Source organism: Dysidea avara, chromosome 11, assembly GCF_963678975.1.
Source record: "Dysidea avara chromosome 11, odDysAvar1.4, whole genome shotgun sequence".
NCBI lineage: Eukaryota > Metazoa > Porifera > Demospongiae > Dictyoceratida > Dysideidae > Dysidea > Dysidea avara.
In genome coordinates, this window is record NC_089282.1 from 17,373,310 (window position 1) to 17,661,667 (window position 288,358).

Sequence of the window (288,358 nt, forward strand, 5' to 3'; positions counted from 1 at the left end):
TTTGGGGGGAAGGGGCACATGCTTCCTGTGCCCCGCTTGGATCTGCCACTGTATAATTTTTAATACATAGCATTTGTTACATACTGTAAAGCTTGATTTATGTACAAAATGCAAGTTTTTTTGGAAAACAGTCTTCAGCAGAATTATCTGTGATGGAAAAATCTACAATTTTATGGCATTGACATTTTTCTGTACCACTATGTGATGCCTAAGATGCTAGTCATGCTACATGTGTATAATAGCTAAATTGAAATGCTTGACCAGTTACTGAAAACATTAGAACCTTCAACACTTCAGATGATATCTGTTAGAAATGTAACAATTCCCTTAGCAAAATTGTGAAAGACAGATATCAAATTCACCAAAATTAGATCTCAAACCTAAGTCCCTCTTTATCCAAGGCACATTTGGGTCCCAGGAAACCCTTTTCAAATTTTACATAATTATGTGGCTATAAAGTATTATAGTAGATCAAAAATATTTTAAATAATAGGGAATGCTCTATTAGAGTATAATTACACACTTGAACAATGTCATCAATATGTGGTTTAAGCCCTAATAACTAGTGACACCAGGCAAAAGTTGTCAAAGTTATGTTTTCACTGACTAAATATAGTGTGGATGACCTAGCAGCAATGGAATAGAATTATCATCGCATTTTTTAGCCAATCAGATTGCACCATTATTCTGTATTTTTGTTAAGAAATAATAAGTGTCTATGATCTAAGTCCACATCCACTTGGTAACCTTTTGTATCACATGCATGCAGAAATTCCTGTGAGCTAGTGAAACAAGGTAAACATCATAAATGAAAACAGTCTGAAACAGATGCAGTTTAGAAGTTACAGTATGTAACATTATTTTCTGCTTTACAACTTGCAAAGTCATAGCTATGTGGAGTTATGAAGGACCTTGCAACAATACAGGATAAAATTACTTTTATCACTTGCCATTGCTGTACAGTTTCAATTTGTACAGATAGGACAATTACCAAATATCAACTTACATAGCTAACAATCATAAAACATTTTTTTAATAAACACAATTTTATATGATCAAGAGATGGTGAATTTACAACGTGGTCTGGTAAATTGTTCCATTTTTGGTATGGTGTGAGAGAAGGAGTATATAAAATTTTCAGGAGGGCTTGTGTCCTATTTGTAAATCCTTCCCTGAGAAGTTTTGTTACTATAAAATGTTGTGCTGTACTGGATGTTGTTACTCACTCACTTTTGTACTGCCAAACTTTTAACTTCTTGATTATACAACAGTTCTGTTTCCTTGCAACTGCTGTTGCTGCATGAAGTTAGCAACTCACCTATCAAATGTTATGTATTACACCATATAGCTATTGGAAACTGAGAAACTATTATCAAAATTAATATACATACGCATGCACACTTGAAATTCTCAATCAATCAGTTGTTTAGAAGGACTATGATTTTATTGTACAAATGAAGTGTGGTGTGTTCTCTACACCCTTAGGGTTTATGACATCCCTTCCTTTGGGTACTATAATAATAAGAAAGTCTTGATTGTATATAGGTATGCATTGCTTTTATTAATAGCAATTAAGAAAGTTGATGTGAGACTTTAATAGCCTCGCATGTCTCAGAGTGGGCTCAAACATGTCAGTCATATATATGCAGCTAACCATCATGCCAAGTGTAATAGCTATCTAGGTAAGCAACACATCGCTCAAGCCTTTATAAGAAGGAAGGTCACGAGTCAACTACTCCCCAAACCAACTGGTACAAAACTTTTCCAATACACCTCGGCCCACAGATGCCCCCAGTATCTGTTTCCTCATCAAATAAAACTAATCCTGAAAATTCAAGATTTTGCAATTCTAGTGCAAAATACTTAGGAATAACTTTTGATGAACATCTCACCTACATTCATAATATCTGTGCTAAGGCCAATGCTACTCAAGCTTTTATAAGAAGAAACCTAAACTACTGTCCAAGACATATCGAGTCCAACTGCTATAAAACTTTTGTTAGACCCATCCTTGAATATGCATCCCCAATATGGGCACCTCACCTACAAGCAGATGCCTGACTTATTTAACAGAGCCGTAGCCAGACTTTTGTCTGGGTAGGTTCTTTTAGAAAAGTGGACATTTTTATATGACATGATTCAGATTATATTATGGGATGTGAAACTAGGGGGGTCTGGGGGTATCCCCCCCCAGGAAATGTTTTGAAAATAGATACTAAAAGGCTGAATTTAGTGGCATTTCAGTCAATAAAAATAACATTTTTTTAGGTAAGCTGAAGGCCAGCTGTATAGATAATATCTGGAAAAATATCTCTACTGCTACTGTAATAATTATACATCTGCACATGCATGTATCTAAATATAATATATTGGAATGTCACAGTGAATAAGAATGGGAAAGATTGAGCACTCTGCCATGATCAACAGGGGCAGTGGAACAAAACAAAGGATGTCTTAAACAATAAAATTTAGACATTGCATGGAGTTGAAGCGTGGATACTATTTGTGGACTCTGCATGGAGGGGCTTGTCCACCAAAATTTTATATTTTAATGAAAGCTCAGTTTAGACAGTCTACATGTAAATTGAGTAGCTTTTAAAAGAAAATGCAATTGTGACTGTTCTATTAGAGTGATTGTTCTATTAGAGTGGATGACTGCTCTATTAAAGTATCTCGATCTTGCATTGCATTTAATACAAACACTGAATGAGTTACTCGGAGCACTTAATTTAGCTTCTTATTAGTGCATGGTATCTAGTAAAAGCTAATAGACTTTTGCTCCTGAAAATTTGTACTTGTATACTAAAATTGTGGACCTTTTAACTGAAATTGTGGACCTTTTTTCCAAGAGGGCGGTTCTCCAGAACCCCCCTGGCTACGGGCCTGTTTAATTGGCCTTCCCTTGCGCCTACATACTCCAAACTAGTTATGCTTTACAAAAATAATAATGTCATTGTTGGTCCATAGATAATATATATATTATCTATGCTCAAACATACTTTTTATCGACTTTACCTCGGACTTTACAAACCTTCAGTTATTCGCGCTTCATGGCTTGCGCGACCTCACATCTTTTGCTCGCTGAAATACCCTAGGTGTTTACAATGGGAACTCTCTATACTAACTCACTGCTTCTACGCCATTGTCTAAAACACTTAGACACTCACAATAGGCGTCTTCGAGGATTTAAAAACCATCGGTGACGTCAGCAGCCGAGGTAATTATTGACGTCACCGATGGTTTTTAAATCCTCGAAGACACCTATTGCAAGTGTCTAACTATTACTAAGTAAGTAACATCGTGCTCTCTTCTTGTATAAAAGATATGTCTACAAGTATAACAATGCATTATAAACAATTTTATACCACAGGCTGGATGTTGTGCAGCATCCAAGTAGCTATATAAATCATTACAAGAAATGGAGGTCACTATTGAATGCTCTATTAGTGGGTTTTAAAATTATTTCAGCCTGCATCAAAGCATAGCTAAGTGTCTTTGATCTCTGCTATTACAGTCCTCTTATATTGTAATGTAAGCTGACATATAGGTAAAATTATTCATTGCAATAATGAATCACATTAACAAAATGCCTTGTGAAGAAATTCAATGTGCCTTCGCAAGGTCTCTTATGAATATATTTGGCACTTATATGGCTTTCATTAGTTAGATAAGCTGCTAGCTGACCACCTGTAAGGGAATTACAAGTATATGGTTTCCTGCTGAATTACTCTAAAGACAACAGGAGAAATATTTTTAAATATCATCAAAACTCTCCAATAAAGCAGTCTCAAATTTCTTGTAATGTATTATAGCTGTTAGTATATGAGCTTGTTGTATTGTAAATTCAAACAAATAACTACATACCCCAACTTCTGGAGATTTATCTGAATTAGTTGACCTTGCTGGTCGTTTAGGAGTAGGTGGCATATAGTAAGGAATTTCGTTTGGTTCAGGTGACTCTGAGCCACTTAAAGAAGGCTCACAAGACGTTGGCAGGAAGAAGTTGGTCTATTGCTTCTGACACGTTTGCCTTATTACAGAATCTTGTAACTTTTTGTATCTCACTAGTACATCATAACATCTCCGACACAATCTTCCTAAGGTTTGTGCATCAGAGGGTCTTGCTGTATTCAGCAGTTCTACAGCCTGGGGTCGAAGACCTCTTCGAATCAATTCATCATCAAATAGCTCACGCCATACAACCGAAATATTTTGGCAGGCATCAGTATACAGCAGCCTCCTTCCTGGCGAGTTTCTTATGTCTTTTCAGCAACCTGCACAAATGTAAGGGTGCGTAGAGGACGAGGAACTACTGATAGAAGCCATTACTAGCGCATTACAGGAAGTTGTACACGTGTTTCGCGCGCATTTTCAAATTATAATTGCATTCCATCTGCACAGGTTGTGAATGCGGCTGTCACCAGACTAGTAGCTACCGGAAATCCCCAGTACGCCACAAGAATTCGGTCAGGCCATTGTGTTATGTGCATGCAGAAGCAATTCTTTTATCACCGAGTTTATCACCGTTTGTAAACGAGGATCGTAGCACAACCCACCAACGGGTGAGTGCTACACATTGTACTTGTAGCTACATTGTGACAAAGCGGCTACTTGAAACAGCTCGTGAAAGGTGCATCTGACAAGGCGCTGCCTCGGGCGCTGCTGACTGTTGTTATTTGACGATTGATCACAGATATAGCAACCCATTTTGGTAAGCTAGTTTTATGACTACATAGTGATTACTAGTCGGTTCACGTTCGGTCTTGATCATTAGCTCTCCTGACAAAACCCGCCAGTAGCTGAAAGGTGAAGATTCAGGGTGAATAGAGGTTCGCACATTTTTTGTTTGTTAGTTAACTGTTGTAGCTATGTCTCATTTTATAAATGTTTTTCCTTGTAATGTCTATGCTAGTCTTGCGTGGCCAGACCGCTCTTTTTTCTTTTTCATTTGGTCGGGAAAACCTATGCTACTGCATTGTAGTAATTGTTATTGTAGTTTTGTTTTTGTATCATGCCAGTGGGTAGTCTGGCGGCGCCCGTCCCTTCGCATAGAGCAAGGGTCTGGTACGCTTAGTATCACTGAGTTGTTCTGGAGGGATTTAATTTGAATGTAATAACGTAATGAAAAGGTCTTAACGGAAGTGCCTCACCCAAAGCTGTGGCAGAGGTTTTTGAACTTTCTTCGTCTTTACACAGGCGAAAGTGGACTGGTCCACTGTTACGGAATACACAGTACCTAGGAAATCAGAGCATAACCCGGGTTTTTGCACATCAAAGAAGGCGAAAAGCCCTTCCCAAAATAAAACTTTGCTCTTTGTTAGCTAAGTCCTTTTGTTTCTTTCAGTACTGTTAGGGCATTTGATTCATTCTTTTGACGTAACATAAACAAAAATGCGCTGATTAAATGTGGAGCATTCTGATTGGTTGCACCAGTTTTTGGTAATCCAATACAACTCCACTATACTAAACGTACCAGACCCTTACTCTATGTGAAGGAGCGGGTGCCGCCAGACTTGCCAGTGGTGTCCACCTTGTACTGGCACTTAGCCTTTGTGTACCCTGTCATTAGATAATAATAATAGGTGTTTACTCTTAATGATTTTGCACTGTGTTTGCGAGCCAGTACTAAAAGAATCTTGTTCTTGCCCGCAGTATCAGAACCACACTTTTTCGGGGCTTCAAGAAACTGAAAATTGAACAAGGGCTTGGGTGAATGTGACAACTATACAAGTCAATCATTTTTATAGTAGTAGGTATCATTGGTTGAGGTAACAGAGAGTAGTTAACTGGCCTCTTCATTTATTTTTCAAGTGTTGCACTCCTCAAACCAAATGGATGCCGGTCAAACCATAACGTTGAAGTGTTTTAAAGCTCCTGATAGAGGTAATCTATGCACTCTTGAGGTTTGGTATTATATATTTTGTTGACAGTGACTGCTGTTCCAAAGCAAAGGGAACTCCAGCGACATGTCACGCCACAGTATGCTACAGAATGGAAGCAGATAGGAGTAGAATTGGGTCTGACTGATGCTAAACTGAGGGCCATAAGACAAGACAACCCACACAGAATCACAGACTGTTGCAATGAGATGTTCTCAGAGTGGTTAAGGATGGACCCCACTGCTACATGGGAAAAATTATTCGTTGCCATTGAGTCACCTGCAGTATCTGGTGATCTATTTGTACATGTGTCGTTCATTTTTGTTGTAACAAACAAATTGATGTTGTGTTGCCCTAATTCATATAAACCAGACACTTAGTTACTACAGAGAATTAATACAGCACTAAAATAATGCACACCATGTAATTGAAATGCTGTGCAAGTAATAATGTAAAGCCTTACCAGGTTAATGGAACAGAATGCTTGTGGTCAAACCCGGAAAGCTGTAGACCATTTCAAACTGTAGACCACCTTCAATTCTGATCAGTGATTTCTAATCATATGTTGTTTATATTTACCCATCAATGACCATGTACTGCCACCATATGGTGGCATGGCATCAAATTTTTTGTGTGTTTGTTATGTAATAGCGCAAAGCGTAACCTTTGGCCAGTTAAATTGTTCTTCAGGTTGAAAAGTATTATTTGATAATAAAGAAAGTGTTATACATCAATGGAGAGGGGTAAAGTTGACAGTCGGCTGCTTTATCCCTGGCATGGCATGGTATACACGGGTACATATACAAATGTGTAACAGCAAAGAGGAGGCAAATCACAAAGAAACGGAATGGTTTGCACTGTAAGTAAACTATATAGAATATTTCTTTGGAGTACAAGACACCCTTGTAAATTTAAGTTAGTTGGGATTCCATTGTTTGATCAGACTGGCTTTTACCAAAGTTTAGACTTTGCTGTTTGATAACTTCGTTTCAGTTACTGTTCATGTAAACAAAAGAAACATAGTCAATTCTTAGCTCTTTTTTTTCTTTTTTTAACATCCTTAGTTTATAGCAACTGTTATGTATGATTGCTAAGTACGTAGTTCTGTGAATTGGGTGGTTCGTATCCCCCAATTCAGCAATTCAACTAGTAGAAAATGTGGTCATGCATCAATGGGTTATTTAAATATAATTTTCTTGATAGCAAATGTTTTGCTTTCTGTTGCTGTAAATTTGCATCTTGTTAATTTTGCTCTGCTTTGGATTAACGTCTTCTGCCAAATAGCAAGAAGATAAATTAAAAGTCAAATTACAACTGATTCCAAGAATAAGCACATCTAGAAATGGCTTCTGTTTGTCAAAACTTTTAATTAAATTACTGGCGAATAGAGCATGCTGATGTCTCCTGATTAGTATGCATTGTTGTCTCGTGATTAGTGCTATACAGAGCATGCCCTTGCCAGCCAATTAGTCTCACTATCTTCAAAATTATGTGCTTGGTACAGGCATTGGGAAATGCTTCTCTAAACACCTACAGGAAGATATTCTGTCCAAGGTATTTACCTAATGCTGAAGCCACGAATATGTATTTTCTCAAACTGTAACAATTCTATGTATAAAATGGAATCTGCAGTGCTAGAAATAACGGTCGGCCATCGGCCATTTTCCGAGCAAATTATGATTTTGACCGTCCTTTTGCTGTTATGCTCGGCCATATGGCCAGCCAAACTGTAACAGTATTATTAATCATTCTAGTCTGATGAAACCTGAATTAATAACTCACGCGAAAGTAATAAACAAGATAATTAAATAATTATAGGTTGTCTACAGGCAACAACTCCTTTATAGCAGCTGGTCTCGTCCTGTTTGTGAACTTTGTCGCTCGCCTACCCTACATGATCACGTTCTGGGAGGTGGCGCTTATCGATTAGAGACATTAAGCGCCTATTAGACCGTGACCATGTGGTTTTCACATGATTCGCCATGCGATGGCTGATTCCGACGATTCTACCAATTCAGTGAGTATTGTGTCGACTTCTTCCACTACGAGGAAACGACCTCGTAGTTGTTCGGACTCTGTGACAACAACTGAGCCAAAGAAACGTAGCGTCAGTTATTCGACATATGTCAAATGGCGAAGTGAGCTAGACAAAGAGTGCCAAACCCTCTCTTGGCTGGATTGCAATTTGATAGGAAAGGAAGGAAAGAGGACAGTCAATAGATTGAAGTGCAAGGTGTGCTTAAAATACAAGTCTAGAATCGAATCCATGCGAAACTACAGTGAGAAATGGATAGTTGGTGCGGACTCTGTTAGGACCAGCAACGTCAGAGATCACGCGCGTAGCGATCAACATCAGTATGCTATGTCACTTCATTGCAAAGAATCCGGATCAACTGCTAAAGCCGGTGAGCCTTCAAGCAGAAATGTTTGTACAATGTTGCAAAAGTTATCAGAAGGTAATAGGGACCACCTGAGAAAGAAGTTTGATATAGCATATTTTGTTGCCAACCACAAGCTTGCTTTTAACAAATACACAGCCATTTGTAACTTAGAATCTCGCCATGGAGTCAACATCGGTACTTCATATGTAAACGAAAATGCAGGAAAGACCTTCTGTAAGTTTATTGCTGAAACAAGAATGGCCGAATTGTGCAAGACTGTGACAAACGCCAAGTTCTTCTCGATTCTAATGGATGGAACAACGGATGTAGGCAAAATTGATGATGAACTGTTTCTTGTTCAGTGGTGTGATGTTGATGGAACAGATGAGAAGATATACTCTAGAATGGAGTATTTTACAGTTTCCAGACCAAAGAGTGGCAATGCTAAAGGCCTATTCGAATGTTTGCAAAGTGTGCTACAGGAATTTGGTGTTGCTGCCTTGAATGTAGAGAACTGCAAAATGTTAGTTGGGATTGGGACAGATGGCGCGTCTGTAAATATTGCTGTAGCTGGACTGAAAGGATTGGTTGAAGGAGAGCTACAGTGGGTGTTCTGGATGTGGTGCCTAGCGCATAGACAAGAATTGGCACTGAAGGATGCTTTGAAGGGGACTGTATTTGATCTCATCGATGAAATGCTTGTTCGCCTATACTACGTTTACGAGAAGTCTCCAAAAAAATGCCGTGAGTTGGAGGAAGTTGTTGCTGATTTGTGGCAGTGTGTTGAATTTGATGATGCTGGTGTGAGACCTTTACGCGCAAGTGGCTCAAGGTGGGTGTCCCATAAAGTAAATGCGATGAAACGTATTCTATCAAAGTTTGGAGCTTACACTAACCACCTTACTGCATTTTCAATGGACAGTTCTGTCCAAGCTGTGGATCGTGCTAAACTTCAGGGATACCTGAGGAAATGGGTTGATGCAAAATATTTGCTAGGGTGTGCCTTTTTTGTTGATTTACTGTCTCCCTGTGCAATATTTTCTAAAGTAATGCAAGAAGATGACCTAGATGTTCTGGGTGCATTTAGTAGTTTGATTCGTACTGCCAAGGAAGTGAACAAGCTCAGCTCCAAGCCACTGGAACAATGGAAAACATATTGTACAACCTTAACAAAGTTGAGTGATGATGGCAGCTACCAGTGTCAAGAGTTGAGAAATCTTTTGCAAGCAAAATCATTTTACGAATCCAAACATGAAGAATTTTGCACAGCTGTGACCGCCTGTATGAAGGGAAGGTTAACGTGGTCTGATCTCAGGGTCATAAGGGATGTTATCTCCGTACTAGCTACCCATGGTTGGCAGAGGTCATTAGATGAGGAGGATGGTGAAAGTGATGAGAATACAGAGAGGATGGTCCCTTTGGCACCAATAGAGAGACTAGGGCAAAGGTTCAAAGTTCCCTTGGAATCAGCTGGAGTAGATATCAGTAAGCTACGGGATGAATTTTATGACATGTTGCTGTATGCCACGCAATTCATATCATTGGCTACCCTAGATTATCGGGCTGTGTGGTGGAAATTGTTCCACTCACCAAATTCTTCAAGTTGGCCCAATGTGTTAGCCCTTGGCCGATTGTTGTTCTCGTTGCCTGTCTCCAATGGGAAACTTGAAAGAATCTTTTCTGTGCTTAAGCTGCTAAAAGTTGATAGACGATCATCAATTGGAAACGAGACCTTGAAAGATCTGCTAATGATTAATACAGATGGCGCATCCATGGATAACTTTAATCCAGACCCATCTATTGATTTGTGGTGGAGAGCCAAAACAAGACGGCCAGACCAAACGAAAAGAAAAAAATACAAGACACAGGCTGCTGCAGGTCAAAGTGAATTAGACAGTGATAGTAGCAACTCAGAAGACAATATTTTGTTGGACGACTGGGACAACTGGTTAGGTTCCAGCTAAGTTGTACTTGACTTTATGTTTTACTTTGACTTTTCGGTTGTACTTTAACTTTATCTGTTGTACTTGAATTTATGTTGTACTTTGACTTTTCGGTTGTACTTGACTTTATGTTGTACTTTAACTTTATCTGTTGTACTTGACTTTATGTTGTACTTTGACTTTTCGGTTGTACTTGACTTTATGTTGTACTTTGACTTTATCTGTTGTACTAGTCATCTGACATAAATGCTCAATCTTTATATTATTTATACATTTTCATATATTTACAGAAATCACCATAAACATTGTTATAATTTATTTACATGCATATATTCATTGAATGTATACAAACTTAAAGAGTATTCATTAGTTATTTCAGTACTGTGCTCCTTCCCCCTACACTGTAGCTTCTCCATGTTGATCATCTGATCTGTATGTGAATAAATTTTATATAGGAATTTCAATTATAGGGATAGATATAGACCGATATGCATGCTCAACTAGTATGTACTTCAGTAACCTTATGTAAATTAGTAACCTTACTACACAGCTATAAAAAATCTTATATTGTACACTAATACTACAGTGGTAGTATAAATGAGTCAAAAGAATTCAACCTCAGAGCACCTAAATTTCAAAAATTTCCTGGGGGAGCAGCCTTTCATACCCCTCTAGAAAGCAAAGCTTCACACACTGCCGTGAATCTTACCAACCAATCATATACAAGTATTTACATTACAGCAACTAAAATGACCTAGCATAATTGTCAATGACCGACCAAAATCCATTTTGCTAGGACATATGACCAGCCAAATCCAAATTCTTATTTCTAGCACTGCTCTGGCACGTTGTTCTACAAAGTAAGAAATGTTTTTAACCCAAACAGTTAGGAGTTACTCCATTGTAGAGAAATAGGACAGAGTTGTATCCTTGTGAAAAAAATCAGGGTAGTTTTGTCTGTAGGCGGTTGTATGGATACAAAATTTCCTCTACAAGAACAGAAATTATTAGTATAATTGCAGTGGTGTGCAACTCTGGAACATGTATGGATGGCGGATTGCGGCCGAAAATAATTTCAAATGGAGACATGCCTGTAGAATGGTGTTTAGAGGTTCAGTATACAAACATTAGAAGTTGTAGCTAGGTGGCTGCTCTTCTTGGCAAATGCACGCAAGAGATTTAGAAGTGAGCGATTAATTTTTTCCATCAGCCATCCCCATAGGGTGGTAAGGTTGTGTATGACTTAGTCACTTTGACAATACATCACTTCCAAAATTCTGGCCTTGGTCTGAGTGTAATTTGTAGGGAGTCCCCACAACTGTGAATACTTGGTCCTTAAGGATGCAAACAATTCATTCTGCTGAGATTGCTTGAAAAAATGGCCACTTAGAAAAGTAATCCCGGCCAGCTATAGTGTACTGATTGCCATGAGCTGACATGAAGGATATCGATCGCAACCAATTTGGAGGCAATAACATGCTGCAACGGAGCAGGGTGATTTGGTAGGTGCGCTGGCAAGTGGTACAACAATTACAATAGCGTGCTATATCACTGCTCATACCTACCCAGTAAGCCATCTCGGAGAGTGATGACAATGTATGGGTTGTGCCTTGATGGCCTGAATGGTCATGTGCAATGGCCAGAAAGGCTTTCTTTAAGGTCTGAGGTACAATTATCAAATACTTTTCCTCAGCCATTGTTGGTGACTTCATTCTACAGCACAATACTGAGTTCTGTATACAGAGATGAGACCACAATTGATAGTAGCAGCATAAGGGGAACAAACGCCAGTTGTTGGAAGTTGCACGGGCAGCAGATGACTAGGTGTGTGAGCACTATAAAGAGTACTAATTGGAGATTCCAGCAGAGCTTATGGGGAGCTCTGGAGCTACCAAAGACACAGTGTGTCTTGACAAAGAATCAGCATCCACATTCTATTCCAGGACGATGCTTAACTGAATTCATAAGGCACACAATTCTAGTGCCCATTGCAGACTCTATAATATTATCACATTAGTGGTTTGTGGTCAATCTGGAGGGTGAATGGGACACCCAACAGATAGTGTCAGAATCTACGGGTTTCCTAAACAATTGCCAAGCATTCTTTCTCAATGGTTGTATAATTCCTTTCAGCAGATGTCAGTGACCTATAGCTACTTGCATATTCTACCACAGTGCCTCGTGATATTAACAGAACTGCACCCAGGCCTTCATAAGAGGCATCTTTGGTTAGCACAAAGTTGTCAGTCTGCTTGGGGTAATCTAGAATGGGTGGAGAGACATGAACACGTTTAAGGTTGTCAAAAGCCTTCCGATGTCCAATCGAAGTAACTTTGTTCTGGTTAAAGGAGCTGAAATGTCTGCAAAAGAAGGGACAAACCATCTATAAAAATTAGCAAGGCCTAGAAAGGACTGCAATTCTTTACCAAAAGTAAGAACTGGCCAGTCAGCTACTGGTGTGGCTCTCTGCTGTGGGTGAAACGCCTTGCTTCAAGTCTGGGTGTACATCATCAGGCAGGTCAATTTCTGAAGCATTGTGGTGTGTGATGGTTGAGGGAATGGTTTGCGGTAGTTCATCATCAACAGGTAGCATATTACAAGGCTTGAACATCATTCTTGTCAGCTGTAAGTTTTAACTGGAGTCCTTGAGGGTCAAATGTACTCACAGTGCCTTCTTAAAGTCAATTACGAAGCCATATTTTGTGAGGAAGTCACATCCCAGGATAACAAGTGTTGGTTATCTACAACAAAATTTAATGTGAGCGTAGTTTTGAAGTCTCCAAGTGTAACATCAGTCTGGACTACATCAGTGGGGGTAATACCCGGCTATCTGTGTTAAGTAGTCTAATTTTGTGTGCTCGTTGAATGTTAATTGGGATGTCCGCAAGAAGCACCTGAATCTAGCAATGTCACTGTTATCTGTGTTATGTGGCTTGTGTGACATAAAGAGATTGGTTGAGTGTGGGTATGAATTCTGTTGTATGGGCACTCAATATGGACAGCGGGTGCTTCCTACTCAATAGGTTGGAGCACCCCTATTGGCATTTCCCTGAGTCCAGCACTCTCTTGCCAAGTGGCCTCTTCATCCACATTCAACTTGGGAAGGATAGGATCTACAATTCCTTGCCGAATGACCAGGCTTTCTACAGTGGAAGGATTGGCGCACAAGATCGTGCTGCTGGGTAGTTAGTGAGCAAATTGTTGAGACATTGCTTGCAGAGTTTCCTCCATTTTGGTTATTTGGCTGTCTTCTGTCGGCTTTATTTGGTTTACTGTCTCTGATCACTCAGCTCTCCCATAAATCAAACAAAGCTCTCTGGCTTTAGCCATTGCTTCTGCAAAGGATACCTTCTGTTGGAAGGATATCCTTTCAGGAAGCGAGTTCATAAAATGAAACCGAAGTTTAGAATCCCTAACTGCAGCAGGCTGTCCTGACTAAGCTCGGCCAAACAATTTCTCAATATCGCAAGCCAACTCGTCTATGCTTTCGTTATCTCGTAGTTGTCTTCTCAATAACTTCTCATGTGATACCAACCTGTCCTCATCAGTTTCTGGGTACAATCATGCTAGGATTTCCACCTTAAAATGTTTGTACATATCTGTCTGGTCATCTCCCGATACATCATAGATGGCCCAGCCTTTAGAAGTATTGGCAACTTTTTCTGGTAATTCCACCTGTTGGCTGCCACACAAACTTTGTAGCATTTGAACCAGGATCTTGCATCTTCGTCATGAAGAGGTTCTGGTAAAGCGAGACCAACACCCGTCACCATCCTGTCCCTGGTTTCAGCACTAATGTAATTTAAGCAACTGATCACAACAATTAATTAGAATACACGTGTACAGTTCAATCATGAGATATCATAGGGGGCAACAATTGGATATAAAAATCATTGTGATCAAGACACACGGTAGTGTGTCGTGCGGCCCAAGAAGCCGGCGCGCAACCCCGTGAGTATATTGACAGGAAGAAAGAAAACGCAATTTTCGCACCTCCGTAGCTCTGTGCTGCCTTGATGAAACAAGACAAATTTTGCTGTGTAGATTCCCTCCACCTTCAGCACTCCACATTCCAAATTTGAGCAAAATCGCTTCAGGCATTCCTGAGATATGCGACTTCAAATATTGGCTTAGTTTCTTCGTTTTCTTTTTCTTCTTATTTTTCTTCCTCTTTTCGCACACTTACAAAAACTGCTATAAAACGCGAACGCGTTATCCGATTTCCTTGAAATTTGGCACACAGAAGGGGGGTATAAAGGCGCATCTCGGTACCAACTTTGGCTGGAATACCATACACAGGCAAAGAGTTATGAGCGATTATGCACGAAAAATAACACCAATATGTTGTCACGCCTACAGGGTAAACCGCGTATGGGAAGAAGCTGAAAATCGGTGGGTGAATAGGTTAACTATTGAACCTCAAACCTTTTGTGGTTTGAAAGAAATCGAGCTAAAAACCAGGAAGATACAGCGAAAAAATCAACAGTGTGTAACAAATACGCAATCGAGATTAGCTAGTTTTTATTATTATTATTATTATTATTATTATTATGCTTGCCACGCCTACCAGATAAACCACTTGGGGTAATGCTTTGAAAATCGCTGTACAGATGGAGTTATCATCTTAGAAAGGCTCTTCAATGGTGTAGAAGAATCAGACTTAAAGTCACGGAGTTATAACACGAAATCCAACTTGGTGTAGCAAGTGCGAGATCGAGATACTCTAATAGAGCAGTCATCCTAATAGAGCAGTCACCCTGAACAGAATTCAAGAGATCAGTTAGAAATAAGTAACCTGTATAGAGATCAGCTACAAACAAATCACCCTGTAGAGAGTTCAGCTACAAACAATTCACCCTGTTCAGACATCAGTTAGAAGAAGTTTTCTTGTAGAGAGTTCAGTTACAAACAAATCACCCTGTTGAAAGATCAGCTAGAAGATGTCACCTTGTAGATAGTTCAGTTACAAAGAAACCACCATGTAGAGAATTCAGCTACAAACTAGTGACCCTGTAGATACATCAGCTAGAAGAAGTTACCTTGTAGAGAGTTCAGCTACAAAGAAACCACTCTGTAAAGAGTTTAGCTGCAAACAAATCACCTATACAGAATTTAGCTACAAACAAATCACCCTGTAGAGAGATCAGGTAGAAGAAGTTACCTTGTAGACAGTTCAGCTACAAACAAATCATCCTGTAGAGAGATCAGCTAGAAGAAGTTACCTTGTAGATAGTTCAGCTACAAACAATTCACCCTGTACAGAGCTCAGTTAAAAGAGGTTTCCTTGTAGAAAGTTCAGCTACAAACAAATCACCCTGTAGAGAGATAAGTAAGAAGAAGTTACCTTGTAGATCGTTCAGCTACAAACAATTCACCCTATAAAGAGATCAGCTAGAAGAAGTTACCTTGTAGAGAGTTCAGCTACAAAGAAACCATCATGTAGAGAATTCAGCTGCAAACAAATCATGTATAGAGAGTTCAGCTACAAACAAATCTCCCTGTAGAGAGATCAGCTAGAAGACGTTTCCTTGTAGAGAGTTCTGCTACAAACAAATCACCCTGTAGAAAGATCAGCTAGAAGAAATCACCTTGTAGAGAGTTCAGCTTCAAAGAAACAATCATGTGAGAGTTCAGGTACAAACAAATTGTCCTGTAGAGAGATCAGCTAGAAGAAGTTACCTTGTAGAGAGTTCAGCTACAAAGAAACCATCATGTAGATAGTTCAGGTACAAACAAATCACCCTGTAAAAAGATCAGCTATAGAAGAAATCACCTTGTAGAGAATTCAGCTACAAAGAATCTATCATGTAGAGAGTTCAACTACAAACAAATCACCCTGTAGAAAGATCAACTATAGAAGAAATCACCTTGTAAAGAGTTCAGCTACAAAGAAACCATCATGTAGAGAGTTCAGCTACAAACAAATCGGCCTGTAGAGAGATCAGCTAGAAGAAATTACCTTGTAGAGAGTTCAGCTACAAAGAAACCATCATGTAGAGAGTTCAGCTGCAAACAAATCACCTGTAGAGAGTTAAGCTACAAACAAATCTCCCTGTAGAGAGATCAGCTAGAAGAAGTCACCTTGCAGGGAGTTCAGTTACAAAGAAATAAACCATGTAGAGAGTTCAGCTGCAAACAAATCACCTGTAGAGAGTTCAGCTAGAAACAAGTCACCCTGTAGTGAGATCAGCTAGAAACAAGTCACCTTGTAGAGAGTTCAGCTAGAAGAAGTCACATTGTAGAGCTACAAAGAAACTACCATGTAGAGTTCAGCTGCAAACAAATCACCCTGTAGAGAACTCAGCTATAAACAAATCGCCCTGTAGAAAGATTAGCTAGAAGAAGTTACCTTATAGGGAGTTCAGCTATGAACAGATCACCCTGTAGAGAGTTCAGCTACAAACAAATCACCCTGTAGAGAGTTAAGTTACAAAGAAACCACCATGTATAGAGAGTTCAGCTGCAAAAAAAATCAATCACTCTGTTGAGAGTTCAGCTAGAAGAAGTCACCTTGTAGAGAGTTAAGCTGCAAATAAATCACCCTGTAGAGAATTCAGCTACAAACAAATCACCCTGTAGAAAGATCAGCTAGAAGAAGTTACCTTGTAGAGAGTTCAGCTACAAAGAAACCACCATGTAGAGAGTTCAGCTGCAAACAAATCACCTATAGAGAGTTCAGCTAGAAACAAGTCACCCTGTAGAGAGATCAGCTAAAAACAAGTCACCCTGTAGAGAGTTCAGCTAGAAGAAGTCACATTGTATAGAGTTCAGCTACAAAGAAACTACCACGTAGAGAGTTCAGCTGCAAACAAATCATCCTGTAGAGAGTTCAGCTAGAAGAAGTCACCTTTTAGAGAGTTCAGCTACAAAGCAACCACCATGTAAAGAGTTCAGCTGCAAAAAACTCAATCACCTTGTAGAAAGATCGGCTAGAAGAAGTTACCTTGTAGAGAGTTCAGCTACAAAGAAACCACCATGTAGAGAGTTCAGCTGCAAACAAATCACCTGTAGAGAGTTCAGCTAGAAACAAGTCACCCTGTAGAGAGTTCAGCTAGAAGAAGTCACATTGTAGAGAGTTCAGCTACAATGAAACTCCCATGTAGAGAGTTCAGCTGCAAACAAATCACCCTGTAGAGAACTCAGCTACAAACAAATATGCAGTGTAAAAAGATCAGCTAGAAGAAGTTACCTTGTAGAGAGTTCAGCTACAACGAAACCACCATGTAGAGAGTTCAGCTACAAACAAATCACCTGTAGAGAGTTCAGTTAGAAACAAGTCACCCTGTAGAGAGATCAGCTAGAAACAAGTCACCTTGTAGAGAGTTCAGCTAGAAGAAGTCACATTGTAGAGTGTTCAGCTACAAAGAAACCACCATTTAGAGAGTTCAGCTGCAAACAAATCACCCGGTAGAAAGTTCAGCTATGAACAGATCACCCTGTTGAGAGTTCAGTTAGAAACAAGGAATCCTGTAGAGAGATCACCTAGAAGTATCGCCTTGTAGAGAGTTCAGCTACAAACAAATCACCTGTAGAGAGTTCAGCTACAAACAAATCACCCTGTAGAGAGATCAGCTAGAAGAAGTTACCTTGTAGGGATTTCAGCTACAAACAAATCACCCTGTAGAGAGTTCAGCTACAAAGAAACCATTCTGTAAAGAGCTCAGCTGCAAACAAATCACTTGTACAGAATTCAGCTACAAACAAATCACCCTGTAGAGAGATCAGCAAGAAGAAATTACCTTGTAGATAGTTCAGTTACAAACAAATCACCCTGTAGAAAGATCAGTTAGAAGAAGTTACCTTGGAGAAAGTTCAGCTACAAAGAAACCATTTTGTAAAGAGCTCAGCTGCAAACAAATCACCTGTACAGAATTCAACTACGAACAAATCTCCCTGTAGAGAGATCAGCTAGAAGAAATTACCTTGTAGAGAGTTCAGCTACAAAGAAACCACCATGTAGAGAGTTCAGCTGCAAAGAAATCACCCTGTAGAAAATTCTGCCAGAAACAAATTGCCCTGTAGATTGAAAGATCAGTTAGAAGAAGTTACCTTTTAGAGAGTTCAGCTACAAAGAAACCATTCTGTAAAGAGCTCAGCTGCAAACAAATCACCTATACAAAATTCAGCTACAAACACATCACCCTGTAGAGAGATCAGCTAGAAGAAGTTACCTTGTAGATCGTTCAGCTACAAACAATTCACCCTGTAGAGAGAGCAATTAGAAGAAGTCACCTTGTAGAGTGTTCAGTTACAAAGAAACCACCATGGAGATTTCTGTAATCAATATATGTGACCGGATTTGCGAAAAGGGGTCTTCCACACACATCCAATTCCGTAAACGTTGGAGACCATAACTCAGTGTTCAAGTAACATATTAACCTGAAACTTTCACCATGTATTCAGCTATAGTGGTGCTCACCACTGCCCAAATATCAAGGCAATAGCTCTTTCCAATCTGAAGTTATCAATTGTCAAAGTTGGCAAATTGGATGTGTGTGGAAGACCCCTTTTCGCAAATGCGGTCAAATATGTATTATACAGTATATATAATTTGTACATTTACTGATAAAATATTTAAAGTACATCTACTTCATCTTTTCTTCTTCCTGTAGTAAAGAAAAAAAACGTAGGTTAAAAAAGTCCCAAAGCTGGTATACAAATACAAAAAGAAATGAAATCTAATCCAAAACAGCCAAGCTGTAAAAAAAGTGTGCGGCCCTCAGAAAGGCTATGGTGAAAAAAGATGTGAAATCCAAGGTGGCGGCCAAGAAATGGCTGTGATGGTAGGTTAATGGTAAAAATTTTAATAATGACAATTCAGGTAAATTTTGTGAAGCGGCACAAAAATTCACCTGAATTGTCTTTATCAAAATTTTTACCATTAACCTACCATCACAGCCATTTCTTGGCCGCCACCTTGGATTTCACATCTTTTTTCACCATAGCCTTTCTGAGGGCCGCACACTTTTTTTACAGCTTGGCTGTTTTGGATTAGATAATCATTACATTAGCAATCAAAAAAATTCAAGTGCACTACTTAAAATTTTCAAAGAAATATGTGAGGGAGGACAGGCATTGATGTAAGGGATTGTATGGCTTCACACAATTACTTTGATGCCACTTAACTGTCTGGATGTTGTGTTTGCCATGCAGACATGTGCCCCACAGCAATTTGCATGGCACATTCTCGTGGCAATATTTTATTTTTTATAATAAGGCTTTACAGCACAAGTGCTGTGGGTCTGTATAGAACACCTGGTCCTACAGCCTGTTTAAAGATGTATGTTTGAAAAGGTGCAAAAAGGGTACTGCCACACTTATTACCATATTTAACATATACTTGAGTGTTCAGTTCAGCCTATTTCATTTCACAGTGAAAAGCTATGAGTCAAGATTAAAGTCCTACTACTGCGAAAGCTGTAGTTATCACCCTTGATGGCATGATCAATCATGTGCCCCCATCTCTGACCCCTGGCTCTTCCGTTCCTGCTAGTTGCTGCCACAGTCTTATAAATCATGCCATGACATGTGCAAGGGAGTAGGAATGATTTTCAGAGTGGGGGGCCAAAGGTATCCATAACTAGTTAACCACAAACTGATCAACACTTATGCAGCCACAGGGTCCTATTGTTAGGGTTCCTGTAGCTCAGTTAATATATGTGCGTTTATATAAAGATGTTCTGAAGTACTAACAACCTATATTATATGCATAGCTATCTGCTCACTCCCTATTCTGCTAATGGCTGCTATACCTACTGCATGTGTTCAATGCATGTAAATATCACATGAGAAATCATGGTCACGTGAAGGTCTTCCCTTTATGTTTACTGTGCCTTCCACTACAAGGAATATAACAGTAACAGTTGTTATCTGCAAAGTGATACATCATACCTTGAAGGAACTGGGTTGTCCCCTGTAGCAGGTGCTCTCAAACCAAGTGTGAGGATCGCATGAATGCCACACTAGTGCTGTGTTCACGGTTGGCTACTTTCATTTTAAATATCCTTGTGTGCCTCTCTTTTAGTCTATGTGATAAATCAACTCTTCACCAAAGTCTTCATATTAACTCCATTTGCAGGGCATAGCTGAAGAACAGCTTTGGCTGATGCTGCCTCCCTGTTAGAATATCAATTGGAAAAAATAAAATAGTTGGTAGTCAGCAACTCCTGTATACACGCGCACTACAATGAGAATGCCCTCTTAGATCTGTTATCATCCTCAATACGACCTTAACCTCTCCCATCATGTGGCACTCTGTCCGCTATTTAAACTTCTCGCTGCGCAGGCTTCAGGAAAATATTTGAACAGTAGATGTCACGTGCAAGGACTAATCATAAATAAAATTATAGGCGCTTTTGGGTGTAACATAGTGAATGGCTTGACAGTTGTGCAAGACCGGTAATGCCACAAGAGGCAGTGCTGTTGTGTGGTGTTGTATGGCTTCTCGTATGGAGGTATGCATTTCTGTGTATATAGTTTTGGCTGGTTGTTTCAATCTGAGCTAATTGGTCCCAAAAGTGTGTGTGTGTGGGGGGGGGCAAAACATGCTTTTGAAAATAGTGTGGGGGCCATCCCCCCCCTGATTCCGATGCCTCCACATAGGCCAGATTGTGGCTTTTTGTGCACCTGCGTGATTTTAAGTGTATCCATGTGTGGCTTAGCTTTTATCCATGTGTGGAATGGCACACAACAATGTGTGGCACTACACAAAAATTCCACGCATGAGTTAAATTAGAAGTGGATTGTACTGTTATTACAGTACTGTACATTATACCTGGTAGCCTACAAGGCTTGCTACTATGGGAAGGTTCATTCACAAAGTCTGTACAGAGTTGCTCACTATACCCATAACAGCTAAAAGAAACCACCCAAAGCCAAATCTTTCTTCAGTACAGGCTCTTCATTTCTGACATGCTACTTTTACATTGAATGGTTTTGCTCACGTGGGTGCATACTGGCAAACATAATAGATAGGAACACACACACACAAACACAAATGCACACTTTGCACCTACTAATCATGTACCCGGTGTTCTAGCCTGAGTTTCTGGGAATTTTTACCTGCAACTCAAACAACGCATTCAAAGAAAGACAGATGGATCACTGTAACAAAGACTAAATGCTTGGCTAGTGCCTGTCAAGATATCTTTTACTAAAAAATATAAAGAATACTTGTTTGGTTTAGTTTTGGTACCAACTACTGTACATAATACAGTACACCACTCCAACACACATACCATTAGGAATTGTATATTTTTGAAAGTGGTATGCTAGCTTTGTTAAGGGGTGCACACAACGTTGATTTCTTAATCTTAAATAAAGAGGTAGAAAGTCATACAGGTGGCTGATATTTAGAAGTATTCAACTTACCTGATATTACTGTGCAAAGCACTCTAGCATTGAAGCATGCCAATATTAGAGGGTTTTGAGGACTTTCACAGGCAACACTGCAGCATTGTTTGAAGGTCCTGAAGAAGCGAGAATTTTCCACCTTAAAAATTTGGATGGTGGTGATCTGCAAATTAATTCCCCCTCAAAAAACCCTGCTGCAACTTTATTGTTTTTATACTCTGTAAGAGTAGTTAGTAGGTGACTGTGCTCTATTGTAGTATCTTGATCTTGCACATTCCCATAGTATTCCACCCTTATGGTCACGCCTGAAACAATTAGAATTTTTGAAACTAGCATGGAGCTGTTAATAGCAGAAAACAGTTTTTAAATATTTCTAAAAATTTTCTTGTAATTCAAGGTACATATGGTTTATTGTACCCTAGGAATTTAACTTATAATGCAGTGTTTCAGATCTAAATATTTAATGTGTCAAGATGCACCCATAAGGGTGATTTTCCAAAATTCGGTCACAGGAACGTTAAGGATCAAGAAAAAGTAGTGAAACAAGAGAATAGCTAAAAAGTGGTGAAGATTGCCTATACCTGCAGATATACTAGTGAACATTAAATCCCTAAACTTCAGTCTATAACCATGACTTCATTAGGGATTAAATGTCCACTAGTGTATCAGCTGCAGGTATAGGCAACCTTCCTTGTTTAACCACTTTTTAGCTATTTCCTTGTTTCACAACTTTTTTTCTGCGATCCCTCATCCAACTTAAATTCCTATAATAAATAATTCTGACAAATGAACCAGAGCATACTGCATTAAAAGAACGAATGGCACCAGGAATGCCATAAAAGTAATATTGTGTCAGAAGGTGCATCCAAACAATCAAATTTGTGACAGAAAAGGAGGTGGCCATTATGCTTTGTTTCAGCTATGCTTTGCCCGTTACACAGCAATAAAAACAAAGAACAGTATACAAAAAGCATTTCTGCAATCAATCCAGTTGCTATAGAAAATAATCCTAATAGCCAACACAGTCACAGGGAAGCCACAACTTGTTATCGTGAATTGACACCTTGCGTTGTCAACAAACAGAACACAAAGAAGGACAAAGACAAGTCCATGATGTGTGTATTGTACGTACTACAGTTGGCAAAAGGACACATCTCAGGAAAAAGACATCAAACAGTGAAGAAATCAATTATCCATTGTCAAGTTATACTTGGCTGGAGGTATCAGTCAGTCAACCAGTCAGTCAGGCACCACAAAATTCTGTTATTAAATAGAAAGTTTTTAAAATTTCACAGAAGCTTTTTCGAAGGATTTGGTGTTTGGTCTGAAGACATTTTTGAACTAACCAATATGCTGCCAATCTGTCATGAATGGAAACTGAAGCTGGTTTTAGGGTGATATTTTTGGCTAGAAAATCCCAGTTCTTCATGATTCCTATTATACAGTACTATATCATACTGTATGATTATTGCATACTGTAGATTCCCTAAACATTCGGCAGAAATAAATTAAATCCGTTCATGTCTGGCCGAACAATTAGGAAAAAAATGTACCAACCCAGTCTTAATGTCGAATTTGTAGGGATCTATCCCTAATACAGTCTGCACGCTTCATGGCTATGTTATTTGCAATCTGCTTACTGATTACTTTCTGGATTTCTTTCTACAGGGACCAACAGGAATGCCTTGTGGCAGAACTGACGATACTGGCCGCAACACTCACTTCGCTGCAGCACTAACTTATATACCGTGATTGCGTACATTATCCAGGAGAGATGATCAATGTCATTACTACATCGCTTTTGTATACAGTCACTCAACACTAATAATAATACAAACCACAATCAATACTATTAAACTAGCTATCTCGTGAAATCTCGCTAGCTCCCAGTTGCTGCATGAAGTGTTCCATGACTTAACAGAGCGTTATATCTGAGGATGTATCATGTTTGTGGGCTCCAGGAGAGATGTTATTCTGGGAACAGAAATGAAGATCGTTTTGTGGTAGCCGTGATGTCACACGATGATATCGTTGGGCATGTTCGTTCCGTGAACAATTTCACACTTGGTGCTTCATCCAGCATCGAGGTAGCATATTATGTGAGGTCACTGGGAATCCTCAGTACTAAAGAAACCTTCATCATCTAGTACTCCAAGTACCAAAAAATTAGCACACTTATAATAGAGACTTTCTTTCCGCTTGTCGAAATTTAGAGCACATTGCGTTCAAAGCACGGGGAGTGCCAAATATTTAGAGATGCCAAAATTTTAGGGAATCTACGGTAATATATTTGGCAGATTGTTGCGTTTTGCCACTTGTCACTACACATTGCATGTAACTAATTATGGCTGAAACTATACTTTTGCAGAAAAACTTTGGCAACTTAAAGGACAATTCACCAAATTTAGTTTGCCAATGTTTTATACTGCCAAAGTTTTCTACTACTTTTTTGGTTTTTATGACCGATGAACCTGACAGTATATGTTTAAATTGCAATGTCAAAGCTTCCAAATTAAGGTGGCGGTCAAGCCGGTAATAGGTATCCGTGCTATTAGAAAGTAGAAACCTTATAACCTATGAAGCTAACTGATGACTGGATTTTGGAAAAATGATCCAAATCGCACATTAGAAGTTTCGAGATAAACGTTTTAAAGAATTCAAGCCAGCATGACTCTCCAAGGATAGCAAGCACGCGTATGAAACTTACACTAAAGATGCATCAATCTGTTACCTTTCAGACCACTTCCAGTACTTGTAGCTGCTTGTAGAGTTTCCTGCCAAATAAGATAGAAAATCTGAGCTGTTGGATGAGCGAAGTAGTATCACAAGTGCTCACAAAGGGGTGGGGGGTGGTGGGGTGGGCAAGGGTTAGACTTCAAAATGGAGGCAGACCGCGATTGGAGTCCAGAGACGAGGTTACAGGGCTGTGCTGGCACCTTAGTGGTTGATATGTAGCAAAATCCAGAGAAAAACGCCTGGCCTACATTATCAAGCTGTCCACTAGTAAACCACTGATTCTTGCCAAGCCAGGTCCTTCACAAGGCCTAAAACCACCATTCGAGCTCTACACACCCCCCAGAAAAGACGTCTGTTGAAGCCAGCCTCGAGTAGTTTGAGTGGTACTGAGTGTCAAAACTGCTAGTACGATAGTGTAGCTATCCACTGGTGGTGTTAGTGTGATTTTACCTGATGTGCGATTTGGATCGGTTTTGTAAAATCTGGTCACATATAGTGAATATGCATGATTACAACTGTAGATTAGTTATGCTTTAATTCAGTAGAGTCATGGTGGTGCTGTTAACCCTTATAGAGGTGTTTCACAGAATACATTGTAACAACCCTTCAGTACAAATGCTTGTAAGATAGAATCTCCCGCAGTAACACACTATTATACAATCTGCATTAATGATTTAACTCATGCAATTTACCATGTATGTTCAACGACTACACCTATTGAGAAGTCTTTCCACGATGGTTAATTGTAGCAGGCCAAAATTTTGAATGTATTCCTTAACAAATGTTGCCTTGTATCATCATGCTGTGGGTAGGTGTTTTAGCAGTAGAGCTGCTTTTTCAAAGCTTACCACAAGTTCTATGCATATTGTTGTACCATTTATGGCAATAGTACAGGTGTGATTGTAGCTTCACATTTGTTTAAAATTTGAATTCAAATTCTTATAGTACACTGTTAAAATTTTCTTCATGCAACAGGAGCATCAGTCAATGCTTCCTTATCCATAGCTTTGATAGTTTTTCTCTGAACTCTGTGTGGAGAGATAGATACAGTATTTACAAAATTATTACATTTGTAAATGACTACTTGACTGTCACGTTAGGTAGTTGTAACAAATATTTGTTATTTTAATGTATAATAGCCAATAAGCAATTTGGTATGGCTTATTGTAGGTCAAGGTGAACCTAGGATTAAGATGGAAAAGTTGACTGTCACTGATCTAGTTGAAGGTGAAATGTACTGTAGTGTATGCTCTACATTAGCTGCCGTTTATCCTGTAGGAGCTGAGCCAGTCTCCATTTTGTCTGATAGGGTGGCCAAGTTTAATGCACATCTGCAAAACATCGTTGATGAGGACAGATGGCCACCAGAACAACCGGAGGAATATACACCACTAGTTCTCATCCAGCATCAGGAGCATCGTACTAAAGAGCAAGTTAAAGAAGTGGCCAAGCTTGCACAAACAGGTGACATTGACTTGGTAACTACTGGTGCTAGTGGTCAGTTGGCTCTCAAACATCATTGTAAGCTAGACACTGCAGGTAGCCACAAGATATTGCGACATGTCATTAATACCAGCACTGTAACTACAAATGTTGTAGAAATCCTAACAACATTGGAGGAGACTGATGGGAAAAGATTTGTACTAATCGAAGGTGCACCTGGCATAGGCAAATCTTTTCTGTTGAAACACATTGCATGTCAATGGGGAAAGAAATTGTTGTTAACGATGTTTAAAATAGTGTTTCTGGTTTGTCTGCGTGACCCCAATATTCAGCAAGTTCAATCAATCAATGAACTTCTTTCTTACCTCTGTGGAGGACACAGTAATGACAAAATAATTGCAGCAGCTTGCAGCAATCTTCGTGCAAATCATGGTGAAGATATCATTTTTCTTTTTGACGGTTATGATGAATTTCCAAATCACCTACGAAGTAGTAGTTTAATTGCAAAGATTTTAAGTCGAAATGAGCTATGTTGTTGTGGTATAGTAGTGTCATCTCGTCCGCATGCCACTGTGACTTTACGTGCACGAGCTAGCCTCAAGGTAGACATCATGGGCTTTACTGAAAAAGAGAGACAGCGGTTTATAAAACAAGCACTTAAGGATCAGCCAGACAGAGTTGATGAGCTTGTTAAATACCTTCAACATCATGTGACCGTTAATAGTCTGTGTTTTGTTCCATTTAACATGGTTATCCTTTTGTTCTTATACAAAAATGAAATAGTTTCCCTTCCAAACAATTCCACAGATTTATACGAAGATTTTATTTTCCTGACCATCTGTCGACACCTTTCCAAGGCTGGTCTTCCCATACCCACTGATAGCAGGACCTTTCCAGAACCCTACAATACGGTAGTCAAGCAACTAGCCAGACTCTCATTTCATGCCCTTAACAGTAACAAACTGGTATTTACGTCTGAAGAGATTCAGGAAGCGTGTCCAGGCATTGTAACTCAACCTGATGGTACTAATGGCTTTGGACTATTACAGGCTGTGCAACACTATACTACTCGAACAGGAACAACAACAACAACTTTTAACTTTGTGCACCTAACCATTCAGGAATATTTAGCGGCTCATTATATTTTCACTGACCTTTCACAAGATAAAAAGCTTCATCTCTTTCGTGAGAAATTTTGGTGCGATCTTCATGCAAACATGTTCTTCATGTACGTCACTATTAGTAAGGGTCAACAATATTCTTTTAAGGAATTTCTGTCTGGTGGTATTGCTAATACTTCCATTTCTGATGAATTCCTTCGTGATGAGTTGAAATCTCTCTATCTCTATAAGTGCTTCAAAGAGGCAGAAGATGATAGCATGTGTAATGCCATTGAAGATGCAGCAATTTTCAAAAAGAAAGAAATCAATCTTAGCCACACTAATCTATTAACCACTGATCTTGAGTGTGTGTCATTCTTCCTTGTTTCCTCTTCCGTCCAACAATGGGTAAAGCTTGACTTTTGGGAATGCAATATCCAAGACTTTGACATCCACATTATTCACAAATACCTTAATCATACTGATATTACTATTAACAGATTGAAGTTGAGAGATAATAGCCTCACCAAATCATCCTCCTCCTCCATCAGTGATATCGTCCTTAGCTGTAAAGTAGAAGTTTTGCATATCAATGGTAACCGCACAATTGGGGAGAACGGAGATCTCTATGCCATGTTGACAGATACTTCCTCTATGCTAACAGAGCTACACATGGACCATACGTCATTATCCCCTGATGCAGCTAAAACACTATTCTCTGCAGTTAAGGATACTAAAAAGTTGAAGAAGCTTGTTGTACACAGCAACAACATAACTGGTGATGTGGTGAATGACTTATGTACTGCTCTGACTAATAACAAATCACTGGTGAAGCTGGTGATGTATAACAACCCCATTGATGAGGCAGCCATAGTAACTGTTCTGCAAGCTATGAGGGATAATAAAACGTTAAAAGAACTATGTGTTCCCAATTATTCTCCAGAAATTATGAACAGAATAGTAGAAGAAATCAACACTAAGCGAAAAATTCAAGGAATACAAGATATGCTAAAAGTTTGGTAACATTAAGTGGTCTGTAGTACAGTGTACACCATTCTATTGTTTTATTTTTGCAATTATTATATACCCATGCTGTTGTTTATTGCATCTAAAATAATAAAATTGTTGTTATTATAATAATAGTAGGGGCCCACAAGAAGGCTAAGGTATGTAAATATGTTGTAAGCCCAAAAAATGGAGTGGTGGAATATTAAGGTATCTATATAAAGTGAATGCCATGTCTTACTATCTGGTTCGAAACAATAAAGCAATGAAGGGTAAACTAGTAGTGAAGAATTAGTACACTGAAATTTACTGTTACAGTATAGAATTATAATATAGCAGGGGCAGATCCAGGGTTTGTAAAGGAGGGTACACCAGGGTAGTAGCTATAGGTATATGGGGCTGTGCTAAAGCTATGTCGTATGTTTCAGGACTGAAAATTAAATGTATAGAGTAGTTTATGCGCACACATATCTTAAATAATACTGCTTCCTAAGTGGATGAAGAGTTGTGGATAAGTGACAGTCATGAGTAGTTCAGTTACCTAACTGTATAATAGTCTAAACATAGAGCGTGTAAAGGATCTATGGTCTAAAGAATGGCATACACAAGACCATGTGCATTTTATTTACAAAATAATATTCTTAGCAGGCTAAATGTTCCCATGCATGGGATAGTGTTGTAGATGCTAGTTTTCATACTCAGCAACTCAATAGTGTTTTTGTGTGATGACTGTTCTATTAGAGTATTTGACTGACTGCTCTATTAGAGCACTATCTTGCTTTAGATTTTTTGGGGGGAAGGGGCACATGCTTCCTGTGCCCCGCTTGGATCTGCCACTGTATAATTTTTAATACATAGCATTTGTTACATACTGTAAAGCTTGATTTATGTACAAAATGCAAGTTTTTTTGGAAAACTGTCTTCAGCAGAATTATCTGTGATGGAAAAATCTACAATTTTATGGCATTGACATTTTTCTGTACCACTATGTGATGCCTAAGATGCTAGTCATGCTACATGTGTATAATAGCTAAATTGAAATGCTTGACCAGTTACTGAAAACATTAGAACCTTCAACACTTCAGATGATATCTGTTAGAAATGTAACAATTCCCTTAGCAAAATTGTGAAAGACAGATATCAAATTCACCAAAATTGAATCTCAAACCTAAGTCCCTCTTTATCCAAGGCACATTTGGGTTTCAGGAAACCCTTTTCAAATTTTACATAATTATGTGGCTATAAAGTATAGTAGATCATAAATATTTTAAATAATAGGGAATGCTCTATTAGAGTATAATTACACACTTGAACAATGTCATCAATATGTGGTTTAAGCCCTAATAACTAGTGACACCAGGCAAAAGTTGTCAAAGTTATGTTTTCACTGACTAAATATAGTGTGGATGACCTAGCAGCAATGGAATAGAATTATCATCGCATTTTTTTAGCCAATCAGATTGCACCATTATTCTGTATTTTTGTTAAGAAATAATAAGTGTCCATAATCTAAGTCCACATCCACTTGGTAACTTTTTGTATCACATGCATGCAGAAATTCCTGTGAGCTAGTGAAACAAGGTAAACATCATAAATGAAAACAGTCTGAAATAGATGCAGTTTAGAAGTTACAGTATGTAACATTATTTTCTGCTTTATAACTTGCAAAGTCATAGCTATGTGGAGTTATGAAGGACCTTGCAACAATACAGGATAAAATTACTTTTATCACTTGCCATTGTTGTACAGTTTCAATTTGTACAGATAGGACAATTACAAAAAATCAACGTATATATCTAACAATCATGAAACATTTTTTTTAATAAACACAATTTTATATGATCAAGAGATGGTGAATTTACAACGTGGTCTGGTAAATTGTTCCATTTTTGGTATGGTGTGAGAGAAGGAGTATATAAAATTTTCAGGAGGGCTTGTGTCTTATTTGTAAATCCTTCCCTGAGAAGTTTTGTTGCTATAAAATGTTGTGCTGTACTGGATGTTGTTACTCACTCACTTTTGTACTGCCAAACTTTTAACTTCTTGATTATACAACAGTTCTGTTTCCTAGCAACTGCTGTTGCTGCATGAAGTTAGCAACTCACCTATCAAATGTTATGTATTACACCATATAGCTGTTGGAAACTGAGAAACTTATCAAAATTAATATACATATGCATGCACACTTGAAATTCTCAATCAATCAGTTGTTTAGAAGGACTATGATTTTATTGTACAAATGAAGTGTGGTGTGTTCTCTACACCCTTAGGGTTTATGACATCCCTTCCTTTGGGTACTATAATAATAAGAAAGTCTTGATTGTATATAGGCATGCATTGCTTTTATGAATAGCAATTAAGAAAGTTGATGTGAGACTTTAATTGTTATCAAGTAATAGTCTCGCATGTCTCAGAGTGGGCTCAAACATGTCAGTCATATATATGCAGCTAACCATCATGCCAAGTGTAATAGCTATCTAGGTAAGCAACACATCGCTCAAGCCTTTATAAGAAGGAAGGTCACGAGTCAACTACTCCCCAAACCAACTGGTACAAAACTTTTCCAATACACCTTGGCCCACAGATGCCCCCAGTATCTGTTTCCTCATCAAATAAAACTAAGCCTGAAAATTCAAGATTTTGTGACAACCTTTTTCAATGAGGAAAAAGAAAAGGAGAGAAGGCATCTGAATGAACATTATTATTCACAATGCACCTCTACATCTGAGGATGGACAAACCAGAAAACATCATGACATAGATTTTGTGGATAAAATGTGTCAGACCAAATTCAACACAAAAGTATCTGTATTGAAGGCATTCCGTCTCAAAAAGAAAGGCACCAAACCTAGGCTATTGAAGATCTCCCCATCAACCAATTCTGAGAAAGCAAATATTTTTAAAAGCTTAGAAATAAGACCACACATCTTTATTACACCAGACTTGACCCCCAAGGAGCAGCAAAGAAATAAACAACTGCGATCCAAACTAACTAAAAGAGCGTAACAAAGAAGGTAATCTTTACCAGATAAAAAAATGGAGCAATAGTGTGGAGAAGGTAGTAGTAGTCTCTTTCCACACTGATAATCACATTCCCACAAACCCAAACTAATTGTTTAATTCTCATCAAAAACATGATCATTTTGATATTTATGTAATTAATTTTCAAAGTATTATTGCTAAACAAGCTGACTTTTCCCTCTTCATAAATGAAAACCATCCTGACATAATTTTTGGCGCAGAAACTTGGCTGTTTCCATCAATTAAATCCAGTGAATTCATCCCACAGTTTTATATGACTATAAGACACGACAGAAATGATGGTTATGGTGGTGTTCTCATTGGAATACACAATGATCTAAATGTTATTGAATGTTTAGTAAACCAAGTTTGTGACCTTGTCATTTGTAAAATTTTGCTTACAGATGCAGATCCAATTTTTCTATGTGTACCTTACAGAGCTCCAAACTCAGGCCTGACTTATTTTGAAGCTGTGATTTCCACACTTACTGACATTTCCCACAACAACTTAAATTCACCAGTATGGATTGCAGATGACTTTGACCTTCCAATTATTGATTGGAAGGATGGCTCAATATCTGGTCATAATACCCCCATAGCTTTGCTGAACTACTTCTAGACTTTGCTAGTACTTTTGGCTTCACACAAATGGTAGATTCCCCTACTAGAAGAAATAATATCCTAGACCTTTTCTTCACAAATCGACCATCTCTGGTGATCTCATGTAATGTTATACCTACATGTACATATCAGCACCTAACAAATCTAACACCAGATCTATTCCTCTATGGCATCAGGCTGATTTTAACCTTATAAGAGATACCATTTCAAACTATAGTAATTATTTCTTCAACAAACATACTCTTGCTACCCCGGTCAATGTTCTATGGGAGAACTATAAGTCTCTTCGTGATAATTGCTTAAGTCTTGTTCCCCACTCGCAAACAACTGATAAGTACGTATCGTTCTCCTTGGATTACAAAACAAATCAAAAGATTGTCGAGACAAAAAAAAATGTAAATGTAACACTGCTCCCTCTACAAACCTTACTAAGGATTGGCAAAGTTATTATAACTTGAAGAGAGAATTACAACAGATGTGTAGAAACTCACACAATAATTACCTTTCCTCTCTATTGGATTCTCAGAACAACCCTACCAAAAAGTTTTGGTCATTTATCAAAAGCAAATGTAAAGATAAGTTCGCATTAACACTTTATGTTCTCATGGTCAGACTTACACAGATAGCAAAACTAAAGCAGATGTTCTGAATAGCTATTTTTCATCAGTATTTATTAGGGAGGACCTATCCTCGTTTTCTACTATAAATGGAGATCCAATACCAGACATCCCTTTACTGAATGTAGACCCTATTGGAGTACAAAATCTACTAGAAGATCTGTATATCCACAAAGCACCAGGACCCAATAATATACCATCTAGACTGCTAAAAGATACAGCCAGTTTCATGGTTCCCTTACTTGCATTTATCTTTCAAGCCTCTATTCAGCAAGGAGTAGTTCCTGATGAGTGGAAGAAAGCTAATGTTGTGCCAATTTAAAGGACCCAGAAATTACCCAGGAAATTACCGACCTGTTTCTTTAACTAGCATCTGTTGTAAAACACTTGAACATATATTAACACCTAGACAGATACAATGTTTTGTGCAACAACCAACATGGCTTCCATTCTAAGAGGTCATGTGAAACACAGTTATTGGATGTAGTTAATGATTTTGCCGAAGTACTGAATTCCGGGAATCAGATTGATGCATTGCTTTTAGACTTCTCTAAAGCTTTTGATAAAGTCCCTCATGAAAGACTGTGCCTAAAATTATCACACTATGGAATTAATGGATGTTTACTGGAATGGATTAAAAATTTTTAAGGGGCAATCCCAAACAGTAGTTATTGATGGTGATAGCAGTAAACCCTCTACCATACTCTCTGGAGTACCTCAAGTGACAGTGCTAGCCCCGATATTATTCCTTATCTTTATCAATGACATTGTACAAGACCTACATTGCACTGTCAGACTCTATGCAGATGATATTTTAATTTATCATACCATCCATACCTTAGAAGATTGCATCCTTCTTCAACAGTACTTATCTTCCTTGCAAGTATGGGCTACAAAATGGCAAATGGAATTTAATTCATCCAAATGTGTGCATCTTACAATCTCTAACAAACACCACCCCATCAAGTACAATTATTACATATCTAATCACTTACTACAGAAGGTTTCTGGTGCAAAATACTTAGGAGTAACTTTGACGAACATCTCACCTGGAAAAACCACATTCATAATATCTGTGCTAAGGCCAATGCTACTCAAGCTTTTATAAGAAGAAACATAAACTACTGTCCAAGACATATCGAGTCCAACTGCTATAAAACTTTTGGTAGACCCATCCTTGAATATGCATCCCCAATATGGGCACCTCACCTACAAGCAGATATCTCCACTATAGATAAAGTACAACGTACTGCAGCACACTATGTAATGAATGACTATTCATGTCACCACTATGCTTATGGCCTTCTCTTAAAGTGCATCGTTCCTACTCCACATTAGCTATGTTATTTAAGACAATCAATAACATCATTGTCATGCCATCTTTGCCTCTGATTCCATTGTTAACATGTACAAGGGGTCACTCTCAATGGTTCAGAATACCACATTCCAAAATTAACACTTACCAATACTCATTCTTGCCTTCTACAATCAAATTATGGAACAATCTCCCACAAAACATTGTCAATTCGGGGGCAGCCATCCCTTAATAGTTTTAAAAACTTATTGTATGATTTTTGTAGATTATAATTATTTTTTCCCAGCAATGTATATCTGTGTATTCAATATACTCTGTATTGAGTGCTTCACAGTAATAAATAAATAAATAAATAAATTTGTTAGACCTATCCTCGAATATGGATAATTATATGGTAACCTCGCTTATATTAGTATATATCTCTGCTACGGAGATACAACACACTACACCACAATATGCTATGAACGACTACTCTTAGAGAAGCAGTTACCACTATTCCTGACTTATTTAATTGGCCTTCCCTTGCACCCACATACTCCAAACTAGTTATGCTTTACAAAAATAATAATGTCATTGTTGGTCCATCCTTATTATGAACTCCAACCCACTCCAAGCATTTTAGAGCACCGTTTGCCAAAATTAACACAATTATCTTTGCTCTTCTTAGATCATGAAACAATCTTCCAAAAACATTATCAACCAGCCATCTTTGAATGGTTTTAAAGTATTATAAAGATGACAAATTAATTTTTTAATTAGTGATTAGTGTATATCATTGTGTCATACAGATTTATACACAGTTACAAAAAAACAAATTGTGCTGTTGTGCTGGGATGCATATAGCTATATGTATAGATATGGCTTTGAACAGGCTGTACATGAATAAATTACATTACAACTGACTTGATATGGCTCCATCAAGAGGCAAAACCATCAATCAATCAAAATGATTTTAGCAACTTGGGTTATATTAATTTCTAACCCACTAGAGACTTGTGAGATGGCTAACTACTTATTGTGAATATACAGAAAGTTAAATTATCATGTTAAAACCCTATAGTGAATGCAGAGTTATTATTGTCAATCATTATACAATTGAATAAGTATACTGGTAATCATCATTATTTGCTTAAAAAACAACATTGCTGTCCCCCTATACACAGGCATTATGCATTGTATATAGCTGCATGATTTATTGCAATGGCTGAATATGTTCAATGTGATTCAAGTGTCACACATGATCATGTGATTATTAATTGTGGTGGCAGGGAATGCTGGTCAATCGATTGTCATCTAATTGTTTTTCAACAATAAGACCATGCATGCATTGAATGCATGGATTAGACAATATCACATCATTAATAGTCCTAGACAACTAGTTCTCTCACTGAAATCAGTGTACTATGTATAGTGCTATAGGCCTATCATGTTGGATATCACAGCTTATCAGTACATCATATATACATGGCTATGTGTCAACAAATCAATCAAACCATTATTACTATTGATCCATTGCTGAGGATTGTAATTATGGAAAGTTTGGGAGTGGAACAATTAATGGGCATGGCAGGAAGTGGTGATTACAGGGCACGTAGTTATATGGAGGTGCAGGGCCGCCCAGAGAAATTAAGGGGCCCAGGGCAAAGAGTTAAAGTGGGGCCCTTGACCCAAGTTGTAAGGTGAAAACAAAAAAAAAAAAAAAAAAAAGGTCGCAACCTGCTGGCAATGACAATAACTACCCATCGCCAACCATATCTCCTTATCTATAAGCTTGCTACACTGCTCCTCTGAAGAATACTGTGACTGCTCTATTAGAGTATTTAGATCTGACTGTTCTATTAGAGTATATCGATCTTTTAAACAGGTATTCAGGGGGCCCTTCATGGGGCCTCCTGGGGACCCTTTCAGGCTGGGGCCTGGGGCAAAATGCCCCAGTTGCCCCCCCCCCTCCCCCCCCCCTGTGGGCGGCCCTGTGGAGGTGTGAGCACTGGTAACTATACTGATAGTGTTGTCAATGATGAAGCAAATAGAAATGTAATGCCCATGGCTGAAGTTTAGAACAGGGAAAGAGGATGTTGAAGGTGTGGAAATAGTGGTGTACAGTTGAATCTCTCTAATTCAACACCTGTGTAATGCAGAATCCTCTCTATGAACACCTGTGTAATCCAAAATCCTCTCTAATCCAACCAAAATGTCATTTACCAACACTTTTGTATAGAAAACAACCTCTGTAACCTGACACCTCAGTTCTCCATAATCCAACACAAAATTTGATTCCCTAGACTTGGAAATACATTGTTTTCGACCTTTGTAATCTGACAGAGAATAATAGCAGCATTAAAAACAATCACAGAAAATAATTTTTAAGCAATCAAAATATTTATAATTGATTGACAGTAATAGAAAAAAAGCTGTAATACTTGCAAAGTTCATTAAAATATTGTATGACCCGTTTTACCTGTAATTTACTGCATAATCTGACATAATTCTAGATATTGTACAATGTCAGATTACAGAGGTGACTTCAACAACCTCCTTAATCCAACAAAATTAATGGAACATCAGATTAAAGAGGTTTGACTGCATAAACTTGATTGACAAGAGGTATCTGATGACGAGCAGAATGAACTCAATGAAGTATAGTTTTCAGTGGGGATTTGTATGGTGATCAAAAAAATGATGAAACAATTGTAAAGGATTCTCCTTTATGTTTATGATATTTTGGGGTGCTCCTTGACTGAGTGGAGCACTACAGCTCGTTGTGCAACAGACTGGCAAAGACGCACTAGCTGTCTCCAATGTAGTTAAACTCTCTGTGTAAAGTTGAAACTTCAAGAGGTGCTGTAGTGACCACTCTTGACTTGTCATTTGCTCAGCTGCCATGGAAGTGACCTTGTCAATAGGCAGCTGGTCTTTGTTTGTCCAAAGCTAACTGCAAGTAGTAGGGAAGCACCCTGTACAGGCTTATGCCTTTTGTGTGACCTCTGTCATTGACAAAAATTTATAATAAATAAATAAATAAAAAGTAAATTTATCTTCGAGACAATCTTGGAGACCCACATAACCTTCCTTTATCTAGCTACAACAAGAGCTAGAGGAAAACCTATTGCAGACAAGTAGCTAGGTAGCAACCACCTTTGTACAATAGACACATCATCAACAGTGTAGCTACATAGTCACTAACAGTAGATCTTGCTGTAAACTTGTATGCACTGAAATATTGAAAATGTTTTTCAACTCCCTGCTTGCCATTGCTATGATAGCACTGGGATTTTTAATGTTATACTGTTACTAAGCAGTGTTGGGCAAGTTACTTTGTAAAATTAACTAGTTACTTATTACATATTACTTGCAACAGAACTATTTAGTTACAGTTACATATTACCCATAAAATAAAGTAACTGTAATAATATTACATATTATATTACTTTGTGTCCACAGCCTTAAGCTGTCACGTGTGAAACTACCACCTTATCACGTGACATGATTGTGTTGTTGGACAATGTGCAAATCTTGGTTATAAGTAAGAAGCTAGTGAATAAGCTTCATTCAGTAGGCCTCGTTACTTCGTTGTGGTTAGACATTACTCAGAGGATTACTAACGAGATTAGTAACTTCGTTACTTTTAGTTACTTTTAGTAATAATATTTCGTAATATTAGACTCGTTACAGTAATTATATTACTTAGGTAACGCGTTACGTTTGTAAGTAAAGTATCTTGCGTTATATCACCTGTTTTCATAGCGTATTTCGTTATATTACTTTGTTACCACAAAAGTAATAATATTACGTAACGTGTTACATAAGTAACGCGTTACTCCCAACACTGTTACTAAGTAAGAGTATAATAATGGGGGATATATACTCTTGCTAGTACACTAGTGGGTCCGCCTCCAGTACAGTAGCAAGTGTGGTGTGCCCATTGGGTGTGCCTATCAATGATAATCATACAGGGCCGCCCAGAGAAATTAAGGGGCCCAAAGCAAAGAGTTAAAGTGGGGCCCCAGAGGCAAGGAGGTTTTCATTTGAATCACAACTTCACCCAAGTTGTAAGTTGAAGACCAAAAAAAAAAGGGGGGGGTCATTACCTGCTAACAATGACAATAACTACCCCTCACCAACCATATCTCCTTGATTATTATGATTATTATTATTACTGAGCAGTCAGCCCTGCTGGTGTGCTCAGATTTGCCCGAATACATGTAACACAATTACAATAATGATTGTAGTCCAGTTCTAAAAATGTCAGCATCTGCAACTTCAACAAGATCTACTGGTAAGGAGTTCCAATCATTAATTGTTCTTGAAAAATAACTATTTTGGTGTGCTGTGGTAGATACATGTGTTAAGATGTAGTGCAGTGGATGGTACTGTCTCGTGGATCGTGATGTTGGTAGGTAGTATGGAGGAATTGTAAGTGATATTTGTTAGTAAAAAATTTTGTGTAAAGTTTGTAGTCGAGATAATTTGCGCGAGTCTGGAGAGTTGGCCATGAAAGCTGATTTAACATTGAGGTGACAGAACTAAGTCTACCATAATCATTCATTACCCAGCATGCTGCTCTTTGTTGTATTTTTTCTAGCTCTACAATATCTCCAGTTTGGTGAGGGTCCCAGACGTCAGATGCATATTCTAGTTGTGGCCTGACCATTGTTAGATAAGCAGATTCTTTAACTTGTTCTGAACATTTGTTTAAGTTACGTTTCAGGAAATTAAGTGTTTTAGATGCTTTAGTTTATAACAATACTAGAAATGTGTGGTGACCAAGATAGTGATGTATTAAGGATTACTCCCAAGTAAGTATGTTGATCAGATAGATTTAAGATGTGATTATTGAGGGTGTAGACGTGATTGAATGGTGTCAAGGATCTTGTACAACGTATGACAGTACATTTACTAACATTGAATCTAAGTTGCCAGGTGTTTGCCCATTCTGATAACCTATTCAGGTCTTCTTGAAGCATGTTGGCGTCTTCTGCACTGTTAATAACTCTGTAAAGTAGACAATCATCAGCAAACTAGCGGAGTGGTGAGTTGATATCTTTAGTAATGTCATTAATGTATAACAGAAACATTAATGGTCCGAGCACTGTGCCTTGTGGTTATTTATAAGCTTACACTGTTCCTCTGAAGAATACTGTGACTGCTCTATTAGAGTCTTTAGCTCTGACTGCTCTATTAGAGTATATCGATCTTTTAAACAGGTATTCAAGGGGCCCTTCATGGGGCCTCCTGGGGCCCCTTTCAGGCTGGGGCCCGGGGCAAAATGCCCCAGTTGCCCCCCCCCCCTGTGGGCGGCCCAGTAATCATATCATAGATCACAAGTATTTCTTGACGCCCGCCGCTAAATCTAGGTCACAATACTTGCATACTTTCCGGAGTTTCAAATTTAAAAGACTACTACCTGTTTGTGATCTGTCACTTCTCAAGGCTACGTATAACATGGTAAGGCCTGATATGTATTGCGTAAGATCTAATCCATATGGCGCCGTGCTTTTTTTTGTATTTGCCGCCTGCAGGAGTCTACTAAGGAAAGAAAAATCATCAACGCCGCTTTATCGAACACATACTTAGAAAAAATAGCAGAAGAAACTGTTAAAATGGAAGTACTTCTCCATCGTAAAACCTCTGCAGGTATGTCCCAAGCTATGTTAGTGAAGTGAACTATCAGTTTACACGCCACCCTACTATAATTCGAAGCCTCAGTGCCGCTTGAGCTGGCTAATGGCCTTTAAATATAGTAGCGCTCAAGTTGTCATTGATTTATGTTCTGGACCTACACTCGGTTGGGGTATTTCCTTGTCGGATGAAAACAAATTGTAAACTGTGGCGTTATAAACGACCTCTCTAATGCCAGTGGCTTGGGTTGTGGTCAAGTGGTGAATTCCTGTGCTGAATTGATTTCCTATTTCCCGCCCTAAAAGCAGTACAGAAAATTCCATTATGCCCATTGTGACTTCACCTTTGGTACAACTAGCTAGCTAGAGCTAGCTACATAAGTAAAATTTACCTGGCATTTACTTGCTTAACATAGTAAAACTTGTGTAGGGTATTCCGGATTTCCAAGTAGGTTACGCCTGTTTTGTATAAAATAACACTGTCTTCTAAACAAGGTGCCATAACTTCCGCGTACTCTGGTTGACAGACACGAAGTTTGGTTTATCAGATTCCTCTATGAATGGCAATTCGATTCATGTGTAAGTTCTTTGTGTAGTAACGAAGGGGAAGCTGAAGAGGAGCCTTGTACCACAAAATTTACATTGTTCAGAATGCCTGTAAAACACATGTTTTTCAACATATCTCTGTAAACTAACTTGTTTAACAATTTGTACGGTCAGAGTCTTGTTAAGCATCCTTTGCTGCATAGAATGATACCAAATTTAACGACTTTGGTTGAGGATATCAACTTGTACATTGGGATTTTCCTGCTGAGATAATTTAATTTTCCAATAGGCTAATGTATGGAGTGCGTATTATGTCATCATCAGCAGTAAATAACTGTCGCTATGGTGACATTTTCCCATTTGTACAGTCGGAATTGGATAGAGAAATTCAAGGGCTTTCTTTTGTTGTATGGTGTGTTGTAGAGATTTTGTGAGTTAAAGGTTGTAAATTAGTGTTTTTGTATGTAGTGTAAAATTCATGTATTTTGCATTAGACAACAAATGACAAGGGATGATGAGATTTTATGATCAGCCTGTTTTACCAAGCTGAGGTTTCAAAAAAGATATTAAACAGATATTATAATATAATTCTTAAATTTTAAGGGTTTAACCCAGTGTTTTGAAAACTTTTAATTTGACCACCTGAAAATGCTTGATTTGACAAATCCCATACATATGTTTTGATATGAACATTCTTCGTACAGTTCTAGCTCAAACACCTACATTATAATCAGGTGGCATCATGTAACAAGAATATATATGGCCTCTAGGGTTGAAACCAGGTCAGTACTCCTGACCCAGATGACCCACTGACCTGGAGAACAATTCAGGTAGACCTAGGATTAAAACTGAAGCATGTGCCAAGAGCTACACTTTGGCTAGAATGTCAAGTCAAGTAAACAGGTAACAGGTACATTTTATATTGAACAATCAGTCAGCGGAAGTGGCTTCACTATAAAGTGGGTGTGACTCATGCATACCTACAAACCTCACTGATAAAATTAATTAGCATAGTCTCCGCATATTTCTACAGACAGTATCACACATTTCCAATAAGTGGGTGTGGCTCATAAAAGAAACTGGCCTGCTGCACAATTCACACAATTAGTGTGCATGGCTCTACATGTGCCTGCAGACAGCAACAAACAGATTCATCCGTTCTTACAGACTGTAATATACCTACTGATAAATGGGCGTGGCTCCACATATGCCTACAAGCAAAAACACAATACCTACAAGTGGGCATGACTTACGGAACAAGTTGGGCTAGACAATGAGAACCATCATATTTTAGGTGGTCCCCAAAGTTGTTCAGTTGGACCAAATACTACACCTCAAGTAGTCTCAAAATTGCTGCAGTCAGTCCCTCCCTGGTCTCTACTCCTAACCTTCTGGAGCATCCACCATATAAATAGCAACGCTACGTTTTTTGCCAATTAGATTGTTTTTAGGTTGGATGTAATATAAGTTGGAACTCCAACTAGAGGGGTGCAGCTAGCAAAGAGTCAGTTTCAAAAAGGAAGAGGACTGTGGATAAGAACAAAATAATTAGGGGCTATGAAGAGCTCTAAACAAGCTTACAGCACAGATCAAACCAGCTTCATGCACAAAACTATACATCCATCTATGGTAATTTCTAGGTCAGGAGTTCAAACAGGCCTCGGATTGATCATATGGCTTATCAATGGCCAAACTAAAGTACCTAGAAAATGCAGTGCAGTGATTTTAATACCATGTGTATTCTAATTGAGTGTTAGAATTGTAATGTGTGGGTACATAACTATAATTTGTCCGAGTTGATAACCCTGCTTCAGTATCTCTTTACTGTCTGGATTGTACTCACTGACCTGAACAGTTTGTACAATACTATGCTGTGGCACGTAAGCTATTCATCTTGCTGTCTATACTGCAATATCACTATCCCACTAGGGGCCTGCAAAGATAGTGACTGAATAAATCTGCCGGTTACACTAAGAGAGCTACACAGTGTATCTCCCTACATATGTACGCACTCACATGCATCATCCAGCACAGGCCAACGTTGAAACCGGGTCACTACTGCTGACCCGGATGACCCACTGACCCGGATGTGACCCGGATGTGACCAGGATTAATTAAAGCCGAGACGTGTTTCAGCTAGTCTCGAGCGAGCGAACGAGTCTACATTTTGAGCGTTCCATTCGTGTTGAGTAAATATTGCAACTTCAGCCTAGCTGTAGGTTGAAGACCAAAAAAAAAAAAAAAAAAAAAGGTCTTCACCTACTGACAATAGCTACCCCTCACCATAGATACCCTCAGTTTCATGCTACATACTACACTTACTAACAAATGGGCGTGGCTGAGCGTATGTTGGTAATGCGATAAGTGGGCGTGGCTCACGAAAGAGCTACACGATAGCGTTTATAAGTTTCCACGTCGTCAAACGAACAATTTCGTTTCTCACGTGATCCAATCCGGGTCAGACCCGGATAAATTGTAAACCGGGTCAGACCCGGATGACCCGGAGAAAATGTGACCCGGATGACCCAGATGACCCGACCCGGTTTCAACGCTGTCACAGGCATAGAATTGTTTCTATGTATACTTGTACTGTATACTTGTACTACATTCTTGGCTCAAAATCAGTAGTTAAACTGTCATAGCTTACTTAGCAAAATGGCTGACTTTAGCTAATTCACTGCATGATGTGAATAGCTTTGTAAGTCTAAAACAGGACTAGCAAACAGTGATTGTGTTTTTCAGTAGTAGTTACTGTGCTGTAGTGAATGGTCCAGCTGAGCACCTAGGTGATCTGACTCATGCGACCTAGCTAGAGGGCTGGAAAAGATGATTGTATTTGACGACGCATCACTCTAAAGTAGTGGGGGACCACTTTCACAGACCACTGGGACATGGCTGTGGTGAAGCAGGAAGCATAGGACAAATTGCAGTGCTTTCTAGTTGTAGCTGTAGTTACTGTAACTGGTCTTGAAAGACTGATAAAATATTAGTCGCATTTGAGAGAGCTAATCATTAGTTAGACCAAATCATGATTCATTATGCTAATATAGATAGCTTTAGTCATAAAAGTCCATGTTATTGACCGGTTGGAAATACGTACAGATGTCTATCAGCCAATTTTCAATGGTAGTTTTTAAGATGTCAACAGCCAAAATTATATGTGTTTCTCAAATTTCTTTATAGCAAGAAGGATACAATCATTCTACATTGTGTATAGGGACAGAGAAATGCAGGGAGGAGGGGGGAGTGGAGGAGGGGGCAGCTCCCCCTCACTTTACAGGGTAGAGAGAGGTAGCCACCCTCATGTCTTTTTGCTCATTAGCCAACTAACTTATTTTGCCTTGAATTATAGTAGGATTTGTGCTAAAGGCTTTGCAAGAATGAATATCATTACCTTTTGCTGGTAACTAAGTGATTAATGAAATGCTAGTGATACAACTTTACTTACAAATGTATTGTGTTATCTAAGTAATGAAGTTACTGTAACGACTTAAACATTGTGTAATTTTTTTATTCTGTAAATAAGAAAGTTACTAATCTCATTACTAATCCACTGAGTAACACCTAGCCACAACGAAGTAATGAAGCAGTAACAAAGCCCACCTCAAATTAATGAATGAAATTTACTAACCAGTTACTTTCTCTTGAATACAATTATAACAATTTGTCCAAAAATGTGATCATGTCACCTGATAAGGTGGTAGTTATGCTTTTGGCTGTGTATACAAGGTAATGGCCTACTTTATTCCACAGACTGGACTCATGGACTGGATTCAACTCAACTTGCAGATTGAGCTGGAAAACGGCTTTCTATATAGAAGTAAACTATCTCTTGCAATGCTGGAGAGATGCCTATCTTTGAGCTACGTGTACGACTCAGAGTATTGATAATTAATGAAACATGCACGGCAAAAATAACTCATACAATAATTAATTAGAAGACTATAGTCCAACTGCTGAACTGTATAGTCATACACTCACCGTAGCTTGCACAATAGGACTATATATCACGGAGGGCAAGTGTGGGCTGTATGGTTAAGTTCAAGTTAGGCATAAACATCGTGCCAATTTGTTCCCTTGATAGAATTTGAATGCTGTCACATATCTAGGCATGTAGTGAATGTCTTAGCTACTATACCATAGTATGGGAGGACTACTGGGACTAGGGACGAATCCAAGAGAGAATGGCCCACACCTGTTGACGTGATTCTCATCTGCTGTAGCTATTCGAACAAATTGGTAGTACAATGTTCGCACCTAACTTGAACTCAACGAGCTACTTGATATGGCCCACATTTGCCCTCCATGAAAGAATAGATAGTCCTGTTGTGCTAGCTACAGTGAGTGTACCTATACAGTTCAGTAGTTGGGCTATATAGTCTTCTAATTAATTAATGTATGAGTTATTTTCACTTGTTTCATCAACAAGAGAACTGAGCCGATTTATCATATTAGCAGTTGTACACGTAGCTAGCTCAAAGATAGGGGTCTCTCCAGCATTGCAAGAGTTAGTTTACTTCTAGAAAGTCGGTTTTCAGCTCAATCTGCAAGTCCAGTCCGTGAGTCCAGTCCGCGGAGTAAAGTAGGCTCAAGGAAATATACAATGAAACCTGTGTATAACGATTACCTTGGGGCCAGACATTTCTGACCTGTACAATATTATACAGGTGGCTGTTTTTCTCCATAGGGCGGTCAACAGTATTTTAGTAGCTATGACTGTTATCACTATTAAGAGGCTCGCAAAAACTGTTATAATGTTCAGTTTTGTTAACCATTATAGTACAGAAATGGCAAGGTGAGTTTGTTATGAATGATGTTAGAATACTTTTTAGCAATGACACCAGATAGAGTATAATTATAATATTCATTAAAAGGCAGGAAATGTGATAATTACTAGTTACTGAAGTGGTGCCGCCAAGTGTCAATAGTGGTGCTTAGATTAGTGGCTGAACAAGCCACTAATTTGTTCGTTATAAGGCAGCAACTGCTATAAGTTATGTATACAGTAGTTCATAGGTGACATTCTTGGCTGGTTCATAGGTGACATTCTTGGCTGGCCGCTGTACATGTTAGACAGGTGATTGCTTAATACAGACTACAATGCATATATTTGTGTGGGAAAATATTTGGGACCTCATCACCATCAAAGGTGACCACTTAATTCAGGTGACCTTTAACACAGGTTCCACTGTAACCACTGTAATATTATTATAGTTACTTATGTGAGAAATATGTAACTGTTATTAGTTTCAATAAGTAACACGTTTTAAAAAGTAACTACCCTAACACTGAGAACGGAATGCTACGTGAAACAGTATTGATCACAATACTCAATAGAGCAGTCGCCTCAGTAACTACTCTAATAGAGTACGGAAACGTTCAAATATGTGTTTAATCTCAAAGGTTTCAAATTTAAATGCCCCCCCTCCCCCACTTTGAAGTACTGTTCTCTGCCTAGAACCCATCTACGTACCCTTCAGCTGCTATTTTTTTAATGCACATTGCAGTGAAATGTATTATTATTATAAATGGGTTACTTTTTTGAGGTGTAGTCATTTTAACCATAACCTTTCTGCAACACTCTCAAGTATTGTAGGTCAAAAGATTTTGTGGTAGTGATAAGCATTTCAGTTAGTTTTAGAGTGTTAGTACTAGTCAGCTCTTTTAGTATGGCAAGTATATTATAGGTTGAGCCATAGTGTAAGGCAGAGGGACGATTCCTACCCTATAACCCACAAACCCTGGTCCTAGAGGGCAGTGGAAACTCACTAAAATATTCTTCATAAGACGTCATACTACTTAGAATAATGAACTGAACAGTAAGTTGTTAATAGAATATTTCGTATTGTATTTTAAAACTTTTTTAAAACAGATTTTCTGTTAATATCTCAACCAAAAGTATAATGGTGCGTGAAACACAAGGACACATTACATGGAAGATATGCCCTAAAATAGCAAGCTGTTTACATAAAATAAGTAAGTACGGTACTGCCCAAATGCAAAATCGTGGGCACTAACTGTGCACGATTAAAACTCGCTCGAAAAGGAGGCATGACAGCCATTTCGTTCACAGATCTTCATCCTTCCAGTTGAGGGATGAAGACTTGCAAATAAAACAGCTGTCATGCCCCCTTTTCAAGCAAGTTTTTAATCATGCGCAATTGTTGCTTGCAATGTTAGTACCGTAGATATTCTTTTTTTTTAGTTTATATACCACACTCGGGAGTTGCTTCTGCTGCTAGCCTGCTACACTATTTAAATTCCACCCTTGATTAGTGGCCACTCTTGAATATTAGCCACACCAATAGTTTTAAAACTGAATGGTTAGCCACCACTTGAACATCATTCTAGGAACACTTAAAAGTTCTTTCCAGATCTTCAGTAGAAACAATCCAGCAGTTTAGCCTGCATGTACACTGAGTGCTGTATCCCTCAGCAAAAAACATCATTTCAATACTAGGCTTATAGAAACTGTATGAATTAAATTTTGTAGTATTTACACCAGTACCAGCATAAGCTGCTTACAAATTGGGTGGTTGCAGGAGTGAGGCTGCCCAGATACAGTCATGGATTTTTTTTCTCCTTTCTGCAACTTTTCAACAAACTTCTTGTAGGATCAGGTGTCCTACAGACCTTCAGCACTTATGCTGTAAAGCCTTAAAAATAAAACAAAACAAGTATACTCTAATAGAGCAGTCAAACAATCATAAATATATAGTCTAATTGAACTGTCACCATGCTGCTGCTCTGTTGTTGAATAGAACTAAAAGATTCAGTCTGAAACTTTTATCAGACATCACACAGCCATCACTTGGTCTGTACGTAGCTCCTACCAGCTCTGATGTAGTTGCTACTTGAAATTGTGTGTAATAAAATAAGATGCAGCAACAGGACAATATGCAGAGGACTAATCAAAGACCAGTTATTGAAACTTTCCAGGCAGTTAACCAAACACCAAATTAAAATTAATATGGTTGGTAGGAGTGCTTTATAAAATAGTTAAAATGCTTTAAAAATTTTGTTGGTAAAATGTTTACTACATTGTTTGAAGTGATTTTGTAGACTTTTTAGTTATCTGAACACTTGGTGGTCACCAGGACTCCTGATGTTACACTTGGGCACAAAATAACAATGTATTGGGATTGTTCTGTCATCCAAGCTTCTATAGGAAGCTCTGCTCCCTATAGAAGCTAAAACCAACTGCAGTTTCAAGACAGTCCAGGTTACTAGATTGCTCCCTAATTCAATTGTGCCATTTTTCCCTTTATGTATGGGGAGCCCTGGAGAAAAATATTCAGTTTTAAAGCACTGTGCATGCCAAAGTAGCCAATTCCAACCCAATTAACTATATATTTTTGAGATTGGCAATCAATGCTCTACCTATTGAGCACATAAAAGTCATTTTTTCCAAAATTTAAAAATTGGGCTGGAATGCCTACTGATAGTGACATCAAGACACACAGTACTGTGTCGTGTGGCCAAGAAAACCAGCCCACTACATTGTGAGTATATTGACAGGAAGGCAGGCCACACAACAATTTGATTAAATTTGTACTAGCCATTTGCAAGATATGAACATTATACTATTTAATTTCTTTGCTTTTTTCTTCTTAAGCCATGTGGGGGGGGGGCTATGAGACTTCGATTTATTTTTTGCATACTTAGCAAAAATTGCTATAAAACATAAACGTGTAACTTGATTACCTCAATCGTTAGCACTAATGAAGGATGTATAAAGGTGAATCACATACCAAATTTGCTGTGAATCTGATGAATATCCAACGACTTATGAATGCTTCTTCATGTAAAAAAAAATCAAACTTTTGTTACAGCACAGGTATATCGAGTATAGGAATAACTTGTGTACGTAAGCTAATCATCATAGCAGTGCCTTTTGATGGTATGAAAAGTAATAGAGGCACAGCTACGTTAATCATAAAGCAAAAACCAAATTAGTGTAAAATTGTGGGATTGAAATACTCTAATCTTTCACCATGGAGTAAAAAAAGGTGCACAAAATGTCAAAATGAAACTTACCAGAGTTCGAACCAGGGACTTCCATACCTAACACCCACATCCTTAACCACTGAACTGCTGCTATCTTGACTGATCACCTCACTTAATTTTTGCTTTACAAATGAATTTTCTAGTTCAAATCTGCTTATAAATATTTCATAGATCTACCAATAGAAGTACTAGATTATTCCATGCATGTTCTATTAGAAGTTATGTACTTTATTAGAGTATTACAATAACTAGTATCATACAGTACGATAGTACTGTATAGTAGGGACATCGAAGGTGTGGGGGCGATCCGTGATATAATATAACCCAAAAACCTGCCACGATTTTTTCTCACAATGACATGACCGTATTGGTTGGGTAAAACCAAGCCCCAAAGTGTCTTCAGATTGACCTGAAACGTTTCCGTCAAGTTGCTACAGAATTTTTTTTTATAATAGTGCTGTGATTAACTCTTAAAGTATTGTGACTGGTTTTGTGAAAAACAGGCTATTTTGTGGTCATGAGCTTGCAAAAAAAACTTCACAAACAAGTATAAGAAAAAATTAGGAATTTTAAATCAGAGTAAGTAGCACAGTAGGGATATTCACTTCTTATTGTTTTTACAGTATTTGGACATTACGCACTACTCTGATCCAGCTTGTTTCAGTATTTTTTATTGCAACACTATACACTGTCCCTACTCTAATTTTAAATTCCTAATTTTTTCTTATACTCGTATAAGTAATAATAAGTACTTCATTTTAATGTCAAGTTAAATTAATGTGTTATAGGGTCTGGTACTTACCAGATTACATTTAGTGCAATTGTACACTAACTCATTTCTGTTGTGTACAACCATTTACACCTGTAAAATTGCACTATAAAGCTGTTTTACTGTGAATTAATGTCGTACACTACTCCAGCTTGTAGTTTCAGTACTTTTTATTGATGTGCTACAGTCCCTACTGTAGTTGAAATTCGAAAAAAAATTGCGTATTTGTATAAAGATAATAAGAAATGTGGTTAAAATTACATCATAAAAATGAATTCTATTCTGAATATATGAATGAATTAATGTACAAAAAAACTACAAGGCCTAAAGACATGTACTAACCGGGGATAGAATTGCTATCAAACGAAGGCACGAACATTATAATATCAAGTACACAGAAAAATTTGGAATTTTCAACTAGAGTAGGGACCATAGCACATCAAAAAAAGTACTGAAACAAGCAGGAGTAGTGCACGATAAAACAATAAGAAGTGTTATATCCCTACTGTGCATTTCCATTATATATGGTATTCTTGAGCACAGTAAAGATATAACAATTCTTATTGTTTTACTGTGATTTAATATCGTGCACTACTCCAGCTTGTTTCAGTACTTTTTATCGATGTGCTGTGGTCCCTACTCTAGTTTAAAATTCCAAATTTTTCTGTGTACTTGTTTTAAAAAACTGTCAATTTAAAAATGAAGTAGGGATCTATGTAACAAAAAGCAGTGAAGCAAGAGATGAATGATGGTATTACAGCATAGCTCAATGGGAAAGTCCCTACTTTGGTATTGAACAAAACAATTGTTATAGGTGTGGTCTTCGTACCCTATCACTATTAGTCCACCTAGATCTTCATTTGATGGGTGTGGTTGCTAAGCTATCACGAACAGGATCCCAATCACGAAGTTGCAGATATCTAGCTAGTATACCTCTTATAGTAGTGCCGGGACCTAAGCGCTTCTGAATCCAGCTCTGAAGTATTTCTGTGGCATCTAATACCCCTTTCATATGGTCACTTTAAACCAGGTTGAACCCACATTCAACCCGGGTTAACGCGTTCATATGATCACCTTAACCAGGTTGAACCCTCGAAGTCATAACCAAGTTCAACCTTACAAAGCAGTAGGTTGAACTCAGGTTTAGCTCAGTTTATGACTTCAAAGCGAGTTGCGGTTTTTAATGAATACATAAAATGCACAGAAGACAATTATCACTCAATGAATACCATCATGTGATGATTGCTTGTGAACAGAAACTGGGTTGAACCTGGGTTGAATGTGGGTTATTCAACCCCACTTTTGGGTGGCCATATGGAAAGAGTGTAAATATGTTGCTGAAAGCAAGGCTGAAAGAAAGTGTGATACAGAAAATTAACGTCTTGATATGGTTTTGTTTCTTGAAGAAGAAGACAACCAACCTGAATGAAGATAAAAGGAAAGAGGGAACACACTCATCGGAACCCCAAAAGGCACATCTGGTGAGTTTGTTACTGTGGCATAAAATAGTGGTCTTGCGCTGCTTTGTTTGGCCTCTAGGCTTGCGACCGTGGTCAGTGAATGAAGCAGACAAAATTTCAGGTTTTGGCATTTTAAAAAAATTCTATATCCAGTCACTGGTGAGTGTTTTCTTGATTTTAATGCTGTATTTCATGTTAGATGGACTAATGTTATTGCTCAAAGGTGATTTTTGTTGCATAAGATACCTCTAGGATGATTTTTAAAGGCGGCGCGTCACTTTTGGAGCAATTTCTACTTAAACAGTACTACCGCACTGTTTGATATTACCGAATATTGAAGTAAACTATGCAATAGATCTACCAATGGAAGCTCTATATTGTTCTAGAACATTCTATATGTATGAAGTCCTCAAAAATGTACATTCTATTAGAGTATTACAATAAATATTACCAAACACTAAAAACATGCGTTACAATACACTTATAAGTCTGTCTTCAAAAATCATCATCGTGTCTGTATAGAAAAGAAGAAATGTAAGTGAAAGCAAGCCTCAAAATCAGCCATAGGCTGGTTGTCGGGCCTTAAACTACAAAAAGAAGTAAAATCCATGCAAAAACAGCCCAGTTGTAATGGTGCGGCCTTAAAAAGCCTGGATGAAAAGGTTGTGAAATCAAAGGTGGTGGCCAAGACACGGCTGCAATAATGTTAATTTTAATAATAGCTGCATTATTAAAATTTATTAGCATTAACATCATTGTAGCCATTTCTTGGCCATCACCTTTGATTTCACATCACCTTACCTTAATACTTTCACCATTCTATTAGCTACCCCATGTGTCTCATTATGAATTTTAGTTGTACAACCGCTACTTATAGATGGTCCCTAACAAACCCTATATCTTTTAGGTGTACATTTTTCAATTGCAAAAAAGCAGCTTAAACCAACTATGAAATTGAATAATCAGTGTTGTATATTCTAGTGGCATGAATAATATTATAGTTGCCATCGTTATTAATATGAGATTCATGTATGCATATATCAGAAAGTATATCTTTTAATAAAAATATGCTGACTTATACAGTATTCACAGGATGTCAACAGCAACATACAGCACTCTGCCCAAATACTACACAGAGTGGATGTCCTCCATTGGAAATTGCACAAGAAGGGGGTCCCATTCCTTTCACCGGAATACCCAGAGATGCCCAACCAGATAGTATGGGTACTTATAATATCAGTGAGGGATACAATCCTGTCTCAACAAAAGGATTGCTTGAAGCAGTAAAAGTCAATGAAAAAGTTGTGTTGTCACCAGATGGACAAAGTGTCACAGCACCTGACAGTAAGTTGTCATATATGTACATTGTGATCATGTGCACATGCTTTGATCACAGGATTACAATATAGGTGATGTATCTTTGAATATAATGTAAGGAAATTACAAACTAGCATAGGGTTAAATTTGTATATCAGGTGATTTTCTTGTTTAGCCTTTTTATTGTAGTGGTGGTAACAGGTTTTTGAGGGGGAAATTTTTGTGATTTTTGCAGATTGGCAGCTATCCGTGAAACATAAAATGGTACTGTTTAAGCATTATAAAGCAAAACTTTTCTCCGACAAATTTTGAATGGAAACCACTAAAAAATTACCCTTGTAAATGATGGTCAACTATCCCTCACATTTGTGTTAGGAGCTATGGACAAGAAGGGAGCATGTAACTCTGTACAAAATTCAAACAAGGCTGTTGTGTGGTATAAAAGTAACTTTATAATTTTCTTATTAGGACATTATACAGAGACGCATGCTCAAGTATGTCATATACCAGCATCACTGAAACAAAGTTATGGAAATGAAGTCAAATGGAATGACAGAAGAATAGTAGCACAGGCATAACAGGGTAGCCTTTCTGTATGTGAAATTACTTCACTCAACCATCATAAAGTTATCCTTTGACTTGACAGCCATGCACCTATTGAAGCCAGCTTGGCTGCCTTTACAGAATACAATGAAGTAGTGGTTCATTCTGCATATCCCTGTTGCACATAAGGATGATGTAACCAATGATATACATAGTAACACTGGACACCATGTTTGAATTTTGCCTGTTGTATTGGTAGTGTACAGAGTTACACACTCACTTGTCCATAGGATTTGATGTGAGCTCCTGTTTGTATTATATCTAGTATGTGTGAATGGGTCATTTCTGGTATGTTTAAACAACCAACTGGTTCAATGGCGGTCAACACAATACTTTTCATCTTGCCACATGCACAACTGCACATCTATTGACAGACATTAATTACTTTATATTTCAAAAAAGAATATCACTTCTGAGATTTGGGACGTTAATTGTGTACTGTGCAGATCAAGGTCTCATGGAAATTATACGCATGCATATTTGTTTTCTTATCACACAGCTTATTTCAGGCGTTGTAAATATACCTACTACTATAATGGAGATCCTGTAGTAGAAGTGAGTTCATTTGAAAGCTTGAGTAACCCTAACCATTTCATACAATGGTATGATGATGATCATGTTGATTGTGCTGAAGGCCCTCATGGTGTAGACTGTGAGGTATGGATTAAGAATTTCATGGTATCAGAATTTTATACAATGATTTATTAGCCGAAAAGAAAAGTTCAACCATGCGACAAGTATTTCTATTGGGTAGTGAAATCTACTGATGCAGACTCAAGTAGCACATCTGTGGATGGTGATCAGTTATCATATATTTATTTATTGGCTCCAATTGGATACATCCCAGATGTTGGAGGAAATACATATTCTGATCATTACTTGTCATTCTTAAATAAAAAGGCAACAATTACTACAGATAAACTCTATGCTGATAAGTTTCTTATTCAGAAAGCACCTTGCAGTGTCATACCTGCAAAATGAATACATAAGTTACACTGTACAACTATTTGAGACATAATGTACTGTGTAATCTTATATGCATAACTTAAAAGTAAAATTACCTGAGCATCATCTATGGATCACAATAGGTGAGCAAGGCAGATTATACAAGAAATATTTACAGTAATTATAGGGCCACCCAGCACACTTTGTCCTCTTTGAAAAAGGCGTACTCTTTCAGATATACAAAGTTGAATCAGTAGCTATAAAGGGTGGGATACACTGTATGCACAAGTATACACACCAGAAGTGGTGGTAAATATTGTAATTCGCTTCTTTTTGTTGCAAAATAATTTTCTGTGTGTTTGAATAATAAGAAAATTTCTTACACAAAAATTTTTGCAAAAGATAATTGAGCAATCATTCATGTAAAAATACTTTGACACAAAATTTTGAAATGTTTTTGTACGAAAATGAAAGTAAATTATGGTAGAAGACCATGTATATAGAATTATGAATACCGTGGAACTTGTCCTAGCCAGTCACTTTCTGGCCATTTTTTCAGGTAGTTGTGTCAGTGTAGAAATGTGTTAATGTCTTGCTATAGGGAAATTTTTAGATGGTCTTTAGTAATGTGGCATTTTTATACAGGTGACTGCTATGTACTATATAATGTGGCAGCTGATTTCATCAAATATGGATACTATTATGAGGTGGTCTCATTAATGAGGTCATGAAGTATAACTTAGCTATGTTTGGGACCTACTTGCCATGGTCACTATAATGAGGTGGTCTTATTAATGAGGTAATGTAGTACAACTTAGCTATGTTTGGGGCCTACTTGACATGGTTACTATAATGAGGTGGTCTTATTGAGTACAACTTAGCTATGTTTGGGGCCTACCTAACATGGTCACTATGAAGAGGTGGTCTTATTAATGAGGTCATGGAGTACACCTTAGCTATGTTTGGGACCTACTTTTTCTTGGCTGATGATTATTCACACTTCACAAATAAGATCAGGATACTCTAATAAAGCAGCCACTTTACTAGTCAGGAAAGACTGATATACCCTAATAAAACAGCCAACTCTAGAGCATAATCTTGATTTTGAAAGCATAATTTTGAGCATAATAGGCTGGGTATTTATATGATTTGTAGCAACCTTTTCACAATTATATGCTCACTAAATTTCAAGGCAATTAATTTTAGTAATTCATCTGCATTATATAGCAACTTTTGCAAGAGAAAATAAATTATTGGCCTCCGTAAATTGATAGCAGGAATTTTGCATACATAAAAAGTGAAAACCTTACCAGTCGATATGAATGCATAATGTGGTGAACTGGCTTTTTTGGCTGTACAACACACTGTCATGTGTCTTGATAGCTGATACTGTATGATGCAAAGAAAGGCTTAACTTTTGTGGCTTGTTTTAGGAACCCATCTATTGAAACTTCACAGGCATGTGAATGCATAATTTCTGTTGAATAACTAAAGAACTCATTGTGTACTGCCTGTCTTGAGTCTGTTGGTAATTCGCTGAGCGTAAAGCAACTATTTTGCAAATGCAATGGTGGGAAATTTGTGTGTATCAAATAGTCTAAGCCAAGCAAATTCCTCCATACATTTGTAGCAGTAAAAAAGAAACAAAACTAGGTGACCAGAAATGGCTGAATTATCTTTATTCAAAAATTTCGAGTTGGCTTTGTGCCTGCAGAATAAAAATCTGATATATGTATGACCTTATATTACCCACACACACACGTCTACCATTGTAGAGTTACACTCTTTGGAAATCAAAACAAGAAACAGCTCCACATGGTGTTATGGACATTCAGGGGCGGATCTAGGGGGTTTCTGAGGTTTCTGGAAACTGGTCAAGTGTATTCAGGTAATCAAAATTATATTTTACAGTGATTTGCAATGGTACAAAAGTTTAGGTCGAAATACTCTAATAGAGCAGTCAACCACTCTAATAGAACAGCCACATTTTGTATTTCTCTTAAGAACTGTAAGTAGCTAGCTAGCTACTTTATTTACCTGTGCCAACACAGTAAAAAATAGTCCAAAATCTTATAACAGAGTGTTAAAATCTGAAAATCTTCCTGGGGGGATGCCCCAAGACTCCCAGAACAACATCCATGTCTGTTGTATGCTTCAAATATCAAATTTGCTCTGTCCATTAACTTCTTAGTCTGCACCTGATATTGTACCAGAAGCAAGCACAATTAGGCAGCCTACACTATACTTAACATAATTATATTTTTAAACTGTCAATACTGCTACCAGATTCAGGGGCGTAGGGAGGGGGGTTCCCAGGTGATCAGGAACCCCCCTGTAAAATTTAGACTTCTGAGTTTACAGCAAGACCCTAACACACCATTTAGTGTGGCAGGACCAAACGAGTGAGTAATAGTGTATGGCACAGCTACGTATACAGCACAACCATTGATAAAGCTTGCATCCATTTCTCAGGGAAGGATTTACAGAGGTAACACGAGCTTTCTTGAAAGCTTGTAAAAAAAGATTGATATACTCTAATAGAGCAGTCAGGTATACTCTAATAGAACATGCATGTAAATATCCACTATGTTAAGGAACTTCATTAGTGGAGTTTTTCAGACATTCTGACATTAAATAAATGCAAAACTGAGCATAACCTTATACTGCTATAGCTTTGGTATGCAGTGTTTAAAGATATAGAATGCCAGTACTTTATGACTTGGGCATGCAGAATGAATGCATGCTATGGCATATTTTGTAGTTATAATGTTTTGATTGCAAGTCATTCCAATTGTATCAGTGGATTCATGGTCCCTATACCAGTTAGATAACTATCACTTACAAATGTCTATATATCATTATATGTGTCTCTATGTGTTATGCTGTATGTTTCCACTAGATATAAGAGTACAAGCTTAATCCCAGGGGCATCTATATAGCTATGCACTATAATTAATGTACTATTTTTTTGCATAAAATATAGTTTTGATTCATTAAAATATTGAAAATCTCTCAGCGGCTGGGGGCTGTGTCCCCACTGAGACCCCTGCTTCTGGTAACTCAATACTGCTGTTGGAATCCCCCTTCAAAAATTCCTGCAGATTCAATTTCAAACTACACAATTTTCTGCCCTAGATTTAAATTTGCGTATAGTAAAAGTTTGGAAACCAGTCACCAAGTTCCTGGGGCCACCCTTGACATTAGTATATTCATGTTAAAACATCTGACTTTGGTAACAGCTACTGGTGTATGCAGGCTAGTCTCATAGCAGTGCCTTTTAATAGTTTGAAAAACAAAAAAACTACAGAGTTACTAAGCAAATTTTCAGCAAGTGTAAAATTGTAGGATGCTAGAACAACCACTGTGAGATAAAAAGGGCATGAAAATGTTGAAATAAAGTTGCCAGGATTCAAACCAGGGGCCTCCATATTGAACACCCAAATCCTTAACCACTGAGCAAAACTGTTCACCTCACTTAATTTCTACCTTATAAATAAAATTTCATACAGAAATTGTGTTCTACATGTCATGTATTGGAGGTAGCTCTCAAAAATGTTTGCTCGTAAAAACCAACCCCAAAGTCATCCTATGGTTGGCTCTGAAGCCTTATAGCTGCAGTACAAAAAAGTGTGAACTCCACACAAAACAGCCAATCTGTGAAAAGGGGTGTGGTCTCCAAAAGCCTGAGTGAAATGTGAAGAAATCAAGGTGAAATGACTGCAATGATGTTAATGCTAATAACATCATTTACAGAAACAATTAAAATTAATTGTGAAAAGAGGGTGTAACCTCCAAAAGTCTAGGACATTTCAAGGCCGTATATGGTAAATAGCCTACAACATACGATACATAACACAGATTTTGGATTATAGATTTGAAAAAAAAACATGAAAAAGTAGAAAGGAATTGGAGGAAATTTAACCACAAATTTGAAAATCCCTTGTGAATTGAATACCGTGGACAGTAAACACTCTAATAACATCCCAATGTCTTGACACTTTTAAATCCTCACTCCATTAGTGCTACAAATGTAACAAACATATTTAGTATCAGCACTGCAGGTCAGTTCAAAAAATTAACTCGTTGCATGCTGTCATTAGTAAACCAGGCACACGTCCACTAGGCATGCACTTGGTTTACTGAAATTGTTTTCGTAAATTGTGTATGTGTGTGTGTGTGTGTGTGTACACCCACCTACCTATCTATGTTTGTCTATACACACCCACATGAGCAAAATCGTTAAATAGTAAAATTATTATTATTGTTAGTTTGTTACCATTATAGAGTTCAAGTTCTTGTTTGAAATCATCAACATCATCAATTTCGATTAGTGATTGAGCATGAGGTAGATCATTCCATAATTTTACTGCTAAAGGTACGTAGGAAAAGTGTAAATAAGTTTCAGTTCTAATTGGTGGAATAACATAACAATGAGAGTGACTGCGAGTTCATGAGGTTAAGGGAATTAGAGACTTCAACAAGACCATGAATCAATTTAAAGAGAGCATAAATAGTTTAAGGTAGTTTCTACTTTGTTTTAAAGTTGGCCAGGATAGGTGTCTAGTCATTACACCACTGCAGTTGAGAAAAGCCATTCAAAACAAAATGAACTGCACTCCTCTGGACTTCATCTAATTGATAGATTTGATATTGTAGGTGAGGGAACCATACAGTAACAGCATGTTCTACTATTGGTTTCATGAATACCTTATAGCAGTTGGATTTAATTGATATTGGGTATTGAAGGAGATTTCATTTTAGAAAACCGTTTACAGAGTTAGCTTTGTGAAAAATGTTGTTGAAGTGGTCTTTCCAAGTCAAGTGCTGGTCAATAGTTACTTCTAACTGAATACTTAGCTGAAGTTACTTGGCAAGTTTGTTGGCCATAGATTAGATAAGTGTTCTTTGTATAGGATCTTTTATTTGTTATTGCAACATGTAAACTTACACTTCATCTGCCATTAAGTCAGCCCAGGCCTCTACGTTTGGCCACTCCAATTGCAAATAAAAGCACGAGATGAGCCATCATTATTAGACACATAAAAACTACATAAATGTTCTCTGTTTCCCATATCTGTTTATATACTGTCAGGCCTAGTATGATCTAAATATTCCATTATTCCGTATTCTTTAATTATTTTCTGGTTATTCTTGCATACTATATACAAGCTCAGTAAAAGCCAATATAAATGTGTTCCTAAAAGTAGGAAAAATTTTCTTTACAGCAGAAATTGAACCACTGACCTCTAACTTTGAGAGTTGGTGTCTTACCACTGTACCTAGTGTTTCCAAGTGTCTAAAGGCTGCTTTGTACTGTTTTTAAATGCTGCATGTTCATTAACTCGGTGAAATGTTTCAAGTTGTGCCTATAAAATAATTCTGGTGAACTTTGAGACATAGTGAAGGCTAATAAAATGGCTACATCTTTAAGATTTGAGTTACAATAGTAGCTTATGGAATGGTGCCTGAATGCCATATTTTTAAAAATTAAAATGTAGTTTTTGTCACTCAGAAAGCTTCAATGACATCTTGTTCACTCAAAATGATGCAATTACAGATTTCAAATTTATACATTTTTGCAATAAGTGACATGAAACATAGTTATATGCACATCATCTTGTTTGCAACTTCTGTTGCTGAAGTTAGCCAGGGGTGGATCCAGGGTTTGGCAAGGGGATACACAGGATAGTACAGGGGGTCTTTCATATGCTTCAGGATTAAAACTTTTGATGTAGAGTGGTGTTATCTAAATCATACTGCTTTCTAAGTAAACTATATTGATAAAGACTTGTATAGAGATAAGTGACAGTCATGAGTAGTTCAGCCACTGCAGCTATAACAATCATAATAATTATAGACCCAAAGAATGGCATACACAAGATCATGTGCATTTCATTTGCAAAATGTTCTTAGTAAGCTAAGTGTGCCCATGAATGGGATAGTGCTGTAGGATCTAGTTTTTGTATACCCAGCGGCTATGGAGGAATCTCACTAGTAATATGTGTGGTGACTGTTCTATAAGAGTAATTGACTTTGACTGACTGCCATATTAAAGTACGTATATATATCTTGCATAATGTTTTTTGTTCCGGGTTCCATGGAACCCCCTTCCTTTTGAAGAGCCTATATATTACTTGATGAACTGCTGCCAAGTTTTTCTCTAATTCAGTACACCAAAATCAATTCATAAATCAAATACATATGTCAAAACACTCATTTTACCTCTGGAAACCCTATTGAAACTGCTACCCCAGCATCTTTATGCTGAATAGGCGCCTCTAAAATCAATTATCGTTTTTTTTTTTATGTTTTTAATTATTGCATGCAGTTACTTCTAAAGGCTTCAGGTGCATTTCAAATAGTAAGATTTAACAGCAAACTATAGTGCCACCACCCATGGATTGTCATTAATGCATTTTTATAATAAATGACTTCATTCCTCCTAGTGATACATGCTATTGGGAGTATTGGCTTGAAACTACACTACTTAATGGTCCTACTAGTGCACTAGGTCTTATCTACTTTTGGAATAGTTGAATTAATTAAATTATCTAGCTATTTCCTAGCAACTGCATGTACTGAAAACCTATAGTAAATTTTAATTTTTGTTTCTTCTCATACATAATACATTATTGCTACGTTCATATAGCTTCTACTACATAGAATAATTCTACAGAGAGATATTGGACATTGTTTAATTGATACAAAGGAAATTCCAAAAATCAGGCCATTATTGCAAAATGCTACTCCTCCTTCACACCCACACATGTGTCTTTACAAATACACATGAGTATAGCCTAAGAGTAGCACAATAAAGCTACAGAGAGATAATTTCCAAAATTCCTACTAGGGCTTCTCTATGCTTGTACGAACTTTGTTAAAATGTACTTTGGGTTTATGGTATCTAATTATCCTTTCAACATAATTATGCTCACAGAACAGCATATTCCTTGCCTTTCTCAGAAAACATGAAGTTTGAACTTCTAAAGCATTGATTAGGACAATATACAATGATTTCTGTAAGGCTATAGAACTGCTAGCATATTGATATTCATGATTTTTCAATGAATATGATTGAAAACCACAGGAATGTATGTTTTTAAGTGATACAAACACTAAGCCACTAGAAGTAGCATTGTAAACATAAGCATAATTTTTGATATAATTTTATGAATATAAATACACATTAAAATTCAAGAAAAAATACTGCATTCTGATTGGCTAAAGCATAGCAACCATATTAATTTGCATCCAATTGAGCCAAAAAAATTCAGGAGTATAGGTAGTAATGCATTAAGGCTCCCTCCCCTTGGATCCACCACTTTTAGCTGTTCATGATCACCCATTGTGGGAACAAACTGAACCTATTCCCAAGATACACAAACACACACACACACACACACTGAATCAGTTGTACTGACAAATATATGTAGCTACAAATTAAACCTTCTCAGCACAATGTGTTGCTTACCTTACAATAAAGTCTTCCCTAAGAATCCCTATTTTCATAGCACATAAAGGAAGTGATGTCATAAACCCTAACTAAAGATGTAAAGCACATCACTCTTCATTTTAGCTGTACATGAATAAACTACATTACCACTTATATGGCTCCATCGATTAATAAGAGGCAAAACCATCAATCAGTGAATCAATCAATAAATCAAAAAGAGTCATCGCTATCCCACTAGAGATCTGTGAGATGGCTAGCTACGTACTTAAAGCCTGTGAACATGCAAGGAGTCAAATAATCATGTCAAAACACCATACTGAATGCAGGGTTATAAAAATGTTTAGGTAGCCATCATCAAGTGCTTAACTAACAACACTGCTGTCCTATACACAGGAATTATGCATTGTATAGCTACATAATTATAATGCTGTATACATAGCTATATACAATGTAATTCAATTACTGCATGTGACCACTTGATTGTGGTGGACCTACTGGTGGTAGGGACTGCTAGTCCTTTGATTTGAATGGATTGTCAGTTAATTGTCTTCACAACAATAAGACCATACATTGGATGGATGTATAGCATTAAACAATAAAACATCATTAATGTCTTATACAATTAGCTGCAACCTGCTGTATCTAATTCTTTCACTGAATTACAAATCATGATCAATAGCGCTATAGGTCTATACAGCCTGTATGTGTTGGAGCATATCAGTGCAACTAGCTAGCTATGTGTCAACAAAGCAATCAGACCATTCCATTTCAAAGTATTACGTATTAGCAAACAATTATGCATGGAAAGTGGGAGTGTGATAACTAATGGGCATGGCAGAAGTGGATTACAAGGTGTTTATGGGAGAGGTGTATACTGGTAACCTACTAATAGTGTCATCTATGATGGAACAAATACGTATACCCCGAGGTATACCCCATGGCTGGTGTTATTGAAGGTATGGAAATTGTGCTAGCTTGGTTGACAATAGGTAACTGATGAACGGTAGAATAAAGCAGTTCAGCGGGATTTGTATGGTGATCAAGAAAATGATGAAACAGTTGTAAAGGACTGTGATGATACTATTAATTTTTGTTGTATAGAGACTCAGGAGTATAGCTATAAAAAGACAGATACTGAATTATACATTTGGGGTTTTTCTTGGGTAGTGCACTAGTTGTGTACCAGACAGAGACCCATAATATAGTAATCTCAAGAGACAGGTGCAGGTGCTGTAGTGGTCCAATCCTGACTTGTTGTTTGTTTAGTTACTATGGAAGTGGCCTTTTTACATACCTTTATGGACATCCACTTACTTAATTTTTTCCCTCTCTTTTTGTTTTACTGCTATGTATGTGTATCAAATGTGAGTTTTGTTGTAATTGTATTGTGTATGTATGCATTGTGTGGTGTACCATTGTATATGTGTGTCTCTCTGCCAAGGAGGAACGGCCCAGCACAAGAGTTTAAATCATCATCAATCTTATCAACAGCAGTTGGTCCTTGTTTGTCCTTAACAGTACCCAGGGGTGGATCTAAGGGGTGGGCTTTGGGGGCTGAAGCCCCCCCCCCCCCCCCCCCCCTTCACTTTTAGGCTTTACTTGATCAATATGCTGAGGATTATAATGAAATTTTGTCTTAGCATAATTATATGATCACTAATAATACAAATACTCATAAACCCACCTTATATACATCTTTCCAAGGTAGTATTAGTGGATTTATGCTAAAGTTTATGTAACAAGGACCCGGATCAGCATTTGAGGTGTGTACAAGATCGAGATACTCTAATAGAACAGTCACCTAACTACTCTAATAGAACATTCAGTGTAAGTATAAAAGTTGGTTCTGTTATGAAATTTTTCCAAATCTGCCTGTGCCTATGCATACAATGAAGTGCACACATTGGTCTGTTTAAAAGGCTTTTTCATCTACTTGTGTAGTTATTACCGGTACTGGTATACTTAATTCAGGTACACAATTTCCATTGAAAATGCTCTCAGATTCAATCTCGTGTCATTCAAATTTCAGTTTCAACATTATTATTAGCTATATCATGCATGCAATAGACCACTTTATTTAAAGGCATGAGGAATTTAAATAAAGATTGGCAATGTCTGGAGTACATATTTTCTAAACGTAATTGAATGGGTGTACAGGCTTCTAAGCCTCAACCCAAATCACATCATAATCATAATCATAATAAACCACACAATTGTGACCGGATCTTGGAAAACCTACCTTTTGGGCACAAGCAAACTTTTTGGGAAAACTCAATTGAAAATTTCAACAATTTTTTCAATATTAATTTTTTTTTTTTTGCACATTTGGATAAAGCAACTATTAAACCCTCTTGATGTGAAGTTTCACACCCATATCTTCTTTTTCTTAGGAGATATGGATGAATGTATCAGACCATGTAGTAATTTCACATGCGTGGGACAACAATTAACTTACAAATTGGATGATTTGTTCAGGTGCTGGAATGGCTAAAACTTAGTCTTAAACAATAATACATGGGATTTAATTGCAGAAATGTACCAAGAATATGTCATTAAACTATCAGAAATGTCTTTTAAAGTATTCTAGAAGGTAAAAACGGAATTATTGGTAAACAAAGTGATTTGTCACCATTTGTCACCCTTAATCACTCACAGAACTCAATACATTACCATAAAAGTTAGTTTGTAATGTACAGGAGAGAAAATTGGCCATATCTCAGGAATGCTTAAAGATATTAAGCTGAAATTTTGACACAAGATAGATAAGCACCCAGTACCTCAGTTAAGCTATAAAACAGAAAATTGACCAATGTGCCAAAAAGGTAGGTTTTCCAAGATCAGGTCACCACATTAGTTCCCATACAAATTTGTATGTTTTTCAAAGTGTCTCACAGACTTACAGTTCCTTGGATTGAAATGAAACATGGACACAGGGTTTACCACCTATAGAACTACCAATTGGCACAAACAGAGTGAAAATAGTATGTTCATAGGTGAAGATATGGTTTCAAGAATGTAGTACATGCTGTGGTGAAGAATAAGCCTGTTAGTCATAGAAACACTTGCTGACAATATCCTAATGTATCACTATCCAGTTCTACAAGCCATAATCAATCCTTAATGACAGTGCAGTAAAGGTCAAATAATGCTATACTCCCATTCTGTTACTGGATAATTTGCTGGGGTCTGTAACTTACTGTTATAATTGATCTTTTTTAAATTTATTTATTAGACAACTATCCTAGGGATAGTTGTCTAATAAATAAATTTTAAAAATCAATTATAAAAGTAAGTTACAGATTTTGGTATAAACTGCTATCCTGTGTGGTCTGTGGCAATGCTAATGTGAGTGTCAGTAGTAATAAAGGTTGAATTTTATCAAAAGTCATAGTGTAGGATGAACTACAGGTACTCGATGACTAATTTTCATATCAAAATGATCACAGTGCAGCAAGCATTATGACTACACTGCTGTTATGTGCTTAATGTTTCCCTTACTAGTGTAAAACAGTATTTGCATATTGCAATGCTTCAGAACTCTTTAACAGGTTGATAAAGGAGTGTTTATTACCATGCTACAAATTATTACCACTGAGTGCACCCATACAAGTAATGAGCAAGGCTCTGATTGACCTTGTCAGTTATCCCTAGATCATAACTGGATTAATGAAACTAGTTTCATAGACTTGTGGCAAAGCATAGGCCAAATAATAGCAATTCCATCCCCATAGTACTCCAGTGATTATGCAATAGCTAATTTATTATCCAATTAACATTCCATGGCTTCTGGTAAAGTGGTCTATTATGAGAGGGTGCATCATGTACTTGATTGTCTGAACCTATAAGGCAGTATATAAAATATCTACAGGCAGAAATATGCATTTTATGTAGAAATGTCTCCAAATTGTTCAAAATTTCCTTGGCAATGCCCCCCAATTCCAGATGTACTTCACACACCTCCACCCAAGAGATTAGTACCTTGAGTTAGCCCCCCCCCACCTTTATAAATCCTAGATCCGCCCCTGGTACCCTTTTGAGACTTCAAAGCTAACTGCAAGTAAGGTTCATTTATGGTCAAGAGCCTTCAAGATCTCAGTGAATCTTGCCGGAGATCCACAGAACTTCCTTACTACTGAGTCTACTGAGCTGCAACCTCGCCTACGACAAGAGGGGAAAACCTATTACAGACAGGTAGGTAGCAACCACCTTTGTGCAATAGACACATCACCAACAGTGTACGTAGTCACAAACAGTAGACCTTGCTGTCAATTACAATTTGCATACATTTAATTATGTAGCTTCTTCGTGACTCCCTGCATGCCATTGCTATAGCATGCACTGATGTTACTGTTAGTGTATAGCTAGCCATGCACCCATGCTGGGCTGGTGGATCCTCCAGTAGAGATATGTCAGTTGCAAGTGTGGTGTTCCCATCATGTGCACGTGATATCAGATCATGTCGACCCCCACCGCTAATGTTGCGTGACAATAGGGGATATCCGCAATGACGTTTTCTGACGTCAGAAAAACAAAATGGCCTTGCTAGTGTGGGGACTTTGTACAGGGAGGTATTGGGCGAGATAGTGTTTCCCTATGATAGCGTTTATAAATTCGAAAAAGGGCGAAGGTGAGGCATATAGTATATAATGCAATACAGATAAGCCTAGTTGTGTCCGAATTTAAAAATTTCGGTCTGCTTTCCTTGTTGGAACACGTTTTGCCTCGCAACGGTACGTGTACTACTTCTTACCTTTATTATCTCGTGGTTCCAAGTGTAGAAAACTATAGACAACATTCATTTCGAATACTGTGTGCTAAAGTCTCTGAAAGTCATTAGGTCTAAGTCCCTGAAATTAGGTTAGGTAATCCTAAGGCTGTAGCACATGTTGCTGTCAGACCTTCAGTGCTGGTCACTGTAAAGTGCTAATAATAATTTAAAAAATAAAATAAAGCTCCCACACTAACACGGCCATTTTATCAATTATGACATCAAATTTCGTCATTGCGGATATCGTCCATTATTCTGGCGTTTCAAATTTTATTCCACTACCGTATTATATCTGTTTGTGATTTTCTACTTCTCACTCGACTTCTCAAGGCTCGTATAACATGGTAAGTCCTGATAAGTATTGCGTAAGATCTAATTCGCCATGCTTTTTGCCGCCCGCAGGGGTCTAAAGAAAGAATAATGATATGCGACGCTTTATCGAACACATCAGTGTATTTAGAAAAAATAGAAGAAGAAACTGTTACAATGAAAGTACTTCCCCATCGTAAAACCTTTCCAGGTACGTTCCAAGCGCTAGCTATATAGTCTCGTGCCCAAACCGCTTTTTTTCTTATTGTGTGGGGGCGGAGAAAAAAAAGGGTCTGGTGGATCTCCAATACATTTTTTGTGCAGCCCGATCTACAACTTTTGGGGATCGTTGATTAGTGGTGATGGATAGCAAAGGCTTGTTAACGAAGCGACAATAGGAAATACGACGCGCGTACCCAAGGATGCAGCCTTGCCAAGCAAACGCGCGCCGTATTTCCTATTGTCGCTTCGTTAACAAACCTTTGCTATTCATCACCGCTAATCAACGATCCCCAAAAGTTGTAGATCTGGCTGCACAAAAAATGTATTGGAGATCCACCAGACCCTTTTTTTTCTCCGCCCCCACACAATAAGAAAAAAAGCGGTCTGGGCTCGAGACTACTAGCTATATTAGTCATATCAAAACTTGCTATTGGGAATTGTAAACCAAAGTGGTCGAAACAAGTTTTACAAGGGGTGGTCACGTGCTACCAATAGGCCTGCTGCAACCGGGATCAAGGTTTTTGATCGATGATAATATACTTTGATCACTTGATTTCGCCTTTAAAAAACAGCCTTGATTGCTTGATGATTTAACACATATTTTTGTAAATTCTTGTTTAGCTTGCGAGCTAGCTCCGCGTATGGCTTCTGAGGTTAGCACAGCTGGGGTTTACTAATGGAATCCCAAGGTCACCAGTAATTATCTAATCAGTCTGTGGCTTGTTAACGCGTGGCGCGCCCAACGAGAAAATGTCTTTTATGATGAAATAACCTGCCATAAACGAAGAAAGAAGAGCGATATACATGAAGGAAGGGAAGTAAGGTAAATGCGGGTATTTCCGGACAGCGCACAATTCCGGACACTTCGTGTATAGCACCCAAGAATGAATCAACTAGAACACACTTTTCGATTTTTATAATCCCTATAAGAATAGCTATTCACAGCAGAAATTTCAAGGCAATCCGTTGTTTCGTTCCTCGGCTAGCTTGATAAAGGTACCAAAGTGTCCGGAATTGTACGCTGTCCGGAAATACCCGCATTTACCTTAAGTGTTGTATCTTCTTCATCGTGGTCTAATGAATATAGTGATCCGTAATTGACCGGTTATCTTCCGGTTATGCAATTAAGAAACAATAACTGTGGCCACAGAACAGCTGCGGGCGCCTCAGCTTCTCTTTTTTACACCTTGATACTAAAATTAGAACTAGTTCGTCATTTTAGGCACGAAAATTTCAGATGGGCAACCATGGTATTTATGCATTACAAGAGCGTTTGTCGTTTTTTGATTAGCTCCTTCTGGCGTGGAGGTAAAGAAGACTGATTAGTGCCAGCACAAAAGCGGAAGAAGAGTATCTGATAACTGAGAAGCCAGAGAACAAAAATACAAACGCACGTTTGCTTGTACAGTTTTCAACAATGTATTTTTAAAGAATCAAGTCTCTAGGGCGTAAACTGTGGGATTAGTTCTACTTTGAAGCGAATAATTATAACTCGCCTTCTACGATGAGTAAGACATGGGATTTGGACTAAACTGTGTAGTAGTGATAGCTTTTTGCAAATAAAAAAGAGTTTAGCAGAATGGTTTAAATAGTTTGTAAGTTATAGCAGACTGAAACATAATTTACGGGAAGCCATACACGGAACTGTACAGAGCACCCTTAATCACCACTTTCTAGGACGTCTTTATCGCTTGATTCAGTGCTGATTTACCTCTCTTGATCGCTTGATTTAATTTTGATCCCAGTCACAGATGGTTCTACAGGATTATTGGTAGTGACTACCCCTTGTTTTACTATAGTGGTGGAATGGTCTGCTTTTTGAAGCAGTCGAACTTTTGTGGGGTCACGGTCTGCTGCTACAGTAGCAAATATATTTGACCTCTTAGCAACACAAGGTTCATCCTTTGGACTCACCATCAACCTGAAAAAGTGTAAAGTTTTTGACCAAGTGGAGATCCATCCTTTCCTACATTTCTGCAGGAGGTAGGCCGTCCACTGCAAATTTCAGATGGTGTTGAGCTGCCTCCACATTTGTTGAGCCACCTTTCAGATTTTGACAACCAACTTCATTCTAAGCTTTTCTTGTGTTGTTCACCATTCACTTTCAGATCTCACTTGGCAACAAGCTACTCTTCCTATGAGTTCGGGTGGTTTGAGCATTCGTCAAGCCTCTGACATGGTTTATGCAGCTTACCTTGGCAGTTGTTCAGACTTCATTCGTCAATTATTGTGCATCCAGAGAGATAACGGTGGGAGAAGTTATAGCACAACTAAATTTGATTGGTCTACTTCCATCAACATTCAGTTTCTCCCCTGCTTCACAAACAGATCTGCAGTTACATCTTGATGAGCATTTTTACTACAGAATTTTGCTTCAACAGAGTATACATGACAGGGCTCATTTACTAGCTTTGTCAGATTCCTCTGGTTTGGCCTGTGCTTGGCTTCAAGTGATACTTTGCCCTCAACTTGAGTTAGCAATTCCACCTGCTGAGTTTGTTGCTCTCCGGCTTTGGCTGGGTATTCCAGTTTTCTCTGATGCAGATTCGCCATTGTGTGTTTGGACAAATGGTTGATCATTTTGGAGATCACCTGATAATATTACATAAGATAACATATTGCTTTGTGTGACATTATTTATTACACACTTTTGGAGGATAATTCGGATGTATGGAAGGAACAGAGGACGTCTGGGGAATCTGCTGCTAGACCTGGTGATATTTTTCATCCGGATTTTTACAATGGTATCCAACCTACTTTGATGTTTCCATTCGAAGTGCTCTCCATTCTGGGGTTCTGTCACAATCAGCCATCACTCCTGGGTTCGTAGCTCTCAGAGGAGCGAGATGGAGAAAGATGCTCAGCACAAGATGCTGGTAGAAGCAGCAGGAGGTGAATTTTTACCCTTAGTAGTGGATAACTTTGGTATTTGGACACCTTCAAGTGTAGAGATTCTTTGCTCAATTGCTTGGATTTCCACTGTGCAAAATGGGCTGTCCGCAGGCAAAGCTGTTTGCCACCTTGTTGAATGGCTGAGTGATTAATTATAGTGTTATAATGCTAAAATGATTTTACGCTGTTGGGCACTTCATCCCCACTCTGAAGATGATTGGTTGCAGGGTTGTTCGGTGGAGGAGGATAGCTGCAGCTGCAAACAAATCACCTGTACAGAATTCAGCTACAAACAAATCACCCTGTAGAGAGATCAGCTAGAAGAAGTTACCTTGTAGATAGTTCAACTACAAACAAATCCCCCTGTAGAGAGATCAGCTAGAAGAAATTACCTTGTAGAGAGTTCAGCTGCAAAGAAATCACCACTGCCCAAATTTCAAGGCAATAGCTCTTTCCAAACTGAAGTTATCAATTGTCAAAGTTGGCAAATTGGATGTGTGTGGAAGGCCCCTTTTCGCAAATCCAGTCACATATGTATTATATATATAATTTGTACATTTACTGATGAAATATTTAAAGTACATCTACTTCATCTTTTCTTCTTCCAGTGGTAAAGAAAAAACAACATAGGTTAAAAAGTCCCAAAGCTGGCCATAGGCCGGCTTTGGGGTATACAAATACAAAAAGAAATGAAATCTAATCCAAAACAGCCAAGCGTAAAAAAAGTGTGCGGCCTTCAGAAAGGCTATGGTGAAAAAAGATGTGAAATCCAAGGTGGTGGCCAAGAAATGGCTGTGATGGTAGGTTAATGGTAAAAATTTTAATAACGACAATTCAGGTGAATTTTTGTGCCACTTCACAAAATTTACCTGAATTGTCATTATTAAAATTTTTACCATTAACCTACCATCACAGCCATTTCTTGGCCGCCACCTTGGATTTCACATCTTTTTTCACCATAGCCTTTCTGAGGGCCGCACACTTTTTTTACAGCTTGGCTGTTTTGGATTAGATATATATACACATAACTAGGGACCCGCCGATTATGCTGGCATAAGTATGAGCATAATAGGTGTCTGAAAGCATTGAGCATAATGCTAGCATAATAGGTAGAATATTTGTGTAATAGTATAGCTATCACAGAAAGATCGATATACTCTAATAGAACAGTCACTAACTCTAATAGAACAATCACATAGCTGACTGTTCTATTAGAGTATATCGAACTTTTCTGTGATATGCATTTTGACAAGTAAGTTTGTGCTTCAGCCACTTATTATTTATCCATAAATTGGAAATTATTAGCAGAGCATGAGAACTGAGGCATAAATAATTGGGCATAATTTGAGCATAATAGGTAAATTTTTGAGCAGTGCAGCATAGCATAATAGGTAAAATTATGAGCATAATCGGCGGGTCCCTACACATAACATTTTAAATAATGATACTGGACAAACTTGACAGGTGTCAGGGGCGTAGCCAGGATTTTTTGAGGGGGGGGGGGGGGGGGGGGGTTCTAACAGCAGTATTGAGTTACCAGAAGCAGGGGCCTGGGGGCACAGCCCCCAGCCGCTGAGAGACTTTCAATATTTTAATGAATCAAATCTCAGTAAATTGCTATATTTTCTGCAAAAAAGCACATTAATTTTAATGCGTATAAGTGCCCCTAGTACATATAGATAAAGCTACGTAGTGGAAACAGACAGCATAACACATAGAGACACATATATAGTAATCTGTAAGTGATAGTTATCTCACTGGTATAGGAACCATAATCCACTGACTTACGATCAAAACATTATAACTAATATATACAAATATGCATTGCATGAATTTATTTTTCATAACACTGAGTGACAAGTGATAAATTAATGGAGTTCTATATCTAAACATGGCACACCAAAGCTACAGCAGTTTAAGATCATGCTCAGTTTTTGCATTTAATGTTAGAATGTCTGAAAATTTCCATATGGATATGGATATTTACATGCATGTTTCATTGTAGTATACCTGACTGCTCTATTAGAGTATATCGATCTTCTTAACAAGTTTTGAAGAGGGCTTATGTTACCTCTGTAAAACTAAATTCTTCCCTGAGAGATGAATGCAAGCTTTATCAATTGTTGTGCTGTGCCATTACACTATATTACTATATTGTCCTGCCACACTAAATGGTGTGTTAGGGTCCTGCTTGCAGAAGTCTAAATTTTACAGGGGGAGGGGGGGGGGGGTTCCTGAACCCCTTGGAACCCCCCCCCCCCCCATGCCCCTGGGTGTATACCAATCCAGTGAACAATATTATATACCTGTCAAATAACTGTGTTCATTCTGTTTCCATGTATATGAAATGCATGCATGCAAATAGCACTATCAGAGTGAATGTCATTCAGTGTTGTACTATATAGTTGACCCGGCTATAGGACAAGGATTATGTGTGCTTGACTTGACAGCTTTAAATTTGTTTTGTGCTAAAGGTTATTACACGAGCTCACTAATACAGCAGTACCAAGTACATTTTTATTTATTTTGGGACAGGTCATAGTCCATCATACAGATGATTGAATGTCTAGTACATGCAGTGAAACCTCATCAAGTCCTTCTATAGTACTATGTAAAAAAATTGGCCTCAAAATAAAGTACTGAAGTTTGAAACCTATTATAAGGCAAGCAAGACATTAAATTTTGTGAAACAAACATTATACCAGTGCGAACCATCTGTCAAAGTTTCTGCATACACCACATTAGTGAGACCGATACTGGAATATGCAAATGGTATATGGGATCCATACCAACAATACCTAATTGATAGCATTGAAATGGTACAACAGTGAGCAGCTAGGTGGGTCAAACAAGATTACAGACTAACCAGTAGTGTATCTGAAATGATTAATTATCTCCAGTGGTCTACCCTACATGAATGCAGGAAGTTTAGCAGATTGATTATTTTCTATAAATTTTTACATCAAGACCCACCTGATATAAGTTTCCCAGAGCATTACTCACATCACTCCTTGTCTCGCTATACATGATTATCTCACCATAAACAATTAATGCCACCTTTAATGTCATCCAACTATTATCAGAAAAGCTTCTTCCCTTACACCATTATTGATTGGAACCATTTACCAAATGAAATAATTGAATGCTCTACCCTAGATGAATTCTTGTATCACCCAAGTTTTGTATGATCATGTATGACTAGTGGCTGGACCGAACATTTAGACAATCATACAACTTTGATTTACAATGGATTGTGCTTATTATTTGGGGTTGTGCAGTTGCACCCCCTGTGTTGCATCAGCCTTATGGCTGTCTTACACAGTAATAAAATTCAAATCCAAATGATCATTATAAATAACGTGATCTTATTTAAGAGGAAATATGAGGTTTCAATGAGCAGCGTTGGATGATATGTTGCTTACTTAGATAGCTATTAAACTTGGCATTATGTTGGCAGGAAATTGTGCTAGCTCAAGAGGTACTACTGATGATGGGCATATGAAGCGGTTCAGGGTGATTTGTATGGTGATCAAGAAAATGATTAAACGGTTCATTGTCTCTATGTTTATGATATTTTGGGGTGATCCTTGAGTGAAGCACTGGTTGTGCACAGGTGAAGACCCACCAGCTGTCCCTGATGTAAATTCTCTATGTATAAAGTTGTAACCTCAAGAGGTGCCAATCTTGACTTGCTGTTGTTTGCTCAACTGCCATGGAAGTGGTCTTGTCAGTATCAGCTGGTCCTTGTTTGTCCTTACCATAACCATCTTGAGACTTCAAAGCCAACTGCGAGTTAAGGCTCATTTATGTCAGAGTCTTCAAGATCTGAATCTTGGAGATTGACAGGAAACTTCTTTATAGTCTCAGCACAGTATGGCTACAAGAAGAGAGGTAAACCAAGTAGGTACATACAGCAACTACCTTTGTGTAGGCACCAGCCTATTATGCTGGCATAATTTTGAGCATAATAGATGCCTGGAAGTATCAAGCATAATGCTAGCATAATAGGCAGAATAATTAAGTCATACTGTAAGCAAAATGCATGCCACTGAAAAAGGTGGACAGAACAGTTGATGCCACAGTGGAGTATAGTTATTTGATATGACTATTATAATAATTCACAATGCAGCCAAATTCTTAACACACAACAAGATTAGTGTTAACTTTTACATTTAACCAGTTGTTCAAAAGTAAAAGTTTGTCATTTATCCATTAGAAAGTATCAAAACATGGGAACTGTAGAAAAATTTGAACATAATTATGAGCATAATAGGTAAAAGTTTTTAGAACTGCAGCATAGCATAATAGGCAAAATTAAAAGCATAATAGGCTGGTTTGTGCAATAGACACATTGCCAACAGTGTATGTAGTCACAGACAGTACACCTTGCTGTCAACTTGTATGGCATACATTGAGAGAGAACCATCATTAGTAATAAGATGATACATAGTACAATACATTATTAGTCCTCGGTCTCGTGCGACCACAGTCAGATCAAGCAAAATGAGATCTTGTGGGCACGGCAAGGAATGTGTACATGTAAAAAAAATACACAAAAAAAGACTAACAACAACAGCAACAACAATAATTACAAGACAAAATTAAGTTAAGTGCTCAATTGACCAGTCACTACAATTCCTGGCCAAGAAAATCTTTTGCGAACATGACATACATTGACGAGCAGCATTGTCGAGGATCTGTTGGATGGAAGTTACAGAAAGTTGTACAAAGTCAATAAAGTTCTTGATGTTCTGAATTTAAGAAGGTAGGTAGTGACCTAGCACACTAGTTTCAATAGTTTGGGATCTGTAAGTGATCAAATTCCGTAAACAGCTGATGATACTCAGCCTTGTTTTGTTTTCTATACCTAGCAGATTGAATGTTGTGTTCTGAGTCTAGAGGGCAGGTTCAAGTAAAGCAACAGAGGGTTTGCCTGGGTTATAAACAATGATATCTGGCCTGTAAGGTGTGATTAGTAAGGTAGATGGAATAGTAGCTTGAGGTGCTTCACTAGCCAAATATATTTGAGGTGGAGGTTATGACAATATAGTGGACTGTACCTGGTCACAGCACCAAAATGCTGCGGAACGTTCCTATCCTGGCCAGATCTGACTCGGGATTGGCGGAGTGGAGGGGGATTCGAGCCACGTACAATCTGAACACCTCGTGTTGTACCCACAATCGAAAGTATATAACATACACGTGCAGTACAGACATGCGCACAATATAATAACTAAATAATTAGAGTTCTAAATAGGGAAGCTACTGTTCAGTCGTCACGATATTGACCCTGCATGCCATTTCTATAGCATATTATAATGTCTCGCTGTTAGTATACTAGTGGATTCTCCAATACAGTTACAAGTATGGCGTGAGACCACAAGTATTTCTTGACGCCCGCCGCTAATGTTACGTCACAATAATAATTGAATACTTTCCGGCGTTTCAAATTTTAATCGACTACTACCTTTTTCTTATCTGTTACTTCTCAAGGCTGCCTACATATAACATGGTAAGGCCTGTTGTGTATTGCAAAAGATCTAATCCATATGGCGCCATGCTTTTCAAGATGCTTTTTTATTTGCCGCCTGCAGGGGACCAGAATAATGATGGGCGACGCTTTAGCGACCACATACTTGGAAAAAATAACTGAAGAAATTGTTACAATGAAAGTACTTCCCCATCGTAAAACCTCTGCAGGTACGTTCTAAGCTAGCTATGTGTAGTGTTAATGACTCTACTATAATTCGAAGCCTCATGATCTATAGCAGTGGCCTAGCTTAATTAAGCGCTTAAACTGTCATTGATTTATGTTGTGGACCTACACTCGGTTGGGGTATTTCCTTGCCGGATGAAAACAAGTAAACTCTAGTTGTAAACGCTTCCTAATTGCAACCTCACTAATGCCGGTGGCTTGGATTGTGGTCAAGTTGTGAATTCCTGTGCAAATTGATCTGTTTCCCGCCCTGGTCTGATCATATATAGCATGAAAGCAGTGCAAAAAATTCTATTGCACCCATTATGACTTCACTCCTTTTTCTAGCTAGCTACATGAGTAAATAATCTGCCTGGCATTAGCTTAAGAACATTCTTTGTACAGTCAATAGCTCAAACCCTTACATTATAGTCAGGTGGCAACATGTAGCAAGAATATATATGGCCTCTAGGGTTGAAACCAGGTCAGTACTCCTGACCCAGATGACCCAATGACCTGGAGAGCAATCCAGGTAGACCTAGTATTAATTAAAACTGAAGCGTGTGCCAAGAGCTACACTTTGGGTACTCCGCTATAATGTTGATAAATGGTAACAGGTACTTTTTATATTGAATGATCAGTCAACGGAAGTGGCTTCACTATAAAGTGGGTGTGGCCTTCTGCATACCTTCAAACCTCACTGATAAATTAGCATGGGCTCCACATATTTCTACAGACAGCATCACACATTCCCGATAAGTGGGTGTGGCTGATAAAAGAAACTGGCCTGCCTGTAGACAGCAGCAAACATGGATTCATCCATATCTACAGACTGCAATACACCTAGTGATAAATGGGCGTGGCTCCATGTATGCCTACAAGTAAAACACACAATACCTATAAGCAGTATTGGGCAAGTTACTTTGTAAAAGTAACTAGTTACATATTACATATTACTTGCAACTGAACTATTTAGTTACAGTTACATATTACTCATAAAATAAAGTAACTATAATAATATTACATATTATATTACTTTGTGTCCACAGCCTTAAGCTGCTACGTGTGAAACTACCACCTTATCACGTGACATGATTGTGTTGTTGGACTATGTGCAAATCTTGGTTTTAAGTAAGAAGCTGGTGAATAAGTTTCATTCAGTAGGCTTCGTTACTTTGTTGTGGCTACGCGTTACTCAGAAGATAACTAACGAGATTAGTATCTTGGCTACTTGTAGTAATAATATTACGTAAATATTAGACTCATTACAGTAACTATATTACTTAGGTAATGCGTTACATTTGTAAGTAAAATAACTTTAGTTATATTACTCGTTTTTATAGCGTATTTCGTTATATTACTTAGTTGCCACAAAAGTAATAATATTACATAACGCATTACTTATGTAACGCGTTACTCCCAACACTGCCTATAAGTGGGAATGACTCACGGAAATGCTGCACCTCAAGTAGTCTCAAAATTGTTGTAGTCAGTCCCACCCTGGTCTCCCCAATGTATTCCTGAGCATCCTCCATATAAATAGCTAACACTGCGTTTTTGCCAATTAGAGGTTGGATGTAATAGTTGGAATCCCAGCTTGAGGGGTGCAGCTAGCAAAGAGTTACTTTCAAAAGGAAGATGACTGTGGATAAGAACAAATTAGGAGCTGTTTCTAGGTCTGTAGTTCAAACAAGGCCTCGGATTGATCGTACAGCTTGCCAATAGGTGTTTTCATTGGAATGTTGTGGTTAGACTGTGACGACATAATTGGTCTATGACGTGGCTTCCAGAGTGCGATGTAGCCTTCAATGACTAATACATTACCATTGATATTGGTGGTGTTTATACCAGTGCAGCTGCCATATATATTACTAACAATTTCATATGAATAGGTAAGCATTGGCAAGTGGTGAATTATTACTTACAGTGCTGATTTGCGAGTGATTAGTGAGATTGTCAAGTTGAAGCCATCTTAGCTTTGTTGCCATGTTAGGTGAATTCTAGTCCTGTATCATTCATTCATTGAAACAGTATGAAAGGAGAGTAATACAGGTAGCCCAGCGATGTAGCCTAGGCTAACAGCATGGCACTCACAAGCTATCCAAGAGCTACAATAACGTCAGATAAATTCCCAGCAGCGCGTAGATTCCTAGCCAGCTATTTTTACTTTCCTTAGCCTCTCTAGTATGCTGGTTTCTCTACACAATAACTACTATCAAAGTTTGGGAACAGTACACCGGTTAAACGGCGCCTTCACCATTGCTCCAGGTATTTCATTCGCTATAAGACCACTATATTCTGTTGCTGCTATCCTTAGCTTGGCTTGAATGGCTGCTAGTGGCGAGAACGGTGGTGAACTATTATTAGCACTAGAATTATCACCAGTGGCTTCACTAACTACAGTGCTAAATGAGGTGATTAAGTACATGAACAGCCGTTTATACAACTTCTGTAACTCGAAGACAGGTTGTTGTAATGTAACGAGATAAAGTTTTCCTGAGAGAGGAAGACCGCATCTAACATCTATAGAAACTTGGGAAGCATGTACGGTAGTATGGAAAAGTTTCAGCTTTTTAAAAAAATGTATTTTTGTACAGGAGTCAATGGGAACCGCGAGTTGTAGTTAGCAATATCGCACTCCAGAAAAAGGGAAGGAAGTAATTAATACTAATCACATATTTTGGTTAGTTAAACGAAAGGGCCTATGGCCAACCTGCTATAAAGAGATTTTAATATTGATACAGCTTGTATGTAAACCATAATTGAGTGTCATAGTTGTAATGTGTGGGTACATACTGTAGCTATCGGCTTTAGCATCTCTTTACTGCCTGGATTGTATAACAGTTTGTATATAGCAAATATTTAGCTGTGGTATGTAAGCTATTCATCTTGCTGTCATATAGCTACACTGGGACCATCTGTTAGTTACACCTAGGGAAGGGAACTTTACAATGTAACTTCCTTCTCACATGCTTCATGCAGCAGCAGGCATATATGTGACCTGCTGAGCAAAAACTGCCCATTTTCGCAAAATTCTATTTTGCGTATTGAAATAAATTAGATAAAATATGCATGCTACCATATAGCCTAAATATTTCAAGGGACAAATATTTCGAGGTTGAGCAATGTTACTAAAAACAATTTTTTCACGGATTTGCAAACACTCCCAAAATGTATTAGACTATATGGAGGTCTAAATATTTCAAGGCTAAAATTTTCGCTGATAAGCCCCAAAACCACAAAATCAGCAAAAATTTTCCCCCTCCAAATATTTAGGCTACCATATGGAGGGAAACTTTGGCTCCATTAAAATTTGGCGTATGACCATGAATTCGCCAAATTTTCCCCATCCAAATATTTCGCTGGTGAAGAAAATAGCAAACCAAGCCTCGAACTAATCAATTTTCTACACGACCAAAGGCTACTTGGCCAAGCATCACGCTAGAGTCAAGTCTACCTCAACTACCTCACTAGGTAGCTAGCTACTGTACACGTGATATCCTCAAACCTCACCTCAAAACGGGCATGACAAGTATCAAGTCCTACCATATTAAGTACGATATTCACTATTCCAGGAGGTGTAGATCTACTGTCTGTATAGTATTACCTTATAGTTGATAGCTGACTCCAGGCACTGAAGAGGCGTGGCACTCCCAGTTCTTGCTTCAAACACAGCAATTAGTAATCTAATTAATTAATTAGGGAGCACACTTTGCTAACAATTCGCCAAATTTTATTTTGCCAACAGTAATTTTTGCTTGATTTGCCAAACTTTTCCTCCTCCAAAGTTTCCCTCCGTACGGTATACGGTACGTTATAATTTTATGCACATTTCAATCACTTTGATATGTACTGAAACAAAGCTCAAATCAATAAAACCTATACACCATCAGATTCCCCTGTTCACTAAGAAGTGCCTGTAATTTATTTGCCGTGTTATTGCTGTACAAATCAAGCTTATTCCTGTTCCTACTGTCTAATGCTATAACTCTAAGACTATTTATCACAAAAGGCTGAAACTTTGGCTGTCTATAGGAATGAGTCTATTTTGCTTTTTTTTTTCCCACCTATTTTTCTTTCCAGCAATTCTTTTATTTTTCACTTATTATGCTCCATATTTTGCTCAAGAATTATATATTTTGCTCAGCCTTGATCTTTGTTAATTGACCATTTCTAAGTGCAAATCACAATTTCACCTTAAAGTGACTGTTGTATTAGAGTATCTCGATCTGCACTTGCTTCCACAATGTATAGCAAGAAACTAGCTAGTATGACTGTTCTATTGGGGTATCTTGATTTTCACTTGTTCAATTAGCAATGTATTGTTGATATTTTATCACATGTGACTGTTCTATTAGAGTATCTTGATCTTTTGATGTCCACTTCACAAAAAAATGCACCTACTATGCCAGCATTTTGCTCATTGCTTTTACCTGCCAAAAAAATTTTCCAGCACAATTGACATAGAACACAGAGAAGAAATGAAAAGGAATGTGCAAAAATGGTTGATTTTTTTTGCTTAGTAGGTCACATATTATATTGTTTCTATACTTGTAGCTACGTACTTAGTTCAGAATCAGTAGTTAACTATCACAACTTGCTTAGCAAAATGGCTCAGCTGGTTTTGGTTACATATCCCTCTGCAAATTCATCATATCAATACTAGGTTTGTAGTCACTGATCTATGAAAAGTTGAACTGTGATTTAGAGAAGTCTGGGGGCATGCAAATTGAAAAATCAATTTTTACTGACCATACATACACTCAAATGAGCAAAAGGTGCGAGGCTAAAAGGAGACTTCATTCTATAATCAAAGCTAATTACGAATTGTATTAACAACCACCCCCCTCCTTGGTTTGGTTAAACTGAACCTTTAGGGTTTCTAACTGCATGAATTAAAATAATAGTATTTACAACTTCGTTAACAGTGCCAGTATACAAGGTTACTCTAATAGAGCAGTCAAGCAATCATAATTATACTCTAATTGAACAGTCACCGTGTTGTTGCTTTGTTGAATAGAACTAAAAGATTCAGCCTGAAACACTAATTAGACATCACATAGCCATCACTTGGACTGTACATAGCACCCACCAGCTCTGATTTAGTTGCTACTTGAAATTATGTGTAATAAAACAAGATGCAGCAGCAGGACAAAGTGCAGTGGACTAATCAAATGTCAATTCTTCAGGCAGTTAACCAAACACCAAAATTAATATGGTTGGCAATGAGTGTTCTATTAGAATGGTTGAAAGTTTAAATGCTTAAAAATTTTGTTGGTAAAATGTTTACTACATTGTTTAAAATGATTTACTACACACTTCTGATTAATATAGAATTTACAGTTATCTGAATACTTGGTGGTCACCAAGACTACTGAGGTTACACTGTACAAGCAAATAGTTTGATTGCCTCTCTCATAGTACTTTTGTGTGTTCTCTACTATGTATGATTATAGTAATTTTCGATGTTCATACTATATGTACCACACTTAACTTCAAGAAAACTAGATTTCAGTACTGACACATAAAGAACTGGGTTATCACAATAAACCACAAATCAAGCATGTATGAACCAACATAACATAACACGCGCACACACACACACACACACACACACACACACACACACACACACACACACACACACACACACACACACACACACACTAGGGACCCGCCGATTATGCTGGCATGATTTTGAGCATACTAGGTACCTAAAAGCATTAAGCATAATGCCAGCATAATAGGTTAAATATTTGTACGATAGTATAAATTCTTGCTGGAAAAATGACAGTTGCAAAATAAGATCGATATACTCTAATAGAGCAGTCAGTAACTCTAATAGAACAATCATCAAACTGACTGTTCTATTAGAGTATATCGATCTTTTCTCTTACATGCAGCAAGAATTTATTATTTGTGTTCCAACCACTCATTTTTTCTTTCTATACAGTGTTAAACTAGTAGCAAAGCATATGAACTAAGGCATGAACATTGAGCATAATCGAGCATAATAGGTAAATATTGAGCATTAATTTAAGCATAATAGGTGAATTTTTGAGCAGTGCAGCATAGCATAATAGGTAAAATTATGAGCATAATCGGCGGGTCCCTAACACACACACACACACACACACACACACACACACACACACACACACACACACACACACACACACACACACACACACACACACACACACACACACACACACACACACACACACACACACACACACACACACACACACACACACACACACACATCACCAGTACCTTACCTTAATACTTCCACCATTCTATTAGTTACCCCATATGTCTCATAAATTTAGTCATACAACTGCTACTTAAAGATGAGCCCCACCTTATAGGTGTACTGTATGTCCATTTTTCAATTGCAAAGAAAAATCTGTGGTGCATATCCTAGTGGTATGAATATAGTTACTATCATTATAAATTTTAGAGATTCATGTATACAATAGGATATCAGAAAGTATATAAATATACTGACTTATACACAGGATGTCAACAACAACATGCAGCACTCTGCCCAAATATTACACGGAGTGGAAGCTCTCCATTGGGAATAGTACCAGAAGGGGATCCCATTCCTTTCACTGGAATACCCCAAAATGCCCAGCCAGAAAGTACAGATGCTTGTAATATCGGTGAGGCATACAATCCTGTCTCAACAAAAGGATTGCTTGCAGCAGTAAAAGTTAATGAAAAAGTTGTGTTGTCACCAGATGGACAAAGTGTCACAGCACCTGACAGTAAGTTGTCATATATGTGACTGAATTTGACAAAACAAGGCTTCGACGCACAAAGCTTTGTTAGGAGATATGGCGATTTTAAGGAATCATTGTGTAATAACTTCCCAGTGCCTACAGCTGTGCAAACAAAATTTGTACCAATTGTTCATCTGTTCACTAGCTATCACTGAGTGGGTGTATACATTTCTGTTATCCAAAATTTGCCCTGTTTTGAGCAGCTTTTTTCGAGCGGGTAATAATATCACAGGTGGTAGTAATAGGGTGGGAGGGTGGGGGTGGACGGTGGTCTTAATATAGGGGTACAAAATGAAGTAAGAAGGCGATTGGAATCCAGAGGCCAAGTTTGGGCTCTCCATGGCCCTCCATGGCCCTCAAATTACTCCAAATTGACTGAGAACACTATTGGCGAGCTCTCTGTGAAGTCCCAGCTCACTACACACCATTATCACAAAGCCATGGCCATTTAATGGTGCCAATCTCACACTCGTGGCTTTGACAGGGTCGGAAGAAAACTGGTACAGAAACCAGACTTGTCAGTGCTGAAGGAAGTACAGTGTGAAATATGATAGTGTATTAGACCAGCAATCCATTTCTGGTAAAATCGTAAGTTGATTTTGTGTGTGTGGAAGCCTTGTTATATGAAATCCGGTCACATATGTACATTGTGATCATGTGCTTTATCTCAGGATTACACAGTAAACCATAATATAGGTGATGTATTTTTTTGAGAATAGTGTTATAACCTAGTATAACATTAAAATTTGTACATCAGTTGATTTTCTTTATTGTAGTATTCATAGTGGGGTTTTTTTCAAGGAGAGGGGTGTGTGATTTTTGCAGAATGGCAGCTATTAACCTTGAAAATCAGAACTTGATCAAAATGGTACTGTTTAAGCCTTATAAATGCATAAAAGATCCTAGGAAGAAAATTTTCTCCCATTGAATGGAAACCCCAAACAAAATTTTACCCTTGAAAATAGACCACTATGTTTCAAGATTTCCTACACATTGTGTATGGATATGAGTGGTCATTTCTGGTCTATTTCTATGCAGATTTATGTCTTATTTAAAACATACCTTATATATTTGTTGTTGTTTTTTATCACACAGCTCTTTTCAGGCGTCGTAAATATATCTACTACTATAATAAAGATCCTATAGTAGAAGTGAGCTCGTTTGAAAGCTTGAGTAATTACAACCATTTCATACGATGGTATGATGATCATGTTGATGGTGCTGAAGGCCCTCATGGTGTAGACTGCGAGGTATGAATTACAAATTACATGGTATCAGAATTTTATATAATGATTTATTAGCCGGAAAGTGAAGTTCAGCCAAGCAACAAGAATTTCTATTGGGTAGTAAAATCTACTGATGTAGACTCAAGCAGCACATCTGTAGATGGCAATCAGTTAAATTATAATTATTTAGTGGCTCCAATTGAAGATGTCCCAGATGTTGGAGGAAATCCACATCCTGATTATTATCTGTCATTCATAAACAAAAAGGCAATAATTACTGCAGATAAACTTTACGCTGATAAGTTTCTTATTCAGCAAGCACCTTAACTGAAATAAGCAGCTTCATACGTGTGGAATGAATCAACAATGTGTAATAATATTGTACAACTATTTAAGATATAATGTATGTATTAGAAGTAACATCACTTGAGCATCATCTATGGATCACAATGAGTGAGCAAGACAGATTATATACTGGTAGAATGATGAATGTCACTGATCTCCTTACAACTCTTGGACCACTTAAAAAACCCTGAATCCACGTGCCCTTTCTATGGTGTTGGATATTATCAATTGTTAGTTCTTGGGTTATGATACCAGCCGTGCATATAATTACTTCCTTGTCTGTTAACTTCACAGATATAAGTTGTGTTAAACAAACTAGTGTAAGGAAATGTGAGTAGGGGTCATTTATTTCAGAAAGTGATGAAACAAAGTAGATGTAGAGTCTGGACTCTTAGCTACTGTATGAGTGTTTATAAATGTGCTATACACCCCGACACTCAGTGAGCTGCAGCCTGCAGGTCATCTGTACACCTACAGCTATATGTACTAGTTTAAATTTAATTTCTATACTTCAGTCATAGATATACTCTGTATCAGACAGTATGGTAGTACTGTTTAGTAGGGAAGTGACGGGTGCCAATAAAAATACTACATATAAAAAGCATTATAGAAATATTATATGCAACAAAAATCACTTTTATGGAATAGTCTTACTCCACTCACAATCAAGTAGCTACAGCATTTTAGTATTTCTTTTAAAATTGTCAAAACCCATGTTTTGGTCTGCCTGCCTCACTGACCACAGTCATCCAAGGCTAGAGGCCAAATGAAGCAGTGCACAAACACCATTTTACACCACAAAAACAAACTCACTGGTGAGATGTTCCTGAAATAAATTGCGTGCATTTAAGAGGTAATTGTTTGAATTTGCTCTCTACTTCGTTTATTATTATTTATTAATTTGTATTTATTTGTTTCAGTCAAGCTATTGTGGTCAGGGTAATGCACAATCAGTACAGACAACCAGACATTAATCTTGTACATTATTATGTAAGTTCAGTAAAAATTGTCCAGGGTTATTGATTTCTATGATTCTGAAAATTGAAGTAGCTGCTTTGATATGATATGGTGGATGAGTATGAAATGTTGCAGATGGTAATGTGTTCTGAGGACAAATAGTAAGATGGAATAGTGATGGATAATTGTTGATGGAGTGCCTTGTGTAATAAATAGTTAAAGTTTTGAGATCCTGTGACGTGTCTCGAGAGTTGGCCATGATAATTTCTTCAACTTATCTGTGACAGAAATAGTTTGATTTTGTATGTTCAGGACCCACCTGGCTGCACATAGCTGTACTTTTTCAAGTCAATTGATGTCAGTATTGTAATGGTGAGTCCCAAATTGCAGTGCATCTTCTAATTGTGGACTGACCATTGCAGTGTAAGCTGATCCCTTAACATCACTTGAGTGCTTGTTCAAACTGCGCTTTAAAAATTAAAAGTTCTTGATGCTTTGTTGACTCTATCATCCTGTGAGGGCTATATTTTCCAGAGTTTATCTGCTTCATCTCGTGGACTAGGGGTTTATGTCTAACCCCCCCCCCCCCCCCCCACACACACACACACACACACAAGCATTACAGACAACTAATTCTAATGTAAAGTTTTTCTGTACAATTTCTAATCTTAAGGTTGAAATTGCCTTTCAATTCTTTGACAACATGCAAAATAAGCAAGAGTTAGTTGCCAGTAAAGTGAAAATCATTGAAGAAACTACTGTAACTGACCTTACTGTCACCCAACAAATAGTTGCACAAAGTAGAGAGGCAACTTCTTCTCAGAATCAAAACAGTAACACTGTAACTGTACCTGCTAGCAAAGCTCTCACTAACATTCATGAACATTCTGCAGACTTTAAAAATAATGTTGTGATTTATGGAGTCAAAGAGAATCCCAATCGTACTCCTAATAGTACCCATGCTAAGTCTGATGTCAAATCATGCGTTCAGATTCTCAAGCAAACCAATGACAAAACCTTGCCAGTCAATAAGGGACCGTTTATGCCTAAGAAAATTTGACTCATCCTGACCTACACCAAGACCCTTAGAAATACTTATTCAATGTATTTGATGTTACAATAGCAGTCCTAAGGTTACAGATGACTTACAAATTAAACCTGATATGAATCATGTGGAAAATCATTGTTATTGAAAGAGTGCTGCAGTTTCAATACTTTCAAACATAAGATCATCACTCTTAATAAAGTTTCTACAGTCAAGATGTACAGATGATAAAATCTAATTGACGGGCTACAGATGATGCTTCTACTGTACACCATCTGTAGACCATCAATTTAGGTCAATGCAAGATAAAAGTCCAATGAATGCTCATTTTCATCCTAGTAACCAATGTGTCAGTAATAGGCACATAAGGAAGACTTTTAATGATCGTAAATGTTATAGATGTGTACACAATTGTTTATCACAAATTTATCTTAATGTTTCAATTTCATTAAAAACAAGTTAAACAATTCCACAAAAGACAGACATATGTACTAGCTATCACCATATACATTTAATTGTTCATTTACAACATGCAGATTGAAACTGCGTAATGAATATAAACAAGAGCAATATTCACTGAACAATGATAATCAGATTACAGCTGTTTGACCTTGTTCCATTATTTAGGGTGAATAGAATTCTTTCATGTAAGCACAGATAACCATCATAGGCTTTATCAAAATATAATGTAGGTTCATCAAAAATTATACAATAAGTGAGTATACACACATTGCATGAATTGACCCATGTAGATCAAAAGTGATCCAGTAATGAAGGAGGATTGCACTTCAGTGAAAATAAACTTGCAAAGTTCTATAAGGTTAGGAATAACTAACTTAAACTGCTTTAATTAGATACAATAAATATTGTTATCAATTTAGACACTTTCTGACGATTTAACTGTTACAATTTCTCTAAGATATGCGTGCAAAACTGTTTCATTGAAGTTTTATCATGTGTTTATAACAGGTAATAATGAAGTTACCATTGCTGGTGGTTTGGCTGCTACAACTTGCAATTGTGGCTGTTTCTGTCTATAACGTGTCACCTAATGATCACTACTATCCTAACACTACATGTCATCATCATTGTCATAACCTACAATACTACCTGCTCAATACCACCAAATACTTCACTTCTAACACTCAACTACTCTTCCTACCAGGACTACATCACCTTCACACTAATCTCATCATACAAAATGTTCACAACATTTCACTCCTTGGTAGTACAACTAATGGTACAACACCAGACACAGTCATCCAGTGTAACTCATCAGTTGGTATTGTAATGACTAATATTACTAACTTGATAGTAACTAATATAACAGTTAGGAGCTGCTTGGGTAATAAATATAACAATGCTACAGTATTGATCAAGCAATGTACGAATGTTCAACTGAGACATGTAGTGATAGAGGAGAGCCATAACTCATATGGTATAGTTGGCATCAACATCTTGGGTGACTCACATTTCTCCTACATCACAAATAATGTTTTGGAGATTCTCTACAATGGGTCTATAGTGGATGTTGGGAATCACAGCCTCACGATAGAACACTATCACATTATTAAAGGAAACGACAACCATTTCCAGTATAAAGTAAAGTTCATTTTTATGCACAAAGCTTACAGTGTGAAAATTACCATACTACATTCATCATTTCAGTGGCTCAATGATAGCGATTCAATTGTACATGCATTCTATGCAGATAAAAGCACTATGTCAAATAAATTTTTAATAAAGCAATGTCAGTTTTTAAACAATGAAATATCTCTGATTGATATCAGACAGCCTCTAGCATATGTAACCCCTCAATATTTTATTTACATCGAAGACAGCTTATTTTCGAATAACAGTTTCATTAAGCCCAGTTCTTTACCTTCTTGGTTTATTTTCATATCACGAAGTCCCAATGTTTATATAACTAACTGTACATTTCATAATAATACAAATGGCACAACAATACTTAAACACAAAGAAAGCATAAATTTTGGAGGATTGTTATCATTGTTTGTTATCAGTAATACTACATTTTCATCAAGCTCTGCATATACCGATGGAGAATTTATCAAGTTAGTTGCAGTTGATTTACATTTGAAAGGTCCTGTAACATTTACTAACATAAATGGCTCTAGCAGTATCATTTTGCTAATCACTAGTAAAATAACTTGTTCCAATTACATTGAAATTTCAAGAACTCAATCAACTGCAATCATTACCCATGAAAATGATAAATATTTTAATTTATTTATTAAGGAAAATACAACTGTCAGTATCACTTGCAATAGTTTTTTAAAGTTTTCTAATATTCGAGTAACAAATCTTCAGGTATACAAATACCCATCTTGCTTCTTTCAATACACAAGAGAACTAAACCAAGCCAGTGATGTAAACTATAAAAGTTATTCAATAGTATTTGACAATAATATAGAAATATCAAAGCTATCTACATACAGTGATCTTCCCCTCACTCACTGTAGTTGGTTAGCACAGTCAGCATTCCATACTGCAATGCCACCAGAAGTAAACAAGCAGATTATAAAGTACATTAACATTTCAGGTACATTCCATTCATTGCCACAAAGAGCTAAGAAGAAAAGAATGTGCTACTGTAATACAAACACATCTTATGACTGTTACAGAGATACTCTTGAGCCAGTGTATCCTGGACAAATCATGACACTTCACCTGCATGATGTTAGGATTGAACATACTGATGTAACAGTGACAGTTGCAAACGATATAGAAATGTTACAACCAACTGCTTGTATTGTAACCAGTAATTCTGTACAAATTGCTAAAAGCCATACCTGCAATGCTTTAAAGTATATGGTTTCTTTTCCCAACACAACATGGTGTGAACTTTTCTTAAAAGGATGTAGTGATGGTATTGAGAAAATGGAAATCTTTTACATCATTCAAAGACCGTGTCCAGTTGGTTTCATGAAAATTAATGGAATATGTCAATGTCGACAATGTCATCCTTTCCTGAAGCAATTCAGTATTAATTGCAATATTAATGATCAGTTATTATCACGTCCTGCTAATTCATGGATATTACTTCAAATACTTCACAATATTTCTTGTGTTTATCATGTTTCACTACATTGTCCATTCCACTATTGCCTACCTCACTCATCACATCATAACTTCTCCACTCCTAACTCACAGTGTCAGTTTAACAGATCTGGTATATTGTGTGGACATTGTCAACAAGGTCTCAGTACTGTATTTGGTTCATCTCAATGTCAACAATGTTCAAACATTTACCTGTTTCTAATTGTTCCCATTGCAATAGCAGGTGTTGTGTTGGTCTTACTCCTCTTTATTCTCAACCTCACAGTAACTGATGGAACTATCAATGTATTTATATTATATGTTAACATCATCAGTATTAATACTCCAGTCTTCTTTCCTAAGTTTACACCAGCCTACACCTTTATTTCACTAGCTAATCTTGATTTGGGTATACAAACATGTTTCTACAATGGTATGGATGACTATGCTAAGATGTGGTTACAATTAGCATTTCCTTTTTACCTCATCTTCATTGCTACATCACTCATCATAGCAAGTCGTTACTCCACTACAATACAGAGGCTCACTGCACATAGAGCACTACCAGTACTTGCTACACTCTTCCTATTGTCTTATACTAAAGTGCTTCTTGTAACATCCAGTGTCTTGTTCTCTTACTCCAAAATCATTCACCTACCCACTGAACATGCTACATTCGTGTGGTCAGTTGATGCCAATGTTACACTGCTTGGAGTTAGATTTATTATACTATATCTTACATGTTTAATCCTGTTTTTAATATTAATTCCATTTAATGTTATTTTACTGTTCACAAGAACATTTTCAAGATTTCGATGCATCAGTAAGTTTAGGCCACTGCTGGATGCTTATCAAGGGCCATACAAAATAAAATTCTATTACTGGTCTGGTATGCAGCTCCTAATAAGGATTATCTTTTTTGCAATATCATCACTGGACAGAGACATCAACCTCACTATTGGTATAATACTACTTAGTATCCTGATAGGTTATCATTGTACTACACATCCATTCAAAAATGCTATCAAAAATTACCAAGAGCTTGTACTCGTCCTCAACCTACAAGTAATGTACACAATTTCACTTTATGGAAGAGAAAGTGTTACAAGTATCATCCTCAGTGTAATGATAGCAGTGGCTGCAGTCCACTTCATGTTCATTGTTCTGTATCACATCATCACATATGTGCATGGTGGTGTAATCAGGCAAAAAATGATGCTAAATATCAACAAATTAACAAGATGTCTTAATAGTTTATCTGTTAGACAGCAAGTGCAACAGTTTGAACTTGAAAATTTAACATGTGATAGAATTCCTGAAGTTGTACATCACTATGATCAATTCCAGGAGCCATTAGTGGGTCAACTTCATTAATATGTATTTCCTGAACTACACATTGACACATGCATAATAACATGTTTACATAACACATAGTTGTACAGCACACAAACATATTTAGAATCCATGCATGTTACTGACTGTACATGTAGTAAGTGAAGGTAAAATTGTTTTAATTGTTCATTATTAATCGAAGCACTGGTTCTTGCTTTGTAACACTGTAGCTGTTACTTCTTTTTTTTTCAGACCATCAAAAGGTACTTCTGTGATGGTTAGTTAGCCTAACTACATTACTAATCTTTTATCTATTAATGCTTTACAGCACAAGTGCCGAAAGTCTTCATTTTAGAAAATTCTCTTTTCATACGCAGTTTATTCTGTTGTCATATAAAAGTTAAATCTTTTTACTATGCGAATAAACATTCATAGCATTGTGGATATTAAAAACCTTGGCTCTCTACCCTTAAGAAGAGAAAACAAATCAAAGCTACCACCCATATATTGTGAATGACTCGAGCATATTCAATCAAATTTGCTGTGTGGCCTACACTACCTTGCAGACAGCTGTAATGCAAAAATGGTGTGCTTTGGAAAAGGCCCATGGAGCTATACACATGTGAAAATTACGTTTTCTTTCTTCCTGTCAATATATGCACTGTGTGGTATACCAGATTTCTTGGCCAGTGTCTTGATATAGAAGTTAAAAACTAACTAAACGTTTTGACTTGACAGTTCCTTATTAGGCATTTCTTGATCTTCTTCACCCAATTTGTGGCTGTACACAGCAGGCAGTAGAGATACAGGAAGGAAAGAGGGGCCATTCCCTGTCCTCCTTTACTGATCACTCAAGATCAAGATATATACTCTAAGAGAATTCAACCACTCTAATAGAACAATTACCATATATATACGTATCTCATAAATAGTTAGTAGCTGCTTGATTTACACAGTGAAAATAGTTGGGTTAATAGGGGTTACAGAGTTTGGGTATTCTGGAGGCATCTACGACTTTTTAAACTTTTAGGCTCTGAGATAGTATTTTAGGCTATCCTGTCTGTTTGCATGTTTCAAACTCAACTGTGTATAACTTTTATTGCCGAAGTTACCCCTGTTCCACTACCCCTGTTTCCTTCATTATCCTATAGATCAGTATTTAGTTCATCCAACCGCTATTCCATCAACTTGCCTAGTAATGTAACATGTTTAGTTGCTCTACCATTATGAAAATACTTTATGCTGTTGCTAATGACTATAATTCTATGTACATATGATATAAACTCCACAACATCCTCATCTCAAAACTGTCTTCATCCCCATCTAATTTTTATTGATTATGTGATGTCATGCATGCAATAGAATTACTGTGTAGTCAGCTGGATCATATGATGCGATTGCTTCGACCTCAACTGATGTTTTCTCAGTGAATATTGGTTACAAGATTTATACACAAGGTATGCATTAAACACTTAATCCAACAGCTAAATGTGTTACAATATAATACTCTCAATAGCAGCTTGACGTATTATATTGAAATACATCAAGCGATTAGCCAACAGAATTAGTATTACACTTATTTGTCAAGGTCCCTTGACTAAAATCATCTACAATACTAATTTGATTGGCTAAAATAGTGTGGTGTGTTCCTATTAGAAGTAAATGTCCAACCTGACAACCAGTGGTACCATAGTGATAGATGCCCCATGGCATAGCAACAATATGGTTGCTTAGCAACATTTGCTAGGTAACCATTGCTAAGGTAAATGTCATTTTGAGACCATAGCAATGGTTGGGCAACGGTTGTTAAGTGTGTTTCTTTTTTGCAGTAATTATTTTTGAATTTCTGTTATCTGTAGGGAATAATTTACATGTAATAAATATATGCATTAGGCCGCATAAACTTAATTATTAGTTTCTCATCCTCCTGTACTCAAAATAGCAGTGCGGGAGGGTAGATTTTTATTTTATTTTTTACTAACTAGATAGCTGAATTATAGCTAGCTAAAATGACTCAGAGTGTAGTTTTCTTAGACTGCTCTAGCAAGGTACCAACTTTAAAAGGTGCTGGATAGCTGCACTAAACCACCAGTGGTGCAAAAAAATACTTGATGAGGTAAGAAAAACAGCGATGCGGGTGGGGATGAGAAACTAATAATTAAGTTATGTGGCCTTATTATTATTATATATAATTTGTACATTTACTGATAAAATCAGAAATAGTTAAAGTATTTAAAATCTGCTTTCTTCTTCCTGTGGTAAAGAATAAAAAGATAGGTTTAAAAAGCCCCAAAACCGACCATAGGCTGACTTTGGGGTGTACAAATACAAAAAGAAGTGAAATCTAATCCAAAACAGCCAAGCTGTAAAAAGAGTGCCAAGTGGCACAAAATTCACCTGAATTGTTGTTATTAAAATTTTACCATTAACCTACCATCACAGCTATTTCTTGGTCACCACCTTGGATTTCACATCTTTTTTCACCGTAGCCTTTTTGAGGGCCACACTCTTGTTTTAAAGCTTGGCTGTTTTGGATTAGATATATATATACATAACATTTTAAATAATGACAAACTTGACAGGTGTCAGGGGCATAGCCAGGATTTTTTGAGGGGGGGGTTCCAACAGCAGTATTGAGTTACCAGAAGCAGGGGTCTGGGGGCACAGCCCCCAGCTGCTGAGAGACTTTCAATATTTTAATAAATCAAATCTCAGTAAATTGCTATATTTTCTGCAAAAAAGCACATTAATTTTAATGCGTATAAATGCCCCTAGTACATATAGATAAAGCTACGTAGTGGAAACAGACAGCATAACACATAGAGACACATAATATAGTAATCTGTAAGTGATAGTTATCTCACTAGTATAGGAACCATAATCCACTGACTTACAATCAAAACATTATAACTAATATATACAAATATGCATAGCATGAATTTATTTTTCATAACACAAGTGATAAATTAATGGAGTTCTATATCTAAACATGGCACATGGATATTTACATGCATGTTTTATTGTAGTATACCTGACTGCTCTATTAGAGTATATCGATCTTCTTAACAAGTTTTGAAGAGGGCTCATGTTACCTCTGTAAAACTAAATTCTTCCCTGAGAGATGAATGCAAGCTTTATCAATTGTTGTGCTGTGCCATTACACTATATTACTATATTGGCCTGCCACACTAAATGGTGTGTTAGGGTCCTGCTTGCAGAAGTCTAAATTTTACAGGAGGAGTTCCTGAACCCCTTGGAACCCCCCCCCCCCCCCCCCCCCTCCCTATGCCCCTCCCTATGCCCCTGGGTGTATACCAATCCAGTGAACAATATTATATACCCGTCAAATAACTGTGTTCATTCTGTTTCCATGTATATGAAATGCATGCATGCAAATAGCACTATCAGAGTGAATGTCATTCAGTGTTGTACTATATAGTTGACCCGGCTATAGGACAAGGATTATGTGTGCTTGACTTGACAGCTTTAAATTTGTTTTGTGCTAAAGGTTATTACACGAGCTCACTAATACAGCAGTACCAAGTACATTTTTATTTATTTTGGGACAGGTCATAGTCCATCATACAGATGATTGAATGTCTAGTACATGCAGTGAAACCTCATCAAGTCCTTCTATAGTACTATGTAAAAAAATTGGCCTCAAAATAAAGTACTGAAGTTTGAAACCTATTATAAGGCAAGCAAGACATTAAATTTTGTGAAACAAACATTATACCAGTGCGAACCATCTGTCAAAGTTTCTGCATACACCACATTAGTGAGACCGATACTGGAATATGCAAATGGTATATGGGATCCATACCAACAATACCTAATTGATAGCATTGAAATGGTACAACAGCAAGCAGCTAGGTGGGTCAAACAAGATTACAGACTAACCAGTAGTGTATCTGAAATGATAAATGATCTCCAGTGGTCTACCCTACATGAATGCAGGAAGTTTAGCAGATTGATTATTTTCTATAACTTTTTACATCAAGACCCACCTGATATAAGTATCCCAGAGCATTACTCACATCACTCCTTGTCTCGCTATACATGATTATCTCACCATAAACAATTAATGCCACCTTTAATGTCATTCAACTATTATCAGAAAAGCTTCTTCCCTTACACCATTATTGATTGGAACCATTTACCAAATGAAATAATTGAATGCTCTACCCTAGATGAATTCTTGTATCACCCAAATTTTGTATGATCATGTATGACTAGTGGCTGGACCAAACATTTAGACAATCATACAACTTTGATTTACAATGGATTGTGCTTATTATTTGGGGTTGTGCAGTTGCACCCCCTGTGTTGCATCAGTCTTATGGCTGTCTTACACAGTAATAAAATTCAAATCCAAATGATCATTATAAATAACTTGGTCTTATTTAAGAGGAAGTAGTTATAAGTGAGGTTTCAATGAGCAGCGTTGGCTGATATGTTGCTTACTTAGATAGCTATTAAACTTGGTATTATGTTGGCAGGAAATTGTGCTAGCTCAAGAGGTACTACTGATGATGGGCATATGAAGCGGTTCAGGGTGATTTGTATGGTGATCAAGAAAATGATTAAACAGTTCATTGTCTTTATGTTTATGATATTTTGGGGTGCTCCTTGAGTGAAGCACTAGTTGTGCACAGGTGAAGACCCACCAGCTGTCCCCGATGTAAATTCTCTATGTATAAAGTTGTAACCTCAAGAGGTGCCAATCTTGACTTGCTGTTGTTTGCTCAACTGCCATGGAAGTGGTCTTGTCAGTAGCAGCTGGTCCTTGTTTGTCCTTACCATAACCATCTTGAGACTTCAAAGCCAACTGCGAGTTAAGGCTCATTTATGTCAGAGTCTTCAAGATCTGAATCTTGGAGATTGACAAGAAACTTCTTTATAGTCTCAGCACAGTATGGCTACAAGAAGAGAGGTAAACCAAGTAGGTACATACAGCAACTACCTTTGTGTAGGCACCAGCCTATTATGCTGGCATAATTTTGAGCATAATAGATGCCTGGAAGCATCAAGCATAATGCTAGCATAATAGGCAGAATAATTATGTCATACTGTAAGCAAAATGCATGCCACTGAAAAAGGTGGACAGAACAGTTGATGCCACAGTGGAGTATAGTTATTTGATATGACTATTATAATAATTCACAATGCAGCCAAATTCTTAACGCACAACAAGATTAGTGTTAACTTTTACATTTAACCAGTTGTTCAAAAGTAAAAGTTTGTCATTTATCCATTAGAAAGTATCAAAACATGGGAACTGCAGAAAAATTTGAACATAATTATGAGCATAATAGGCAAAACTTTTAGCACTGCAGCATAGCATAATAGGCAAAATTAAAAGCATAATAGGCTGGTTTGTGCAATAGACACATTGCCAACAGTGTATGTAGTCACAGACAGTACACCTTGCTGTCAACTTGTATGGCATACATTGAGAGAGAACCATCATTAGTAATAAGATGATACATAGTACAATACATTATTAGTCCTCGGTCTCGTGCGACCACAGTCAGATCAAGCAAAATGAGATCTTGTGGGCATGGCAAGGAATGTGTACATGTAAAAAAAAATACACAAAAAAAGACTAACAACAACAGCAACAACAATAATTACAAGACAAAATTAAGTTAAGTGCTCAGTTGACCAGTCACTACAATTCCTGGCCAAGAAAATCTTTTGCGAACATGACATACATTGACGAGCAGCATTGTCGAGGATCTGTTGGATGGAAGTTACAGAAAGTTGTACAAAGTCAATAAAGTTCTTGATGTTCTGAATTTAAGAAGGTAGGTAGTGACCTAGCACACTAATTTCAATAGTTTCATAATAGTTTGGGATCTGTAAGTGATCAAATTCCGTAAACAGTTGATGATACTCAGCCTTGTTTCGGTTTTCTATACCTAGCAGATTGAATGTTGTGTTCTGAGTCTAGAGGGCAGGTTCAAGTAAAGCAACAGAGGGTTTGCCTGGGTTATAAACAATGATATCTGGCCTGTAAGGTGTGATTAGTAAGGTAGATGGAATATAGTAGCTTGAGGTGCTTCACTAGCCAAATATATTGAATATGTTGCTTTTTCAACTCCCTGCATGCCATTTCTATAGCATTGGAGAGAGCATATTATAATGTCTTACTGTTAGTATACTAGTGGATTCTCCAGTACAGTTGCAAGTATGGCGTGCCTATCATGTTCATGGTAGATATTAGAGTATTTCTTGACGCCCGCGCTAATGTTACGTCACAATAATAATTGAATACTTTCCGGCGTTTCAAATTTTAATCGACTACTACCTTTTTCTGATCTGTTACTTCTCAAGGCTGCCTACATGTAACATGGTAAGGCCTGTTGTGTATTGCCAAAGATCTAATCCATATGGCGCCATGCTTTTTTATTTGCCGCCTGCAGGGGACCAGAATAATGATGGGCGACGCTTTAGCGACCACATACTTGGAAAAAATAACTGAAGAAATTGTTACAATGAAAGTACTTCCCCATCGTAAAACCTCTGCAGGTACGTTCTAAGCTAGCTATGTGTAGTGTTAATGACTCTACTATAATTCGAAGCCTCATGATCTATAGCAATGGCCTAGCTTAATTAAGCGCTTAAACTGTGATTGATTTATGTTGTGGACCTACACTCGGTTGGGGTATTTCCTTGCCGGATGAAAACAAGTAAACTCTAGTTGTAAACCCTTCCTAATTGCAACTTCACTAATGCCAGTGGCTTGGATTGTGGTCAAGTTGTGAATTCCTGTGCAAATTGATCTGTTTCCCGCCCTGGTCTGATCATATACAGCATGAAAGCAGTGCAAAAAATTCTATTGCACCCATCATGACTTCACTCCTTTTTCTAGCTAGCTACATGAGTAAATAATCTGCCTGGCATTAGCTTAAGAACATTCTTTGTACAATCAATAGCTCAAACCCTTACATTATAGTCAGGTGGCAACATGTAGCAAGAATATATATGGCCTCTAGGGTTGAAACCAGGTCAGTACTCCTGACCCAGATGACCCACTGACCTGGAAAGCAATCCAGGTAGACCTAGTATTAATTAAAACTGAAGCATGTGCCAAGAGCTACACTTTGGGTACTCCGCTATAATGTTGATAAATGGTAACAGGTACTTTTTATATTGAATGATCAGTCAACGGAAGTGGCTTCGCTATAAAGTGGGTGTGGCCTTCTGCATACCTTCAAACCTCACTGATAAATTAGCATGGGCTCCACATATTTCTACAGACAGCATCACACATTCCCAATAAGTGGGTGTGGCTCATAAAAGAAACTGGCCTGCCTGTAGACAGCAGCAAACATGGATTCATCCATATCTACAGACTGCAATACACCTAGTGATAAATGGGCGTGGCTCCATGTATGCCTACAGGTAAAACACACAATACCTATAAGCAGTGTTGGGCAAGTTACTTTGTAAAAGTAACTAGTTACATATTACATATTACTTGCAACTGAACTATTTAGTTACAGTTACATATTACTCATAAAATAAAGTAACTATAATAATATTACATATTATATTACTTTGTGTCCACAGCCTTAAGCTGCCACGTGTGAAACTACCACCTTATCACGTGACATGATTGCGTTGTTGGACAATGTGCAAATCTTGGTTTTAAGTAAGAAGCTGGTGAATAAGTTTCATTCAGTAGGCTTCGTTACTTTGTTGTGGCTACGCGTTACTCAGAAGATAACTAACGAGATTAGTAACTTGGCTACTTGTAGTAATAATATTACGTAAATATTAGACTCATTACAGTAACTATATTACTTAGGTAATGCGTTACATTTGTAAGTATAATAACTTTAGTTATATTACTCGTTTTATAGCGTATTTCGTTATATTACTTAGTTGCCACAAAAGTAATAATATTATGTAACGCATTACTTATGTAACGCATTACTTATGTAACGCATTACTTATGTAACGCGTTACTCCCAACACTGCCTATAAGTGGGAATGACTCACGGAAATGCTGCACCTCAAGTAGTCTCAAAATTGTTGTAGTCAGTCCCACCCTGGTCTCCCCAATGTAAACTCCTAACCTTCCTGAGCATCCACCATATAAATAGCTAACACTGCGTTTTTGCCAATTAGAGGTTGGATGTAATAGTTGGAATCCCAGCTTGAGAGGTGCAGCTAGCAAAGAGTTACTTTCAAAAGGAAGATGACTGTGGATAAGAACAAATTAGGAGCTGTTTCTAGGTCTGTAGTTCAAACAAGGCCTCGGATTGATCGTACAGCTTGCCAATAGGTGTTTTCATTTAAGGCAGTGGAATGTTGTGGTTAGACTGTGACAACATAATTGGTCTATGACGTGGCTTCCAGAGTGCGATGTAGCCTTCAATGACTAATACATTACCATTGATATTGGTGGTGTTTATACCAGTGCAGCTGCCATATATATTACTAACAATTTCATATGAATAGGTAAGCATTGGCAAGTGGTGAATTATTACTTACAGTGCTGATTTGCGAGTGATTAGTGAGATTGTCAAGTTGAAGCCATCTTAGCTTTGTTGCCATGTTAGGTGAATTCTAGTCCTGTATCATTCATTCATTGAAACAGTATGAAAGGAGAGTAATACAGGTAGCCCAGCGATGTAGCCTAGGCTAACAGCATGGCACTCACAAGCTATCCAAGAGCTACAATAACGTCAGATAAATTCCCAGCAGCGCGTAGATTCCTAGCCAGCTATTTTTACTTTCCTTAGCCTCTCTAGTATGCTGGTTTCTCTACACAATAACTACTATCAAAGTTTGGGAACAGTACACCGGTTAAACGGCGCCTTCACCATTGCTCCAGGTATTTCATTCGCTATAAGACCACTATATTCTGTTGCTGCTATCCTTAGCTTGGCTTGAATGGCTGCTAGTGGCGAGAACGGTGGTGAACTATTATTAGCACTAGAATTATCACCAGTGGCTTCACTAACTACAGTGCTAAATGAGGTGATTAAGTACATGAACAGCCGTTTATACAACTTCTGTAACTCGAAGACAAGTTGTTGTAATGTAACGAGATAAAGTTTTCCTGAGAGAGGAAGACCGCATCTAACATCTATAGAAACTTGGGAAGCATGTACGGTAGTATGAAAAAGTTTCAGCTTTTTAAAAAAATGTATTTTTGTACAGGAGTCGATGGAAACCGCGAGTTGTAGTTAGCAATATCGCACTCCAGAAAAAGTGAAGGAAGTAATTAATACTAATCACATATTTTGGTTAGTTAAACAAAAAGGCCTATGGCTAACCTGCTATAAAGAGATTTTAATAATGATACAGCTTGTATGTAAACCATAATTGAGTGTCATAGTTGTAATGTGTGGGTACATACTGTAGCTATCGGCTTTAGCATCTCTTTACTGCCTGGATTGTATAACAGTTTGTATATAGCAAATATTTAGCTGTGGTATGTAGCTATTCATCTTGCTGTCATATAGCTACACTGGGACCATCTGTTAGTTACACCTAGGGAAAGGAACTTTACAATGTAACTCCCTACTCACATGCTTCATGCAGCAGCAGGCATATATGTGACCTGCTGAGCAAAAACCGCCCATTTTTGCAAAATTCTATTTTGCGTATTGAAATAAATAATTAGATAAAAATATGCGTGCTACCATATAGCCTAAATATTTCAAGGGACAAATATTTCGAGGTTGAGCAATGTTACTAAAAACAATTTTTTCACGGATTTGCAAACACTCCCAAAATGTATTAGACTATATGGAGGTCTAAATATTTCAAGGCTAAAATTTTCGCTGATAAGCCCCAAAACCACAAAATCAGCAAAAATTTCCCCCCTCCAAATATTTAGGCTACCGTATGGAGGGAAACTTTGGCGCCATTAAAATTTGGCATATGACCATGAATTCGCCAAATTTTCCCCATCCAAATATTTTGCTGGTGAAGAAAATAGCAAACCAAGTCTCGAACTAATCAATTTTCTACTCGACCAAAGGCTACTTGGCCAGGCATCACGCTAGAGCCAAGTCTGCCTCAACTACCTCACTAGGTAGCTAGCTACTGTACACGTGATATCCTCAAACCTCACCTCAAAACGGACATGACAAGTAGCAAGTCCTACCATATTAAGTACGATATTCACTATTCCAGGAGGTGTAGATCTACTGTCTGTATAGTATTACCTTTTAGTTGATAGCTGACTCCAGGCACTGAAGAGGCGTGGCACTCCCAGTTCTTGCTTCAAACACAGCAATTAGTAATCTAATTAATTAATTAATTAGGGAGCACACTTTGCTAACAATTCGCCAAATTTTATTTTGCCAACAGTAATATTTTGCTTGATTTGCCAAACTTTTCCTCCTCCAAAGTTTCCCTCCGTACGGTATACGGTACGTTATAATTTTATGCACATTTCAATCACTTTGATATGTACTGAAACAGAGCTCAAATCAATAAAACCTATACACCATCAGATTCCCCTGTTCACTAACAAATGCCTGTAATTTATTTGCCGTGTTGTTGCTGTGCAAATCAAGCTTATTCATATTCCTACTGTCTAGTGCTATAACTCTAAGACTATTTATCACAAAAGGCTGAAACTTTGGATGTCTATGGGAATGAGTCTATTTTGCTTTTTTCTCCCCACCTATTTTTCTTTCCAGCAATTCTTTTATTTTTCACTTATTATGCTCCATATTTTGCTCAAGAATTATATATTTTGCTCAGCCTTGATCTTTGTTAATTGACCATTTCTAAGTGTAAATCACAATTTCACCTTAAAGTGACTGTTGTAATAGAGTATCTCGATCTGCACTTGCTCCCACAATGTATAGCAAGAAACTAGCTAGTATTGCTTAATGTGTGTGACTGTTCTATTGGGGTATCTTGATTCAATTAGCAATGTATTGTTGATATTTTATCACGTGTGACTGTTCTATTAGAGTATCTTGATCTTTTGATGTCCACTTCACAAAAAATGCACCTACTATGCCAGCATTTTGCTCATTGCTTTTACCTACCAAAAATTTTTGCCAGCACAATTGACATAGTACACAGAGAAGAAATGAAATGGAATTTGAGGAATGTGCAAAAATGGTTGATTTTTTTTTGCTTAGTAGGTCACATATTATATTGTTTCTATACTTGTAGCTACGTACTTAGTTCAGAATCAGTAGTTAACTATCACAACTTGCTTAGCAAAATGGCTCGGCTGGTTTTGGTTACATATCCCTCTGCAAATTCATCATATCAATACTAGGTTTGTAGTCACTGATCTATGAAAAGTTGAACTGTGATTTAGAGAAGTCTGGGGGGGCGTGCAAATTAAAAAATCAATTTTTACTGACCATACATACACTCAAATGAGCAAAAGGTGCGAGGCTAAAAGGAGACTTCATTCTATAATCAAAGCTAGCTACGAATTGTATTAACAACCACCCCCTCCTTGGTTTGGTTAAACTGAACCTTTAGGGTTTCTAACTGCATGAATTAAAATAATAGTATTTACAACTTCGTTAACAGTGCCAGTATACAAGGTTACTCTAATAGAGCAGTCAAGCAATCATAATTATACTCTAATTGAACAGTCACCGTGTTGTTGCTTTGTTGAATAGAACTAAAAGATTCAGCCTGAAACACTAATTAGACATCACATAGCCATCACTTGGACTGTACATAGCACCCACCAGCTCTGATTTAGTTGCTACTTGAAATTATGTGTAATAAAACAAGATGCAGCAGCAGGACAAAGTGCAGTGGACTAATCAAATGTCAATTCTTCAGGCAGTTAACCAAACACCAAAATTAATATGGTTGGCAATGAGTGTTCTATTAGAATGGTTGAAAGTTTAAATGCTTAAAAATTTTGTTGGTAAAATGTTTACTACATTGTTTAAAATGATTTACTACACACTTCTGATTAATATAGAATTTACAGTTATCTGAATACTTGGTGGTCACCAAGACTACTGAGGTTACACTGTACAAGCAAATAGTTTGATTGCCTCTCTCATAGTACTTTTGTGTGTTCTCTACTATGTATGATTATAGTAATTTTCGATGTTCATACTATATGTACCACACTTAACTTCAGGAAAACTATAGATTTCAGTACTGACACATAAAGAACTGAGTTATCACAATAAACCACAAATCAAACATGTATGAACCAACATAACACACACACACACACACACACACACACACACACACACACACACACACACACACACACACATCACCAGTACCTTACCTTAATACTTCCACCATTCTATTAGTTACCCCAAATGTCTCATAAATTTAGTCATACGACCGCTATCTAAAGATGAGCCCCACCTTATAGGTGTACTGTATGTCCATTTTTCAATTGCAAAGAAAAATCTGTGGTGCATATCCTAGTGGTATGAATATAGCTACTATCATTATAAATTTTAGAGATTCATGGGATATCAGAAAGTATATAAATATACTGACTTATATGGTATACACAGGATGTCAACAACAATATGCAACACTCTGCCCAAATATTACACGGAGTGGAAGCTCTCCATTGGGAATAGTACCAGAAGGGGGTCCCATTCCTTTCACTGGAATATCCCAAAATGCCCAGCCAGAAAGTACAGATGCTTGTAATATCGGTGAGGCATACAATCCTGTCTCAACAAAAGGATTGCTTGCAGCAGTAAAAGTTAATGAAAAAGTTGTGTTGTCACCAGATGGACAAAGTGTCACAGCACCTGACAGTAAGTTGTCATATATGTACATTGTAATCATGTGCTTTATCTCAGGATTACACAGTAAACCATAATATAGGTGATGTATTTTTTTGAGAATAGTGTTATAACCTAGTATAAGATTAAAATTTGCACATCAGTTGATTTTCTTTATTGTAGTATTCATAGTGGGGTTTTTTTTCAAGGAGAGGGGTGTGTGATTTTTGCAGAATGGCAGCTATTAACCTTGAAAATCAGAACTTGATCAAAATGGTACTGTTTAAGCATTATAAATGCATAAAAGATCCTAGGAAGAAAATTTTCTCCCATTGAATGGAAACCCCAAACAAAATTTTACCCTTGAAAATAGACCACTATGTTTCAAGGTTTCCTACACATTGTGTATGGATATGAGTGGTCATTTCTGGTCTATTTCTATGCAGATTTATGTCTTATTTAAAACATACCTTATATATTTGTTGTTGTTTTTTATCACACAGCTCTTTTCAGGCGTCGTAAATATACTTACTACTATAATGGAGATCCTGTAGTAGAAGTAAGTTCATTTGAAAGCTTGAGTAATTACAACCATTTCATACGATGGTATGATGATCATGTTGATGGTGCTGAAGGCCCTCATGGTGTAGACTGCGAGGTATGAATTACAAATTACATGGTATCAGAATTTTATATAATGATTTATTAGCCGGAAAGTGAAGTTCAGCCAAGCAACAAGAATTTCTATTGGGTAGTAAAATCTACTGATGTAGACTCAAGCAGCACATCTGTAGATGGCAATCAGTTAAATTATAATTATTTAGTGGCTCCAATTGAAGATGTCCCAGATGTTGGAGGAAATCCGCATCCTGATTATTATCTGTCATTCATAAATAAAAAGGCAATAATTACTGCAGATAAACTTTACGCTGATAAGTTTCTTATTCAGCAAGCACCTTAACTGAAATAAGCAGCTTCATACGTGTGGAATGAATCAACAATGTGTAATAATATTGTACAACTATTTAAGATATAATGTATGTATTAGAAGTAACATCACTTGAGCATCATCTATGGATCACAATGAGTGAGCAAGACAGATTATATACTGGTAGAATGATGAATGTCACTGATCTCCTTACAACTCTTAAAAACCACTGAAAAACCCCTGAATCCACGTGCCCTTTCAATGGTGTTGGATGTTATCAATTGTTAGTTCTTGGGTTATGATACCAGCCATGCATAAAATCACTTCCTTGTCTGTTAACTTCACAGATATAAGTTGTGTTAAACAAACTAGTGTAAGGAAATGTGAGTAGGGGTCATTTATTTCAGAAAGTGATGAAACAAGGTAGATGTAGGGTCTGGACTCTTAGCTACTGTATGAGTGTTTATAAATGTGCTATACACCCCGACACTCAGTGAGCTGCAGCCTGCAGGTCATCTATGTACACCTACAGCTATATGTACTAGTTTAAATTTAATTTCTATACTTCAGTCATGGATATACTCTGTATCAGACAGTATGGTAGTACTGTTTAGTAGGGAAGTGACGGGTGCCAATAAAAATACTACATATAAAAATCATCATAGAAATATTATATGCGACAAAAATCACTTTTATGGAATAGTCTTACTCCACTCACAATCAAGTAGCTACAGCATTTTGGTATTTCTTTTAAAATTGTCAAAACCCATGTTTTGGTCTGCCTGCCTCACTGACCACAGTCATCCAAGGCTAGAGGCCAAATGAAGCAGTGCACAAACACCATTTTACACCACAAAAACAAACTCACTGGTGAGATGTTCCTGAAATAAATTGCGTGCATTTAAGAGGTAATTGTTTGAATTTGCTCTCTACTTCGTTTATTATTATTTATTAATTTGTATTTATTTGTTTCAGTCAAGCTATTGTGGTCAGGGTAATGCACAATCAGTACAGACAACCAGACATTAATCTTGTACATTATTATGTAAGTTCAGTAAAAATTGTCCAGGGTTATCGATTTCTATGATTCTGAAAATTGAAGTAGCTGCTTTGATATGATATGGTGGATGAGTATGAAATGTTGCAGATGGTAATGTGTTCTGAGGACAAATAGTAAGATGGAATAGTGATGGATAATTGTTGATGGAGTGCCTTGTGTAATAAATAGTTAAAGTTTTGAGATCCTGTGACGTGTCTCGAGAGTTGGCCCTGATAAATTTCTTCAACTTATCTGTGACAGAAATAGTTTGATGGTTATGTTCAGGACCCACCTGGCTGCACGTAGCTGTACTTTTTCAAGTCGATTGAAGTCAGTATTGTAATGGTGAGTCCCAAATTGCAATGCATCTTCTAATTGTGGACTGACCATTGCAGTGTAAGCTGATCCCTTAACATCACTTGAGTGCTTGTTCAAACTGCGCTTTAAAAATTAAAAGTTCTTGATGCTTTGTTGACTCTATCATCCTGTGAGGGCTATATTTTCCAGAGTTTATCTGCTTCTTCATCTCGTGGACTAGGGGTTTATGTCTAACCCCCCCCCCCCCCCCCCCCCCACACACACACACACAAGCATTACAGACAACTAATTCTAATGTAAAGGTTTTCTGTACAATTTCTAATCTTAAGGTTGAAATTGCCTTTCAATTCTTTGACAACATGCAAAATAAGCAAGATTTAGTTGCCAGTAAAGTGAAAATCATTGAAGAAACTACTGTAACTGACCTTACTGTCACCCAACAAATAGTTGCACAAAGTAGAGAGGCAACTTCTTCTCAGAATCAAAACAGTAACACTGTAACTGTACCTGCTAGCAAAGCTCTCACTAACATTCATGCAGACTTTAAAAATAATGTTGTGATTTATGGAGTCAAGGAGAATCCCAATCGTACTCCTAATAGTACCCATGCTAAGTCTGATGTCAAATCATGCGTTCAAATTCTCAAGCAAACCAATGACAAAATCTTGCCAGTCAATAAGGGACCGTTTATGCCTAAGAAAATTTGACTCATCCCGACCTACACCAAGACCCTTAGAAATACTTATTCAATGTATTTGATGTTACAATAGCAGTCCTAAGGTTACAGATGACTTACAAATTAAACCTGATATGAATCATGTGGAAAATCATTGTTATTGAAAGAGTGCTGCAGTTTGAATACTTTCAAACATATGATCATCACTCCTAATAAAGTTTCTACAGTCAAGATGTACAGATGATAAAATCTAATTGATGGGCTACAGATGATGCTTCTACTGTACACCATCTGTAGACCATCAATTTAGGTCAATGCAAGATAAAAGTCCAATGAATGCTCATCTTCATCCTAGTAACCAATGTGTCAGTAATAGGCACATAAGGAAGACTTTTAATGATCGTAAATGTTATAGATGTGTACACAATTGTTTATCACAAATTTATCTTAATGTTTCAATTTCATTAAAAACAACTTAAACAATTCCACTAAAGACAGACAATACATTTAATTGTTCATTTACAACATGCAGATTGAAACTGCGTAATGAATATAAACAAGAGCAATATTCACTGAACAATGATAATCAGATTACAGCTGTTTGACCTTGTTACATTATTTAGGGTGAATAGAATTCTTTCATGTAAGCACAGATAACCATCATAGGCTTTATCAAAATATAATGTAGGTTCATCAAAAATTATACAATAAGTGAGTATACACACATTGCATGAATTGACCCATGTAGATCAAAAGTGATCCAGTAATGAAGGAGGATTGCACTTCAGTGAAAATAAACTTGCAAAGTTCTATAAGGTTAGGAATAACTAACTTAAACTGCTTTAATTAGATACAATAAATATTGTTATCAATTTAGACACTTTCTGACGATTTAACTGTTACAATTTTTCTAATATATGCGTTCAAAACTGTTTCATTGAAGTTTTATCATGTGTTTATAACAGGTAATAATGAAGTTACCATTGCTGGTAGTTTGGCTGCTACAACTTACAATTGTGGCTGGTTCTGTCTATAACGTGTCTCCTAATGATCACTACTATCCTAACACTACATGTCATCATCATTGTCATAACCTACAATACTACCTGCTCAATACCACCAAATACTTCACTTCTAACACCCAACTACTCTTCCTACCAGGACTACATCACCTTCACACTAATCTCATCATACAAAATGTTCACAACATTTCACTCATTGGTAACACAACTAATGGTACAACACCAGACACAGTCATCCAGTGTAACTCATCAGTTGGTATTGTATTGACTAATATTACTAACTTGATAGTAACTAATATAACAGTTAGGAGCTGCTTGGGTAATAAATATAACAATGCTACAGTCTTGATCAAGCAATGTACAAATGTTCAACTGAGACATGTAGTGATAGAGGAGAGCCATAACTCATATGGTATAGTTGGCATCAACATCTTGGGTGACTCACATTTCTCCTACATCACAAATAATGTATTGGAGATTCTCTACAATGGGTCTATAGTGGATGTTGGGAATCACAACCTCACGATAGAACACTATCACATTATTAAAGGAAACGACAACCATTTCCAGTATAAAGTAAAGTTCATTTTTATGCACAAAGCTTACAGTGTGAAAGTTACCATACTACACTCATCATTTCAGTGGCTCAATGATAGTGATTCAATTGTACATGCATTCTATGCAGATAAAAGTACTATATCAAATAAATTTTTAATAAAGCAATGTCAGTTTTTAAACAATGAAATATCTCTGATTGATATCAGACAGCCTCTAGCATATGTAAAACCTCAATATTTTATTTACATCGAAGACAGCTTGTTTTCGAATAACAGTTTCATTGAGCCCAGTTCTTTATCTTCTTGGTTTATTTTCATATCACGAAGTCCCAATGTTTATATAACTAACTGTACATTTCATAATAATATAAATGGCACAACAATATTTAAATACAAAAAACGCATAAATTTTGGAGGATTGTTATCATTGTTTGTTATCAGTAATACTACATTTTCATCAAGTTCTGCATGTACCGATGGAGAATTTATCAGGTTAGTTGCAGTTGATTTACATTTGAAAGGTCCTGTAACATTTACTAACATAAATGGCTCTAGAAGTATCATTTTGCTAATCACAAGTAAAATAACTTGTTCCAATTACATTGAAATTTCAAGAACTCAATCAACTGCAATCATTACCCATGAAAATGATAAATATTTTAATTTATTTATTAAGAAAAATACCACTGTCAGTATCACTTGCAATAGTTTTTCAAAGTTTTCTACTATTCGAGTAACAAATCTTCAGGTATACAAATACCCACCTTGCTTCTTTCAATACACAAGAGAACCAAACCAAGCCAGTGATGTAAACTATAAAAGTTATTCAATAGTATTTGACAATAATATAGAAATATCAAATCTATTTACATACAGTGATCTTCCCCTCACTCACTGTAGTTGGTTAGCACAGTCAGCATTCCATACTGCAATACCACCAGAGGTAAACAAGCAGATTATAAAGTACATTAACACTTCAGGTACATTCCATTCATTGCCACAAAGATCTAAGAAGAAAAGAATGTGCTATTGTAATACAAACACATCTTATGACTGTTACAGAGATACTCTTGAACCAGTGTATCCCGGACAAATCATGACACTTCACCTTTATATGGATGTTAATAAGATAACTGGCTTTGAACATACTGATGTAACAGTGACAGTTGCAAACGATATAGAAATGTTACAACCAACTGCTTGTATTGTAACCAGTAATTCCGTACAAATTGCTAAAAGCCATACCTGTAATGCTTTAAAGTATACAGTTTCTTTTCCCAACACAACATGGTGTGAACTTTTCTTAAAAGGATGTAGTGATGGTATTGAGAAAATGGAAATCTTTTACATCATTCAAAGACCGTGTCCAGTTGGTTTCATGAAAATTAATGGAATATGTCAATGTCGACAATGTCATCCTTTCCTGAAGCAATTCAACATTAATTGCAATATTAATGATCAGTTATTATCACGCCCTGCTAATTCCTGGATATTACTTCAAATACTTCACAATATTTCTTGTGTTTATCATGTTTCACTACATTGTCCATTCCACTATTGCCTACCTCACTCATCACATCATAACTTCTCCACTCCTAACTCACAGTGTCAGTTTAACAGATCTGGTATATTGTGTGGACGTTGTCAACAAGGTCTCAGTACTGTATTTGGTTCATCTCAATGTCAACAATGTTCAAACATTTACCTGTTTCTAATTGTTCCCATTGCAATAGCAGGTCTTGTGTTGGTCTTACTCCTCTTTATTCTCAACCTCACAGTAACTGATGGAACTATCAATGCATTTATATTATATGTTAACATCATCAGCATTAATACTCCAGTCTTCTTTCCTAAGTTTACACCAGCCTACACCTTTATTTCACTAGCTAATCTTGATTTGGGTATACAAACATGTTTCTACAATGGTATGGATGATTGGGTCAAGATGTGGTTACAATTAGCATTTCCCTTTTACCTCATCTTCATTGCTGCATCACTCATCATAGCAAGTCGTTACTCCATTACAATACAGAGGCTCACTGCACGTAGAGCACTACCAGTACTTGCTACACTCTTCCTATTGTCCTATACTAAAGTACTTCTTGTAACATCCAGTGTCTTGTTCTCTTACTCCAAAATCATTCACCTACCCACTGAACACACTACATTCGCATGGTCAGTTGATGCCAATGTTACACTGCTTGGAGTTAGATTTATTATACTATACATTACATGTTTAATCCTGTTTTTAATATTGATTCCATTTAATGTTATTTTACTGTTCACAAGAACATTTTCAAGATTTCGATGCATCAGTAAGTTTAGGCCACTACTGGATGCTTATCAAGGGCCATACAAAATAAAATTCTATTACTGGTCTGGTATGCAGCTCCTAATAAGGATTATTTTTTTTGCAATATCATCACTGGACAGAGATATCAACCTCACTATTGGTATAATACTACTTAGTATCTTGATAGGTTATCATTGTACTACACATCCATTCAAAAATGCTATCAAAAATTACCAAGAGCTTGTACTCATCCTCAACCTACAAGTAATGTACACAATTTCACTTTATGAAAGAGAAAGTGTTACAAGTATTATCCTCAATGCAATGATAGCAGTGGCTGCAGTCCACTTCATGTTCATTTTCCTGTATCACATCATCACATACGTGCATAGTGGTGTAATCAGGCAAAAGATGATGCTAAATATCAACACATTAACAAAATGTCTTAATAGTTTATCTGTTAGACAGCAAGTGCAACAGTTTGAACTTGAAAATTTAACACGTGATAGAATTCCTGAAGTTGTACATCACTATGATCAATTCCAGGAGCCACTAGTGGGTCAACTTCATTAATATGTATTTCCTGAACTACACATTGACACATACATAATAACATGTTTACATAACACATAGTTGTATAGTACACAAACATATTTAGGATCCATGCATGTTACTGACTGTACATGTAGTAAGTGAAGGTATAATTGTTTTAATTGTTCATTATTAATCGAAGCACTGGTTCTTGCTTTGTAACTCTGTAGCTGTTACTTCTTTGATTTTCAGACCATCTAAAGGCACTTCTGTGATGGTTAGCCAAACTACATTACTAATTATTTATCTATTAATGCTTTACAGCACAAGTGCCAAAGGTCTTAATTTTAGAAAATTTTCTTTTCACATACGCAGTTTATTCTGTAGCCATATAAAAGTTCAACCTTTTTACTATGCGAGTAAACATTCATAGTACTGTGGATATTAAAAATCTTGGCTCTCTACCCTTAAGAAGAGAAAACAAATTGAAGCTACCACCCATATATTGTGAATGACTCGAGCATATTCAATCAAATTTGCTGTGTGGCCTACACTACCTGGCAGACAGCTGTAATGCAAAAAAATGGTGTGCTTTGGAAAAGGCCCATGGAGCTATGCACATGTAAAAATTGCATTTTCTTTCTTCCTGTCAATATATGCACAGTGTGGTGTACCAGCTTTCTTGGCCAGTGTCTTGATATAGAAGTTAAAAACCATTTAAACATTTTGACTTTTGACAGTTCCTTATTAGGCATTTCTTAATCTTCTTCAACTAATTTGTGGCTGTACACAGCATAGGCAGTAGAGATACAGGAAGGAAAGAGGGGCCATTCCCTGTCCTCCTTTACTGATCACTCAAGATCAAGATATATACTCTAAGAGAATTCAACCACTCTAATAGAACAACATTATATCTCATAAATAGTTACTAGCTGCTATGGTGAAAATAATTGCCATTCTTAGGGGTTGCAGAGTTAGGGGACTCTGGAGGCATATATGATTTTTAAAAACTTTTGAGACTCTGAGATAGTATTTTAGGCTATCCCTGTCTGTTTGCATCTTTCCAACTCCACTGTGTATAACTTGTATTGCTGAAGTTGCCCCCTCACTCTTTGGCCAGCTCCACTACCCCTGTTTCCTTCATTATCCTATAGATCAGTATTTGTATTTAATTCATCCAAACACTATTCCATCAACTTGCCTAGCAATGTAACATGTTTAGTTGCTCTACCATTATGAAAAGACTTTATGCTGTTGCTAATAATGCACTTGTCAATGTCATGCTCCACCCCCTCACCTCCAGGTAGGGTGGGGGAATACAAGGGATTTGACAAAGTCTAGTGTCAAATTCCCCAGTATATACTAGGGCTAAGAATCTTGTCAAAACCCCACTATGTCCCCACCTCAAGAGAGGGGTTTCTATAGAGGATTTGATTTACCTATTAGGATTTGATTTACCTATTAAAATAATTTTTGGTTCAGCAAACTGCTGCCGTCAAAAGCCCCAGGGTGGGAAAAGTGTAGATGTCAAATTCCCAGTAAGTGTATGGGGACCACCTGGGGGTGGGGCTTGACATTGATAGGTGCATAAGTAATTCTATGTATGATATAAACTCCACAACATCCTCATCTCAAAGCTGTCTTCATCCCCACCTATTTCTTATTGATCATGTGATGTCATGCATTCAATAGAATTACTGTGTAGTCAGCTGGATCACATGATGTGCTGCTTTGATCTCAACCAATATTTTTGTTTTCTCAGTGAATATTGGTTACAAGATTTACTCACAAGGTATATGCATTAAACACTAGAGCTGTCTCTTGTTATAGCACTTAGCAGTGCTAATGGCATAACAGAATGCATGTCACAGAGATAACAATTCTGTGATGCCGAAGAATGTACTGTTAGGTGCACACCAGCTTGTATTTCTACATGAACTTGTATTATCTGTATTTGCTGCTTTTTCCTCATGGTTCCAATCCAATACCAATACACAAGAAATACAGCAAATGTACAGAGTTTATCTGATAACCGATCTGATTATCAGTGCAACACTAAAATTAGCAGGTTCATCCTAGACTACACCACTGCATGGCACAACTTGCATACATAATATGACATGAAGAGTATACATTAAGGAATTGGATCAGTTAATAATTACATTGTTCTAATGTTTTAGTCCCATCCTTAAGAACACCCTATAGTCATGGCAAAGTATCTCATTTCAGGCGTCATACATATAAGTACCGTGATGAAGATCAACCTATAACAGGCGTGAGCTCATTTGAAAGTTTGAGTAATCCCAACCATTTCATACGATGGTATGATGATGTTGTCGATGGTGCTGAAAATCTCTGTGGTGTGGATTGTGAGGTATATAAATTACCAGTAGTTTCTTGGTGTTTGAATTATACTGATATCAAGCCCATATTATTAACTCTTGGTGATATGTTATTAGCCTCAAATAGAAAATCCTCAACCACTAGTGAAGTATTTCTATTGGTGTACATGTGATCCCTACTGATAGTTCAAGTGGATCTGCAAATGCTTTTCACTACAGTTATTTAATGGCACCATCTGAGAGTATCCCAGGACATGGAAATCCAGCTCCTGACCATCACTTGTCTTCATAAATAATAATGCAATAATAGCTCCTAATAAAATTTAATTATGCAGATTAAGTTTCTTATCAATACTGTCACGGTGACAGTTTGAACTGCGCATAGAATTGTAGTATATATATATATAACATTTTAATGATACTGGACTTACAGGTGTAAGTTTTTAAGTAATAGTTTGTCCAGTATCATTAAAATGTTATATATATACAATCAAGTGAACAATGTTATAAACCTGTCACACGGTACAACACTGGATGACATTCACTCTAGTGCTATTTGTATGCATGCATTTTATTTGCCAACATGGAAACAGAATGAACTCAGTTGTGTAGTTGACCTATGTAGGACAAGGATAAAAGATCAGGGACCAAATCTGACAAACTATGTGTGCTTGACTTGACAGCTTTGTTTTGTGCTAAAGGTGTGGTACACAAACTCGCCAATACAGCAATACCAGCTACATTTTTATTTTGGGACAGGAATGATGAAATGTCAAGGAACAGCTGGCAGTAGCTACATGCACTGTAAAAACCACATAATCAGGGGTAGACCGGGGGGTGGTGGGAGCACAGGGTAGTAAGTATAAGAAGTAGGAGGTCTGGAGGGCACAGTCCCCCAGAAGCTAAAACTATTTTATGTTTCAGGACTAAAATTTTAGATGTAGAGCATCTAAATCATTCACAATGATCAAGAGTTGTACAGGGATAAGTGACAGTCATGAGTAGTCCAGCTATTATTATGGACCTAACCTAAAAGAATGACATACACAAGATCATGTACATTTTATTTGCAAAATATCCTTAGCAAGCTAAGTATGTCAAGTCCATGTATGGGATAGCGCTGCAGATGCTACTTTTTATAATTATTTTTATATGTGGTGACTGTTCTATTAGAGTATTTGACTGACTGCTCTATCAGGGTATCTTGATCTTATATAATTTTTTTATCTAAACCCAAACCACATGAAACAGACACCTAAACCTGCAGAGTGCACAGCCAAGCTGATCAGGTTTGTGATGATCACTGGTTATAGAGGATAGGAATTATATTGCTGATGACGCAGATACAACCAAACCAGAAATAGTAATGGAATGAACCACCCCTTCACCACCAGTACGGCTTTGATAATCAGACAAACATTAAGAAACTTTCACGACAGTCTACATCCAACTTTTGCACCTTTACAAAACATTGATGACTAAGTGTATTTAATCTATAAAAGACTGCAGGTATAGTACGGTAAATTATACATGTATCTCCATGCACAACTGTGTCAGATATGAAACTATATTACATGATACTATATCATTAAAGAAGTGATTCTTCTTCATAGGATGATGGGCAACAGGACTAGGGGCACCCAATCAACTTAGTTCTCTTTTACATCATTAGCTGGTGGTATACCTTCAGTGCCATTATTCTGATCTAAACATATACAACAACAAAAAAAGATTCTGTTGTATCATGTCTGCACTGTCAATATTCCACTATACCTGTACTGGTATCACTTGGTGTTATTGATGATTGTCGTTTAGATTTCCAAAGGGTGTAACTCTATAGCGACACATGGTGGGACATTAACAATTGGAATTTATGTAGTGTGGATCCAATGATGACAAAATACTGAATGACTAATGCATGTGATGCCAAAGCAAAGAATCAAAACTCATTTATTAAACTTCACAGTCCAGTAAATACATTTGTATAGTTAAAACTTACTAACTGATCAAATTTAACAACATAAAATCGGCCATGGTCTTAATACATAATGCGTATGAAGAAGTTGAGTCAACAATTACAACTGGATCCAATTTAATGTGTATCATCTTTTCAGATTCTAATACACTTAGACTCTCTACAAACACAATGATGCTAAAAGAAGCCCAATTCACACCTTTTGGTACATCAAAATGGCTTCAATGAACATAGATAATTCAGTGGGCCATGTTATGACATGTGATACATACCTATGTCAGTGACTGGAAAACACGTGGAAGAGTAAGCTAGTGATTGAATGAACAATGGTAAATGGAATGAAAAAATTTAAGTTTGTTAATTTTAAAGTTGACAATTATTCTCCTGAGGTATGGACATTTAACGGCACCAATATGTTTGTCATCATCATAGGCTGTAATACATCTTTGACTAACAAACCTCACAGAAAGATTACAGTTTAAATGATCATGCCTTACAAAAGGCAAGCCATCTGTAGTACCAGCCAATTATTAGTTATTACTTCTCAGTCACGTCACACATGTACAAACTTAGTTGACTGCAGAACAGTGATTAAAGATATCAGTATGAATGACAGCTAGAACCAGTAGGGATAGTCACTACCAATAGTCCATCTGCTACCAGGATCAAGATTTGTGAATGACTTGATTTTACCTCAAAAAGGGCCTTGATTGCTTGACAGTTTAGTATTAAGATGGTATAATTCTTGGTTTGCTAGCAAGTTAGTTTAGGCCATTCCAACTGTTTCCTGTCTGTCACCCGCATGGTTTTTTATTCTAAGTATAATGATTAGGTTATTGTTTCATCCAGATTCTTATCAGACATGATTGAGCACATGGTGCAGGCAAGCGCACTGGTTAATCTCACTATTTTGCCTACAACTTTTGTCTATATTAACATAAATTTCCCACCTTGTACCTATGCAGTAGACATGTACAAAAACATGTGCAGTTGTGTACATGGGTATTAGCAAGAGTATATAATGGGGAGGGCTCCCCATTATATACTCTTAGTATTAGTTAACATAATGGAATTTGACATGGCAAAGTTCATTTGGTCAGGACAAGAAACAGGAATCAAGTTGGAGTGGTCATACTAAAGCAGTTAATCAGCTTTTTAGGACTATTTGATCACTTGATTCAGTACAGATCAACCTCTTGATCACTTGATTCAATTTTGATCCCAGTCGCAGATGGTTCTACAGGATATAATCTAGTCTTGAACATCTCTAATAGAACAATCATTAGTAACAAGGGGCCTCAATATGACGAAAACAGTACCAAAAGAATGTACAGTGTTATTACTTACCACGGAGCCTAGAAACACTAGTACAGCTCCGCCCAACACAGCATAGGACGCGCCCATCACCATAATGCCCATTCCGGCACCGCCTCCATACCTCTTCGCAAAGGATTTGTCTGACACAGGCCTCCTCTGTGCTTTGTTACAAATATGCATGGGAAGTAATCGTCTAACGCAACCATTACAGCGAAATGAGTCCAGCAATGGCTCCATCTTCTAAACTTTCCGACCTCCGTACCTTTCCGTTTACGACGACATGCTTCCGTACCATCTAGTGGTGGACGTACTAGGCCAGTTACGTTGTTGTCACTGTACTCACTGGGTAGGGGGTTCAGGGGCGGGGTTTCTGAGGTTTCCAGAAACTGGGCAAGTGCATTCAGGCAGTTAAAATTGGTTGTGAGTTGATTTGCAAAGGTTCATATCTAAATGCTCTAATAGAGTCAACTACCCTAATACTACAGTGAACAACAATAAAGACTGGTAGCCTGGTTATATAATCATAAATAGACTAAAATTAATTCTAAATAGTGCACATTATACTGCCCTCATTGACAGGCCAGCATCACATGTGAAAAGCTTGGCATTTCTCAATAGTCTCAAGCATGAATGTCAAAATCCTTTATGTAATTATTAATGTCAGCTTTGGTAGAGTTGTTCGCTATCAGCTATAATAAAAATTAACAGTTAAAGACAGCAGCTGGCTATAATACATGTACCTTGCGGGCTACATCCATCTTGCCAAAACAGTTCCATGTTAGCACGCCAACAATTCTCTTCTCTCTCAAATAGAAAACAACTCCCTTGGAATAGTTATCAGTTGGAAGAACATCGGGTGAACCCTGGCAGTGAAAAAGCAACCCTTAAAATCAGGTCTCTTAAAAACTCTTAAGGTTCACAGGTACCTCAGCTGCTTTGTCGTCCTTAGTAGTCTTAGCCCATACACCGACGGTCTCTAGTTTCGCATCAATCAGTCCAACTGCCTCAAATCCAACTTCTGGTCCAACGTCACTCCTACACACCAATACATACATGACAACAAATGTGTCAACACAGATTTTGTGGGGGTTTTCTCTAGTGGCTACCTATGGTCGTATCTCCCAAACACAGCAAGGTGTACTTCCCTCTGATCATGTCAAGTACATAAGCCCCAAACATGTATACCACAGAACCTCATTATTAAACTGCCCAATTGATGACCCTTCTGTTGTGTTTGGACATTTTTTTTGCATCACAAGATGCTCCATTATATATTAAACAAGACCTACCAGAACATTGACTGATGATTGAATTGTTTTTGTGCTCCAGTCATATTCTCTCCGGCAAGTCTTCCAGTCACATTGGCATGATCATGATGCTCAACACGACGACGTCCCAAGTGAGGATCGTAGAAACTAGATACATCACCGGCCTGTTATTGAAGAAAAACGGACCATCATCTTTTAACTATCAAACATCGTGCATTATGTGCATTTGTCTACATACGTATACAATGCAACTCTAGAGTAATGAACATGACATTTTCTATCCTGCAATCTCTACCAATTCCAATTCAGTCAATTCAGAAAAAAGGTCAGCCTCCCAAAAATGTCATTGGTCCCAAATTGTCCATTATGAAGACGTTCTATTATATATACAACAAACTACTTACCACCCACACATCAGTGCAGGCCTGCAGTTCTGAGTTTACACGATAACCACCAACATCTGGGTCCACTTCTATACCAGACGATGAGGTAGAAAGACGTGTGTCAGCCTGTAACCCTACTGCAACCACAATGTGGTCCACTGTCATCTGGGTAATAAACACAAAATGAGTAAGCACTGCACACATGCAAAAACAAACTGTGTAAGCCAGTAGCTAACGTACCTGGGTGCTATTTTGGTACTATACACAGTGAACACACACATATGTGTACACACACACACGCACACACACACACATACGCACACACACACACGCACACATATCAGTACAAATTTATTCTATCAACAGCACACCATAGCACTCACCTCATCTCCATTACTGAGCTTGACTGTCACTTTATCATTCTCATTGACATTGGCAGAGGATACCACAACTCCGGGCAATACAGTGACACCCTCTAGTAATGGATACAGGATAACAAGAGCTTTTTCTCTTGATAATAGTATATACACTACTAGACGTACAGGACAAATACAGTAGAGTTGGACCAAACACCACATATCCCACCTAGGGGACTACACAAGCTGCCCACCTACATATATATCCTTGATTTGGGGTCACTCTAATAGTGCATGTTGTTCTAATGGATTGTGTTGCATCCAAGTCAAAGTGACTGCTTTATTAGAGTATTATGAAACGCCAGAGAGAAGGACACACACACACACACACACACACACACACACACACACACACACACACACACACACACACACACACACACACACACACACACACACACACACACACACACACACACACACACACACACACACACACACCTTTTCGGACTTTATCTGTGGTCCATTTGGAGAGTTCTGCTGGCAATACTAGACCAAGATTGCCAACCTCTGGGAACACTTGAGTTATCTGAAGGTTATTTGGTTTTCCTAATATAATTACATAGTATTTAATCAAATATTATGTGAATTACAAATATCTCACCTCTGCTAGCAAGACCAACTGCCAGCTCACTACCAAGGAAGCCACCACCAACAACCAACACTGATTTCTTCTGCATGGCAACATCATCAAGTTGAAGATAATCATTTATCTGTAGAAGATAAAGAAAACGTTTAAGTTTTTGGTTTCAAAAAACTAAAACAAACATTTCTGTAGACAGACACTTTGCTCTTCAACTTGTCAGAACCTTCGGAAAACATTGGTAATGTCTTCGGCTTTCCTCCTATAAATACAAGAAACTAAAGTATCCATTATCCAACCAATGGATTTTAAAAAATAAAAGCACAAACACGTTAGTTAAAATTCCACAGATTAAGAGATTTCTGACACACAAATGGCAGAATCCATAAAGTTTACAAGCGTAAACAAAGGTATCCTTTTTCAGTGTGCATGGGAAGTTTTAGTGCATATAAGAATACAAAATTGGTATGTGTTGGATGACATTTTTATGGCTTCCCCATCAAGTCAATAGTAAACTTATCTGTGAAATATGTAGTTTATTCCTATCACTGAACTTACAATCATTACCATACCTGTTGCTATTAAACACTTGTCATATTTGATCACTGCTCCATTGGACAGTGTGATGTTCCTATTGGATGGATCAATTGTAGTGACCTGTCGTGTTACCATAGTAACCACTCGTGATGTTATATGGTGTCACTGGTTACCTGGTTACCAGTCAGCACTGCACTAGCCCCACCCTCCTGCTGAGTCAGCTCATGAGGTGCAACAAATGAGTACTTGTAAAATACACTGAAACGGACAAATAGTGAACAATCATAATACATCTTGCTGAGTGTACAAACCACACACTGGACTAGGGTACGGTAGCTACCCCATCAATTTAAAAAGAGATCATGCATTCGGATGTAACAGCGACCAAACACACTATCTTAATATTACATAAACGGCACAGGCATCCTACGGTAATTATTAAACCATTTGTGAGGTTTAATAAAGAATTACTGAGCAGTATTATTATTATTGTGACATATTTGTTGACTAACTCTATTAATTTGCCACCAGCCCAGCTAGCAGGGAATTTCAGTTGACGTGCATTCTCATGGTTCTCCTCGAGCCACAATGCCTTGGACAGTGGTGGTCTCATGTAAGGATTATAGTCCTCCTCACCAATGATTAAAACCTGCCAGGAATGTGCAGCAGTAACCATAACAATCTTGGTACACTTATACAGTATGCACCATTTTTTTAGAGGAAGACTATTCTCCCATGAATTTCAGAAATACAATAGCTTATAGCAAACTTCTTGTAATTACAAACATACCTTAGCATTAGGGTCACGTTCTCTTATTGCTTTCATACAAGCAAAAGAAGCAGTACCAGCTCCAATCAACACATAAGCCACATGTTCTGGGAGTGGTGGCTGTTTAGCTACCGTCACATCACTAGGGGCTACAGCAGCTGGCTCTTTCTCAGTGACAGGAGCAGGGGCAGGTTGTGAACTAGCGTCTGCAGCCATGGACTCTGCTTCAGCTACGAAACAATTTATTAAATATATTTATCAACATCTCCATACCTTCGGGATGAGTCAGCCCTGCGCTGGCATAGCTTGACTGCTTGGAATCTTTAGAGTGTGGAGAGTGCGTGCCTCTTTTCCAAATATCATAAGTCTAAAATACACATATTACACAACGATAAGGGGCACCCAGTAAGGCTTCCGTAAAACACGCATTTACTAAAAGGACTAAAGTTCAAGCCCCCTGCAATTATGGCTGCTTATATTGTACAGTTCACAATTATAATACACTTACCACATATCCGACCAGTCCTAGAGAAACCAGCCCGGCGATTGGAAGAAAGGCTGAGCCACCCCCGTATTTCTCTGAAAAGGATTCGCTCGATGCGAACCTCCTTTGAGTGGCACGTAACGCGCATCCGCCATTTAAGACGCGGACTGGAGATGAGCTAAATGCGTATGGCACTCTCCTTGCACAAACGTTGATTTGCGATCTAAGCAGTGACGCCATTTTACCCTGCGCGTTATACAAGAGACATTCGCTAATACATTCGATTGTGGTATCTACAATAACAGCATTATAACACACTAAACGCTAGATACAATAATTCGTGCATAACGTGTTCGTCCTTTATCCTTTAATCTGAAAAACAAAAAAAAAATAATAAAATAAAGTTTCGAACCAGCTCATTGAATAACATACCTTGTTCAACGTTGGTGAATTTTTCTCTGATTTCTGGAGGCAGTCTACCATATCTCTTCTCATACACTGCCAGAGTTGGTACTTGAGCATACTTCCAAGCCTACAGTGTAATACAGTTAAGTCAGTATGTGTGTTGTAAGAAGACAATACAACAATAGTGCTGGCAGCATCTTTTTTATTTTGGAGGGGAGTTTCTTTTCAACAACACCCTAGATCTCACCGGACAACATGGCTACAATGTGACAAGATCTACAAAAACCAGCATAAAATTTTCAAAATCATTTTTACTTGATTACTATTAATATAAGCCTAGGTTGAAGTTTTTTCAGTTGAGAACTTTCAGTGTTACAAAGTATATAGTAACAACAGGGAAATAAATTTGTACAACTTTAATCAATGGCTACTATTTATGTGCTGTTCCCCATATCTTCCACCATGAATGAAAATGAGTGCAATGAAGAAATATCAATGTATACTATATCTGTAATGAAATTGTTGGGAGAGATGATTGTGTGAAAGTTAAATGCTTTTTTTTTGTGTAATGTATAGAGTTCTGGTATTAGTTTGCTTTTTTTCTGCAATTAATTTTGCAGCATGATGATCAATTTTTATCCTACTGAGCCAGCAAATCACTCAAAACTGGCAAGGATATACAAAAGTTTGATTACAGACCTGTTTTGCTTGTTAACAAGGCGACACACTTAAAAAAAATCCGAGCAACACTTCTCCCTCTGTTATTAGTTCTTTAGAAACAATTCCCACCCTCAGCTATCAACTATGCTCAGCAACTTGACAAGTTTGAACGCACACCCTCATATCTGGGATGTTATTCGAAGTATGTTACAAATTCACACAATCATTTGTCAAAAGATTATATGATGTTCAATACTCTCCTCCCATATACGATTAACTCTTGCAAAGATTCTAAACTCCCATTGCAATGGTGAACACAATATCAAGGTACTTTTTGTTACAACATTATGGCAATATCCACTGCAATGAATGGTTTGTACTACTGACTTGTATTATTGGCCACATATTTTAGTACTCTACACCCTAAAATTTCAAGAGAAAAATATTTTCGATATTGAGTCAGAGTTGGTCTGAAAATATTGCAAAGGAATATTATTGAAAAGTGACTAACTGCTTCTAAATGGAAAAAAAACACATTTTTTTCCTAATCCATCTGCTTAAGTTGCGCATTGAAACAGCCTCGTTTGTTTCTAGACCAACGTCTACAATTACTTTTCAAAAGGGAGCTCAACCCTAATTTGTATCTTGCACCTTATTCAATTAAACCACAACATAAGTTCCGTGCACTGTAAACACACACTTTTCTAAACAACACACAGTTACCGTATAAATTGACAACGGTAAGGCTACTAAGCCCACCAAAAGAAGCACATTTCCTCTGGCGTTAGCATCAATTTCTAAATGAGGAGCGTGAGTCTGCTCGCTAATAAATCTTCTCTGCACGCCATTCCTTGACGCCCTAACAGCAGGAGAGAAAGACAATTTTGCAAACCGTCCAAACATAGACGCCATTTTGTATACGTGTGCATTAATTAGAAACGATAACGAACGATGTCACGCGAGTTTTAAAACACGTGCGTATTTCTGGGAATTTAATTCTGTAATATTACTCAGCAATCTGGCTACTAGGTTATGATATCGCTGAACTCTAATGGCAGAAAGCACTCTAAAAGAACACTTAGAGCCAAGTACCATATCTAGAAGGCCGTCGCTTCTAGATTATCCAGCTGGTAAATACGGAAAGAGAAATATACATGTGTTGCCTAGGAATGGAAACGCAAGACCGGATAGTCGCACATCACAGACTTCAGATCTTTCTGACATATCCGAAGATAGTACAATGTTGCAATGGGACGAAGAGGACATTGAAAAATGGCTAGTGAAAATAAATATGGCACCTTACCTGGAACTATTCAAGGAACACGTGATTAAATCCGGACGTCAACTACTTTCCCTTACAGAGGATCATTTGAAAGAGGTGGGTGTTAAGAAGCTAGGGGATAGACTGGATCTGGCCTATCATATTGATGAGCTGAGGAAAAGAGCTGGGTGGGTGTCAAGGGCTGCCTTTGTGGATATACCAGATTTGCTACATCAGTGAGTTGTCTGTAGTGTTTTAGCTCTGTTGTTCAACTATATAATCTCAGGCTTTGTATTTAAGCTGCTTACCCATTGAGCAAGTTATTTGTACTTAACACTTTGCTCATTGGCTTCTTTCCTATTCAAATTCCTAACTATAACCTAGGGACTCTTATATGCAGTCCCATTTCCTGATGTGTTTTTTTAACACATTGATATTTCCTTGTTAGGTTGGATGCTGCAAAAACTAAACAGCACTTGGAGTTGTATCCCAAGAGAATTATCTTGATAAGGCATGCTGAGGTTTGCATTAATATTTACATCTTAATTGTTCACTTGTTGTGTTTTGTAGTCAGCCGGGAACATTGACACATCTGTGTATGCTAAAGTTCCTGACAACAAATTAGAATTAACTAAAAAAGGAGTTTCCCAGGCAATAGTGAGTATCAAGCCTTTCTGGTGTAGGTATGATTTCCTTTGTATTGTATTTCAGAAAGCTGGTGAAGATTTAAAGGAGATGCTAGGGAATGAAATGGTCACATTTTATGTATCACCATTTTTAAGATCTAGGTCGACTTATAAATACATCAGACAGGCTTTTCTGGATGAACAGGTTTTGTTGCTGAGATCACTGACAATGTATTAGTATAATTTTCAAAGGTGCTGTTTTACCGAGAAGACCCCCGGTTAAGGGAACAAGAATGGGGAAACTTTCAGGTAAGTTCTGTATGAATATTTCCATCACTTTCCAAAAGCATTTGCATGGAATTCACCAAGATCTAATATGGCTGTAGACTCTTTAATATTGTGCAGGTGTAGTAGCAAAGGGAAGGAAATGGAGCTCCATCATTTTATTTTGGAAGGACTTTAGCTTTTGCACTGTCAAGTAACAGAGCAGTCATATAAACTCTAACAAAACAGTCAATTGCAGCCAAAAATGATTTACATTTTTTTCGACCTGCCAGCCGGGTCACTACTAAGGGCAACAATCCATGAAACATATGCTTAATTTGGTATGGCCTGAAGGGTATATGGATCTCAATACTAGTGTCCCTACTGTTTTTTGTATTTACTAATTCGCTCAGAGATTTTCTTAACTGTTCCAACAAGGTTTCTATACACTCTTCAGGTGATGTGTGCTTAGCTGGGACTCTTAATTACATAAAAACCTAGTCAGTGCATTCTTACACACATCATATTATCATATAAGCCAAGATGTTGGTCCGGGTGATTGTATGTCTGTTTACTCTTAGGATCCTTCAAAAGTTGAATCTGCAATGAAAGACAGAAGAAAGATTGGAGCATTTTATTATCGCTTTGCCACTGGTGAAAGGTACAAAAAAATTTTTTTGCAGTCATTGACTGTAATCATATTGCTCTGAATCTAGTGGTGCTGATGTATTTGATCGAGTGTCAACTTTCTTAGAAACACTTTATCGTGACATGCAAAAAGGCGGCTGTGGAAACAACGCCATCATAGTAACCCATGGACTATTCTGTAGATTATTTCTAACAAGATTCTACCATTGGAGTGTACGTCATGTTGAGGGTCATGTGACCAATCCTTATTTTACTGTATTTTGTAGGTGGAAAAATTCCATACTTTATGGAACTTTGGCAACTGTCAAATAGTCACCATGGAATTACAGGATGATGGATTTTACAAGTTGATCACAAAGTTGAGAACTAACCAAGACTGTGACTATTACGATTTTTAGTATGGTTTTGAGCTTGCAACATTTTTTGTACATTTGTAGTGTTTTTTTTTTACCATGTAGCCCATTTTTTAAAAATTTTTTTCAATGAAAGACAGTGGGAAAGGCACAAGAATTTTTAGATGTCAAAAAATTTATACATTATTGCATGTCCAATCCTAGACATTCTCTTGTACTGGTGGTTCATAACCTTCCCGATCTATTTTCGTTCCTGTAGAAGTTCCACCACCCGAAGTCCTTGTTCCTTCTCCATGCATCTCTAGTAGTCTACCCACTGAAAGTAATGAAGTACTAACATCAAAGATTTAGTTTCTGAGAGTGGCTTACATTCAAATTTGGGCTTCTTTAATACTTTCACCTTTCTGATAAAGACATCATGAAGTGGAAATATTGAATTACACTTTCTTTCAATATCACGCCCAATACTATCTGGTTTTCTGTTGCAAAGAAAAAAATTGTATAAAAATTTGGTACTCTTAATAGTGCCCACTTACAATTTGTTGACAACTTCTTTTAGATCAACCGTTGACACTTCTTTGCTCATGATCTCAACCATTTTACGTCTGATGTTGCGGATCTGTGATGACTTAGCGTAGCACGTTTTCTTGATCTGGTTGGGCTGTTTCTTAGTGAAGCCAATACAAAACAAACGAAGGTAATATCCATCAGTGGTCTTGATATCTGCTGTAGCCTCAATCAGTGTCTGAACAAATGACAGTGATGTAAAGATGACGGCCAGTATAACATCACACAAAGTGCCAATAGCAGAGCTCAACAAATTACACAAAATTTGATTTATAGAGGAGGGGGTATGTCGATAATGCAGTGAAACACATTTCATCATTACATGACACCAAACCAACTTTACAATTTTACCCAAAACTCTAGCCTTGAAACTTACATGAAGCACGATCTGAAGGTCATGTGAAATACCAAATAAAACAATGCAATTAAGGCCAATATACAGTATTTAGGTTGCGCTTAGCATGTACTGAACCTCCTCTGAGCAGTACACAATATTATCTAGTGCATATCAACAAATACAAGAGTTTTATGCTTCAAGCTATCACAGTATATATTAGTAAGATTTTTAATTGCAACTGGGTTAAACAATACAGTAAACAACAGATGAGGTTGAAACTCTGGTTGTAAATTAGTACTTTTATACATATAGGTGAATTTAGCTAGTTAACATTCAAAAAGTCACAATCACTTGATTCACCTCATCTCCCCATGATTCATTAACTGAGGTTAAACTTCAACAATAGCAATGTGAAATACGGTATTTACTTGGTTAAACGCCGCACCTCAAATAGTCGCCGCAATGAATGTTTCAATTGTGAGTATAGACGCCACCCTTGAATAAATGCCGTGGCTATTAATCAAGTTTCACGTATAACAGGATTTCTCATATAGCTTTATAAACATGATGTCCTCTAACAACAAATTCATTCATAAGTGACAGCATCTCCCATCGTTACACCTTCGTAAATTACTTTAATGCACATCCTCGTGCACGCCCTTGAATACGTTCACGCTGTATACCATAAATCACACTGTCAGAAGGCAATTCGCTAAACATATGGCAAAGTATTTCAAATTTGGTTTTGGATTAAATAGTAGCCGCATATAATAAGTGCTCAAATACAATAAACGCTGCCCTTGAGTAGTAGCCGCATCAATTTTGGAGCTTAGGCTAATAGTAGCCGCAGCGTTTAACCAAGTAAATATGGTAACAGTACAACATTACAGGGTCTGGCTAGCTATAAATCACTGATTTTGGTTCAAGAATAATTTTGTCTCTGGCCAGTACCAGTGAATTAACTCACCAATCAAAAGGACATGATAGAAGCTCCATGAAAAAGGCAAAGATTAGGTACCAACAGATCTGGCTACGTACACACTTTAAATTTATCCGTATTTAAAGTTGGTTTCATCCCGGCTTGGATACACACCTGGGTACTGGATAACATGCTTCACTTTGTGTTTCGTTGTATTAGGTAAAGATTCAAAACTAAGTCAATTGTATTAGTACCACTTTATCCACAATCGCCCTGCAGCTCATGTGTTCTAAAATCAATTTTTCTTGTAGAAAACCCCTATTATTGCAGCAAGTGTTGGTCTGTTATATAAGCTGTATTTGCACTGAATTACAGCCCATACACACATAAGTGCAATTTTATCTGCTTACCCCTAGTTGGGTGAACATGGAAGCCAGAACCATAGATATTATATACTACATACCCGGGATTGCGTACCGACTTCGTTAACACTTATCAACTCGCTACCATATTTCATCGAATAACGACTCAAAAAACCAAGCTACAATCGTCATGTCTATCTTAAACGATTCGTCTACGTCCGCTCAACCAAAAGCATCATAATAAGTGACATATTTAGCCATTTAACAACAGCTGAGATCCCCAAACACCTTTCAACAGCATGAAGCGGATACCACTATTTTACCACTCAGCTCGTGCCGATTTTCTGGCTTTGACACTTAGCCTATCAGAATCTGTCTTCTAGCCATTGGAACTGAAGAGGGTAGCAGATATGATGCTGTTGAGCTCCAGTACTATGCCGCCTAGTACAACACTTGCGCGGTACACTACAAAGGAAAAGTGTTAACGAGTACAACGGTGATCGTCCCTTTGAAAACCGGCGGTACACAATCCCGGGTACGTAGTGTATACTGTCTATGCCAGAACCTGTACAGGTGTTTACCACAACCCTGGGAGCTCAAGCAAAAATATTTTGATATAGCCAGCTCACCTGCCATTTCTTCACTAATGATCTTAGTTTATCAGTTGTCATGGTCATCCCGTGGAAGTTAGTGAGCACGTTCTTGCCTTGCACCTCTTCTACAATCAATTTGAACTTCCTAAACGCCACCTCGTCATCTTGCAAGTCTGCTAGAGATACTTCAAACACTCTGCCCTTCAATCCATCAGATGCGAGTTCTACAATATAAAGAACAAAGGGTCAACGTACAGGTTGGGGTTGATACAAGACACGTACTCTTTCCTTGCGTCTTCGATACGACGGTTTTGCCAACATTTCTGTTGGTGAACATGATGGGTGCCTTCACATCGTACCATTCCTTCTTTGTGAACGGATCGACGCTACAATGATAATAGACAGCGTACCCATGTGGTTTTATATCCGTCCTAATCCTTGTGAATAAGCTAATATACTATCGATTGTACACTCAAAACGAACACAAGTATTGTTATTTACATGTTCATGCGTACAATAACTTACATTTTCTTCTTGGCACCCTTTTTTCCCTTCGTCAATCTCTTGTTCTTACCCACAGCCATTTTTGCTCAGGTGTACCAAAAGAGAACGTGATATTATACGCATGCGCAATATAAAACGCTGCGTGACAAGGTTGTGCGAGAGATTGTGACATTCCTAGAGACGATGGGCAGGACGAGGGCAGATATTAATGCTCAGTTAAACGAGTACTACCATCTAGTTGATAAAACTATACTTCGCTACCAGGTTACTAGCTAGTTTATTCCATATAATACGCATATAACTCGATCACTACAGGATCCTGTTACTGGCCTACTACCTGGATTTGTGACGCAGGATGGGTCCGTTAGTACAGATGCATGGGTACGGGATAATGTATACGGGATTCTGGCTGTGTGGGGCTTGTCCATGGTGTACAAGAAGAGATCAGAAATCCAAGATTATAAAGCTAATGCATTTGAACTTGAGCAGGTTACATAATGCATTATGAGCTATGTGGTGTACAAATTTAATACTTCCACAGCGTGTTGTTAAGCTTATGAGAGGCCTGTTGTTTTCAATGATGAAGCAGGTATGAAAAATTGTGCATTTTGTAATGGCACAATTGTAGCTACAATGCAATGCTGTACATCCATAGGCACACAAAGTAGAGGCATTCAAATCAAAGCGATCAACTGGTTCCTCCCTTCATGCCAAATACAATATTAGTGAGTGTTGCTGTACTGTGTTATTGGTAACTGATTGTTGGTTGCGATAGAAACTGGTGATACTGTTGTTGGAGATAATGAATGGGGACATTTGCAGCTTGATGCCACATCACTGTATATACTAATGGTAGCCCAAATGACAGCTTCAGGTGTGCGTGCGTGTGTCAGTACATTGTCACTGTTTTATTTATTACTAAGAGAACCGTCTCAAGTGTGTACAGAAAATACCAAGTCAAATGCTGTATTACCTCAAAATAAGTTTTTTATACATACTTGTGTTTGCATCGCGTGGACTTGGAACCATGATAATTTTCATAGTATGAGATTGTCGTTGTCTATTATATGATGTAATCGCTGTAGAGCTAACAGCTTAAGTTAGTTTTAATATATTTATGCATATATTTATTGCTAGGTAGCTCCCTTGGCTATAATTTGTGGTACAAATTCAAAGTTATTTTTATCCCACTCTTGATTAGTTTAATTATTACATCATCATTGTTATTGTAATAAATTGCTTATGGAATTTGCTTGAGGGCAAATAAAATAGTCAAACAACCTCTTTCCACACTAATGTGTGTTATATAGAAATACAGCACATTTGTTCTTTTGGCCTGCCCATGCACAGTACATGTAAAACTATGGATGCTGCAAATTTTGAGGGAGAAAAGTTTGGCGGATGATTTGATTCACCAAAATTTTCTTTTCCAGTTTAGATTTAGTTTTACAGTGTGTTTTTTTTAATATAAAAATGATTTCATTTGATTTATCGAAGTTAAATCACACCACATACACAGTTTCAATGGATACGTAATATGTTCTAGGACTACAAATAGTCTTCACCCTGGATGAAGTGTCTTTCATTCAGAACCTGGTCTTTTATATTGAGAGTGCCTACGTCACCCCAGTAAGTGTCCCAGTAGTCGATGCTATAATGTCACATGTGTGATCTTGTAAGGATTATGGGCTTTGGGAGCGTGGTGACAAGACGAATAATGGCCAGCCTGAGCTAAATGCCAGCTCAATTGGAATGGCTAAGGTATGAAGAAAAGAAATGTTGTTGTGAATTGTTAGTTTATGATTCATTACACACAAAAAAGGAATTCACCTCCTTAATCTTGACCATTTAGGCAGCTATGGAGGCCATCAATGGCTTGGATCTGTTTGGCTCCAGGGGTGGGCCATCTTCAGTGATTCATGTTCTACCAGATGAAATACAACAATGTAATGTGAGTTGTGAATGTTTGAGACATAGTATATTTGGAGATTTTGACGTATTAGTTTTCATGATACGTTAGTATTAAAATTATAATGTCAGTAAAATTACAATGTCCTTACTAATTAAAACTTGAATTTTCAGTTAAAAGACAAGGTCTCTAGTGTTGTGAAATGTTAGAGTTATTAAATGCTCTAATATTGCTTTGTGTGTTGTTTTAGACTAAACTGATGTCACTGCTACCTAGAGAGTCCAGCTCTAAGGTATTCTGTCCATCTGTCTGTATGTCTAATCTGCATGTGTGGGTATACGTACTAACATTTTAGACTAGCTTATAAACAGTTTTGTCTGACTTGCAATTGGGAAGTTGAAAATATAGACATCAATCATTGTAATTTGATGCTTATTCGGTGTTGCATGTACAGTGTATGTATTCCGCTGAGTGAAAACATGACTTGTTCGCATGTTTCTTGAATTTCTTATGACTTCTAGAGGAAAAAGAAAATAAGTTGTTGAGCTTTCAGCATTATCTGTTATAGTGTTAGACTAGACAACCAGTGAGCAGTGAGTAGCCAAATATTTGATTTGTACAGTACAGGGGCATAAAGTCGAATAGTGTTTGGAATCAGGGACTTGTCTCATTGTGTTCTGGCAAGTATTAAGCTACATATTTAAACTAAGCAACAATAAACATTTATTGTGTCATTAACACACACAGATTACTCATGAGGTACGGAAACAAATAATTTTACAACTGAATGTACATGTATATACTGATGTTTGCAGTGTACATGTATATATTAACGTTGTACCACAGGAGATTGATGCTGGATTGTTGAGCATCATTGGTTATCCAGCGTTTGCTGTTGATAGTGTGGATATGATTAATACTGTGCGAAAATCTGTGAGTGAAAAACTTCAAGGAAAATATGGCTGCAAACGATTTCTTAGGGATGGCTATCAAACAGTCAAGGAGGTGTGTGTTGATTATTGTTGCTATAACAACATAAAGTCATTAAGTACACCTTAGCTATGTCCCTACTTGACATGGTCACTATAATGTGGTGGTCTAATAATGAGGTCGTGAAGTATACCTTGACTATGTTTGGGAACTACTTGACATGGTCACTATAATGAGGTGGTCTTATCAATGAGGTCATGAAGTATACCTCGACTATGTTTGGGAACTACTAGACATGGTCACTATAATGAGGTGGTCTTATCAATGAGGTCATGAAGTATACCTTGACTATGTTTGGGAACTACTAGACATGGTCACTATAATGAGGTGGTCTAATAATGAGGTCGTGAAGTATACCTTGACTATGTTTGGGAACTACTAGACATGGTCACTATAATGAGGTGGTCTTATCAATGAGGTCATGGAGTATACCTTGACTATGTTTGGAAACTACTTGACATGGTCACTATAATGAGGTGGTCTTATCAATGAGGTCATGAAGTATACCTTGACTATGTTTGGGAACTACTTGACATGGTCACTATAATGAGGTGGTCTTATCAATGAGGTCATGAAGTATACCTTGACTATGTTTGGGAACTACTTGACATGGTCACTATAATGAGGTGGTCTTATCAATGAGGTCATGGAGTATACCTTGACTATGTTTGGGAACTACTTGACATGGTCACTATAATGAGGTGGTCTTATCAATGAGGTCATGAAGTATACCTTGACTATGTTTGGGAACTACTTGACATGGTCACTATAATGAGGTGGTCTTATCAATGAGGTCATGAAGTATACCTTGACTATGTTTGGGAACTACTTGACATGGTCAAGTTAATGCACTACTTTGTGCTACACTTAAACTTACTAAATTTGATACATGTACCTTGCTCAAATTATTTATGTACTTGTAGGATTCTAGTCGTCTGTATTATGAGCCAGCAGAACTGAAAGTGTTTGAGAATATTGAGTGTGAGTGGCCATTGTTCTTTTGCTACTTCTACATTGATGCCACCTTTCGAGAGGACAAGAGAGATGTATGTGTAGCTGGAGCTGGTGCTTGTATGTTGTGTTTATTGTTGTTAGGCAAACAAGTATAAGAAAGCTATACACAAATTGGCTCTCCATGATGAAGAGGATTATACCTTAACACAAATACCTGAACTGTATTATGTCCCTTATGATAAGGTGTGTGTAGTATAGTGTATGTGTAGTGGGCGTGTGTGTCTGTGGTGTGTGTGGGAATGTGTGTGTGTGTGTGTGTGTGTGTGTGTGTGTGTGTGTGTGTGTGTGTGTGTGTGTGTGTGTGTCTGTGTCTGTGTTGAGTGCATCCATGTGTGTGAACAGACTCCTGTTGACTTCCCCTTTATTACAGACTGATATGGAGTATCAACATCCTCACAGTCAAGAGCGTTGTCCTGGACGTAAAAGACAGACCACATGGGCACAGTCACTATTCATTCTTGGAGAGCTGCTCTACGATGTGAGTGTAGCTTGTTGTTGCATTGAGTGGGTGGAACTGTACCAAGTGTTTCAACACTAAAGCAAAATCAACCTTTTGTTTTCTATCTACAGAACTTGATAGTAATTGGGGAGATTGATCCACTCAATCGTCGCTTCTGCACCCAGGCCAAACCAGATTTGATAATCCAGGGTGAGTGAAGTTAGGGAAGAATGCATGGTTATTGCTGACGAGACTGAACAAAAAAAATCAAATCAACGCATAATATTATTTCAATGACAATATTAATGCATACTGTCTGGTGCAAACATGACCAAGCCTACAGAAAGAGAGCATGTCTGCACAAACTACACCCTCACCACATATCTTAGGACCAGGATAAAATATCTTAATTCTGTTACTTGCAATGTAAAACATTTATTGTGGAATGAAATTGCATGGCCATACCAAAGTGCCATAAACAGTTTGGAGTTATGAAAGTTTGTGCATGTCCACATGCCAGCCCTATCCTTGCAGGAACTTGAACGTTGCAGTAGCAATTGGGAATTAGTTAGATAGTGCATAAAATTCCAAAAAGCATGTATAATAATAACTAGCACATTTAATTTCAGTACTGTGCAGAGTATGCAAGACAGTATTATATGTGCATTAACTTCAATGAATTGGAATTAATAGGAAGAAAAAGACACTATTACTTCACGACATCATAATATGTAAAAAATAGGGATTACATGTGGCTTGCTATAAGCAGCTGAATGATTACTAGTTGTGCAGGTGACCAGTAAGAAATGGCAGCTGACTTTACTAAGGTGTTAGCATTCTAATTTTACTGATGAATGAGTAATCAGTTTTGACTGCATTTTAGTAGATGAGATTAAGAGCCTGTCTTTTCTTCATAGCAAAAATAATCTCCTGCCCGCATGAAAATTCATGTGGATGAGAATGAGAAACAATAAGCTTAGGCTGTTTTCCTACCCTGATGTGTAATAGCTATAGATATATCCTACCACATGCATGCAGTACAGCTATGCAACCATGGCATTGTGTCAACCTACAAAATCTGTGGTTATAGTTAAAACAGCCAGACTATTTTAACTTTAACCACAGAATTTGCAGGTTGACACAAAAGACCCTTTAGCCGCTGTTTCAATAGATAGCTACTGTGGTCAGTTTTGCAACAAAATTCACACAGCGCTTGTTTTCAACACTATTATACTAAGACCCCCTAGGACCCCATAGTACATGGAAGGGTCAAACTATTGTATAGTTGTTGTCCATTAACCACGTTACATTAATAGATTAGGTATTGACAAAGATCGAGATACTCTAATAGAGCAGTCAACTACTCTAATAGAACAGTCACATTTTGAATTGTAAGGAGCTAACTGTAACAGTACACTAAAAGTAGTCTAAAGTGATATATCAGAGCTTTTAAACTCTGAAATTTTCCTGTGGAGGCATACCCCCAGAATGGTGTCCATGTTGTTACTTTGCTGCGTAGCTGTCATTCCCAAAGTTTCCTCCCCACTGCAATTGTACTTAAAGTAATGGTATGTATTAGGGCTGTGAAATTATTATGGTTGATTGGATTAGTACTAGTAATAGCATGGGCAGCAGTGAAATTTGGGATAAATATCACGAGTGTTGTATTGGAAATTTACCATTTCCAATACAACAAGAGTGGTATTTATCCCAAATTTCACTACTACCCATGCTATTCCCAGTTAATACCATACTATGTACGCAATTTGTCATTATGTACTGAACACGCGTCAACACTAATTGGCATTGTTAACATAAATTCTAGCCAATGAAATTGCAATTATAACTTTTTCACTGCTACCAGTGAAATATGGGATAAATTTCATTGCTATTATTGAGACTTTTGTATGGGCAGTGAAACAGGTATGGTATTAGATAATCAATCGATTATTGCTGAGGGTGATTAAAATCAGGTTATGCTGGCAATGAGTAATTATTTGGCTGAATCACATGACCACAAGATAGCTTACATTTTATCCAGAGGAGGTTGGACATGATACAAGCACTTCTGAATTTATTACTGTTAATTGCATATTTCTAATATGTGACGAGGAGTAAGTGATAGAAGAAATGTTTAGTAATATCCACACCACGTTAAATTGTGCTTCTTAAGATGAACAGCAAATTGTTATTGCAAGGTGGGTGTGCGAGTTTCTAATTCTCTTTTCAATTCTCTGTGAGGCCAAACTAGTGGCGTCTGCTCTTCTTTTTCCATATCCTGAGAGGCTTTGTTAGCATGCACATTGCTTTCTTCGACAATTATTGTGCTTAAATACAGGTACCTAAGGCGTCCCTATAGTATTACACATGGATTCCACCCAGCAAACGCTTACACACGTGATCCCCATAGATTTCAAGAGCAATTTACGTGCCTGGAGTGGTGGGTTGAGTGGGGTTGACCGGCTGAATAGACTGGTCCGTTATAAAACATACCTGGCATTTAGTGCTATGTCACCATAGACTTCAATGAAACATTTTCAATCTTCCGCTCTTCCACTACATACAAATATCATTATTTTATTTTTAAATGGTGCAATTTAATCCCACAATGACTCCACCTATATACCCATATAAAACATCTCCAGTATCTAAGTTAATGTCCACAAAGACCCTCCTACTAGTCTCTAACCCACATGTATACTTGGTTGTGCTTAAGCATGTATGGCCACAGAGACTGTACCATAAGTAATCTAGTAAGTACACTAAAACATGCACAGAGGGATTTATCAAGTGGTATATAAAACTGAATCCTGTTTAAGTTATGTAAGGTGACCTCGTACTGTAGTTTCACTACTGGCGGAGGATGCCGAAGTGGCTAGTACACTTGAGAAGTACAATATCAAGGTGCAGACTATCAAGCAAGTACAAAGATGCCATCCAAGGCCTATCCAAGTTTTGGCCTCTAGGCATCTTAGCTATGCCTACCGCAGTTTAGGTATGATGAGCGTCATTTAGAGATTGTGTAATTTGACTGTTCAATTAGAATACTAATTGTTGTATATTTGTATTGTATGCTTTAATGTTCACAGGTATTTGTGACAAGATGAAGCTTAGCGGGAGGTAGGTGTGTCAGTTAATGTGCTATAATGTAAATGTGTTGTCATGGTTACAGACCCTACCATCCAATGGGGCCTCTGGGTACCTGTCAGATTTATGAAGTGTCTGGAAACTTGTATGTATTTATCCCACAGGTATATTTTGTGTACAATATTTATACTCAAATTGTTACTCTTTCTGACAGTATATAGATCAAGAAATGTTTTATTTCTCATTGGATTCTCGTATGGTAGTGGAATTGATAAAGACACAGTTAGCTTATCTGAAGTACAGCTGGAAGCAAATGGGACGACCCACATTTCCGATCCCTATACTACGTTCCATGATAGGTAACACACGCACACGCACACGCACACGCACACACACATACACACACACACACACATACACACACACACACACACACACACACACACACACACACACACACAAAGGGCATAGCAACAAAATTTAAAGTGAGTGGGCTAAGAAGGGTAATAACTGGTTGATATAATTTGTACAATGTGTAAAGCTCACTCAGCATGGGGACATGCCCCCACAGGAACTTTTTCCCTTCTGAGATAACAATCTTGACTAAATTTATTGAAATGCTTCATTTATGTACACGACTGCTCTATTAGAGTATATCTGACTGTTCTAGGTCTATTAGAGTATATGTGACCGGATTTCATATAACCCGGCTTCCACACACACACAAAATCAAACTTACATTTTTACCAGAAATGGATTGCTGGTCAAATACACTATCATATTCCACTCTGTATTTCCTTCAGGACTGGCAAGTTTAGTTTCTGCAGCAGCTTTCTTCCAACCCTGTCAAAGCCACAAGTGGAAGGTTAGCGCCATTAAAAGGCCATGGCTTTGTTGTAATGGTGTGTAGTGAGCTGGGACTTCACAGAGAGCTCGCCAATAGTGTTCTCAATCAATTTGGAGTGATTTGAGGGCCATGGAGGGCCCAAGCTTGGCCTCTGGATTCCATTCGTCTTCTTGCTCCATTTTATACTCCTATATTAAGCTCACCCACCATCCCTATTACTACTTACACAGTGATAGCTAGTAAATAGATGAATAATTGGTTTAAATTTTGTTTGCACAGCTGTAGGCCCTGGGAAGTTACTACACAATGATTACTTAAAATCGCCATACAGCTGTATCTCCTAACAAAGCTTTGTGCGTTGAAGCCGGGTTTTATCAAATCCAGTCACATATTGATCTTTAAGAGTGGAGGGGCTAAGCCCTCTCTAAAATAAAAGTAGGGGGAGGGGCTCTAGCCCCTATAGTTCCCCTGTTGTTGTGCCTATACATGCGCACACACGCACACACACAAATTTTAAATATTGTATTGTTGTTTGTAGATGTAGATAATTTTGAGAAGTCTGCTATGATGAAGTTACTACAGGCGTTCATGAGTGGCTATTCAACTGGAGTAAAGTAAGCAATTCACATCATCCAACTACCTCCTCCTCGTATTCATAATAACACCTTTTTAGAGTGAAGGTTGGTTTTCTAAATGAGTTCTTGAGTACATCCTGTATCACCAAGTTGACTTTCCTTGAGTCATTATCAGGTCAGCCTTACAACTAGATTGATTTGTGTGTTGATATTTGATTGCACCTTTTGAGTCCTTGACCAGAGAAAATTGTGACTGAGTATTGGAAAATCACCTGTATGGGCGTATGATTCACAGAAAATTATACCTTAAAATTTAAAGCATCGTAACTCACCAGCCCTGGCAACTACGCATATGAAATTTTCACCAAAGTTGGAGCTTTGAGAGTATTTATCTGGTGGCCAAAGCAATCCTTGTAGATAATTTTTCATAAATGTTGCTGTATCATGGGTTGGGTGGTGGGGTGGGCAACAGGTAGACTTCAAAATGGACAGAGATGATAATTGAAGATTCCAGACTACATATCAGCCCATCCTGGTCTTCACACAGCTGTAGACACATCTGGTGTGGGTATATGTATACAGACCGCCAAAAAGCCATCTATCCCTGATGAGTTGAAGTAATTTGTTGGCCTGATAGTAGTGCAGCAACTTTGTGTTAGTGTTATCTCATTTTAGGCTTTCCTCCCACATGGATGATTTTGCAAACTACAGTCTCATTTAGGCATTGTTCTGTATAACTATATTAGCGTATATACTGTTGTTAATATTTTTAGCTGTAGGTCATCTGTCAGTGAAGCATAAGGATAGTGCAATATTTTTACTCAGCAAGGATGACAGTTTTGATGTACGTAAATTGCTGTACTAGGACTGCATTCCCTGTAGTCATTTGGTTGAAAATCCCAAAATGGACATGCTGTATGTTGCCTGATGATTAAACCATTTTGAATAATTTTAGTGTACTGTGACTTGTGGATTAAGGCCTCTAGTCCATGGAATTGTATATACATCATTGTTGATCAGTAATAGTACATCAATGTTCTTGTGTCGTTATGTACAGCAAGTGATTTTGGGTTTTTATTTGGGTGAGCAGCTACTATACATCTACTAACTTGTTGTACTTGTAGCTATTGGAGAGGCTTGAATTTAAACCTGTTAGCAATAAGTACAGGCATTTTGGGAGTGTCTCCAGCTATGTTTCCTTAATAATTTATTAAGAGTCTAAACTCTTAATTTCACTTAGTACTGTGGTGTTTATTTTTGTAATTATAGAGGAGTGACAAGAAATCGCTGTTAGCTCGTGGAAGTGTGAGAAGGAGTAGGCAAGGTGGCATCTGTAAGTGAAATAAATGAATCTTTGGGATGGTATAATATCTTGGTTTTGTAGTGGACTCACCAATTGTTGCTCGTCGAGCAATGGGACGGACGGGAAGCAGTGGACTACTAAAGTTCAGCTCACCTACTCAGGCTAGCATTACTAGAAGAAATAGCTTCCAGGGCAGTAGTATAGCTCAGCTCGCTGAAGAACTCAAAACCTCTGTGTCAATTTCTGACAAAGCAGACGTACTTCATTACTTGTATACAACATTGTAAGATCAAAACTCTGCAACCTCCTAGCTTATCATTGTGTTTGTTTTTCTCTTTTTCCATAGTGGAAAGACCTGTACTATTTCAGTGGATGGCAAGGAATATTCTGTGGAGAATTTATTAGAAGAACTTTATGACAAAGTGTGTCGCCTTCACTCGTGGTGTTTGGTGCGTCACGTCGCTGGACTGCTGGACAAGAAAGTTGAAGGACTAGCGCAAGCAGCTACAGATCTGTTAGTGCAGCAGAAGCAATTTTCAGTCGGATCACCATCTGCACGTAAAGAAATTGCTGTATCACAGTAAGCATGTTTAATAGCTACATTTCTTCTATTACTTCTTCTTTAAGGCCTAAACATGCTGATGAGCTATTTGACATGATCAAGCAGTCTTGTGCAGGCGACTATAGTGCTATCGCTATAACACAAGTTAGTCAGGAATTTTCCACCTGTTCATTGTTAATTGTACATATCTTCCCGCTGTAGGAGATTTTGGTGTATTTAGCAATGTTGGTGCGTGCAGAACCATCTTTGTTCCGTGAAATGCTTCGTTTAAGAATTGGACTGATTTACGAGGTGATGATATTTGAGCTAAGTAGAGCCCTGGACTGCCCTGGTAAGAAGAGAAGGCCATGCTTGACAGAACAATATTAGAATAATATCTTTTAGCGGAAGAGGCTCATGAAGAATTGCTCAATCTGAGTCCGTCTGAGTTGAAGAATCTTATGCACTACATTCTCAGTGGCAAAGAGTTTCGCATAGACCAAGACAGTATGTTGTCTGTAGTTAAGAGATACATAAAAGACTGTTTTATGTAGTGGATCAGAGCAACGTAACTAGTACCAGTGATCTTTTGTTGGAGAGCCAGTTATCCATCGTTTCTCCTTCCAAGAAAGATATGCACGGACAATTGTACAAGGAAGTCTTGGTATGTTACTTACATTGGTGACTATATCTGCAAAAACTGGGCACGTTGGCACAAACTACATCCCATTACATAACAGGTCATATCTCTGCACTAAAACAGAGTATCAGCATTCTGTAACTTGTATTACAAAGCCAGTTAAAGGTTGAAATTATGTGGCCATAGCTAAAAGTTACAAGACATGAAAGTTTGCAGAATTTATGTGATTACAGACCTTGGTCAGTTACCACAGTTGTAACTTTATTATATAATGGTTCATAGGCAATGGATCAGGGACATGATGAGGATATAGATCGTGAGGGACAGTGGCGGAGACGTAGACGACTTGATGGTGCCCTGAACAGACTGCCACCAAATTTTTACGTTCTTGTTTGGCATATACTGGAAAGGGTAACCTCTACTAACTGATTCAGGGTTGTATATTGACTATACATTACATACAGTGCTCTGGGATACAAATAAAAACCCACTACTTGCCATCCCACCCCACCGTACAAGAGGTATGTAGTGTAACCATTTTCGTAACTGTTTTCTTTTTGATTGTTTTTATTAGTATTTTTTTTTAAATTTGAACTTTTGGGCTGTCTTTCTAGATGACTCCTAGTGAATTGAAGTTTGCACTGAAAGTGGAGGCTCTGTTGAACACAGTGGATGATCCTGAATATCGACAGTTGATAGTTGAAGTATTGATGATACTATCACTAGTGGTTAATGAAGACCCTGCTCAACCACTTGGCCACACCATAGTGGTGGATCATATTCTGAAGGATGCAAACAACCTGTTTGTGGAAAATCAGGTATCTCACTATCTTATCGAGAGCCATTGGAACTACTATTACACTGTATCCAAGAAAGCTCTGTTTAGGCCCATGCTATGTGTTCTGATCAGAACTCCATTCTACTGCATTACTAAATTTAATGACTGTAGTCTTCATGTTTTTGTTTAGCCAACATTAGATGTGTGGGTTTCACTGGTTTCTGGAAAATAGTTACCCTTTGTAACATGCTGATCTACTAGATCTAATGGAACAGTCACCACAATATGTCAACCTCTCTAATAGAACAACCACTTGTGTTCAGTGTAGAATCATAATCGTTTAATGTTAGCACCTTTAATTATATGTGTATATTAACACAAAAGATGTGATTTTCAAACCAAAAATGGTGGTTACTGTGTGAGAAGTTTGTTCTTGACTGTTAAGTTTTTGATACACAATTTATTTTCCTGGATCCACTTAATCACTCCACTACTAAGGATTACAGGAGTGTACCATGGCTACGAACTTGCATGGGTAAAGCAACTGATCTTCCACTTGGGAATCAGCAAATCTTTTTGAACTATCCCTTATTGCATACATACACTATTGACTCTGTTATGCTGCCATGTTTCTTGTAATTATAACTTTGTACTTCACAGCGTCATCAAGAACATGGCTACAGCAAAGATTGTTGCTGTCAACAAGAAGGCAAATGCGGTGGACATGAGAAGATTTGTGTACACTTTTATGACAGTGCCCCCAGTGGTCGTTATGGTACAATGAGTTACATCAGTCAAGCAGTGGCTAACAAACTAAAACACATGCCGTCACCATCTGGGAACTGTCAAGTTAGCTAGTATATACCCCTCCTACAGTATCATCTCTGTATTTAAATTTATAAAGTGCATTTTGCTACTATAAATTGTATGTTTCTAGACTTACAAAAGTTAGACATTGCTTTCGTGTCATGCATAGAAATAAATCTAAGGTACTACAATGATGCAATCTTCAGGTACTTAGCTGGCTGAGACTGGTACTTTTGCATGTACATCTATAGTAAAAGAGATTTTACAAGTACTGATAAATATACAAGTATACTAAAGTACACATATTTATGAAGTACACAAGTCTTGTTGATTAGCACAATTGGTTGTTCCATCCATTGCTGATGCTACTAGAAACAATCTTCCATTATTCTGGCACACACATACATCATAAACAGTCGACTGTTCTCTGTCATCCATGGGGAGTCCTATCTGTATATCTGCAGCATCAATCACCACCTATAGTACAGGTATGTATTGAGACACATACACAAGGTAGCTGTACAGTAATTCCTTACTGATCCACTAACAGATCTCAGTAGCAATTCATCAGCAGATTGTATGTTTATCTGCCCTGCTGTTGCTTCCATTGATACTCCATCTGATCCTAATATATTCATACTGCCGGAAGCTGATTCGATGCTAAGCTGTTGTTTATTATGTGCTCGTATTGTGTCAGCTTCAATTGGTCCCTCCATGCTTACACCGCGTGTTCCCATTGCTTCTAATATGTCTGCTCCAACAGTAAGTTCTCCATTGTTGAGTATTAGTAAAGGATCATTGCGTTCTGGTGAGCTGACTTGGAATCTGTTACTCTGTACAAGAATGTCATCATTCCTCACTGATATTGTACTGTTACCAACTGACAGGTGGACTTGTTGTAATGACCTCACAGTGAGGTTACTACCCTAGTGGTGATATCATTCTGATGACTTGCTGGAACAAATTTTAACTGATGTGTGTATGCAATGTTTGTCAGTCCATGATACAATAATTATTTGATCGAATGTGTGGGAGTTGGTACACAAAATACCATTAGTATTTGAAGCTGAGTTTTCAACTGAGTTTATTCTTTCAAGTACTGCTATATCCACTAAACACAAACTATACATATTTCTATGCTGCTAGTAATTCTGGATATGTGTGTACATATTGGAGCACTGATTTCAAGAGTCTAAATTTGAAATAGGCTAATCAAATTTGACTATTAGTTTCTAGTACATTTTCATGCAGGTGAGAGGATCAGTGCAGAAAGCTCTCCAAATCACTGGAGGAACAGGCTATCCATTTTTAAAAGTCAGCAGCATAGTTACCATGAGGCAGCTGCCTTGGTAAAGTTAGGAGACTAGAACTTGTCACTTCAAAGATCGAAATAGCCTAATAGAGCAGTCACCCACCGTCAACTCTAACAATCAGGTTTACTTTGCCTTCTAAAATTTTCTGCCTTTGCCCTTGAAAGTTAGCTGAAGTTTTACAAGCTGTGCTGTATTTCTTGAGAAGCAACGAGGTACTTTCTTTACTGTAAAGTGATTGTCAATCTTACTTAGCAGTGAAACTAATAAAACAATATGCACACATACAGTGATGTAGGCGGGGCTGAAAATCAACCAAGTTTGCCTGGCCTTAAAACTGTAACAAATGGGACCACAAACAAATGTCCTGATTATCAAGGTGTCCACACTCCAGTATATAGTCCTGTGATGTACTGTGACGAGTGATGTGTACATGTTGCAGTGCTTACTGCTATGGCTGAAATGTCTCGTGCGTGCACAGGTCCACGAAACTCTGCTGTTCCCTCCAACCTTATACCATCATCAGTGAATTCTAGTTTATCAATTCCTTCCTGCAATCAAAGAACAGCCATATGTACATTGAAAAATAATTATAAACTTAAGTTGCAGGTATAATAATTTTTGATATACTATAGTTAACCCTGGCAGTAAAGGCAATCAATCTCCACTATGCATATCTTAAGCTAATAAAACAATTGGGTAGTTCCACCCCTCACGTATCAACATGCAAAAAATAATGAAAATATACAAACTTCATAACAGACTCACCAGATTGAAATCCAGCACCACTAGTATCCAGATTGTTAGCGCGAGGTTTACCGCTATGATTACGAGTAGCAACACCAAGAACAAGTACAAGCAACGCTTTCTCCATCCGTATATTCCTATTTTTAGTGTTTTCGGGGCTGCAATTGCCCGATCATCCTGTTCTCCAAATGTATCTGTGTCGTTGGTCTCTAGTCTGTGTCTTCTGCTGATCATTTTGTGATAATATTGCAATATTGTGTATCTCAAAATTTAGGGGCGTTAATCTCTAATACAAGCACCAATAATTTTAAGCGCATAAAATGTTTTATTTTACTCAGGCGCTTATAAATTAAGGCGCTTTTATGGCCACCAGTGTCGCTGCCAGACATTTTAGGAAGTACTGGAAACGATACGTGTTTGGTTTAGGAGTGTACACATTGGTGTCGAATATCGTCATCAAAAGATACCGGTAAGAATATAAACCCACAATACTTTATACACACGAGCTGGATGACTGTTATATTAGAGTGTTTTACAGGGACAAAGTGATTATCCGCCATTTGTGCTCGGACGTCAGTGGCAGAGGCAAACAACGTCACCCAGCAACTGAGAATGTGAAAAAGGCCTATGTGTTTCTCAATCCAACAGCTAACAATGGAGATGCTAAAGGAAAGTTTCAGAAGTTTGCTGCTCCAATTCTAAATCTTGCAGAATTTGAAGTGATTTTAATTGAAGTGAGAATGCATGTATTGCTTGCATACTGGAATTATATTTCCCACACTCAGGATATTGACAGTGTAATGCACTCAGGATATTGACAGTGTAATGTAGTCAATATCCTGACTGTTTAAGGCTTCTGTAATTGCGGTTTCTGTGGTTTACGGTTTCCAATTTTTTGTCAGAATTTAATTAACCCTTATCCCACTTCTAACCGATCCAGCCCATACCACTAGCACAAAGGTACAAAGCACTGTCAGCATGAAGGGAGATTTTGTGACATTAAACATAGAAGTTTTAGTCCACTTGTGTTCACAACTTCAGGAGACATGGTTGCCTCAACTACCATGTCTTATAAATCTCTGGCCTTCCTCTTGTCCTGCTAGTGGAAGATACCTTATTGTGAAGTGATGAGCTGGCTTCATTGCCATCTTCTGTCATCATGTTTTATGTTGGTCATCCTTGGTTATGTTCCAACACAGTTGACCTAGCACTGGGGGGAAGGATTTTTTGGGATTGTCTAAGTCCCACTGCTCTTTATCTTCTATTGTTTTGTAGTTCTGTGGGTGTAGGCATAGGATAAACCTTTTGTTTTACTAGCATAGAGTAAAGTGTGGTGGATCAGGGTTGGTCTTGTCTCTTTAAAAATGTCAAGATATTGACACTGATATTGACACTAACTCATATTACATCATCATCATTCAGTATCATATTGTGATATGTTAGGTTAAATAGACATGTTTTAATTTAATATCATTGCTTTGGCTACAAAAATATTTATTTTGTGTGCAGTGTTGCACCAATATTTGGCTTGGCTGCGACTTTATTGCCAAGTTCTAGAGTGTAAAAATGAATTAAAATTTGAATTAAAACTGGCTAGTCAATCACTATAAGCATCAATCTGGTAATGCACAGTTACAGTGGTTTAGTTGTGCTGAAAATGAACCAACAAAGTTTTAATCCACCATTGATACTACGCAGTATACCCGTATAGCCTAAATATTTCGAGGGAGAAAATTTTCGCTGAATTTTGAGGTTCTAGGGTTAAAAGTGAAAATTTTATCCTTAGACCTCATACATTTTGAGATTGTTAGCAAATCCGTGAAAATTTGGTAACAATGCACAACCAAAAATATTGTCCCTAAGCTCTTCGGTATAGCAGAGCCTTGACGCATAGTACATTATAATCTCTGAGGTCCCTATAGATCTCCACCAATACAATTTTACCTCTGAAAAGGACAAGCTCTTTAAAACTTATTTGATCCCAAAATGTCTGCTATATAGAGTATGTATAGGGCAGGCCAAGAAGCTGGTCAACAGACCGATGTGTTGTTAACATTACTTTTCCCTACTAGAGTGAGTATAGTGGTCAGATTCGTACCTTAATGGGCTACATTGATCCCAAGACTGACATTATAGTAGCTGCTGGAGGTGATGGAACTCTATTTGAGGTGCACCATCAATGATTGTATTGTAGTATTTTATTAGTTATCTTGTCAGGTTGTTAATGGTCTAATGAGACGATATGATGCAGTAAGTTAACTATGTTCTTTGTGTGGGCAAGTGTTGTGTGTCTGTGGTGCTAGCTATTACCTGCATAGTATTTTAATGACTCTATATTATGTCACCAGCCAGAGGAGGTTGCACACCTGTAGTGTGCAATTGCACATGTAGTACAACCAAATATGGCATCCGAAATTGGTATCATTTCCTTTTGTCATATTCACAAGAAGTGTAACATTTGTATTAGCTAGGAGTTGTGCTTAGTACTACTTCATATCGATAAGGTGTCAGGGTTGAATATTCAACCTTGATCACAAGATGTTGGATGACCTGCAATGTATGTCTAATTCTTTCCATATGTGTGTGTGTGTGTGTGTTGGCTACCACTATGTACTATTTAAATTGAAGTAACAGATTAATTTACTGTTTACCGTAGATACATGATCCATGTGATTATGTCACAACCAGAATTAATTTTATCACAACACTATTGATAACAGCTAATATTGGTGTATGCTTCAGGATCACACCTGTTCCATTATGTTTTGTGTTGTTACTATTAGGAAAGATTTATGAATTCTGTGAGAATTGGTGTCATTCCGCTTGGAAAGGAAAACCGTTTTTTCAACCACCTCTTCCCAGACCAGACAACTAAACTTCCTTCAAGGTAAGACATCAAGCTGGAGGAAGTTTGACATGAGCGTCATCTCAAATGGTTAGGATGATCGGTGAGGCTACTAAGATGGTCATGGAAGGTGATAGCTATCCTATGAGTGTCATGCAGCTGTGTCCCAAGGAGGGGAAAACCCTGTATGCCCTCCAGCAAGCTAGTTGGGGTGCCTTCAAGCATGCATATGACAGGAGAGATAGGTAAGTGATGTGTTACTGATTCTGTATTTTTTTTTTTTTCAAGATTCTGGATTTTTGGACCACTACGATCACTGATTTCTCACATCTACACAGCTGTTCGGGTAAATATCTTGCCATTTTATAACAACATAATTATCAGTATCTGTATGACAGGCTTGGCCAGAAAATTATCAATTACTAATAGCAACACAAGCACAGGACTCCAACTTTCAATTGTGGGATACTCTTGGGTTTGACATGCACCTTAAGGCAAGTTCTAATCCAGTACTAACAGTTTAGTACCACAATATAGGGCAGTGAATTTTTCTTCACAATTTGGCCAAACAGTATAACAAAGTGGGACTTCATCAAGCATGGGTGAGCACAATTGCTGAGAAATATAATGTAACATCACAGTGGTGTAGGTGGCAAGTAGGAAAAAGTAGGATATCACCTTGTAAAGCTACTACCATATCAAAACAAAGATGTGTGATTAGCCCTAGATCAAGCCAGGTTGGTACAGTGTGTTGAACTCCAATGTGCTTCATTTTTAAACAGGAAACATGGCTATCTATTGATGGAGAGCTTTATGAAGCAACTACCATTGAAGCAAGTGTATTACCAAATCGTCTTCAGTTCATTGCAAGATGATGAACATGTCCAACAGACACCTCATTTTAATTATTGTTATGAATGAATTGACCAAACACAACACAATATAATTAATCCATCTGATCAACTGTCCCCTTCTCTGACACGTAGATACCATCCAAAAACTTTCTAATGTCCTTGTTGTGTACTAGCACAGCTTGATGGATGAGAGCACCTGAAAACAGTTTAAATAACAGGTTATAAAAATTATGATGAACTCACTTGAAAGCGACACCATTTCTAAATCATTCCCCTCAACCTGGATCTCATCTTTGGTGCCAGTTGGCGAACACTTTACTCCTTTTCTCATTGCGACTCTCCTGATAAATTTCTCTCCGAGGAAGTTCCTGATTTCAACCACTGTGCCATCCTCTTGCATGCTTATGTTGATAGGGAAATGAGCATAAACTGCCCTCATTTTGAATCGATAGCCCTACCAAAAAAATTTTTGATAAAAGTGATGGTTAGACAAGTTGGTGGCACTAACGTAGAGAACTCCCTTGAAAAGGTTTTCTATGTGACTGCAGATGGTTTTTACACATGCCAGCTGTTTTCTTTTTGCGAACCACACATCCACACGTAACTTGTTCTTTCCAACTTTGACAATCTCAAGATCCATATGTTGAAAGCTCTTTGTTAAAGTACCACGTGGACCCTTTACCGTGACCACTCTGCTTTTAATCGATACCTCCACTGTGCACAAAAAATGGTTGGCACTAATTAGAGTAAACGATGTACAAAACATTTACCATTTGGAGGTATGGTGACCATTTCACTGGAAAATATGGTCTTCATTCTTCGTATCTATTACCCCCTATACAAAAATGAAACGCATTCATACATCACATCCTTCGTGCACCGTTCGTAAACCAACATAAACACATTTGGGTATTTTCTAACAAAAATATAACGAATACAACCAACACGAATAAAAGATCAGGTAAACATTGAAATGATAACAGGTAAAAGTACACGACGTAAACTGACGACGGATGATAAACTCACCAAGCACGAGAAAAGGAGGTGGCTTACGCATGCGCAGTAGTAAAAGGAAGTGTGCGAGAATAAAAACCGTAAAGGGAATGCCATTGTATATTATCAGTTGAAGATCAGTTTTAGTAGCTTGTTTTTTTTTACGTTACAGGAGACCATGAATCGTGTGATATTACCACTGGCCGGTTTTTTGTTGATGATTCTAACAGATCGTTCCGGTTTAGCGACTGGAGTTGACTCTAGCGACTACTACGATGAAGTAAAAGTAACAGTTTTTAATAGAGCATCAAACCTAACCGTAGTTGGTTTTTCTTATCCTTCGATGACTAGACAAAAGTATCCAAAGTTGTGTGACATAAAAATATATTCGAGAATGGAAGATTGTGATACACTTCTAACAGGGTTTGAAGAGTGCACTGTTGTTTATTACGAAGGAGAACACTGCAATACTGGTTTAATCGACTTGGCTAAAAGAGTAAAGGAGCAGGACGGAAGAGCAATGATATTTTGGACCACTCACAAAGATGATGACTTGAAGCTTCTTTACAACGCGAACGTCGATATACCAGTAATTTTGGTGAAAAATAATGGCATTATTCGTTATAAGGATGAATCTGTTCGACAAGTAAATATCACATTAACGGGACAGGCTAACTTTCCAACCACCAGACCAACAGATGGTGGATTTACAAATCAACGAAGCACCACTACTTTTTATTTTGTAGTGTTTGCATTCACAATTCTCCTGCTGCTCTCACTCACTTGGTTCATCTTCAACTACCTCCGACGTTGCCACCACATGTACACAGCCAAGAGACGCAGGGTAAGAAACTGATCAGCATTGTAACCCAGTCAATATTCTGGGAGCACTGTCCTTAGTAGTGAGGTGTCATGGTTTCAGGGGTCTGATTATTATGCTAAGAGAAATGACACATTTCATGTTGTCCTTTTTTTGAAAGGTTCTGATATATACTATATTTGATGTTTACAGAATTGCTTTGACGTTTAATGCACTGTACTATAAATGATATAGGTGTTTTATATATGCATGTCAAACAAGTTGTCCCATAGCTTATAAAGATGGGTAGTTAGAATGTTGAATGTGATTTTTTTTGTATTGTGTCGTTATAGGCAGAATTGCTTTCCAAGACACGCAAGGCTATTGAAAAATGTCCGACAAAAACGTACAAGAAGCCAAAGAAGCTAGTACAGAAGACAAGCAGAGATGAGGACACTGATTCAGTCACAAGCGATGATGACGAAAAATGTGCCATTTGTCTCGAGACATACAAAACTAAGGATATCCTCAGAATTCTACCATGCCAGTAAGTCTGGGGTATTAATATGAAATCCACTAACCACAGTTGTAGTGAGAAATTGGATATGCCATGATCTCACTCCATTGCTTATTCTAGTGTGTAATACACAAAAGAAATGTGAACACATGTGCCTCTGTTTATCACCTGTTTATGATAAGTAGAATGCTGCTAAGCCATTGTTCTTGAAGCTGTGAAGTGATTTATGTCACTGCAAATAAATATAGCTATTTTTGTCATTTGTAGTAATGTTTAAAAGTTTGCTTGCACCTTGTGTTAGGGTCTAAAGGTATTGTGTAAGGGCAGGCCTGTGTGCCTGAGCTGGCTGACACCTTGGCTTCTAAACACTTTCCTTTTGAGCTTAACAGCTTCTGTGGGTTATCAAGGTATGGTGTTTACTGACAGTAGAGCAATTCTGCACTTCTCAGCAGGAACTATGCCCTTTTTTTTCTTTTTTTAAACTAAAAACCACACCTTGTGTGTGTTTACTCATATATGGCTTGTAAACACTTCTAATGCTCATACACTAAACATCTTAGTTGATATGTGGTTTGGACAAACCTAACTAAGGCTATTGATTTTCAATTACATAGCACCCACGAATCAGACTGCTGGTCCCACCAGTCAGACTGCTGGTTAATCAGTAAACATGATAAGGAGTATAGTATGCACTCCACAGGATCTAGTAGAGGTTACACTAAGGATGTGGTCATGTGCTCATACCAAAATATTTCAATATCCTATGAAGTTAAATCATTCTTCCTATTTGGGGGAGTACTTATGATAATGACAATGTTTATTACCAAGTTGGATATGTGACAAACTGTGAGCTATATGTTTCTATGATGACAATACAGGCATGAATTCCACAAGATCTGCATTGATCCATGGTTGTTTGAGAAAGGTACCTGTCCGATGTGCAAGCACAACATTGTGGGAAACCAAGAAGTAAGTATTTATAGTGTCAACTGTTTCATCAGTTTCTTTTTCAAGATGTAAGGGAGTTCTGTTTATATATTCTTGGATGGAAACACAGAAGTCTTGTTCTAGAGTCCCAGTGAGGTTTCACGTCATTAAGACCACATACAAGTCCCAAAGGAATTATAGAAATTCCAAAATAGCTAGAATCCTTATGAACAAAGATCATAATTATATTTTTTGCAAATCCTGTAAATTCTAGCATAGTAAGGATGTACGAAATTCTGATTAGTGTTTCATCATATTCACTTTCATGACAAGTTATATCAACTTTAATAACTTTTATGGTGTCAATTGAGTCATTCATCCTGAGCTGTTATGTAATAGTATTTAATTTAATGTGTTTCATGATTTCAAATAAAGATTGACATACCATCAGCAGGAGCTTATAAGTACCTTCAGTGCTTATACTCCCGACACCAGTAGTGGTATTTTCTCAAAGCTTGGTTTAGAAATCTTATCCAAAGAAATTTATATGACATCAAAGAACCAGACCTCTAAACTCTGATACACAGTGGAGGTTTAAACTGCCATAATTTATGTACTTTGACCGTTTGTCTTTTTGTGACATTCAAGAAGGTTTTTTAGTAAGGTGTGGTTATGTTTTAGATGAAATTGTTTCGACATTGGATACCCCTGGGTACTGGGAAACCATTTATGTAACAGTCCAATGACTATTTGTCTCAGTACTTTGTAGCAGCCATGTAAATGGCATTGCTGTTGACTAGTTTGTAATTAAATGATTTTTGGGAAACACATTCTTCAGATGTCAAATCCATAAAAGTTTACGTAGGGTTTTTTCTTGTAACCACATACACAAATAAATGCTTTTATAGAAGTTTAAATAAGGTTTTTTTTCTTGTAATCACATACATAAATACATGTTTTTATGTGTCTTTTAGCTATGGCAACACAATATAACCAAATCACTAGTGTAGTAATCACCTATCATTGGGCCTACTTTCTGTTGTTTCCGATATCACAAATATAGAGTGTCCCATCTCATCTACATACATCCTACACAACCTCAGAATCATGGGTATAGTCAATAGCTATGTACAAGAGTTATCATGACAATTAGTTGTCAGTCTTCTAAAATGTTGCGGTTGATACATGTGTCATTATCACTTGATGGATATCATTAACACCATGTTACGTTTGGTTATCATATTCAATGTGTCACAATTTGTAGAAGATGTTGCTATTAAAACTTTATGTGACCTGCTAAGCAAAACCCCAACTGCTTTACAATTTCTTTTGATGACTTCTTTATTGTCTAGGAGAAAAATCCAATGGGCTGTTACAATTTCTGGCAAGTACTTTTAGAGTTATGACAATAGACTGCAGGAAGAGCAAAACAATAGATTTGTACAGTATCTATATGGCCCCTCATTTGAGTGTGTGACTTGTCTCGTGTTCAGTCTGAACTGGGGAATTCATCAAGTTTTAAGGATCTGATGTGCTCATTCTCTGTGTGATTTGGTTGTGGGCTAATGTACTATTTTGTGGAAGTTTATAGATCACAGCCCTTTGGCACTTTAAAAAATTTTCTATTAATTATCACCACTTGAACTTTGATGATCGTGATTTAACACCTTAATGTGAACATTGGTATTTCCTTTGTGTAGTTTTGACACATAAGGAATTTCTATAACCCTGATACCTATTTGGCCAATGGACTTAAATCCATTCTCTTCTAATACAAATCTTAAACTTGCCAGACCGTTTCTTGCCACAATTCTACTACTGTTATATTTCATTATGAATTATTGCTAGTATTTTATACCTCATGCTAATGGTGTTTCTCTGTGTATTTTGTAGTGTTTAAATGAGTCCACCAATCGAGAATTAAGAATGCTAACTATGACACAGCCAGGTATGTTAGATTTGGGGAGCCTAGAAGAAGGTTTAGAAAATGACAGTGATGATCAAAGACGTGATAATGATGGTAAGATATAATTGTTATGATTGTCAATTGATGTGTTTCTATTGTTTCATGGCTTTAGTGGTTACATGTTTGGGAGGCCATACATGAGTGCTATAAGCCATATAATAGGAAGTTTGAAAAAGAAATGTATATAGTAATACTGTTGTTTTATGGCTTTTGTGTTGCTCTGTGTTCAAAAGAATTTGGTCATGTGTTTCATAATGTACAAGTCCAACACCTTATTCTAATGTGTGGATTGGTAGATAATTATAGGAGCCCACTTCAGTGTGTTCCTTTCCATCATTCCTACCATGTCTGGCTTCCTTTATAAGGCTGCGGCTTCCTGACCATTTGAAAGATCATGTGCTTGCTTGTCTAGAAAACACCATAAGCAAATCCTGAAATTGTTGTGTGTGCGTGAAAAATCTAATAAAGCCAGATACCACTTGATATTATATATGTAATAGTTGTAACATGTGGGGCATGAGGGCTTTGCCTGATATGTATACCCGACTGTCCGAGGGCAGAGGGCATACATATCAGGCAAAGCCCAAATGCCCGTGTTACAGCTAATATGTAACACTTATTAGGCTGATAGCCTGTACATGGCGATTAATCACCTAAGCCAAACGAGTGCAGCCACTGAATGTATTATATATGCATACCTAAAATTTTCGATTATGGGTCAGCAGCTAGTATGTTCTGGTTACGTTCAGTTATGACAAATGGACATATCCTAGAGATATCACGGAGAATTTCCGTTACGCGAGTTTAACGTTTTAATCGGTGCTATTGAATTGTTTATGGAAAAACTACGCAGTGCACTAAAGGCCTAGACAGGTAAGCTTGCTTGTAGAGTGGTTACTCTGTGCAGAGTGGTAGCTTCGTGCTGGGGGCGCGTCCATATTCAAAAATGTGCGGAAACGATCGATGAATAAGCTATAGCACTAGTTTTCACCTTAGCCCAATGTTTTTCAACTCGTAGGATGGCGAGGATAACAAAACGCTCTCCGTCTGAGTGGTTTTCATAGCGAAATCTAGGTCATACATCCTAATCACGTGAGTGTTGATCGATCCCCACAATCAATTTCAGAATCAACGTCTATATAAACACTGCCCAGTTGTAGCCCCGGGTGGCTCCTTTGATCTGAGGTGTGAAAGTGTTACATATATATATATATATATATTTATTTTATTTTATTTTTTGCATTCCCTGGCCATCTTGTGAGTCCTGTGATGGGATAATTCACAAGCGCCGATTTAAACAGAGTGAATAATAAATCAAGATTTGTATTATTCACATTATACAAAGTTTTGCAAGCATTTCCTTATTTCCTACAACTCTTGGGTATCAGTATCAATTACCAGGCAGACATTATATGATTACATAAACAATAGAAGTACACTGATATGACCTTTAGCCAATATTCCGATAACCGATATAAAATAATATTATCAAGCCGATAAACAAAGCTGATCCGATATGGTAGCATAGACCTTCCCTCTTCCAATTTTCACTCTAACTTACAGTGTGGGACTTAAATCAACATTTAACATTGCATAAACATGCATTGCTAGGATATTACTAGAGCATGTGTGCCCAGAAACACATGTTTATGTGTATCTGTATCTGCTGCTTATTTACACACATGTTACTGATCCGATCCGATACTGATTTGCAAAAACAAGGCCGACATAGCCAATAGCTGATCCGATTATCAGTACACCTCTAGTAAACAATAGTTATACTGGTATAATGTGGAGTGTTATGAATTTGAAAACCCAAGAATGGATTGCACATTTGTATCATCAAAGATATAATCCTTGGCATCTTTGAAACTTCATTGTGGGACCTGGCCTCATGGCCTTAATGGTGAGGTCATGAAGTGCTATGTTTCGAACCTACTTGACACACACATATATTAATGTTATAATGAATGAAGTGGCAGCTAAAATATACGTAGGACCTATTTAGAAATGATAACATCTAATCAATCTTGCTTGCCATCACTTGTGTTGAAAAGTTATAGTACAGCAGTTAATGAAACTATTAGAATACATGTAGAGAATTCACAATGCGTATTTCATGTTATTTTTTCTCTCTATAGGGGACTTGCAGGTTGAAATTATTGAATGAAATTGCCTTCCCAGTCTTTCAACATTTAATAAAAATTCACACTTGTAATTGTATATAATGTAATACTGTCGTACATACGTTTGTACTTGTTATCATACTAAGAGTGTGTGTATGTATGACCGTGTGTTGAAATATTATTGTATGTAGCTATTTGTGTGTTATTGTATTGTATTCTTTTTTTCATTAAAATCTTTGGTTGTTCAATTACTCCACTACCGGGACGAAGCTTTTGCAAATTTAATGTAATATTATTGATAGCTTTGTGAAAATATAATCAAGAACTGTTTTAGGTTTGTAACACGGCTATCCCGGTATTACCTGACCAAAACTATTTCCTGGACTTTCATGAATGAATAGTATTTTACACAGAGTTTATCCCTCAATTTCCCACTATATGGTACATTCCTTCAATACAATGGAACCACTTGACTTAGCAGCCACCTGTATAGAAAGACCAACTTGACAAGACAGTAACCTATCTACTAAGGTCGAGTAAGTTTCCACACAGTAAAAACTGGTGTGTTAAAACAGCACACTAAAATGTCCCCATATGCTATTCTAATGTAGGAGGTGTGTTATTTTGACACCGTACAGTGTTGCTAAAACAACACACCAGCTCTCTAAAACAGCACATTGACATGCTAGTGTGCTGCTTAGCACTTGTAAGTACAGTCTGTACAGTGCACAGTTTTAACATGTGATACTTTAATATTATTGTGGTATTTTAATGCATTTTGTGCACAATGAACACATGTATAATGTGCTGACTCTGGGGACATGTTATAATAATAGCATACTTGTTTTTAGTGTATGTAAATGCATGAAGGCATTGTCCTCCACCTGAGGATTCTGCTTTATATACCCATATTAGGCCATATACTTAAATAGGCCAGTCATCATCATGAATGAGTAAGTTACCTGATCGTGAGTAGCTAGTGGACTGAGATTTGCTACATGTCACTAGTTAATAAATGGGGTCATTCTTGGCCGTTAGCTACATAGATGCTGAGTATCTGGTTCGTCAGGATGACTGACTAATACAATAGTAGCTATGAATCAAGGTACAGCTAGCAATGTGTATTTACCAACTATTGCACTACTCAAAATGACACTAAGGAATGTTAGACTAGACTAGGTCAGGATAGTGTTATTATCTGGATAAGAAGTTGTATGCTCTGAAAATATGCTATTGAGCAATGTCCAAAACTCAAGCCTATTGAAACTATAAACACCATTATGCTCGAGAGCTGAGTGTTTTATTAGAGTATATTAGTATTTTTGAGTGCTGCACGTCTTCACTGCATATAAAATTAATGACTATTCCATATCACTTTGCCCCCCTCCTCCCAAACCTGAAAATTAATATTGCTTTTATTGGTGCTGTCCAACTGCCAAGCTTTTCTAGGGTTGCAGCATTATATATACATTGGACAATTACCAACTCATAATTTTTTTCCATATGGACTTAAATTCAAACCAGATTGGGCTGCTAGTTAGCTGTTCCAAAATCTATTTATCATTTTGTTTATTTTTCATACCTGCATTCATTCATTTCAAACAAAATAATTGTGTACTGTAACAATATTTATGTGTATACGTATGGTACAAGGATATACTAAAGTTATTTTACAATGGTAATGATAACTACATAGCTGATAAAATAAACGAGAGTCCATTTTTTCTTGCTTCAAGCGAAAACTTGTAGTGACAAACATCATTAGCCCTCTCTGTATATGGGCTGTGCAAGACTTTCATCTACATGTCAAATGTTGGAGTCTGAAGAAGTTTTAGTTTGTTCATTACTTGGTGGAAAATTTATCTCACTCTTTTGATGAGCATTATGCTCAGAAGATGGGGGGTTGGTGTGTAACTGCCGTTGAAATGCTACCAACTGTCCCATGAAGCCTAAGTTAGGATCCACGCAAGATCGTTTGGCCTTCAGGAACTTAAACGTTTTCTGCAAATCCCAGTCCATATACTTCATGAGGAAGGCAATACACACCGTGGCAGATCTAGATATCCCAGCCATACAGTGGACTAAGATGCAACCATCTTTATTTTTCACTGAATCTGTATAGAAAACAACAGGATGTAACAATTATACGGTCAATATTGCATGCATTAAGTACTTACCAATAAACTCGATGGCTGAATTGAGATGTGACAGTAAATCAGCTTGGTGATTGTCCAATACACTGATCTGCTTGTAGTCAAAACTGCCTTCGTGATCAGGTGGAGTAGAGTTTGACACATTGAGAATAGCTGTCACACCAAGTTGCTTCAACAATAATTTGTCAGCTGCATTCTGATTATTTCCAATGTATAGAAACGGCAGAATCTGGGTTGGTGGTCTAGAAACGTCCGTTGTATCACCACGTTCATGTTTGCATAGCAGATTCAATTTTTTCATGTTTCTACCAAGCATACTAGGTGTCACAGGCAGGATACCAGTTCCCTCACAATGATGACTGTACCTTTTGTGAAACTCCTCAAACCCTCCTACAAGAGATAAATGTTACTTACAAGCAGTCAAAATGCAGCACTTGACAACCAGTGCTGGGGGTGGTGGTAAGGGCATGCATTCCATCTAGCCCGGGAGTGAGAGAAATGTTGCATTGTATTGTTGTTTTGTTATATTGTAAGTATGAAATGCTTATGGTGTCAAAAATTTTTTAAAAAAACAGTCAAAATGCACAAAATTATAACAATTAAGTCATCACATTTCTCTATGCCATGTGCCCCACAGCATAGATTTTCGAGAGAAGGGATAGGCAACCGAGCACGCGACGTGTATATCTACCATTGATTGCGGTTGAAGCACTCCTCAGTATTGATTAAACCCATGCGGACAGGATGGCAGTTTGTGGTTTAGTCAGCTTACAGTTGATTTCAACCACCTTGTAGTATTGTAGTTGATATACGAGACTTTTAATGCTTCTGGCTTCTGTTGTTTAATCGTCTTGGGTCGTTTTCACCGCCATTTGCGATTTCGATCATCAATGGGTACCTCCGTTTTTTGTCTACCTGCTACGAAGAACAGGAGTCTAGTTCCACTGGGGAAATAGTGCTGAAGTCTTTGCAATACTATAAAGTTTTGCACAGTACCATTGAAAGATGTTTCTCGTATAACAGCGTTTGTGTTGAAGTCGATAAATCACGGGGGTAGTATTTCAAGGAATCGAGATGAAACTGCCAAAGGGCATTAACCAAGCGGAATAATAAAATGAAGTACACCATGCAAAACTACGTTACTTCAGGGTTATTGTGGCATTGTTTGCCAGTCGAAGTGAACTTACCATCAACACAACAGGTACGCAAAAAAATCGTGTCAACTGAGATTAAAATGATTGATGGTGGCAAAAACCCACAACAAGACTTACAATACGAGTTTGCCTAGTACTTTTAAAACATTAAGAGATTGTAATGAAATATTCCACGCTCGTAGAAAGTAGTCCAGAGCAGGAGACACTATTTTGGCCTCATGAATTCACCAAAGGTGGAGTGCTTCAGGGCGTGCGCTCGTTTCTAATCCCTGTACTCGAATATCTATGCCCACAGGGATTTGACATAGAAGCAATGCAAGAGTTTCAACACTTACAAGCTGTCTAACAAACAATTGTCATATGCCCCATGGTGGGGCAACGGTTTCGTGTGCAATCATCTCTGCAAAGACCCATCTATGCCTGAGGCGGGTAGGTGGGGCAATATATGACAAATGTATAACCGCACAATATCTACTCACCATCTATGTAAAGGATTTTGTTGGCTGTACTTGGTTGTAGCATTTCAGCATACAACAGAACATCCTTGTGAGGGTGTTGACGGGTGGAGGACTCGTCATAGAGTACTACACAACAATCCAGTTGTTTCCTGTATTCAACGACATACTTAATTGTATCAGGGCAGAAATTCTCTACCGCTGCAGTGCCTCTCAATATTCTCCTCAGAAGCAAAGTGGAGAGACGCAAGTTCACTGCAAACTTGACGTGTGACTTTTGAAAGGCCACGTTACCACGAATATCCACCAGGAGTATCCATTTACCATCTATCCTAGCTTCCTGCGTTAACCAGTTGTGCACAACATCAACTGAAGTGGCTTCACAGTTGTAGCTCTCCATTATCAAAGGACGATGAAATGTTCGATGCAGACAGTTAGAGTATAAACAGTTTCGATATACACTGCAGACTGATGCCCTTTTATACTATAGCAGCGTAGCATGGATCACTACTCCACGGTGTCTAGTGCGGTGACGTAATGTCTAATGATGGCGATGATGTAATTCTGTTTTTCGCGTACACCCTGTCAAACCTGTTCTCGAACCCTCGCTCGAACCTTTCCGACCTTGTAGAGAACCTGTCAACACAAACCCTGAATTGTAGACTACGACTTCCCGTTCAACAGGCACATCGAGGTGGACAGGTGGACGTGTGTAGATTGAGCGAAATGTTGGGATAAACAAACCCGAACTCGCCTGGCCAATCCCGCCACTGCCGCGGTTTGGTGAGAACATGTTTGTGCGCCAACTGTAATGACATCATAATCCAATCCCACCAATTATATGATCACTGCTGACAAACTAAGCCACTAGAATAGTCCTGATAATTTGCTGATCTAGCACTTTTAGGAAGGAACCACTACCAGTTTTTGCACACAGTAAAAACTAGTGAAGGCCACTAGCTACTAATGGCTGCGACAATAGTGACAGTATGTGACGTTCACTACTACTATTGTATAGTGCCAGAGGATCACTACAAAAGAGTGGTGAAGCTGGAGGTTACCACAAAAGTAGTGAACACTAAAAAAAACTGAGTATTGTGGAAGACGTTAGAGAAATTTACTACTATTTTTTTACAGTGCATGCAGTTTAGCTGCCAGTATGATATAGCTATATTTCCCAAGAAGCTAAGGCTATTGTTGTGCCAGCAGTCCACTAGGACTATCAAACACATAACTCGATGTGAAGGAACAAGAAATATTTGGCATTAAATTCTAGCAATTTTACTGCATGCTCCTGTGGTTATACCAGATCTGGATGATACAAGGCTTCTTTGTTCATGCCAAGATTAGTCATAATTTACTCGTGTTATTTTTATGTAGCATATACTGGGTGTATGAAATCAAATATTATTAGAGAACTAAAAATCAAAGTTCAATCTAAGGGCACACTGTTTAATGATTTTCTGTGTTTCCTTAGTGCCTGCATGTATTTTCACTGTCACATATTATTTTATTATTATTGTCAAGTCTACCAGTTGGGCACTAGAGGGTTTGCACAGAAGGCAGAGCCTGTATGAGGTGCTTCACCACTAGCCCAGGGAACCTAAGCAAAAATTGTTGAGTTGAGTATCCTAAAGTAAAGCGGGACAGATGCTGAAAAAAAGCCAACCACCCCACGCCCAGTGTGACTTTGATCTGCTGGGGTTGGCATTTTTTCAGCATTTGTCCTGCTTTCCCCATTGTTAAAGAGTTAACCATTATTTGATCTGATTAACGAAATAATGAGGATGTGTATGCAGTTTCCAAGATTGCTGTACGCTACCTAGTGAATCATACTCACATGCAGCATCTAGCTGAACTATATAACTGCTCTCCCATATGCTGGAATGTTATGCCTACAGTACATACACAACTATATAATGCAATGGTAACTAGGGATGGGCAAATTATTCGGTTATCGTGATATTTGTGATTATTTTGCTGGCAATAATTGACATTGTCTAATTGTCATCAACTATAGTGATAATCAAAATTGGCAATTATTGCATGTGTAATAATCATGATAATCAAGGAATTTTTTTAAAAGAACAATCATTCATCTTGAATATTTTGTGAATATTTTAGTTTTTTTTTGTTACAGTGGTAAAATGGACAATAATCGTGATAATCATGACAATGGCTCATGACAATAGTCATAATTATGCAGAATTGTCAATACTGCCCATCCCTATTGGTAACTATAGCAAATACACACAAACAATATACTTGGTTTGTACAAAAATGAAAAAATGCAACCAGAAAACAAAACTACGATATCTCATATGGCTAATAAGGAGCCATGCAAGATAATTAGGTATAGAGTGATAATTTGAGACATCCTTGTTCCAATTGTAAGGGCTCAATAATTGATTTACTGGTCAATTCATACAAAGCAAATTATGTAATACTGCTTTTTGCCAATTAACCTTATAGCACCTTAGCGGTTATTTGCAGGTTCTGGCAAAGTTCCATTTATAATTGTGTGTGCTTTATCTTAGGGAAACAGTCTACGTCCTTGATCATGTACTACTGTTGAAATGTATGAGTATCATGCATGGTTCATGGAACTGAAATAGCTAAGTTTACTGGTTAACTGTTTGCAGCGTGTGAATTTTGTGAAATCCCCAAGTGTTATTTTCATCTGCTTTTGTAGGTATGTATATACCTCTTTATTTATTGTGTATATGCACCATGGTAACCTGTTGGAGTTAACTGAGTCTAAGCTGACAACACAACCTCAGGAAATATATTTTTGAAGAAGTTGAAAAGCACTTATCTCATGACCTACATAGCATAATTGACAAAAGAAAGTCAATATATCCTCCTGAGTCCTGTTTTGATTGATGGCCATGCAGCCTCTTAAAGCAATTAATCACTTTTGATTGTTGTTTCAGTGGAATGTTCAGGTGTCTGTTACAGTACAAATGCAAAGAACACACAACACACCAACAACAAATTCTAGCAACACAATTAAATATATATATATATATATAGCTGCACACATTAATCAGATCATAAAATGGCAAGTCAGTTGTTCCACCAGTTAGTAGCACTATATTGAAAATATCGCAGTGTTCTTACAAGGTAGCTGTTTGCAAAATAGTCCTTACATCGAGTGTTGTGGGTATATGTGAACAGCAAAAAAGCATTATTGGAGCTAGAGGCTGCAGCTGCAAGCACTGGTGACTAGAAAAGTGCTACCAAGCTACAGGATGATGTTGATTTCCTCAGGCCAGCCAAGATGCCTACCAACGTTGAAACCGGGTCACTACTGCTGACCCGGATGACCCACTGACCCGGATAGCAATCCGGGTCAGACCCGAATAGCAATCCGGGTCAGACCCGGATGTGACCCGGATGTGACCCGGATTAATTAAAGCCGAGACGTGTTTCGGCTAGTCTTGGGCGAGCGAACGAGTCTACATTTTGAGCGTTTGATTCGTGTTGAGTAAATATTGCAACTTCATGCAGCCTAGCTGTAGGTTGAAGACCAAAAAAAAAAAAAAGGTCTTCACCTACTGACAATAGCTACCCCTCACCATAGATACCCTCAGTTTCGTGCTACATACTGCACTTACTAACAAATAGGCGTGGCTGAGCATATGTTGGTAATGCGATAAGTGGGCGTGGCTCACGAAAGAGCTACGCGATAGCGTTTATAAGTTCCACGTCGTCAAACGAACAATTTCGTTGCTCACGTGATCCAATCCGGGTCAGACCCGGATAAATTGTAAACCGGGTCAGATCCGGATGACCCGGAGAAAATGTGACCCGGATGACCCGACCCGGTTTCAACGCTGATGCCTACACATGCAGCACAAACACATGATAAGAGATAAAATCATCCTCACTGCTCTATTCTGGATATGCTGTAGGCAGCTAAGAACTTGCAATTTATTAGCCATAAAATGATTTAGTTTTTAAACTACAAAAAAAAATAGCAGCCATGCTGTCTATATAGAGAATAATTAACAAGAACTTGATAATTACAGAGCTGTTAAAGATTGGAATGAACTACCCCCTTCATAATAACTTTGTAATTAATCCACACATATCAACTAATTATTTCCTTCTTATCTTTACTTTTTCACAATTGACTTGCCTTCAAGGTCTCAAAATGAGGTATACTCTCTTTCTGTTGCAGAAGAGGATCTTTTACAAAAACTATCACAACTTAATACTATATAATAGTAAAGCTATGAGCCCCAACAGATTAAAGGAGGGTCATTGTGGTTTGCGTAAACCATTATCAATGTTGTACAATCTCACATTAAAGTGTGGAAAGCTTTTATCGTTAAGTTATTTTTTTATTATTATTGTTACTGAGCAGACAGCACAGCTGATATGTTCAGGAAAAAAAGCAATCACAAAATGAATTTAGTTACATAGATACAAAGATTACAGTCATTGAGTTCCGTACAATGTTTGTAGTTCTGAGTCAATATTGTTGCTCTCAATGATGGAAGATGGTAAGTTTGTTCCAATCCTTAATTGAGGAGTAAAAGCTCTGTTGATATGAATAGGTGGATGAGTTTGGTAGAATAAAATGATGTGGGTGATATAGTCTGGTGGATCTTGTCACTGAAATAAAATGAAGAGGAATTGATAGTGAATAATCTTGATGTATAATTTTGAAAAGTGTTTGTAATCTGGATATTTTACATCTCAGCTGAAGGCTTGGCCAAGAAAGATGCCGTAACATAGCTGTGACTGAGCTGAATCGATTGAAATCATTTAGGACCCATCTAGCTGCCCTACGTTGTACTTTCTCTAGCTGCTGAATATTGTTATGGTGGCATGGGTCCCAGATGACTGCAGCGTATTCCATTGACAGTCGTACTATTGTAAGGTAGGCTGTTGCTTTGATGTTAGAGGAGCAGCAACTCAGATTGCATTTCAGGAAGTTCAATTTCTATTGGCCTGAGCAGCTATATTACTAATATGTGGAGACCATGATAGTTTGTTATCCAATATAACACCAAGGTAGGAGTGTTGGTTCGATGTACCCAAGTTGTGATTGTTTAACTTGTAGTTGAAAATGATTGGTGATAATGATCTGGTAAACCACATAGTAGTACATTTGGTTACATTGAATCTTAATTGCCACTTAGTTGCCCATTCATGTAATTGATCAAGATCATGATGAAGTTGAACAGCATCCTCTTTGGTGGTGATAATTCTGTAAAGTAAACAGTCATCAGCAAATAAACGTAGTGGCGAATTTACATGTTCTGTTATATCATTAATGTATAGAAGAAACATCAAAGGGCCGAGGACCGTCCCTTGAGGGATTCCTGAATTAACAGATACCGAGTCAGAAAAGGTACCGTCCAAAGCTACTCGCTGTGACCTTCTGGTGAGCCAAGTATTGACCCACTGACAGATGTGATCGTTGATACCACAGTGTCTTAATTTAACAAATAGTCTTTGATGTGGGACACTATCAAACGCTTTAGCAAAGTCAAGGAGAATGACATCGGTTTGTTTCTGTTGGTCTAGAGCATATGACAAGTCTTCTATCAGTGAAATAAGTTGGATAACACAAGAGTGCTGGGATCTGGGTATCAATGAGAATGTTGTTAGATGATCCATTATGGAATGATATATAATGTGTTCCATAATTTTGGAGCATACAGAAGTCAATGATATTGGTCGGTAGTTTGCAGTACTAGTATGGTTTCCTTTCTTGAAACCGGACATACATTGGCCATGAGCCAATTGGATGGTAGTATATACCTGTGTCTAGTGATTGAGTGAATATAACTTGCAGTATAGGAGATATTTCATTTGCACAATTCTTCAAGGTATATGGATGAATGTTGTCTGGCCCACTGGCTTTGTTGGTATCTAATAGGGATAATTAATGTTGGATACCAGCCACTGAAAATGTAATACTTGGCATAGTAGGCAGAGCATTCACAGGGTTGTTGCATCCATTCATGGAAGGGATATTTGATAAGTTTTTCTTAGTGAAGACTGACTCAAAATAGTTGTTTAATGCATTGGCTTTACTCGTATCTGAGATAGATTCACCATCTACAATTAGGGTGGAGTATTATGGTAGTCCTTACGTTTTGCTCTAATATACTTCCAAAATTGTCTACGATTTCCATTAAATGAGTTGTCAAACATTCTATTGAAATAATTATTGTGTGCTACTTTAATCTTGCTATTTATAGAGTTTTTAATCTTGTGATAGGCATTCCAGACATTACTAGATTTGGTTCTTTTAGCTATGTTGTATAATTGTTTGCTTCTCTTCATATCCCTCTTTATTTCTCTGTTTATCCATGGTAATTTGGAGTTATAATGTATAGTTTTGTATGGCACGTGCATTGCAACACTGTCATTGATTGCACCTTTTAGATCAGTCCAGTTTTGTTCAACAGTTTTACAGTAAGGATCATTCCCAAGAAAACAAATTTGAAATTCAAATAGGTCTCTTAATGTTCTCAAGATTAGCTTGGTGGTATAAAGCAACTTTGTGTTCAGATTTAGTATTAATATTTGTATTCATATTGGAAACGAGACTGGTAGCTATTTATTTGAAAAGGGTCTCAATTATCATCTCACATCACAAGTTTGTAAAATTCTTTAATCACTTATCAGTGCAGTAGGATTAATATAGCGTTCAGCAAAATAACAAGGAAGCTTGATACAAGAGTCAGAAGTATACAAACTCAAAAGGGCTTACATATATAATTATATGCAATTCCTAGCTGAATGTGTAGTGACTGCTCTATTGGAGTATTTGACTGGTATTCAACTAAAACTCTGCATAGGGTCTCGGGTAGGGTACTTTGGTAGAGCCCCGCCTACTCCTAGATACGCTTATCGATAACTTCCTAAAACCGTACGTATAGCCTAAATATAAAATTTTCGCTGATTTCGCGGTTTTGGAGGTTAGCTATAGTCTCGCGTGCCAGACGGTTTGTGTGGGGGCGGTAAATAAACCGTCTGGTCACTGTTGCACACATTCCGGGACCACTGCCGGAATGTTGGCAGAGCCAATCAGATCGCTTCGCGCACTCTGTGACGAAACAACCACTAATAATTCAAATTCTTAGTATAATAAAGAACTGAATCTCGGCTACAGATCACTTTTTCGAAAGTTTAACAACGCCATGGGCTTAGGATCTTTGTTTCCCTAGTACAGGGCTCTTAAAAGCGTTCGTATAAGAACGATTGTGGTTCGCTACGGATTTGTGAAACGACAGAATTGTCGAGGAAGACGTTTCGAATACGTCACCAGGACATTACCAGTACAATTATTGTCTTAGTCTGTTCAAAGAGGTGATTGGAAAGATTATTGCATCATCCATTCCTTGGCGCAAAACAATGCCGTGATGTAATCTAATTGCATTCCAGTGAGTTCACGGAACTGAAGTGTGCAACAGTGACCAGACGGTTTATTTGCCGCCCCCACACAAACCGTCTGGCACGCGAGACTAGTTAGCTATCAACGTTTATAACTTACCTCCATATAGTCTAATACATTTTGGGAATGTTTACAAATCCGCGAAAAATTTTTTAGCAACATTGCTAAACCTCGAAAAAAATATATTAAATACAAAATTCTAACTAGCTTAACTACCAAACTAAGTACTTTAACTACAAAACTAGCTACCTTAACTACAAAACAACCTTAATTAATAACTTAGTTCAACAAGTCTATGCCATCTTCTGGGCATAAGCCATAATGCCTCAGGATCATTTTGGCATTATATCGCCAGAGAGTAACTGACAAGCGCTGAAACAATTGTTTCCTTGCAAACTGTCTGGGAATACCACTTTGTGGTATTCCCAGACAGTTTCTAAACCTCGAAATATTTTTCCCTGGAAATATTTAGTCTATACGGTAACTTCTTTTCATAGAAATTTTCATAGTCTAGTGCGGCCGCCCCTACGCACATGTTTCACGCATGCGCAGTTGTAGTACACAAAGATCTTTCAATGTTCGCAGAAAGCGATTATGAAGTCTATGGTAATACTGACGACCTTCTTGCTGCTGACAATTAAAGATTTAGCAAACAGCCACGGCGTTGACTATGTCTACCCGCTCTACGATAAAGTTAATGTATCGGTCTACAACCGCGCAACTGATCCAGTTGTACTTCAAGGCTATTCTTATCCTTCATCGCTGACAATACGGAGTTACTATCAAAAAAGATGTGGCTTAGAAATATACACTGTGACACCTACAGATGCACAGTGCATCCTGTCTCCTCCTCGGTCTCCTCAACTAGTGCCATCAAGCAATTGTACCTTAGTATATTACGAAGACACCTGTACAACTGGACTGATCCAGTTGGTTGAAAGAGTAAAGAGAAATGGCGGGGAAGTAATGATATATCATACCCGAAACATAACTGAAGATTTGAGGATTCTTTCGAGCACCGCAGATGTTAGTATACCTGTCATTTTGGTGAAAGATCCACAATATGTCATTAGACACTCATATCAGTACGAATATTTCCAATATATAAATGTCACACAGACTTCACTGCCTCCCACCGGACCACCTAAACAAGACAGTGGATTTGATAATGAACAGAGAACCACCATTGTAGGGCTTGTGTTTGCTGCCCTACTGTTGGCTGGTATATTGGTATTGAGTTTGGCCATTTTTGTGTGCTACAAACGACACCGCCGAGGGACCAGACAAATGGTGAGAAATTAGATAAGCTAGATAGTTGTTATTCTGTGAGTATTTTGTTCAACCATCTGTTATCATGTTGTGTGGCTGTACACCATAGGATGCATGTAACTACAATTTGTTACTTCCATGGTGGATGGTTTAGTGTAGTCAACTGGAGCAATGTAGAAGCCTTATCTGTTTCAAAGTTATTTATTTCTCAGTCTAACTAGTCATATAACTACCTATTCATAATTCTGTCAAGATATTGTTATCACTAGTCGGTTATAAACTTTTCAGGGGCAAAGAATGCGGGAGAGGGAGCTCCATCTGCTTATTGAGTGGCTATCATCATGCATTATACACAGGAGTCTAGGGAAATTTCCCACGTATTTGAATGTGTTTTAGAGTGGTACTGCATGCGTATGTGAATCAGTTCTTCCTAGGTGATCATGACACACTTGTTCAGCCAGATTTATCAGCTTTAACCATAGCCAAGTGTGCTTAGCTGAAAGCATCAGTCCAGCAGTATGTACTATATAATTTTCCATAGTTACTTGTTGGAAGTGTTAGAGTTGCTTAGTGGGCACATTTATGACCAATCAAGCAAAAACCTCCTCGGATTCCATTTCTCTGTTATTTATAGTAACAAAGAAGTGGAGTGCCAAAAATAGCCTTTTTACATTATGATGCAGTAGAAATAAAGTTTACCACTATCATTTCTTTGTTGGAATGCCTTTTTTCTTTGTATACATGGAGGGATATAGGGAAACCACTACACTTTGATATGGATTTCAGTTGTGTTCATAGTAAACAGATTAAGCCTTCATAGCCTTTTTCAGATGTGAGTTGCGATCAATTAATTAAGCACCTGTAATTTACCCCAGTGTACAAATCAAATATCTTGTTGTTTCAACTTCAGTGTAAAACTTACTGCAATTTAAATTTGTGCTAGTTCACTAGTTTTAGTTACAAGGCTCTTTACATGAAGTTTACATGATGTTATGATGAGATTTTTACTTATTTAATTTGAAAAAAAAAATCCAGGCAGCAACTTTGGTTTGGTCAGGAAACCAAAAGTTTCAAAATGATTATACTGTAAAGATGTCACTTTGTTATCATTAAAATAGTTTTATGCACATGATTTTCAATAATTATGTGTTAGTGACTGTTACAGTATATGAAGTACTTGACTGCTCAATTAGAGTATATTGATCATTAACTAATCCAATGGTATATTAGGTTTTCTTGGTTTTTGGTTTCATTGCATACCAAAATGATTTAAAATGTTTAATGCGGAACACATATTTTTTACCTTCATATGTTTTTATGGCGAAATGGAATTTTGTAAAAATGATGACTTTTGCTTAGCTGGGTTTAATTATGCCTGACCAATGTTGCCAAGCTGTCATGAAGGAAAAGTTTATGGGTGATATTTCTGGACAAGCCTTCATGATCTGTATGATACAGTATTATGTATGATAGTGACTTGTCAACCATAGCTGCATTCTTGACATTTTTACCCATAAAATAATCGAGTTGAAGGGCTAAATAACCTCCGTACAGCATCTACTTGAATGTTCTATTAGAATAAATGGCTGTTATTTTGGAGTATGTAATATCACTAGTGACTCCTTAATGAAGGTGACAGTTCTTCCTATTCTCTGCTCATGCTCAATAAAGTTCCCACAACTGTAGGTCTGGGGCTAATGGGGGCTGCAAGGGAGCTGGTAAGACGAGGAGCACATCCAGTTCAAGATGGAGGTGGTGAACAGAGATCAATGCTAATGTCAATTCTTGTTGAGTACTACCTGAAGCATAATATTATATTGTCATGACTTTAGTGATGCATAAAAAAGTAATGACAATCACTACCTAGTGGTGACGTTCACTACAAGAAAGTAGTGAATGTCACTACTTACAATACTCTTAGCATGCATAGAGTTTTCCTAATAGGAGGGGGGGGGGGGGGGGGCTCTGTCTTTCAGATATAAAGCTGTTGTAATGTGTTGTGTGCATATAAATACAAGTAACATCAAAAGTATGAATTTTGTGTGAAATTTGATCTGTACTGTAGCTCAAAATGCACATTGTAAACTAAGAAAAATCACACAGAGTATAGTCACTGTATATAGAGCTCCTAGGCTACAAAATCATCTTAAGAGTTTCTGTTAACCTTGTGTCAGTACAAACGCTCTAAGAGTACGTATATAGTAATATGTTTCTCAGATGTTCGTATACCAGATGGCACTGTGCAGGGGTTCAGACACCTGAGATTCCACAAAGAAAAAGAGTTTTTATTGTAACAGATAACATCTCAAACAGGTGCTTGTAAATTATATATACAGTGAAGTTAAAAGTTGACAATACAATAAGTTTTTGATGGGCGTTTCTTGTTGGTGTAATTTCCAAATGCACACACAATTGGAATAAAGGCCACCAGACATATTTACTAAATCATCTAGTCAAATTATCTGCTTGTTGGCACTAGCTATTATAAGATACACTTCTCAATTACACGCGTAATAAAACCCTCTACAATGGAACCTGTGTAATGTAAACACCTTGTAACCCGCGACAAAGAGTGTCCTGATAATCAAAGTATTCTGATTTTCCATTGTGCTAAGGAAGACTTTGGAACCTTAGCAAAGTGTCTGCATTATTAAGTGAAACAATGGATACACAATTTTATCCAGCATGTGTTAATTAATTTTACGTGGATTTTCCAAAATATACAGAGGAGTGTATAAACAGTGGAATGGAATACTGGAATGGCGGAATGGAATTTTTTAATGTTTTTTACATCCAAATAAGTACAACTCCTCCCCTTAAGTAAGCAAACAAATAGGATTCCCCTTGAATTCAGCTCTTTTAGCATACTTTTTCTCACCACAACACTTGTGTGACATATAACTCAATACTTTATTACTTGTCTGAAACTAACTGCCTTAATCAAGGTTCAGTTCAGTGTGCAACGTGGTGCTGCCACAATGAACTTTGGCTTAAATTTTGTTTTTCTGACATAATTATGGAAAAGGCTCATTGTAAATGCTTACAAAATAGTCCCATTTCACTTTACCGAAAGATTTTTGCTTAGGCTCCTAGGTTAGTGGTAAAAACCTTGTACAGGCTCTACCCTCTGTGTTCGCCCTCCAGTACCTCCTGGTGTACTACAGTTGACTATGTACAAAAACAATGTACCACATACATATTATACAAATTTTTAACGGGCATAATTTTTATAGATTAACAAATTTCAGCATTTTCATTTTTGTGGATCTCTCATTTTTTACTCAGGTTGCCTATAGCATAGAGCTAAGCTTGATAATTTTCAAGGATGAAAAGTTTGCGGTAGGCTTGAGTTTGAGAATAGCCTATTATGCTTTCAAGCAGTGCTCAAAGCCTCGTCCTATTATACTCAATAATATGCTAGATTATGCTCTATAGTTGTCTGTTTTATTAGAGCATATCAGTCTTTCCTGACTGTTGTATTAGAGTATGTGACTGCTCTATTAGAGTATATTTTCACAAAATGTGAATAATCAGCTAAGAAACACTAAAAATAATAACATTACAGTAATAATGTGTAGTGTGTTCATGTTTGCTGCATTTTTGGCACAAGCATTTTAATTAACAATCTTGAAAATCATCCTATCACACTAGCATAATGCTTGATGCTTTTGCTAGCCTATTACCGTAGACTCCGGTTATTAGGCGCACATGGTTATTAAGCGCATATTGCCTGTTAAGTGCATATGGTAGACTTGTGCTAGACACCTGTTTGTTAAGCGCATATGGTTGAAATTGCCTCTGCCACCTCGTACTACGTAGAATTATTGTCAGAATGAATCAGACATGTCACAGCACACTCGAAGCCTCGCCAGCCCCGTGTCTAGCAGATACTACCATCTGTAATAATGATAGCTGTAGCTACTACCTGGCTTCTAAGGATTTCCGTTTCCACAACTGAAGCAAACTATTAACTGGTGTTCAAATCACTTGAAAACTAATGGGTACAACTAATTCCCTCCTAGCAGAAATTCCTTACCGTAATTTAAAAGCGCATGTGCTTAACAAGCATGGTAAATTTCACAAATATTTCCCCTGAAAATTATAAGCGCATGCACCTAATAACCAGAGGTATGCTCAAAATTATGCTGGCATAATTGGTACAAGCCTACTTTGTGGACAGCTACTGTATATCAGAGTCCATGAAAATTACATCCCTTGAACATCTGTATGTATACAGTGGGCTAACTATAGAACTTTAAAAATTTTAAGGGATAATTTTTTTATCATTATATACAGTGGCGGATCTATGATTTTACAAGGGGGTTTCTGAAAAATTATTTAGGGCCTCTGAAGACATATGCATGCCTCCAAAACATTTAGAAGCTTTGAGGTCAGATTTTAGGCTTTAAACTATGAAACAAACAAATTAACTGTAGGGAAAAAGTTGTGTGACTAAGCTGTAGCTTTGATTGTTCTATTAGAGTATATAGTTACTTGACTGCTCTATTAGAATATCTCGATTTTTAATGCAGTGAGGGATGAAAAGTAAAGTGATTCTGAGGCCGCTCTAATGGATGTTAGTTCAGTGTACTTGCATGCATGCTACCTGAAATACAGTGGTATGTAAGTGTTTACTATGATATATGCCAACACAGCAAGTTACACTGTGACTGAGCTAAGAGCTAAATTTAATAAAAAGGAAATTTCTATCAAAACCACAGAAACTCATCCACCACTGTTATGCTAATCCATAAAGAATTAGCAGGCACAATGCTTTATATGTACTAAGTTCTATAAGTGATGGCTCCACTTTATTGGACAACGCTTGTAACAAGAAGTCAAGGTATAGATAGCTATTTAGTGGTTAGTGGTCACACTGTTTATCTCTTAAATCTGTAAGTGTCAACTTAATGTAATAACACAGTGAAAATAGCCTTTGAAATGAAGCAATACCTAGGGGGCATTTATAGTGGGGGTGTAAAAAGTGGTATAGGTTAAAACAACTAGCACAGTGTGAACTGTTATGCACGCTCACTATCTAGAATGGTTGGGGGCATGCCCCACAGGAAATTTTGGTAACAATTTTGAGTTATTTTATTTAATAAATATATTGTGAGCCACTTCATATTGAAATAATGATCATGTATAGCAGTGCAGTATTAGCTGTCCTGCAATGTGGTTTAAGTTTAATTTCTGGGAGTGCAATCTCCAAAAGTTATATGATATTTATAGTGAAATGATTAAAGCACAAAAAAGCAGCTGTGGCTATCATGTCGTAACTGCTCTCAAAGATTACAGGTATTTGCAATTTATTTTCACAAGGGGAGGTTAATGTGGCCCCTTCAATTCACTTTCCCTTTAGAATCACTAGCTCTTGCATGGTCAGGAATTGCTCTTCTCTTGCTCTGATTGTCATCTCTTTCGGAAATTGAAATGGGTCATGATGACATATTTTAGTTGTTTATGTTGATAAAGAAATAGCTATACATTTAGTTATATGGTACTCTTAAATACAATAATACAAGTAGAAGAGGTGTATACTGTAGTCATGATGTTTTGTTTGCACTAAAGTTAGATACATGTGCATGTGGAGCTTGGTCAAGGATGTAGAATCGTCAGTGTATATATAAGGAGGTTTAGGGCTGCATTTATCCTGAAGCTGTAGCTTGGTTATAACTTTATAAATATAAAATCATTTTGCTAGAATTGAAGGGTCAGTGGATAAAGGGGATACTGAGTTCAAGGCAGTCTCAAATTTACTTCAGTCTTTGAAAAATTACAATTCAATTATGGCCCAAAATAGTATTTAATGCCCACCACATAGTCACCTTATTTTTCAAATGGCACTTGTCCCCTTTTGCCGCTAGCTTCTTTAGGTTAAACATATAGTAGGCATTTTTAGTTTTAGCTATATGCTTGATATGATGCCTGGGTTGACTAAATCATTAACCCAGGTATCAAGTATATAGCTAAAACTGAAAATGCCTACTATATGTTTAACCTAAAGAAGCTATATCTTTTCAAAAGCACCAATAAATAGTTGATTCAGCACATAAAGATATATAATAACTATGGCCAGCAGGATGTTTGGTGAGATAGCAGTACACAACATGCAGGTCATGCAAGAAGAGATTCAATTTTAGCTCACACATGCACTTGTCATTTTCCCATTATATAGTGTAGAGGAGTTTTACTGAATAACTTTTGATTTAGTTTAGTTGACTGGATGTTCTATTAGATTTTAGTAGAATTTTAAACTTTGCTCCTAATATAATTTGACCACCTCTTAGAAGTGATTAGCTCTTTGCCTTGGTCTTTCCATAGGCTATATATCATCAATGCTTAAAACTAGTAAAAATTTTGGAGGAAAGGGTCGGAGCAAAGTACTTCAGCACCCCCCACCCGAATACCTCTGTTTTTTTGTTGCTAATACACTTTTATGAACACAAAATATGATAATTACATTTTTCAACTGTATATCAGCCATTTGCCTGTTTATTTTCTATAGCACAATGGAACAGAAATCAAGATGTCGCAGACTGGAGATTCGACGACTATTAAAGGTGATTCTACTGTAGAAGAGAATAATGGTGGAAATTGTGAAGGCGATGGTAAGAAATTCTCATAGACTACATAATATAGTTTCTATATTTATCTCCTGGTGTAGGGGACTTATTGGTTGAAAATGTCAAGTGAAAACTGCTCATTCTGTCAACACTTAGTATTTTACAGTTGTACATATAGCTATACACAGTCTAAACACTTTATTATATTATGTACTGAATTTTCTTTCATTCACATGATGGCCATGCAGTATAGCTGCTTGTAGTGCTATAGCAAGCATTTAGCTATTGTGTTAGCAGTACTAGTCTAACTGCTGCCTTTTCTTAACCTCCTTGTAACTATAGCTACATTTCATAGTGCAGTCTTCAGTATTTTATGTCATCTTAGATTACGTTCTAGCTATACAGTGCCATGCATCCATGTACCATGCAGCTGCTGATGAGGATTTTCACTGCAACTGAGTTCTTGATTTAATTTTTGATTTTATTGAGAAAGATAGCTATTTTAAGGCTCATTAAAAGGAGTCCTCATTTGTGATTCAAACTTGAAAGTCAATGGAGAATTCAAGCGATCATTTGTATGCCAGTTAGTAAACTTAGAGGACATAATATATGAGCTCAAGTAGTCATCGTGTAAATGACTTCCATAATGAATAATAACCATGCCCCCACCAGAATTTTAGATTACTTGTAGGTGTGAATTTTGAAATGGATAGTGCATATAAGTCATAAGAGTTTTTTGAACCATGCATTATGTATGTGATTGCCCAGTTATAGGGCCCTGGCAATGTATGGGAAAAACTATATACTAACTACAAAATGCCAGCTGGGGTGCAGCCTCCATGCAGCCACTGAGCTCAAGAGACCTATATTTCAATGGTCCAAAACTCAACAGATTGCTATTTTTTCATAATGATAGTCATTTTTTTGGGACATGGCTATATAGCTATAATGGGTCTTGCCTACACATATACAGACACAAATCCACATACTGACAAATGGAATGATTTCTAAGCTAATATAGATAACACACATATCAAGGATGTGAAGTCTATTTATATTATATCTATTCTCATGCATGGCTACATGTAGCAGTATAAGCTCAGGTTTGCATGACCCACATTTGGCTACAATGTCTGGTCTAGAATTATTCCTTCTTCAATCAACATCCCTGAAATTCAACACGGGCCTAGACTGACTCCTCTAAGAGTATTTAGCATTCTTAGGAGAGTCTACACTCACATTGGAATTGCCAGTATATAGATGGATTTACAAGTAGCTAGCTATGTATAGCTACATAAATACAATTATCAATAGCTATATGACTGCTGATATGACTCTACCTCTACTAACTCTGGCACACAAAAAGCCATGCAACTACTATAGCTATTTCTATACTATATAGCAACATCATTTCCAACAATATAGCTAGCTAGCTAAAGTGAGTAGCTTAAGTCTCTTCTCATGTATTAATAGATCTGTTAATAGCTACATGTACATGTATGAATAATTATATGAATGCTCTGTTAGGGTATACTTGACTGCTATATTAGAGTAGCTAGCTATATCTCAATCTTTCAGTGAAATACTGAGCATCATGTTCCAACCGTGGATCCTTGCCCCTGAGATTGGAGTGTATAGGGTTGTAATTGTTAGGTATTTTCATCTTAGTCAAAAGTTATTGTTATTGTAGGGTTCCAAATATTAAATTAGTTTTAGTTAATGATTGTTAACAATAAGGCAATCCATAAAGTTGTTATATTTGTTGTTGTTATTGTATATAACCATGGCATGCAAGAATTAGTTTGTAAAATGTAATCTCTAATAAGCAGCACTAATTACTCATTAAACCTTGCTCTGCATGGCTTCAGATTCTTAAGCAGCAGGTGCATAATATGCATAAACTTTCAGAGACCTTAATTAACCTATAATTGTGACATCTGAGGTTATATGAGTGAGATATGCATGTTCATATGTATGAGTGGCATCCTTTTCTAATAGATTTTCTTCTGTGCTAAGTGCAAAATTCTATAAATTTGTTATCATTGGTCGTTAAATAATAGAACCACAAACAATCAGCCATTTGTTTCAAGCTGGTATATATTGTTCACTTGTCAACTGCAATTTGATAACCATTAATAAAGGAGGTATTTAAATGTTTTACATTGATTTTAATTACAAGAGAAGCAGTTTTTGTCATGAATTGCAATACACAATGGAAAACTAGATATGAGATAACTACCAAATGTATGTGTGTGCCTCACACATAATGCGTGAGAGCTAAGGTGCCTGTGTATAGCTACTCTGAGTTTTAAAGTACAGCTGTATTATGTTACGTAGAAATGTAGTACAAGGATGAAGGATATAGGTGGATTTTGAAGGCATGCAGGGTTTAGAATATTTTGCTATAGGCTGGTGTCTAGTTGTGAAATGATCCAGTGTATTGTGCCCAACAAATCAAAGCATGATACAATCTGCTACATTTTCTCTCAACAATTACTTTAGATACATTTTAAAGGTAACCATATTTAAATAAATGTTTAACTGTTTTGAATGAACTGCTAAGAACTGTTACAGGTCTCATGCGGCTTTTGTGTATAGTAAGGCTTAACTCGTGCTTAGGTGTCCATAATATGATCTTTATTTTTCTGTTGTAAATAAGTCAAAAGTGCTTGTTTATAAATTCATTGCCAGTGCAATAATTTTCCTAATGTTACAAAAAGATTTTAGAATTCTTGTTACTGTTATTAGCTAATAGACAAATTAATTTTCATAATAATAAAATGATTAACTGTTGCCCCTAGCAACCTAAATTTACATTATTTGTTGGTGTTAGATCATCAATATCTAAAGTCACCTCTCCAAGTTTTTTAAAGGATAGCATAGCTATATACGTAAGTCATGAGATATCACATTTTGAAGTTGTAATTTTCCCATACATTGTCGGGCAACAGTTACCCCTTCTGGGAATCACATAAATCATGGGATTAAAAAAATGTCATATCATATGACCTACTATAATTATTTTTATTTTCATGCAAAAAGATACAAATTTTTGCGTAACAATATTTTCGTATGATTTACGTGAATGACTGTTTTATTAGAGTAGTTTGATGTTATGTAAAAATTTCTGTGCAAGAAATTTTTGTACAAGTTCTGCATACAAAAATTATTTTTGACGAAAAAAAATTACAGTACATAGCTAGCTATGGTATCCATTAAAACTTGGAGAGATTATTGTTGATATTCACACCTACAAATTATGTAAAAACTGAGATAGCTATAATTTCTTTTTGGTGTTTGTAACTATACATTGAAATTAAGTGATTTCCCAGAATAGACAACCGTTGCCCCCTCACATGGATAACTATAGTATGTTCATGTTGAGCTGAATCCTGGAAAACAGCTAAAAATTAAAAAGTAGATTTTTTCTCAACAGAGTTAGCATTTCAGCCAACCAGATGATTATTGGTAACAGCAAAGGTGTCAACAACAGACATGTACGGTTTGGCTCCATTACAAGTTCTGGAAAGGGCTGTAATGGACACTGTCATGGGAAATGTATTGTGAAAATTTTGATTGGCCAGTCAAACATTTGAACAAAAAAAGATTTTGAAATATTTTTAGCGGGCTAAGTAGTACTACAAATGAACCAAATTTCAAGATCGTGTGCCATTGCATCATCCATGAGTTATTAAATGTTTTTGAGGGTTCAGCTCAACGTGAACATTTATAGTTTATTATTGTAATTGTACATATGTATATAAATAAGTAATTGTACATACTTATATAGTTAAGTCTCGAGTTAAGTAACTAATTGAAATTGTACACATGTAAATTGCACATCAGCATTATAGCTAGCTACCCCTGGAGGGTCCTGCTGGTTAACAATAAATAATAATAATAATAATAAAATACGTACTATATGTATGGGAAAACCACAAACTTCAAGATGTCATATCTTATAACACATAGCTATATGTTATCCTTTTAAAATTTGGAGAAGTTACTTTAGATATTGTTACCTCACAGTACATATTATGCAAAATTCAGGTTGCTAGGGGCCCGGGTTCAAGCTCCCGCATACCTACCTATATCTCGTGACCTAGTCTATGCTATCTTTTTAAAACTTGGAGGATAAAAGAACAAAGAAGTTACTTTAACGCCTACAAGTAATTTAAAATTGTCACCACTCAAGGCCATCAAATAGACTCTATTTATTTGGATTTTCGCAAGGCCTTCGACAGTGTTCCACATATGAAACTGCTAAATAAATTGAAGTCTTGTGGAATCTCCGGTAATCTCCATAAGTGGTTCAGCAGTTATCTACATAATCGTCTACAATGTGTAAGAATCTGTAATTCCATTTCCAACTTACTTCCTGTCCTGTCTGGGGTGCCTCAAGGTAGCACCCTTGGCCCACTGCTCTTCCTGCTATACATCAATGACCTACCATCTGTCATAAAATTCTCAAGTATATTCCAGTTTGCTGATGATACCAAACTATCTAAAAGTATTGCTGTTTCTTCTGACCAACTGTGCTTACAAGAAGATCTCAACCATTTATTCACCTGGAGTGTTAACAATGATTTTAGATTCAGTGTACCCAAATGCATCCACCTGAGTTTCAACAGTAAATTCACTACCACATATTCTATTGATGGCTGCCCACTCCCACAGCTTCTTTCTCATCGTGACTTAGGTTTGCAGCTTTCATCAGATATGTCCTGGTTCAAGCACTATCAAATCATAACTGCTAAAGCCTATAAATATTTAGGACTGCTGAGGCGTGTCTTCCATAGCTGCCATTCTATCAGAGCCAGAAAACTTCTTTATTTAACTCTAGTGAGATCTCAGTTAACTTATTGCTCACAATTGTGGAATCCTTATATGATCAAAGATACCACTATTCTTGAAAAAGTACAAAGACGAGCCACCAAGTTCATTCTAGCTGATTATGTCAGTGACTATAAAACACGCTTACTCCGGTTAGCAGTGTTGGGAGTAACGCGCTACTTATGTAACGCGTTACGTAATATTATTACTTTTGTGGTAACAAAGTAATATAACGAAATACGCTATAAAAACAGGTAATATAACTCAAGTTACTTTACTTGCAAATGTAACGCGTTACCTAAGTAATATAGTTACTGTAACGAATCTAATATTACGTAATATTATTACTAAAAGTAACGAAGTTACTAATCTCGTTAGTAACCCACTGAGTAACGCCTAGCCACAACGAAGTAATGAAGCCTACTAAGTGAGGCTTATTCACCAGCTACTTACTTATATCAAGACTTGCACATTGTCCAACAATGCAATCGTGTCACGTGATAAGGTGGTAGTTTCACACGTGACAGCTTAAGGCTATGGACACAAAGTAATATAATATGTAATATTATTACAGTTACTTTATTTTATGGGTAATATGTAACTGTAACTAAATAGTTCAGCTGCAAGTAATATGTAATATGTAACTAGTTACTTTTAAAAAGTAACTTGCCCAACACTGCCGGTTAGGTATCTTACCTCTAATGTATATGCTCGATCTCTATGATATTATGTTCCTTGTCAAAGCTTTACAACAGCCATCTTCTCAATTTAACATATACAACTACATATCATTTAGCTCTTCCAACACCAGGTCTTCGTCTACTAACAAACTAAATCATGTCCGCACTAATAGTAACTATGCCAGAAACTTTTACTTTAATAGAATCCCCAGGATATGGAACCAATTACCTTGCATTGACATCAACCAGTCCCTACCAGTCATCAAAGCTACTATTCAGAACTATTTATGGCAACACTTCACCACAAATTTCTCTCTTGACAATCCCTGCACCTATCATTACTGCTGTAGATGCAGCAAGTGCTATGATTCTGGACTGACAATTAACTTTACTACATAAGTTTAATTAACTCCCGGCTGCCAGCACAGGTTGCTGGCAGACCATCAATGCAACTTTTTCTTCATCTATACCCACCTACACATGTATAATTGTAATTGTATGTTGCATTGTAAAGCATTAATAATAATAATAATAATAATAAAAAATAATAAAATTCAGGTTGCTATGGGCAACGGTTAATTTTGGTATTACAAGAAATGAGCGCTTGCGCTATAAAACAGCACGCGCCTTTGCGCGGTCACACAAGTTAATAGATGATATACCCCTGTGCCAAGTCCTTTTCTCTTGAAGTCAATCAAAAGGGATCATGATAACAGTGGCAATCTTACTGGCGATTCTCACAGATCGTTCAGGTTCAGCGAGCAACATCGACTCTAGTATCTTCCACGATGAAGTTGAAGTGACAATATTTAACCAATCATCAGTTTCGATGTCCGTAGAAGGCGTTTCTTATCCTTCCTTACGTAGACAAGACTATCCAAAGTTGTGTGACATTGACATATATTCAAGGCTAGGAAATCCTCTCAAAGATTGTCATGCTCCTCTACCGAAGTTTGAGGAATGCACTGTTGTTTATTACGAAGAAGAAAACTGCAGTACTAGTATAATCCAGCTGGCTGAACAAGTGAAAGAGCAGGGCGGGAGGGCAGTGATATATCGGACTGAAGACACAGTCGATCATTTGAGGCGTCTTGACACCGCGAACGTCACTTTACCGGTGATTTTGGTGGAAGATAATGATTTGGAAATTAGACGATTTGGAAATGAATATGGTTCACAAGTAAATATCACAAAGACAGTATCAGACAATAGAGATAATGATGAAGAAAGCAGCACTGGGCTCTACGTCTTATTGTCAGTGTTTGTTGTTCTATTGTTGGTTGGTGTAGTGGTGGCGAGTTTGGTTATCTTCATGTGCTACAGGAGGCGACACCACCACAGGACCAGACAAGCAGTGAGTTAAACCAATTGCTCTCATTCTCAGTGCACATATATACGGCTGTCTGTTACACTATAAATTATGTAGAGTGTGTATATACACGTAAGGCCACTCCAAGAAAATTCATTTGTTTCCCATTTCCCGCCTGCATGCAAATTCTCTTCTCATGGTTTTATTCATTATGCTGTAAAGTGAACATTTTATCACGTGAATGTGTAGGAGGCACTATTTCTAGCAATAACCTTATTCAGAGTCATAACACATGGAGCTTTTATATTATATTTCATGCCCTTAGTTTAACTCTAATAGTTGTTGTGGGGGTCATGGATTTAAAAATTAGTAACATAGCTATAATAAATAATGAACCGCCGACCTGCACATCAGAGGAGGTACGACACACTCACGTGAGCGCATAGGATTTGTATAGAGCAATTGAAAATCGACTTTAGGAGAGTTTCATTGAAAACTTGGTGCCAATTGAATGCTTTTCTTATGCGTAATTAATGGCGCAGTGAACCCCACTGAACCCCACTGGTTTGATATTAAATACATAGGGCGATTGGAGACATCATCATGTGATGAACAGCTCACCGTACAAAATGAAGGGCAAACAGCAACAATGGATGAGAATAGCACTGGAAATTCCATTCAAGGTCTCCTAAAGCCAGATTAAGTATCAGCTTAAAAGTCAAAATATGCAATTAACTATTCTTTTTGATAGCACTTAAAGTGTGTCGTACCTCCTCTGCCAGCACGTAGTTTTGAGATCAATGAAATGAATCTCACAGTTTTCAAAAGACCTTTATATACAGGGTCACTCATGTGAATTGTCAAAAGAATTTGTGAGATTTATCGGAAAATGTGTGAAAATGACCCAGCAATCTAAGTAGTTCATGATGTGGCTACTCTTTATCAAATATTATCTCATCCTCAAGAAGGCTGAAAACCTGTGTAGTGGTGTCTGGAATTTAGAATTATCAGCATTGAAAAAATCCCCAACCAGGTACATAGTGACTTACTGGTAATTTCCAGATAACTTAGAGTCCAGGCAAGTGCAGTGAACCCCTAAAAATTTAACTAGTTTAATTACCTGCATAGCTTATACCGTATTTGGCAACTAACTGGAACAGTGTAGAAACCCTAACTGTTGGATTCATAAACAGTTGTTTGAACACAAAGCCAGTTATTATATGTACATAGAAGCCTGGACTATTTTCTTAGTCACTAACTCAGTGGCGTAGCCAGCCCTTCAGGGATGGGTGGGCACACTTACCCACACATTTCACCCCATGCAACTAGCTAACTAGCACAAAATGCAAGTCCGTCCTTAGTGGATTCTATGTACAGTTGGTTTCAAAAGTGCATAAATGTATCTAGCTAGCTAATAATATGCTACGCTGCTGTTCCTGCAGCTTATTTCACTAGTCTAACTGCATGAATGATATAGAAGCTAGAAATGAAAACTAACTTACATTGCACCTCCTTGTCTTGTTCTCTTTTAGCTCATCTGCACTTGTACACAACTCATTCTACTCCAGCCTGACTCTTAAGATAGTCGTATGGCTTAATTCAGTCACCACTGAATCTTTTATCTCCAACTGACTTGTCTAACATGGGAAAGTTTAATTTTTCATTTATCACTCGGGTCACTTATAACCTTGTCAACAACAGAATCCGTGCTGCTCCTCACAACTGAGTATTCCGGATGTGGATTCCTTCTTCTTCGTGCTTTTCTTCCCCCGCCTAAAATTTGGATCACGTGATGCCATGCATTAATTAGAAAGCATCTCAGCTACTTGGATCACGTGATGTAATTATTGAACTTGTTTTGATATCAGCTGTTGATTTACAATGAAACTATGGTGCTGCCAAGGTATGCACTACTCGTTTCTTGTCTGTAATATCATTAGTGAGCAGGCACCGCTGTCCCAGGGAAATTTGGATAGGCACGTGCTCACCCAGGCCCACCCTTGGCTATGCCACTACACTAACTTTCCGAAACATAACTAGCTATTGATCATGTATTTATACCACTCTAGACATGTATGCCGCACACTGGCGATAGTCGATTCAACCATAGACTGTCACGTAACCTAAAGTTTACACAAAGAACACGGAAATCCATCAACTGCCACGTGAGCAAAAGCACACATCACATGTTCTCATGCACATGGCACATACAGAGAATTGCAGAATCTTGCAACACAGGAAGTCACCAGAAATGTAACCTATCAAAGTTGTGGTGACCCATTTCAAAGTTGATGTTTTTTAGCTTGTGCACATGGCACATTATTGTGCAATGGCTAATAATGTGCCAACAAGTGTTGAAACTGCGAGTGAAAGAGAAGAGAGGCTCTGAAAAAAGCGTGACAGACTTAAAAGAGAACGGGAAACCAATCAAGAAAGGCAAGGTTTGTAAGCGTGTACAAATACCTAGTGATTCAATTTTTCCCATTACAATACAATTATATCATCAATAAACCTTTTCCATAATGACGAAAAGTGGTGACCTCTATTTGGGGCATTCTAATGTTTTCAAGTACAGCTAATATTGGGCGACAAATGAAGATTGATGGTTTGTGTGATTCAGAAAGAAGATATCAAGCTAAAAGTAACAGGTATGGGTATAACGCAGTGGAATTAAATTGTTTATGTGGGTTTTGAAAATTTTGGCTGGTTTTGAAGGTTGAGAATAACATTCCTTTATTGCTTTCTATGACGACAAGTTTTTCATTTAGCTGTTAATAAAGATGATATAGAAGCCAAGTAACCTGGTATGGCTGCAACGTATATACTCGAAAATATAAGAGTATACCCCCCAAATAGAAAATCGACGTGACGTCATTATGGAAAAGACTCATTTACACAGCTTCCACCAACCATAGTATGTTTCATGTAATAGTTTAAATGTTTCAAGTAACCTTTTAAAATTGATTTGATCAGAACCATTCATTTCATTTAACTGTCATTGTATGTTTAGTCGATTGCATTAAATAGCTATTTATTTCGAGATCAGGCTCACCCTGCAATGCTTTTAGCATCTGTCTAGTTATGCAATCATGTATACTAACTAGCTGACTGTAGTAGGGTTGGGCGATATTAAAAATTTCCTCCCATGGCTATTGGGGAGTTTATTATCACAATTATTGTGGTATTGACACTGCAAAAAAAAAATAAGGATGAAGGTTATTTACTAGCACAAAGAGGTTGCCTAACCTATGGAGATGCCAAGTGCTAACGAAAGAAAGCTTATAAGGAGGTGAAATTTATAAAGGCCAGGCTGTTTATCCCGCAGTACTGCATATAGCACAGGTATTCTAATAAATTAGTGCATCGTTTCACGTAGTAGTGTATGAGATAGGCTTGTTTGCTAGTACAAGAAGGCTGAAATACTGATTGACAACTGCATTATGGCACTGATTCTAAACACATGTAAAAGCATGTAACTGCAACAAGAAGCAGCTGTATTTCCTCATATTCATATAAGTAGGTGGTATCTGTTGCTGCCACCAGTAATATCATCTTATTACTGTCATACCAGTATGATGCCCAACGCTAACATCTGTAATGATTTATTTCACAGTAAATAGTCCATGATATTTGCATGTTAAACTCACCATACTACTTTTATATTGAAAAGTAAAAAGTATACATGCACTTAATTTGCAACTTTATATTCAGCATACTATACAGTGTACTATTATCCCATTATCATTTGCAATTGCCCAAAGTCAATTTCAGTTTTTTTAAAGGTTTATGAACACATTAAGCCTCTTTTCTTAGTTTTGGGTCAGCTGCTTTTGTCATCTCTAAACTTGACCACAAACTTATCATCACTTGCCACCCTGACTGATGAAGTATTGTATGATTCTATACTGCTACTGTAACTATTCCACTGGTCATTTATAATTTAGTTGTGTTCTATGTAGCTATGCAATTATCAGTTTGAATATTTTTACAATACTTTTTACTTACCTTCAGTCAAGCCATATAACTATTATTAGCAGGCATTGAGTCTGGTTGTTGAAATTGTTCAACCCTTTGAACCTGGTAAGCCTGTATTTTAGGCTTTGACACACGCCTCTATATACATACTACAATAACTTTACAAGTATTAATTGTAGTAAGATCCCACAGCCACTACATTACTCACTATGAACTCCATAATAAAATTGCAGCAAGCATTGATGTAGTTGGGTACAACGTCTTTCATCACATCACTTAGAAAATGGCCTTCTTCATCAAATGTCCACCATGGCTGTACACTGCTTCATTAAATATTTCTGCCATACTTAGTGCTATGGCCTTAAGCTGAGCGCCATTAGAATCCTAATGCGTTACTGAATCCAGTGGTATACGTGTGATCTTATAATGGATGCTCATTAAATTGAAAATGCCGTCAAGTTCCAGCAAAGACAACATCTGCCATTTATTGCTTCATTTCAAAAGTACTCTTTAGTGTTGTATAAAGCTGTTTACATGTTATTGTAGTGCATGAAATTATTCATCTATAAGAATATCCTGTTGCAGTAATAGAAACTTGATGTTCTGCTTATAGTTCACACTTACGCTAAATTTAAAATTTTTTTCTTTTTTCATACAGTTTATGTACTTTGCTCATCTAAAATCTGGTGACACGCATTTAGTGGTGAAAGAATGTTTTGTTAAACCGTGTGTGTCACTGATATGGTATTAGGTATAACAGTGTTTATCCGTATTGTAGTCTGGATATTTATTTCCTGTAGACCCACGGTTTTAAATAGCCTGGCATCTATTCAGTTCCAAATATTTATTAGCATGTGTGGATGGTGCCGGTTCAAAGTGGTAGTGAGAGTGTGTATGTTATCAACTTACAGTTTGAATATTAGCGGTAAAACGTGATGTACTCCTGTTTCATTATTGTGATAACATCACAGCCAACACACAAAGCCAATGACATACAGTCAGTACTGACATTTGCACAAATGGAAAAGTTGAAATAATGGGGTACTTTAATAAACACCTAAGTTGCGTGTTGCACTCTAGTCAAAATAGACCATACCTCCCTAAATTGAGGGATTGACTACATGAAAAATTTGACTTCAAGTGATAATCTCCCTTAATTGTTTCATCGCCTGTTAGCTAGCTTACACATAAACTTAGCACTTGCTTTGTAAACCTCTAATTAACAATGAAGCATGTGTAGAATCAATATTTAATTGCTTTATTTTTATAGCACAATGCACCGGAGCTATCGCTGACGCAGGCTGTAGACCTAGTGAGCCTGGATGAGAATGATGAGAATTATGGTAAGTGGCTTCATGGCAATGAAACCTTTATATTAGTGACCACCTCTTTAACTAGATCACCTCATGATATTGTCAAGTAGGCCCCAAACATAGCTAAGGTGTACTTCATGACCTCATTAATAAGACCACCTCACTATAGTGGCCAGATCCCCCAACATAGTTAAGGTGTACTTTGTGACCTCATCAAAAAGACCACCTCATATTTTTAATGACCATTCTTTTGGTCACATAGGTGGCCTGGTTGAACTGTGTGTTAATATTTCTTTCTCATTCTTCAGGTGTGGATGACATGTTGGTTGACAGTGACAAGTAAACCATCCAATCGTTTAGTCCAATTGTTAATATTTAATATATGTATATTTTTAATGCTCATGTACATAATATTTCTTTCATTATTTTCTCAAATGTCAAAAAAAAGTCCAAAAAGATAACTGCTGCAGGTTTTATGTGCAATGTCCAAAAATCTGCAAATTGAAACTTAACTCGAAAATTCCTACCAGACAATAGTCTGGTGCCGCCAACCTTATTTTAGGCATTTATAAGTGCCTAAAATAGGGTCGGTGATACCAGACTAACCAGATGACTGAATTTCCAATATTTTTGAGTGTCAGAACACATCATCATTATAATGTATACAAGGCTGACAAACCTGTTGACGGTACAACCAAGAGTTCATAATTTTTTTTAATATTATGAACTCTTGGTACAACTCTGTGTTGAATGCAGTAAAAAAATCCCTGACGAGGTGGTGACTTGATTCCTAGGCAACAGAGGAATGCAAGTATCCTAAGAAATACGTAGAATTACAGAGAAAAGGTTGGATCACAGTAATTTCTGTTGGAGGCTATTTTACTTGCACTTAAAACTGGCAATACTGGCATAACCAAAACATAAATTGCTATAACTGGACTTGAATTAATTTCATGTACATTCAATTTATAATTCTATATGGTTGCTGAGTCTTGGTTTACGTTCTCGTTTGTTTTTGCTCTTTAAAGACTTCTTTTTCTTTTTTGGGTTTGGTCGGGATTTCTCCTTGAAAGGATTATAGTAGTCAGGCTCAACTGGAATGTACCCAATCTCCATTGACAACTGTATAAGATTAAATATAAACTATAATTGCAGCAATATGTAGTCTTTAATAGAAGCCATGGGTGCTAAATTCTACAAACTAGACCAAAAAAAATACTTCAATTTTTAAACAAAAATGGTTAGCAGAAGTTGCAGGACCAAAAATGCTTGTTTTTGAAACAAAGACAGGTTTTTGTGACATCTATGCCATAGGGGTTTCATTTGGGATGGGCTTTTTATTCAAATAGTGTTTCTATTTCAAGACTACATGGTACCATGTTTTAAGACTCACAATGTTAATGTGCTTTTGGTGCGCAGTCTCCTTATAGAGGTAGGTGGAGTTACAGAATTCCACACTCCATTTCAAAATAGGATGCCACTCCGTGTTCTTGTTGTAAATCTACACTTTGTACAAGAAGGATAATACTACGCTGTTAAGGGAATACCATCATTACACTAACCTGTTGCACCATGTCATGCATTCTTATCAGTAGGTCTCCAAAAAATGCAACATTTTCAAACACAGAACTGATAGCTAAAAGAACCAACAGAAATATACATAAATACACCTTAAAAACCACAAAACAAAGCCTCCAGCAGCTGTAGCAGATATTACTGCCTAGTGAATCAGGACTAGCACAACACTTAGATAGTAGAGTTCATACAGGCAAATCATGGGGAAGGACTAGTAACCCGCGAGAGGATTTTGCCACGTCTCACAGATAGAGAGTCCAACATTACTATGCGACAGATGGACAATTGGGCATTTCCTTCCCAACTGACACCAGGTCACCAATATACAGCTACGTAGGTTCAACATAAACTACACTGACCATCAAGTAAATCTTTTTCCTTAGGAAGTGACCCAGTTGGATCAAACTGCTTATCAACAATCGTATCTCTTGAATTATTCAATACCTACAAAGACAGAACAATCACACAACAGCCTAATAACACAGGCCTCACACATACTGGGAATAATGCTTCGAGCAGAGCCTTCACCATTGAGTATCTCTTAGAGTAGTCATCCATCTCCCACACATTATGGGCTGCATACATCTGCTCCTTTCTCTTCTGCATGAATAACTTGTTATCTGAAGAATATCAGTGACTAATATGTAAACATGATCATGACATACTACCAGGACACTCAATTGTGGTCACCTCTTAAACAAGACCATCTTATTGTAGGGACCCTGTCAAAAATGGCAAGGTGTGCTTTGTTTCCTTATTCATAAAGCCACCTCTATCAATTAAGTTTCTTTGTATTCCAATTTCACCATCAGTATGTATAGTATAGCCAACCCCTGGGGACCACCCTAGTATTTAGACCACAGAAAGGTTTGCAACTTTAAAAAATTGATACAGAAAAAGTAATAACATAAACAGTCAACTACTCTAATAGAACACTCACTAGCATTTGGATAAACTGCAAGGTTCTACTGTTTATACTACAGCTATGAATGCATACTGAGCTGGCTACTGAGCAAGGTGAAAAGTTCGAACAATATTGCAATTGCATTGGTAATGGAACAATCCCGTTCAATTAACTACGTTAAGTTTCTTCACTACAAAGTTACCTAGCATGTGTAGATTACCACTACTGACTTCATGATTGTTCAGCTGTAGTCTCACATAGACAGACCCTTTTCTTTCTTTTGTGTGGGGGCAGGGAAAGAAAAGGGTCTGGTGAACATAGTATAGCATCGTTGTTGGCCTATCCCGATATTGTAGGGATTCTACTGCGCAGCTTCTGGATCGTTTGTGGGTGCAAATGACGTGTTTTGCTAATCGTTGTATCATTTGCATTCTGTTGCCATAGATATAAAAGTAGTAGCTATGGTAATAGAATGTAAATGATGCAAAGATCAATAGATCACATTTTATATCAAATGCAAATAGCACAACGATTAGCAAAACATGTCATTTGCACCACTAAACAATCTGGAAACTGTGCAGTAGAATCCCCCAATCTCGGGATAGGCCAACAATGATGCTATACTACCAGACCCTTTTCTTTCCCTACCCCCACACAAAAGAAAGAAAAGGGTCTGGCTACACGAGACCAGTTCAGCTGCAGTTCTACAATAAAATGCCTTGGTATAAATGTTGTGCAGCTTACAAGTTGTAATGCACCTATCAAAGTTTTGCCCCACCTACCCCCATGCAGGCAAGGAGGGGGAATAGGAAGGGATTTGACCCAACTCTAAATATAATTTTCCTACCCTGGGGCGAAATTGTAGGTCTAATCCCTTCCTTCCATTTGAGTAACTCGATCCTTTGTTGCAATGCATCGCTAAACCCCCAGATCTGGGGCATGTATATGTCAATCACAGGCCTTATAGCCTTGTGGGATAGTGATTAATAAACGGGGAACCACGAAGGCGGGGCTAGGTGGCATTAATAATTATCGACCCAATATATTAGAATAATCGTTATGCTACACTTACATGTTTTGTAGCTGCGTTCTATCGATTCATTTTCTTGTGGCAATTCCTCTCCTGTGGTGAAGTCATACGAAAAGACGCAAAAGGACAAAGCCAAGAAACAACTAATGGTGCACGGAATATTCATCTCCGTCAGTTATCTCCGTATACCAGAAGTTTTATTGTCGGTTCAATAGCTGAGCCAGTACGGCTTATTGAACCGACTTTCAGTTCAGTATCCACTGCCTATTTAAAAACTCACACTTAGAAATGCATAGCTGTAATATCTCGTGTATAGCTAGTTCACAACAAGAAGATTAACAATTCATAATCAACCCATCACTGACGCAACTACAGCAAACAGCTAGGATGGAATGACACAACCCATGCACGTGCACTCAGTACAATCACAATATTACATTACCGTGTTTTTCAGGTTTCTTGCGAAAATCAAAGTACAAACACGTGATCTGTAATTCAAAAATATCTCGAACTTGCAAGGCATTTAAAGTGAATATTCGCACCTTTTGCCGATCATTGTACATGTTCAAGTATTGCTAGTATGCTGCAAGTTATGTAAGCCTTGCTAGTTCGAAGCACGGATCACGTGTTTGATCACGTTAATGCTTTGATTTTCGCCAGAAACCTGAAAAACACGGTATACACTATATAAAGTCAGTTACGTCACTACAATAGCATTGTAGGGGCAAACCTTTCTTGAACAAAAACCGAGGCAAAATTCTCTGTTCAGTACATCCAGGCATAGCTAATTGCATTCGGGCGGGTGGGTGGGGGTAGGCGCGAGGGTGGGCGCGGGTGGTCCATTTCCAATATTCCATCATAAGATTGCAAGCTTTTCGAGCCATTATTTTCCCTAAAGAGCTGTATAAAAACATGCCAACTTGATAGCACACTGACACGTGAGCTGGTAACCTTACAAGATCCATTTTAATGAGCCTGTACAGTATGCAAAAATAACCGGAAAAATACGGAATAATGGAATATTAAACTGACAGTAACTGCAGTAACCAGATGCGGCTGGTGGATGGGAAGCTAACGTGGTGAGCATATACCAGCACTACCATCACATAATACAGTTGTACAAATGATATGCATATTATTACACCTTAAGGTTTTCCATGTTGTGGTTGCATGTGCCCGAGGACACACTACAATTTAGTTTCTGTATGTCATACATATACATATTTTCATCATCAAGGTTCTCTCTCTATATATGGCTGACATGCCAGGATAAGACCGGTCTCGCAGCACCTAACCCCTTTTATGGGGTCGGGCGCTGCAATAATAGGTGAAATTAGTGAAAGCATAGTCAAGCTTAGTCAAGGGAGCAAAAATTTCCTACAAGATTTCAAAATCTTCAGATTTTAAGATTTCCAACAATGCTCATAAGATTATAAGTAAATTATTTGCATTTGCTGACAACACTAAATGCTTTAGGAAACTATTAATCAGTTGGACCAACATAACCTGCTTCTTGGGTGGAGCATTACTACATGTTTATGTTTCAGTCCTACCAAATGTACACACTGATAGCTAAGTCTTTCAGATCCACCAGTTAGCTGTAACATGATGTGTTATTAGTTATAGTGTTATGAAATACCGTAATATTGCTATGTGTTAATTAGGTAATATTATTGCTTCATTACATAATAATATTTCAAAAAAGTACAAACAAAAGAAACTTAAATTACATTACCACACTATGAATAGTAGTGTGTTATATTACTTAGAAGCCCAAAAATACATAAGCATTATTCCCAACACTGCACATGTCACCTGGTGCTGGATTGTATACAATACCACAGTATTCTAAAAAGGAGGGAGCAAAAAAATGGCAAAGGGTTGTACTGTGATGATGGAAGGTGTAGTACCAGAGAGACTTCCCCTACTGCAGTGTTAACTGGATTACATTACCTTAATATTTCCTGATCACCACCACAATTACTAGCCTAAGGCCAGGCAAACTTGATTATTGCTGTTATCGATCACATGCACACGTATTTTGGTGCTATGAAGGCTGGCAATCATTTTACAGCACAGCAAATGTCACTTGCACCTCAGAAACAGTGGTAAAACATAAATACTAGTTCTTTAAGGCTTTAGCTAATCTTTATAGTAACAGACAGCTTGACCCCTGCTGCCAGAGATTCTATACTCTGGTGGTCAGCCCCCCTCACATCAACTACTTCCTCTGACACTGTTGTAAAGTGAGTATTTTTAAAAACTACATCCTAAAATTTATTGCAATGTACATTCTGGTCTTTGGGTGCTATATATGCAATAATCACGTAAGTACTTTGTACACTGTATAATCACTTAAACTTTGTCAATGGTTTCAAACCTTGACTATGCTATTTTATGCTCTGCATGAAGATTCTCAATGTTGACACAATGATTGTATTTGACCATGATTTGGATTAGATTAAATGTAGTCCATCACTTCTGGCCTCTGTTCATTTACAGGCTTGTTCGTAGGTAAGAAAAGCAATGCTAGCTAGGATTCTTCAGTGCATTTAACAGCTGCATGGGTAGACTGGAGCAATGTGAGTAAAGTTTCTTGCTCAAGCAACTGTATGGGTATGACTTACCATTGTACCTGGAATCTTTTGAATATCAGACTGGTGTTCTAATCACATGTACACAAGCATGCACTCACACTCATACAAAGTAAAGAAAACAAAACAAAGCCATATAAATGGTCCGTTTGATTGGGCAATTTGTGCACTACTCAGGTGCCTATAGGAGTCTGCTGGCAAATCCTCCTGAGACAGAACTGGTAATCTGCAGGAGTCTGTACCATGTCTCACAGGTGAGGGTGTGAGCACCCTGCACCCCTGAACCTAAACTGTTATGATGAGATATGGACAGTTGGCATTTGCTTCTCCAGGTCCCCATTTAAACAGCATGGTAGAGCAGAACAATGTGAATAAAGTTTCTTACTCAAGGAAACCGGGTATAATTGGGCATCGAACTATATAGAGCCTTTCGATTACCCGGCCAATACTCTAGCTAACCACTTGGCTATGCTTCCTCACACACACACACACACACACACACACACACACACACACACACACACACACACACACACACACACACACACACACACACACACACACACACACACACACACACACACACACACACACACACACACACACACACACACACACACACACACACACACACACACACACAACATACACACTAAGAGTGACCATGCATGTCAAGTGGATCCCAAACATAGATTAGACATACTCCTCAACCTCCTATCAAGAGTTACACAAAGTGCGTTATTTTCAATGTTAGGAACTTTTTAGCTTCACATCTTCCATTTATGAGTCTCAATATACTCATAGGTATATTATATTGTCATTGTCTATGATACACTCAACCTAGACAAAACAAGCCACCTGAACATGAGACTGGCTTGTTGGATTAACAAAATTAACACTACATACCTATTAACACTTGCCAGACTTGTTTGCCAATACAGATACAGTACCCATCCAATGGGTTAACAACATGTAACTACAACATGCACGCACATTAGTAGTGGCCCAACACAAGATACATATAATAGCCTAATGACATTATCAAGGAAAACTGGTTATAAAAACCCTCTAGTAATAAACAGTCTGCACTTGTTAAAACTGTACAGTCTAGTGTGGTTGCAGTTGTGTAGTACCAGCTAGAAAGCAAAAAGGTAACAGGATATAGTCAGGTACCAATAAATTTGTTGTCTTTGTACATGTAACTTGCTAGATAAATTTTGTAGTGAATTAATACCAGGATGGGAGATACAATACAAGATGTTGTACAACAGCAGCAGCAGTCAACAGAGGAGAAAACAGAGCTATGCATTGGCATAAAACCATCTGTTAATGAAAAGATGGGAACCAGTAAACAAGAATTAGTAGTTAGAACATACAAGATAGCACAGTTAGAGGAAAGGTCAGAACTCTGCATCAGTAAGATCGGTGTAAAATCACCAGTTGATGAGGAAATGGGAGCAACTAAAGTTATTACACCAGATATGATGAATGCTCTACAATCAGAGAACGATGCTAAATTGTGCACTGGATATAACAGTGTGACACTACCAACTACTATTGTTCATGAAATGGTGAAGATACTAACACCCTCAACAGAAAAGACGTTAAGAGTTAGTGAGCAACATTAATTCAATATTTTTACTCTAAATAATGCAAGTTGGAACATTGTAGGAGAATCTATAGTGCACCTACTCATCATATCTGTGACTAATAAATAGAAAGACTGTATGAATATTGTTTGAAATCTTGTTTTACATATTTATGCTACTATGTCACTCTGTGTATAATTTGGATTGTAATCACAAACTTGTCTGCTAAGCCATTATAACAGTTATTTGTGCATGTCCAATACATATACAAGTAAATGAAAAATTTTGGACTTCTAGGGACCATAGCACATCAATAAAAGTACTGACACAAGCTGGAGTAGTGCACAATATTAAATCACAGTAAAACAATGAGAAATGTTACATATATCCCTACTGTACTCAAGATACCACAATGCACAGTACTCCAGTTTGTTTCAGTACTTTTTATCGATGTGCTATGGTCCCTACTCTAGTTTAAAATTCCAATTTTTTTGTGTACTTGTTTGTTAACTTTTTTTGTAAGATAAAACCAGCTATCAATTATCGTCTGAAAAGTGAAGTATCCATTATGCTTCGTTGTCAGTTGTGTTTAACCTGTTACACAGCATTATGAATCAAGAACTGTTTGAAAAGTACCTCTGCAATCGAAGTAGCCACTATGAAAAATATGGACAATTTCCATTACAAAGGGAAACCATCATGTGCTACTGCCAATGCCAAATTGACACGTTTGCTGTCAGCAAAGATGAATGGGACACAAAGGAGGACCATGAAGAATGCATCGTACTTACTGTCGTATGCCAAAAGACACTTGTCCAGCTGAAGTGATGTCGAACAGTGAAAAATTCAAGCCTGTAGCCTTTGCCGTTATCAAGTTATGCTTGTCTGAAGGCATCAGTCAGTTAGTCACAAGAAAATTCCATTTAATAACTTTTTAAAAAAATTCTATAGCAAAAGCATTTCAGGTAGATCTGAAGGTTTGTTTGGGCTTACTTTTGCCTAATCAATACTGCCTCATCATCATCAGGAAAAAATGAGGCTGGATATTTTTTCATGGACCATGCCCAAACCTTTGTGGTCCCTACTATACAGTACTATCATACTGTATGATAGTACCTCTCCACTGCACAATATAAGCTAGAAAAAAGGTTGCTGGTTTTTTTCTAAAAAACACATCAATAAAATATTGACAGATCATACCTGTAAAGGCTAGAAATGCATACCATACAGTAGAGTATAGCAGCAACTATAGCACTCAATATGTATATACCTGGTGTGTGTGAGTGCATGTTGGTGAGCATCCGTGACTAATTGGATATAGTAAAATGTGACTGAATTTAATCATGATGAACACTGCAACACCAAAATATGTGTCTTCTACTCTATGGCACAACATAGTGTTTTAACCTGTATGTAGTTCTCGACACATGTGCTACAGTTTACTCTCTTGGAAAAGCAGACATCTTTCAAATTTTTGAAATGAACTCTGAATTGGAGGACTCTGGACTTTGGTTCAGGGGACCATTAGGCTAGCTGTCACAGGCATAAACAGAAAGTTTACAGATAATAAAAATAATTATTATTTACTTAGCAGTCAGCCCTGCTGGTGTGCTCAGGTTTTATTCAATCATATGCAATCACAATAATTACAGGGGCGGATCCATGAGGGTTTCTGAGGTATCCAGAAACTGGTCAAGCGGCATATTCAGGCAATTTTGCAATGATTTGCAATGACATCAAAGGTTCAAATCAATTAATAATAGATAAATTAATAAATAATATAGGTGTGTGCATAGTCGTGATACACTTACGTTCCGCATCTATTACTTATACAAGACAATGTCCTTTTAATTAGTACAACAGTTATTTTACACCCTAACAAAGCATTCATAGAATCTTGTAAAACCCGCCGATACATTTCAATATTTATGTTCTTAGCATAATTATTCTATAAGTGACTGTTTTATTAGAGTATATCTTGACCCCATGCATGCATACATGATGTTACACATTGTAATATGATGCATGCATGCAGCACACTACACTGACATACTGCATGGTATATTATAACTTTCACAAAGATGAAGGTCAATATGGCAGGGCATTGCATGCAGTTTACACACTCTAAAAACATTTATGTAAGGTATGTGATATCTCACCATCGTGTGACATGATCTGTAGGCCTGTGTCAAATATTCCAGCACAATAAAGAGCATAATAGGCTGGAGTGCTATGCAAGCATAAATGCTAGCATATTAGGTGGATATTTCAAACTATGGAGCTTAATTCTATGGATTTAAGGAGCTATGTACAATGCATTTGAGTGCTCTATTACAGTGTGCAGTTTCTACTGACCACTCTTTTAGGGAGTATCAATCTATTTTCATGATACTCTCTAATAGAACAGTCGCTTTGTAGTGAAATACTCTAATAGAGCATTCACTGATTAAAATGTTCCAAGATAATTGTAACAAATGTTGCTAACCTAAGAGCATAATGCAAGCATAATGGGAACACTGAAGAACATAATAGGTGAAAATTTTGGGAAATTCCAGAAAGTATTTTGGGCAAAATTTTGAGCATATTTGACTCAAGCCTAATGACCTGTTTATACACAAAATTATTTCAAAAACTTTAAACCTCTCCCACTATGAATATTTACTGATATTGACATGGTTAATGAGACAACCAAAGCACTCTGATCTTGATTAAAGATCTGGTCAACTAGTGACCAACAGCAATATAGCTAATAGTACCCACTCATACTTCAAATACATGTGTGAGAGACATCGTGGTGTCTTTTTACACTATATACCCACTAAGTGACACTTATATGAGCAATACACCTAACTCAAACCTGCACCCCTTTTGATATTCTTCTGGATCAGTGCCTGCCAGAGAGAATTTTTTTGTGCATGTTGTACATCATACTTTATCTTTACAATACAGTGAAATCTTACTTAGCAACCACAGCACAAGATGTGTACAACAGCAGCAGCAGTGAGGAGAAACAGTGCTATATATGCATTGGTGTAAAACCACCTACCTCTTTAATAACACCTCATTAAACGGCAAAGTAGTATATATGAGGTTTACAGGGGTGGATCTAGGATTTATAAAAGGGGGGGGGGGGGGCTAACTCAAGGTACTAATCTCTTGGGTATAGGTGTGTGAAGTAGCATGCTGGAACTAGGGGGGTCTGGGGGAATGCCCCCCAGGAAAATTTTGAAAAATAGATGCTAAACTACTGCAATTTGGAGACATTTCCACATAAAATTCATACCTGTAGATATTTTATATACTGCCTTTAGATTATAGGTGTGGCTCTCTGAAGCATTTTGCTAATGGAAAAGTTTAGGTAGGTACAGACAACCAAGTACATGATGTACCCCTCTCACAATTGCACAACACTGAATAGGTGCATGTTAGAATAAGAATGTTGAAAGTGGAAAATTTTGAAATTTGAACAATACAAGATTGAATCTGAGAGCAAATTAAGTATTGCCATACATATTAACTACACAAGTAGATGAATGAAGCCCTTTAAACAGACCAATGCACTTCATTGTATGTATAGGTGCAGGCAGATTTGGAAAAATTCCATAACAGAACCAACTACATGTTTCTAGTAAATGTTCTATTAGAGTAGTTAGCTGACTGCTCTATTAGAGTATCTCGATCTTGTACACCTCCAATGCTGATCCGGGTCCTTGTTGCATAAACTTTAGCATAAATCCACTGATAATACCTTGGAAAGATGTTTATAAGGTGGTTTTATGAGTATTTGTATTATTAGTGATCATATAATTATGCTAAGACAAAATTTCATTATAATACTCAGTATATTGATCAAGTAAAGCCTAAATATGAAGGGGGGGCCTTCAGCCCCCAAAGCCCCCCCCCCCCCCCCCCCCCCTGGATCCGCCCCTGGTTTACTTCGTGATCTTATTATTAGTAAGGCATGCTTTAATTTTGGTCCCAGAGATGGTAGCTGTATGGCATGAAGGTCTAGAACATAGGGAAACTAGGGTTATACAAAGCTATTCAATGCAATGGATGGACTATTTAGTTCCACTTAGATGAGCTGTGAGTCTCAAAACCAACATTTTGAATATTACTTAGCAAGTTGAGATGGACATCAGAAGCCAACACACACCTGTCAAGCATCTTGTGTGACAACTGAAATCTTGTTGGCTCTATGTCACTATTTGTAAACCACACACAACACACACACACACACACACACACACACACACACACACACACACACACTCTATACAGTAACAAGTAACACATGCGAACACACTCACACACACATTTGACTTAAACTTTGTATTCACATGAGTTCCTCCTGTACAGAAGAGATGAAGGCATGTATCCATGTATACACATAGGGTAAATGGTGCAGGGCAGTGCTCAAATGTCTGAGATAATCACTGGATTAAGAGGGTAAAATGTTCAACACAATGTAATAATAAACTCCGTTGTGAACCAATTGATTTGTGCTATGTCTGTCCCATGAAAACAGATAGGTTGACCCATGCTAGGAATTAATATGAATGCATTCTAAATGAGTTGACTAGCTTGTGTGTACAAAGTACCATATAGAACACCCAAGAAAGAGAGGGAGTGCCTCCCTCCTATATACAAGCATGCAAGTCTTGAGTGCATGCACTTGTTAAGGTACAGGCTCAGAACACAAAGGAAAATGAGCACATGCATGCATATAGTACGTATTTTGCAAACATGAATATTACAAGATAACATATGCTTTTGTACTTTATGTGCTGTGCACACTATCTCTCTGCACTATCTCTTACCACTCTCAGAGTTTAGATGAACCTCTTTTCACAAAACACTCCAGAACACTCTTTCAAAAGTACACAATTCATATACCCGAGCATATACCAGTTTTCCTGGACTAGATACTGATGTCTGGTAGAGACTGAAATCTTTGCCTGGCCTTGGTGAATCAAAATTCCTGTGCATCTCACTGATGCTTACAAATGGCAACATCTTTTATTAACCCATGCATACTTACTGAGCACCTGAAAAAAATATGTGGTCATTTCTAGAGGAGGAAGTGGCAAATGACATTAACATTCTGAAAATCTGCCATGTTAATTTAATTTTAATCCTCAACTGTCCTTATCAATACACACTTTCCAAACTCTTCTTTCATGTAGTGGTACAATTTGTGTGGCACTGGCTGCCTTTTTTACGAATAGGTAAGAAAAGGCAGTGCCGCACAATGACACAAATCTGGATTATAGCTATAGCTATATACATTCCAAAACCTATACTATAGCTAAGTTATAACAGAGTACCAGACCAGGAGTGGATCCAGGGTTTGGCAAGGATACATGCTGGCCAGGGTATTAAGTAGTTACATAAAGCAGGGGGCCACGGGCTCTGGGATCATAAAGGTATTTTAGCTATATGTTTCGGGAGTAAAATTTTCGATGTACCTAGCTAGAATAGCTAGTTTATGTCGTTACATGTGGGTGACTGTTCTGTTGGAGTATTTGACTGACTGCTCTTTTAGAGCTTTTTATATGACATGTTTCAGATTATATAAGGACACTCCAAATAAATTCTCTGTTTCCCGTCCTGGGTTCAGGCATATTTGCATGCGGGCGGGCGGTCCATTTTCATTATTTCATTATAAGATTGGCTAGCTTTTCAAGCCATTATTTGCCTGGCACAGCCAAAAAGGTTGCACAAAAGCATGCTTAAGCTTGTTCCTTCCTTTGTAAGTTGCAAAAACAACATAAACGTGAAGTTTGTGCTGACTTGATAGCACTGTTGAAACGTGAGCCGACGCTGTTTCAAGATGGCTTTACTGAGCCTATCAGTATGCAAGAATAACCGGAAAATAATGGAAGAATACGGAATAATGGAATATTTAGACCTGGCAGTAACCAGATGCGGGCGTGGACGAGAAACAGAGAATTTATTTGGAGTGGCCTAATGGTGTGTGCACCCAACATGCGAAGCATGCTAAAACTAGGGGGGTCCCCCCAGGAAATTTTTTGAAAATAGATACTGAATTTAGTGGCATTTTAGTCAATAAAAATAACAATTTTTTAGTTAAGCTGAAGATCAGCTGTATGATTGATATCTGGAAAAACATCTCTACTGCTACTGTAATTATACCATCTGCACATGCATGTGTCTAAATAGCTATAATATATTGGAATGTCACAGTGAATAAGAATGGGAAAGATTGAGCACTCTGCCATGATCAACAGGGGCAGTGGAGTAGAGCAAAGGGTGTCTTAAACAATGAAATTTACACATTGCATGGAGTTGAAGCATGGATGCTATTCATGGGCTCTGCATGGAGGGGCTTGTCCACCAAAATCTTATTTATTTATTTATTATTTGCTTTACAGCATACATACAACAAGATACGTACAGTATAAACATTAGTAGTCCTTAAAATCTAGTGTATGCTGAAGGTCCACTGCATGGCATCCAGTGCCAGTGGCCTAATATTTTAATGAAAGCTCGATCGGTTTAGATAATCTACATGTAGATTTTAAAAGAACGTATAATCGTGACTGTTCTATTAGAGTGATTGTTCTATTAGAGTGGTTGACTGCTCTATTAGAGTATCTCGATCTTGCATTGCATTTAATACAAGCACTGAATGAGTTACTCGGAGCACTTAATTTAGCTTCTTATTAGTGGTATCTAGTAAACTGTATAGCTAATGAACTTTCGCTCCTGAAAATTTGGACTTGTATACTAAAATTGTGGACCTTTTTTGGTTAAATTATGGACCTTTTTGCTAAAATTGTGGACCTTTTTACTGAAATTGTGGACCTTTTATCAGTCCAAGAGGGCGGTTCTTCAGAACCCCCCGAACCCCCCCTGGCTACGGGCCTGTATACGTAATTATAGATTAGATTAGCGAGGTGACGCGGATGAACCCCCGGCCGTAGCTAGCCGCTCACCATAAATGATTATCACTGTCAGTTACTGATCCGTTAGCGAGGCATACAGGCCGTGTGTAAAGAATTAGCTTGTTATCTACTGCGAAGTACCCTATTTACTGATAGCTACTACTAGTTGTACGCCCTGCATAGGCCTGACGTGCAGGTCAGTATCTACAGTACTCTGACTGAGCTCAGTATCTGCCGGTGTCCCAAGCAGTTTGTATATTAAAGGTCAGTAACTATAGTTTCGTGTGTGCGTGCGTGTGTGGTGCATGTGCATAGAGAATACAAACTTTGGATTTATCGAAACTACATTTTATCACTGTTGCGTTTCCACCTTAGTGTGGATGCAGTTACACCTACTGCCACATCGAAGATGGAGTCTATGGCTACTCGCTACTTGAAAAGATGGCTACATCTACCAAGACGTGCAACACGTGTAGTCCTTTATTACCCGGGGATATGCTGCCCAAGTGTATCTAATGTTACAAGAGAGGCCAAGATTAGCTTGTTGTCATGTATCAGTGCTTCCTCAGACCCTAAGCTCCAGGAGCTGGGCGTGCATCTACATTTAGGGCAAGAATTTCTGCAATTTCAGGATTGTGATTATTCCATCCTATCTACAGCCAGGAAGCAACTCTCTTCATTACCTACTGCGAGATCATTGTATGTGACAGCTAAGACTCAACTACTTAGTGAGGTTAAATCTACCTCTGAGGATCATCTTCAAACACTTTCTGTTCAGTGCAAGTTTGCAGACTCTGCCGAGCTTGAGACCTCTTGTCGAACTTGGAACCAATTACTATCCAGTATGCATCCTGGTCAGCTGTCATTTCTTTTGCGGGCGGCTTCGGACACTCTGCCAACTGCCATGAACTTGCGAAGGTGGAATATACAATGTCATGCAAAATGTGTACTTTGTGATTCCTCACGTCCAACTACTGCTCATGTCTTGGGGGGCTGTCCGGTTGCGTTATCTCAGGAAAGGTACACTTATCGACATGATTTAGTCATTCAGTCTTTGGTCGACAGTTCATCAGGGTTTACATTGACTTGCCCTATATCCGGGTTTATGCTGACCTTCCTAACTTGCGAGCCAGTGAGTCACCCCCATCTACACTTCCACCTAATGTGATTGTGACCCCCTTTAGACCAGACATTGTTATCCATAATACCGTCACTTCTAGTATACTTTTATTTGAACTGACATGTCCATTGGACAGTGCCCACCATCTTGAGCAGGCTAGATCTCGCAAACAAAATAAGGCTGAATACCACCAAATTCTATCAGAGCTAGATCGGTTAAATGTTACCAACTTTTATGAGACTCTTGAGATCAGCGTTTTAGGTCACTTCCAGCAATTTTCAGTCACTAACACTTACAATGTACTACATTTTATTGATAAGGACATCAATATCACAAGGTCACTGGTTCGACGGATGCTGGATGATGCCTCGAAGGTTTGTATGACTGCATCCCAGAGGATTTTTATGGCAAGGGATTGCCGAGAGTGGTTGTGATAATGTACTTGTAATTTAATATTTTTGTTTTGTTTTGTAATTGTTGTTTTTGTTTGTAATTGTAATTACTTTTCTCCCTTGCCATGCCCACGTTGGTATCACTTGATCACCAGCCTTGTGGTCGCATGTGACCGAGGGTTACTGAATTTGTAAATGTATATACATGCATGTCTCATTTATTATGATGGTTTCAACAACTTAGCCATTGCTCCAATTGTTTACAGTCGATTGCAGAATCCTTGAAAAAATATGCCGTACCGTGAGTGTTTCCGTAAGTCTCATTGTGGGTAAATTTTTGTTGTCCTTGCCACGGATTCAACAGCTTTTTCCTCAGTCCGGCGTCACTACAAAGCCCACGGAACGTTTACGGCGGGAAGAGAAATTTCAACAATCTGCAATCGACTGTAGCTACTGACATGTATAAAATTCTGTCCCGTTCCGTAAAATCATAGGGTCAGGGGCGTATCTAGCCCAAACATGATGCCCGGGCAAGCCCATTTACCGGTACATCATACATCAATAAACAATTATAAGTACTCATTTTTTTCCAAGAACAGAATGGAATGGACTACCACAAGACATCATCAACCAACAAACTATTGACAGCTTCAAACAATTATTATACAATCACTTTTAATTTAATGTACATTAGCACTTATGCCCCAGGCGGGCTCTGCTAATTAAACAATATAATAATAATAATACCTAGTCCAGTGAACAATCTGTGTGGGTTCATACGTGCATTCATCAAATTGTTGTTTTCAAGTGCATGGCATGGCTAGCTACAGTTATTAACTCTTATCTGTATGCATATATAGTAGCTCATCAGTCTGCAATTACTCCATACTAGTCTCTAGCTACGATGCATGTAATCGATTGTGGGACTGCAGCATCACGTGCCACACAAAAGGATACTTCCAACTCATAATGAACAATACTATTGTGTACGTACCATGTAAATTAGCGTAAAACCCTGTCGGGTGTTTGCTAATCAATAAATAAATAAATAAAAATATTGAACCGATTGATTTTTTGCACCGACTCGTACTTGTGCAGATCACAAAACCGTCGGTTCATCTACGTACTCACTATAGGGGCATCCATTCCCGCCAACTCTACCACGCCCTGCTGAGTGGTCCTACAAAGTATCGTTAGCAGTCAGTTCTCTCATGTTATTCCCTTGACATTCCTTCGTCGGGGTATTGGTAAAACCGGGAGGGGAGCGGGAGCGGGAGATTTCTTGGTAAAACCGGCGGACCGGGGACCGGGAGCTGGCCGGGAGATCACGTACACAATACTGCAAGCAACTGTTATTTTTGCACTAAAGATGGTTTGTTGATGTAGAAGAGGACTCATGCAAGTAGTCTCCCTTCCTTCCAAACATGAGATATTATACGGCTAGGGAATTGCAATACTTTTTACAAAAGATCGAGATACTCTAATAGAGCAGTCAGCCACTTCAGTCTCATATTCTGTCACTTAACGCGGCTAGTAGCTTGTTAATTTAAGTTTAAAAGTATAGTCTTAGGCTTTCAAATTAAAAAAAGGTCAATCATACTGGGTGGGAATTATGCTCCCAGAAAGTCACCCATCACTGCATGTCTGCCTTTTGTAGTTGTATGCTTCAAACTCCATATTATTACTATTATTAGCACTTTACAATGACCATGCAGCACTGAAGGTCTGACAGCAACATGTGCTGCATGCAGCCTTTGGATTATCTAACCTAACAAAAATTGTAACATACGTATTGTTACCTGCTGTTGTAACATATGCACTATAACTCGACTGTTTGTAATTAGTAGCTGTATATATGTGTACTGTAACTTACTGTTTACAATTAGTGATTGTAACGTACATACCATAATTTATTTAGTAATTGTAACATATGCACTATAGCCAACTTTTTTTATGTAACACATACATACTGTAACTTCTTGCTCACAACTAGTAATTATAGCATACATACACTTATTGATTGTAACATACACTGCACTATTGTTGATTTTACATCCTAGGCAAACCAGCTGTGCTGTCTGCCTAGTAATTAATAATAAAGAATAAAAACTAGAGACTTTAAATGATTACTTAATCTAACATATGTCCATTACTTTCATTGCTATAAGTTTGCCCAGGCTCTTTGACCTGCTCTACCTCATATGCTTTGCTACTTAATTATTCTACTAAATTAAAATTTTCTTGGGAAAATTCTCATTTTGAGTTCTGTCTCCATGCACAGTCCCTGAAAGGATGCATGCTGATGTGAGCACTATTCTATAAGTCCAAACCATTAGTATTGTCACTGTTGTCCTTCTCATGCTATGGCTTGTTCCACTGACTTAATAATGATGGTATAGCTATACTGTATTTAATACATTTGCCTGCACCATCTTATTCTTAAATATGACCCAACTTTGACAGTAAAAATGAGAAGTGAATAGCTACCATGGCAAATGGTGAGCATCACTAAGAATTTGTAGTGAAGTTCACTATTTGCCACAGTATTAACTATACTCATTTTTTATGTGTACGCATCATTTTTCAATTGGTCAATTTTTCTCTTTTGTAGCTAGAATATAAGGAAATGGATTTTAATTTATCTATATCTTGTGTTGATATTAACTTGATACCTTGACGCATTCCAGAGATATGGCTAATGTGACAATAATACATGTTTTTTTGTTTTTGTTTTTAAGAAAAGGACCAAGAACAACTGCATGATGTAACTATCAGAAATCTCTTTTCTATTATTAGATGGGATAGGAATGGAAATTTGTCCTCAAAGTCATGGTAGCTACACCAAGCCAAGATAGATCATTTTCAGTCATCAGTGTTGCAGAGCAAGAATTGTCTACAAAAAGCTTCTTATTGTTATAGTCATATGTTAATAACATAATTGGAAGAATTAACACCATAAAAACAGCATTGAATGATTCACTTACTTCAGACTCTCTTAATAGCAGTCACTTCATCACATCAATCTGCTGACAACTTTGCAATACCTGCTACTTCATGTGACACTAATCCATTCACTTTTACTGAGATTTCTGAATCTTTGGTTCTGTCTCATCTGGACTCTCTGGATCCTAGGAAGTCCACATGCCCAGATGGCCTGTCTGCTAGGTTCCTGAAAGAGATAGGCTACTCCATCAGCTACCTCATACTGTTAACATTCATTGCAGAGTGGAATTGCTTCTTCACAGACAAGAAGTGTTCACATATACTCCAGTTCATAAAGGTGCATGGTGCTTTGGACAATCCTGGCAACTTCAGACCATGCAATCTCTGTTGTGTCTGTTCTTGCTGTTTATTTGTTTTTGTGTATTTGTTCAATAATTAATTGCCCTAAGTTAATTGTTGCATTTGTGTCCATGTATATTTGTTTTGTATCCATGTGTTAAGTTTTGTACTTGAAGATGTTCATTATTTTGTCTGTATTGTATGTTGCTCTGACAAGTAGTTGCCAATTGTCAGACGATAATTTATAAATCAAATCAGTCTGATAATTTAAGGAACTTCAAAATTTCTTGCTGTACAAACTCCAAATCTATTGAATTTATAAACTGATGATAGCTAACTGTGAAAGTGCACGCACTCTGGATCTAGCAACTGTCTACACAACTAGAGCAATAATAACATGGTACACAAGGGTGGATCCAGGAGCTGGCAAGGGGAGGGGCACAAGTTGTAGGTGGTTTGGGAGAGCCAGATTTCTTGTTAGTTGTTGCATTTTTGAAACAGCAATATTCACCTCTTAGTAGTGTTGTTTTGGCCATTTTGGCCTTGTGAAGTCTTTTTAAAAGGCTATTAATGTCTTAAAAGTACCAATACATACACACGTGACCCTACTGTTAGTGTAACTAACCTTATGGACCAGCTGGACTGGGAATCACTTGAAAGCAGACGATCATAATTAAGATTATCCATGCATATAAGTGACCTACCTGAGTGTATAGGCCAGATGTGACCGTGCGGCTTGCCGTGCGGGTAACCTAGCCAACTTTGTGTGTCTGTGTGTTGTGTTGTGTGCTTGTGTGTGTGTACGCGTGCATGTGTGCACACAGTGGTGGAGGAAGTTGTTAAGGCCGGGGGTATAGAATCTCAGGGGTAGCTATGGGGGCTGCAGAAGTTATAGATGCATAATGCCACTAGCTGTTTGGTGATTTTCTGTTTTTCATTCCAAATTTGCAGTGAGCAGGTCATTATCATGATGGATAGCTAGTTAAAATTGAGTTCAGCTTTGCCGGTGTCAATTGTGGCTGGATCGGTCTTAGCTATATCACCCGAACATGACAGCTACATATCAAATTTTACTGTCAAAATCAGCCAAGCCTGAGTGGTCTGCTTTGCTGGTTGCTTTTCTTAAGCCCAGTAGCGATCCATACAAGTGATCTGGGGCCTTAATGCTCTGGCCATCCTGGTGATGGCTGTATGTGGCTGTACATCTCCGTGATGTTGAATAAAGACCTGTGCTGTAAATTTCCTTTCAGTTAAGCCAGTTTTGAGACCTGAATGGCCCATAATTTGTCCTAATTTATACTGACAAATTCTTCTTTAATTTTGTAAACAATCTCTTACCTTCCCCTCCAGCCCCCACCCAGCACCCCTATTGGCAGGTATGTTCAACAGCATAGAAGTACTTGTATGGTTCACTGCCAGGTTTGTGGTAACTGCCTTTTGTGCATGTCCTCTGGTACCCACCAACTGGTAAAATGTAATGTCATTACATCTTTGTGGCTTGATTTTTTCAAACATTGCATCATGAATAATATTCTTCCCTAGCCTAAGGTGTGGATTATGAATCCACCAATGTTAGTCAACAAGTAAACACAACCCATACTTGTAATTGTATTTGTGATCTACTGCTTAATTAATTAACTTTGTGGTGCATACTATTTAGTAGACTAGTTGAATGATACTATAAGAGTTTCCAGAAGCCTAAAATCAACTAAGCATATGGACTTGCATATATATAGCTAAACCAGATAGGATAGTAAACAGGCATGTAAGCAGTAATACTTTATGATGCCAGTATTAAAACACACTAGCTAGTACTTAAAAGTATGGATCACAATTTCCTATCACTTGATATCAAACTTCTAATTTCTATCATGATTTGGTAGTGTTGAATCCAAACGTGCTCTCAAAATCTAAATGTTTATGAGTTAATATACTGTGTAATTATACTACCTAACTGCCTGATATGTTCAGACAAACATAATGAGCAAATGTAGCCACATAAGTAGCTCTAACTTTTCATAGTATAGCTAAGACATCCTATCAGCAGGGCCGCCCACAGGGGGGAGGGGGGGGGGGACTGGGGCATTTTGCCTCGGGCCCCAGCCTGAAAGGGACCCCAGGAGCCCCATGAAGGGCCCCCTGAATACCTGTTTAAAAGATCGATATACTCTAATAGAGCAGTAACAGTATTCTTCAGAGGAGCAGTGTAGCAAGCTTATAGATAAGGAGATATGGTTGGTGATGGGTAGTTATTGTCATTGCCAGCAGGTTGTGACCTTTTTTTTTTGGTCTTCACCTTACAACTTGGGTCAAGGGCCCCACTTTAACTCTTTGCCCTGGGCCCCTTAATTTCTCTGGGCGGCCCTGCCTATCAGATGGAGATATGCAAGGTGATTGAGATGCCAGGCAAGCCACTACTGTGCTATGGTCTTACTTCTGATCCATATACAACATCTTCACTATTTAATTGTTATGATTACGATCATTGCAACTGTCACAATTTTAGCAGACTGACAACCCACTAAAGTTTTGCAAGTAAATCAAATTGATAGATCAACTTTCAAGGATCTTCAGGCTAGTCTAGACAGTTCTTCTCCTAGAACATCATTCTCCTTGATAAGGAGATGGAGAAGAAATAGCTATTTGTCTGCAATGATTTAATAGTCATGTTTTCATCTTTAGTGCCATTAAGTTAACACATGCAGCTTGAAGCATTTCAAAGTATAGCAGAGATGGTGCTCAATGATATTAAATAATGGCCTAATTGAGGTGGGCTGCACACAGAGTAACCGAATCGTGTCTGTATATAGTACAACCACTACAACTACTCCAAACACTGCAACCATGCACTGCAACCACTACAACTACTTCAACCAGTACAACTACTACAACCACTACAACTACTAGTACCACTACATCCAGTATAACTACTACAACCACTGCAACTACTACAATCAGTACAACTACTACAACCAGTACAATCACTACAACCACTGCAACTACTACAACTGCTACAACCACTACTACTACTACAGCTACTACAACCAGTACTACTACTACTACTACTATTACTACAACCGCTACAACCATTACAACTACTACAACCACTATAACCTCTACTATTACTACATGCTGTACAGATTTGCATCAGTACACTTGTAATTATAAATACAGTATATAAATATATAATTCATATTTTGTGAGTCTTACATGGGGAAACAACCAAACTTGGTTAGTTTAGATTTTTTCTCCTTTTCCCACCTTTTCAAACATACTTTCTGTAATAACTTTAAACAGGCTGTAGGACCAGGTGTCCTACAGACCTTCAGCACTTGTGCTGTAAAACCTTAATAAATGAATAAAATAAAACTGATCTATTTCAATGTATCACACATTTCTTTGGCTGTGTAAATGAGGTAACGATAAGTTAGCTAATAGCATATATATACTGCTGCTGAAACAATAGCTGTTTTCTTGTTCAGTACACAATGCAACATGTAAAAGGAATGTCCACGCCTTCAAACTGGCCTTCAAACAAGTGAGAGAAAGCCGAACAGCCAGTCAGTACATTTCAGTTAATTTCCTAATGTATTGGTGCACCATAACTAAGGATAGGTAAATAATTTAAAGGGTATTTCCTATGGCACTTGGGAATAAGCTGAAATTTGGTCATGTTACACCCCAAACATAGTATTATTTCTGGGTGTAATTTTAACATGGTAGGCTAAATAATTATTATGACTGGTGAACCCATGCATACTGCATCTGAAACTGTGCTGCATGCCCCAGCTATATCAATTATCGTCTGAAAAGTGGAGTATCCATTACATTTCATTGTCAGCCATGTTCAACCGGTTACATATTATTTTGAATCAAAACTGTTCGAAAAGCACCTCTGCAAACCACACATACCGAAAGAAATGGTGCCCCGAGCCCCAGCTATCACTTATCATCTGAAAAGTGATGTATCCATTATGCATCGTTGTCAGCTATGTTCAACCCGTTACACAGCAGTATGAATCAAGCACTGTTCGAAAAGCACCTCTGTGATCAAAGTAACCAGTATGAAGAATACGGATTTTTTTCCATTACGAAGGGAAGCCATCACGTGCTACTACCAAATCGACACTTTTTGCTGTCAGCAAAAATGAATGGGACACAAAGGAGGATACCATGAAGAATGCATTGTACATACTGCAGTATGCCAAAAGGCACCTCTCAGGCCGAAGTGACATTGAACAGTGAAACAATCAAGCCCGTAGCATTAGCTGTTATCGAGTTACGTTTGTCTGAAGGCATCAGTCAGTCAGTTACTCAGTCAGTTATAGTAGAGCGGCTAAGCAACAAATTTTAATGAAATTGTTCACTTTGTGATAAAAGCACCAAATTTTCTGTGGAAATTGAGTAAGATAAATCATTTAGGTTATGGTGCCACATCAAACTCATTGCCTTAGGGCATGTTTTGATACTTTAAAGCTGAGTTATAAGCCTATTTCTAGCTGACCAGGAAACCATACAAGTGTATTCAAAATCTTTATTTTTGCTTAAATCACATGGAAATATTTCAAATTTACAGATGCAATCAAAATCAAAATGTGGTAAAATAAACTGTTTTTTTGAGCACTTCTAATGGAGCCAATACTTTAGTGTTAAAAGTACAGGCACAATCCAATAGAAATAATACATTGCACATCTATGACTTCATATACCATGACCCTCCATGCTTTTTAACATGGCAAACTAATGACCTGGATGGACACCTCCCTTGATCAGCTTTTGGATATGACCATCCTTTGCTCATCTATGCAGATGCAAAGTTTCAGTATATGTGACTGGATCTGCAAAAACCATTCTTATCGCCCAAGAAAGGAAGATGGCTGTGTGTGGTTGTACAGCTCCGTGGTGTTGGACAATGACCTGTGCTGTAAATGTGACTGAATTTGACAAAACAAGGCTTCGACGCACAAAGCTTTGTTAGGAGATATGGCGATTTTAAGGAACCATTGTGTAATAACTTCCCAGTGCCTACAGCTGTGCAAACAAAATTTGTACCAATTGTTCATCTGTTCACTAGCTATCACTGAGTGGGTGTATACATTTCTGATTCCCAAAATTTGCCCTGTTTTGAGCAGCTTTTTTCGAGCGGATAATAATATCACAGGTGGTAGTAATAGGGTGGGAGGGTGGGGGTAGTAATAGGGTGGGAGGGTGGGGGTAGTAATAGGGTGGGAGGTGGTCTTAATATACGGGTATAAAATGAAGTAAGAAGACGATTGGAATCCAGAGGCCAAGTTTGGGCTCTCCATGGCCCTCCATGGCCCTCAAATTACTCCAAATTGACTGAGAACACTATTGGCGAGCTCTCTGTGAAGTCCCAGCTCACTACACACCATTATCACAAAGCCATGGCCATTTAATGGTGCCAATCTCACACTCGTGGCTTTAACAGGGTCAGAAGAAAGCTGCTACAGAAACCAGACTTGCCAGTGCTGAATGAAGTACAGTGTGAAATATGATAGTGTATTAGACCAGCAATCCATTTCTGGTAAAATCGTAAGTTTGATTTTGTGTGTGTGGAAGCCTTGTTATATGAAATCCGGTCACATATATATATAGTATATTTAAATTATTTTTCTCTTTGCGGGCACTCGCAATTGTACAGCTTCCACTTGGTTTCAAGACAACTTGAAAGTTTCAAGGCGGCTTGAAAGTCTTGAGACGACTTGAAAGTCTCGAGACGACTTGAAAGTCTCGAGACGACTTGAAAGTCTCGAGACGACTTGAAAGTCTCGAGACGACTTGAAAGTCTCGAGACGACTTGAAAGTCTCAAGGCGACTACGGACTTGAAAGTCTCAAGGCGGCTTGAAAGTCTCAAGACGACTTGAAAGTCAGTCTCAAGGCAGTTTGAAAGTCTCAAGACGGCTTGAAAGTCTCAAGGTGACTTGAAAGTCTCAAGGCGACTTGAAAGTCTCAAGGTGGCTTGAAAGTCTCAAGATGACTTGAAAGTCAGTCTCAATTAAGATGTCTTGAAGGTCTCAAGGTGGCTTGAAAGTCTCAAGACGGCTTGAAAATCTCAAGGCGACTTGAAAGTCTCACAGCGACTTGAAGATCTCAAGGCGACTTGAAAGCTTCAAGGCGGCTTGAAAGTCTGAAGACGCCTTGAAAGTCCCAAGGTGGCTTGTCCAAGTCAGTCTCAAGACAACTAAAAGAGCTGATAGCTACTATATAGTTTCCAGCAATCATATCCCCTCAGCATGCAAGATTTGCAAGCCATAGTAGACCGGAATTCAGTGCTTTTGAAAGTGGCCTGGATCTGATTTTATTCCCTTAGTGTTTTGTATCATGAGTCCAGACTCTTTTTGTTTGAAGGCTTTACAAATGATAACCAACCTCATGTATAGGAGATTCTACAGGGGGCATGCCCCCCCCTCCCCCGTCAAAAATAAGTTTTCAAAAATCTTGGGGAATATTGTGGTAGCTATAGATTGGCATTGTTAGTTTTAGCATTTTTCATGTTTTTAGCATTTTTCATGTTTTTAGCACTAGTTTTAAGCCATTTTAAAGCCTTATAATTGCAAAAATCTTGCAGCTTCTGGGAGTTGCACCCCCAAACCCCTTTAAAATTCTGCATTATACACTACAGTCATACAACAACAATAATATTTATGCTGTACCCCCCCCCCCCCCGTATATCTAGAATTGCTAGTGGCCAAACCTTGTATAACACCTTCTATAGATTGGTCCATGTGTGTTCCTCATAAACTTGCAAAAGAACCTGCTCCAGCAATGTATGTTGTAATATGGATGAACAATGACAGAATGATCAGTCCTAAGGTAGCAGGCATTTCAGAGCATTGATGATGATGACAAATGTCAATCTCCTTATATTTCCTGGTGTAGTATGTAGTTCTGCAGTTTTAGTAGCAGTAGATTATACATAGCTAGACAACGTTTCAGTTGTTTGTAAGCTGTTGAAATTCTCTAATAGAACAGTCAACTACTTTAATGCTTACAATGAAATTAAAACGTATTCTTTTCTTGACCTCTGCATGCACTGTTATCTCACCATTACTGTTAAACATCTGGCTAGGATCCTAATGTCATCACTTGCTGCAGAAGCACTATAGCTATATTATTTTGTTATGAACCGCTTTTCTATTTAAGATCAAAAGCAAACACAGTATTAAAATTTTGGCAAACAATTGAGCTTGTGGTAATATTATTTGTTTCAAAAAAAGAATCACAAAATTGCTTTCAAATTGTACACACTGCACATGCAGTAACAAAATTAAAATTCAAAGCTGAGAAAAAGCCTTTTTGGCTGATTGTACTGATCTATTGTGGATATAATCATTTTCAGCTTTACCAAAACTGCATGCATATAGAGTTGAAGTGCTTACATTTGCAGCTATACTTCCACTGCATATTAAATCCCTCCAGCAAATCTATAGTGTCTGGGGAACTGTGCCCCCAGACCATTTGCCTCCAGAGATTTTATTGTCAATCACACTAATCTTTCTTCTTTTCGAGTTTAGAAAAGAACTGTTCAGAGCACTGTGCTGAAGACTGGCAGTTTTATTCTCATCTTAAAGAGTGCCATGGACAAGCAACACTAGAAAACTTAGATCAACAGTTTTATTGATGCTGATAATGGTAACATAGAGCTTTGTTCATTCCTTGGACTTGTGAACTATTACAACAAATTACTACCTCAGCCAACCCTGGCCCCCTGAAGTTGAAATGGCATCGGGGAGAGAAGCCAAAAGAAACAAACCTTTGAAGGAGCCAAAAGTTCAAAGTTTTACTATGTCGCTCATTGCAATCTTGATTGTGAGTTAAGTGATACCTTCCTATGTGGGGTAGGAGCTGTTTTGTCACAGAAGGGTCCAAACCATCTGGAGCATCCTGTCACAGAACGTAACATTCACAGCTGTATGGACAAAGAGGGCTTGGGGGTAAAAATGTGTGGTAATTGTTCATTTTGGATTTAATGCATACATTATTTCTTGTAATAGGATTTTTAGTGTAAGCCACTAGGGCATTAATTGTATTGTGGTTAATTGTACTTAGGTATATAGGTGGTAATTACTTTTGTATGGTACAGTTGCTGTAGTTGTTCTTTTGTGTTGATTATATTATATTTTTGTAGTAATTGTTATCTAAGTTGGTTACTACAATGCATAACATGTAGGCTGTGGAAATAAACCTATATCATTAAAGCTCTTGCATGCTTCACATTAAAGTTTTGTAGAGCAGAGTGTATGCACTCCCTCTCTTAGCGTAATCCTAAATCTGCTGCAGAACATCAACGTGTAACTTTCACAAGTCTAGCGGTGCATAATCATAGTTACATAAACTTTCTTCCATTTTTTTGGTGTCACCAAAAAATTAGGGATGAGCTAGGGCTAATTTTTTAGAAAAATAGGATAGTAAAAGCAATGAACAAAATGCTTGTAAAATAGGTGGATTTTTTGAAACGTGAAGCATTATAAAGATCAAGATAGTCTAATAGAACAATCACACATAGTATTATAGATCAGTTTCTTGTTGTAATATAGGAAGGGCAGTTTGAGATACAATAGAATAGTCATATGAAATATTCTAATAGAACAGCCACATAATATGCTTGTGAGGTTGAGATGCTGCATTTAATAGTTGTTAATTGATGCTCATAATTTTAGCAAAGTATTGAGCAAAATAGGTCAGAAGAAAAAGAATTACTAAACAAAGTGGAAAAGCAGAATATGTTTTCCCTAGCTAAATCAGTTTTCATTTAAGAGCATGATAGGTACTTAATATTTTAGGATTTTGGTAGTAAAACTACTCATTGTACTGCGCTTAACCTCAAAATCACAAAACTCTAATATCAATATTTATATACAGTGAAAATGTTTATATCTATAAATATACATACAGATCACATCTTAAAGGCAGCCAGAATAGGGATTTTGAAGCATTTCCTCAAAAGCTTTTTTACACTATAGCTATGGTGCTAATTGTTTGGTTGAAGTAGAAGGTACAGGTGTATTGTATCTAAACATATATTGGTAGGATAAGAAAAGCAAGGGGGTAGGTGATATTCTAATAATAAAACTTAGTACAGGACACGACAGGTCTGAATGCATTCAATTTAGGAGAGTGTCGATCAACTGTTACAGGTAATGTGACCTGAAGGAAGAACATAGTAACTGTACATGTGCTGTATCCTCTGCAAAATAATATTATTTGAAAATGACTATTATGTCTTAAAACCTTTAGAGTCACAGATTTTTTGAGATCCAAACATTCAATGTTCACAGATGGTGAAAATGGAATGGAGTCATTGCCATTGGCCAATTTTGTTTTTTAAATTTGGGGTCATGGCCCTCCAAATTTTATTAGCCAGTACTTGTAACCAAATATCAAATTACTTTAGTAAGAAGTTTTTGTAGTTACTATTTTTATTTTGCTAATAGATGAGTGCATATTGCTTAGTCGGTCATCTATAAACTTTAGTTCTAGTAGCATTGTCTCCCTTCATGTAACACATCTGCTTATACATTGGTCACAGCTTCTCCAGTGAGAACATGTTCAGCATCTTTTGGTCTTTTATATGATTACATACTTTATCATACACATCTTGCACCATTTGAATGTTCTGTAGCCAGATGCAGCATACTTGCACTATTGTTTCTCACGTTCAAAAGTTGAAACATCTTTAAAGTGAGGATACTTGTTTACCACGATATGATGGAGCATTAGCATTGAATACCTTAACATCAAAAAATGTCTTCTGATATTTACATCCCCATAATCCCACATCTGCGCGTGCACGAGCTCCATCCTCATTATTAGCTGATGCAAATTGAAGGCTCTCACCTGTAAGAGACTGTAATGGAGGTTCGACCCTCATGTCATTACACACTTTAGTTAGGACAGCAGTAGTGAAGTCCCTCAAATTATTATGTCGGAGAGGGGGAATCCCCTACACTACAGAAATTGCACTATGGCACCCTTTCCTAAATAATATCTTTTGCTGTATGATATATACCACGATATCTGTAATATAACACATCTGTGACCCTATTTTGGAAAACCATACATCTGGGCACATTGGCCAATTTTGTTTTTCATAGCTACCATGAAGCACTGAGTGGTTATCTACCTTGTGTGAAAATTTTGTGACGATACATTGAAGCATTCCAAAGATATGGCCAATTTACTGTCTAATACATTACAAACTAACTTTTCATTATCAGTTTAGAGAACTGAATAGTGATCAGATGTGACAAATTGATGACAAATCATTTTGTTGACAAAGATCACCATTCTTACAATCTAAAATTAATGAAAAGATATCCTTGAGAGTTTAATCATGTGTTCTTTGTGCTTTTTCTCAACTAAATCACTTGTAATATTGTGTAAAGACAAGAAAATGTTTGGTTTTGGGAATGAACAAATCACCCAATTTGTAAGTTAATTGTTGTCCCATGCATTGTGAAACTACTACATGGTCTGATATAATTCAGTATATCTCCTAGATAAAAGAAGCTATGGGTGTGAAATTTTACAGCAAGAAGGCTTAATAGTTGCTTTATCAGAATATGCAAAAAAAATTAATTTAAAAAAATCACTGAAATTTTCAATTGAGAATTCCCACAAATTTTGCGTGTGCCCAGATGTATGGTTTTCCAAAATAGGGTCACATCTCATCTTTCAACAGGAGGTAATTATAGTAATTCTAATGTTTTTGTTCGGCACACTATAAGGAGGATACACACATAGGTTGAAGTCTTTGATCTACTTAAACACTAACCATAGCAACTGTTGCTAAGCAATAATAATCTCTGATGTAGTAAGATCTCTTTCATGGCTGCTGCTTAGTAACCATTGCTATGGTACCAAAATCATCAGTCACAATTGATAGATGATAATGTGATATGGATTAGTTACTAATAAAGTGTACGTTGATGCATAGATTGCATTGACAATGCAATGCAAGCTTGATTGTATGCACACTATTTCATGCAAGTTAGTCTTAGTTATCAATTCAGAGATACCAGCAGTTGGAGGCTAAATCCATGCAGGCTTTACAAATTCAAAAGCATTCACTTCATAAAACATCAACAGGAGTTCAGTGTAAGTACAGAGTATTTATTAAGATTGTCCTCAGAGTGTTTGCATGTTGCTTTGAATAATGTTAATCAGCTTAGGCCCATTATTACATTTAAACATAAAAAATCACCTTCCGAGATGTATCTTTCCGTACAGTTCATATGCCCAGAAATAATGGATTGAGCCACCTTATATACACCTCTGTAATCCAGAATATTTCTATAATCTGACACTGTTTTATGTACCAAATAGATATTTCTGTGTATATTTACTGCCTCAATAATCTGACTCCAACACAATTTTCTTGTCCCAATGAGTATTGAATTATAGAGGTTTCACTGTACGGTCCAGCATACTTTCCTTATGTATGTTCTATTAGAGTAGTCAACTGTTTTGTAAAATGACCTTAAACATGAATATAACTTATAGTGTGTATAGTATTATATAGTAAGTGTGTAAGTGTGTATAGTAAGTGTGTATAATATTATAGCAAATACACACCTTGTTATAGGAAAAATTGAGTGAACAAAATGCAATGCAAGATGGTTCCAATACTAAAGAGGTTTGAACTTGCCTCACCCTTGGATATGTGTTACATGTATGTACCCAACCATAAGAAATATGATGAGCTATGTATACATCTGTTGAAAAAGTGGGGAGATGGTTCAACTGGCACTGGGACAGGCATCAGGGTAACGTTGAGGCTTCCTGATGGTACAAAAGTGAGAGCAGTAGTAGATGAAAGTTGCACTGCCAAGGTTAGTAATCTTTACAACACCTGTATTGCAAATAATAATTAATGCATCATGTTCTATAACACGTAGGCTTTATATGAGATAACATTTGCAGAAGTCATTTGACACAGCCTTTCCATATTTATACCATTCTACCTCGAAAGTTACTAGCTCCTTCAACTTTAATCAGTCATCTACACATTCAGGGATCCTTACTAGCAATAGAAGAAAGCGAGAATGCTGAAGACCCACTATATAGTCATTCTAGCACAGGTGTTTATATGAATTCTGTGGAATCAAGTTTAAAACTGATTCATTTCTTAACATAGGAAGAACTGCTTTCAAATTGTGAAGAAGTTGTTCAGAGAGGTAGAATACATTGCTCAGTTCTTTGTTACTTTTTGACAAGGTTCTGTGTTGTATAGCAAAAGCTTACCGCCTTGAATCACTTCAGAGATTCACAGTTGGTGCCACTCACAGTATCACACATCACCAATTGTTTAGTGACATAATTGAACTGTACAGATCAAGTCCTGCTGTTGCCAAGGAATTTCCGTTCAGAGTAAAATTTACAGATAAACGAGCAATAGATGCAGAAGGAGTTGCAAGGGAATCTTCAGCTTTTTGGGAAGCAGCATACTGTAAAATGTTTGATGGAGCTGCACTCCTTGTGCCAGCTCTGCATCACAAGATTGATTCTGCTGCATTTCCAATTCTGGGCAAGATAATGTCACATGGATATTTAGCCTGTGGATTCCTTCCTCTGTGAATTGCATTCCCAGTTATTGCTTCAATTTTACTTGGTCCACTTGTCGTATTACCAGATGCTATCATTCTTGAATCATTTATAGATTATCTTGTAGATTATGAGGGACAAACACTCAGAAGGGCTCTTCAAGATGTTGCATTGGTGCCAAGCCTTTCTGAGAAGCTGGTATCAGATATGGATGTCTTGAAGTACCAAAGCCAGACAACCTTAAAACAATAGTTACAGAAGTTGCCCGATGCAAATTCACTACTAAAGTTTTAGGAGCAACTTATGCCATGAATTCTCGCCTATCAGAAGATGACAAGTACTTTTGGGCACAGCATTCAGTCACAGATTTGTATATAAATCCCTTGAAGTATCACATGAAAAAGTAATTGATCAGATAGTTGAACCTGCAGAGATGAATGCAGCCCAAAACAGAGTGTTTGGCTTTTTCTTGCAATACATTGGAAATATTAAGCTGGATAGGTTGCAATTGTTGCTACGCTTTGTAACTGATAGTTCTGTCATGCTGCCCAGCCATGTAGATGTTTTGTTCAATACATCCACTGCTTGCCAGCCAATTGCTCATACTTGCGACCCATCTATTGAGTTATCTTCTCTGTGCACCTCCTACACAGAATTCAAACACTGCTTTAACTGTGTTCTTGATAATGAGCACAGTTGGACAATGGACATCAATTAGTAGAAAGTATAGTAGCTGTGTAACAACTTTATTAAAGATTAACATGGTGATTTTGCAAAATATGTAGCATAATATTGAATTGTTTTGTCAATTATTATACTGAATTGTTATTGAAATGTTGATTATGGTTTTCATCCCTGCATAATCTGATAAATAAGCTTGCTGATCGCATACCATAAAGCCTAATGATTATGTGAACCCTATAAATTCTGTGCATCTTATACTGTATGACCAGCACTATAATACTCTCTCTTGCATTTCATAATAGTAGCTAAATACACTGAGAAAACACATAGATGTGGCATGTAAATTAGGGTTATCATTGAGTTAATATTACTCCTTGCTTTAAACCTCCTCTACCACTGTGCCTGGACACATGGTAGATTCTGGAGGATGCAAACACCCAGTCAAATGATTGGGTGGTGGTTTGGTAATTGTACAGGAGGTTCCAGTTGCAGGAAGGCCTATTGAATCAGGCGAGTAAGGGTAAACTGCCTACCCACCAGGAAAGGAACATAATGCTTAGGTGCAAAATGGGTTGTTTTGGGGATTTATGCTTCATTTATACCAAAAATAGACCAACTTAGAGGGCATACAGCTGTTTAGTTGGACCTTGACCGTACTGTCACATTCCTAATTAGAGGAACAAACGGACGACGATTTTGCTATAAATAATTTCTGGGGTAAATTCAATCTAATTCAAAACAGCCAGCTGTAAAAAAAGTGTGCAGCCCTCAAAAAGGCTATGGTGAAAAAAGATGTGAAATCCAAGGTGGCGGCCAAGAAATGGCTGTGATGGTAGGTTAATGGTAAAAGTTTTAATAACAACAATTCAGGTGAATTTTTGTGCCGCTTGGTCTTGGCAAAAAATTCATCTAAATTGCCGTTATTAAAATTTTTACCATTAACCTACCATCACAGCCATTTCTTGGCCGCCACCTTGGATTTCACATCTTTTTTCACCATAGCCTTTTTGAGGGCCACACACTTTTTTTTACAGCTGGCTGTTTTGGATTAGATTTCACTTCTTTTTGTATTTGTATACCCCAAAGCCGGCCTATCCGGCCATAGGCCGGCTTTGGGACTTTTTTAACCTGTCTTTTTTTCTTTTCCACAGGAAGAAGAAAAGATGAAGCAGATGTACTTTAAATATTTCTGATTTTATCAGTAAATGTACAAATTATACATATATTTATTACAGAACTCTCCATGGTGGTTTCTTTGTAACTGAACACTCTACAAAGTTACTTCTTCTTGCTGCTCTCTCTATAGGGTGAATTGTTTGTAGCTGAACAATATACAAGTAACTTCTTCTAGCTGATCTCTCTACAGGGTGGTTTGTTTGTAGCTGAATTCTGTGCAGGTGAATTGTTTGCAGCTGAGCTCTTTACAGAATGGTTTCTTTGTAGCTGAACTCTCTACAAGGTAACTTCTTCTAACTGATCTTTCTACAGGGTAATTTGTTTGTGGCTGAATTTTCTACAGGGTGATTTCTTTGCAGCTGAACTCTCTACATGGTGGTTTCTTTGTAACTGAACTCTCTACAAGGTAATTTCTTCTAGCTGATCTCTCTACAGGGAGATTTGTTTGTAGCTGAACTCTCTACAGGTGATTTGTTTGCAGCTGAACTCTCTACATTATGGTTTCTTTGTAGCTGAACTCTCCACAAAGTAACTTCTTCTAGCTGATCTTTCTACAGGGTGATTTGTTGTAGCTGAACTCTCTACAAGGAAACTTCTTCTAGCTGATCTCTCTACAGGGAGATTTGTTTGTAGCTGAACTCTATACAGGTGATTTGTTTGCAGCTGAACTCTCTACATGACGGTTCTTTGTAGCTGAACTCTCTACAAGGTGACTTATTCTAGCTGAACTTTCTACAGGGAGATTTGTTTGTAGCTGAACTCTCTACAGGTGATTTGTTTGCAGCTGAACTCTTTACATGATGGTTTCTTTGTAGCTGAACTCTCTACAAGGTAACTTCTTCTAGCTGATCTCTATACAGGGAGATTTGTTTGTAGCTGACCTCTCACAACAGGGTGATTTTTTTTGTAGCTGAACTTTCTACATACAAAGTGACTTGTTCTAGCTGGTCTCTCTACAGGATGATTTGTTTCTAGCTGATCTCTCTGCAGGGGGACTTGTTTGTTTCTATATAGCTAAACTCTACCGGGTGATCTGTTCGTAGCTGAACTCTCTACAGGATGATTTGTTTACAGCTGAACTATCTACATGGTGGTTTCTTTGCAGCTGAATTCTCTACAAGGTGACTTCTTCTAGCTGAACTCTCTATAGGGTGATCTTCTCGTAGCTGAACTCTCTGCAGGGTGATTCGTTTGCAGCTGAACTTTCTACATGATGGTTTGTTCATAACTGAACACTCTACAAGGTAACCTCTTCTAGCTTATCTCTTTACAGGATAACTTGTTTCTAGCTGAACTCTCTACATGGTGATTTGTTGGTAGCTAAACTCTCTACAATTCAATTTGTTTGCAGCTGAACTCTCTACATGGTGGTTTCTTTGTAGCTGAACTCTCTACAAGGTAGCTTCTTCTAGCTGATCTCTCTACAGGATGACTTGTTTCTAGCTGAACTCTCTACAGGGTGATCCTTTCGTAGCTGAACTCTCTACAGGGTGATTTGTTTGCAGCTGAAGTCTCTACATGATGGTTTGTTTGCAGCTGAACTCTCTACAAGGTAACTTCTTCTAGTTGATTTCTCTACAGGGTGACTTGTTTCTAGTTGATCTCTCTACAGGGTGATTTGTTTGTAGCTGAACTCTGTACAGTTTGATTTGTTTGCAGTTGAACTTTCTACATGGTTGTTTCTTTGTAGCTGAATTCTCTACAAGGTAACTTCTTCTAGTTGATCTCTCTACAGGATGACTTGTTTCTAGCTGAACTCTCGACCGGATGATCTGTTCATAGCTGAATTCTCTACATGGTAGTTTCTTTGTAGCTAAACTCTTTACAAGGTGACTTCTTCTAGCTGATCTCTCTATAGGGTGATTTGTTTGTAGCTGAACTATCTGCAGGGTGATTTGAACTCTCTACAAGGTGATGTTTTCTAGTTGATCTCTCTACTCAGTCTGGATGACTTGTTTCTAGCTGAACTCTCTACAGTGTGATCTGTTAAGTTTCTACCTGATCTCTCTATAGAGTTATATCTTGTTTATATAGCTGAACTCTTTTACATGGTGGTTTTTTGATTGGTTGCTGAACTCTCTCTCCACGGTGACTTGTTTGTACTACAGAGTGACTTGTTTGTAGCTGAACTCTCTACAGAGTGACTTACTTGTAGCTGAACATTGCATAAAGTAACTTGTTTGTAGCTGATCTAGATGAACTCTCTACTAGGTAGCTTTTTTTGTAGCTGAACCCTTTACGCAGTGACTTGTTTGTAGCTGAATTCTCTACAGAGTGACTTGTTGTAGCTGAACTCTCTACAAGGTGACTTGTTTATAGTTGAATTCTCTTCAGTGTGACTTATAATGTTCTGAATCTCTACAGCAACATATTTGTAGCTGAACTCTCTACAGGATGACTTGCTTGTAGCTGAATTGTCTATAAGATTAACTGTTTGTAGCTGAACTCCCTACAGAATAACTTGCAATGCCAAAGAAATTTTATAATGGAGTAAGTTATAAACGTAGCTGAATGCTTTATTAGGGTGACTGTTCTATTAGAGTATCTCTAACTCGCATATGCTACACGTAGTTGGCTTTGGAATCATACCTCAGTGGTTTGTAATCCGATTCTTCTGTACTACTGCAAGGACTTTCTATGATAATTATTCCAGCTACACACCGATTTTCAGCTCACTGTTCTAAGCGGTTTGCGTGGTAGGCGTGAAAACTAATAGTTTTTTTATTCATAAAAGTCGATCGCGTAATTGTGACATAGGTTGGGTTTTGTGTCATATCTCGATGGCCTTTAACTGGATTCCTTTCATACCACAAAAAGGCACTCCTACGATAGTTCCATCTACATAGCAATTTTCAGCTCATTCCTTCAAGCGGTTTACCCTGTGGGCGTGACAGACCTTCGACCTTATTTTACGCAGATAATCGGTCATAACTCCGTGAATGTTCATCGGATTCCTACCAAACTTGGTACTGAGATTCACCTTAATGAGCCCTTTAAGTGTGCCAAAGTTCAGCCCGATCCAAGCACGCATTCGTGTTTTATTGCGGATTTTGCAAAGTGTGCGAAAAGAAGTAGAAGAAGAAAAAAACGAAGAAAAAAACCCAAACTTTGGCCGCTCGTATCTCGGAAATGGCTGGAGCGATTTTCTTTAAATTTGGTATGTGGACTCCCCTACCTCGCCGGCATTTCTGTAGCAATTTTGGTTTTAATAGGATAAGGAATCACGGAGCTACAAAGGTGTGAAAATCGCGTTTACTTTCTTCCTGTAAATATACTCACGGTGTGGCGCGCCGGCTACTTGGGCCGCACGACACACTACCGTGTGTCTTGATAGAGTCAGATATGAAAGGAGCACCAGTTGGGTCTATTGCAGGGGAGGAGGTAGTATCTTCACGGGTAAAAACACTAGAAAAATAGTCATTAAACATGGTTGTCATTTCAGCATCAGAGCTAGCTGCAGTACCATCAGTATCATATCCCTCCCCTTCCTTCGATGTCCCAAACTACATACCCTAACAGCGCTAGCCATGCTGTAAAAAAAGGCCAGGATGAAAAAAGATGTGAAATCCGATCCATGGTAAAATTTTAAATAATGACAATTCAGGTAAATATGTATGTGTTGCTTCACTAGGATTTGGCACCAATTGCAAATTCCTCTTAATTATTGTTATTAAAATTTTTGCCATCAACCTATCATCACAACCATTTCTTGGCTGCCTGGCATCTTGGATTTCACATCTTTTTTCACCCTGGCATTTTTGGGGCCACACCTTTATTTTATAGCTTGCAATTGCCTGTATTTTAGATTAGATATCACTTCATTTTGTGATGACTGAAATACCCAAAGCTGGCCTATGGCCGGCTTTGGGTATTTCATTTAATGTGTCTTTTTTTCTTTACTACAGTAATGAGGATTATGACAGAGAGAAGGAAACTTAATTGCTTAGCTACATGCACATTTAAACATGTATTGTTTAATAATTACAGGGCAACTTGTATGTAACTGAAAGTTCTTCAGGAAGGCTTGTAATGTAGCTTAACACTACATGGTGAATCTTTTGTAGGTGAACTCTACACAGAGTCACTTGTAACCTAGCTAAACATTCTACACATATATATAGTGACTTGCAATGTAGTTGAAATCTCTACAGGATGATATTCGCGTAGCTGTAGCTGAACTATCTACATGCTGACTTGTAATGTAGCTGAATGTTTTACGGGGTGACTTGTAACTCTACAGGGTGATTTTTAATGTAGCTGAACTTACTGCTAAGTGATTTTAACTTAGCTGAATATTCTCCAGGGTGACTTGTAACCTAGCTCAACTTTCTACAGGGTGGCTTGAAACTTAGCTGAACTTTCTACAGGGTGATCTTTAATTTGGCTGAACTCTGTAGAAGATGGAGTTCAGTTGGAATCTGTATAATAATGGACTGTCAAAGAGAATAAAAAGTAGCTACACTGTATGATTAGATTGAATGCAACACATTCTACAATCTGGTCAGTGGTCACATTTTGTTTGTGTTTCAGCAATATTTTAAAACAGGGAGATATGGCAATCACATGGAGCTATATTGATTAAAAGAGTGCAGCTCCCAGAAACTGTGCTTTAAAGATGCTTATAATTTCACTATAACCACTTGCAATAGGAAGCAATTTATCCTATGGTAAGCATCAAGCTTGTGGTTGCAAATGAAATAATATGAAGTTGCACGTTTTCAGAATGAATAATTGTGTAGATAAAAAGATATATTTTAAGCAAAATTGTAATGGCAGAATGTTTGGCACAATGGTGAGATAGCAGTGCACAGGTCAAGAAGAAGAGCTAGGTTTAACTTCAGCTTACACACTGGTCTTATACAATAGTTTTGATAATGGATGTTTTATTACAGTATATTTCATGTGCAAGCTGCTAGAACAAGTATAATTTAATATTACCCATGCAAGTGAAAAGGTGAAAAGAGCAAGGGAAATGGCTAAATCTCACCTATATAAGTATTAAAACAATAGAGACTCAAAATTATAATCATTTAGGAGTAAGACTTAAGACTGCTAAAACTTGCATGAAATTTTGGAGGGGTGGTGCTTCAGCACCCCATGTACTTCCCCCAAATCCGTCCTTAATAAATTTGTCAATTTTTTCATCATCATCATTGTTTGTCATTTTAATGTGTATTCCATCAAGTGGACATGTTACATGTGCTTCTATTGTACTATTTTAGACGATCATGTTTTTTTAATGGTGGAACCTTGACAGAAAAAAGTGTAGTAATAATTGTATAGTTAATCACTTGATATATTTCCAAATGATAGTTTGAGGTGCTGTTGAAAGTATTATTATTGTGACACATCCAATTTTACTAGTGGTACCATAGTGATAGATGCCTTACACATAAACACATCTTATAGTAATTTTGTACATGTATTATTGTAAACAAGAAGGGGTAAATAAATAGTGTAAGATGAAGGCCAGCACTATTTTTTTTCCTGTTCAGCAATGCAAGAACTCAATTACTACAACCAATCATCCCTCCCCCCCCAATTTTGGAAAACATTCCTTTCTGCACATTTGTCTTTTGTAGCTACAATGAATCATTGGGTGTTTCTCTATCTTGGGGTTAAAATTTTAGCATGATATTTTGAAGCATTCCAGAGATACGGCCAATTTACCATCTATTACATTACAAACTAACTTTTTATAGAAATGCATTGAGTGACCAAGTGTGACAAATCACTTAAAGACAAATATTTCCATTTCTACCATCTGAACAGACTTGTGATAGTTCAATCAAGTGTTCTTCGATTAAATATTATCTATCATTATCTAAAGACTATGTTTTAACCATTCCATCACCTGAACAATCACCTTGATGAATTTTGTTAGCTAAGTGGTGTCCCACATATATGAAAATTACTACATGGCTTGATAGGGTCATCCAGCACATAGAAGCTTTGGGTGTGAAACTTCCCAGCAAGAAGGCTTAATAGTTAAAATGTGCAAAATTTTCAAATGAGTTTTCCTATTATACAACTTTTGCATGTGCAGGAAAGGATGGTTTTCAAAAATTGGGTCACCTATTACAAAGTAGTCCAGCAACTGTTACTAAGCAGCAGAAATTCAAAAAATAACCACTACGAAAACTAATCACACTTAGCAACCATTGCTATGCCATTTAATTTAGCAACAGATACTAAGCAACCCCTGCCAGACAATTATTAATATGTAATTTACAAATCATAAATTAATAGGCCTTTGGCCTTTCATTGTGTCCATATCCAGATTGTGTTCAAGACCAATCAAGTCTGTTCTTAAGTTCACTGGATGACTGAACAGCTGGGGTAAACTGTTCCATTGATTGATGATGCAATTGTTCAAGAATTTGGATCTGATAAGGAACTTTTATCTATGCTCGAGTACTTTGCAATTGTGACCTCTTGTGAAACTTATTGGCAATGGGATGGTTTAATTATTCGAATCAATGTTTAAATGTTTTTTTTTGTTTATTTTGTTTTTAATGTTAAATATCTCTATGAATTGTCTTCTACAGTAAAGGGAACAAGGGTATAATTCTCTAAGCCGCCCTTCGTAGGGTAGATTATTAGAGAACTCAGGAAAAAATTTAGTAGCATGGTGTTGGATCTGCTCTACCACATCAATAAAATTCCAAGCTTGAATACAATGCTCAACATGTACATGTGGACACATGTAAGTCTTTTGACTTAAATTTGTTTAATTGTTGTAATAATATTATAACCCAGCGCCCAAGCCATAAAACCATTCACTTTATTTTATAAAAATTAATGGGGTTAGTAGCACATTTTTAGAAGGGGAGGCAAGCAAAAGACCTCTAGTTAGTTCAAATCAACTTGCAATCTGTATAATATAGGAATCAGCAATGTCTTTAAGGGTGGTATAGATGTTCTTGTCTTCAGCAAACATAATCATTCTGACTTGCTCAGGTTATAAACTAACAAGGGCCCCCATTACAGAGCTTTGAGGAACTTCACTTGATACTGAGAAAGTTTTAGAGGCTGAGTCATTTAAAATAACTTGTTGTGAATGATTAATTCATAGTAATAAGTAACCCTTATACTTCCATATGCATCCAATTTTTTCAATGATCGACAATGTTGCACAGTGTAATACCTTTGGAAAGTCCAGATTATATTGAGACTTGAGGTCAATCATTCAAATCTGTTAATAGATTAGGATCTTCCACTAGTGAAACATTGAATACGTGAATGCTCTATTAGAGTGTTGTAGTACACTACCATTTTGATATACCAGCGTAACATTTTATCTCTGCAGCAAGGGTCTAGGTGTCCAACCACACAAAAGCTGGATGTTGCCATTTAGCTAGGTTTTCATGATTCTGTACCTGAAAGTTCACCAGAATTGCGTTACAGCTATATCACAATTCTGCCATAACAAGTAATTTGACTGTTCTATTAGGGTATATTTGTGGTTTCAGCCCCTCTCACTCTAAGAGAAGAGAGACTCTAGTTTCCCACCTTTATGCCTGTGCATGTGTATCCCCTCTATTGAAAGTCTGATGTTGACATTGAGTGTGCTGCTTGAAAAGTGGGTAAAAAGTTTTCATGTCACACATTCTCACGATTCACTTTTATGTCTTAGGTCGACATGACTCGGATGGGCGGTGCTTCAATCACCCCATGTACACTGCCCCAAATCCTCCCTTGATAAAAAAATCAGTTTCAAATAATCATTGTTGCTATAATGTTGTCACATACTGTTTATAAACTAACTAACTCTAGTGGATGAGTCACATGAGCTTCCAATAGAATCACATCATACTATATAATTCTTTAGTTCCAAATGATACATCGAGAGTATTACTGTGACACATCTAGTCTTCCCATAGTGATAGATGCCTAATAGCATAGCAGTGTGCGAAATAACAGTCAGTCACCCGACAATTTCCCGTCAATTACACTAGTTATCAGGCCATGATTGAATTTGTCTGGAAATAATGTCCTTTCAAAGTATATTAGGCTAGGAGGGAGGCCAGACATGACGGTATTGGCATGTGATTTAGTTGTGTTTCTGGTTAGTGATGACCACAAAGTCATGCCCAAGGAAAACTGTTAGGTTAACAAGTTACTATGTTGTGCCAGTCTCCTTGCCTCAGTCTGTATTGCATTAGTTAAAACCTGTTGACCATTAGTAGCTTTTACTTGTGGTATTCACTTGTACATCCAGCTTGTATTTTAAGCTAAAATGTATTAGTGATAGAGCCACTATCTATTTCATGGCAGCACTAGCTAACGTTGACCACATAGCTATTACTAACATCACATCACAGAAGGCTTTTTAAGTTTTGACAGAACTATTTTCTACAAAAGCCCCTGTAACAGAATCGATTTAGCCGTAGAAGCTCTTCAGTATACTAAAACACTACACTGGTTAGTGATCAGTTGTACCGTATGGGTAACCTGACAAATATTTAAGATGGAAGAAAACATGCAGGAAAAGTGAAACAGCAAAAAGTTAAAGATGTCCGAGCAAATGTCTTGATGTCCACTCAACTTTCACGTTGTCCTGACACTGTGTAAGCACATATCTGAAAATTTATTTTGCACACTGCGTAGCATATGCATAAACACACCTTATATTTGTACATGTAATAGGATGGATGCAGCTGGCTGTAATATTTTAGGATTAATAGGAAGGGATAAAACAAATGATGTAGTTATTTTTCACAAAAATAGCCAGTGAAACATGAGGCCACATATGGACACTCTATACACAAATTTACAACAATAAAGTGTCGTTCTACATGGATATCCATATGAATGCTGTATTAGAGTATATTTCACATTGTACATGACTGCTCTATTAGAAAAGTCAAGACAAGCTACTAGAAGGTACAATACAAGTGCAATTGTACCTTATACATAATAACATATACATAGGCAATGAAGCTAGTGGCTGGCGAATGGCTATAATCTCTCCGGGAATGAGTCAAATATACCTTTGATTTAATCTTGTGGCTATATTAATCTTTCCTAGGGGAGCAGGTCCCACAGGCCCCTCCCTAACTTGAATGTCCCTTATACACATCCTCAATGTATAGCCACTCCGCACAGTACAGTCAGTCTGCCCCTTCCGCTCACACTTATATATCACACAAGCTCTTTACTAAACCATATCGACATTATAATTTGAACCATGAGGTTGTAGGGAACACTATACTTCTAAACTGGCATAATATTGACCATTTGTAACTCATCTCTCTCCCTTAAGATTTTTTGCTACTAGCTATAATGTCACCGAGTTATGATTTCAAGGATGAGTCATGGTCCATAATCGGTCGCTTATGCTAATACAGCACATGCAGCTATAGTATACAGTGGAACCTACCTTAGTGGCCACCTGTGTTCACAGCAAGACCTCAGCAAACGTACAGAGAAAACAAAATTGAACGTGTATTTGTATACATGATTTGCTTGTCTTGTTATAGTTTTCATTGTTTGAAATAATAATGATAATATTAATATTACAATGCAGGAGAGTGGATTTATTATTTTGTTTTGTTGTTTCTCATATGATAGCTCAATGACTCAGAACACAACTTTATCTATTCTAGCGAGGTACCAACTTGATAATATAAAGAAAATATTAAGTGAGCTAGATGCTCTCCTAGGTTAGTGCATGTCCTGGGTATGCAGGTATTTTAAGGGTTGTATGCATTATTATATCATGTCATGTATCCCTGCACTCACTGTGTAAACTTGTACACCACTGTATGATAAGCTATATACAGTAGCTATTGTTTGCACAAAACAACAGCAGTCAACGTGATTAACAACTCAATAGATATCAGGAATAACATAGACAAGTGACAACAAACATGCAGTATACAGATACTAATGATGTCAAACAATATTACATATTAAACCACAATTATGTAAACAATTATAGTGATGCATGTCTAGTAGCTGAACCATGTGCAACGCCTGCAGCTGTTCACAAGCACGTGTGAAAGAATGACACAGAAGCTAACAAAGTTGTGTCAAGCTAAAAGGTTGCACACTAATATTCTAAGGATGCCCAGCAGGAGAACATTTAGGATTATGCTAAGCCAGGGACATTGGTACAGCTGTAGCTGCTTCAGTATTTTAAACTGATAAATGATTTATGTTGTTCTAGACAGTTCCTTTTTAAAAGAGGCAATATCAGTGCGATTAAGCATAAAATCTCTGGAAACAGGTGGTCTGTGTATGCACAGCTCCTCAGATGTTATGTTGGTTTCTAGATAACTTTAAATCTGCACTATATAGAAGTGATACCCCAGTGTATATATTAGCTGCAAATGGAAGCACTTTAATAGTTTACTGTTGTATTACCCAAGCTTACAAGTAACTGAATAATACACTTATATATGATATAAATTAATACTGCTAAAACTAGCTATAGAACTACTACAAACTGCATGTAGTTGGGAATTTAAGGGAAATAGAATTGTTGTGACTATGTTTGTTAGGCTGCATGCTCTCATAGTCGTAGTTATACGATGAACAACATGACCATTATCCATGAATGTTAATGCACCATGGTATTTGAATGGATTTTGTCAGTGTTTCGGGCAGCCTGGATTACACAGTATTTCCAGTGTTAAACATCTCTAAGATCATGATGTTTCTTCTGACTATATATGCTGTTTCTGACTAACTCTCTTCAGTTGTTGGTGACTCCAAATGTTCTAAACTGGAATACTAGTGCAGAGGTAAAGAAAAGAATACGTTTAATTTCATTGCAAGCATTAAAGCAGTTCACCGTTCTATTAGAGAATTTCAACAGCTTACAAACAAATGAATCATAGTCTAGCTATTATACTATAAACTACTACTACTAAAACTACATGCAGAATTACGTACTACACCAGGAAATCCTATAACTAAGGGTATTGACATCATCACCAATGCTCTAAAATGCCTGCTACCTCAGGGCTGATCATTCTGTCATTGTTATTTTATTCAGCTTTACAGTTCATCAATACATGCATTACAAGAGACATTGCTGGACCAGGTTCTTTCAGTTGCAAGTTTATGAGGAACATGCATGGACCATGCAATGTCATGCGGCCTTGAGATTTTCAAGTCGCCTTGAGACTTTCAAGCCGTCTTGAGACTTAAGGCTGTGGGCACAAAGTAATATAAAATGTAATATTATTACAGTTACTTTATTTTATGGGTAATATGTAACTGTAACTAAATAGTTCAGCTGCAAGTAATATGTAATATGTAACTAGTTACCTTTAAAAAGTAACTTGCCCATCACTGGATAGTACACATTAACACGCTAGCACTGTAGCTTACCTTTCAATGCTGCCATGTTTAGAAATCATGTGATGTTGCATATCACGTGATGTAGGCTATAATCTGTACTGAACGATCATTACGAAACAAACTTGACCACACCAATTCTGAGCTCAGATTTAAGCAGGAAGCCTTGTTCTGATGAAGTGGTTCCTCTAACATTTAGAATCAGCATGTTCTAAAACCCCAAAACACCAAATTTCATGCTTTCTGCCAGAAGTGAACATCTTGGTCATATTACGTTACATATCTGCCCCACTATCACAATTAACTCACATTTATGCACACAGCACAAGTAATCATCTCTGACCCAACAACATCAGAATCATGTGACGCAGTTTAAGAGATGTAACATGTTCAGTAGAGGACACCATTATAGAGGAGAGGTTACGAGGTGATCGTCTGATCTGTTTGTGATGAGATGATGCTGAAATGTGTGGCCTGGGACGTGTGGAAAGTTGATATTGACCCATGCTTGTAGTTGCTGACACATAATGATTTTGACTACCAGCAACCACTGCTGGACTAGGAGACTCTATGTTGATCAGAATAGCATGACTGGTGGAATCCGGTAAAACCTGTTCATCAGGTACAATCTGTTTAACCGGTGAAACTTATATGTCTTGCCCATCCAGTTTGCTTTCTGGCAAATTAGCAGGTAATACTACAGTATCACTGGTTGAATGAGGGATTGAAACTGGAAGTGTTGAAACTGTGCTACTGTCTGGCAGGGGGTTACTGCAGTCTGTGATGACATTGTTTTCAATTTTAATTCTGTGGTGTGGGAGACGAATCAGCTCCCTCTTGACTGCAACATGCAGTGACTGACATACTGCAATGGACGCTGAACCACCAAGCACTCTCCTTTTTTTATTTTTTGTCTAAAGAAAGAACATAGTACAATATGACTCCTTAAATAAAAACCTATTTACTTAGTATTCTATCAATTCATTACAGAGTTTAAAAATTTCTCTGCTGTATAATAGATAATTGGAGTGTGGTGAATAGTTTGAAAGTGATACAAAATACATCAAGACACACGGTAGTGTGTCGTGCGGCCCAAGAAGCCGGCGCGCCATACCGTGATCAAGACACACTGTTAGGCGCAATCTGTGAATTTGCACATGCAGTTTATAAATTGCGCTGCGCATTTTGTGAATTCATAAAATGCGCAACAATTTATAAATTGTTGCGCAGTTTGTGAACTACCGTAAGAGCTGCGCATTTTATGAACTGGGTACCGCCGTTACGTTCTTGGCCGATTCAAGTACGTATCACAGGGAAGAATGACAGGCTTCTTTTACCTGGCCCCTTTTGCTAGCTGAAGGGACATGGATAAAGACGCATTCTACCTATATTGTCGAGTATATTGTATTTGTGGTAGGCTAAGCCATTCGTTTTGATCAGTTGATATTGATGGACACAGTCCAGCCTGCATGTTTTACTTTTCCTAGCAGTTGTCCAGCACATGCAAACACTGCACATGCTGCACCAGTAATGAAATGCATATCAGCACAAATGGTACACGTAGTTAGTTTCACTCTCACATTATCCCATGCATCCAGATGTAACACAACACGTGGTTAGCTACATAATGTCACCTCTGTGTGATACAGTTACTAGTGCAAACATATAGTGTTTGGAATCAGGTATGCTGTGTTACACATATAGCAAAGTATGCTCCAATACATGAGTTACAAAGGTACAGCTCCATTTGATGAACAGCAAGACCCAGAAAAGTTGCATCCATTGTCATCTTGCCTGGCTATAACCACATGTCTTCCTAAACACCGTTCATGGTACCCCCCCCCCCCCCATGAGCAACTATTGCACCTGACCTATGGAATCCATATATTAATTTGTATGCATAACTAGACCTCACCATGTCAGTTGTATCATCATCCAAACTAATCATTTCACAAGATTGACAATAGTCATCCAATGATTCTAAATAAACAAACATTATAATTCATGTGACACATCATAACTCATCGGTATAATACAACAGACGATGAAAAGAAATTTGCTGGTTCACCAAGAAATCCAACTATTCATCAAGAAGGTTATTTAAGCTAATATAGATACATTTTACCACAACATGAACAAACATGTACATGTTTACTTAATGGTACAAATGACACAATGTGATGATGTATATCGAACTGATTGCTGAAGCAATTAATAGGTGCATAATTATAATAATTCTTGAGGGAAGCCATTACATGGTGCTAGCTACCACAAATCAACACCTTCCGCTGTCAGTAAAGATAAATAAAGGAGGACTCAAGTAGGTCCATGGTGTTCTCATACGTACTGCAGTATGCCAAATTAAGGTACCAAGCAACGTTGAACAGTGAAGAAGTCAAGCCCGTAGCAGGGGGTCTGTTCCAGGTAGTTGTAAAGCTGAGTACCGTGTGCAACATACACACATGGTCTTACTAGGGGGTCTGGAGGCATGCCCCTACAGATTCCTTCTGAGATCACTTACTGATTGCTCTATTAGAACAAATGACTATTCTATTAGAGTGTTGCAATCTTTTTGCAAACTAGTATATCAGAAAATTGATAGGTGGGCTCCATAAATTGATAGGTCGATGCAATGGCGGATCCAGGATGGGGCATTTGGGGCAAATGCCCCCCCCCCCCCTTCAAGAAATTGCATACAAAATCGAGATACTCTAATAGAGCAGTCAATTACTCTAATAAAGCAGTCACAATGTTCATGAGGCAGTGTAGCTTACCTATGAAGCTATAAATAGGATTTTATTTTACATATAACAGACGAGATATAGTTGGTAAAGGATAACTAGCTATTATTGTTGTGACCCTTTTGGTCTTCAACTGGTTTTCAGCAAGTTTTTTTGGTCAACTGTTTTTCAGAAAGGTGCCCCCCCTCTTTCCAAACTCTGGATCCGCCCCTGCGATGGGGACCACAATGGTTTGGTCTCTTTCAAAAATATCAGCTAAAATCCAGCCTGACTTGTCCTTCACAACTTGGCATTATTACAAACTTGTGAACCGGACTACTTATTCAGTACATGCAGAATATCCATCTCCACAACGTATGACTAGTGGCTATAAATTTTTGTGATGCTTGAGAATATGATAGCATACATAATTCACTATACTTCCATATCTCTGCAAGTATTTTCTTGCGGTCTAGTCGGGTCTACATGTCCATTTTCAGTTGAATGCACACGCTCTACTATGTCATAAAATTTCTCAACTGTTGCAACTAGATGATGGTCATTCTCATTCTGTAATTACAAAATTTTGTGAAGGGCAGGCACAAAGTTTCTTACCCTTTGTTTGTTCCAACTTCAGCTCTGGGTAGTTTAACAAAACAAACTTCTTTGTTGTAGTAATGAAAGGCAGGGCTAATTAGAGCATCACTTCTTTCCACTCCATTCAAAACGGTCTGATATCAAACATGATCTTCTGCACCTTCTCCTCCGTTACTGTTTTGTTTTGCTTTTTGGAGGTGTGATTGGGACCAAGATATTTTCCTCTACAGAACCTTTCGGAATAGCCGGCTCTCTGCCGGTGACCCTCTTTTGACGTACCTCACAAACTCATAGTGAAATTCACACCTCGCATACACTGCCACGAGGAAATCTCGTGATCCAACACTTGAAACGACAGTAGGTCGGCAACCGATACAATAGGCTGGCATCTCGCCTTGCCATATGGCAGCACGACACCTGCGCAATTTATAAATTGTTGCGCATTTTATGAATTCACAAAATGCGCAGCGCAATTTATAAACTGCGCAAATTCACAGATTGCGCCTAACAGTTGTGTGTCGTGCGGCCCAAGAAGCCGGCGCGCCATACCGTGAGTATATTGATAGGAAGAAAGAAAACGTCATTTTCACACCTTTGTATCTCGGTGATCCCTTATCCGATTGGAACCAAATTTGCTACAGTGTTGCCCGCCAGCCAGGGGAGTCTACATTCCAAATTGGAAGGAAATCGCTCCAACCGTTTCCGAGATACGAGCTGCCAAAGTTTCGTTTTTTTTTGTTCTTCTTCGTCTTTTCGCACACTTGCAAAAATTGCTATAAAACGCAAACGCGTACTCCGATTGCCTTGCAATTTGGCACACAGAAAGGAGTCCAAAGGCGAATCCTAGCATTAAATTTGGTGCAAATCTGATGGATGGTTCAGGAGTTATGACCGATTATTCGCGTAAAACAAGATCGATTTGTTGTCACACCTACAGGATAAGCCGCTTAATGGAATGAGTTGAAAATTGCTATGTAGATGGAGTAACCATCGTAGGAGTGCCTTTTGGTGGTTTGAAAGGAATCGAGATAAAGACCATGGAGATATGACACAAAACCCAACCTGTGTCACAATTACGCGATCGATTTTTATGAATTAAAACGTATTAGTTTTCACGCCTACTAGGCAAACCGCTTAGAGCAATGAGCTGAAAATCTTTGTATAGCTGGAATAATCTTCATAGAAAGTCCTTGCAGTAGTACAGAAGAATCGGGTTACAAACCACTGAGTTATGATTCGAAAGCCAACTCCGTGTAGCAAATGCGAGATCGAGGTACTCTAATAGAACAGTCACCCTAATAGAGCATTTGGCTAATTTGTTTACTCCATTATAGAATTCTATTACATTACAAGTTATCCTGTAGGGAGTTCAGCTGCAAACAGTTAATCTTATAGACAGTTCAGCAAGAAGCAAGTCACCCTGTAGAGAGTTAAGCTACAAATATATTACTGTAGAGATTCAGAACATTACAAGTCACACCGAAGAGAGTTCAGCTATAAACAAGTCATGCACCCTGTAGAGAATTCAGCTACAATTAAGTCACTCTCTAGAGAATTCAGCTACACACAAGTCACTGTGGAGAGAGTTCAGCTACAAACAAATTACCCTGTAGAGAGATCAGCTACAAACAAAACACTTTGCAGAAAGTTCAGCAACAAACAAATCAACTTGTAGAGAGATTAACTAGAAACAAATCAACCTGCAGAGAGATCAGCTACAAACAAATCAGCTTGTAAAGAGATCAGTTACACACAAATCAACCTGTAGAGAGATAAGCTAGAAACAAATAGCCCTGTAGAGAGTTCAGCTACAAAAAATCATCCTGTAGAGACATCAGCTAGAAACTAGACACAATGCAAGGAATTCAGCTACAAGCAATCACCCTGTAGAGAATTCAGCTAAACAAATCAACCTGCAGAGAGATCAGCTAAAAACAAATCACCTTATAGAGAGTTCAGCTACAAACAAATTACCCTGTAGAGAGATCGGCTACAAACAAATCAACCTGCAGAAAGATCAGCTACACACAAATCAACTTGTAGAGAGATCAGCTACTAACAAATCACCCTGTAGAGAGATCAGCTAGAAACTAGACACAATGTAAGGAGTTCAGCTACAAGTAAATCACCCTGTAGAGAGTTCAGCTAAAACAAATCAACCTGCAGAGAGATCAGCTACAAACAAATCACCTTATAGAGAGTTCAGCTACAAACAAATTACCCTGTAGAGAGATTGGCTACAAACAAATCAACCTGCAGAGAGATCAGCTACACACAAATCAACTTGTAGAGAGATCAGCTACAAACAAATCACCCTGTAGATAGATCAGCTAGAAACTATACACAATGTAAGGAGTTCAGCTACAAGCAAATCACCCTGTAGAGAGTTCAGCTACAAACAAATCAACTTGTAGAGTGATCAGCAACAAACAAATCAACTTGTAGAGAGATTATTTAGAAACAAATCAACCTGCAGAGAGATCAGCTACAAATAAATCAGCTTGTAGAGAGATCAGTTACACACAAATCAACCTGTAGAGAGATAAGCTAGAAACAAATAACCCTGTAGAGAGTTCAGCTACAAAAAATCACCCTGTAGAGACATCAGCTAGAAACTAGACACAACGTAAGGAGTTCAGCTACAAGCAAATCACCCTGTAGAGAGTTCAGCTAAAACAAATCATCCTGCAGAGAGATCGGTTAAAAACAAATCAATCTGCAGAAAGATCAGCTACACACAAATCAACTTGTAGAGAGATCAGCTACTAACAAATCACCCTGTAGAGAGATCAGCTAGAAACTAGACACAATGTAAGGAGTTCAGCTACAAGTAAATCACCCTGTAGAGAGTTCAGCTAAAACAAATCAACCTGCAGAGAGATCAGCTACAAACAAATCACCTTATAGAGAGATCAGCTACAAACAAATCACCCTGTAGAGAGATCAGCTAGAAACTAGACACAATGCAGGAAGTTCAGCTACAAGCAAATCACCCTTTAGTGAGTTCAGCTACAAACAAATCAACCTGCAGTGAGATCACCTACAAAAATGCACCTTGTACAGAGTTCAGTTACACACAAATTACCCAGTAGAAAGATCAGGTAGAAGAATTCACCTTGTAGAGAGTTCAGCAACAAAGAAACCACCATGTAGAGAGTTCAGCTGCAAACAAATCACCCAGTAGAAAGATCAGCTAGAAGAAGTTACCTTGCAGAGAGTTCAGCTACAAAGAAACCATCACGTAGAGAGTTCAGCTACAAAGAAATTACCCTGTAGACAGTTCAGCTAGAAGAAGTCACCTTGTAAAGAGTTCAGCTACAAAAAACCATCATGTATAGAGTTCAGCTACAAAAAAACCACCATGTAGAGTGTTTAGCTGCAAAAAATCACCTGTAGAGAGTTCAGCTAGAAACAAATCACCCTGTAGAGAGATCAGCTAGAAGAGATCACCTTGTAGAGAGTTCAGCTACAAAGAAACCACCACATAAAGAGTTCAGCTGCAAATAAATCACTTGTAGAGAGTTCAGCTACAAACAATCCCCCTGTAGAGGGATCAGCTAGAAGAAGTCACCTTGTAGAGAGTCCAGCTACAAAGAAACCATCATGTAGAGAGTTCAGCTACAAACAAATCACCCTGTAGAGAGATCAGCTAGAAGAAGTTACCTTGTAGATAGTTCAGCTACAAACAATTCACCCTGTAGAAAGATCAGCTAGAAGAAGTCACCTTGTAGAGTGTCCAGTTACAAAGAAACCATCATGTAGAGAGTTCAGCTGCAAACAAATCACTCTGTAGAGAGTTCAACTACAAAGAAACCGCCATGTAGAGAGTTCAGCCTCAACAAACCACCCTGTAGAGAATTCAACTACAACAAATCACCCTGTAGAGAAGAAGTTACCTTGTAGAGAGTTCTGCTACAAAGAAACCATCATGTAGAGAGTTCAGCTACAAAGAAACTACCATGTAGAGAGTTTAGCTGCAAACAAATCACCTGTAGAGAGTTCAGCTAGAAACAAGTCACCCCGTAGAGAGATCAGCTGGAAGAAGTCACCTTGTAGAGAGTTCAGCTACAAAGAAACCATCATGTAGAGAGTTCAGCTGCAAACAAATCACCCTGTAGAGAGTTCAGCTACAAAAAAATCACCCTGTAGAGAGTTCAGCTAGACAAAGTCACCTTATAGAGAGTTCAGCTACAAAGAAACCACCATATAGAGAGTTTAGCTGCAAAGAAACCATCACGTAGAGAGTTCAGCTACAAAGAAACCACCATGTAGAGAGTTCAGCTAGACAAAGTCACCTTATAGAGAGTTCAGCTACAAAGAAACCACCATGTAGAGAGTTCAGCTACAAAGAAACCATCATGTAGAGAGTTCAGCTACAAAGAAACCACCATGTAGAGAGTTTAGCTGCAAACAAATCACCTGTAGATAGAAACAAATCACCCTGTAGAGAGACCAGCTAGAAGAGATCACCTTGTAGAGAGTTCAGCTACAAAGAAACCATCCTGTATATAGTTCAGCTACATTTCAAGTCACCCAGTAGAGAGATCAGCTGCAAAAAAATATCCTGTGGGGAATAATGGGCATGTAATAAATATATGTATATAATTTGTATTATTACTAATAAAATCAAAAATAATTGAAGTATTAAAAATCTTCTTTAAGTTCTTTTCTTCTTCCTGTGGTAAAGAAAAAAAACACATGGGTTAAGAAAGCTCCAAAGTCAGCCATAGGCCGGCTTTGCAGTATACAAATACAAAAAGAAGTGATATCTAATCAAAAACAGCCAAGCTGTAAAAAAAGGTGTGACCCCCAAAAAGGCCATGGTGAAAAAAGATTTCACATCTTTTTTCACCATGGCCAAGAAATGGCTGTGATGGTAGGTTAATGGTTAAATTTCACATCTTTTTTCACCATGGCCAAGAAATGGCTGTGATGGTAGGTTAATGGTTAAATTTTAATAATGACGATTCAGGTGAATATTGTGCCGCTTTGTCTTGGCACCAAATTCACCTGAATTGTCATTATTAAAATTTAACCATTAACCTACCATCACAGCCATTTCTTGGCCGCCACCTTGGATTTCACATCTTTTTTCACCATGGCTTTTTGGGGGGCCGCACCTTTTTTGACAGCTTGGCTGTATTTGATTAGATTATATACTACAGTAAACAACATTTTAATCACAAACAACTTTCACTTCCTTCTGATATTTCTTTAAAGTTTCATCAACTTTTCTCAGTCCAGTGGCTTGAAGGTGTTGTCAGGAGCAAGAAGGGTACACACACAACACCTCTTGTCGTCCTTCGACACTAATGAGTTAAAGGCTTGCTTCAAGGGGACATCCCACTGCTGCCACTACCATAAACCATCCAAACTCTCTGCCCATGCACTAACATATTGCTGAGCTAGTAGTAGGAGATTAGGGAAACATTTGTTAACAATTCATGATCAATAACATACAGGGAGTGACCTGATTAAATACATAACAACATATGCCAACAATCTGGTACATATCACAACTACACAATGTATACATGTGTTACTAGTAACACTACATTTTCTTACTGGTACATTGGGGATCTTCTATTCATCTCTTCTTTGGTTTTGTAATGGCCAGGCTTCGAGGCAGGCTTAATGCTGATGCCCCCGAATAGCTTTGCTCTTAATAGTTGCTGGTGTTATCCAGCTGTCCAGCATTTGACAGCCAGTGCTGGGGGTGGTGGTAAGGGCACAGTAACATAATTAATGAATTACAAAATAACACATGAATTATGAAATACACTCAAACCAAATTCTAATTAGTCAGCAAAATAAATAATAGTATAGCATTGATATGGATAGAAACTCAACTGCTGGTAGCACATCAACTTGTTTATAATTTTGTTGCAACTTTTTGGAAGTGTTAATTGTCAGTTGCCTTTTGGGTACCAGTGCCATGAAGGTATTGTGAGGCTGGATAGTCTATATTTTTTCTTGGGACTTCATGATCCCTACTATACAGGTTACCATTAGTGTTTTTTCATAACTTTTTTTCTTTTCCAGCCTGATTAATTGGGAGGAATACTATCAACAAAAGTGCTGTATTAAACCACCTGGAGAATCATCAAGTAGCAGTATGTTGCCTTAACAGGAGAGGGTGGTAGTGTGTCATGTGTCTTGTCACGTACCATAGCTTACCAGGACACAGGAGAATGTCCCAAGGACTGATTATCCCAACAGAAGCACTACCCTCAGGTCTATACTGGCAGATGTTGGACAATGTACAGTAAGAATGATGACCCCTCAAACAATGGCACATAATGGCTGATCTTAATAAAGAGAAGCAAAATCTGAACTGAGTACAAACACCGACTATAATTCATTTCCCGCTTGTCAGCCAACATGGAAGCAAGTTTCTTATACGTTGTGGTTGCAGTTGGTCCCATGCAGAAAAAACCAGAGGAGAAAAGCAAGCTCTCTCTAGAATTGATACAGTTAAATTTTTACAATTATCACTTAAGTTTTTGTATCTGTGATTACAAGCAACCAGTAACATGCCTGACTGCTCTATTAGAGTGTATATGCATCATCTTGCTATTACGTATTGTAGGATATTGACTAATCGCACATTCCTACCTATTAATTAATACATCATGTGACTGTACTTGTATGGTAGCTATTACCACCTGTCTGTACAAATAGCATGTCAATATACATCATGATCAGTTATATAGGCTAACCAACTACCACCTGGGTAGTCACTGGCCCAGGTTCCTACACGTATAGTGTTCAGTCTCAAGACTCCCTCAGCAGCCTCACTAAGCATGTGTATACGTTTCCTAGCTATTACATCAGGAAAACAATATAATTGGATCATGGTGAACTTCATGTAATGCTAGTGCCCCAATATATTGGAATACTGATTGAATGTCTTATAGCTGAGTTTATAGCTGAATTCTATCAACTCATTGTCGTGGTGGTGTGAGTTCTCTCCCGCAGCAAAGTCACACCAAGGATGCAAAAAAACAAAGTCTTTAAAGTCAGCACAACAAGACTTGCAGTGCATGAAAACTTCATCCCCATCCAACTCCTATACATTATTACACACACTTAGAAATGCTGTCATATACATACACAATTATAATTATACAGTAAGAGATGTTTTTTGTTGCATCTTTCAATAGTTACAAAACTTACTGGTTAGAAAATCTGGGTCATTATCATCCAAACGTAACGTGACACATTCTTCAGCTAAAGAACAGTAGCACTGTACAATGCATACATTTTCTTCTGCTTGTCTGGAGATACACACATACAGGCATACATACAAGTATACAGTATATGTATACATACAAGTATACAGTACAGGTACAGTCATTACATTACATTATTCCGCAGAAGGACTGTCCAGGTCTCAGAGAGAGAGAGAGGTGGTGGAACCTTGTGGAAGTTCCACAACAACCCCAACACCGCTAAATGAGACTAGGAAAGTTGGGCATTTGCTTTCCCAGTAAATACCAGGTATACTCATTGATGTTATAGCTGGGTGGGCTGCTTCCCCAGATCACATCAGGCCAATATACAGCTGGGTAGACTGAAAAACATTTCTTGCTCAAGGAAACAACAACAACACTAATTTGGCATCAAACCTACAAACTTTCAATTACCAGGATGATGCTTTAGCCACTTGGCTATGCTGCCTCACACGCGCGCGCGCGCGCGCGCGCACACACACACACACACACACACATACATACACAAGTACACAAAAAAATGGAACTTTCAACTAGAGTAGGGACCAGACTAGAGATGAGATGATATATCATTGTATCGCAATACGTGAGAGGTCAATACATGAATCAATATAAACTTCAATATATCAATACATTGTGTATCGCAATATGTGACTGGGCCTGCGAAAATAGGGCATGTGGGCAGATGATGTAGGGAGATAGTGTGCATGGAGTGCTAGATGCACACGAAGTACTCTGACTAATGCATGTGTTGTCTTGTAATTCTTATGCCTAAAATGACACCTCTATAATCCAGAATGCCTCTATAATCTTACACAGTTTGCTGCATCAATAAGACCTTTTCTGTGTATTACTTACTACCTCAACATCCCCATCAATTTTTGAGCACCAACGTGGATGTTAGTGGAAACTGATGTCAATGATTTATTCACACGATCATCAGGAATTACCGGAGGACATGAATTAAAACTTACAAGTACTGTTCCTTTTGTTTATTACAAAGTAATTTTTTCTCCTACCGTGTAGAGAATGCATGGAGCAATTTACCACAACATGTTATTGGAGTACGCTCCTTAAACAAATTCAAGGCCAAGCTATTTTAAGGTACAGGCTATTTTTGCCTTCTTGCCAAAATAATATATAAATATATATTAATAAATAAACATGTGTGTATATATGTACACCATGTACCCCAGGATGAACATTGCAGGGTAGTGCTCACATGTCTGAGTTCCAAGTCACCAGATTCCACTTAAGTTCTATGGTTCACCAGACCTATAAATGATTAGACTGGAACTATGGTTACAGTTATAAGCTGTAACTATGGTTACAGTTATAAGCTGTAACATGATGTGTTATTAGTTTGGAATATTATTATGTAATGAAGTAATAATATTACCCTAACACATAGCAATGTTACGGTATTTCATAACACTAAAATTACATTACCACACTATGAATAGTAGTGTGTTATATTACTTAGAAGACCAAAAATATGCAAAGCATTATTCCCAACACTGCACATGTCACTTGGCGCTGGATTGCACACAATACCACAGTAGCTATTCCAAAAAGTAGGGAACAGGAAAACAGGAAGCCCAATTACAAGATGTTCATTTACAGGCTTGGTTGTAGGTAAGAAAAACAGTGCTAGGATTCTTCAGTGCATTTAACAGCTGGGTAGACTGGAGCAATTTGAGTAAAGTTTCTTGCTCAAGCAACTGCATGGGCATGACTTAGCATTATACCTGAAATCTTTTGAATATCAGACTGGTGCGAGGACTCAGTGGTGCTCTTATCATTTGGTTACACATGCACACAAGCATGCACATGCAATCACAGAAAGTAAAGAAACAAAACAAAGCCATATAAATGGCCCAGTTGATTGGGCAATTTGTGCACTACTCAGATGCCTAGGAGTTAGTACTGGCAAATCCTTGTGAGGCAGAACTGGTAATCTGCAGGAGGCTGTACCATGTCTCACAGGTGAGGGTGTGAGCACCCCTGAACCTAATCTGTTATGATGAGATATAGACAGTCGGAATTTGCTTCCCCAGTTAACACCAGGTCCCCATTTAAACAGCTTGGTAGACTAGAACAATGTGAGTAAAGTTTCTTGCTCAAGGAAACTGAGTGTAATTGGGCATCGAACAGAACCTTTTGATTACCAGGCCAATACTCTAACCACTTGGCTATGCTGCCTCACTATACACACACAACATACACACTTAGAGTGATCATGCATGTCAAGTGGGTCCCAAACATAGATTAGACATACTCCTCAACCTCCTAAGTGTTACACAAAGTGCATTATTTTCAATGTTAGAAACTTTTAGCTTCACATCTTCCACTTATGAGTCTCAATATACTCTACCTAGACAAAACAAGCCATCTGAACACTTGACAGGCTTGTTGGATTAACAAACTTGACACTAAATTTCTCCTATACCTAAACACTTGTCAGACTTGTTTGCCAATAATATAGTCAGATGCAGTACCCATTAACTACATGTAACTACAACATGCACGCACATTTGTAGTGGCCCAACATATAATAGCACACAACATCATCAACGAAAACTGCAGCTGGTTATAAAACAACGAAAACTGCAGCTGGTTATAAAACAACGAAAACTGCAGCTGGTTATAAAAACCCTCTAGTAATGAACAATCTGCACTTGTTAAAACTGTACAGTGTGGTTGCAGTTGTTTAGTACCAGCTAGAAAGCAAAACGTTTAACAGGATATAGTCAGGTACCAATAAATTTGTTGTCTTTGTACATATAACTAGCTAGATAACTTTTGTAGTGGATTAATACCAGGATGGGAGATACAATACAATATGTTGTACAACAGCACCAACAGTCAACAGAGGAGAAAACAGAGTTATGCATTGGCGTAAAACCATTTGTTAATGAAAAGATGGGAACCAGCAAACAAGAATTGGTAGTTAGAACATACAAGATAGCACAGTTAGAGGAAAGGTCAGAACTCTGTATCAGCAAGATGGGTGTAAAATCACCAGTTGATGAAGAAATAGGAGCAACTATAGTTTTTAAACCAGATATGATGAATGCTCTACAATCAGAGAACGATGCTAAATTGTGCACTGGATATAACAGTGTGACACTACCAACCACTATTGTTCATGAAATGGTGAAATACTAACACCCTCAACAGAAAATACATTTAGAGTTAGTAAGAAATATTAATGCATATTCACTAAATATTTTTGCTCCAAGTTGGAACATCGTAGGAGAATCTATACTACTCATCATATTTGTGACCAATAAATGGAAAGACTGCATGTATTATTTGAATCTTGTTTTACATATTTATCCAATCAAAAACTTGTCTGCTAAGCCATTACGGTATAACAGTTATTTGTGCAAGTCCTATATGTATATTGTACTATCCTTATAGTAGACTGTATAGGACTAATGCACACAACACAATACACCAACAAGTTATTTGAATCACTATCATTGGAAAAACTCTGAAAAATATAGATTACAACAACTTTTATATACACGCATACAATTACAAAATTTTGGATTACATCATAATCATAATAAATTTGTCCAGTCACTACATATATAGTACCTCCCAACTATTAAACTAGAAAAAAGGTGTTGATTTTTTAAAACACATCAATAAAATGTTGCATACCTGTGAAGATTAGAAATGTAGCTATACCATACAGTAGAGTATAACAGCAACTATAACACTCAATATGTACTTGGTGTGTGTGAGTGCAAGTTTGTGAACATATGTGACTATATACCACTTTGACACTTCAGATCAAAGGAAATCACAGTGTTATAATTCACATATTGCCCTGTATATCGTCCTGTGGTTAGGGCAATATCATAATATAGTCCTGACCACAACTGCCTTTGATGCTGAGGCAGTTACAAAGCATCAGTTCCCTTTGATTATTTATATAGAGCTGCTTAAAGTTTTGCATTGTGGGTTTGAGTTAAACATGTTGGTTTAGTTAGGGGAATTGTTGTGAAGCAAAAAGAATTGAGTGAGTCAGCATGGCATAATTCAGTTACAAGACATCGTTAAATAATAGGTAGGGACCCACCAATTATGCTCATTATTTTACCTATTATGCTATGCTGCATTCCTCAAAAATTTACCTAGTATGCTTAAATTAATGCTCAATATTTACCTACTACGCTCAAATTATGCTCAATATTTTACCTCAGTTCCCTTGTTTTTCTAATAACTTTGCACTTTATGGAAAAACAGTAAGTGGTTGAAGCACAGACTGTAAATCCTTGTTTGTCAAAATGCATGTCACAGAAAAGATCGATATACTCTAATAGAACAGCCAGCTACCTGATAATTTTATTAGAGTTACTGACTGTTCTATTAGAGTATATCGATCTTTTTGTTGGATGTGTATTTTGATGAGCAAGAATTTATAGCATTGCGCAAGTTTTCTGCCTATTATGCTAGCATCATGCTCAATGCTTTCAGGCACCTATTATGCTCATTATTATGCCAGCATAATCGGCGGGTCCCTAATAATAGGGTTGGGCGATATACCGATGTGACGGTAACGAGGCGGTATTACAGCTGGCAATAACCGATACCGCCTTGTTTTTGAAAAATCGCCATACCGGTATAAACGGTTATTGCAATATCATAGCGGGAATACAGCTACAACTACACACTTACACGTGTTAACAATGCCATGTTGTGCTTGTCAATCAGTATTTCAGCCTTCTTGTACTCTAACCCATGCACTACTACACGAAGCGATGCACTAATTATTAGAATACACGCGAGGCACGTGTACCGGTGTCACAGTGATATGTGTTTCCCCACGTTTTGTGTTCCCCAGGGGCGGATCCAGAGTTTGGAAAGAGGGGGGGCACCTTTCTGAAAAACAGTTAAAGACCAAAAAAACTTGCTGAAAACCAGTTGAAGACCAAAAAAAAAAAAAAAAAAAAAAAGGTCACGACAATAATAGCTAGTTATCCTTACCAACTATATCACGTCTGTTATGTAAAATAAAATCCTATTTATAGCTTCATAGGTAAGCTACACTGCCTCATGAACATTGTGACTGCTTTATTAGAGTAATTGACTGCTCTATTAGAGTATCTCGATCTTATGCAATTTCTTGAAGGGGCCGGGGGTATTTGCCCCAAATGCCCCATCCTGGATCCGCCATTGTTCCCCGCACACATATCACTAGGGATCCATGTTTCCCAGCACACATATCACTAACTGGCTAGTAATCTACAAGTCACAGTGATATATGTTTCCCCGGGTATTATGTTCCCCAGGTAAAGTGTTCCCCGCACACATATCCCTAGGGATGCGTGTTTCCTGTTGCTGCTATACTACTTGTCTACTAGCTGCGCCAGCTACTGTATACAGGATCTGAGCTCCTTTACTTAGACTATATACTGCTCGTTGCTTCTACTGCTATAGCTATACTGCTCCTATACTTGCTGCTACTACTATAGCTATACTACTTGCCACTATACTACCAGCTACTATTCGCTGCTATACTTTGGTTGGTGCTACTATAGCTAACACTTGCTAGCACAACTATACCGATACTTGCTACTACTTGTTGCTACTATAGTACTGAAGTGAAGACAAATATGTATGAGAATGGATTAGATAACACACATACAATAATAAAAATTAGGTTAGCTACTATACTGTGTAATGTTTTCTGCAAATAGTTTGATGGAATTCTATAAACAGTATATAGAATTTGGCTTCAGCCATTTCCAAATATACCATGTGTGTCCATTTGTCATATTTCACCTGTGAAGAGAAAACAAGAACAACATAGCTAAATCCAACACTCACATTATGCAGGCATACCCAATCACAATAGTATATGGATGGCTTAAACTTTCATCTCCTCCATGCTCTGCACATAATATTTTCTTGTCCATGCAGATATCTTGCAATAGATTCATACCTGTACAGTAAAGTGACTTTGGAAGTACATAACTGACTGGAAAATCTGTAAAGCAAAAATCTGAGATCTCTCAGTTATAAAATCTCTAAAGTTCTCAGGTGAAAGTCTCTTGGGTAGTCACATAACTTTTAAGTAAAATTCTCAAGTACTGAAATATCTCTATAAAGTAGATTTTCTCAAGTAGTCAAAAGTCTCTCAAGTGAAAAGCTCTCAAGCATAGTCTAAAATCTCTCAAATACCTAAATTAATCAAGTCACTCAAGTAAAATCTCTTAAGTAGAGTCTCTTAAGTAGTCAAAAATCTCTAAGCTCTCACAAGCAGTTTGAGTAACTAAAGTCTCTTAAGAACTTGAAAGTCTCACTATCAGTTGAAAGTAAAATATCTCGAGTTGTCCAAAACCTCTCAAGAAAACTCAATTTAAGCACTCTAGTAGTGCAAACCCTGCGAGTCCAGTGAAAATCTCTCAAGTATATAGCTAAAAACTACTTGAATATATGAACTTAGCATGCATGCGTGCACACAAGTATTAGCTCAATTATATATACACAACTGATGCATACAAGAGATATAATATGCAGTGCAGCTCTTAGAATTGCACTGAATTAAGACCAACTGCTTGTCTTTATTGGTAGCACAATGCATTCTATTGTAGCGTATAGATTCACAGAAATGCAGCATATAACATGTATCATGCAGGGCAGATGAATCCTATTTTGTGTGCCAAGAAACAGAGAATTAACCAAATATGGAGGAGACTGAGTTTGGTGCTTGACTAGACATTGGGTAGCCTGCAGTTTGAATCCTGGGGTAGGAGGAATTTTCCTTTCTTTGGCCCATTTTCTGTTCATCTGTGTTATAAGTATGTCAAAGTCTACATGTTTTAGCTCAAAGACTGCAGCTGCACTAGTTGCTATCAGATCTTCATGCTGGACACTGTAAAGTAAAAACTGAGTTAAATTGCTTCATCAAGAATGCAAAATGTACAATTTAAATTCGGTTTCAGCTATACACAAAATACCAGTAGTAGTAAGCAGTATAGCAACAGTAGCAACTGCAGTAACAGCAAGCATGTATAGCTAGTGTAATACTAGCAATATTAGCATCTAGCAGTAGCTAGTAGCAGTAGGTAGTAACTATAAAAATAGCATGAGTGTATATAATAGATCTATAGCTACAGCTAGTAGCAGTAGAGGCAGTACTAAGCAGTGACTGCAGTTTAGTAGCAGTAGCATGCAGCTATGGTATGGTACTAACAGCAGTGGTTAGTGCTGTGACGCGTGCTATAGAGCTAGCTAGTCGACTCGTAGTATATCAGCAGCAGAATCTAAACGCGGGTGTTGGGCGTGGTAGCTATACTGAAAAACTGATAAACTGGAAGGGAAACATATATCACTAGCGCCTTTGTCGGGGAAACACGCATCCCTAGTGATATGTGTGTGGGGAAACACGCATCCCTAGTGATATATGTGTGTGGGGAAACACGCATCCCTAGTGATATGTGTGTGGGGAAACACGCATCCCTACACTGTTAAGATTCAGGTGTAACCAAAGCACCTTTAGGGGTATCCAGTTGCATGTTTAAGAACAACTCCCTTCAGGTGTTAGAAAAGGGTGCTGTGGTGACACTTGGAGGGTGTGAAGGAAGAGTGCTAAGGTGCTGCAAGAAATACAACACCAGAGTGTAAGGGTGCTACAGGAGGTGTAAGTAAATCCAGGGTGTATGGTGGGGTACACTGCCTTGATTTTAATTTCTGACACTTTCATGGGGGGTGGAGCTCCTCTCATCTTTTCGTTTTCATTGATGGTTTATTTAAGAAACACATATTATGACCTGTGAAATACAGTAATTACAAATACACTTATACTTACTTGTCTTTCTACACTTTGTATGTAAGTTGTAATTTGTACTTATAACATAACTACCAAGGAAACTTTTAATTGTGGGATTGCATTCACAGAAACACCCTTGTAGGTGCAAAGGGTGTTACCATCGCACCTCATCAATGCCGCCTATATGCAGAAGTGCAGCACTTCATGCATAGTAAACAAGCTTCCTTTAGCACGATTTATGCAACTATTGTTTGGAAAACTGATCAAAATCACACATTAGAAGTTTTGAGATTAATGGTTTAGATTCAAAACTATATTGTAACTTGCCAAGGCACACATTTGAGCAAGCTAGCTCACTACAATAAAATGTTGTGCATATGTGATGAGCTCTAAATGTGATATGCATAAAATGTACTTCAATGGGGTATATGATGTGTAGGAGATGACAGTTCACCTTTACCTCATTAAATTAATGTGTAGGAGATGATGGTTCACATTTGCTATTTAATGAGGTAAATGTGAACTGTCATCTCCTACATATCACATACACCACAGGCGTGCACGCTATGTATAACACGTTTAAAGCTTATCACGTACACACATACACTTTTTTGTAACGGAGGTAGTATCATGGCTGCTCACAAAGGGGTGGAAGGTGGGACATAGAGGAGTGGGAAAAATACAGACCACAATTGAAATCCAGACATGCATGAGGTTACAAAGCTGTGCTGGCTCCTTAGTGCCTGGTATATATATGCAACAAATCAACACAGAATATGTTAGGCAACTAAAATAGGTCATCCACCGATTCTTGTCAACCCAAGATGATAAACCTTACCAAGGCCTGAAATTGCCATTGAGCTGTTCACATCACCTACACCATTAAAGCCAGCCTTAAGTAGTTTGAGAAAACTATGCACTAGCTAGTATGGTAGTGTGGCTACCCTCTGGTGGCATTTATTTTTGCCTCATGTGCAATTTGTATGCAGTTTTGTAAAATCTGATACTTTTAATACTGTTATATTCACTTTAAACTGCAGGTGTTCATCTTGCATGATAGTTCAGGGCAGGTGCTGTTGTCATGGGGGCCAATAAATCACTTGGCCCATAAAGAAATTGTACTCAAGTGTTTCTGCCACACTTCTAAGAGAGTTAGTAATTATATGCAATTACTGTCATAATATTACACCCTATCATGAAGTGTTAGACCTCTGTTTGGGGTGTTCCAATAAACAGTTAAGGGTGTTTACAAAATGGTGACACCCAATGGATGTTACTATAAACCTCTTAAGGTAGTTATTATTTTCAGGGGTGCTGCAACAACATCCCCTTAGAAAATTATTGGTGTTGTGGTAGCACCTAAATTTTAACAGTGTAGTGATATGTGTGTGGGGAAACACGCATCCCTAGTGATATGTGTGTGGGGAAACACGAAACTCGGGGAAACACATATCACTGTGACACCTGATGCAGCACTACTGTGATTATGGGATAAAAGTTCTGGCTTCACATTAGTATGCCTTAGTAAATTATCTGCTAGCTATATACATAGAAACTAGCTATGTCTCCTTCAAAATTTATATGCACTCCATGCTCTTTAAGTTAGGCTGGTTTTTCCAAACTCCTTGCGGTCATGGTAGCTGGTAAACACAGTTCACCCATGCAAATATACTCTGTAAACTGTTTTGAGTGTACTTGCTATAGTTCATTTCAATACTGTGATATTTGCAATAATCATGATAATAAGCTCCACAATAACCGTGGGAGGAAATTTTCGATATCGCCCAACCCTACTAAATAATCATTTTTGTTTATCAGGCAAATCCTGAGTGGCCATGGTATAAGTAATATATACCACTCTGGTATGCTCACCTAATAGGTGAAGGAAGACAAACCTGCATTCACCACATTACTTTTATACAGAGGTTTGCAAGCATCAATTGTGGGTTTAAATTGTGGGCACAAAAAGAAATGATCGTGGGTTTCACTGGTTGTAGTGATACCATTTTAAACCAAATAACCACTTTGTGGATGAATAAAGTAACCTAAGGTACTAAAATAAACACTTAGACATATAGGTTGGGAATGTTTGAGGCATCTTTTCATGCTGTTGAAATGTACTGTGTAGATAAACAATCTCCACATTACAAAAATGATTATTTACCAAGTAATCATTTTTGTAATGTGGAGATTGTTTAATCATTTTTGTAATGTGGAGATTGTTTATCTACACAGTACATTTCAACAGCATGAAAAGATGCCTCAAACATTCCCAACCTATATGTCTAAGTGTTTATTTTAGTACCTTAGGTTACTTTATTCATCCACAAAGTGGTTATTTGGTTTAAAATGGTATCACTACAACCAGTGAAACACACGATCATTTCTTTTTGTGCCCACAATTTAAACCCACAATTGATGCTTGCAAACCTCTGTATAAAAGTAATGTGGTGAATGCAGGTTTGTCTTCCTTCACCTATTAGGTGAGCATACCAGAGTGGTATATATTACTTATACCATGGCCACTCAGGATTTGCCTGATATATATGCCTGCACCCTTGGGCCTGTGGCCCTTGGGCTTGGGAATATATATTAGGCATATCCCTTGTGGCCATGGTATAACTATTAAATACACTAAACTAAAGTGTGACTGCAACACCAAAATATTTGTCTTCTGCTCTATAGTAGGGATGCCACGACATAGAAATTTGTCACAACTCACAGAGGTTTATGTGACGACATAAGCAATTCTTAAAGTTTCACAACTTAAGCTGTTACTTATGAAACTGTATAGCTATTTTGATGCAAAAATATCAACTTAAACATCAGTAGGCTTGAGTTTAAAAATAGCCTATTATGCTTTTGAGCAGTACTCAAAAATTCAGCCTATTATGCTCAAAATTATGTTTTCAAAATCAAGATTATGCTCTAGAGTTGGCTGTTTTATTAGAGTATATCAGCCTTTCCTGACTGCTGTATTAGAGTAAGTGACTGCTGTATTAGAGTATCTCAATCTTTTATCTGTGAAGTGTAAATGATCAGCCATGAAACAATAAAAATAACATTGCATATTTTCTTGATATTAAATGCAGTATTAAGGCATAGTGTGTTCATGTTTTGTTGTATTTTGGCACCCGCATTGCGCATTTAATTAAAATCTTGAAAATCGTCCTATCATGCTGGCATAATGCTTGATGCTTTAGCCAGCCTACTATGCTCGAAATTATGCCAGCATAATTGGCACAAGCCTAAACATCAGCAATATTAACTATGACATCAACAACCAACATAGCTCATACTTATTTGTCAATTTTTCTCATATTTATTGCATCAAATGTGATCAAAATGAATGGAAAAGTGTGTATTATTAGGAGATATTTATGTCACGACATAAAGATGCCTATGTCATATCATATCATAGAGCTTTATGTCACGACATGTCATATGTCATGACTATCATGGCATCCCTACTCTATAGAACAACATTTCAACAAGTATAAACTTGAAAGATGTTTGCTTTTCCAGGAGAGTAAATTGTAGGACAATGTATTGAGAACTACATACAGGTTAAAACACTAAACTCTAAATTGGACCTTGGACTGGACTCTGGACTTATTCTTGGTTCAGTGTAAAGGGGGGCCATTAGACTAGCTGTCACAGGTATAAACAGAAAGTTGACATATAATAATTCTTATTATTTACTGAGCAGTCAGCCCTACTAGTGTGCTCAGGTTTTACTCATGCAATCATATGCAATTACAATAATATCTTATGATTGCAGTCTAGTTCTAAAAATGTCACTTCAATAAGCTTAAGGCCTATCAGTAGCATGGTATAATCATTTACTGCTATTTAGAAGTACGTAACTATGTATTTTGGTAAGCCAGCCATATACAGTGTAGCACCACCTCACTACAGTCCACTTACCTCCTTACCTCTGTTTACAACATCTGCCAATTCCTGAATTCCATTCTCTCCACTTTGCAGTACCATGGTCATCCACAACATATTATCAGATGAGTTTAAGAACATCCGAGATTGGAACAAATTACCCCACCAAATTATTGAATGTTCTGATTATTTACATTTTTGCTGACAACCAAGCTTCTTATTATTTTATACATAATTTTTGTAATTATGTATGTAAATGTAAATGTATTATTTTATTGTACATTGTTTTACTGGAGCTGTGATGGTTCAGTTTCCTGGGATACTAGAAGATGCTATTTACAAAGAAATGAATACCTATATGAGTTTAAGGACGACTGTTTACATAAGAGAGAGAGAGAGAGAGAGAGTAAATAAGTGATCTTGTTGTAGCAGTAGAGAGAGTAAAATGATCGTGAAAAGACAGGAAGACATGTTGATGGAGCATATTATATAAGTATTGCCACTTGTAGTTTATTGACACTACACCTCACTATTCTACTGAAAATGATTGTGAAAAGATGAGGAGACATAAGTTTTTACTTTATTATTAACACTTTACAGTGACCAGCACTGAAGGTCTGACAGCAACTTGTGCTGCAGCCTTAGGATTACCTAACCTATAATTTCAAAGACTTAATGACTTATAGCTAATAAGGTGTAACAGAAAAGCCGGGGCCAAAGTAGGGAGAAAAAAACCTCCAATCCCAGGATTCAAACTGCAGGTCACCCAATGTCTAGTAAGTAGCTATATATTGCCACTCAACTAAATATAGCCAATTGACTATCCTATAAGAATATTCCACTGTTAGCTAGCTTGAAGCAGTGTTGCTCAAGGGCATAGCTGGGGGAGATCGGTCTTAACTTGAGCTTCAGAGGTAAATTTTTTTAATTTAAAACTTACGGCACCAAACTTACAGTCCTCAGTGGAGCTCTCCGGTAGCTACTTGGCACATTGGCTTGGCCTTGCACTACTTTTGAGGGTTTCCTTGCACTAAGTAATGCTAAATCATCAACAATGAATCAATTATTGCATCACATGATATATTGTGCACATGATGCATGGCGGAGGACTAAAGTGAAATTACATAGCTCCTAGAAAGATACTCTATAATAGAACAGTCACTTTGTAGTGAAATACTCTAACAGAGCATTCACTGATTAAATGTTCCAAGATAATTGTAAGGAATGCAAGCATAATGGAAACACTGAAGAGCGTAATAGGTGAAAATTTTGGGAAATCCTTTAAAGCATTTTGGGCAAAAGTTTGAGCATATTTGACTCAAGCTAACGTAATAACTTGATTATACACACAAAAATTACTTCAAAAACTTTAAACCTGACCCACCATGAGTATTTACTGATATTGACATAGTTAATGAGACAACCAAGGCACTTTTCTCTGAGCTTGATTAAAAATCTGTTCAACTAGTGACCAACTGCAGTATAGCTAATAGTAGCTATTTACACTTCAAAGTGTGTGTCATTTTGGCTGGTTGTATTGGTTTGTGAGACATCATAATGTCTATTTTACACACAAAATTTCACTGTATTGTAAAGAAAAAACATTATGTGTAACATGCACTAAAAAAATTGCTCTCTGGCAGGCACTGATCCATGGCCAGAAAAATATCAAAGAGGGTGCAGGTTTGAGTTTAGGTGTATTGCTCATATAACTGTCATATCAGCAGTTTACTGAAGACTGTTATACCAAACAATGCAGTGAATGCACATATTAGTGCCTGATATAAGTACACACACACACACACACACACACACACACACACACACACACACACACACACACACACACACACACACACACACACACACACACACACACACACACACACACACACACACACACACACACACACACACACACACACACACACACACACACACACACACACACACACACACACACACACACACACACACACACACACACACACACACACACACACACACACACACACACACACACACACACACACACACACACAACACACACACACACTACACTAAACTACACTACATTGACTACACACACATTTGACTTAAATTTGAATTCCTCCTGTGCAGAAGATGTATCCATGTACTGTATACACATAGAGTACATAGTGCAGGGCAGTGCTCAAATGTCTGAGATAATCATCAGATTTAAGAGGGTAAATTAAAAATATATTCAACACAATGTGCATGATAATATACTCCATTGTGAACCAAATGATATCTGTTTATTAAGTCTGTCCCGTGACAACAGGTAGGCTGACCCATGCTAGGAATTAATATGAATGTATTCTAAACAAGCTAGTTTGTGTGTACAAAGTACCATAGAACACCCAAGGAAGAGAGGGAGTGCCCCCTCCTACAAGAATGCAACTCTAGAGTGCACATGGTTTAAGGTACAGGCTCAGAACATAATTAAAATAAGTACATGTATGCATATAGTATTTTGCAAACATGAATATTACAAGATAAAATATGTATGCACTTGTACTTTATGTGCTGTGCACACTATCTCTCTATCATCTCTTACCACTCTCGAGTTTAGATGAACCTCTTTTCACAAACACTCCAGAACACTCTTTCAAAAGGACACAACTCATATACTAATTTTACTAGACTAGATACTTAGTTACACGATGTCTGGTATATAGAGACTGAAATCTTTGCCTGGCCTTGGTGAATCAAAATTCCTGTGCATCTCACTGATGCTTACGAATGGCAACATCTTTTATTAACTCATGCATACTTACTGAGCATCTGAAAAAAATATGTGGTCATTTTAGAGGAGGAAGTGGCAAATGACATTGAACATTCTGATAATCCGTTAATCCTCAACTATCCTTATCAACACACACTTTTCCAAACTCTTCTTTCACATAGTGGTACGGCTTGTGTGGCACTGGCTGCCTTTTTTTTACGAATATAGGTAAGAAAAGACTGCCACACAATGACACAAATCTGGATTGTAGCTATATAGCTACATTCCAAAACCTATAGCTAAGTTTTTTTTTTAAAAATTTTATTGTTAATTAGCAAAGCCCACCAGGGGCAGCACGCTAATGTGCATTACAAATCACAAATTACTTAACTTATATATAATGTTCTTAAAAGTGTCAAGGTTAATTGTGTCAATGTTATCAATTTTCAAGTTATTCCAATCAATAATTGTTCTTGGCAGAAAAGAATACTTGTATAAATCAATTCTGGATTGCAGCTGTGCAAATTTGAGGGGATTATTGGCACGAGTAGCTATATGATACAGGGGTTGGCTGAGGTAAACAACGATTTGGCAGCACCAGTAAGTTTCTCACAATCTTGAATAATAAGATAAGTCTAGCATTCCTTCTCCTACTTTTTAAACTTAGCCATTGAAGGTAATTAAGCATATCTGTAATACTGTGTTGTTGACCGGATCTGTGCCATAGTTTAATTAAGAACAAATCTTGCAGCTCGGTGTTGGATCATTTCTAATTTGCTAACTGTTGTTTAGTGGTGATAAGGATCCCAGATGACTGAGCAGTATTCAATAGAAGGTAACAATAATTGTTTGTATAAGTGTTCTTTACATAGGTGGCGGAAAGGGGGGGGGGCTAGGGGACTGAAGCCCCCCTCGGTCTGCTGAGTAAGCCCCCCTCAGAATGATATCACGCGAAATTATCCTTCTTGGAGTGGGGCTGAAAACCGTGATCAAGATCGAGATACTCTAATAGAGCAGTCACTCTAATAAAGGAATCACAGTATTAGAGCAGTGTGTAGTGAGTTATGTAAGGATTTTTATGTAGTTTATCAGTATAAATTCGTAGCTGGTGAGGTGGGCAGCTATTGTCAGCTGGTTGCGACCTTTTTTGTATTGTTTGTTTTTTGGTCTCACCTTATCAAACCAGAGACAATGTAGCACTTCAGTTCATTTTTTTTAACCATAAGTCTGGATCCACCCCTGGTCAGCCCCCCCTCATATCAACTACTTCCTCCGCCCCTGGTTCTTTGATTATAGCGAGTACCAGACCAGGAGTGGATCCAGCCGGGGGTTTGGCAAGGATGCATGCATGGCCAGGATAGTAAGTAATTATATAAAGCAGGGGACCACGGGCTCTGGGATCACAGCCCCCCAGAAGCTAAAGGTGTTTTATATGTTTCGGGAGTAAAATTTTTGATGTAGAATAGTTTATGTGCAAATAATCGTTACATGCGGTGATTGTTCTATTAGAGTATTTGACTGACTGCTCTTTTAGAGTATATTGGAGTCGCTCGATGTTTGTTCGAATTCCTATGCTGCTGATCATGATTCCTGCTGTTTTAGGGGTAGCTACGTAATTATAATAAGGTGAGATTAGATTAGCGAGGTGCCGCGGATGAAACCCGTACGAGCTAGCACGCCGTGCATGGGTTTCTTGAAATTCGTTATAAATGATGGTCACTGTCAGTTACTGATCCGTTAGCGAGGCATAGACTCTATAGGCCGTGAATAAAGAATTAGTTGTCTACTGCGAAGTAGCCTATTTACTGATACTATACTAGTTGTACGGCGCCCTGCATATATATACTAGGGCGAGGCATAGGGCTACACGTGCAGGTCAGTATCTATACAGACTACAGTAGCTATCCCGGTGTCCCAAGCAGTTTATAAAGGTGAGTAACTATAGTTTCGTGTGTGCGTGCGTGTGTGGTGTGTAAAGACCTACCCGGCTGAGTAGCACACAGGTGTCCCAGTGCTGAGTCACTGTGTAGGTGTGACGGTGACGTGTCGACCTTGCATGCAGTGTAGCCAACTTTAATTTGTGTGTGTTTGTGTGCGTGCGTGTGTGTGTGTATGTGCACGCGCGCATGTGTGTCACCGTGCACAGTGGTGGTCTGGAGGAAGTTGTTAAGGGGGGGGGAGAGATAGAATTGGGGGCTGCAGAAGTTCAGTGTAGATGCATAAGGCCACTGTTTGGTGATTTTCTGTTTTTCATTCCAAACATGATTTGCAGTGAGCAGGTCATTGCCATAAGGCCGCTCCAAATAAATTTCCTGTTTCCCTGGCGCCCGATCTCAGGCATATTTGCATGCAGGCGGTCCATTTCCATTATTTCATTATGAGATTGGCAGCTTTTCAAGCCTTTATTTGCCTGGCACAACTATAAAAAGCTGCACAAAAGCATGTTCCTTCCTTTTCAGAGTCAAGTTGCAAAAATAACACAAACATGAAGTTTGTGTCAACTTGATAGCACTGCTGACACGTGAGCTGACACTGTTTCAAGATGGCTTTTACTAAGCCTGTAAGTATGCAAGAATAACTGGAAAATAATGGAAGAATACGGAATAATGGAATATTTAGAGCAGACAGTAACCAGATGTAGGCGGTGGACAGGAAACAGGAAATTTATTTGGAGTGGCCTAGTGGATAGTTAAAATTGAGTTTTAGCTTTGTGTATTAATTGTCTTATATCACCCACGACAGCAGTTTGATTTTTCACTACGAACACGAAAGCTACATGAATACACTATCAAATTTTACTGTCAAAATCAGCTAAGCCTGAGTTATCTGCTTTGCTGGTTGCTATTCTTAAGCCTGGTAGCGATCCATACAAGCAATCTGGGGCCCTAATGGAGCTCTGGCCATCTTGGTACAGCTCCATGATGTTGAATAAAGGACCTATGCTGTAAATTTCCTTTCAGTTTAGCCAGTTTTGAGACCTGAATGGCCCATCATTTGGCCTAATTCATACCTACGCATTCTTCTTTAATTTTGTAAACAATCTCTTACCCTCCCCTCCAGCCCCCACGCAACACTCCTATTGGAGCTTGTCTGATATAGTAAACCTCGAGTTTAAAATCCTAGACTTTCCAGGGCTCCAGTTATTATTAACAATTTTAGTAACTTGGTAACCCTGAGAAGGTAACCCTAGCCCCTTGTAATTTGTGCAATATATGCACATAGCTCGAGTTTAAAATCCTAGACTTGTCAGGGCTCCAGTTATTATTAGGGTTGGGAGATTATATCGATTGTGGGATTAATTGTGATTGTCTCTTAACATTGTGATGTTGATATATATTATAATAATCATGATGTTGTGATCTCACATGTAAATATGTATTGATACATTGAATTTTGTATGTGAAAATACTTTGCATACTTTGTATGTGAAAGGACACGGTCCAGAAAGCAAGTCTCACTTCTGAGAGTTCATTGTGTGAATAAATCTTACTGGCGACATAGTTAAAAAGTTCATCTGCTAGAAACCGTTGAATTTCTAAGGATACTTTATTTGTTACTATTAAACTGTAACTGTGCATGATTTTAATTGTGTTGAACATGGCCGTATATTGCTAAAATAAAAATTTCATGCAAAGTTATACATACACGATGCTATTGATGCATGTGAGTTATAACATCGTGATAGTTATCACAACCATGATATGTTGCATTCTACAATCGTGAAAGTAACAAAATTTCACAATCACTCAGCCCTAGTTATCATTAACAATTTTAGTAACTTGGTATTGTTGGTAACCCTGAGACTTGGCCCCTTGTAATTTGTGCAGTATATGCACATAGCTATATGTGACAGATTTGTATAAACCTTACAAATAGTTGGCGAGGCTATTATACTAGTGTTTCCACTGTCATTCGTCTGCCACACAACTGGGTCTACGCTCATGCATGCTTCTGCAGCCCCGTACATTCATGAGTGACGATCTGCTGCCCTTGGATCACTCTGGCTTTTAGCCAGGAAGCAGCAGTTGGGTGGATGGCGTCATGAGTTCTCTGAGTGGATAGACAGCCTTCACTATAGCCTCAAACTAAGCCTGGTGCCTTCACTCGTTTTTCCTGACAGCTTCAGCCTATGATCAGTTGAATAGACTACTTCAAACTGCTATATCTACGTATTGTACAATGTGCCAAAAAAGTACACTGACAAATTTAAGAGACAAGCATATGCATAAGGATGGATGAGGCTATGCTATATGAGATAATAAAGGGTCAAAACAGCCACCAGAAATGTTATGAATTTCAGTACAGTAGAAACTATTGGCCAGCTTCACTAAGCTCTCTCCATCTGATGTCCTCTGTCTCTAAATTGGACAGAGCCTCACAGAGCTCTCAGATCACTGATCGGATTTCCACAGACCTGCTTGTAAAAGTACATGGCTGAACTTTTGAGTATTTTGTATACATGTAACTAAATATCTGTATTGAAAAATAAAGTTGCCCTTTAATAAGTCATAAAACTGGTTATCCCAAAAGCAGTCACTGCATGAGTCACATACTTAGCTATGTTTTGTTAAACCAAGCACACACCCACAGCCAGCCACAGGCTGATTGTAGACATGCGCCTGGCTTCCTGAAATTGTTCTGTGTGACTGTATGTGTGTGTGTGTGTATGTGCATGTCTGTCCACACCCACGTGAGCATAAAGTTTTCCACTAAAAGCAGACTGTTTGTGGATGAGGCTCTTGTCTTATAATATGTACTCTAAGTAAGTGCTCTTCCACTAACTACCACATCAAGATAAAGACATACAGCCCTGCATTTTACTCCCCATGCCATGATTTAGGAGACAACATCTCTTGGGGAGGGATAAAGGGAAAATGTACTGACCCATGCATGCACTGGGAAACATCAAACTGGAAGATATAATATTTGTTTGCAAGCTAAACAGTGGTGAAATTGTGAAGGGGAATCAATTATTTTTGGACCCCCCTTTCAAATAATGCATGCAGCTGTTTTAGTACAATCTGGAGTGTGTGTGTGTGTGGGGGGGGGGGGGCTATTTCAGAGGTGTCCAAACATTTCAAGCAAAAATTGATTGGGTCCACTTTTTAGGAGAGTCCAAATCATAGTATTATATTGTTACAGGACACACCCAATGCTACACATTAATATCAAATGACCACCTATGTATATTATAAACCTTAATTAGCCTTCTGTACCTGTCATAATAAATAAATAAATTGAACCCAGTGAGTTCTAGCTATAGCTACTGCAGTACAATTGAATTGAGAGTAACTAGTCCATTATTTAATATCATTGAGTACCATCTCTGCTACACTTTGAAACACTTCAAACTGCATGTGTTAACTTAATGGCACTCAAGATAAAAATATGACTATTAAATCATTGCAGACAAAATCAATAGGTATTTCTTCTCCATCTCCTTATGATGTTCTAGGGAAAGAACTGTCTAGACTAGTCTGAAGATCCTTGAAAGTTGATCTATCAATTTGATTTACTTTCTAAAACCTTAGTGGGTTGTCAGCCTGCTAAAATTGTGACAGTTGCAATAATCGTAATCATAACAATTTAATAGTGAAGATGATGTGTATATGGATCAGAAGTAAGACCATAGCTTGCCTGGTATTTCAATCACCTTGCATATCTCCGTCTGATGTGATGTCTTAGCTACTATTACAAGTTAAAAGCTACAGCTGTGGTTACGTTTGTCCATTATGTTTGTCTGAACATATCAGGCAGTCAGGTAGTATAATTACACAGTATATTAACTCATAAGCACACTGTAAAAACTGAGGTGCTATGGTAGAACCTAGAAGTGCTAAAGTTTGACTGCTCCAGTCAAAAAATAGCATCTCTAGGTGGTAGCTACCATAGCACTTCAATTTTAACAGTGCATTTAAATTTTGAGAGCACATTTAGATTCAGCACTACCAAATCATGATAGAAATTAGAAATTGTAGTACTAGCATGTTTAACTATCCATGCTATGTAAGTCTATCTTCGCAAGCTATGCAAGTCCATATGTTCAGTTGATTTTAGGCTTCTGGAAACTCTTATAGTGTCATTCAACTAGTCTACTATATAGTATGCACCACAAAGTTAATTAATTAAGCAGTAGATCACAAATATAATTACAAGTATGGGTTGTGTTTATTTGTTGACTAACATTGGTGGATTAATAATCCGCACCTTAGGCTAGGGAAAAATATTATTCATGATGCAATGTTTGAAAAAATCAAGCCACAAAGATGTAATGACATTACATTTTACCAGTTGGTGGGTACTGGAGGGCATGCACAAAAGGCAGTTACCACAAACCTGGCAGTGAACCATACAAGTACTTCTACACTATTGCATCATTAAAGAAATTAATGTGTGTGCTATGCATGCTAAGTAGTGGTTTTATTCTGTGTTGGCTACGGCTGCACACAGAGTAACCGAATTGTGTCTGTATATAGTTTTATTATACCATACATGATTTCTGAAGTTTAAAGGTTGGGACAGACTCTGTGATGTGATCTCACCAGCCATGCTTTAATTTTCAATGTAAAGTCGTTACCATTTTACTATGTATGTGCAGTGGTGGTGTACACCATGCTGATATAGTTTATAGTATAAATTGTTGCATAGTAATACCATAAACAACAAAAGATCCATGAGAACGCTTTACAATTCAATGGGGTTGCACCAAATTAGGGAATTTTGCTAAAACAAGTAGTAGTAGTAGTAGATCCTGGACCAACAGTACTATCTAAGCCTTTCAAGAGGGAAGCTTTCATGGTTTTTTGCAAAAAAAAATAGCACAATAACCACGTAAGTTTTGTCACCACAGAACTTTTGCTGTTTATGATATGACAAAATGCACACCATTACATAGTTGATCCATAAGTTTGTAAGTATATATTCACTTACAACCTCACAATATGTGACCTTTCTGACATGCTTGAAGCTTTACTATTGTGTAGTTTCAGTTTGACTTCTGCATATGTATGCATTTCCATGTGTGTACCATAAAAAAAACATTTCTCTTGCATTGCATATGACACTTTAAGATCAACATTACATTATTAATTATTTATCAGCTACATATAGCTATTCACTTAAAAACTGGAAAGATTTGAATCATTACTGCTACAGTGATTATGGATAAATCAGGTATTGTACAAACATATGCATTATGTGTACATATATTAGAGCTACAATACTATATATATATAATTGATACTACCTGGTGTCATGATACCATACAAGCAGTAATACTCTACTCCAAACCTTGGTACTATAACTGACCAGATAGTTGATGATGTTAGATCACATTTTCAATTGATTTGAATCAAAAATTTTTGCAGGATCCATATAAAGTTTACATCTTTACATGCTAAATTATGAAAAGGCCAAATTGTGTAAGCACATTAGCCTGGTTATCTCATGTAGATCATATCATGTGCAGTATTGATACGTAAAGTATATTGTGATACCCTAATTATGGTATCATGATATGCAAACTTGAGGTGGTATCGCACAGATATATAGCAGTTCCACACAGAATTCTGATTTCTTGTCAAATATTGCAACTTGTGCTTATCAGTCAAAGTTTTATGCAAACTGTCAATCAGCAGCATCGGTCTTACCAAAAGTAATGATGCCAGAATGCGGCAATGCATGAATGAAGTATTTATAATTTACATTCATGGAGTTGTTAAACTTTCTTAGAACTGGCAATTACTATATATTTGGCAGCTTACAGAGTACGTAGGTGGCACCCAATAAATCCAAGTACTCTGATACCTTAAATTGCCTTTATATATTTGATATATAGCTATACCATGCATCGAAAAAGTAGAGTTTCATGATAAAGTATAGTGCAACAAATTTTATTGTATCCCAATGCAAAACTTGAGCTTAGTACATACAGTACATAATGTGTATAGTACATATGAAATAAGAGAAATCATTTTATTAATGTACGTATACATTGCATTATTACTGGTATATATAATATATGCAGAAGCTGCATGTCATCATGACATCAAATCACGATGTACCACTATTTCAATTATGGATGCTTGTGCTACAGATGACTGTGCTATCCACTCAGTTATTCTACTTAATACTATAGCATTGGATAGCAGAGCAGAGAATTGCTATATCAACAGAAGCTGTAGTAGTAGAAGATATAATTTAAGGGCTAAAGCTGCTGCAAGTCTAAGACATGGTGAGACACATACAGTGTATCTAGACAAAGCAAATGACATGCTCTGTACTTTTTTTTAAAGGTCATCAAAGAATTATGCAAGAAAAAGTTGTGAAATCAGTTGTTCCATCACTGGACTTAGGATGTCTGCTGTGCTTGTCAGGTAAATTCTGTTGGTTACGTATTTGAAATTTAAAAACAAACAAACAATACTGATAGCTAGCTAGCAATCATTTGTATATGTTTTAGGTGCAGTAAATATTTGAGAGGTTTAGTTAATTAACTTTAATATATATAAATAACCAAACAACCGTCCTTCTATTTCTGGCCCAAAAATTCAGTGTATATAAATACCAGGATAATAGTTTGTAACTTGCAGGTGGCAATGCTCTATTAATGATGTAACAGAGAAATATGGCATTACCTTCCTCTTGTAATGTTTTTGTGTTTGTTGCAGTATACAGTAGCTTTGTCTTTTAGTGTTGTGACTTTCATTGCAGCCAAGTTTGTAGGTTAGGTTTCCCCTTAACTAAAGAACATCTTAGTATAGAGTTTAGTGTGGTGGATGGGAAGCTTGTAATCTTAATATATAGTACAGTAGAATCTGCCATAGCAAAATCAGTGTGACTGGCTGAGCAAAAATCAGCCATGGTTGTATCACTGGACAATAGCACACTTATAGTCTGTTTTCCCTCTTGGATTATACAAATTGCCTCTGGTGACATATGGAGACAACCTGGCCATGGTGACTGTTGAAAAATGGATATGGATATAAAACTTCTGTGAAGATGTGGTATTGCATTTAGTCTATCTACTCCAAGCTATGTGTAGCCAGTGTAGGTGTCATAAGTGGCGTTGCCATACCATGAGCACTCTGATAGCCTGAGCTGGGAGCAGTAAACAGCACCATTTAATCGAGCACAACATGCAGTCTCTGAAATAAGAAACCAAGTCTAGTAAATTAGTCTTTGTATACCATATGCCTAATTGGCTAATACATAGCTAACTCTATTTGTGATACTTGGTGTAAGTCAGCGGTGAACTATAGCTACTCTAAACAATCATTTCTACAAAAAAAAATGGAAACCTGCCTGGATTTCACTTCATGTATACCATGGGCGTCACAGCGCAACCATTAGATGTCTATTACTTGGATATCAGTAAACCGGATATCTATGCTTCACCCCCTAGAGAGTGATTATTCCACCCTGGGTGACACGTGATAGCCAGGGGATTGTTGCACACATATTATCCTAACAAAGTAGTCACTCTAACATAAAACAGCCATGCAAATTACTGATGGTTTTCTAAGTACTTGTGTCAATTGACCACCGCCCAATTAACTACACTTCCTACATACAGTAGTCTGTTCAAGTGATGCACAATATGCAAAGAATCTACCCAGGACTTTAAATATTTGTATGTCTTACTGCAACCCTTGTGTCAATAACAGAGGAAGGTAGTGGAGGAATGTCAAAGCTTAAAGTCCAGGAATGTTCCCTATTTACACTATTTTCATATCAGACTGCAAAATGTGTATACCAAGACAGACTTATACTGACTCTGTCTTTAAATCAGTATTGGACTGTTTGACCAAATACTGAGTCATGAATGGATTGTACAGGTCCCAACACTATCCCAAGACCACTTAAGATTGGGACCAGTGGTCCATTTGGGTCTCAGTCTAAGCAGTATTTGGTCAAGTGGTCTCAATACTGATTTAAAGATGGAGTCAGTATAGGTCCATCTTGATTTTGTATGAGTTTTGCTATACTGGTAAAATGCACATAGCACACATACATTTACACAACAATTTACACATGCATAATACGTAAATTACATTATTGTGATTGGATTTGCAAAAAGGTACCTTTTCAGGCACAAAAGTTTGAGCTTTGAGACTTCATAACTTTTAAATCATTGCTCTGAAATTTTCCATGAATACAGCTACAATATCTGGCTATATTTTGGTACAAAGAGCAACTTTATCAGTGTAAGGAGTCGGCTGTTATAACATTTTGTTTGCTTGCATGTAAAATGTGTGAAAAAGGTACCTTTTCACAAATCCGGTCACAATTAATGTTGATAATATTTTGGGTCCAGCTCATAAACAAGTAGTTTAGCAACAACTATTCAGCAAGTGTGAGATAGAAAACATTTGATACTCCTATTATACTCAAAATAGATCAGTTACCAATGATGACTTGAAAATACTATGATGTTTATTGCAGCACTGTTTTTTTTCCAGAATGGGAGATGGTTGAAAGATGCTTTTCCTTACTATGTAATTGCTCATCTCAAAACTATGAATCTATAATTACTAAACTGAAAAGCACTCATCATTCAGGAAATCAACAACTTGTTGAACTGATACTGTCATTATCACTGTCCCCTAAAGCTGATCTCATTAAACAGAAAACAGTTGCTGCTGTAATTACGAGTATTAGTTTTGGTCAAAGTGATGGTGGATTAGTAAGACTGTGTGATGCTGTGGAGGAATTGTTTGATCATATACATCTGGTCCACCAAAGTCAGTGTGATATGCATAGGTGCACACATGTATGTATTTTAATTTTGTCTTTTGACAGAAATATGTACGTATCAATATACAGCAGTAAAAGAAACTAATACTCTCTAAAAGAGCAGTCATTCTTTGTAGAGGCTTGGTGGTATTGACATGTATAATGTGATGTTACTAATATAACAATTGAACTAATACTGACTATATAGACTGCTGACTGCTCTATTAGAGTATCTCAAGCTTTTTTCTTGGCTGATCTGCTGCTCATGGTCAGTGGAACAGTATAACTATCTTTTAGTACAAGAATACCACTCACTGTATTGCAGCAGTATATAATAATAGCGGCAATATTGACATCGCAATAATATCATTTCAACAAAATTTGCACAGTGCAATAATTGTTTCAGTAACATCACTGTTTTACAATGTCACCAAATTACCACCCCTACTTCTCTGAATGTGGCTTTGACTTTTATAGTTTGAGTAAAATAATACATATAATAGAACTTAATAGCTTATAAATTTTAGTGTTGCTTAAAGGCATAAGAATTAAATGCACTGTTGGCTTTAATGATGATACGAGTCATTTTATGACTCTGTTTGCATCGCACTATAACCTTAGCACTTGTTCACTCATTTATTGAGAATGCTCTACAACATAGAGAGACAGCAGATACTCTGTTCAGGTAGTTGGAATTACCTTGTCATGTACAGTGTAGGTTTTATCAACATGCACTGCTATTAATCACTCATTTATGATGTATTTTGTGGACTCATGAACTGTCATAGCCTTGTGGACTGGGTATGAAAGAGCTAATATTTTTGCAGTTACCTTTGCAATTGAGTTTATCTTATTTGCAATGAATTTGTGAAACTAAATCTGTAGGCTTGATATAGAATTCAACACCTTTGCAAAAGAATTAGTTACAAGCTAAAGGTGGAAGCGTATTGACCTTCAGTAAGTCATTGATGGTAAGTATCCACAACTATGCTATCTGAAGAGTTAGTGGCTTTAAAGCCCAGTCCATGAGTCCAGTGCAGTCCATATGAGTCCAGTGCATGCATCTGCAAAATACACTGACCCCATGATAGCTGTTAAAATGTAGTTATTAAAATAATGCCACTCTCCCAGATACATCACAGCTCAGTAATCATATCACTGCTGGACAGCCTCACCATCTATGCACATGTTCTGGTCCAGCACTAACTAACACCATTCCAACTCCTTCTGCCGTCAGTGTAGCATCCAGTGTTGCAGATGTTACCACAGGTACGTATACAATAGTGTACAAAAATGTGTGCATTTATGAATGAAATTGATCATTGTATATAAAATTGAATACCGTAATTCACTTCTTTTTTTCCGTATGTAAAAATTATACAGATATTTCTTGCACAAAAGTTCTTCCAGGAGATTGAGATACTCTAATAGAGCAGTCATTCACATAAATCATGCAAAACATTTTGCATGAAAATTTTATCATAGAGATACTTTTTGCATGAACATAAAGCAAATTACAGTAGTGATGTTGTATGTACTGTGACTGTGTAGGAAATTTATATCCTAGGAGGGAGCTCAATGCTGCTATAGGCTGTAAAATTCCTTCATCTTCATTGTTGTTCTGTGCATAACACAGCATTACATATAATGTGTGTGAAGGACAGTATGGGAAGTGCCTCTATAATCATGCAATCTAATCATTTTGAATGCAGACGTTTATACTAGTGCAGGGGACACAAAGGAGGACAAAACTCCATGATCCACACATTAAAGCTGCTGCAGTAGGTAAAGCGGTACGTCTTAGACCCAAGCAAAGTTGAGCAGTGAAGAATCAAACCCATAGTGATAATTATTATGTTTGTCTGAACGCATTAGTCAATCAAAAAGCATAAAGCACTTATACCAGTCATAAACATTTTAGAGGGTACATTTGGGTATTCTTCACCCAACCAATAGTACCAAGTTGTCATAACAAAAAATTGCTGGTCAACAATTTTTGGTGGGAAAACGTAAACCTTGTGGATCCCTACTATTAAATACTGCAGTATCTAATGACAAAAAGCTATTATGTATTGACTCCATTGTAGAATCTGCATCATCTTCACATCCTCAAGAAGTAATTCTACTTCCACCCAAATTAGCTGTTAGTAAAGGTATGTTAGGAAAGTAAGAAAAGATACTTATGTAAATATGATATACATAGATTTTGTTCAGCTCAAAACTCACTACAGCACTATAATACAATTGATGCCTTATGACTATGAACAGAGTGTTGGGAAGTTGCAAAATTATATCAGTGATGATCAGATTTGTATGATATTGAGTAGTAGTAATTCCACTACTGCTAATAGGATAATATTGGATTGTCTGATTGAGAGGATGAGCTGTAGAGAAGAAGTACTTGATCTGTGTGATCAGCTGACAAGTATTGCTACATCAGATCAGTTGAAAGCAGTTATACATGAGATAAAATCTGGTGAGAACGTCATGTGTAAAGTTTTGGAATGCTATAGACATTTCAAAATATCTTTGTTATGCTAGGAATTATTCCATTACAAACAATTACTACTAACAACAGTCAAACATTGTCACTTCATTATAGACAAGAGGCTTATGGTGAGCTACACAGTATAGTACCACTATTGTTACTATATATATGGTTGCTACTATTAGATAAAAATTGTATTCTTCATCCAATGACTTTCTCTCGAATCTCATTAGATCCTAATTCAAAAGGTACAGTGAAAAGCTCAGCACAATCAAACTGAATAAATAGCTTGTATGTATATACACTATACATGTACGTAGGTATCTACAGTATTTAGCAATGTCTTACTACATCTACTGATTTAAATTCACCCTATTAGTTAGCCTTGTACACCAGATACACACCACCACAGCTAATTGATACACATGCAGTGTGGACTACTCATGAATTTACTAAATGATTGTGAGAATACAATAATATAATTTATGCCCTTATGCTGTCAGTTTACATGCTTCAGGTAGTTCTAAAAATGAAACATTATGATACTTGGAATCAGGGCCGCCCACAGGGGGGGGGCAACTGGGGCATTTTGCCCCGGGCCCCAGCCTGAAAGGGGCCCCAGGAGGCCCCATGAAGGGCCCCCTGAATACCTGTTTAAAAGATCGATATACTCTAATAGAGCAGTCAGATCTAAATACTCTAATAGAGCAGTCACAGTATTCTTCAGAGGAGCAGTGTAGCAAGCTTATAGATAAGGAGATATGGTTGGTGATGGGTAGTTATTGTCATTGCCAGCAGGTTGTGACCTTTTTTTTTTTTTTTTTTTTTTTTTTGGTCTTCACCTTACAACTTGGGTCAAGGGCCCCACTTTAACTCTTTGCCCTGGGCCCCTTAATTTCTCTGGGCGGCCCTGCTTGGAATGCTCACTAACATTCTTTAAAATTGATGCCCGTAACATCACGTAACCACACAAATTGACTGACATACAGGAGAACTTGTTTGGGTGGCCTGGTTTGACAAAAGCAGCCTTTTAATAGCCTTAACTTTGAGAGATCTCTTAATTTCCTCAGCAAAACACTATCGTCTGTGGAAAGTAAACAGTAATACTTTGTACTAATAGGGAATTATACATAAACTCTCAAAGTGGTACAATTGGAAAGCTATATGGGTCTGTATGGTTTTGTCAGACCAAATCACAAATGTGACTGAATCTGGGAAAACTGGCCTTATTTCCCATGACAGACAGCAGGTTTACCACAAGTATGAAACTACATTAATACACTTTCAAATTTCACTCAGCCAGACCTGTGGTCTGCTTTTGCTGATTGATTTTCCCAAGCCCAGTGGCAAGCCATACTAGTGACTAATGAGCTTGGTGCATGGTAGCCAACAATGGGTATTTCTTTTAAGTGTAGAGTTTGTATGCCTGGATATGGTGGTGGCTTGATAGGAAGGAATATGTCCAACAGCTGCAGCCATATAATCCGGCAACTACAACCACTGGGTGCTATTTTAATAGCACCGGTCAGATTTTCTTTAGCACTTAGCAGCTACCTTTGCTTTGATCCACCCACACACTGGGGTAGAAGTTGGGCAAAGAAATATGCATAGGTACATGTAGTTAATTTGCTATAATTATAGTGTTCTCAATTATTAAGTATCCATGATTACCCCCAACCCTAATTGCAAGGTCAAGTTCAAGTGTATTACATATCGATAGAGCTTTGTAAAAGTACAAAGTTCAACATTCAGCCTTTTAGCATGTTTGAGCCTTTTTTGTCTAACAATTATTTAATATGTATTCATAACCTCATTAATATCACTGTAATCCATTTCAATTTTGTGATTTAGTATAAATTACTACTCATATAGTTTTGCTGGTGATAAAAAAGAACTATCCAAGATTGTGTGGCTGCCTACCACAAGACTACATGAAAACCATTGAAAGAATGAAACGACTACTAGGAATTCCAGAAACTTTGCTAGATGAGTTGACAACTATGTCTACAATTGAAATCATTAATGAAACAATCGTTTCTTCACAAATTATTACAAAGATAAAATGTGACGCAGATTCTTTAGTATTTTGTGATACAATGGAAAAACTGGTTAACTGCACGGCATCAAGGAATTTTCTCAAAATGTTAAGGCACGGTAAGCTTGTGTACATTAATGTGTGTTATAGATAATGATGTAAATCACTTACGCTAAGCAAGAGTTTGCATGTATGTATGTATGTATGTACTGAGGAGAGTAATCTACTCTCATGCATATAAGGGCTTATCATAACAATGTAGCTAGTGAGGTTGTTACCAACCAAGCTAACTTGAGCTTTCAGTGTACCACAAGTGTGCCTTCATGAGTTTAGACAACTGCATAGACATTTCTTGCTACGCTATGGCTGTCCTGAGTGTCATGAGCATGGCATAATGTTAACGGTTCTTGCACTTTATGGTTGCTTGTATGTCACAAACCACAACATATTGTTGTTACGTCATCACTTTGGGATTCGCCCTACTACAGGTGTATTTGAGAGTAGGACACACTCCTCAGTATATGTATATATTATTATGAACTCTTGATTTTGGCTTTTTTGCTGGAAAGTTGTAGCTATACAGTTAACCATCAATATTGAATGTGCATATTATGGAAGGCTACTTGTCAAATCCATTCACATATTAAATTAATTGTGATCCTGTGTTGATCATTTCCAAGTAACACCCATCATATGAAATTTTAGTATTACAAGTGTAAGAAAAAATTATAAATGTTAAATCATAGTAGGGATCATTGTAATAGAAAATACAGAAAAGGCTGGGATTACACCTAACATGCAAATTTAGCTAATCCCTACTATAGCTATCACTATAGTGAGCTAGCTAGCAATAAAGCAACATGGCTAAAGTAGAGATTAATTAAATTTGCACATCACATGTAAACAATCATCCCAGCTTATTTCTGTACTTTTATCAAATAGTATGGTGGTATTGTTTAGTAGGGTTCCTCTTAAAATAAATGGCACCCACCAAAATGCAGCCATTAAACACCATCATAGAAATATCATTTGTGATGAAAGCACAGAAGAATCTTAGTGCATCTATGTAGCATCAAATCCACCATTAAAGCAAGAAAACACAGAAACCAAAATTATATTGATTTTTTTTTAAAAATTGTCAAAACCTGATTTTTTGCTTGCCCTCCTACATACCTGTCTGACCACATTCACAAGGCTAGAGACTAAAGGACTCATTGTACAGCCATTATTTATGCATACTAGCTCACATGTATCTGGCATGTACCTTTGGGGTTCCAATGAGTCTCTGTCCTCTGAGCCTTGCCTTGAATTATGCTGGTCATCTTCTTCTCCACGAAAGGAAACCGTACTCTTCCTTATTAATACTTTCCTTAGAGGAGCATATTTGGATGCCACAAAACTATTTGAAGTGTTTGCGCTACTAGGAAGTTTAATACAAATCAACACTTCATCAGCTTTAATGAATTAGATGTGTACAAAAATCAAGAAATCATAGATCTAAACATGTGCTGTTAAAGGAACTTATGGATATTTGATAAGTTAAAAGTTGACAAACTTGAACTGATTCATCAGATTTGTCAATTGTTTCTTGTCAAAATTTTCTGAGACCATACCTATTTGAAAAGTAGTTGCTCAGATCTTGTTACAAGAAAAATGAGTCAGTTGGTAGGTCGGATAATAAAAAGAAAAAAGCCATTTCATACTGCACTGTCTGTAGGTATATCAAATCACAGGCCACATAACTATTGAAGGGGTATAAACATTAGTGTTGTTTTAGTTAACAAAAACTAAAAGTGGTTTTAGTTAGGGCTCTTACGTTTAGTTAACCGAAACTAAAACTAAAACTTAAGATTTTCTGATATGTCAAAAGACTAAAACTAAAACTAAAAGTGCCTCAATTTTTACACGGAAACTTATACTAAAACTAAAAATATCATTTAATATTTACAAATAATTAAAACTAAAACTAAAAGTACTTACCACCTACAATTATAAAAGTTGTTAATTGTTTATAACTAAAACTAAAAGTAACTTGCTATATTGTTCACTATACACATACTATCTGCCAGTGTATATAAAAGTAGTTAAAAGTGTTTTGCTATATAAAGATATTTAATAATCATCACAAGGGTTTAATGCTAAAAGAGTTACTACTGCAACGTTGTCAAACAGGACGTAGCTAACTTAAACTACCACAGAGTTTAATTATAAGAGTTCTTTTAAAATTAGTGTGCACTGCATGTAATCATGTGCACTGCATGTATTATACTTGTTCTTTGAAAAAAAATCATGTAGGTAAGCTGCTGCATTCATTATTGCATAAATCAAACATGGTGGGTTGAATCAAATTATTGAAGGGTGGTATGCACTGACTGCTAAATTGGTCTTCATATTTACTACAATTATTGTTTTGCACTTGCTACAGCGAATCATTTTGATTTTGGTACCTTAGTACATTTTGTTGATCTTATGCTTGCCATGTCTATCTTGGCACCCTGCATATCTTGTATTTTCAGAATATGTTTTGCCACAACAAACAAGCAAACTTATACTTTTAAATTTGCAGGTGTGTAAGTTTTTATCACTCAATAGTCAATACAATAACACAAACACTGTTTGCCATGTGGCACTTGTCCACCACTGTCTAGTGATGGTGGTTGTTTTGGTAAGTTGTGCAGGGTTCCACAGTTCTCCTATATTTGACGCCAAAGGAATTTCTAACGTCATCTTACCAGTCCTAATGAAACCCTGCACTATCACACCTCAAGCTAACCTTTGAGGTGGAGGCAACTCATGGAATGGGGCAAAAGTCTACCCCATGAGACTCGCATGTGGGTGCATATCCTCCCCCAGCCTGACATGTATCTTATTATTTTTGTTTGTTTTATTATTTGCACTGCTTATATATTCATAATAATAATACATATTTTGAATGTAGTCTCCTAGATCTAGGGGTGGGCTTTGGGCAGGGGCAAATGTTTTCCAACTTTCCATTTGGCCATCTGTGCAGTGTGTACTCTTTTCTGACGCATGCTTTTGAGAGTTATCCTGGAGTTATCCTGATTATAATGCTCACCGTTTCCTGCCTACTTTGCATTGTGGAACCCATTTACCCTATTGCATCTACCTGGTCATCGATTACAAGCTGTCAGTAAGTAACATTATTGCATACCTTGAGGCTCCCTACATTAACCTTGTTTAAACTCCATTTAAATACATCATTGCAACTAACATTTAAACTGACTTATGTATATTTGCATCTAAATCTAAAAGCCATGTGGGTATACTTGCAGTAGTGATATATTTGGCCAGAAAAGACCAAATGATTGTATTTAGTACTATGGTATATGTTTTAAATGGTACTTCATGGATAACTGTAACCATATATAAACCTCTTGAAATCTAAGATCTAAAACTACAACTAAAATGTATTGAAGATGATAACTAAAACTTTAACTAAAATTTTATAAATCTGACATCTTAAACTAAAACTATAACTAAAATATATTAATGATGGTAACTAAAACTAAAACTTCAACTAAAACTTTTTTTCTATTTGCAGCTATAACTAAAACTAAAACTAAAAGTCAAATGCATTACTAAAACAACACTAATAAACATAGCTAGTAGATACATTCATAGCACACTAAACTCTGAAGTTTTGGCATAGCATAAGTTCCCTTTGTCAGGGGGGTGGGGCACTGGCCTAGACGAATGTAAAAATAGGATTTGTATTAAACTATAATGTGCTCTTTCTAAGGAGGTTTATCAAATTTTGCTTTATGAGATTAAAATTAGAGCAACTGACTCAGTGACTATTGTATTAGAGTATCATGATTAAATTCCGCATGTCATGTGATCTGAAGTTTTTTAAAAACCTGTGTAAAATTAAGTTGGTCAGGTCCGAGCAACGACTTTTTTCAAGTAGATATATGGCCTAAGAGGGAATAGAACATCTGTAGCTGCACCTATAAAATGACTGCATGGACCTTGTCTTTAAACGATCAGAACACGCCATACACCCTTAAACAACCAGAGCATGATGACCACACCCCTTAATGATTTAGCTGCAGTCAACTGCAGCTTTGGAGCTTTGGTGCAGAAAAACAATACATGACAACCATTCCTCTTAAGCTCTGCATAGCTCACTCAAAATAAGCAGGGATGTCAAGATACTCTAATAAAGCAGTCGCACCACACATGTAATAATAGTACACTGTACCAAAACAACTAGTGCATTTTAAAAATTTTAAAATGAAGTGATGTTCAACAATAAAAAGTAGTGAAACAAGATATGTGAATGATGGCAGCTATTATTACAACATAGCTTTGTGGGAAAATCCTTACTTTGGAATTATACAGATGGTGTTAACGTGCCAATGTAGGGGATTTTCCCACATAGAGTTATAATTATGCATTATTCATACAACGTGTTTTACTACTTTTTATCATTGGAATCCTAAGTTTTAAATATTGCAATATTATCCCGACACTTGTTTTGTTAATTTTTTTCCACATAGCTACCACATCAGAGGAAAGGATGGTGCCAGATTAACTGAGCCTCTTAACAGTGACGAATGTCTGCATGTTCAATTTGTAGCAAGCAACATTTTTTTTCTGTAATGTTCTGCCTGTTACACAACTATGAAAGAACAGTATAGGCTTGATTTCTTCACTATTTGACAATGCTTAGGCCCAAGAAATGCCTTTTCACCTACCATGGTAGCTAAAATGCATGCATCATTGGCTTACCTTTGTCCCCTTTGTGTTCCATTTCTTTCTAAAATGTACTGATTCATTGGTGGCCTTCATTAGTTAGAATGAAACAGGAATCATCTGTAAATTTCATACCATGCCTTCTACATTCTAAGTAAATATATAGACTGATTGCAGAGGCTAACTGTTGTCAAGTTGTGCTTGTCTGAAGGAATAAGGAAGTTAGTCAGTCAGTCAGTAGCAAATAACTTTAAAAATTCATCGAAGACTTTTCAGGTCGCTCCGAGGATTGCTCTGAAAGTACATTTGGACTTCTAACCAATACTGCCAAGTTGTTATGGAAGAGTAGTGAGGCTGGTTTTTGGGTGATTTTTTGGTGAGCTTCTATAAAGTACTACTGCACTTTATGATAGGAACTATGAGTTTTTGAATGCCACACCATTTGGTGGGTACTTACTAGTTCTTAATGGCATATACTGGTCAACAAGTATAGTAGTTAGAGTCACTTGAAAGGAAGCTATAGCATTATGTTCAGTGTTGGGGCAATTACTTTTAAAAAGTAACTAGTTCATATTACCAAGAGTACATAATATATATATTAAATATATATATTATGAACTCTCGATATTACTTGCAACTGAACTATTTAGTTACAGTTACATATTACCCATAAAATAAAGTAACTATAATAATATTACATATTATATTACTTTGTGTCCACAGTCTTAAGCTGTCACATGTGAAACTACCACCTTATCATGTGACATGATTGTGTTGTTGGACAATGTGCAAATCTTGGTTATAAGTAAGAAGCTGGTGAATAAGCTTCATTCAGTAGGCTTCATTACTTTGTTGTGGCTAGGCATTACTCAGTGGATTAGTAATGAGATTAGTAACTTTGTTACTTGTAGTAATAATACTATGTAACATTAGACTTGTTACAGTAACTATATTACTTAGATAATGCGTTACATTTGTAAGTAAAGTAACTTGAGTTATATTACCTGTTTTTATAGTGTATTTTGTTATATTACTTAGTTACCACAAAAGTAATAATTATTAAGTAACACGTTACCCCAAATACTGATAATGTTTCAGCCTCTCCAAACATATGTGAGCCTAAACCTTTACAGTTAGTGCCTATAATCACAATGTAGTAGTGTTGATGTTCAGTACATAAAAAGCTAATCTTTTATTCCTAGAATTTATTGGAGCTTTAATTCCTACATCTGCAAGAACACTTGTCAATGAGGCAATAACTTCTACTGATACTGCTAAGCTCCAACTAACATCAAGCATGACTAAGGGAACTCAGAAGCCTCCAAAACCTAAAGGTACACATTAAACTGTATGGTATGTATAGTACCCTATTATTGTGTCTACAAGAACTGGAGTAATACTTTCATACATATGTACATATCATTAAGTGTCATTGCTACCTAAACCATGCTTGCTATCATGATAAAACTATATCTAGCTATGGACTTTTGATTATCTGAAGCATGTACAGTGCATGTGATATTAGTTCAATGTCGTTTTGATAGTAGTAAAAGTTCAGAATTGCAAGTTACGTTCTTTTACTGAAAAAAGATGAAAATACACTGAATTGAATAAATCAAACATTAAACAAAGTGAATTTGACTATCACTGCAGAGCCGGTGTTTTATTACCTGTCTGTCTATACATATTGGATTTTCATCAAAGCTATATAATTTACTCACATTTGAGAGCACCATGTGGCTGCTTGTCGAGTTTCCTGCTTAAAAGTGCAACACTTAGAGAGTTAATTGGTGTGGTGGTGTGGTGGGTAATAGCTAAGTTTCAAAATGGAGGCCAGTGATGAAAATTAGAGGCCTATGCAGAGTAGTTAAAGTACAGCAATATGATATTTGGCTAGCTATGCTGGTTTCTGTCAAGTAAGATCCATCTCAAAGCCAGGAACCATCATCTGAAGTCATGACATGCGTACACCTCCAGAAAAGTTGGCTCTCAAAAGCAATCTCATGTACTTTGAGCAAAGTGACTGATTAATTAGAGTAAACTTTGTCAACAAAGCGTATTGTTATTATTTGCTTACAGTGTTGCATTGTTTGTTGATAGTTCTATCACTAAAAGCACTTCGTGACCAAATGAAATATGATCAAGAACGTCTAAGGAATGGTATGGTGAATATCAGTAAGATGTAGTTTGTGTTCTTGTCCATTCCATGCTGTAATTTAGTGTTCCTTAGCCAGGATAATTGGTTAGCTTGTGATCTCATGTATAAAACTAAGGAACTGATTGCTAAATGTCTTTTGGATATACAGTTTTTTCAACATGCATGCATGCACATGTGTTCATTATCAGCATGTATGTACACCATTATGCACTCAGACAATATTTCTTTTAAAACAATTTTTTTTTGTATTTCCTGATTTTAGACAGGTATTTACTATCCACAGGATTCACATATCTCAGTCCTCCACCATTGCCGGTTAACCATGTGTGCCGCCAAAGCTTGCTAGATAAAATGGTTGTAAAATTATTCCAAACTAACTCACCTGGAGTAAGTTTAATGGTTACTGGACCTGGAGGCTTTGGGAAAACTACACTTGCCAAAATGTTGTGTTATCATAATCTTGTACAAGAGACGTTTACAGATGGTTTTATTTTTGTTGAGCTTGGGCCACAGGCTACTGATCCCAGCATGATACTTTGCCAAATGTATCATCTATTAACTGGCCAGAACTTAAGGCAAGGTAGTATCAGTCTGGTTATACAAGAAGTAAACCAAATTACTAGCGCTTTTTTCCATAATGTGCTTGTCATTATTGATGATGTGTGGCATGTTGAAGATGCTAAGCCTATAGTAAAAGCATTCAGTAACTGTAAAATAGTCCTTACAACAAGGATAAATGAAGTTGAGCAATGCATACCCACCAAAGAAACAGTGGTTGTAGGTCCAATGGAGCAAAGTGAAGCCATTTCTTTACTGACCTGTGGAGTGATTGATATCAGTCAACTGTCACAAGAGGATGCAAACCTACTCGATGAACTAGCTCAAGATGTCCACCTGTGGCCACTACTTTTATCACTTGTCAGAGGACATTTATCTGACTGCCTAAAGCGTTCATCTAGTCATGAAGCTATTCAAACCGTACTAGCTAAATTACGTAATAAAGGTCTAAAGTCTTTTGATAAAAACATCATTGAAAACACCTACAGAAGCCGAAAACTTGCTGTTAAGATCTGCATTGAATTCACACTGGACTTGTTAACCAAAGAACTATGTGATAGAATTAAGGTCTTAATGTTATTCACAGGCATTGGCTCTTCTCTGCAAACAGCGGTGCTACGTTTCTTGTGGAAGGTCACAGAGCATGAAGCAAAGGATACCATTGATGTGCTATGGGCCTATGGACTAGTTCACTTCAAGTATGTTACACTATATTGCAACAACAAACAGTCATGTGTAGAAGCTCATGCTGTGATCAGCCAGTTTGTTATTGAAAATATGGAGAGCTTAGAAGCATATAATCTTTCACCATACTGCGGAAATAGTAATACCGTCAATTCAGTTGGCAGAGAATTAGCACTTTCCTTTCAGCGATCATATGGAGTTGATGATGTTTCAACTCTATCAGCAAGAGATTTCTTATTATACAGATTGAGTGATATAGAAAACAATGTGTTGCCTTTATACCTCAGAATGATAAACATGCATACAATATCTGATCCACATTTTGCCATCCTAATACTACAGCGGATAAAGTACTTTCTAAAATTGTTCAATCGTAGCAACTTTCTACTGTATATTGAACAACTTATAGCTGACTACCGTAAAATACTGTATCATTCCTATAAGTTGAGTAGAACATTAAATCAAAAGTTTCAGAAATACCTGATAGAAAAGAATTTTGATGCATTAATCCAAACTGTAAGAGATTATTTGAAAACCTACCCAAGTAGCATCACTGCTGAGAATTCTGTTGAGATGATTACTTCACATGCTAGGCAAGACTACGTTAAAACGCAATGTGAAATGTTACATATAATGACACGCAGATATCATGTGATTAGCACTAAACTTATTCCACGCATAGAATTGCAAATTAAGTTGCATAAACGGATTAGCACATCACTGCTGACAGGTTCGTCTAATATTGAGCAAACGTGTACGTACATTAAGTCAGGAGAATTCTATAAAGAAATAGAGTTGGTGAATGCAGATTCCCTGGCTAAAATAAAGGAGGTTATTCCAAATTTTACAGGTAAATAAGGCTTATTTTTTGCAATATACATACAAGCATTTGAAACTTGATTTACTATACTTCAGGATACTGAATAGCATGATTTTACTGTATGTTTTAAAACACAACAATATTGTAACTGTATACTTACTTTAACACAATTGTACTACTTTTCTTTAAAATGATAGCTGGAAATCAACTGTATTATCACATACATATAATGATTGAATAAATAGTTACACAACTTTTTGTACACTTACTGTAGCTACCATGCATTGTTACACTATATTGTACATAATTATGGTATAGCTAAATCACTAGCAGTAGGGTTGAGCAATATTTCAATATTGTTGCTCAATGTTATCACCTGTGTGTAATGTTATGATGTGTAATACTCAAGAGATATAGAGGGGGCTCTCCACTCTTGGTGCATACCGCATTTCCTGCATAATTGTTACATGAGAAATTGTACTGATAATGCTATAGAAGCTTTGAATTATATATCAGTGTCTTGTTTAAATACTTTAGACACATAACTGTGCACTAAATAACTTTCATAACATTGTTTGTTCAAAAAATACCAGAATTGTGAATGTATGTATCTTGTACCAATGCAATATTTGCAGTACAATGTTAAGCTTTGCTATGACATAGCAATAACAGTTTATAGTATACAACAGTTTATAACTTTACAGTTTTAGTTTATAACAGTTTATTATTAGTACTCTTTTGAAGTGTTGGTACCAATGATCAAGCACTTCCTCTGGTCACTTAGATAGTTGTAGTGACATACTAGACTAACACTGATACCAGGGCCCAGTGCTAGACAGGAGCAAAAAAAAGTCTACTGGCAAATGGCTGCCTCCTATTATATCGTTGATAATCCTTATTTTACATAGTTGGCTACACTGCTTCTCTGAACACTGTAACTGTTTTACATATCAGAGTCATTGATTGCTCTACTAGAGTATCTCGATCTGTTCAGTAATATAGTACAGTGTGCTGACACTCAGGCCTGGCATGGTTTAGTTACACCACTGGTTAGTTGACCATCTTCTTTCAAGTGACAAGACTACAGTAGAACTTACAAATTTGTTCTATTATTCTGCTTCACCCTCTGAAAATCCAGTTACTTTTTGCAACAAAAATAGCCCCTGTATGCACCATATGTTGGAGCCTTCTATACAATTCTTGTACCAATGTGAAGTATCTTGAATGTGTCTGATTCTTCTCCATCAGTGGTTTCAGTACACCAGCACTCTCCACTCTGGGTAAGAATTGACTTCTCTACTGACAGACTCTTCAACAGAACACAATATTTAAATGGCTCCAACACAACACTCCTCCACTATATCCTCAGAGAGGTTCCAGAAAATTCCTACTCCAAGGACCACACATTACATTCAAGCAGCTCAGGAATGCAAACTTATGCACAGCAAAGGGTAATGAAAGCTTTTTAGCACATGCAGCCTGTGATACTCAGTCTAGCCCTCAAAATAATGATCAGTCCAACAGTTAGCTCCTCTCTTCACCTATGCCAGTACGTACATCTTAACATTTCCTTTGTTTGTCCTCAAACTCAACCATATGGTAATGCTTAACTTTCAGGTACACCTGTGTGTTACTCCTTCTAGCAACATGTATTCATCACAGTGAGCTGATTGGATTTGAAAGAGTAAACTAATTTCTCGTACTATATGCTGTACCTTCATTAATAAAGCCACCTTTTTGTTGAAGCCATGGGCCTTATTCATGAGGATTCCTCATACATATTCCTGTTTACTGTCTATATTACTATCAATAGGGAGCCACAAAAAAATCTTGAAGCTTGTTTAGCAGGGAGTTTTGACAGCTGAATACAGTAAAAATCCCAAACCAGGAGGATCCCAGACCAGGAGAGACTTGATTTCTAGATCACCTGTACACCAACTTGTTGTATATTCAAACCCCGGGAAACTATACCTGATGTAAAAAGTCTGAAGTGGAATTGATTACATACAGCCTTAAGATACAAAACTCAACTACTCTAATAGAACAATCACTTTGATGCATGCTTGAATTAGTCTCACCATAGATAGTATATTCTACCATACGTAGAAAATGTATGTCATGGATTGGAACTGTATTACCGTAGACTCCAGTTATTAGGTGCACATGGTTATTAAATGCATATTGCCAGTTAAGCACATATGGTAGACTTGTGCTAGACCCTTGTTTCTTAAGCGCATATGGTTGAAATCGCCTCTGCCACCTCGTACTGCATAGAATTGTTGTCAGAATGAATCAGACATGTCACAGCATACTTGATGCCTCACCAGGCCTGTGTCTAGCAGATACTGCCATCTGTAATAATGATAAGCTGTAACTGCTACCTGACTTCTAAAGATTTCACAACTGAAGCAAACTATTAACTAGTGTTCAAATCACTTGAAAACTAGTGGGCACAACTAATGCCCTACTAGCAGAAATTCCTTACCATAATGTATAAGCGCATGCACTTAACAAGTATAGTAAATTTCAGAAATAATTCCTCCGAAAATTATAAGCGCATGCGCCTAATAACCGGAGTCTACGGTATTTACATAGTGACGTTATGGGCCATCCTCGTTTCACTGCGGGTAAACTTTATGGCCTCCACAGGTGGAAGATTTCGCTGTTCTTGTAACCAGAAAATTAGTGTTTGTTGTTTACAGCCCACCTACACTAATAGAGGGATTGCATGCGTGATGCGTTATGACGTATTTTCGTAAAATGTTTAACAACCGTTGCTTGTCAGACATTTGTGAGGTACACAAGTGAAGACTACAGCCATTCTCAATGGTTCAGTGTAGAATGGAGCACGTTCACTAGGTTACACTGTGAAAAAAGAGGGATATAAGATGGTATTTCCGGTGGCTTATTGAATACAAAAAAGCTTGGTATAACCTGTATTATACTAACAATCTCTTGTAAGACTTCAGTTAATGTGTTACATATACTGAAACCATATATGCGATGGTATAGTATGGATTATACTAAAGTATAAAATTAGTATAATACAGGATTTATATTAAGGCTTATTTGTATTCAATAAGCCACTGGAAATACCATATTATATCCCACTTTTTGCACAGTGTTAGTCACTTGGATAGCCGTTGTCAAAATTGTACAAAGTGTTAATGTTCACGACTAATCGACGAAAATTTGATATTACACTTGTCCAACTTAGTGCTAGTATTTAATGTTTGATTCTAACCTTATCCTAGCTTTTGACAGAGATTCTCTTATTTGGTAAAGCGTGTGACCAAGTAAGTGTGTTCACCCCATAACCTCACAAATGTCAGACTAGCAACGGTTGTTAAGCTTTTTTATAATTCGTACCACGATACTTTTCACGTGCAAACCCTCTATTGGAGGCTGGACTGGGTAGGGACGCTGGAGAGCAGTAAACAACAGCATAAGAAAATGCAGGTTCATAGGTGAAATATGGTGTTTCAAAACGGTTGTGCAAATTTCCTGAATAAACAGAAAGTGCAGCGTTGTTTCTTTACTGCTGTTTACACCACTTGTAGCAGGTAGAGTGTAGTAGGCTAGCTAGATATTTACTGCTTTGCTGTATATTTCCACTGTTTCAACAAAACCTAAAAAAAAACAGATACTACTTTGTGCAATTGTTTAGCTCAAGCTGAGCAGTACTGTAGCATAAAATCTATTTCAGTTTATCACACATTTCTTTTGTTGTGTAAATGCGGTGACAAGAAGTTGACTAATAGTACTGCTGCTGAAATATTAGCTGTGCGTACCTGCTATTGTCACCTGTCGCAAACAATATTTCTCCCAGTGAGTGTCCGGCACAGACACGCTGTGTTCTTGTTCAATACACAACGCAACATAATAAACAATGTAAAAGGAATATCCACGCCTTCAAACAAACCAGAGAAAGCCAAACAGCCACTCAGTACATTTCCTAATGTATTGGCGCACCGTAAGGCCGCTTCAACTAAATCTTTTGTTTCTCGGGCCCGACCGACCCTATATTTTTCAGCATAAAATAATTATGTTAATCACGTGATCACCTTGCAAAGAGTGATAACGCCACGAAGGAGTTGCAAATTTATCTTTAAGCTCTCAATAAGTAAGTAACACTAAATATCTCAACATAGCTGCCTACTCACAAGTAATACCATAGATACTATAGCCTTACTATGGTAATACAGCAACCGTAATGTAGCTTAGCCACCGTTTGACTCACTCTTCAGCTGGCAAAATAGCCTATTTTTATTTTACCGACCTTTATTTGGCTGAATTTTGCCCGAGAAACATAAGATTTAGTTGAAGTGGCCTAACTAGGTCCTAGGATAAGAAAATAATTTAACGGGCGTTTCCAATCCATTAGGAACGCATACATTATCTATGATTCTACGTAGAATATACTCTATATATGGTCTCGCGTAGCCAGATCCTATTTCTCCGCATGGTGCTTATCAATATTGGAGAATATAAGTGCCTGCTCCGAAAGGTGCTTGAATGGTATCCCAGATACGTAGCTGATACTAACTAGTGAGGTTCCATTGAGTATACTCTCCATAAGCCTTCAATACAGAACGATCTTCTCTACGGTCATACAAACTTACTCCACAGATGGCATTTCGCTCACAACTTGTAGTCTCCGTGAAACGTATCGCAGCTTCACTTTGTCACGTGCCGATGGTAAAAAACACATGATGTAAACTAAAGCCATACCTATTTGATCTTATGTTGCGCAGGTTAAATTATTTTAAATTTGGGTAGGTAGGTCAGTTTGAAAATGATAAAATTTTTAAAACAAAAGCATACAAAATGCAAACAATTAACATAGTTATAATAGTACAATTAAATATTTTACATACAGTTACGTTGGTCCTACATATATTTACTTAAAAACGTAATGAATTCCTTGATATATACGGGGAAACTTTAAGCATAGGCGGCGGAAAGGGGGGGGGGGCTAGGGGGCTAAAGCCCCCCCTTTGTCTGCTGAGGGGGGGCTTAGCCCCCCCTCAGAATGATATCACACCGAAATTATCTTTCTTGGAGTGGGGCTGAAAACCGTGATAGAGATCGAGATACTCTAATAGAGCAGTCACTCTAATAAAGTAGTCAGTGTGTAGCGAGCTATGAAAGGATTTTTATGTAGTTTATCAGCTAGAAATGGTAGCTGGTGAGGTGGAAAGCTCTTGTCAGTTGGTTGCGACCTTTTTTTTTTTTTTTTTTTTTTTTTTGGTCTCACCTTACCAAACTATAGAAATAAGTCTGGGTCAGCCCAGCCCCCCCTCATATCAACTACTTCCTCCGCCGCTGACTTTAAGTAAGGTACTCCATATCTATTACGGGATAACCTTAAGTAAGCAACGCCACTTATATTACGGGGAAATTTTAAGTAAGCAACTCCATACCTTATACGGGGAACTTTTAAGTACTTTTCAAAAGATCACGTGATCCATTAACCTTAGTGTAGACGTGCAAGACAAAATGGCGAATAGTCAGCTGTAGCATGGTGCCTTTGCGGCATCCGGAATAGCTGAGAATTGGTATCACACTAATTCCTGACATCCAGTTGTGATAAGCTATAGTAATTATACACCTATAATTTGTATCACCTAGTACCCAGGGGTGATTTTTTGAAAAGGGGGCTAAGCTGGACAGGGACATATAGGTAATTAGCCAAACATCAGAAGATACCAAACCTTCTCACAAGGCCCTAGTTGTAAGATTCATGTAGTATCCATGGTAAAATTAGCTATTTGGAATCAAGGGCGGTTACAGGGGGGGGGGGGGGGGGGTCAAAGGGGGCTATTGACCCCCCTCCAAAAATTATTAGTATACCAAGATCGAGATACTGTAATAGAGCAGTCACTCTAATAAAGCAGTCACAGTATTAGAACAGTGTGTAGTGAGCTATTTAAGGATTTTTATGTACTTTATCAGCTATAAATGCGTAGCTGATGAGGTGGGCAGCTATTGTCAGCTAGTTGTGACCTTTTTTTTTGGTCTCACCTTATCAAACCAGAAACAATGTAGTGCCTCAGTTAAATTTTGACCCCCACTTTCCATAAGTCTGGATCCGCCCCTGTTTGGAATAATGAATACATTAGTGTGCAAACCAATCTAGGGGGTCTGGGGGCATTCCCCAGGAAATGTTTGAAAATTAGGCCCTCTAAAGGTGAATCTGAGAGTATTTTAGCAGTTTTTCAGTGGAAAATAATGGAAGTTTATTATTTTATCATTCAAATTTTACCTTTCCGTTAAATCAAAACTGATTGCAATATGCATTGAGTATAGTTATCATGCATTCCTTTTTACTTGTAGCTACCAAGCTTTTAGATATAGCTAGCTATATGCCATAATGCATCAGCTCCTCTTAGCCATGCCTAAATCTGTGAAGCAGAAACATGTATAGCTAAGTAGTAGTGGTGTTGAACGTCACAACTATGATGCATGCTCCTTAGCCTATTTGTTAGCCATAAAACCAATGAAGTGTACTGAAAATGGAATGCAATGAAGGGTACTAGTAGCTATTAGCTATAGTCCACTGGCAATCCTTAGCAAAGTGCAACTATATTTGCATTTATGGACTTTCTGAATTTATTGTTGTGATAGTCAATTTATTAGATCTGCCAGGTTATGAAGACTGAACTATAGGCTAGTTACAAATGCCAGCACCATAACCCACAGCATGGGGTCATATATCAGAAGGTAACTGATACATATTTTATATTTAAAGCAAAGTGGGTGAATATGCTATAGCTGCCTTATGAGACTGCAAATTTCCAAAGACTACAGTTTGCTAAATGGCTAAATTGGTAGCTACATATTATACTGAAGCTGATAAATCTAACCAATTAAACCAACTAACACTTTTTGAATCATATAATTTATTTTAAATATAAAAACCACACTAATCACCTCTTATAGCCACACTGCTAATCATTTGAATAAAACAAAACCCACAATTACAACTTTTGTAATTGGAAATGCAACCTACAATCGAAACTTGTTTTGAAGAACTTATAGGAAAAGGAAGCTATATTCTACTAGAACAGAGTTGAACAATAGGTATAGTTACATAGACATTATTTGTGTTGGTAGTGATGTATGTAGTTCCTGAAATAATGATACACACAGAAGATATAGGGTTTTATTAGCTACGTAAGTACTAAGGAAGGGGGCTACAGCCACCTTAGCCCACCCACTCCCTAAATCCGCCCCTGGTACCCACAGTACAGAGGGAATTAGCTATATGGAGATTCACTATTTATAATGGCCTTTGGCATTAGTTTTCTTGGCTTCATGTTGGTTCTTTGGAATTACTTCAAAGGAAACGGTGGGGCATTTTCCACTTCGATTTGTGAATCCCCACTCATTCCTCACCCTGCCCATACTGTGTTAGGGGGATAGGCATTATGGGAATAAAATTAATGTAGTTGTACATTTGATAATCATAATGGCCAATTCAAACCACAAGAAACCAATTAGTTGTAGCAAGATATCTCTCAGCTTGTTTAGTCCTGTATACCCTTAAACGCACCTATCAATGTAATGTCCGAATACCACAAGTATGGGTTGAGGGTATGAACCTTATACACAATGATATTACAACATAAAAATGGTGGCAATAGTGGGGAACTTGCAATTGTACAGAGAGGGGTATTGGGAGATGTGGTGATAATGCATGCACTGCAGCAAGTGGGAAGGTGTGGCATATACATCTACTTACAAGACAATTGCAAATTCTGATAGTTTGTATCCACATCACAACTTTGGTCTGGTTTTGCTTAGTCACATCACTTGATCATACATTCTACCTTATCTAATGGTTCCATGTCGTAAAAGCCACAAATGAAATTCCTTTTGGCTACTACAGTTGAAAACGTAGTGAAGACCCCACTAACATGGCTATTTTGTCAATTATGATGTCATTGTGGATAGAGGTTTACCGATATGGGATTTTGCCATTTTCCGATATCCAATACTGATGTCACCTAAAGAAATTAAACCAATAACAGATGGTCGATCTGATATTTGCAAGGCACAGTTTTCAACAAATGTATATAGCCAGCCATAGATAATACTACACCTATCTATGATCTACTGTAGCTCTTTTATGCTAAATGCAATCTATGGTCTATGTTTGTGGTGTCGCTTCCATTGTGCAACCCAGAAGCACCACAAATAATTATTTTATGCATGCTCCCATCAAGGCTTAAACGGATTACTTTGCATTACTTCACATTTTAATGGCTGGTAGAGAAGACAGATTCTGCCTTCCTTAGTTCTCCTGTGGCTTTTTCATCATCTCTAAAGTACTGGCTTTTACTATTTCATTTTAAACAATGGATAAGCACTTCAGCAAGGAAACAATCGCCTGTGTTTGTATGGCTTCTAGCTTTGTTCAGCACAGCCTCAATAAACAAGGAGCAGTGACACTAAAAGTGCCACTGATTAAGTGAGAAACCAATGTAATCCCACTGTGTGAATATTGCTAGCAATATCGATTCTTGTAGCACCTTTACCAATTACCGATATGGGCTAAAATTCCCATATTGGTGGCCAATCTGATTATCGGTACACCTCTAATTGTGGATATGGTCCATTAAGGGAAGGTGGAGGTTGTATTGTTAAAATTTAAGGGTGCCCAAGAGCAATACCAATGCAAGATTTGAAACATTCTTTGGATGCCAGCCACTACACTTGTATTACTAAAGCCTGGCTCAAAGTCAGAATATAGATCACATATACATGCAACTGTGTATATCCCCTCCTAGCCATGAACCTCAAGCTTTGCTACATGGGGGTTTATATTGTCGATATGTCTCAGTACATGTAGGCATGAAATTGTAATTTTATGTCAATATCACAATTACATAATAAAAATTTCCTGCTTAAAGCTTGTCATATTCCATTTTAACGTCTGTCTGGAAAAAATCACATAATTGGTATAATCATTATCTTTAAAGTAAATTGTCCACTGATCAATGTCTTTATTGTAGGAAACCAGTTCTCCTGTAAACCACTCTCAGTCATATTTTGCCTTTACTTTTCCTCCTATCTTGGGTTTATTGTTAGGACTGGCACCCTTCTTTTTCTTGCCTGCTTTAAGTCATCTTCATCATTCAAAAAGTGTTGCTGCTTGTGTGGAGGACCATAGATAGCTGCAGTATCTCTTGGCTTCTTTTGCTTTGTAATCGTTTCTTTTTAGCATCCTCTGATCTACCAATAGCATATAACATTAATCATTAAGCCATTAACTAATATATATTAACAGTATTGTAATGTTGCACACACAGAACAGTCAGTAGGGGTCCACAGGTGCTGGCAATCTCCTGACCTTTCTCCATGAATCCAAAGCTTATTAATATTTTTCTTTCTACCTGTTTTTGTTATAACAGAATTTAATAACTTGTTTATCAGCACATGTTACATACAAGACTCTAATTACAATGATAATTGTGTTGCAAATAAGTAAACAAATGTAATCGTATTTCTTGTACTTGTATGGTGTGCTTAGATAAGAATCAGTGTGCTGGTAATCCTGTGCATAGCTCATTTGGCATAGCTAACACAGACATTATTGTCCGAATGTGTGTCCCTCCTATTAATTTGTAAAAGTTTGTTAGCCGTATCATTATCATTACAGCTATGTCCCCGTTACACAGCATTTAAACAACACTTAGTAGAAAAGCCATTCTGTATTCAATCCAGTCATTATGGAGAAATGGACAATTCACTGGGAAACCATAAATGCCACTGTGTGGCCAGAGTTACAGAATCAACACCTTGCACTGTAAGAAATTGGACAAAAAGGAGGACAAATGAAAGCATGTGAATGGCATGATGTGTGTGTGCATTGTATATACTACAGTATGCCAAAAGGCAACGGTCAGCATCTAACAGCGAGCTTGTATCCTTAGCCGTTCTGACTGAAGGCAATCCGTCATTCCAAAATTCTGTTTTTAAAAATTCTGTATCAATCTATCTGAAACATTTATTGGCTGTTCTGAGGATACTGTTAGGTTTGTTACTACCATAAACAACGAAAATTTAGCGTGGCTTAAGCAAATTTGACAAACAAAGGAAATTTGCCAAACTTCATTTGCCTATTAGTTATTTTTATACTGTTCAGTACTGGCCATATACAGTATGTTTGCCAAACATTTCCTGCTTTGCATGCTGATTCGCCAAAATTAAGTCACCATCATTTATGGTACCTAACTAGTGCTGCCCATAGTTGCTACATATACCTACAATATTTTGCTAGGGTATATTAACACTTGCAAATATTTTACTGACCCTGTTGATAGTGCATTAATAAGCATAGAGGCTATTCTTCCAGCCAACTTAACCAGTCTATTTATTTAATTCTTCATATGTTACCACTAATATTTATCAACAGACTTCAGTATTATCAAACACACTAGTATAAATTTTGGTTAGGGTCTGCTCAGTTATTCACTTCAACCCATGCTCGCCTTGAGCTCAGAAA

At 37.5% G+C, this 288,358-nt stretch overlaps 18 protein-coding genes and 2 long non-coding RNA genes across 27 annotated transcripts; 11 read left to right on the top strand and 9 right to left on the bottom strand.

Annotated features, from left to right (window-relative positions):
- Positions 1–4,459: 4,459 nt before the first annotated feature.
- On the top strand, positions 4,460–27,937 carry LOC136237986 (protein NLRC5-like). Of its 5 annotated transcripts, XM_066028278.1 has the most exons (7): positions 4,460–4,562; positions 4,621–4,711; positions 4,775–4,829; positions 5,812–5,883; positions 5,931–6,170; positions 25,462–25,518; positions 25,570–27,937. In XM_066028278.1, exons 4-7 carry the CDS (start codon positions 5,832–5,834, stop codon positions 27,855–27,857), a joined length of 2,637 nt encoding a protein of 878 aa, XP_065884350.1. In that variant the 5' UTR covers positions 4,460–4,562; positions 4,621–4,711; positions 4,775–4,829; positions 5,812–5,831; the 3' UTR covers positions 27,858–27,937. The 5 variants fall into 5 exon arrangements, with proteins under 5 accessions (XP_065884350.1, XP_065884353.1, XP_065884349.1 ...); XM_066028277.1 differs by having other exon boundaries at positions 4,468–4,711; XM_066028279.1 differs by lacking the exon at positions 5,812–5,883 and having other exon boundaries at positions 4,468–4,711.
- A 10,839-nt stretch (positions 27,938–38,776) lies between these two features.
- LOC136238841 (uncharacterized) lies at positions 38,777–52,792 on the top strand. Its single transcript, XM_066029464.1, has 5 exons — positions 38,777–38,857; positions 38,932–39,046; positions 50,905–51,156; positions 52,232–52,389; positions 52,441–52,792. Exons 1-5 carry the CDS (start codon positions 38,855–38,857, stop codon positions 52,711–52,713), a joined length of 801 nt encoding a protein of 266 aa, XP_065885536.1. The 5' UTR covers positions 38,777–38,854; the 3' UTR covers positions 52,714–52,792.
- An 11,860-nt stretch (positions 52,793–64,652) lies between these two features.
- Positions 64,653–82,491, top strand: LOC136238443 (uncharacterized). Of its 3 annotated transcripts, none has more exons than XM_066028917.1 (5): positions 64,764–65,242; positions 65,301–65,418; positions 80,538–80,789; positions 81,900–82,054; positions 82,106–82,491. In XM_066028917.1, the coding sequence occupies exons 1-5, from the start codon at positions 65,240–65,242 to the stop codon at positions 82,355–82,357; spliced, it is 780 nt and encodes a 259-aa protein (XP_065884989.1). In that variant the 5' UTR covers positions 64,764–65,239; the 3' UTR covers positions 82,358–82,491. The 3 variants fall into 3 exon arrangements, with proteins under 3 accessions (XP_065884991.1, XP_065884989.1, XP_065884990.1); XM_066028918.1 differs by lacking the exons at positions 64,764–65,242; positions 65,301–65,418 and adding exons at positions 73,705–73,833; positions 73,916–74,021; XM_066028919.1 differs by lacking the exons at positions 64,764–65,242; positions 65,301–65,418 and adding an exon at positions 64,653–64,757.
- LOC136238444 (uncharacterized) lies at positions 72,729–73,562 on the bottom strand. The gene is made up of 2 exons (XR_010692987.1): positions 73,382–73,562; positions 72,729–73,018 (listed from the first exon to the last, which is right to left on the bottom strand). It is a non-coding gene; the product is annotated as an uncharacterized lncRNA (long non-coding RNA).
- Positions 82,492–95,039: 12,548 nt separating the features above from the next.
- On the top strand, positions 95,040–102,577 carry LOC136238420 (uncharacterized). Its single transcript, XM_066028873.1, has 5 exons — positions 95,040–95,124; positions 95,195–95,300; positions 101,264–101,515; positions 101,986–102,140; positions 102,192–102,577. Exons 1-5 carry the CDS (start codon positions 95,122–95,124, stop codon positions 102,441–102,443), a joined length of 768 nt encoding a protein of 255 aa, XP_065884945.1. The 5' UTR covers positions 95,040–95,121; the 3' UTR covers positions 102,444–102,577.
- Positions 102,578–112,588: 10,011 nt separating this feature from the next.
- LOC136238961 (uncharacterized) lies at positions 112,589–114,865 on the bottom strand. The gene is made up of 3 exons (XM_066029681.1): positions 114,511–114,865; positions 112,962–113,022; positions 112,589–112,893 (listed from the first exon to the last, which is right to left on the bottom strand). The coding sequence occupies exons 1-3, from the start codon at positions 114,715–114,717 to the stop codon at positions 112,838–112,840; spliced, it is 324 nt and encodes a 107-aa protein (XP_065885753.1). The 5' UTR covers positions 114,718–114,865; the 3' UTR covers positions 112,589–112,837.
- A 139-nt stretch (positions 114,866–115,004) lies between these two features.
- Positions 115,005–120,938, bottom strand: LOC136238957 (apoptosis-inducing factor 1, mitochondrial-like). The gene is made up of 17 exons (XM_066029676.1): positions 120,709–120,938; positions 119,353–119,452; positions 118,945–119,292; positions 118,710–118,803; positions 118,458–118,666; positions 118,180–118,316; positions 117,841–117,925; positions 117,703–117,787; positions 117,316–117,392; positions 117,152–117,260; positions 116,989–117,096; positions 116,515–116,606; positions 116,153–116,296; positions 115,770–115,912; positions 115,407–115,515; positions 115,221–115,343; positions 115,005–115,169 (listed from the first exon to the last, which is right to left on the bottom strand). Exons 3-17 carry the CDS (start codon positions 119,158–119,160, stop codon positions 115,101–115,103), a joined length of 1,800 nt encoding a protein of 599 aa, XP_065885748.1. The 5' UTR covers positions 119,161–119,292; positions 119,353–119,452; positions 120,709–120,938; the 3' UTR covers positions 115,005–115,100.
- On the top strand, positions 120,924–123,272 carry LOC136238958 (uncharacterized). Its single transcript, XM_066029677.1, has 8 exons — positions 120,924–121,482; positions 121,695–121,767; positions 121,817–121,903; positions 121,958–122,077; positions 122,125–122,181; positions 122,718–122,797; positions 122,853–122,997; positions 123,051–123,272. The coding sequence occupies exons 1-8, from the start codon at positions 121,037–121,039 to the stop codon at positions 123,180–123,182; spliced, it is 1,140 nt and encodes a 379-aa protein (XP_065885749.1). The 5' UTR covers positions 120,924–121,036; the 3' UTR covers positions 123,183–123,272.
- LOC136238960 (small ribosomal subunit protein eS1-like) lies at positions 123,273–126,555 on the bottom strand. Its single transcript, XM_066029680.1, has 6 exons — positions 126,441–126,555; positions 126,198–126,301; positions 125,952–126,139; positions 123,674–123,882; positions 123,507–123,616; positions 123,273–123,453 (listed from the first exon to the last, which is right to left on the bottom strand). The coding sequence occupies exons 1-6, from the start codon at positions 126,497–126,499 to the stop codon at positions 123,338–123,340; spliced, it is 786 nt and encodes a 261-aa protein (XP_065885752.1). The 5' UTR covers positions 126,500–126,555; the 3' UTR covers positions 123,273–123,337.
- LOC136238955 (phosphorylase b kinase regulatory subunit alpha, liver isoform-like) lies at positions 126,524–139,525 on the top strand. The gene is made up of 32 exons (XM_066029675.1): positions 126,524–126,683; positions 126,735–126,908; positions 126,961–127,008; positions 127,075–127,144; positions 127,195–127,293; positions 127,966–128,048; positions 128,100–128,180; positions 128,272–128,370; positions 128,579–128,620; positions 129,175–129,333; positions 130,242–130,364; positions 130,414–130,515; positions 130,703–130,810; positions 130,903–130,981; positions 133,617–133,766; positions 133,861–133,891; positions 133,944–134,022; positions 134,073–134,217; positions 135,244–135,319; positions 135,379–135,455; positions 136,054–136,124; positions 136,550–136,613; positions 136,665–136,866; positions 136,930–137,163; positions 137,211–137,289; positions 137,347–137,476; positions 137,530–137,631; positions 137,679–137,788; positions 138,047–138,175; positions 138,229–138,285; positions 138,379–138,582; positions 139,203–139,525. Exons 1-32 carry the CDS (start codon positions 126,603–126,605, stop codon positions 139,398–139,400), a joined length of 3,486 nt encoding a protein of 1,161 aa, XP_065885747.1. The 5' UTR covers positions 126,524–126,602; the 3' UTR covers positions 139,401–139,525.
- A 52-nt stretch (positions 139,526–139,577) lies between these two features.
- On the bottom strand, positions 139,578–141,707 carry LOC136238959 (gamma-sarcoglycan-like). Its single transcript, XM_066029678.1, has 4 exons — positions 141,428–141,707; positions 141,109–141,210; positions 139,886–140,275; positions 139,578–139,826 (listed from the first exon to the last, which is right to left on the bottom strand). The coding sequence occupies exons 1-4, from the start codon at positions 141,638–141,640 to the stop codon at positions 139,656–139,658; spliced, it is 876 nt and encodes a 291-aa protein (XP_065885750.1). The 5' UTR covers positions 141,641–141,707; the 3' UTR covers positions 139,578–139,655.
- Positions 141,708–141,734: 27 nt separating this feature from the next.
- Positions 141,735–145,205, top strand: LOC136238963 (acylglycerol kinase, mitochondrial-like). Its single transcript, XM_066029683.1, has 11 exons — positions 141,735–141,875; positions 141,945–142,140; positions 143,479–143,574; positions 143,624–143,656; positions 144,190–144,293; positions 144,347–144,496; positions 144,540–144,597; positions 144,650–144,745; positions 144,789–144,853; positions 144,901–144,988; positions 145,034–145,205. The coding sequence occupies exons 1-11, from the start codon at positions 141,769–141,771 to the stop codon at positions 145,124–145,126; spliced, it is 1,086 nt and encodes a 361-aa protein (XP_065885755.1). The 5' UTR covers positions 141,735–141,768; the 3' UTR covers positions 145,127–145,205.
- LOC136238964 (large ribosomal subunit protein uL6-like) lies at positions 145,148–146,214 on the bottom strand. The gene is made up of 5 exons (XM_066029684.1): positions 146,132–146,214; positions 145,876–145,940; positions 145,614–145,819; positions 145,349–145,559; positions 145,148–145,301 (listed from the first exon to the last, which is right to left on the bottom strand). The coding sequence occupies exons 2-5, from the start codon at positions 145,919–145,921 to the stop codon at positions 145,198–145,200; spliced, it is 567 nt and encodes a 188-aa protein (XP_065885756.1). The 5' UTR covers positions 145,922–145,940; positions 146,132–146,214; the 3' UTR covers positions 145,148–145,197.
- LOC136238962 (E3 ubiquitin-protein ligase RNF130-like) lies at positions 146,179–152,681 on the top strand. Its single transcript, XM_066029682.1, has 5 exons — positions 146,179–146,942; positions 147,251–147,444; positions 148,293–148,383; positions 150,235–150,361; positions 152,449–152,681. Exons 1-5 carry the CDS (start codon positions 146,277–146,279, stop codon positions 152,475–152,477), a joined length of 1,107 nt encoding a protein of 368 aa, XP_065885754.1. The 5' UTR covers positions 146,179–146,276; the 3' UTR covers positions 152,478–152,681.
- Positions 152,682–153,985: 1,304 nt separating this feature from the next.
- Positions 153,986–157,005, bottom strand: LOC136238507 (dual specificity protein phosphatase 4-like). The gene is made up of 3 exons (XM_066029043.1): positions 156,220–157,005; positions 154,611–154,976; positions 153,986–154,547 (listed from the first exon to the last, which is right to left on the bottom strand). Exons 1-3 carry the CDS (start codon positions 156,593–156,595, stop codon positions 154,240–154,242), a joined length of 1,050 nt encoding a protein of 349 aa, XP_065885115.1. The 5' UTR covers positions 156,596–157,005; the 3' UTR covers positions 153,986–154,239.
- Positions 157,006–164,149: 7,144 nt separating this feature from the next.
- Positions 164,150–171,697, top strand: LOC136238574 (uncharacterized). The gene is made up of 3 exons (XM_066029133.1): positions 164,150–164,902; positions 171,390–171,492; positions 171,549–171,697. The coding sequence occupies exons 1-3, from the start codon at positions 164,207–164,209 to the stop codon at positions 171,575–171,577; spliced, it is 828 nt and encodes a 275-aa protein (XP_065885205.1). The 5' UTR covers positions 164,150–164,206; the 3' UTR covers positions 171,578–171,697.
- A 5,866-nt stretch (positions 171,698–177,563) lies between these two features.
- Positions 177,564–184,008, top strand: LOC136239087 (uncharacterized). Its single transcript, XM_066029824.1, has 3 exons — positions 177,564–178,314; positions 183,515–183,587; positions 183,866–184,008. The coding sequence occupies exons 1-3, from the start codon at positions 177,667–177,669 to the stop codon at positions 183,898–183,900; spliced, it is 756 nt and encodes a 251-aa protein (XP_065885896.1). The 5' UTR covers positions 177,564–177,666; the 3' UTR covers positions 183,901–184,008.
- Positions 184,009–184,459: 451 nt separating this feature from the next.
- LOC136238369 (coiled-coil domain-containing protein 134-like) lies at positions 184,460–187,498 on the bottom strand. 2 transcript variants are annotated; one of them, XM_066028809.1, is made up of 6 exons: positions 187,347–187,498; positions 185,631–185,752; positions 185,492–185,576; positions 185,120–185,193; positions 184,951–185,058; positions 184,460–184,679 (listed from the first exon to the last, which is right to left on the bottom strand). In XM_066028809.1, the coding sequence occupies exons 2-6, from the start codon at positions 185,736–185,738 to the stop codon at positions 184,524–184,526; spliced, it is 531 nt and encodes a 176-aa protein (XP_065884881.1). In that variant the 5' UTR covers positions 185,739–185,752; positions 187,347–187,498; the 3' UTR covers positions 184,460–184,523. The 2 variants fall into 2 exon arrangements, with proteins under 2 accessions (XP_065884881.1, XP_065884880.1); XM_066028808.1 differs by having other exon boundaries at positions 187,109–187,498.
- Positions 187,499–237,197: 49,699 nt separating this feature from the next.
- LOC136238407 (uncharacterized) lies at positions 237,198–237,637 on the bottom strand. The gene is made up of 2 exons (XR_010692967.1): positions 237,566–237,637; positions 237,198–237,405 (listed from the first exon to the last, which is right to left on the bottom strand). It is a non-coding gene; the product is annotated as an uncharacterized lncRNA (long non-coding RNA).
- A 31,242-nt stretch (positions 237,638–268,879) lies between these two features.
- LOC136238567 (uncharacterized) lies at positions 268,880–278,215 on the top strand. Its single transcript, XM_066029129.1, has 4 exons — positions 268,880–269,031; positions 274,831–274,962; positions 275,729–275,788; positions 276,070–278,215. The coding sequence occupies exons 1-4, from the start codon at positions 268,974–268,976 to the stop codon at positions 277,884–277,886; spliced, it is 2,067 nt and encodes a 688-aa protein (XP_065885201.1). The 5' UTR covers positions 268,880–268,973; the 3' UTR covers positions 277,887–278,215.
- Positions 278,216–288,358: the final 10,143 nt, after the last annotated feature.

Coding starts and splice junctions, on each gene's coding strand:
- LOC136237986 (XM_066028278.1), top strand. CDS start 5,832: ATGGATGCCGGTCAAACCATAACGTTGAAGTGTTTTAAAGCTCCTGAT. Junction 5,884..5,930: donor TTTTAAAGCTCCTGATAGAG/GTAATCTATGCA, acceptor TTTTGTTGACAG/TGACTGCTGTTCCAAAGCAA. Junction 25,519..25,569: donor TGTCACTGATCTAGTTGAAG/GTGAAATGTACT, acceptor TTTATCCTGTAG/GAGCTGAGCCAGTCTCCATT.
- LOC136238841 (XM_066029464.1), top strand. Junction 51,157..52,231: donor AAGTGTCACAGCACCTGACA/GTAAGTTGTCAT, acceptor CTTATCACACAG/CTTATTTCAGGCGTTGTAAA. Junction 52,390..52,440: donor CTCATGGTGTAGACTGTGAG/GTATGGATTAAG, acceptor ATGATTTATTAG/CCGAAAAGAAAAGTTCAACC.
- LOC136238443 (XM_066028917.1), top strand. Junction 65,419..80,537: donor CCATCGTAAAACCTTTCCAG/GTACGTTCCAAG, acceptor ACTTATACACAG/GATGTCAACAACAACATGCA. Junction 82,055..82,105: donor CTCATGGTGTAGACTGCGAG/GTATGAATTACA, acceptor ATGATTTATTAG/CCGGAAAGTGAAGTTCAGCC.
- LOC136238420 (XM_066028873.1), top strand. Junction 95,301..101,263: donor CCATCGTAAAACCTCTGCAG/GTACGTTCTAAG, acceptor TGGTATACACAG/GATGTCAACAACAATATGCA. Junction 102,141..102,191: donor CTCATGGTGTAGACTGCGAG/GTATGAATTACA, acceptor ATGATTTATTAG/CCGGAAAGTGAAGTTCAGCC.
- LOC136238961 (XM_066029681.1), bottom strand. CDS start 114,717: ATGGAGCCATTGCTGGACTCATTTCGCTGTAATGGTTGCGTTAGACGA. Junction 113,023..114,510: donor TAGTGTTTCTAGGCTCCGTG/GTAAGTAATAAC, acceptor GTGTCGCTATAG/AGTTACACCCTTTGGAAATC. Junction 112,894..112,961: donor ACCAAGTGATACCAGTACAG/GTATAGTGGAAT, acceptor GTATATGTTTAG/ATCAGAATAATGGCACTGAA.
- LOC136238957 (XM_066029676.1), bottom strand. CDS start 119,160: ATGGCGTCACTGCTTAGATCGCAAATCAACGTTTGTGCAAGGAGAGTG. Junction 116,607..116,988: donor CACAGATAAAGTCCGAAAAG/GTGTGTGTGTGT, acceptor ATCCATTACTAG/AGGGTGTCACTGTATTGCCC. Junction 115,913..116,152: donor CCTGCACTGATGTGTGGGTG/GTAAGTAGTTTG, acceptor CTTCAATAACAG/GCCGGTGATGTATCTAGTTT.
- LOC136238958 (XM_066029677.1), top strand. CDS start 121,037: ATGGCAGAAAGCACTCTAAAAGAACACTTAGAGCCAAGTACCATATCT. Junction 121,768..121,816: donor TCTTGATAAGGCATGCTGAG/GTTTGCATTAAT, acceptor TGTGTTTTGTAG/TCAGCCGGGAACATTGACAC. Junction 122,078..122,124: donor AGGCTTTTCTGGATGAACAG/GTTTTGTTGCTG, acceptor TAATTTTCAAAG/GTGCTGTTTTACCGAGAAGA.
- LOC136238960 (XM_066029680.1), bottom strand. CDS start 126,499: ATGGCTGTGGGTAAGAACAAGAGATTGACGAAGGGAAAAAAGGGTGCC. Junction 126,302..126,440: donor AAGGGTGCCAAGAAGAAAAT/GTAAGTTATTGT, acceptor TTATCATTGTAG/CGTCGATCCGTTCACAAAGA. Junction 123,617..123,673: donor AAAGAAGTTGTCAACAAATT/GTAAGTGGGCAC, acceptor TCTTTGCAACAG/AAAACCAGATAGTATTGGGC.
- LOC136238955 (XM_066029675.1), top strand. CDS start 126,603: ATGGGCAGGACGAGGGCAGATATTAATGCTCAGTTAAACGAGTACTAC. Junction 133,767..133,860: donor CTATGCCTACCGCAGTTTAG/GTATGATGAGCG, acceptor TAATGTTCACAG/GTATTTGTGACAAGATGAAG. Junction 137,789..138,046: donor AATTGTACAAGGAAGTCTTG/GTATGTTACTTA, acceptor AATGGTTCATAG/GCAATGGATCAGGGACATGA.
- LOC136238959 (XM_066029678.1), bottom strand. CDS start 141,640: ATGATCAGCAGAAGACACAGACTAGAGACCAACGACACAGATACATTT. Junction 141,211..141,427: donor TGGTGCTGGATTTCAATCTG/GTGAGTCTGTTA, acceptor CTTTGATTGCAG/GAAGGAATTGATAAACTAGA. Junction 139,827..139,885: donor TGAGATCTGTTAGTGGATCA/GTAAGGAATTAC, acceptor CCTGTACTATAG/GTGGTGATTGATGCTGCAGA.
- LOC136238963 (XM_066029683.1), top strand. CDS start 141,769: ATGGCCACCAGTGTCGCTGCCAGACATTTTAGGAAGTACTGGAAACGA. Junction 144,598..144,649: donor ACATCTACACAGCTGTTCGG/GTAAATATCTTG, acceptor TCTGTATGACAG/GCTTGGCCAGAAAATTATCA. Junction 144,989..145,033: donor TTAGCCCTAGATCAAGCCAG/GTTGGTACAGTG, acceptor ATTTTTAAACAG/GAAACATGGCTATCTATTGA.
- LOC136238964 (XM_066029684.1), bottom strand. CDS start 145,921: ATGAAGACCATATTTTCCAGTGAAATGGTCACCATACCTCCAAATG. Junction 145,560..145,613: donor TTTTCAAGGGAGTTCTCTAC/GTTAGTGCCACC, acceptor TTTTTTTGGTAG/GGCTATCGATTCAAAATGAG. Junction 145,302..145,348: donor AGAAATGGTGTCGCTTTCAA/GTGAGTTCATCA, acceptor AACTGTTTTCAG/GTGCTCTCATCCATCAAGCT.
- LOC136238962 (XM_066029682.1), top strand. CDS start 146,277: ATGAATCGTGTGATATTACCACTGGCCGGTTTTTTGTTGATGATTCTA. Junction 147,445..148,292: donor CTCAGAATTCTACCATGCCA/GTAAGTCTGGGG, acceptor ATGACAATACAG/GCATGAATTCCACAAGATCT. Junction 150,362..152,448: donor TCAAAGACGTGATAATGATG/GTAAGATATAAT, acceptor TTCTCTCTATAG/GGGACTTGCAGGTTGAAATT.
- LOC136238507 (XM_066029043.1), bottom strand. CDS start 156,595: ATGGAGAGCTACAACTGTGAAGCCACTTCAGTTGATGTTGTGCACAAC. Junction 154,977..156,219: donor CAAAATCCTTTACATAGATG/GTGAGTAGATAT, acceptor TATCTCTTGTAG/GAGGGTTTGAGGAGTTTCAC. Junction 154,548..154,610: donor TTCAGCCATCGAGTTTATTG/GTAAGTACTTAA, acceptor TTTTCTATACAG/ATTCAGTGAAAAATAAAGAT.
- LOC136238574 (XM_066029133.1), top strand. CDS start 164,207: ATGAAGTCTATGGTAATACTGACGACCTTCTTGCTGCTGACAATTAAA. Junction 164,903..171,389: donor GCCGAGGGACCAGACAAATG/GTGAGAAATTAG, acceptor TATTTTCTATAG/CACAATGGAACAGAAATCAA. Junction 171,493..171,548: donor TGGAAATTGTGAAGGCGATG/GTAAGAAATTCT, acceptor CTCCTGGTGTAG/GGGACTTATTGGTTGAAAAT.
- LOC136239087 (XM_066029824.1), top strand. CDS start 177,667: ATGATAACAGTGGCAATCTTACTGGCGATTCTCACAGATCGTTCAGGT. Junction 178,315..183,514: donor ACCACAGGACCAGACAAGCA/GTGAGTTAAACC, acceptor TTATTTTTATAG/CACAATGCACCGGAGCTATC. Junction 183,588..183,865: donor TGAGAATGATGAGAATTATG/GTAAGTGGCTTC, acceptor CTCATTCTTCAG/GTGTGGATGACATGTTGGTT.
- LOC136238369 (XM_066028808.1), bottom strand. CDS start 187,232: ATGAATATTCCGTGCACCATTAGTTGTTTCTTGGCTTTGTCCTTTTGC. Junction 185,753..187,108: donor AGAACGCAGCTACAAAACAT/GTAAGTGTAGCA, acceptor GATATTCTTCAG/ATAACAAGTTATTCATGCAG. Junction 184,680..184,950: donor ACCAAAAGCACATTAACATT/GTGAGTCTTAAA, acceptor AATCTTATACAG/TTGTCAATGGAGATTGGGTA.
- LOC136238567 (XM_066029129.1), top strand. CDS start 268,974: ATGGAAAAACTGGTTAACTGCACGGCATCAAGGAATTTTCTCAAAATG. Junction 269,032..274,830: donor TCTCAAAATGTTAAGGCACG/GTAAGCTTGTGT, acceptor TTTTATTCCTAG/AATTTATTGGAGCTTTAATT. Junction 274,963..275,728: donor GAAGCCTCCAAAACCTAAAG/GTACACATTAAA, acceptor GTTTGTTGATAG/TTCTATCACTAAAAGCACTT.